The sequence below is a fragment of the Hyla sarda genome, chromosome 1 (genome assembly GCF_029499605.1).
Source record: "Hyla sarda isolate aHylSar1 chromosome 1, aHylSar1.hap1, whole genome shotgun sequence".
Taxonomy (NCBI): domain Eukaryota; kingdom Metazoa; phylum Chordata; class Amphibia; order Anura; family Hylidae; genus Hyla; species Hyla sarda.
In genome coordinates this window covers 63,986,604-64,267,846 of record NC_079189.1, presented here as the reverse complement: position 1 = coordinate 64,267,846, position 281,243 = coordinate 63,986,604, and the positions used below count along the sequence as shown (strand labels likewise).

Below are 281,243 nucleotides of genomic sequence, written 5' to 3'. Positions count from 1 at the left end.
TTCTCAAATATGTTTTCAACAGGGCCCCACATCCATACCCCTGATGATCTGTTGGATGGAGGCACTGCCACAGATATCTACCCCAGCTTCCAGGTAGCATCAGGATCGGCCTGCCAAGCACAGAGAGTTAAAGGGGTTCTCCGCTGCCCTTCGTACGGAGCTCCACTCGCCAGCGTCCGGAAGTTGATTATTCCGAACGCTGTGTGCGGGCTTCCGTGTTCCCTTGTGACATCACAGCCGCCCCTCGTGCCGTCCCACCCACCCCTCAACGAAAGTCTATGGGAAGGGGGCGCGACGTCACGAGGGGGCGGGCGTGACGTCACGAGGGGGTGGCCTCAAACGCGGAAGCCCGCACACAGATCACAGATCTCTAAACAGATGATGAAAAGTATCCAATATGGTCAATAATCTAACTAAACTGCTTGAACTACAGGCTGATACATTGTAGCAAACTATTGTATTTAGATTTTCAGTAATGTATCAGTTTACAGGACATTTTCTACATCAGTGCTGCCCAACCAATGTGCGTCTACATCAGTGCTGCCCAACCAATGTGCGTCTACATCAGTGCTGCCCAACCAATGTGCGTCTACATCAGTGCTGCCCAACCAATGTGCGTCTACATCAGTGCTGCCCAACCAATGTGCGTCTACATCAGTGCTGCCCAACCAATGTGCGTCTACATCAGTGCTGCCCAACCAATGTGCGTCTACATCGGTGCTGCCCAACCAATGTGCGTCTACATCAGTGCTGCCCAACCAATGTGCGTCTACATCAGTGCTGCCCAACCAATGTGCGTCTACATCAGTGCTGCCCAACCAATGTGCGTCTACATCAGTGCTGCCCAACCAATGTGCGTCTACATCAGTGCTGCCCAACCAATGTGCTTCCAGCTGTTGCAAAACTACAACTCCCAGCATGCCCGGACAGCCGTTGGCTGTCCGGGCATGCTGGGAGTTGTAGATTTGCAACAACAGCAGAACAGACAGAACACACTTTTTTTTTTATAACAGATGACCCATAATTCCCTCACATCTTGTACATCATGTTTTAGATACTAGAACCGAGAGCGGCATCCTAATTATTTGAAAAATGCAAACAAAGAAAGGCGGATGACTTGTGGCCAAAAGCGTTGGATGTCTTGTATAACATAATTATGAAGAGAAGTTTTATGGGAAAAATAACAACATAAAACTTTAGACCCATTAAAGCCTTCACTGCCAAAGGCGCTGAAGTCTGCGATGTTTACACAGCCGCGGAGACTTCACCATGACATCTGGATAACGTTTTCTTCTGTGATAAATGCTATCTAAACTCTTTGCTTTTTCGATTAACACTGGTGTTACCTCCCCGACACAATGGTACTACAATACAGTACAATGGTATTCTGATTGGAAGCAATTATTATGTATCCACTGGAGAGATGAAGGTGAGGGCCCGACCAATAACCAGAATGAAGGACCCAGATTCCGTTCCCCCCCCCCCCCCCCCCCATCACTCAACATTGTACATGGGGTCATTGGGGGAGATTTATCAAAACCTGCCGAGAAGAAAAGTTGCCCAGTTGCCCATAGAAACCAATCAGATTGCTTCTTTAATTTTGCAGAGGTCTTGTTAACCCCTTAAGAACTCAGGAAAAATGTGAAAGATGGGTCCAGCTCCTGGTAGAGTAAATGTTAAAAAAGAGAGTTGCAGCCACTGTGAGTGGCAAGTGACATGTCACCCTTAAAATATGAGTGAAAGGATGTGTTTCGAGCATAAGCTCTCAGTCATGGCCATGACTAAGAGCTTATGCTCGAAACGCGTCGACATTTCACTCCACTCATAGTGGCTGCAACTCTCTTTTTTAACATGCATCATTAAACGCTAAGTTTTATCTGATAATTTCCTCTACCAGGAGCTGGACCCAACTTTCACATTTTTCCTGCTACTACCGGGGGAGTGCGGTCCCCTGCATCCGTGCTCCTGGATTACATATGTGGTGTCTTCATGAATGAAGAGTCGGTGAGCGGATCTATTATTCCCCCCCCCCCCTTAAGGACTTAGACCATTTTCACCTTAAAGGGGTACTCCAGTGAAAAACTTTTTTTTTAATCAACTGGTGCCAGAAAGTTAAACAGATTTGTAAATTACTTCTATTAAAAAATCTTAATCCTTCCTGTACTTATTAGCTGCTGAATACTACAGTGGAAATTCTTTTCCGTTTGAAACACTGAGCTGTCTGCTGACATCATGAGCACAGTGCTCTCTGCTGACATCTCTGTCCGTTTTAGGAACTGTCCAGAGTAGGAGAAAATCCCCATAGCAAACATATGCTGCTCTGGACAGTTCTTAAAATGGACAGAGATGTCAGCAGAGAGCACTGTGCTTGTGATGTCAGCAGACAGCTCTGTGTTTCAAAAAGAAAATAATTTCCGCTGTAGTATTCAGCAGCTAATAAGTACTGGGAGGAGTAAGATTTTTTAATAGAAGTAATTTACAAATCTGTTTAACTTTCTGGCACCAATTAATAAAAAAAAAAAAAAAGTTTTCCACCGGAGTACCCCTTTAAGGACCCGAGCATATTTTGCGCATCTGACCACTGTCACTTTAAGCATTAATAACTATGGGAGATTTTGACTTTTCATTCTGATTCCATGATTGTTTTTTCATGACATATTCTACTTTATGTTAGTGGTAAATTTTTGTCGATACTTGCATCATTTCTTGGTAAAAAAAAATTCCCAAATTTGATGAAAAATTTGAAAATGTTGAATTTTTTTTTACTCTCTGCTAAGGAAAATGAATATTCTAAATAAATTATATATTGATTCACATATACAATATGTCTACTTTATGTTTGCATCATAAAATTGAGATGTTTTTACTTTTGGAAGACAACAGAGGGCTTCAAAGTTCAGCAGCAATTTTCCAATTTTTCACAAAATTTTCAAAATCAGAATTTTTCAGGGACCAGTTCAGTTTTTAAGTGGATTTGAAGAGCCTTCGTATTAGAAATACCCCATAAATGACCCCATTATAAAAACTGCACCCCTCAAAGTATTCAAAATGGCATTCAGTAAGTGTGTTAACCCTTTCACAGGAATAGCAGCAATGTGAAGGAGAAAATTCTAAATTTTCATTTATTACACTCTCATGTTCTTGTAGACCCAGTTTTTGAATTTTTACAAGGTGTAAAGAGAAAACACCCTAAAATTAGTAACCCAATTTCTCTCAAGTAAGGAAATACTTCATATGTGGATATAAAGTGCTGTGTGGGTACACTAGAGGGCTCAGAAGGGAAGGAGCGACAAAGGGATTTTAAAGAGTGAGTTTTTCTGAAATGGTTTTTGGGGGGCATGTCACATTTAGGAAGCCCCTATGGTGCCAGAACAGGAAAAAAAACACATGGCATACTATTTTTGAATTTACACCCCTCAAGGAACGTAACAAAGGGTACAGTGAGTTCTAACACTAAATACTGTTTTTTCTCCCCAAATTTTACCTTTTTACAAGGGGTTATAAGAGAAAATGCCCCCCAAATTTGTAACCCCATCTCTTCTGAGTATGGAAATACCCCATGTGTGGACATCAAGTGCACTGCGGGCGAACTACAATGCTCAGAAAAGGAGCCACATTTGGCTTCTTTTTAGGGGGCATGTCGCATTGAGGAAGCCCCTATAGTGCCAGAACAGAAAAAAAAAAAGCCCCACATGGCACACTATTTGGGAAACAACACCCCTCAAGGAATGTATGCAGGGGTACAGTGAGCCTTTACACACAGCAGGTGTTTGACAAATTTCCGTTAAAGTTGGACGTGAAAATGAAAAATTGGATTTTTTTCACTAAAATGCTGGTGTTACCCCAATTTTTTTATTTTCACAAGCGGTACTAGGAGAAAAAGTCTCTCAACATTTTTAACCCCATTTCTTCTGAGTATTGGAATACCCCATATGTGGATAAAAAGTGCTCTTCATGGACCATTGTTCAAAAAATCTGTCAGACACCTATGGGGTGTAAATGCTAACTGCACCCCTTATTACATTCCGTGAGGGGTGTGATTTCCAAATGGGGTCACATGTGGGGGGCGGGGGGTCCACTGTTCTGGCACCATGGGGGCTTTGTAAACGCACATGGCCTTCAATTCCAGACACATTCTATCTCCAAAAGCCCAATCTTGCTCCTTCTCTTCTGAGCATTGTAGTTTGCCCGGAGAGCAATTTATATTCACACATGGGGTATTTCCATACTCAGAAGAAATGGGGTTACAAATTATGGGGGGCTTTTTTCCTATTACCCCTTGTGAAAATGAAAAATTTGGGATAAAACCAGCATTTTTGTGAAAAAAATAAAAAAAAAATTAATGTTCACGTCCAACTTTGACGAAAATTCTTCAAAAACCTGTGGGGTGTTAAGGCTCACTATACCCCTTTTTACGTTCCGTGAGGGGTGTAGTTTCCAAAATGGGGTCACATGTTGGTGTTTGTTTGTTTTTTACATTTATGTCAGAACCACTGTAATGATCAGCCATCCCTGTGCAAATCACCTCAAATGTACCCAGTGCTCTCACTCCTGTGCCCTGTTGTGCACCCGCAGAGAATTTTATGTCCACACATGGGGTCTTTCTGTACTCAGAAGAAATTGTGCTACATATTTTTTACTTTTACTTCTGGAGGAGACAGAGGAGTCTGAAGGGGGAAGAGCAGTCTGGAGCAGGGCAGAAGGGTCTGGAGGGGACAGAGGAGTCTGAAGGGGGGAGAGGAGTCTGGAGCAGGATAGAGGGGTCTGGAGGGGACAGAGGAGTCTGAAGGGGGAAGAGGAGTCTGGAGCAGGATAGAAGGGTCTGGAGGGGGCAGATGAGTCTGTAGGGGAATACAGGTATTAGTGGGGACAGGGAGGATCTGGGGGGGGGAGAGGAGTCTGGAGCAGGACAGAAGGGTTTGGTGGGGACAGAGGAGTCTGAAGGATGAAGAGGAGTCTGGAGCTAAACAGAAAGGTTTGGAGGGGACAGAGGAGTCTGAAGGGGAAGAGGAGTCTGGAGCATGACAAAGGGGTCCGGAGGCAGAGGGGACAGAGGAGTCTGAAGGGGGAAGAGGAGTCTGGAGCAGGATACAAGGGTCTGGAGGGGACAGAGGAGTCTGTAGGGGGATACAGGTGTTTAGTGGGGACAGGGAGGATCTGGTGGGGGGGCACAGAAGTCTAAGGGGAGAAGGGGAGTCTGGAGCAGGATAGAAGGGCCTAGAGGGAAAAGAGAAGTCTAAAGGGGGAAGAGGAGTCTGGAGCAGGACAAAGGGCACTGGAGGGGACAGAGGAGTCTGAAGGGGAAGAGGAGTCTGGATTAGGATAGAAGGGTCTGGAGGGGACAGAGGAGTCTGAAGGGGGAAGAGGAGTCTGAAGGGGGAAGAGCAGTCTGGAGCAGGGCAGAAGGGTCTGGAGGGGACAGAGGAGTCTGAAGGGGGGAGAGGAGTCTGGAGCAGGATAGAGGGGTCTGGAGGGGACAGAGGAGTCTGAAGGGGGAAGAGGAGTCTGGAGCAGGATAGAAGGGTCTGGAGGGGGCAGATGAGTCTGTAGGGGAATACAGGTATTAGTGGGGACAGGGAGGATCTGGGGGGGGGGGAGAGGAGTCTGGAGCAGGACAGAAGGGTTTGGTGGGGACAGAGGAGTCTGAAGGATGAAGAGGAGTCTGGAGCTAAACAGAAAGGTTTGGAGGGGACAGAGGAGTCTGAAGGGGAAGAGGAGTCTGGAGCATGACAAAGGGGTCCGGAGGCAGAGGGGACAGAGGAGTCTGAAGGGGGAAGAGGAGTCTGGAGCAGGATACAAGGGTCTGGAGGGGACAGAGGAGTCTGAAGGGGGATACAGGTGTTTAGTGGGGACAGGGAGGATCTGGTGGGGGGGCACAGAAGTCTAAGGGGAGAAGGGGAGTCTGGAGCAGGATAGAAGGGCCTAGAGGGAAAAGAGAAGTCTAAAGGGGGAAGAGGAGTCTGGAGCAGGACAAAGGGCACTGGAGGGGACAGAGGAGTCTGAAGGGGAAGAGGAGTCTGGATTAGGATAGAAGGGTCTGGAGGGGACAGAGGAGTCTGAAGGGGGAAGAGGAGTCTGAAGGGGGAAGAGGAGTCTGGAGAAGGATAGAAGGGTCTGGAGGGGACAGAGGAGTCTGAAGGAGGAAGAGGAGTCTGGAGCTGGACAGAATGGTCTGGAGGAGACAGAGGAGTCTGAAGGGGGAAGAGAAGTCTGCAGCAGGATACAAGGGTCTGGAGGGGACAGAGGAGTCTGTAGGGGAATACAGGTGTTTAGTGGGGACAGGGAGGATCTGGTGGGGGGGCACAGAAGTCTAAGGGGAGAAGGGGAGTCTGGAGCAGGATAGAAGGGCCTAGAGGGAAAAGAGAAGTCTAAAGGGGGAAGAGGAGTCTGGAGCAGGACAAAGGGCACTGGAGGGGACAGAGGAGTCTGAAGGGGAAGAGGAGTCTGGATTAGGATAGAAGGGTCTGGAGGGGACAGAGGAGTCTGAAGGGGGAAGAGGAGTCTGGAGCAGGACAAGGGGACAGAGGAGTCTGAAGGAGGAAGAGGATTCTGGAGCTGGACAGAAGGGTATGGAGGGGACAGAGCAATCTGAAGGGGGAAAAGGAATCTGAAGGGGAAAGAGGAGTCTGGAGCAGGGCAGAGGGGTCTGGAGGGGACAGAGGAGTCTGAAGGGAGAAGAGGAGTCTAGAGCAGGATAGAAGGGTCTGGGGGGGACAGAGGGGTCTGTAGGATACAGGTGTTTAGTGGGGACAGGGATAATCTGAAGTCTAAAGGGAGAAGGGGAGTCTGGAGCAGGACAGAAGGGCCTGGAGGGGACAGAGGAGTCTGAAGGGGGAAGAGGAGTCTGGAGCAGGACAGAGGGGTCTGGAGGGGACAGAGGAGTCTGAAGGGGGAAGAGGAGTCTGGAGAAGGATAGAAGGGTCTGGAGGGGACAGAGGAGTCTGAAGGAGGAAGAGGAGTCTGCAGCTGGACAGAATGGTCTGGAGGAGACAGAGGAGTCTGAAGGGGGAAGAGAAGTCTGCAGCAGGATACAAGGGTCTGGAGGGGACAGAGGAGTCTGTAGGGGAATACAGGTGTTTAGTGGGGACAGGGAGGATCTGGTGGGGGGGCACAGAAGTCTAAGGGGAGAAGGGAAGTCTGGAGCAGGATAGAAAGGCCTAGAGGGAAAAGAGAAGTATAAAGGGGGAAGAGGAGTCTGGAGCAGGACAAAGGGCACTGGAGGGGACAGAGGAGTCTGAAGGGGAAGAGGAGTCTGGATTAGGATAGAAGGGTCTGGAGGGGACAGAGGAGTCTGAAGGGGGAAGAGGAGTCTGAAGGGGGAAGAGGAGTCTGGAGAAGGATAGAAGGGTGTGGAGGGGACAGAGGAGTCTGAAGGAGGAAGAGGAGTCTGGAGCTGGACAGAATGGTCTGGAGGAGACAGAGGAGTCTGAAGGGGGAAGAGAAGTCTGCAGCAGGACAGAAGAGTCTGGAGGGGACAGAGAAGTTTAAAGGAGGAAGAGGAGTCTGGAGCAGGACAGAGGGGTCTGGAGGGGACAGAGGAGTCTGGAGCAGGACAGAGGGGTCTGGAGGGGACAGAGGAGTCTGGAGGGGACAGAGGAGTCTGAAGGGGGAAGAGGAGTCTGGAGAAGGATAGAAGGGTCTGGAGGGGACAGAGGAGTCTGAAGGAGGAAGAGGAGTCTGGAGCTGGACAGAATGGTCTGGAGGAGACAGAGGAGTCTGAAGGGGGAAGAGAAGTCTGCAGCAGGATACAAGGGTCTGGAGGGGACAGAGGAGTCTGTAGGGGAATACAGGTGTTTAGTGGGGACAGGGAGGATCTGGTGGGGGGGCACAGAAGTCTAAGGGGAGAAGGGGAGTCTGGAGCAGGATAGAAGGGCCTAGAGGGAAAAGAGAAGTCTAAAGGGGGAAGAGGAGTCTGGAGCAGGACAAAGGGCACTGGAGGGGACAGAGGAGTCTGAAGGGGAAGAGGAGTCTGGATTAGGATAGAAGGGTCTGGAGGGGACAGAGGAGTCTGAAGGGGGAAGAGGAGTCTGGAGCAGGACAAGGGGACAGAGGAGTCTGAAGGAGGAAGAGGATTCTGGAGCTGGACAGAGGGGTCTGGAGGGGACAGAGGAGTCTGAAGGGAGAAGAGAAGTCTAGAGCAGGATAGAAGGGTCTGGGGGGGACAGAGGGGTCTGTAGGATACAGGTGTTTAGTGGGGACAGGGATAATCTGAAGTCTAAAGGGAGAAGGGGAGTCTGGAGCAGGACAGAAGGGCCTGGAGGGGACAGAGGAGTCTGAAGGGGGAAGAGGAGTCTGGAGCAGGACAGAGGGGTCTGGAGGGGACAGAGGAGTCTGAAGGGGGAAGAGGAGTCTGGAGAAGGATAGAAGGGTCTGGAGGGGACAGAGGAGTCTGAAGGAGGAAGAGGAGTCTGGAGCTGGACAGAATGGTCTGGAGGAGACAGAGGAGTCTGAAGGGGGAAGAGAAGTCTGCAGCAGGACAGAAGAGTCTGGAGGGGACAGAGAAGTTTAAAGGAGGAAGAGGAGTCTGGAGCAGGACAGAGGGGTCTGGAGGGGACAGAGGAGTCTGGAGCAGGACAGAGGGGTCTGGAGGGGACAGAGGAGTCTGGAGGGGACAGAGGAGTCTGAAGGGGGAAGAGGAGTCTGGAGAAGGATAGAAGGGTCTGGAGGGGACAGAGGAGTCTGAAGGAGGAAGAGGAGTCTGGAGCTGGACAGAATGGTCTGGAGGAGACAGAGGAGTCTGAAGGGGGAAGAGAAGTCTGCAGCAGGATACAAGGGTCTGGAGGGGACAGAGGAGTCTGTAGGGGAATACAGGTGTTTAGTGGGGACAGGGAGGATCTGGTGGGGGGGCACAGAAGTCTAAGGGGAGAAGGGGAGTCTGGAGCAGGATAGAAGGGCCTAGAGGGAAAAGAGAAGTCTAAAGGGGGAAGAGGAGTCTGGAGCAGGACAAAGGGCACTGGAGGGGACAGAGGAGTCTGAAGGGGGAAGAGGAGTCTGGAGAAGGATAGAAGGGTCTGGAGGGGACAGAGGAGTCTGAAGGAGGAAGAGGAGTCTGGAGCTGGACAGAATGGTCTGGAGGAGACAGAGGAGTCTGAAGGGGGAAGAGAAGTCTGCAGCAGGACAGAAGAGTCTGGAGGGGACAGAGAAGTTTAAAGGAGGAAGAGGTGTCTGGAGCAGGACAGAGGGGTCTGGAGGGGACAGAGGAGTCTGGAGCAGGACAGAGGGGTCTGGAGGGGACAGAGGAGTCTGAGGGGGAAGAGGAGTCTGGAGCAGGACAGAAGGGTCTGGAGGGGACAGATGAGTCTGAAGGGGGAGGAGGAGTCTGGAGCAGGACAGAAGGGTCTGGAGGAGCACAGAGGTGTCCAGTAGAGATATACTTCTATGTAAACTGTAAACATTCCCGTTCTCTTATCACAGCAACAAGCCACTAGGTTAAGCTTTACTCTGCTTTCCTGAAAATATTACAGTTAGAATAGCAGCAGGGGAGCAGTGGGGACAGGAGCAGTGGCAGTGGGACCTGATGTGATAGTGAATTGAAAAACTACAACTCCCAGCATCCACAGACAGCCTTTGGCTTGCTAAAGTGACATCACAAGTATTGTATGTACAGATAAGCAGGACAAACAAGAAATACTATCAAACTATCACTGAACAGCAGTAACATTGCCAATGTTTAACGTTTGTTTTCTTTTCATTAGTAACATGGGTTTCTGGTCATCCCTTCAGGACTCATAAAGGGGCTGACATGAGCAGAGAGCGCAGACGTGTTAGTGCAATAGGTCTCGTGAGTGGAAGATAAAAAAGGCAGCTGACACATCAGTCCATTTTTGGCACATCAGTCCACCGGAGTAACAGAAACACCAACAATGTCATCTGATTTGTTTTATAATGGGATTTACGCTTAAAGTAATAAGGGGCATCTTCAAAACAAAAACTTTTGCAACGGAAACTTTTGAGGCATTCCCAACATCAAAAGTAATCCCCTCTCCACAGGATAAGGCAGTGTTTCCCAACGAGTGTGCCTCCAGCTGTTCTTAAACTACAACTCCCAGTATGCCCGGACAGCCTCGACCTCTATCCATGCTGGGGGTTGTTAGTTTTGCAACTGCTGGAGGCACACTGGTTGGGAAACACTGGTATAAGGTATAACTAGCTGATCAGTGGGAGTCCCAGTGTTCTCCATTTGGCAATGTTCTGAAGCCCCATAGAGAACAAGTAGTGCACACAGACCATGCACGCCTGACACTCTCCATCCATTCAAAGGAAAAATGTTTCTGTTTTTTAGATTGATGGGGGTCTCACCAGTTAGGCCTCTACCGATCAGCTAGTTATCCTCTATCCTGTCGAACGGCAATGACATTTCATTACTTTTCTTAATAAGCTGTCCTGTGTGTATGCATGAAGAGCACCACTATTTATAACTTGTAAATTGTATTTTTCAGCAGATTGTTGCTTTGCATGCTTCATCTCAATTCTCCAAGAGCTGATGGGTGATGCTACCTCCTCTATAGACTTGTATTGTGTGTCTTGCAGATACAGGACAAAGCTGAGCGGATTTTCAGTGTGGAATTAAAGGGATATTCCAGGCAAAAACATTTCATCCCCTATCCAAAGGATAGGGGATGAGGTCTGATCGTGGGGGGGGGGGGGGGGGGGTTCCGCCGCTGGGACCCCCCCGTGATCTCCCTACAGTTCCCGCATCATGTGCGGAGCTGCGTCTCCAGGCTCGGAAACCGGAAATTTTCGGGACTGGAGACGTGACGTGACACACCCTCGTGATGTCGCGTCCCCTCCCTTCATGGGCCGTTACGTCTCCCCCCATAGACATGAATAGAGGGGGCGTGATGTGATGTCACGAGGGGGGCATGAGGTTACATCATGTCTCCAGTCCCGAAAACTTCTGGTTTCCAAGCCTGGAGACGCAGCTCCGCACATAATGCGGGTGCTACAGGGAGATCGCAGGGGTCCCAGCGGCGGGCCCCCCGCAATCAGACATCTTATGTCTAAAGCCAGAATACCCCTTTAAATCTCACAGGAGGGGGAAGCACACCGGAGGCCTGAAGCAGCGCGGACCTGACCCCGGCAACAGGTAATTATACAACCGGGGATGGGGGAGGCAACGGAGCAGCGAGCCGGCAATGGGTGCCGCTGCCCCTTCTCTCCCCCTGGCTATCAGCGCCGCTGCCCCATTGCCGGCGCCGCTTCTCTCCCCCTGGCTATCGGCGCCGGCAATGGGACGCCAGCACCGATAGTCGGGGGAGAGAACGGGCAGCAGCACAGATAGCCAGCGGGAGAGAAGCAGGGCTCTAGACCCCAGGAAAGGCAGGGGAGAGAAGTGGGCAGCGATGGCCTCTCTCCCCCTGCCTTTCCTGGGGCTTCTGCGGGGTCAGAAACAGTGTATCGGGGTATACGCATGCACACACACGCACCCTCATTTTACCAAGGATATTTGGGTAAAAACCTTTTTTGAACCAAATATCCTTGGTAAAATGAGGGTGCGTGTTATAGGCCGGTGCATGGTATACCCCGATAAATACGGTACTCCTTACTGTGCTATTTACTTACATTACCTTTATTTGTTTTTTCTGTGGCCAAAAACAAGCTAAAATAGTACTTTAGAATTCTGTAATCACCTATCCTGTGTACAGGTAATAAATGGCCACTGAGAGGACCACTGCTGGGACCCCCTGGATCACTAGAACAGGAGTCCTGGAATAAGGAGAACATCAGGTGACATCAGTCAAGCATCCTTGCTGTCACTCTATTAAAAGTCTGTGTGACAGTGTTTGTACAGCATACAATAAAAAAGGGGGCTCAAGACCTCCATTCTGGTACTCACAGGGGTCCCAATCGGCACCAACACTGTGTAGAAAAAAAATAATTTAACATAAGTGTTATATACAAAATAATTCACTTTACAAATAATGTTAAGATTTGATTATTGTGTTTTGCTGCCATCTAGAGGATTGTCATGGGATAACTAGTCAGTGTAGAACAGAAGGTGCAGAAGTCATAATTCATACCTAAGTCTCCACGGTAGATGGTTTATTTCCATGCATTTCCATCTTTTTTAGCAAATTTATTTTTACACACTATGGGGGAGATTTATCCAAACCTGTGTAAAGGAAGAGAGGGGCAGTTGCCCATAGCAACCAATCACATTGCTTCTCTCATTTCACAGAGGCCTTTTCAAAAATTAAAGAAGCGATCTGATTGGTTGCTATGGGTTACTACACAGATTGTGCTGTGTCCTCTCTGCACAGACAGGATTACCTCCTCTGTAAATGATGTGTGAAGAGGCAGCATGACCTTCCTCTTCCTTCCTGTAAATGATGCCGGGTCATAATAATACCTAATGCATATGATCAGTATTATCGGCAATCTTCTTCTCTGGTCTGCTGTCAGACCAGAGAAGAAGTCCCCAAGAAGTCCCCGGAGCAGGTGAGGGGACCTCCGCCTGCAATCTTGTATGATCGGACCCCTGAGGCAGTGTCTCAATTTGGCTCAACAGGGCACCTCATGGCAAAGAACTCTCTGAGTGCTCAGACCATTCGCCTCACACTGCATCAAATTGCATGACTGTCATCCCAAAAGGAAGCCTCTTCTAAAGATGATTGGCAAGAAAGTCTACAGTATGTTAAAGACAAGCAGACTAAGGACATGGATTACTGGAACCATGTCCTGTGGTCTCATGAGACCAAGATAAACCTAATCGGTTCAGATGGTGTCAAGCGTGTGTGGTGCCAACCGGGTGAGGAGTTCAAAGACAAGTGTGTCGGCCTACAGTCAAGCATGGTGGTGGGAGTGTCATGGTCTGGGCCTGCATGAGTGCTGCTGGCACCGGGGAGATACAGCTTTTTGAGGGAATTATGAATGCCAACATGTACTGTGAAATACTGAAATGGACACTGTCAGATACTAAAACTTCTATATGTTGTACATCTTGGCAAAACATTAACCTTTCCAATATACTTCATAAGAAAATGTTATTTGCTTTGTATAGAAATCATGGCTTATAAAATCATGGCTTCCAAGCTGAAGTACAGGCAGGGACAAAGTCCAGTAAGTGAGGGTGGGCTAGCACTCCTCTGTGCTCTCTCCTGTCTGATAGGACTCCTCTGTGCTCTCTCCTGTCTGATAGCACTCCTCTGTGCCCTCTCCTATCTGATAATACTCCTCTGAGCTCTCGCCTGTCTGATAGAACTCCTCTGTGCTCTCTCCTGTCTGATAGGACTCCTCTGTGCTCTCTCCTGTCTGATTGTACTCCTCTGTGCTCTCTCCTGTCTGATTGTACTCCTCTGTGCTCTCTCCTGTCTGATACGACTCCTCTGTGCTCTCTCCTGTCTGATAGTACTCCTCTGTGCTCTCTCCTGTCTGAGAGGACTCCTCTGTGCTCTCTCCTGTCTGAGAGGACTCCTATGTGCTCTCTCCTGTCTAATAGCACTCCTCTGTGTCTGATAGCACAGAGGAGTCCTATCAGACCGAAGAGAGCACAGAGGAGTCCTATCAGACAGGAGAGAGCACAGAGGAGTCCTATCAGACCGAAGAGAGCACAGAGGAGTCCTATCAGACAGGAGAGAGCACAGAGGAGTCCTCTCAGACAGGAGAGAGCACAGAGGAGTCCTATCAGACAGGAGAGAGCACAGATGAGTCCTATCAGACAGAAGAGAGCACAGAGGAGCCCTATCAGACAGGAGAGAGCACAGAGGAGTCCTCTCAGACAGAAGAGAGCACAGAGGAGTCCTATCAGACAGAAGAGAGCACAGAGGAGTCCTATCAGACAGAAGAGAGCACAGAGGAGTACTATCAGACAGGAGAGAGCACAGAGGAGTGCTATCAAACAGGAGAGAGCACAGAGGAGTCCTCTCAGACAGGATAGAGCACAGAGAAGCCCTATCAGACAGGAGAGAGCACAGAGGAGTCCTGTTAGACGTGAGAGAGCACAGAGGAGTGCTATCAGACAGGAGAGAGCACAGAGAAGTACTATCAGACAGGAGAGAGCACAGAGGAGTGCTAGCCCACCCTCACTTACTGGACTTTGTTCATGCCTATGCTTCAGCTTGGACAAAGCCCTGATTTTATAAGCCATAAAGCCATTAAATAAAAGTAATTTACAAATCTGTTTGTGGCACCAGTTGATTTTAAAAGATTTGTTTTCCACCGGAGTACCACTTTAAAAGTCTATGGGGCATCCTCAAATGAAAGTTGGTGGAGCACAAGGCCTCTAACATCCACCAGCTCGGTGATGTGGTCATGGAGAAATTGAAAAGGACTCCAATAGCAACCTATGAAGCTCCAGTGACCTCCATGTCCAAGAGGCTTAGGGCAGAGCTGGACAATAGTGGTGGACACACAAAATATTCACACTTTGGGCCCAATTTGTAAATTTCCACTTAGGGGTGTACTTACTCTTGTTGCCAAGTATGAAACATTAATAGCTCTGTCGCTCTGCATAGAAGTGAAACCCCCCAAAAGTTTTAAAGCTGATTTTTTTTTTCACACTCTTGCCCATGGCCTCGCCACCGATTTTGTAGTAAAATTAGTGTTGTCAATTCAAAGTACAATTGGTCCAACATAAAACAAGCCTTCATATACCCTGTAGGTGAAAAATAGTGACAGGAAAGGTGAGGAGGAAAAAACGTAAAAATGAAAATTGAATGTGTCCTCAAGAGGGGTACTTGAGGGAACTGAACTTATTTCCTAAGTGTCTGATAAGTGTTTTATCTCCTGTATGGGACCCAGCAATGTAATTTTCCTCAGTGTGTCCTGTTTCCCACCTTACTGGAAGAGCGCACATGATGGCCCACTCAGCCAATCATTGTCTGAGACAGGACATCACTGCGGTCAGTCATTGGCTGAGTAAGCCATGACTTGCGCTGGGCCAGGAAGGTGGTGGCTGGAGCGGGCCAAGGATGGTTAAGTAACCAGGTCCTCATACAGGAGATCGTGGAGTTCCCTGCGATTGGACCTACGATGATCAGACACTTAGCTTCTGTCTTGTGGATATGTGTGTGTCTGATTAATTCAGTTCCCCGGAGTACCCCTTTTGTAGGTTAAGGCCAGCATAAACATTAGACAGTATTCAGCCAAACCCACCAAGTTGAACAGAAGTGGTTGGCTTTCTAGTGTGTATGGAGGCCTCTCGACTGACAGATGATAGGGGGGAAGAAGAATCTGCATTTTGAATTTGAGCTCCTGATGTTTTTACCCTTTCAGGAGATAAAAGATGTCTGATGTTTAAATGGGCACTGTCACCAACTTTATTTTTTGATATGTTGTAGTACTTATGTATTATCAGGGTGAAATTTATTTTTAAAAACCGGCCACTAGGGGTCACCCTCCTAGTGGCTGGCTGCAGCCTGGCGTGACGTCACGCCAGAAAAAGGACTGATTTTGGCCTGGCAATCAGTCCTTTTTCATTTAGGCTGCTATCGCTCCCTGCCTGTCAATCAGACAGGCGGGAGCGAGCGCATTGGCTCCCCAGCCACTGGCTGGGAGGCCACTCCTCCCGCCCATGTCGTCGCCACCGCCGCTGTCCCTGCACGCCCGCTGCCGGACTCTGCAGGTATCAGAACGGAGGGAACGGGGTATGTGGGGGGGGGGGGGTGATGGAGGGAACGGGGTGATGGAGGGAAAGGGGTATGGGGGTTTGTCGGAGGGAACGGGCTAGCGCCGTGGCGCCGCATGGCACTAACTTATAGTTTATCTACACAGGGTGCCTCCAGCTGTTTCACTACTACAACTACCAGCATGCCCTGACAGCCAATAGATGTCAGGGCAAGCTGGGAGTTGTAGTAGTGAAACAGCTGGAGGCACCCTGTGTAGATAAACTAAGGGTGGAAGTGTTGTCCCCAGCAGGCATCAGTGACGTGGTGCCTGCTGGGGAAGTCTGCCTGGTAGTGAGCACACTACCAGGCAGACAAAAAGTTATTTTTAATATAATAAAAAGAAAAATTAAAAGCAGGGAGGGGGTTAGGGATAGATTGGCAATAGGCAGGGACAAAAAAAAAATATATAGGATGGTGGGAGCTACCCTTTAAGGAAAATTGAGACAAGTAGTTGCAGCTAAATGTTTAGGCTTTAAACAGAGATGATTTTTTGACATTTCATATAGTAATGACATCTATGTCTTTACCATGCTTGGAGTTGTATGATGAATAACTTAGATTACCGAGCCGTGCCTCTTTTTTTATCCTAAAGACGTAGCTGTACTATCTCTCATTACCTATTCACAAATTTTAAAACGAGGAGCCATAAAATGAACTGCTGTGATTTATTCATGCATCAGGAAATGATGGCGCTTACTGTGCTGTGAAGAGTCAGAGAAGTTTAATTCGTTTATTGCCAATATCAGTCAGGTACAGCGAAAATATTACCACTTGAATTATTCTCTGCCTTCCATCTGGCTATAATTTTTCTTAATGAAATATGGATATTTTTTTCTGCCAAATGGGACTATTAATTAATCCGTGAAAACACATGAGAACCTCGGGGGCCGAGAAGATTGAGTGAGAATTAATGTGTACACCCAGGGAGATATTCGCATTCAGGTTTAATGTTCTTTATGTGCTCCAAACTTATCACTGTGATAATGTACCAAGTTACCAAAGAACGCTCAGAGCCTCCTACTGTATGGAAAGTGGGACTGCTGTACAACAATTGTCGCCAGCGTGTTCTTATATAAGGGCTTATCCAGGATTAGAAAAATAGAGCGGCTTTTTTCCAAAAACAGCACCACACCTGTCCTCAGGTTATGAGTGGTATTACAACTTGGCTCTATTCACCTCTATGGAACTGAGCTGCAATACCACACACAACCTGAGGACAAGAGTTGCGCTGTTTCCACTATGTAGTAATAATGATTTTCTAATTATGAATAACCCTTAAATAATAATTCTGAAACATTTGTTCTAAGAACTCTGTATTGTGTTGGTCCTTTGTTATACCTTCTGAAAATGCATGAATACAATGAAAACTGGAAACTACCAGTAACCATTTACGTGTACTAAAGATAAAACACTATGGCCCTGATTTAGGGTAGGGTCACACGTAACAGATCCGCAGCGTATTTTACGTTGCGGATCTGCCGATGACCTGATCCTATAGTGAGCCTCCTGCTGTGCCTGATCCTATAGTGAGCCTCCTGCTGTGCTGTGCCTGTCTGCGCCGCTACGAGCAGACACACATGGACCTGCGAGTCGCCACGCACACGCACAATGTACTCACAGTCATCGTGGCCACTCTGGGCCTAGCTGAGGGAGAAGGGGGAGTGGCAGTGATGACTGGGAGTACACTGTGCGTGCGCGTGTTGCCTCGCAGGTCCATATGTGTCTGCTCGTAGCGGCGGATTGTCGCCATGAGCAGACAGGCACAGCAGGAGGCTCACTATAGGGTCATCAGCAGATTCGTTAACTGTGACCCTACCCGTACTAAGAGTGGAGTGTTGGGTTTTTTTGTGTGTTTTTTCCCCAACAGGTATTTTTCCATGATATTTACTAATTCTTCCCTATATTTTTCTTTTTTTTTACTCCCTCTCTCATTGTATGTGGGAACTTTAGTACATTTGCTAGGATTTCATTTTTAGATTAGGGGTTGTTTTCTATTTATGCACTATATATTTTTTTACCAATGTGTTCATTTTCCATTGCAATTTTTGTAATATATATATATATATATATATATATATATATATATATATATATATACTGTATATATTCTTTTACAGTACACATGATATATATTATAAACATATAGGTATATATGTATTAAAACCTGTGCTAAGGAACAGTTGACCAGTTGCCCATAGCAACCAATCAGATTTCCCCTTTTGTTTTTAAAAGGCCTCTGAAAAATGAAAGAAGCAATCTGATTGGTTGCTATGGGCAACTGGACAACTTTTCCTCTACGCAGGTTTTGAGAAATCCCCCCTATTATGTTGGAATTAAACATTATGATGTTTAGGTGGGGCGAGGTTCCTAATTATACCCCTCAGTCTAGAATTGACACCCTTTTTTTTTACAATAAAGTTCCCACCCATCTGACATCTGACTATTCAGGGAAAAATACAGTCAAATAAGGGACGCAGAACAAAGACTTCCTGGACAAATAAAAAAATACCTTTTTGTTGGAGTAACCTTTTAAGTCCAAACCACACTAGAACTGCCAATTTAACTGTGTAACAAGATGTTGTACCTCTATGTGAAAATCACCAAAAATATTGTGTATACATGTTCCTGTAACATTGCAATGTTCTCAATATTCTGTTATTACTATGCAATTCGGTGCTGTATTTGTACTTTTCTTTTATATTTTTAATATTCACGAGTGAAAATTTTTGCTTAATATAACTAACTATCTGTCACAAAGACCGGGATCGCCGAACAGTGTGTTGTCTGCCTGGCGCACGAGTTCGGCACATTGCGGATCGGGTTGACAGGTTGCTGGGCGGGGCTGGAGAGGACCCAGCAGTCATGGTACATATTGGCACCAATGACAAAGTAAGAGGTAGGTGGAGTGTCCTTAAAAATGATTTCAGGGACTTAGGCCGCAAGCTTAAGGCAAGGACCTCCAAGGTAGTATTTTCTGAAATACTACCAGTACCACGAGCCACACCAGAGAGGCAGCAGGAGATCAGGGAGGTAAACAAGTGGCTCAGAAGCTGGTGTAGGAAGGAGGGGTTTGGGTTCATGGAGAACTGGGCTGACTTCGCTGTCGGTTACCGGCTCTACCGTAGGGACGGCTGCACCTCAATGGGGAGGGTGCAGCTTTGCTTGGGGAGAAGATGGCTAGAAGGGTGGAGGAGTGTTTAAACTAGGGACTTGGGGGGAGGGAACCTACAGCAAAGAGGAGGAAGATAGTGTAGATAGAGAGGTGGGAATTATAAATGTACCTGGGGGTGGAGCGGAGGGAAGGGTTAGAATAGTTAATAGGAATAGGCTTCATAGGAAAATAAAACTTACACCCTTGAATCCCATTAACCCCAATAACATAAAGGATGGAAATGTAAAGTGTATGTTCACAAATGCCAGAAGCCTATCAAATAAAATGGGGGAGCTGGAGGCCTTGATACTGGAGGAACATATTGATATAGTTGGGGTCACTGAGACATGGCTGGACTCCTCGCATGACTGGGCTGTTAATCTGAAGGGGTTTACATTGTTTCGCAAGGATAGAATGAACAGAAAAGGTGGTGGAGTCTGTCTGTATGTAAGAAGTGGTATGAAAGTCAATGTGAACGATGCCATAGTGTGTGATGATTCTGAGGATGTGGAATCACTGTGGGTAGAATTACAAAAGGAGGGAAATACTGAAAAAATAATATTTGGTGTAATCTACAGACCCCCTAATATCACTGAAGAGATAGAAGGCCGGCTGTATAAACAAATAGAGAGGGCCGCCCGGGCAGGTACAGTGGTAATAATGGGAGATTTTAACTATTCAGATATAGATTGGGGTCCGGGGTTGGCTAAAACTACAAAGGGGCGACAATTCCTAAATTTATTGCAGCATAATTTTATGGGCCAGTTTGTGGAGGACCCAACAAGAAGTGATGCCTTGTTGGATCTGATCATTTCCAACAACGCAGAGCTGGTTGGTAATGTAACTGTGCGGGAAAACCTTGGTAATAGCGACCACAATATAGTTACTTTTGACTTAAAATGTAGAAAACAAAGACAGGCGGGGAAGGCAAAAACATATAACTTTAAAAAGGCAAATTTCCCTGGGCTGAGATCTGCACTACAGGACATAGACTGGGGGGAGGTGTTGTCAAATACTGATACAGAAGGTAAATGGGACATCTTTAAATCAACTCTAAATAACTATACAGCTAAATATATACCAAAGGGGAACAAATATAAACGATTAAAACTAAATCCTACATGGCTGACACATGATGTTAAAAGAGCAATAAACAACAAAAAAATAGCCTTCAAAAAATACAAATCTGATGGGTCAGCTATAACATTTAAACAGTACAAGGAGCTTAATAAAATCTGTAAAAATGTTATAAAAACAGCAAAAATTCTAAACGAGAGACAGGTGGCCAAAGAAAGCAAAACTAATCCTAAATATTTTTTTTAGATATATAAATGCAAAAAAAACAAGGACAGAGCATGTAGGACCCCTTAATAATGATAATGGGGAGGTTGTCACAGGCGATCAAGAGAAGGCGGAGCTACTGAATGGGTTCTTTAGTTCTGTATATACTATGGAAAAAGGAGCTGACATTGGCCAGGTCAGTGCTGGTAACACATCATGTAATGTACTGAACTGGCTAAATGTAGAGATGGTACAAGGTAAGTTAAGTGATATAAATGTAAGCAAATCCCCAGGGCCGGATGGATTGCACCCAAGAGTTCTTAGAGAGGTAAGTTCAGTAATATCTGTACCCCTGTTCATGAAATTTAGAGATTCTCTGGTGTCTGGTATTGTGCCAAGGGACTGGCGCAAGGCGAATGTGGTGCCAATCTTCAAAAAGGGCTCTAGGTCTTCCCCAGGAAACTATAGACCGGTAAGTTTAACGTGCATTGTGGGTAAATTGTTTGAAGGACTTATAAGGGATTACATACAGGAATACATAGGGGATAATAGTATTATAAGTGATAGCCAGCATGGGTTTACTAAGGATAGAAGTTGTCAAACCAATCTAATTTGCTTTTATGAAGAGGTGAGTAGAAGCCTTGACAGAGGAATGGCTGTGGATATAGTGTTTCTGGATTTTGCCAAAGCGTTTGATACTGTCCCTCACAGACGTCTGACAGGTAAGTTAAGGTCCTTGGGTTTGGAAACTTTAGTTTGTAGCTGGATTGAACACTGGCTCATGGATCGTTCCCAGAGAGTGGTGGTCAATGATTCGTACTCTGATTGGTCCCCGGTAATTAGTGGTGTACCCCAAGGTTCAGTACTGGGCCCGCTGCTGTTTAATTTATTTATCAATGATATAGAGGATGGTATTACCAGCTCTGTTTCTATCTTTGCAGATGACACCAAGCTTTGTAGCACGGTACAGTCTATAGAGGATGTGCATAAGTTACAAGATGACTTGGATAGACTAAGTGCCTGGGCATCCACTTGGCAATTGAGGTTCAATGTGGATAAATGTAAAGTTATGCATCTGGGTACTAATAACCTGCATGCGTCGTATGTCTTAGGGGGGATTAAACTGGCAGAGTCACTGGTAGAGAAGGATCTGGGTGTACTTGTAGATCACAGACTACAGAATAGCATGCAATGTCAGGCTGCTGCTTCCAAAGCCAGCAGGATATTATCATGTATAAAAAGAGGCATGGACTCGAGGGACCGGGACATAATACTCCCCCTTTATAAAGCATTGGTACGGCCTCACCTGGAATATGTTGTTCAGTTTTGGGCACCTGTCCATAAAAGGGACACTGCGGAGTTGGAAAGGGTGCAGAGACGCGCGACTAAACTAATATGGGGCATGGATCATATTAGCTATGAGGAGCGATTAAAGGAGTTACAATTGTTTAGTCTTGAGAAGAGACGTTTAAGGGGGGATATGATAAATGTATATAAGTATATTAATGGCCCATACAAAAAATATGGAGAAAAACTGTTCCAGGTTAAACCCCCCCCCAAAGGACGAGGGGGCACTCCCTCCGTCTGGAGAAGAAAAAGTTTAGTCTAAAGGGGCGACACGCCTTCTTTACCGTGAGGACTGTGAATTTATGGAATGGTCTACCTCAGGAACTGGTCACAGCAGGAACAATTAACAGCTTTAAAACAGGATTAGATACATTCCTGGAACAAAATAACATTAATCCTTATGAAGAAATATAAAATCCCATCCCTTCCCCTTAATTCCCTGGTTGAACTTGATGGACATATGTCTTTTTTCGACCGTACTAAATATGTAACCACTTAACCAAATAAAATCTAGCACTGTTACTTTTCTGTGTTGGCTACCTATCTGAACACGGTGGGTAATAAGACATTTCCATTCACAGTACATTACTCCGGCAGATAAACACCCTGCACGTAGGACAAGCTCAGCCGGGAAACATTCCACACATATGTGTCACAATACTTCTCACTTTTATGTGAATCCAGCATCCACACCGTAATGAGAAGGATTCCAGACATAACCTGAGTCTATTACTGTATGTAACAATATGGTGCTGCTATCTACAATAAGTATTTAGGCCACCTGGTTTGGAAAACATATTTCAAAATACCTCATTGTAGTATGGTCACACAGGCTGTGTTTTGCAGTGTATTTGCTGCTGTGTATTTTCCTATCCATTGAAGTTAATAGGTAGCACAATACGCAGCTGATTTTGCTACCCATTGACTTCAATGGGTAGGAAAATACACAGCAGCAAATACGAAGCAAAATACGGCACGCGCCCCCACCAGTCAAAACTTTCTGTGACATAAAGTGTTCCTGAAAGTACAGAAATACCTCCTAGCTGATCACTAGTGATCCCACCCGTAGGACACCCAGTGATCACATTATTCTCAGGGGACTCTTCTTGCAAAAACAGATTTAAAAGCAGACAATCTCTATAACTTGGGATATAAACAAAATAAAAAATACAGTATCTCTTGTAACAAAATATTTAAAAAAATTTAGATTCTCTATGATGACATGTACTTGTGATGTCTCACAACAGGTATGGGGTTGGGTTGTTAAAGGGGTTATCCAAGAAAAAAACTTTTTTTATATATATCAACCGGCTCCAGAAAGTTAAACAGATTTGTAAATTACTTCTATTAAAAAATCTTAATCCTTTCAGTACTTATGAGCTTCTGAAGTTAAAGGGTAGCTCCCACCATCATGTTTTTTTTTCTGTCCCTGCCCATTGCCCTTCTATCCCTAACACCCTCCCTGCCTTTATTTTATTTTTTTTTACTATTTTAAAAATGGCATTTAGTTTGCCTGGTAGTGTGCTCACTACCAGGCAGACTTCCCCAGCAGGCACCACGTCACTGATGTCTGCTGGGGGCCAACTTCCGCCCTTAGTTCTCCAGCTGTTTCACCACTAAAACTCACAGCATGCCCTGACATCTACTGGCTGTCAGGGCATGCTGGGAGTTGTAGTGGGGAAAGAACTGGAGGCACACCGTGATGGCCGCACATCCCGCTCCCCGCCGCGCAGCCCGCAAACCCCCCCCCCCCGGCCCCGTCGCGCTGCTCAACTCCCTCCCCCCCCCCCCTTAGTTCACCTACTCAGTGTCCCTCCAGCTGTTTCCCCACTACAACTCCCAGCTTGCCCTGACATCTATTGGCTGTGTGGGCATGCTGGGAGTTGTAGTGGGGAAACAACTGGAGGGACTCCGTGATGGCCCATCCCGCTCCAGCCGCGCATCCCGCAACCCCCCTGGCCCCGCTGCGCCGCACAACCCACAACCCCCCCTCCCCCCCCCCCCCCCCGCAAAAACATTCTGTAACAGACACAACATAGATAATCTTACCTGTCGCCGGGGCCTGCCAGGGAGCCTGCACGTGTTCTCTTCATTCAAAGCGCTCGTTCCCACCTGTATGATTGACAGGCGGGAGCGAGCACCGCAGTGAATGAATTCCGACTCTTTCCAAGGCTTCAACAAGTCGAAATTCATTAGTGACGTCACTGCCCAATGCATTCGGCCACTAGGAGGGTGACCCCTAGTGGCCGAATTTAAAAGTGATTTTAAACTGTTTATTAGAGATATGTTGTAGTACTTAAGTACTACAACATATCAATTTTTGGATTTCATGACAGTGCCCATTTAAGGTTGTTCTTTTCTGTCTAAGTGCTCTCTGATGACACATGTCTCAGGAACCGGCCAGTTTAGAAGCAAATCCCCATAGCAAACCACTTCTAAACTGGGCGGTTCCCAAGACACGTGTCATCAGAGAGCACTTCAGTGGCGTACCAAGGGGGGGGGGGGGGCGGGGGGTGCGGCCCGCCCCGGGTACCACTCTCAAGGGGGTGCCAGGGACGGACTGACCCGCCGCCGCCGCTGCTGAGGTCCGGGACACTCATCCCAGATCCCCAGCAGACAGCGATGCCTTCTCCTGTATGCGCGATACACGCACATACAGGAGAAGGTGTCCCCTCTGTGTGAGCCGCATCTGCAGCTACACAGAGGAGACGTGACCTCCGCCCCCACGCAGCACGCAGTACAGGCGCCGGTGACGTCACTCATCCGGCGCCTGTACGATGGAGGGGAGAAGACGCAGGCCCCTGCTGCTGAGGAGATCGCTGCGAGGGAAATCAGGTGAGCATCCTTTTTTTTTTTTGCTCTGCATTTACCTATAGGGAAGGGGGGAGAGGGGGGTGCTCTGCATTTACCTATAGGGAAGGGGGGGAGAGGGAGGGGGGGTGCTCTGAATTTAACTATAGGGGAGAGGGGGGGTGCTTTGCATTTACCTATAGGGAAGGGGGGGGAGAGGGGGGTGCTCTGCATTTACCTATAGGGAAGGGGGGGTGCTCTGCATTTACCTATAGGGAAGGGGGGAGAGGGGGGTGCTCTGCATTTACCTATAGGGGAGAGGGGGGGTGTTCTGCATTTACCTATAGGGAAGGGGGGAGGGGGGTGCTCTGCATTTACCTACAGGGAAGGGGGGGAGAGGGGGGGTTCTCTGCATTTACCTATAGGGAATGGGGGAGAGGGGGGGGTGCTCTGCATTTACCTATAGGCAAGGGGGGAGAGGGGGGTGCTCTGCATTTACCTATAGGGAAGGGGGAGAGGGGGGGGTGCTCTGCATTTACCTATAGGGGAGAGAGGGGGTGCTCTGCATTTACCTATAGGGAAGGGGGGGAGAGGGGGGGGGGTGCTCTGCATTTACCTATATGGAAGGGGGAGAGGGGGGGTGCTCTGCATTTACCTATAGGGGAGAGGGGGGGTGCTCTGCATTTACCTATAGGGAAGGGGTGGGTGCTCTGCATTTACCTATAGGGAAGGGGGGGTGCTCTCCACTTACCTATAGAGGAGAGGGAGGGGGTGCTCTGCATTTACCTATAGGGAAGAGGGAGGGGGGTGTGCTCTGCATATACCTATAGGGAAGGGGGGGTGCTCTGCATATACCTAGGGCTGGGCGGTATGACCATATATGTGTATCACTGTATTTTTTTTAACTAACGGCGGTTCCACGGTATATAACGGTATTCCCCCCCCCCCAAATCATGTGACCCGCCAGCGATGTTCTGACCCCCCCCCCCAACCCCGCCCCTATCATGTGACCCACGCGCGGTGTTGGGCTCCCCCCCCCCCAAAATCATGTGACCCGCCAGCACTGTTCTGCTCCCCCCAATTAATGATCAGACCAGCGGGGCACTACTCACATATGTCAAGCACTGCCCTCCTTCTCTTTGTTGGGGGCTGCCGGCAATGGAACTCACTGTACGCCAGTGGTCTCCAACCTGCGGACCTCCAGTTGTTGCAAAACTACAACTCCCAGCATGCCCGGACAGCCGTTGGCTGGGAGTTGTAGTTTTGCAACAGCTGGAGGTCCGCAGGTTTGAGACCACTGCTGTACGCGGTATCCCTATGCCCGGGCTGCAAAAGATACAGAAAATAAACTTTTAACTCACCCATGTCGGCCGCACGCTGGGGACGGGAACGCCGGACAGCCGTCAGCCTATCACCGGCAAGAGCGATGCCCCTGCCAGTGATAGGCTGAGCCCACTGTCATGTAAGAAGCCGGCTTCATACATGACAGTGGGCTCAGCCTATCACTGGCCAGGGTGGGGCATCGCTCTGGCCAGTGATAGGCTGACGGCTGTCCGGCGTTCCCGTCCCCAGCGTGCGGCCGACGTGGGTGAGATAAGTTTATTTTCTGTATCTTTTGCAGCCCGGGCATAGGGATACAGCGTACAGCAGTGGTCTCAAACCTGCGGACCTCCAGCTGTTGCAAAACTACAACTCCCAGCATGCCCGGACAGCCGTTGTCCACTAGCGTACAGAGTTCCATCGCCAGCTGGGGATGCTGGGAGTTGTAGTTTTGCAGCATCTGGAGGTCTGCAGGTTGGAGACCACTGGCGTACAGTATAGAGTTCCAGCGCCCGGTGACCCCCAACAAAGAGGAGGAGGGCAGTGCTTGACATATGTGAGTAGTACCCAGCTGGACTGATCATTAATTGGGGGGAGCAGAACAGTGCTGGCGGGTAACATAGGATTAGTTCCCCGATGTGGGGACAGCGCTGTGCTAGGCTGATAATACATTCCCGATGGGGGAGGGGCCCAACCGGTATTGCAGTATGGGGGAAAATTCATATCGTGCAGCCCAAAAAATTTGGTATTCGGTATGAACCGATATACCTATGGGAAAGAGGGGGGTGTAGCTCTGCATATACCTATGGGAAAGAGGGGGGGTGTAGCTCTGCATATACATATGGGTAAGAGGGGGTGGGGGGTTTAGCTCTGCATAGACCTATGGGAAAGGGGGGGGGTGTAACTCTGCATATACCTATGGGAAAGAGGGGGGGGTGTAGCGTAGCTCTGCATATACCTATGGGAAAGAGAGGGGGTGTGTAACTCTGCATATACCTATGGGAAAGAGGGGGGGTGTAACTCTGCATATACCTATGGGAAAGAGGGGGTTACCAGGCTACCTACCTACCTGCCCTTTTATTGTGCAGGACACCAAGGAGGGCATTATTACAGTTTGTGGGTCTATAGAAAGATTGTGTAGAGGAGGGCACTGAATATATGCAGAGTCTGACATGTTTTTCCTGCAGATGTTAAGAGATCCACATGGCGGTCTTATCCGGACGGAGAAGAAAAGGAAAGAGGACGCCGCTGATCAGAAAAGACGTAATTGTGAGTCCCAAAATGTAACTGTAATCACTTATATGGTATACACATCCTGTGTACAGCTGATATCTACCGCCATATGGTCCTGTATATAATCACTTATATTGTATACAGATTCTTTATAGTATAGTGGTCTGTATATAGTGGTTTTATTCAGTACAGTGTGGCGGTATTATCCAGTTATTGTGTGGTGGTATATATTTACTCCTTGTATACCAGTATTATTGGTCATGGAAATTTACCTACGTTAAAGTGTTTCTTACATATATAAATTTTAGTTTATTGTGTGTGGGATTTGGGTGGAACAGGAGCATGGCAGAAGATTGACGAGCTGCAGAGCCTAGCAGGGGCCCTTGCCTTTTTTTTGGTCCGGGGGCTCCCGAGTGTTGTCAGTCCGCCCCCGGGGGGAGGGAGGGGGTGTAATTAAGGGGGGGGGGGTGCGTGTGTGTGTGGGGGGGGGGGTGCCAAACAAAGGGTCCGCCCTGGGTGCCAAATGCTCTAGGTACGCCCCTGGAGCACTTAGACAGAAAAGAACAACCTTAACTTCAGAAGCTCATAAGTACTGAAAGGATTAAGATTTTTTAGTAGAAGTAATTTACAAATCTGTTTAACTTTCTGGAGCCAGTTGATATATATAGAAAAGTTTTTTCCTGGCTAACCCCTTTAACTGTATTTCCTATTGTTTTCTCCCTGTTGCATTTACACTGGCAGAATATGAAAAGATTACACCAGTAATACCCACACAAAATACATTGGCCCTGATTTACTATTGTAAACAGGACATTGCGCCAGAAATTTTGTCAGAGCCAGAATTTTAAAAAAACGGACCAACTCTCCATTTTACTGAGAAAACCAAAAAAAGGGGCGTGACCATTGGGAAAATGGAGAGTGGTCACCAAAAAGGGAGTGTGGCCCTGACATTTTCCAAAAATCCAAACATATTTACTAAGGTTTGCACACAGAAAATGTGGTGGATTTGAGCTGTGGAAAACTTAGAGCATGTGTAAAAAAAATGTATAAAAAACGTGGGGAAAAGTGCAAAATGTAGGGAAACATTAGTAAATACCATGGAAAAATATCTGTTGGGAGGAAAAAACAACAAAGAAAACTCCACTCTTAGTAAGGCTGGGTTCACACTACGTTTTCTCCCATACGGGAGCGCATACGGCAGGGGGGAGCTAAAACCTCGCGCTCCCGTATGCCTTCGTATGCGCTCCCGTATGTCATTCATTTCAATGAGCCGGCCGGAGTGAAACGTTCGGTCCGGCCTGCTCATTTTTGCGCCATATGCGCTTTTCCCCCAGACCTAAAACTGTGGTCAACCACGGTTTGAGGTCCGGTCGTAAAAGCGCATACGGCGCAAAAATGAGCGTTTCACTCCGGCCGGTAGTGTGAACCCACCCTAAATCAGGGCCAATGTGTTGCAGAGGAATACTAATGTTAAGTAACACTGCCATCTTGTGGCTAAAGAGTAGTACACTGCCTCCTATAGGAGAGCATAGGCAAAAGGGAAAGAACATTCAATAAACAAGTGGGCTGAGGTTATAAGAACCCAGAACTACAGCCAGCTAGTTGAACTCAGGTCTGAGAAAGCTAGATATTAAGCTGCATCTCTTAGAAGCAAACTTTTGCATACCCAGATCCTGTTGACAGGATAGACAAAGTAGTTGCATTGGGAAAAAGATTCTGGGGCCCCATTGCACAAGAGACTGGATAACGATTGCCTCCTGGTCACACATAAGAAGTAAGTGGTGTGGGGATCCTACATTTTTACCTCGGTCCACCCCTGAGGTAAATTGGACTTGAGATAAAGCCTCAAGTCACATACTCCCATCTATCTATCTACACTTCACAGAAGAGCAGCACAACCTGGGTTATATATTTCATTTATATCTTTGTGCTAACAGTGTGCAGCTGTATTGTCCTGCTTGTGTATATTTAGCCTAGCAGCGTGCACCTGTATGCCAGGTCCATGCAGTAGCTGTGTATCAGTATGTGCTTGCCAACTTATACATTTTTTTGTATAGTACATATCCCCCATAGTGATGTGGTGACCCACAGGTGTATGGCAGGACCACGGGTGTAACGGTGTGAGTGGTGGGATCAGATGGTATTAACCCCAGGGGCAAGATGTTGTTAACCCCTAATGTGTGTGACGCCAGTGTGGTTTTAGGGTTCCAGAACACCATTCGCCGGTTCCTCCACTATCCCAGTTGCTAGTAGTGAAATGAGAGTCCACAACCAGTAATGGTCAAACGGAGGGTTTACTGAGTAAAAGACAGATGGAATTATCTTCACAGCTAAGGCCAGATTTCCCAGAGAGGTGTCCAGGACCCCGCAGGACCTCGCAGCTTGCTGGACCAATATACTTGTAATTAACTTGACTCGAGATTGGACTTGACTTGACTATATGCAGGACTTGACTAGTTTCAGTGACAGCAGACATAGACTTGAGACTTACTGAAATGACTGTAACTTTTGGGGTCTTCCAGATGCTGATCTCTTGCACTGAGATCTCTGGTGGTTGCTGTACTAAGTAAGGTAGCTGGTGGTAAGAGCTAAGAGAATTGTAATGGCTGCCCCTTTAGTCCAGCCTAGTGGTCAAGTTGTGGGTCATAGGTTAAGCTGGTGCTCTCTGGGAGAACATGTGACAACAAATCATGTGACTGCATAACATAACATGTGACAGACTTACACAGGTCCTTGAGACCTCCCACATGTCCTCTATACTACCTATACATAAGGATACTGTCTAGGCATTAAAGACACACACACACCTTTATAAAACCAACAGGGGGAGACCTTGCAGGCGAGCTCCAAGGTCACTGAGGGACTTCACCTGACAGGGCCTAAATTTAGTACAGGACAATCTCCTGTACTGGGACATCACAGCTACCTCCCCCATTTTATATGGTGCTGGATGTTCCAGATCTTACAAGCCTGGTTACTGAATGCTCAGAGGCTGTTCATAGTGTAGGGCCCATCCCAATGAGGTCACCTTATTGTGGTGGGATGGTACACGCTATTTGGCCAAATGGTAAGCCAAGTACCTACATTTTTCACTATAGCAATATAGCACTTAATATTTTACATATATCCTTGTGCTAGTTGTGTGCTGCTGTATTCTCTTGCTTATCTATTAATCTATCTCTACAATAAAACAAAAACAACAGCAAAAAATAGGCAGGGATCCAAGGTATTAGGAGAAATTCATTGTGGTGCATTATTTTGCCATAGACTTAGCTAAAGCAAATCCACTGCAAACATGTTTTACATGTAGATTACATGTGGATCTGCTGTGAACCTGCTGTGGACACCCTTTGCCCATGTTCCCACATAGTTTTTTGTAGCTGTAAAATATAAAATGATTCTTCTAAGGTCATTTTTTCCTATTAGAAAGATGGGGATTGCTTTTATTACAGCTTCTTAGCAGGTACACTTAGGCATAGTTTTGATGAGACGGATGTTGCATAAATTACACATATTAACCTGTTCTCATTATGCGGTTGAAAAAGGCTGGTATAGCCGTAACGCGTAACGCGTTACGGCTATACCAGCCTTTCTCAACCGCATAATGAGAACAGGTTAACGTGTATAATTTATGCAACATCCATCTCATCAAAACTACGTCACATCAATAACTAGGCAACCCTAAACAAAAGAAATCAATTCTCAACAAAGAAAAAGAAAGCAGGTACTTGTGTCTTTTAATTCCGTAGCATCCCATCGTTACGGATCTCAGGTGGGTCTCTGCAAAGTGTAAGTATATCATAGTAGTAATCGCTAACTGTACAAACTCAAAATAGTTGTGTTAACTCATAATCACGATTTAACCCCTCCAACACGCCGACCCCCTGGCTACATTGTATAGACTGTACCATCTGTCACTCAGTATAGCTACCGATGTCTGTAACTTGGTGTCGGAGTTATTATTGCACCTGTGCCTAGCCCAGGATCCAGAGGTTTACCTTCAGGTGGTATTGAGGATAAACCACGCCCTGGCATCATCAATACAAGAGGTTAACCTCTTAAGGACGTAGGGCATACCTGTATGCCCTACGCCCGGTCCCGGTGTTTAAAACGCCGTGACCCTGCATCACTACGGGTCGTCCCGGCTGCTAATCATAGCCGGGACATTGGGCTAACAGCGCGCGGCATTGATCGTTGTGCTGCACGCTGTTAACCCTTCAGACGCGGCGATCAAAGTTGACCGCTGCGTCTGAAAGCGAAAGTAAACGCATCCCGTAGCTCAGTCGGGTTGATCGGGACATTGCGATAAAATCGCGATGTTCCGATCAGCTGGGACGCAGGCGAAGGTCTCCTTACCTGTCTCCGCGGCGTCCGATCGGCGATTGATTGCTCCAAGCCTGAGCTACAGGCTTGACCAATCGAGCCCCTATCTCACTGATCCATGCAAAGCTATGGTTTTGCAGGGATCAGCATAGGAGATCAATGTGTGCAGTGCTATAGCCCCCTATGGGAGCTATAACACTGCAAAGAAAAAGTGGAAAAAAAAAGTTAACAAAGGTCATTTAACCCCTTCCCTAATAAAAGTTTGAATCACCCCCCCTTTTCCCATAAAAAAAAATACTATGTAAATAAAAATAAACATATGTGGTATCTACGCATGCGGAAATGTCCAAACTATAAAAATATATTGTTAATTAAATCGCACGGTCAATGGCGTGCGCGCAAAATAATTCCAAAGTCCAAAATAGTGTATTTTTGGTCACTTTTTTATATCATGAAAAAATGAATACAAAGCGATCAAAAAGTCCGATCAATACAAAAATGGTACCGATAAAAACTTCAGAACACAGCGCAAAAAATGAGTCCTCATACCGGCCCGTACGCAGAAAAAAATATTTTTTTATAGGGGTTAGAAGATGAGAATTTTTCCTGCATGTAGTTATGATTTTTTTCCGAAGTACGACAATATCCAACCTATATAAGTAGGGTATCATTTTAACCGTATGGACCTACAGAATAAAGATAAGGTGTTATTTGTACCGAAAAATGCACTGCGTAGAAACGGAAGCCCCCAAAAGTTACAAAATGACATTTTTTCTTCACTTTTGTCGCACAATGAATTTTTTTTTTCCGTTTCACCGTGGATTTTTGGGTAAAATGACTAATGTCACTGCAAAGTAGAATTGGAAGTGGAATTTTATGTGCAAAATTGAAAGTGTTATGATTTTTTAGAAGGTGATGAGCAAAAAATGAAAATGCAAAAACGGAAAAACCTTGCATCCTTAAGGGGTTAATGCCATCTGCCCCTAGGGTAATTCCATCTGCCCTGCATCACACCCCATACCACATATATACACACACTAGCTACCCGGTGTTGCCCTATCTACCTACCTAAAGCATGTGGGCGAGGAAGAGCAACAATGATGCTCCCACCCTTGTATCCTGACCTCATATCCCATCCCCATATCCTGTCCTCATAACCCATCCCCATATCCGGTCCTCATATCCCGACCTCATATTACATCCTCATATTACATCCCCATATCCCATCCCCATATCCCATCCTCATATCCCATCCCCATATCCTGTCCTCACATTCCGTTCTCATATCCAGTCCTCATATCTCAACCTCATATCTCGTCTCCATATCTGGTCCTCATATCCAATCTCCATATCCCTTCCTCATATCCCATCCCCATATCCCATCCCCATATCCTATCCCCATATCCCATCCCCATATCCCATCCTCATTAGTGTTGAGCGGCATAGGCCATATTCGAATTCGCGAATATTCGCGAATATATGGACGAATATTCGTTATATATTCGCGAATATTCGCATATTCGTTATATTCTCGTTTTATTTTCGCATATGTGAAACATCGCGTATGCGAAACATCGCGTATGCGAAAATTAACATATGTGAATATTAGCATATGCAAATTTAACACACGCGAAAATTCGCATATGCGAAAATTAGCATATGCGCATTTTCGCATATGCGAATTTTCGCACGCCAGTCTCACACAGTAGTTTTACAGCCTTCTTTACACCACACAAGCTGGAAGCAGAAAGGGATGATCACTGTGATGTGTACTGTGAAAAAAAAATAAAAAACGAATATTCGTAATTACGAATATATAGCGCTATATTCACGAAATTCGCGAATTCGCGAATATGCGATATTCGCGAATAATATTCGAATTGCGAATATTCGTGAGCAACACTAATCCTCATATCCCATCCCCGTATCCCATCCCCGTATCCCATCCTCATATCCCATCCTCATATCCCATCCCCATATCCCATCCCCATATCCCATCCCCATATCCCATCCTCATATTCCATCCCCATATCCTGTCCTCACATTCCGTTCTCATATCCAGTCCTCATATATCAACCTCATATCTCGTCTCCATATCTGGTCCTCATATCCAATCCCCATATCCCATCCTCATATCCCATCCCCATATCCCATCCCCATATCCCATCCCCATATCCCTTCCCCATATCCCATCCCCATATCCCATCCTCATATCCCATCCTCATATCCCATCCCCATATCCCATCCCCATATCCCATCCCCATATCCCATCCTCATATCCCATCCCCATATCCTGTCCTCACATTCCGTTCTCATATCCAGTCCTCATATATCAACCTCATATCTCGTCTCCATATCTGGTCCTCATATCCAATCCCCATATCCCATCCTCATATCCCATCCCCATATCCCATCCCCATATCCCATCCCCATATCCCATCCTCATATCCCATCCCCATATCCTGTCCTCACATTCCGTTCTCATATCCAGTCCTCATATATCAACCTCATATCTCGTCTCCATATCTGGTCCTCATATCCAATCCCCATATCCCATCCTCATATCCCATCCCCATATCCCATCCCCATATCCCATCCCCATATCCCATCCCCATATCCCATCCTCATATCCCATCCCCATATCCCATCCTCATATCCCATCCCCATATCCCATCCTCATATCCCATCCCCATATCCCATGCCCATATCCCATCCCCATATCCCATCCCCATATCCCATCCTCATATCCCATCCCCATATCCCATCCTCATATCCCATCCTCATATCCCATCCCCATATCCCATCCCCATATCCCATCCCCATATCACATCCTCATATCCCATCCCCATATCCCGTCCTCGGATATATATCTCGTCTCCTTATCCCGTCCTCATATCACATCCCCATATCCCATCCTCATATCCCATCCCCATATCCCATCCCCATATCCCATCCTCACATCCCGACCTCATTTCCCAATGTCATATCCCAAACTCATATTCCAACCTCATAGCTCATCCACATATTCCACCCCCCACCCCCCCTCCGCACTACTCTCTGCACCTGCCAGACAGACAGTCAGCAGGATGTTTAAAAGATCTAGGCAATTTCTGCAGCCAGATAGTAATGCGATAAGGAGATGTACCGGAAGTTCCATTCTTTGGACTTCACCCTCGCAGAACGCTCGGAGCCGGAGGCCGTGATCGTCATGACCCCACCTCTCGTGAAGTCGTTCCACGCCACCTCTATAGGAGGGGTGTGTCAGCCTTCAAAGGGGTACTCCACTGCCAGACATCTTATCCCCTAGCTAAAGGATAGTGGATAAGATGTCTGATCATGGGGGTCCCACTGCTGGGGCCCTCCGCAATCTCCCACAGCACCCGATGTTCTAAACAAATGCAGGTTCCTGCGGCAGTGGTTATGACATCACAGTCACTTCACTCATGACGTCATGCCCCAGCAGCGGGACCCCTGTGATCAGACATCTTATCCCCTATCCTTTGGATAGGGGATAAGATGTCTAGCAGCGGAATTCTTTTTTTTTTAATCAACTGGTGCTCGAAAGTTAAACAGATTTGTAAATTACTTCTACTAAAAAATCTTAACCTTTCCATTACTTATCAGCTGCACAGGATAGGGGATAAGATGTCTAGCAGCGGAGTACCCCTTTGAAGGGGTAATCCGATGGAATTTTTTTTATTTTTTTTAAATCAACTGGTGCTCGAAAGTTAAACAGATTTATAAATCACTTCTACTAAAAAAATCTTAACCCTTCCATTACTTATCAGCTGCACAGGATGTATGGTCAACAGGAAGTTATTTTCTGTCTGACCACAGTTCTCTCTGCTGACACCTCTTTCCATTTCAGGAACTGTCCAGAGCTGGAGAAAAAAACCCTAGCAAACCTATCCTGCTCTGGACAGTTCCTGACATGGACAGAGGTGTCAGCAGAAATCACTGTGGTCAGACAGAAAATAAATTCAAAAAGAAAGAACTTCCCCTGTAGGATTTTTAAGATTTTTAAATAGAAGTAATTTACAAATCTGTTTAACTTTCTGGGACAAGATGATTTAAAAATTTAAAAAAATAGTTTTCCATCGGAGTACCCCTTTAACTCTACTGTATTTTTTGTTGACATATAAGTAACATGTGTAACAAGTGTACCAATCATAACGAGGGAGATTTATGAAGGGATTTAAGCGCCTAAGCAATTTTTTGTGCGACTTTTGGGGGTAAGCAAAAAAAATACCAATCTGCCCTACCTAAGCAATTTTCAGTTTTCCCTTTGCAGTGGTCCAGGATTTATCATTGCGAAAGTCGCACGTAAGCAAATAAAAGTCGCAAACCCCCTTCAAAAAGTCGCAAGTGTGAGCAAGGTCAGACCTGGCTTACAAACTTGCCTATGTCAGCATTTTTTAAAAGTTGCACAAAAAGTTGCACGTGAGACTTTTTGTTAGACTTTTTTTTACTTTGATTTTCACAGGCACGGTGGGACGAGTGGGTAGGAGATGTACAGGAGGGTGACAAGCTTGTCACCCGTCCGCACATCTCCCGCCCACGCAACACTACTACAACTCCCAGCATGTGCTTACTGTAAGGAAATGCTGGCAATTGTAGTTGTGCGGCATGGGGGAAGTATGTTAGATGGGCGGGCTTCTGACAAGCACGTCATCCGCCCACGCTGCATGACTACAACTCCCAGCATGTCCTTACTGTAAGGGCATGCTGGGAGTTGTAGTCATGCAGTGGGGGCAGGTGATAAACTTGTCACCCACTTGCACATCTCCCCCCAACCCTGCTGCATGACTACAACTCCCATCATGACCTTACTGTAAGGGCATGCTGGGAGTTGTAGTCATGCGGTGCGGGCAGGAAATGTGTGGGTGGGTTAAAATAAATGTACTAACCTATTTTCGTTGTTTTTTTTTTCCTTCACATTTCAGATCCGTGTATCCTGTGGACTACGATGATGACCAGTGTTTTTTTTTTGTTTTGTTTGATGTTAATAAAATGGTTAATGGGGGCTTGTGAGGGAGTGTTTTTTTGGAATAAAAGTTTTGTAAACATGTTTTTTTTTTTAAATTTACTTCACAGGCTTAGTAGTGGAAGCTTTCTTATAGACAGAATCCATTACTAAGCCAGGGCTTAGAGTTAGCACCAAAAACAGCTAGTGCTAACCCCTAAATATTACCCCAGTACCCACCGCTACAGGGGTGCCGGGAAGATGTTCTCTGGGCCTGCTACCAACAGGCCCAGAGAACATTTAATATGGCGCTCCTGGGTCTAGGCGGTAACAGGCTGTCGTTATTTAGGCTGGGGAGGGCCAGTCACAATGTTGCTGCTTGGTTGGTATTTGGCTAAGAATGAAAATATGGGAAACCCTATGCGTTTTTTCCCCATAAATAATTAAATAATAAAAGAAAAATGCATAGGGTTCCCTGTATTTTTATTCTCAGCCAGATACCAACCAAGCAGCAACAGCCACACGTTATCAGGGTGATACCGGGGTAATAATTGGGGGTTAGCACTAGCTGTTTTTGGGGCTAATGCTAAGCCCCGTCTTAGTAATGGACTCCGTCTATAAGACGGCTTTCAATACTAAGCCTGTAAAGTAAATTAAAAAAATAAAACTCATTTAAAAGAACTTTTATTCCAAAAAACACTCCCCTACAAGCCCTCATTACTAAATGTTGTTAATATTAGAAAAAAAAAACGCTGATCATCATAGCCCACCAAATCTGAAGTAGCTACAGGATAGACGGATCTGAAATGAAAAGAAAAAAAAAATCAAAAAATGGGTTATTACATTTAGGGGAAAAAAAGTGGTAGAAAAATGTAATAAACACACATACATTTTACATTTTGCTTATGTGTGCTTAGAAAATGGTATTCCAAAGTGATTTTATTGGTTTTTGCTTATGTGAGCCAAATGTATCAACCCCCTATACTATGATAAATATATCACACATAAGCAAAAACAAAGCAAAAAAAAAAAACCTACAGAACTCGCTTACCAAAGCAAACAATGATAAATGTCCCCCAATATCTCCAGCCATTTAAAAGCTATGGTGAAACATACACACACACATTAAGTTTCATATATATATATATATATATATATATATATATATATATATATATATACTAGATGAGTACCCGGCGTTGCCTGGTTTTTCCTTCCTAATCCTTGTTGGGGAGGAAAATCAACAAAGAAGCTTTTTACTTCATATCCCGTACTCATATATTGTTGTCATTTCCCAACCCCATATCCCATCCTCCTATCTCAACCTCATATCCCATCCTCATATCCCGTCCTCATATCCCATCATCATATCCCATCCTCATATCCCGACCTCATATCTCGACCTCATTTCCCGTCCTCATATCCTATCCTCATATCCCGGCCTCATATCCCATCCTCATATCCCAACCTCCTATCCCGACCTCATATTCCGTTCTCATATTCCATCCTCATATCTCAACCTCATATCCCATCCTCATATCCCGTCCTCATATCCCGACCTCCTATCTCGACCTCATTTGACCTCCTGTCCCGACCTCCTATCCCGACCTCATATTCCGACCTCATATTCTGTCCTCATATTCCGTCCTCATATCTCAACCTCACATCCAATCCTCATATCCCGTCCTCATATGCCGACCTCCTATCTCGACCTCATTTCCCGTCCTCTTATCTCAACCTCATATCACATCCTTATATCCCGACCTCATATCTCGTCCTCATATCCCGTCCTCGCATCTCGTCTTCATATCCCGACCTGATATACCGTCCTTATATCCCATCCTCAAATTCCGTCCTCATATCCCGACCTCATATCCCGTTCTTATGTTCCATACTCATATCCTGTCCTCAGGTGGGACTGATTTGTGATGAAGATATTGTAAGCTGAAAATAGAAGGGGACGTGGCTTTGTGGGACTGATTTGCAAGCCAGATCGATGGACAAAAATAGTAGACAATAAAAGGAATGGGGCTTAAAATGTGGGATGTGGCTTGCGAACCGGATTGACACATTCACCAGGAGATGCAGAGCGGAGCTTGTGGAGTAAGGCACTGGAAGTCCCATATACTTGCATGGAACTTGAAACAAAAACCCATCTTTTATATAAGGGTGTAGGTAAGGGTTAATTTAACATATTTTTTTATTCGACATATAAGTAATATGTGAACCAGGTATTATTGAAATATCTCCAGCCGTACAGAAGTTATGTGGGAACAGACATTTCCCATTGATTTGCATGGGACTTTAAACAAAATACCTGACACTCACAAATGGGGGTAGTTAAGGGTTAAATTAACTACCTTATATTTTAAGTGGACATATAAGTAACATGTGACCAAGTATTATCCAAATATCTCCAGCTGTTTGGCAGTTTTGCAGTAACATATATTTCCCATAGACTTGTATGGGACTTAAAACAAAAACCCCGCCCCTGGCAAATGAGGGTGAGTAAGGATTAAATCACCTATCCTATGTTTGTTGTTGACATTTAAGTAACATGTGTGCCAAGTTTCATGTTAATATCTTTAGCCGTTCGGACGTGATGCTGGAACGCACACACATACACACATACATACATACACACACACAAATCTATCTATATATATATATATATATATATATATATATATATATATATATAAAACTCAATGTGTGTGTGTGTATGTATGTGTGGGAAAGGAGGACGGGATAGGGGGTCAGGATAGGAAGTCGGGATAGGAGGTCGAGATAGGAGGATGGGATAGGAGGACGGGATATGAGGACGGGATAGGAGGACGGGATAGGAAGTTGGGATAGGAGCATGAGATAGGAGGACGAGATAGGATGACGGAATAGGAGGACTGCATAGGAGGACAGGTTTGGAGGTCGAGATCCGAGGTGGGGATAGGAGGTCAAGATAGGAGGTCGAGATAGGAGGACGGCATAGGAGGATGGGATAGGAGGTCGGCATAGGAGGTCGGTATAAGAGGTCGGGATAGGAGGTCGGGATAAGAGGACGGGATATGGGGTTGGGATGTCATAACAATATATGAAGACGGGATATGAAGTCAAAAGCTTCCTCCTTTCTTTATTTTCCTCCCCAACAAGGATTAGGAAGGAAAAACCGGGCAACGCCGGGTACTCAGCTAGTATATATATGTATGTGGTGAGCCACGGGGAAACGGGGAATGGCGGGACTACGGGGTGTAACAGTGTAGGTGGATGGGGCAGATGGTATTATGGTATTAACACCAGGGGCAAGGTGTTATTAACCCCTAATGTTTGTGATGCCAGAGTGGTTTTTGGGTATCAGGAACCACCCAAATGATATCTCCGCTATACCAATAGCTAGGCAGTGAAATGAGAGTCCACTACCAGGTGAGGTGAACAGATGCTTTACTGAGGTCAGACAGTTGTTATAGTCTCTACAGCTCGACCAGAATCCCAGAGAGGTGGCCAGGAACACAGAAGGACCTCACAGCTTGCTGGGACCAATTATACGTGTAACAGACTTTAGATCATTGACTTTAGGCTTGACTAGACTGTAGGCAGTAACAGCAGACATGGACTTGACTTACTGGAAGTGACTGTAGATTTGAGGCCTTTCAGGTAGCTGGACACTAGCACTGAGACATCTGGTCTTGATTCTACCCCAGTAGAAAGAGAGAAAGAATTGTAATGGCCGCCCCCTTATAAAGCCCATAGGTCAAACTGCGGGTCATGTGTTAAGCTGGTGACTCTCTGGGTAACATAAATATAACATATGACATCTCAAAGGTCCTTTAGACAATTACATTAGTCCTCCAAAGGTCCTTTATACTGTCGATAGATTAGCATACTGACTATACTAACAGAAGGGGAGACACTGCAGGAGAGCCCCCAGGTCACTGAGGGACTTAACCTGACATGGCCTAAGTGTTGTACAGGATTATGTCCTGTACTGGGACATTACATATATACATATTTAAAATAAAGCCAGTGCAGCACTCTATAAAGTGAATAAAGGGGAATTAATGCCATCAAAAAAATGTGGAAGAGTAGCGATGTTTCGATCCTCTCCAGGATCTTTCTCAAGCAAATATAGATCTGTGACACAATTTATACACAAGCAAACCATGTGGCTCAATCAATCAATTAATGAATTCAAAAATACAGTAAAGTGCAATTAGTGCAAAGATTATACAGTACAGAGATATATAATAGAGTGACAGTGCCTGCACACATTCAGTGCAATATCAAGTGTTACTTTATATCTCATCATTGTACATCTAGTAAAGTGCAATAGATAAATGTATAAAACACCCCAAATCATGTGATTAAAGATTCACAGTTATTTTGCATGTGACCAGATCTTCATGTGCACAAAAATACACAAGAATTAGACGCCTGAAGAATTCCTCTGATTGTGATGTGCTTCATTTCTGTAAGAACAAAAACATGAGAAAGTATTATTAACAAAGCAATTTGTTGTTACCGATACACATGCAAACCATATCCTGGCAGATCTTCACAGCATATTAGGTGGAATCTTGAACTCCACGTTGAGCCCATGTTGCCGCAGTGTGGAAAGTTCGAAGATCCACCACAGTTCCCTCTTCATTAACAATGTAATGCGATCCCCCCCTTTTCACAGGTGGGATATAGTCCTGAATCATAAAGTCACGTTCCGTATGTACCTGTTCAGTAAAGTGTTTTGCAACCAGTAAATCTAACCTCTTTTGTCGAATAGTGTATCTGTGGTCGTTCAATCTTGTTTTCATATCACACTTGGTCTCCCCAACATAAAAAAGTTGGCAGGGACACCATAGTACGTATACAACATGGTGAGAGTTACATGTAAGGTAATTATTGATTGTATATTGCTTTTTGGTGACAAGATGTTCAAAGATAGAGACCTTCACCATTAGATTGCAGTTTATGCAGGTCCTACAAGGAAAAGAGCCCTTACTCATGTGTATAAAGTATCTCTGTTGCACTGGGCTTGTTTACGATATATCTGTTTTTACTAATTTATCCTTTAACCCCTTAAGGACCCAGCCAATTTTCACTGTAGGACCCGGCCATTTTTTGCACATCTGACCACTGTCACTTTAAGCATTAATAACTCTGGAATGCTTTTACCTTTCATTCTGATTCAGAGATTGTTTTTTCGTGACATATTCTACTTTATGTTAGTGGTAACATTTTGTTGATACTTGCATCATTTCTTGATGAAAAATTCAAAAATTTTATGAAAAAATTTAACATTTTGCATTTTTTTTTTACTCTCTGCTTGTAAGGAAAATGAATATTCCAAATAAATTATATATTGATTCACATATACAATATGTCTACTCTTTGTTTCCATCATAATGTTGACAAGTTTTTACTTTTGGAAGACATCAGAGGGCTTCAAACTATAGCAGCAATTTTCAAATTTTTCACAAAATTTTCAAAATCGACATTTTTCAGGGAACAGTTCTGTTTTGAAGTGGATTTGAAGGGCCTTCATATTAGAAATACCCCACAAATGACCCAATTATATAAAAAAACAGCAACCCTCAAAGTATTCAAAATAACATTCAAAAGGTTTGTTTGTTGTTTAGGTGTTTCACAGGAATAGCAGCAAATTGAAGGAGAAAATTCAAAATCTTCATTTTTTACTCTGGCATGTTCTTGTAGACCCAGTTTTTGAATTTGTACAAGGGGTAAAAAGGCGAGAAATCTTCTTAAAATGTGTAACCCAATTTCTCTCGAGTAAGGAAAACCTCATATGTGGATGTCAAGTGTTCGACGGGCGCAGTAGAGGGCACAGAATGGAAGGAGCGACAGTGGGATTTTGGAGAGTGAGTTTTTCTGAAAGGGTTTTTGGGGGGCATGTCACATTTAGGAAGCCCCTATGGTGCCAGAACAGCAAAAAAAAAAACACATGGCATACTATTTTGGAAACCACACCCCTCAAGGAACGTAACAAGAGTACAGTGAGCCTTAACACCCCACAGGTGTTTGATGACTTTTTGTTAAAGTTGGATGTGTAAATGATTTTTTTTTCACTAAAATGCTAGTTTTCCCCCAAATTTTACATTTTTACAAGGGGTAATAGGAGAAAATGCCCCCCAAAATGTGTTACCCCATCTCTTCTGAGTATGGAAATACCTCATGTGTGGACGTCAAGTGCACTGCTGGCGCACTACAATGCTCAGAAGAGAAGAAGTCACATTTGGCTTTTGCAAAGCAAATTTTGCTGAAATGGTTTTTGGGGGGCATGTCCCATTTAGGAAGCCCCTATGGTGCTAGGACAGCAAAAAAAAAAAACACATGGCATACTATTTTGGAAACTACACCCCTCAAGGAATGTAACAAGGGGTACAGTGAGCCTTAAAACCCCACAGGTATTTGACGCCTTTTCGTTAAAGTTGGATGTGTAAATGATTTTATTTTTTCAACTAAAATGCTGGTTTCCCCCAAATTTTACATTTTTACAAGGGGTAATAGGAGAAAATGCCCCCAAAATTTGTAAAACCATCTCTGGCATATCCAGACTACAGTCAGCCGTTACGGCTATATACTGATGCCAGTTTTGAAGGTCTGGGAGCTGTCCTGTCCCAAGTTTAAGATGGACAAGAACGAGTGATTGCCTACACCAGTCGTAACCTGCGAGGAGCAGAAAAGAACGATGCCAATTACAGCTCATTCAAATTGGAACTTCTTGCCCTGGTGTGGGCCGTGACAGAAAAGTTCAAGGATTATTTGGCTGCCACACCATTTACTGTCTACACAGATAATAACCCATTGGCCCACCAGAACACTGCCAAGCTGGGGGCTATTGAACAATGATGGGCTTCATGATTAGCTAATTACAGCTTCACCATCAAGTGGAGAAGCAGCAAGACAAACATCAATGCCAATGTACTGTATCAGATGACCCCTGGCGAAGACCCACCTGTCGAAAACGTGTGGGAAGATGTGGAGATGCCCCCATTTTATCAACAATTTGTGAACCAGAATGTTATGACTGCCCTCATGGACGGTGAACCCAGGTCCGAAAAGGTTAAAGAAGACCTGTATACTTGGAAGACTCTCCAAGATGAAAGTCGAGTTATGGGGGATCTGTTGGACTACCTTCTGGTGAAAAAGATACCAACCCGTCTACGCCGGGCCCCTTGTGACTACGAGTTGAAGTGTCTGTGGTGACAGAGGAAGCGACTGTTTGTGCACAAAGGACTATTGTAGCAAAATTCCTTGGATCCGGTCTCTGGTGATCAACTTTATCAGATTCTGGTTTCCCGAAGAGATGCGGCGATGGTCCTCAACACATATCATAACCAGTAAGGACACTTTGGAGTTCACAAGACCGAAGCCACTGTCAGGAGAAGATTTTACTGGATTGGAATGCGGAGAGACATTGAGAAATGGTGCAGTGAATGTTCTGTCTGTAACATCACCAAGAATGTGCGCAAAGACGCCAGTGCACCCCTCCACTCCATCCAGAGAGACAGACCCAACCAATTGGTCATGCTAGACCATGTGAAATTGTCTCCTACCCGGTCCAGGTATACCTATGCTCTCACCATGGTGGATCACTACTCCAAATGGGTCGTCGTTGTCCCCGTCAAAGATCTCACAGCCAAGAAAGCGGCCCAGATGAGTTTTTTTTATAATATAGATATAGGTGGATTGGTCCCTAGTTGTGCATGGTTACATTTCTCTGAGGCTACGCGTCGGCTTTCTCTATGGTAAAGGTCACGTGATCGTCTTTGGTCAGGTGACAGGAGTCACTTGATAGGGGTAGCCATGTGACAGCCCTGCACGTACACTTCACTTCACTTTGCGCTTGCGCAGTGGATTCCTTCCAAACCAAGCGGCACCATTGAATTTGTTAGTGGGTGAGCGTCCCTCCTTCTTATAATATATTTTGAATATGTTGATATGCTCCTGTTTAATGATGTACATGTGTTCATATTAAATCTATGTAGTATACTATGAATTTTATATGTTTCAAGAGATTTTAAATGATTTTAAGCACATTGGCCCACATTTATCATTGTCTTTAGACAGTTTTTTGTGTCTAAAAAAAATCCTTTTTTTTTTGCCCCTTTTTGTTTACACATTTCTGCTGATTTTGAGTTGCAATCCACTGATTTTGAGTTGCAATCCACTGATTTCGGCAATACACATGATATAGAAGGGATTTATCATTGCGCCTTTTTGTAAAAAGGAGCAAAAAAAGGCACAAAGCCTTTGAAAAGTCTCTAAAACTATACCAGCCCAGACATGGTGTAGCTTTTTGGTGTATGTGTAGACAGAAATTTTAGAAAATGTGACCTGCACAAAATTTATCAAAGCTCTTTTACCTTTTAATAAATTTGGTGCTCCTACACATTATCAGCACACAAAAAAAAAGGTGTAAAAAAATGCTTAACTTGCACTGCAATGATAAATGTGGGCCATTATATTGCACTTTATATATATTTATGCACAATTATCAATATTTACATGGATTATTATCAGCACTTTGGAGTGCTGCACCTTCCTTTTTTGGAGAAATAGCTGTGAGGATCCTGATCAGGTCGTCTGGAGCTGCCACCCGACTATGTTGAATGGGCTGAATAGTGCTGCAATTTTCTTTGATGTAACATAATGTGTATGTATGTATGTATATATATATATATATATATATATATATATATATATATATATATATATATTTATATAGTCTCATCAAGAAGAGCTGCACACCTGTACAAAAATAAATGCTGAAAAATATGCTTCTTTCTATTGTATTTTTCCCGATCAGTCCTGTCAGCAAGCATTTCTGACTCATGCTGGAGTCCTAAACACTCAGAGCTGCCAGCCTGCTTTGTTCACAGCCAAACAGGCTGTGAACAAAGCAGGCTAGCAGCTCTGAGTGTTCTCCTTTGTGAACAAAGCAGACTGGCAGCTCGTAGTGTTTAGGACTCCAGCATGAGTCTGAAATGCTTGCTGCCAGGACTGGTAGGGAGACCCCTAGTGGTCATTTCTTCAAAGTGGAAAATAAAATAGAAAGAAGCATATTTTTTAATAACATGCAATTGTGAAGTTATTCTGCATACATTAATCTATAATATATCAAAAGTACCCTTTAAGGAATACATATAAGTAATACCTCATCATCCAATGATCTATGTACTTGTATTTGTAATGGAATGATTGGTCCTGTGAAACCATATACTGTATACCCACTATGTTCTGTCATTTGTTGCTTGAAAATGACTGGGTGAGCTAGCCGAAACGTCGCCTCACGTTTGAGTGTAATAAACACCACTTATTTACGTTATTAGAGTGCCGCTGTATATATATGAAGAAGCAAATAATAACTTTGATTTAAATAACATCCCATAATATATGTGCAAAAGCAGAATTAACGGCACAGAAAATGTTTCGGCATTGATGATCACAAGCGAGAATTTCTAGATAATTACAGCTACTTATCACAGTCAAAATGGTTTTTCCTGCCATCTGCTTCACAATTTTAATGGCAGGAATATTAACTTTCCATTGTGTGAAATTCATTGCAACTAGCTTTATTAAATGGATATGCTTGGCTTAGCACACTTTGTTAGGATGACAGCATCTAATATAAATGTATTATCCTTTGACACATTTAGTGCAGCTCCCTGCAATCATTTTGACACTTTGGAATCCAAAATATACCAATAAATCTTCATAATGGCCGTCAAAATACCACGGGCCCCGCAAAATAAGCATTGATTATTTTTATCTGGAACAAATGTCACTCCTATTATGTCTCATGCTAAAGATCTATTTATAGCTCTATTTTACACGCTGCAGGCAGATAAATTATGACGTGAAATCAGGAAGAACCAAAGTATAACCCTAATCTCCATAGACTCAGACGTGAAAGGGTGGCTTGAGGAGAGAAGCCATCTTGTGTCATACAGGCAATGTGTTGTCCCAGTGAAACATGGCATACACATGGTAGAAGCTTGGTATCATTACATGAGCTACTGAACTAAACTTGCCTACAACTAGAATTACCGTATTTTTCGCCGTATAAGACGCACGTACAAAACTGGGGGGGGGGGGGGGGGGGGAGTTGGTGCATCTTATACGGCGAATACACATTAAAACCCTGTCCTATCAGGTCGGTCCCGGCGGCCATCAACGGCCGGGACCCGCGGCTAATACAGGACATCACCGATCGCGGTGATGCCCTGTATTCACCCTTCAGACGTGGCGATCAAAGCTGACTGCCACGTCTGAAGTGAAAGTGACACTAACCCGGCTGCACCGGGAGGGACCTTACCTGCCTCCTCGGTGTCTGCTCCGTGCCGGGTTCCCCTGCATGGCCGGCGCTCTCCTTCGTCGTCATCACGTCGTCGCACACGCCGTCCCATCATCCAATAGAATAGGAGCGGCGTGCGTAGCGGCATGCGTAGCGACGTGATGGTGGAGACAGACAGCGAGGATACCGGGCAGCAGAGACGTTCCAGAGCGACGGACACACCCTTGGGGATGGAGGGCGACATCCAGGGCAGCGGTGACGGGTCCGGAGCGGCGGGGACACGTGAGTACTACCTCCTATACCAGTGGTCTTCGACCTGCGGACCTCCAGATGTTGCAAAACTACAACTCCCAGCATGCCCGGAAGTTGTAGTTTTGCAACATCTGGAGGTCCGCTGGTTGAAGATCACTGTCCTATACTTTACATTGTATTCTAGATTTTCCTCCTTTAAAATTGGGTGCGTCTTATATGCAGGAGCATAAGTTTTGATCTGTCAAGGTCTGGGTGTTCAGACCCCAATTGATTATTAGAACCAGCTGGAAGAAGTGTGGTTGTGCTCTTCACTACCTGGATCACTGCATTCTTCATCCAATTGCACAATACAGGTTCAATTATAATTTGGCTGCCTCCTGCAACTGGATGGAGATAGTTGTGAGGTTGTTCGTGAGTTTGTTCTCATAATTGGCGGGGGACTGAACACACAGGCCCCATCAAATCAAACCTTTTAACATGTTTTTCTAAATCATAGGAACAATTTAAAGCAGTGGTTCCCAACCTGGGGTACAAGTATCCCCAGAGGTACTTAGCAGTTCTCCAGGGGGTACTTGAAAATAAATTAGTAAAGGCCAGGGCCACGTTAAAAGAAATAAGCCACGGCTCTTAGTAGGCTGATGTCGCTATACTGAGGAGTGGAGCAGAAGGACAGCAGAGGATAAATGCAGGTATCGGGCTTCTGTGGGCAGTAACTACCGTTAGCTTTGCTGCTCCACTACTCCTGTGGACCGGGGACCTACTGCTATTAACCATAGCAATAGTCCCCAGACTAGAGAAGGGGGGTGCAATATGAGGGCCTGCAACTATATATGGGGACATTTTAGGGGCCCATAACTATATATTGGAGCAGTATGGGGGCCTACAGCTACATATAAGGGCACAAAGGAGGCCTAACTACTTTATGGGGACACAAACGGGAACTATTACTGTGTGGGGCAATACACATGGGGAGTTTGTAAAGAGGTAGGTAATGTACTGGAGAAAGAAGCCTAAAATGTTTGGCTTGTTCTGTGGAGACAAGTCTAGGCAGGGAGAAATCTTAATGGCGGTCTAGGCCAAATGTGGTATCCCAGCACCAAAGGCAGTCCTGTGGGCCAAAGATTGCCTCCAGCATCCCTGCTGTCTGTGTGTTGGGCCCACTGCTCCATTGTTTAACCTGAATTAATGTAAAATATTGTTGTGTCATGTTATGTGTTAATTTATGGTCTGTACCTTTAAGGGATGGAGTCAGAGTGACCAGGTGACCTTGACGCCCCAATGGGAGACCTCCAAACTTAGCTCTTCATGCAGTGTAGGGGGGAGAGTTTAGTCCAGTGAGAGTCCGTGAGGAGCTGCAGTTCAGTGCAGTTCTGTGTGTTTAGTACAGAGAAGGAATCAGTTTAGTGTGTTCCAGCTAGCCAGCTGAGGAGAAGCCAATGGAGAAGAAGTCTACTAAATTCCACAGCCATGCCATATCTCAGGAAAAGACTCCAGTGCACAGGTGAATTGTCAAAGCTCTGGCAGTAAGCAAAAGCTCAGTGAAAAAAATCTCAACTTCAGTCAGTCAAGTCTTTCAAGTCAGCGTTGCTACTACTGATCTTAAAGCTGCGTTCAACAGCAGCTACAACTCCCAACAAGGTGACAGACTCCCCCCGGGTTCCACTCTGCCCATCCCTCTGCACAAGAGACTGTATTGTTTGAGATCTGCTACCTCCAGCAAAGTAAAGAGACAGTAACCTAACATCAGTGTATTTATTATCCTGCGCCTGGCCCAGGAGAAGCTGTTGTATCCTCTGAACATGTAGGTAAAAGGTGCCCTGGCATGACATACATCTAACCACCCCGAGTCACACACAAGATCTATACACCCGACACCCACAGTAGCACTAGTGCCACCACTCCACACAGATATTGAAGTAAACAACTCTGATCAAAGAAGACATCACTTGTGAATTGGGAGAGGAGCAGGGGGCCTTGGGAAAGGATATGGAGTGAAGTAAAGCATATAAAGTATACTATATTCATTACAAAAATGTCTCTAATATGGGGGTACAATGTTTGGGAATGAGTAGTCAAGGGGTACTCATACAAAAAAATTTGGGGAAAAACTGCTTTAAAGGGGTATTCTTGAAAACAAGCAGATAAGTGGAAGCCCGACCAAATGTTTATTTGGCTGAGCTAGGCAATGTTTGGAGCACTGGCCACATACAGGGGTAAATTTTGGGAGAATAACCACAGACCGGACCGTCTGCCCAAACTGACAAGCCGGGCAAGGAGAAAATTGATCAGAAAAGCAACTCATGCCTTTATGTGGCCAGAAGAAGACGTTATTGAAAGTGAACCACAAGAAATACCATTTGGAGTTTGCCACAAGTCATGTAGGAGACACAGCAAACGTGTAAAAGGGTGCTCTGGTCAGACAAGACAAAATTTTACTTTTCAACCTCAGGCAAAACGCTGTTTGTGGCAGAAACCCAATAATACCCATTACCCTGAGCACACCATCCTCTGCAAAAAGACTTGAGACTGGGACAGAGATTCATCTTTTAGCAAGAGAATATGAATCGGAAACATACAACCAGAGCTACTATGGACAAATCAAAGCAGGTTAATGTCCTCAAATAGTCCAGTCAAAGCCCGGACCGGAATCCAATCGAAAATTGCTATTCAGACATCTCCGGACAATGGGGGGCATTTACTAAGGGGTTTAGTCATTTTTTTCTGACTATTTTTGGCGCAAAATTGTCGCAATTGCGCCTACCCTATAAATTGTGCGACTTTCCCTAGCAAGAGCTAGAAAGTCAAATTTTTTTTTCCCGCTTAATTTACGCAAGTTTTCAGTTTTGACTTGCAGTGGTCAGGAATTTATTAACTGAGACAGTCGCAGTTGCGCAATAAACTGTCGCAACGGCCGTAAAAATTGACTAAATTTACTCCAGCTCCAACATGGAGCAGGAAAAGCTGCTGCCGCCCGGGCTCCGACATACTTTCTCCCCGCTGCCCTCACTGCGCTACCGGGACACTGCAGTGATTTACATCCCCCCTCTCACCTGCCAGCGCCACACAACTCCCATGTGTCTGCTGTTGCAAGACTACAAGTCCCAGCATGGCCTTACAGTGAGGACACGCTGGGAGTTGTAGTCTTGTAGCAGCGGGAGCTGAGCGGCGCGGGCGGGAGACAAGGGGAGGGGGGGGGGGGTAGCGGGGAGGCCGTGTGAGGAGCCCGGACGGGAGACAAGGGGGGTAGCGGGGAGACCGTATGAGGAGCACGGGCGGCTGCACTGTAATGTCAGCCCGGGCTCCTGCCCTGAGAGCCATAGGCTTTGGCTGTCAGGGCATGCTGGGTGTTGTAGTTTTGCAACAGCTGGAGGGCCACAGTTTGCAGACCACTGGTGTGTGGTCTGTAAACTGTAGTCCTCCAGCTGTTGCAAAACTAAACAGCTGAAGGGGACCGGTGAAGAAGTTCACTTACCCTTCCGAGGCTCCAGCGACGATCGCTGACGGAGATCGTCGCGCGGCAGTGTCGTGCAGCGCTGGATCCTACGGAAGCCGGTAAGTTGCGCAAGCTTCCCAACCAGGGTGCCTCCAAATGTTGCAAGACTACAACTCCCAGCATGCCTGGACACCCTTTGGCTGTCCGGGCATGCTGGGAGTTGTAGTTTTGCAACAGCTGGAGGCACCCTTGCTGGGAAACACTGGCCTAAAACAGTGTTTCCCAACCAGGGTGCCTCCAGATGTTGCAAGACTACAACTCCCAGCATGCCTGGACAGCCATTGGCTGTCCGGGCATGCTGGGAGTTGTAGTTTTGCAACAGCTGGAGGCACCCTTGTTGGGAAACACTGGCCTAAAACAGTGTTTCCCAACCAGGGTGCCTCCAGATGTTGCAAGACTACAACTCCCAGCATGCCTGGACAGCCATTGGCTGTCCGGGCATGCTGGGAGTTGTAGTTTTGCAACAGCTGGAGGCACCCTTGTTGGGAAACACTGGCCTAAAACAGTGTTTCCCAACCAGGGTGCCTCCAGATGTTGCAAGACTACAACTCCCAGCATGCCTGGACAGCCATTGGCTGTCCAGGCATGCTGGGAGTTGTAGTTTTGCAACAGCTGGAGGGCCACAGTTTGCAGACCCCTGGTTTGTGGTCTGTAAACTGTAGTCCTCCAGCTGTTGCAAAACTAAACAGCTGAAGGGGACCGGCGAAGAGGTTCACTTACCCTTCCGAGGCTCCAGCGACAATCGCTGTCGGAGATCGTCGCGCGGCAGTGTCGTGCAGCGCTGGATCCTACGGAAGCCGGTAAGTTGCGCAGGCTTCCCAACCAGGGTGCCTCCAGTTGTTGCAAGACTACAACTCCCAGCATGCCTGGACAGCCTTTGACTGTCCAGGCATGCTGGGGCTTGTAGTTTTGCAACATCTGGAGGCACCCTGGTTGGGAAACACTGTTTTAGGCCAGTGTTTCCCAGCCAGGTTGCCTCCAGATGTTGCAAAACTACAACTCCCAGCATGCCTAGACAGCCTTTGACTGTCCAGGCATGCTGGGACTTGTAGTTTTGCAACATCTGGAGGCACCCTGGTTGGGAAACACTGTTTTAGGCCAGTGTTTCCCAGCCAGGTTGCCTCCAGATGTTGCAAAACTACAACTCCCAGCATGCCTAGACAGCCTTTGACTGTCCAGGCATGCTGGGACTTGTAGTTTTGCAACATCTGGAGGCACCCTGGTTGGGAAACACTGTTTTAGGCCAGTGTTTCCCAGCCAGGTTGCCTCCAGATGTTGCAAAACTACAACTCCCAGCATGCCTAGACAGCCTTTGACTGTCCAGGCATGCTGGGACTTGTAGTTTTGCAACATCTGGAGGCACCCTGGTTGGGAAACACTGTTTTAGGCCAGTGTTTCCCAGCCAGGTTTCCTCCAGATGTTGCAAAACTACAACTCCCAGCATGCCTAGACAGCCTTTGACTGTCCAGGCATGCTGGGGCTTGTAGTTTTGCAACATCTGGAGGCACCCTGGTTGGGAAACACTGGCCTAAAACAGTGTTTCCCAACCAGGGTGCCTCCAGATGTTGCAAAACTACAAGTCCCAGGTTGGGAAACACTGTGCCCGGCCTCCGCCCCACCTTACTGTAAGGGCATGCTGGGAGTTGTAGTCCTGCAGCTGGGGGCAGGGGACAAGCTTGTCACATTTATTATCACCTGCTCACACATCTCCTGCACCACACAACTACAACTCCCAGCATGTCCTTACTGTAAGGGCATGCTGGCAGTTGTAGTCGTGCGGGGCGGGAGATGTGTGAGCAGGTGATAATAAATGTACTAACCCATTTTTTTTGTTTTCTTCTCATTTCAGATCCGTTTATCCTGTGGACTCCTTCGGATTCGGTGGACTACTTCGATGACCAGCGTTTTTCTTTGTTTGATTTTAATAAAATGGTTAACGAGGGCTTGTGGGGGAGTGTTTTTTGTAATAAAAATTTTTTAAAACCTGTTGTGTTTTTTTCTTACTTTACTAGACAGGCTTAGTAGTGGAAGCTGTCTTATAGACAGAGTCCATTACTAACCTGGGCTTAGCGCTAGCCACAAAAACAGCTAGCGCTAACCCCCTATTATTACCCCGGTACCCAACGCCACAGGGGTGCCGGGAAGAGCCGGTACCAACAGGCCTGGAGCGTCAAAAATGGCGCTCCTGGGCCTAGGCGGTAACAGGCTGGCGTTATTTAGGCTGGGGAGGGCCAGTAACAATGGTCCTCGCCCACCCTGGGAACGTCAGGCTGTTACTGTTTGGTTGGTATTTGGCTGAGAATGAAAATAGGGGGGACCCTATGCGTTTTTTTTTTTTAAATAAATAATTAATATATTAAAAAAACGCATAGGGTCCCCCTATTTTTATTCTCAACCAAATACCAACCAAACAGTAAGAGCCTGACGTTACCAGGGTGGGCGAGGACCATTGTTACTGGCCCTCCCCAACCTAAATAACGCCAGCCTGTTACCGCCTAGGCCCAGGAGCGCCATTTTTGACGCTCCGGGCCTGTTGGTACCGGCTCTTCCCGGCACCCCTGTGGTGTTGGGTACCGGGGTAATAATTGGGGGTTAGCGCTAGCTGTTTTTGTGGCTAACGCTAAGCCCGGCTTAGTAATGGACTCAGTCTATAAGACAGCTTCCACTACTAAGCCTGTCTAGTAAAGTAAAATAAAAATAAAACACAACAGGTTTTAAAAAAAATTTATTACAAAAAACACTCCCCCACAAGCCCTCGTTAACCATTTTATTAACATCAAGCAAAAAAAAACGCTGGTCATCGAAGTAGTCCACCGAATCCGAAGGAGTCCACAGGATACACAGATCTGTAGAAGAAGTAACCAAAAAAAAAAAAAGTGTAAGTACATTTAGGGAGAAAAAAACTGTGTTAAAAAAATGTAATAAACACACACACACACACACACTAAACGCCGTTTACCACTTCTGAGCCATGACTACAATTTACAGTGATCCCTCAACTTACAATGGCCTCAACATACAATAGTTTCAACATACAATGGTCTTTTCTGGACCATCGTAAGTTGAAACCAGACTCAACATACAATGCTACAGACAGTCCAGATCTGTAAAACGTGTCAATGGCTGGAAGAACCAACCAATCAAAATGGGCATTCACTGGTAAAACCCCTGTATTACTGAAGTGTATGCACTGACTGGTATTACATGTTCTGTACACTTTACCTGTATCAGGGTTAGCTGCTCTTTTGGACACCAGGTGAGGGCAACTCCATTACTTGTTTTGGACATTGCCTGTACTGTACAGGACCCCTGAAGAAGCTCCTGTCCTCTACATAGACCAGTGTTTGCCAAGCAGGGTGGCCCCATTTTTTGCAAAACTACAACTCCCAGCATGCCCGGACAGCCTTTGGCTGTCCAGGCATGCTGGGAGTTATAGTTTTGCAACAGCTGGAGGCTCCCTGCTTGGGAAACACTGACATAGACAGTGATTTACAGCTTCCAGCAGATCTTTCTTACTTTTATATGTAAGGATTTGCTTTATCTATATCAGTTATCTACTTATTTTTCTTTGTCACTTTTTCCTATTTTTGGATGACATTTTGGTGCCTTTAGAACCAATTACCCTGTTTCCATAGAGTTATGGTCTCAACATACAATGGTTTCAACTTACAATGGTTTTCCTGGAACCAATTAATATTGTAACTTGAGGGACCACTGTAGTTATTGAATTATTTAGATGTGGTGAAAAAGCTAAAAAAAAACTCAAAAACAAAAGATCCAGAAGGAAACCAGCAGCCAAACCTATTCAGACAGCAGGAAAAAGGAACAGACTATTTTTTCTACTACATGAAGTAAATTTCCCACTTTTGCCTATGTGTGCCAAATTTATTAATGCCGTGCAACAATTTAGTAAATTTGTCGCACATAGTCAAAAATGAAGTAGAAAAAAACAGGGTAAAAACCAGACTACATAGTAAAAGATTAGTAAATGCCCCCCAATATGACTGAGCTTCAGCTTTTTTGCCAAAAAGAATAGACAAACATTTCCATCTCTAGATGTGCAATACTGGTAGAGACTAGAGACAGACCCCAAAAGACTTGTAGCTTTAATTGCAGCAAAAGGTGATTCTACCAAGCAATGACTTAAAGGGGTATTCCAGGCAAAAACTTTTTTTTATATATCAACTGGCTCCGGAAAGTTAAACAGATTTGTAAATTACTTCTATTAAAAAATCTTAATCCTTCCAATAGGTATTAGCTTCTGAAGTTTTCTGTCTAACTGCTCATTGATGATGTCACGTCCCGGGAGCTGTGCATGATGGGAAAATATCCCCATAGGAACTGCACAGCTCCCGGGACGTGAGTCATCAGAGAGCAGTTAGACAGAAAACAACAACTCAACTTCAGAAGCTAATAACTATTGGAAGGATTAAGATTTTTTAATCGAAGTAATTTACAAATCTGTTTAACTTTCCAGAGCCAGTTGAAGTATAAAAAAAGTTTTGGCCTGGAATACCCCTTTAAAGGGGTTACACTTTATGCATCCAACTTTTTTTGTCTCATTTTTGCCTGTGTTGCAGTAAAAGGTATTTTACGGTTTTAAAGTTCTATGGGGGAGGTTTAGTAAAACCTGTACAGAGGAAAAGAGGACCAGTTGCCCATAGAAACCAATAAGTTTGCTTCTTTTAATGATCTTATTGGTTGCTATGGGCAACTGGTCCACTTTTCCTTTGTACAGGTTTTGATAAATCTCCCCTTATGTATGTTGTGTTGATCGGAGGGTGAAAGTCTATTTAAGTTTATTTGAATTCTATTTTCAAACAGTAGAAAAATGGGCTACTCTACTATTAAAAATCTGTCTCCAGAAACAGCTAGACCAGGACAAATTACTGGAAGTGGTGTTGGGGTGTAGTCGTGTGCTATGTGCAGGATAGAGAGAACCTCAAAGCCTGGGCTGTGTACTTGTAAATTGAGCTAGTCTGCCTGCTGAAGATGATTCACACTGTACCTAAAGGATAAATCAAGGCTTCCCTCACATCTCTGACCCTCCATATTAACCCCTTAAAGGGGTATTACCGTGGAAAACTTTTTTTTTTTTAAATCAACTGGTGCCAGAAAGTTAAAAAGATTTGTAAATCACTTCTATTAAAAAATCTTAATCCTTCCAGTACTTTTTAGGGGCTGTATACTAAAGATAATTCCAAAAAGAAATGCATTTCCTGTGATGTCCTGACCACAGTGCTCTCTGCTGACCTCTGCTGTCCATTTTAGGAACTGTCCAGAGAAGCATATGTTTGCTATGGGGATTTTCTCCAGTTCCTAAAATGGACAGCAGAGGTCAGCAGAGAGCACTGTGGTCAGGACATCACAGGAAATGCATTTCTTTTTGGAATTCTCTTTAGCATACAGCCCCTAAAAAGTACTGGAAGGATTAAGATGTTTTAATAGAAGTGATTTACAAATCTGTTTAACTTTCTGGCACCAGTTGATTTAAAAAAAAAGTTTTCCACGGTAGTACCCTTTAAGGACCGAGCCATTTTTCATTTTTGCACTTTCGTTTTTTCCTCCTCACCTTCTAAAAATCATAACGCTTTAAATTTTCCACCTACAGACCCATATGGGGGCTTTTTTTTTTGTGCCACCAACTTTACTTTGTAATGACATCAATCATTTCACCACAAAATCTACGGCCAAACCAGAAAAAAAATATTTGTGGGGCATAATTGAAAAAAAAAAAAAAAAAAAGCCATTTTGTGGGGCTTCCAATTCTTTGGACTTTGGAATTTTTTTGCGCGCACGCCATTGACCGTGCGGTTTAATTAACTATATATTTTTTATAATTCGGACATTTCCGCACGCGGCGATACCATATATGTTTATTTTTATTTACACAGTGTTTTTTTTATGGGAAAAGGGGGGTGATTCAAACTTTTAATAGGGAAGGGGTTAAATGATATTTATTCACTTTTTTTTTGCAGTGTTATAGCTCCCATAGGGACCTATAACACTGCACCCACTGATCTTTATCATTGATCACTGGTTTCTCATAAGAAACCAGTGATCGATGATTCTGCCGCATGACTGGATCTCAGGCACTGAGCAGTCATTCGGCGATCGGACAGCGAGGAGGCAGGTAGGGGCCCTCCCGCTGTCCTGTAAGCTGTTCGGGATGCCGCGATTTCGCCGCGGCTATCCCGAACAGCCCAAAGAGTTAACCGGCACTTTTTACTTTCGCTTTTAGCCGCGCGGCTCAGCTCTGAGCACGCGGCTAAAGGGTTAATAGCGTGCGGCGCTGCGATCGGCGCTGCGCGCTATTAGCGGCGAGTCCCGGCTTCACTCTGACGCCGGGCCCGGCGTGTAACCCCGCGTTATATCACGGGAGCAGGACCAAGGACGTACCGGTACGTCCTTGGTCCTTAAGGGGTTAAAATAGTCATCTTCTGACCCGTATAAATTCTACATTTTTCCGCATATGCGCTATATGGTTTTCATCGGTATCATTTTTGTTTTGATGAGACTCTTTGATCACTTTTTATTAGTTTTTTTTGGGCATACAAAATGACCAAAAATATGCAATTTTTGAGTTTTCTTTATGTATACGCCATTGACCTTGCGGTTTAATAAAAATGTATATTTTAATAGTTCGGACATTTACGCACACGGTGATACCACATATGTTTATTTTTATTAACTTTTTTTTATGGGAAAAGGATGGTGATTCAAACTTTTATTAGGGAAAGGGTTAAATCACATGTATTAACTTTTCTTTTACAATTCTTACACCATTTTTTGTCCCCATAGGAGACTATTACATGCAATCCTTGGTTTGCATACACTGTTCAATGCTATGTCAAAGCATTGCATTGATAAGTGTTATCGGTGCTCTGCTGCTCCAGCCTGGATCTCAGGCATGGATCAGTAGATGGAGGCAAGTAAGGGCCCTCCCCGTCCATTCAGCTGTTCTGGACGCCGCAACTTCACAGTGGCAATCCCAAACAGTCCGACTGACCGGTCGGGAAAGGTTTAGTTTCATTTTAGCCGCAGCGATCAACTTTGATTGCCATGTCTAAGGGGTTATCGGTGATGTCCGGTATTAGCCATGGGTCCTGGTGGCTGATAGTCTCTGGGACCACGCGGCTATGACGCAGGATCAGCCCGTGACCCTGCGTTCTAGCACGGGTGCGGGACCAGGGCGTACAGGTACACTCTTGGTCCTTAAGGTGTTAAAGGAGTATTCCAGTAAGAAACATTTTTTTCAAATCAACTGGCTCCAGAAAGTTACTCCTATTAAAAAACATTTTTAATCCTTCCAGTACTTATCAGCTGCTGAAGTTTTCTTTCTGACAACAGTTCTCTCTGCTGACACATCTGTCTCAGGAACTGTCCAGAGCAGGAGAGGTTTGCTATGGGGATTTGCTCCTACTATGGACCGTTCCTGAGACAGACAGAGGTGTCAGCTGAGAGCACTGTTGTCAGACAGAAAAGAACAACTCAACTTGTTACTTATCAGCAGCTGATAAGTACTGGAAGGGTTAAAAATGTTTAATATAAGTAATTTACAAATCTGTTTAACTTTCTGGAGCCAGTTGATATGAAGAAAAAAATAGTTTTTCACTGGAATACTCCTTTAAGATTAGAACAGCTGTCTCCGGGTGTATCTACTGCTGTATGTCCACAGTGCTGCAGTGTAATCTCTTCCTCCCTTAGCTTCTCAGTAGCAGCAGCTCTATCCTTTTAACCCCTTCCTTGCAGTGAGCCTGCTATTGCTGTTTCTTTCCTTTCTGTTCACAAAGCACCTTGCCAACAGTACTGTGCATCAGTAACCTTCTTCTCTACCAACATGGCATCTAATACTGTATTATGTAAATTATCAGCCCACCCTGTGTTCCTTGCAGCTGTACTCCTCACTCAATAATAATGCCCCTACTTGATCCTATTCACAAAAATTGTCCGAATGGTACTCCCACTTAGTAATACTGCCCATTGTGCCTCCATAAAATAATCATGCTTACTGTATCCCTCATATATATATAATGCTCATATGTCCAATTTGGACCAAACAGAAAATAAACAATAATACTTACCTAGTCCATGTATCCAAGATGTATGGAGCTCTTCTTTCTCGGCCTATGAGCAGGAGGGCCAGGGTACCCGGGCTGGCAAGATGGCGTCACATCGATGCGTTAGGCTGCAGAGCTTAAAGGGGTATTCCAGGAAAAAACTTTTTATATATCAACTGGTTCCAGAAAGTTAAACAGATTTGTAAATTACTTCTATAAAAAATCTTAATCCTTTCAGTACTTATGAGCTTCTTAAGTTAAGGTTGTTCTTTTCTGTGTAAGTGCTCTCTGATGACACCTGTCTCGGGAAACGCCCAGTTTAGAAGCAAATTCCCATAGCAAACCTCTTCTAAACTGGGCGGTTCCCGAGACACGTGTCATCAGAGAGCACTTAGACAGAAAAGAACAACCTAAACTTCAGAAGCTCATAAGTACTGAAAGGATTAAGATTTTTTAATAGACGTAATTTACAAATCTGTTTAACTTTCTGGAGCCAGTTGATATATATAAAAAAAGTTTTTTCCTGGATAACCCCTTTAAGTGCCTGGACAGTGAATGGTAAAGCAGGAAACTGACAGCTCCCATTTACTGTACTACATCTACAGGACGGGGTGACACCACTGCGGGATGATTATTTCCCACCCTGTCAGGTCCGCAACTCCCTAGCAATGCTACTGGTGACAAACACTCCAGCCACTTTTACATCATTTTATTAAAGAAATAGGAAAAGGGGAGTGATTCAAACTTTTATTAGGGAAGGGGTTTATTCACATTTTTTAACCTTTTTCTATTTTTTTTTTAGACTATTACAGGCAATCTTTACATTGGATACACGGCATTAGCTATGACGCGTGCTCTACATCCTTGAGGGGTAAAAAAACCACGTACACTATAAGGGAGATGTTTATCAAAACCTGTGTAGAAAAGTGGTACAGTTGCCAATAATAACCAATAGATTGCTTCTTTCATTGTTAAAAGGGCCTCTGAAAAATGAAAAAAAGCAATCCGATTTCACTTTTAAGAGTTCTTCTACACATTAATAAATCTAATAAATAGGGTGCTGGAACACATTTTAATGAAATTATACTTCAGAACACCACTTTGTATGATTCCTTCTCTGACACTTTTTCCACCCGTGCAACTTTTTGTGCGACTTTTTTATGTCTAGAAAAAAGCTTTCACCATCATCGCAGACATGAATTCTCTAATCTAAGAGCATTAAGACTATAAAACTCTCAGCTTCAAGGGGCTTGGATACATTATTAGAAAATATATTGGATGTTGGATATTCTGATTGCCATATATAAAGCCATGAACAAATTTTTGCCCAGTACTGGGCAACTGGCATCTGGATGAACCCTTGTCTTTTTTTTTTTTTTTTTACCTTGTCAACCAAGTAACTTTGTGAAGGTGTTTTTTCCATCTCAAGTGATGGCAAATTGTTAGAATTTCTGACCGCTGGAACTAGAGCCCTGCGTGGAGCTGTTTTTACAATCCCACTCCCGATGATTTGTTCACAAATCCCGCCCACTCCCGCAGGGTGTTTGCTCCACTCCCGCCTGCTTTGTGATCGCTTTTTTTTTTTTGACATATGAAGTGACCAAAAATGCGCAATTGTGGACTTTAGTATTTATTTACATGCTTTTTAATTAACATTATTTTTGAATACACTACACAAAAAGAAAAAAGAATTGCGGAGCAGCTCACCAGATCCTAGGTCCGTAGTGTCGGATGTCACATCACGGTCAGGCGGCAGAAGGATGGAAAGGCTGAGGTGGTACGGGGGGAATCAGACGTCTGATTCCCCCACGTACCACCTCAGCCTCCCCATCCTTCTTTTTTCTTTTTGTGTAGTGATTTCATATGTTTGATTAGCGTGCAGCACCACCCGCAGCGATCCACAATTTGTCATATCAGCATACACAGAATATTGTAATTGGATGACCAAGGAAAAACAACAGCAGTGCCGGAATCTTTTTGACTTTCTTTCATGCGGATTTATTATTTTTGAATAGTTCAGGCATTTACACATGCAGCAATACCACATACGTTTATTTATTTATTTATTTTTTTACATAATTTTATTTAAAAAATGGGAAAGGATGGGGGCATTCTAGCTTTTATTAGAGAAGGGTTTAATTATTATTATTATTATAAGCTTTTTTTTTTTACTTTTTGTTATAGCTCCCATAGGGAGCGTACAGACTAGAGCTGAGCGAAGTTACACCAATTCGATTCGTCATGAACCTCGCAGTACGGCGGTTGATGACTTTAGCCTGCATAAATTAGCTCAGCTTTCAGGTGCTCAAGTGGGCTGTAAAAGGTGGATACAGTCCTAGGAGAGAGTCTCCAGCCCACCGGAGCACCTGAAAGCTGAACTAATTTATGCAGGCTAAAGTCAGCAACTGCCGAGCAGTGAGGTTTGTGACGAATTGAATTACTGTAACTTCGCTCATCTCTAGTGCAGACGGCAGAGCATTGCACTTTAGGGTCTGTATAAGACCCTAGGGTGCAATGCTCTGCAGTCTGCACATACCCCCATGTGTATAGCAGTGTGTGTGTGTGTATGTACATTCCTATACACATGGGAGTATGTGCAGAGCATTGCACCCTAATCTGTACTACAGACTAGGGTGCAACGCTCTGCACGTAACCCCCCCCCATGTGTATAGCAGTGTACATTCCTATACAGGTGGGGGTTTGTGCAGACTTCAGAGCATTGCACCCTAGGATCTAAACCCTAGGCCATGTGAATAGCGCTGCAGTGTGCAGACAGCGGCCCTGGCTGGGAGGATCACTGACTGATGCAGTAACTTACATACCCAGCCAGAGCCCCAGCACAGTGCACTTTGTGTGTGTGTGTGAACTGTAACATTGGTGGCAGCTCTCTAACCTACCGGGCCAGTGGGAGAAGATGGAGAGATGTGAGGATCCTTCAGGGCAGGCTGAGATGAGCACGGGCTCCACAAAATGATGGCGAGGCGGCGGCAGGGGGAATAGACAGGACTAGGAGGAGCAATGTGAGTAGGAGACAGTCACCGAGTACGATTTATATCGTGGCTGGTGCAGGATTTTGCAGGATTTGTGGGACCCGCAAGCATAGTACGTGACCGTCCGCCCACAGCAGCCTCCTGACCACCCGCACGTTTTGGGTTGGGTCCCACAGGATCCCAATCCCAATGCAGGCCTCTAGCTGGAACCCCACAAAAAGAGATGCAATGCTATTGTTGTTGGCACTGCCAGCCACCCAGCTGAATTGGAAACTGCAGCCAACCCCATTCACTTGTGGTCAGACCCCCAACAATCATAAAAACATGTCATATTCTAGTGAATATTTTTATGTTATGCAAGGGGAATACCCGTTTAAGCACTGCAAAAATAAAAGGTGATGAAAAACAAAAAGACACATAACAACCCGCAATGATGAGACCGTAAAGAAAGATGTGCCAATAACTTAAGTTTATTAGTCAGTCAACAATATTACAAATATTTAAAAATTACTTAATATAAATAGTTGGCAGCAAACTATTTCATTACAGAGTTAAATTACCAGTACAACAGACAGACTGGAGATTTAGACACCTGGAAGATAACAGTAAAATTTTGTAACTAAAATATCTCAAAAATAAAAAAAATTCAAGCTGAAGGCAATCACCTAGTGTCCTTAAGCATGGGCTCTTAATTATACGGAATACCCAAAATAAAACAAAATCAACTAAAATTTGCATATCAAAGAACCTTTAATAATTACAATCCAAACACTCCGTAAGCCACTTGTGCCATTCTATACAGAAACTCTGAATTAGAAACTAGTTGCTTTAATAGTACAAAGATTTCAGCTCCAAAAATAATTCAAAATAAAATAAAACTTTAGCAATTAGCGTCATAAAATTATATTTTTTCCACATAAAAATACAAAATGATATTAATGACAAGAATATTACTTCTAAAAAACAAAAGAAGAAAAAAAACACAAAAAATAAAACAGAAACAAAATAGAAATATGCATGAAAAAGTCTCTCCTTTTGTTAGCAAAACACTATCCAAAATAACTACAATCATTTACATCAGTACAAAGATTTCTGGATTTTAAAAAATAGTTGCAATGACAAAAGGGGTATCTTTTCTGACAGTAAAAAATGACACTGTGGATAAAATCTGCAAAATATGCAATGAAAAAAATAAATTTGCATTAAAAAGGTTTACACTGTTTTTATACAAATATTAGAAACAGTATTGCACATCACAACACAGAATCGAGGTTAGTCAGCCTTCCAAAATGTGTTATATTCAAGTTTTCTAGCATCTTTGAGGAGAGGCTTTGTGCAGCCAGATGCAACAGGGATACAATATCAAGTGTTGTCCATACACAAATATATAAATGCTAAATGTTTCCTTCTTAACAAAAAGTGTGGATTTTAAAGTTTTTTTTTTCCTCCATAGTCATACACTTGGGCAGCAATATGCACATTGGGGAAACAAAAGAGAAGCTTTAAAAATATAAAAATACAATCAAAATCAACTAGCATTCTTCTACAAAAATAGTAAAATAAATATGATTTATAAAAAATCCAATACAGTGTTCAACAATTAGAAAATAAGAATTTACTACACACAAGTAACACGCACAAAAAGCAGGATTGGAACGAGAAGCAGCAAGGACTGCCCTCCACAGAAGTGAAATGACAATTAATAGAAAAAGGACTTTCTTGCCAATCCTCCCCTTAAATTATTTTTCATTTTGAATATTAATTTTTTTTTAAATATTTGGTAAAATAATTTTTTTTTTTTTTACAATTTCCCGACAGTTTGAGTTTTTTGTTTTCGTGCAGTTGCACCCCTCTAATCATTATATTTGTACGTTTGTTTGTTTTTAGATAAAGTGAATGGAAATCATTTTTTTTTCTTCCCATATAAATGCAAATAATTGAGGTATTGCAAAATAGATGTTAAGTAAAACAAGCATGTCTCAAAAAACAGCTGACTGTCAAAGGTTTCTTTCAGAAATATAAAATATAGTGCATAATAAAATTGGGATCGTTGGGGTGGGGGTAGGCGGAAAGAAGGGTGAAGGTTGATAAAATACTATTAAGAGTGAAGACCTGGGGAACAGGACAGATCATATTAAGTTACATTAAGGGTACATAAATAAATTAGAAAGAAGTACTCTTCAGAACAGCAACAATTCTCAAACATTTAAAACGTGAACTACAACCACGTAAGAACAGCAAGGTGAGACAAGTCACATGTTGTACAGTACAAAAAAGCACGCTGTTGACAACCGGTAAGACCGTCATTTTTTTTCTTTTTCTTTCCTACACAGAAGATTGTCCCGTGGGTTTTATCCCATTTTCTTAAACTCTTTCTGTGTTAAATCTGTATTTTTGTGGAGTGAATCTAAATGACTTTTTGTACTGAATTTTGTATTTTTATTTCTTGGCTAGTTGCATTACCCCATGGCTGAATTTAAAATATCTTAAAATATCATAATGGTGTTAAATATTATTCCTAGCCAAAACAAATTTTCTTGACCATTGGCTATTTTTTTTTTGTTTTTTTAAATAAATAGATATATTTTTTATGAATAAAAAAAATAAAAAATAGCAGCCTTAATAAAAATATTAAAAAAAAACAAAAACAAATGTACAGGGAAACCAATTATAAAATTCTGTCTTAGCCAAACGTCACTGTTGTCTTGAAGGTAGAAGGGGCGTCGTATGCAACTAGCCGTCTGTATTAGTCGTCTCCATTTTGACTTCTAGTTTTTACTCTAAAGCGTCAAGCGTTTCTTTGTATTATTATTATTAATAGTAATATTATTTGTAACTAGTAGGCGTTAATAAATAGCTAGGGGGGCGTTATACATTTGGTGGCTGATTACAAGTGTGCTGGCCATCTTTGGTTTTTACATTTAAAGATAGTTTTAAACCGTGAAATTTGAAAATTGGGCAGAGAAAATTATGTAATTTTTTTTTTTTTTTCAAATATAATTTCAAATTTTTCCAGTTTTTTTTTTCTCTATGCTACTTCACGTCACAAGATTCAGAATCACACACCACGACTATTGCACGGGGATTACAATATTACACCCAATCCTTGTAAATTGAAGTCCACTACTGACCAGGACACAAAAATGGCTGCACTTACTATTCTAAAACAAATTTTTTCATATTGTACACATTTAAGGACATCTGTTTTACTTGAGTCACAATTCATGCAAATATGCTTTTTTTTTCTTACTTACAAAATTGTGTAATTTCGCTCATGCTACTGTACCTAGTTTCAAAAGAGCTTTTTAAATTTTTTAAGTTTTATTTTTATTTTTATTATCTGCAATACCGTATTTGTGGTTAGTTAATAGTTCCAGTGCATGCATATGGTGTAGACAGGTAGGTAAACATGCATATTTCACATTCTAAAACTATGGCAGTTTCGGCCATATTGTGCTGCCTGCCTTTTTTTTCTGCAATGCAGATTTTGAAAACTTTTCAATCCTGTATAAATAGGTGGCATTACACACAACACCTATATAGCAGCAAAGCTAATACAGCTTATGATTAAAAATGTTTAAAAATAGCTAATAAAAATCAGATTATCTGAGGTATTATTTCTCGCAAGTCAAAATGGAGAGCAAAAAAAATCAACCCTATATTTTTTTTTTTAAATTTACATACACACTTAAAATATCAACAATAAAAATAATCTTTTAGTAGCAGACATTTTCCTTTTTTTTTTTTTTTTACTATTAATTGCTACCTTTGGTAAATAACTGGGGCTGATTTTTAAGTTAAAAATCCATGTCTAGAAATAAGTGCACACTTCATCTATATAGATATATATATATATATATATTTATATATAGCAGCAGACTGTGTCGCCCCTATGCAGAACATTCCCATATCTAATTTCAGCATTACATATAAAAGAACTTGGAAAAAAAATATATATAAAAAAAATTGAACATAAAAAAGATCACAAAGAATTAGTAAGCCTGAGATGTGGGGTTTTGGTGAAAAAACAAGAGGCTTTTAGTGTTTTGGCTGCTGATACAGATGCATGTGTAGAGGACTGGGGTGAAAAGCAGAAGAATGCACTTATTTCTTCTGCAGGTCAGTATCTTGAAACACAGTAAGCCGCATGCACCCTTCTCTCAGTGAGTGGTAGGTAAGCGATGTTTTAGTTCCAGCGGAAGTGGATCTGACGTGGCCGGTCGGCTCCTTCCTTCACCAGCGGCTTGTGGAATTCCCGGCCAGCGCGAGAGTGGATGTTCGCCCAACAAAACTCACAGTAATACTGCAGGCATGTGACATTGGCACAGAAAAACGGAGCAAATTTCCCACTGCAACGGGCTCCCTGGCATTCATCGCACATCTGGTCATCCAACACGTATGGCTTCACCTCCACCTGCGATCAGGGGGATGAACACAGTTACTATGTAAGTCAATGATCCAAAACCAACAGTCACCCGGTAAAGGTAAAACAGGGAGCACCACTATAAACTATAATACTAATTCTGGAAATGCAGAGAAAATTACATGTGGTTTCCCTACAGCTTAAAGAGTTAGTGTCATTAATATAAACTTTTGACAAGTCAAAAGTTTAGATCACATCGGGTCTTAGTCCTGAGACCCCCTGCAATCATAAATACAAGTGAAACTCAAAATATTAGAATATTTTACAATGTTCATTTCTTTCAGTAATGCAACTTAAAAGGTGAAACTAATATATGAGAGAGACTCATTACATGCAAAGCAAGATAGTTCTAGCGGTGATTTGTCATAATTGTGATGATTATGGTTACAGCTCATGAAAACCTCAAATCCTCAATATGTTATATGATTTGGGGAGCCATGTCATCTGCTGGTGTTGGTCCACTGTGCTTCATTAAGTCCAGGGTCAACACATCCGCCTACCAGGAGATTTTGGAGCACTTCATGCTTCCTTCTGCAGACTAGTTGTATTACTGAAATAAATGAACTTTTGCACGATATTCTAATTTTTCAAGTTTCACCTGTAATAGCCAGCTAAAGTGCACGGCAGCACGCTCTTCACTCCCTGGCTGTCAATCAAATCAAATGTATTCACTGCATTAGTTTATGAAGTGAAGGAGCCGGATTGGATGCTCGGCTATTACTCACAATGGCAGCGAGTCTTAGGATTGAGACCTGGTGCGATCTAAGAAAGAAAGTACGGAGCGTCCAGCACTTTGTTGCAAGCAGCTTTATTGAAGATACATCACACCATAAAAACGACAGTCAGTCAGACATGTTTCGAGCGCAAGCGCTCTTCCTCGGTGACCACCGTGGTGGTCACCGAGGAAGAGCGATTGCGCTCGAAACATGTCTGACTGACTCGTTTTTATGATGCGATGTATCTTCAATAAAGCTGCATGCAATGACGTGCTGGACCGTCCGTACTTTCTTTCTTCAATATTGGATGCCTTGCCGGGCACCGGTCCGAGCACCGTACATCAGGGAAGGTGAGCTGGATCACTCACTTGTTTGTTGCTGGTGCGATCTAAACCTTTGACATATCTGGACGACATATCAAAACTTAGCCCCTTCCTGAATCATCATAACATGTAACTGGTGTGAAGGTTTCCCGCATCCCTTCATACACATACATGATAATGATTGTGCAGGGTACACAAGCTGTATCCGCACAATCATGTCCTAGAAAATAGCTGTGATTGACAGCTACCCTCTTGTAATAGTCGTCTGTTTAGCTTCTTAAAGGGGTACTCCACTGCTCAGTGTTTGGAACAAACTGTTCCAAACGCTGGAGCCGTTGCAGGGAGCTTGTGACGTCATAGCCCCGCCCCATCATGGTGTCATGCTCCACCCCATCAATGCAAGTCTATGGGAGAGGGCGTGGTTGCCACGCCCCCTCCCATAGACTTGCATTGAGGGGGCGGAGTGTGACATCATGAGGGGTGGGGCTATGATGTCACAAGCTCTCGGCTCCAGCTCCAGCGTTCGGAACAGTTTGTTCCAAACGCTGAGCAGCGGAGTACCCCTTTAAGCACCACAATCAATACCGATCGTGGTGCAAACATGCCTCAGGTATGCCTTAACAGATGCCTGTGCATTTTACACACAGAGGCGGTAAGGTACACATTTTTTAATGAAGTAAACAAATCTAAAAAAACTATTCTGCAACCCAAAACAAAAAAAACTAATGAGTGAGATTGTTTTTTTTTTTTTCACGTATTCTACCCATACTAAAACATTAATGTCAAATAAATGTAACCATATAGTTTTCCAAAAATGCTACCTGAAAATAAAAACACTTGTATCAAATAGCAAGGTGTGAAATATCTACAAAACTGGAAAAAATGAAATAAATAAAATAAACTATGGCTAACAGATTGAGAACAGTCAAAAAACTGAAGAAAAAACAAATAAATTTTGGCTACTGTTGTACCTAACACAGGAAAGGTAAGTGAGCAACAATGCATTTACATATCACAACACTGATTAAGTGTTAAATTGAATGAGCAGCAATGCATACAGTACTGTATGCATCGCAGATCTGATCATACCGGAGCACGGAGTCCAGCAATAGACAGCATAACATGCAATGGAAATAACACCAATCTATTAGGTGTCCACTACATCTATATACTGTACTGCCCACTATAGTATACTGGCTGGTGTACACTAGTGCAGGCCATATGCATTTTTGCACAGCACACTTTTTTAGGGTAGGGTCCCACATAGCGTATATGCTGTGTATTTTGCTGCGTATTTTCTGAAGTTGATTTTGCTACCCATTGACTTCAATGGGTAGGAAAATACACAGCAGCAAATAGGCAGTATATATGATATCCCCTAAAGGGAAACCCCCGCGATCAGACATCTTATCCCCTGTCCTTCGGATAGGTGATAAGATGCCTAGCGGCAGAGTACCCCTTTAAGGGAGGGTTATTGAGAAACCTAGATCTAAAACATAACTTAAAGGGGTTATCCAGGAAAAAACTTTTTTTTATATATCAACTGGCTCCAGAGAGTTAAACAGATTTGTAAATTACTTCTATTAAAAAATCATAATCCTTTCAGTACGTATGATCTGCTGAAGTTGAGTTGTTCTTTTCCTGTCTAAGTGCTCACTGATGACACGTTTCTCGGGAACTGTCCCCATAGCAAACCTCTTCTACTCTGTGCAGTTCCCGAGACCAGCAGAGATGTCAGCAGAGAGCACTGTTGCCAGACAGAAAAGAACAACAAAACTTCAGCAGCTGATAATTATTGGAAGGAGTAAGATTTTTTAATAGAAGTAATTTACAAAATCTGTTTAACTTTCTGGAGCCAGTTGATATATAAAAAATAAAAATAAGTTTTTTCCTGGAATACCCCTTTAATGTTAGACAACAACCACTCACTTACCCTTTTATCAATATCGCCATGCTGAAGTTGCACAAATCTAGCACTGATGGCTGCAATGTAGCTCTGTTGGTTCGAGAATGCAACGCGCCCGGCACCTTTTGGATACTTCAGTTCCGGATCTGTATCAATTCCTGCATAGCAGACTCCCCCGTAGAGGCGATCCATGATCATAGCCAGCTCCACTAGAGAAAGGAGAATAAACCGGTAAATAGCCATGACTGGAAAGGATAATGGTTTCCACATAATGTATATTGTTCCATACTGCTACGGTCAATCCTATTTTTTTTATTAGGTTTCTCCAATCATAAGTTGATCACATTGCTTGGACCCCAGCTGTAAACCTGGCAAGTCTTCAGTTTCTCTGCAGTGCCTCCAGAGGTGAAATGAAGAATTACAGTTCACACTTGAAATCTACATAATGTAAGGATTTGTGGTGTCTAGAGATGAGCGAACTTACAGTAAATTCGATTTGTCACAAACTTCTCGGCTCGGCAGTTGATGACTTATCCTGCGTAAATTAGTTCAGCCTTCAGGTGCTCCAGTTGGCTGGAAAAGGTGGATACATTCCTAGGAAAGAGTCTCCTAGGACTTTATCCACCTTTTCCAGCCCACCGGAGCACCTGAAAGCTGAACTAATTTATGCAGGATAAGTCATCAACTGCCAAGCTGAGAAGTTCGTGACGAATCGAAATTACTGTAAGTTCGCTCATCTCTAGTGGTGTCCTTCAGAATAAGAGCAACTTGCTATATCTGCTCTCCAAAAAGATGTGGGATACAGAGATCTCAAATAAATTATTTGGAATGGGTTTTAAGCCGGTGTTTCTCAACGAGTGTGCCTCCAGCTGTTGCAAAACTACAACTCCCAGCATGCCCGGACAGCCAAAGGCTGTCCGGGCATGCTGGGAGTTGTAGTTTTGCAACTGCGGGAGGCACCCTGGTTGGCAAACACTGGCATAATAACATATACATTGCATTGCATACTGCACTATAGCTTGAAGATTGCTTCATACTATACCTGCTCTTAGCGGTCTGGGGACTCCTCCCACAAAGATGGTCTTTCGGGGATCAAGTGGCTGAGATCCGTCCATCACAAAGTCGCTGTCACTCAAATTCCAGGGACGAATCTGAACCTGTTTCACAGAAACAATAGAAAATAAATATGGATATGAGAGGCTCTAATCACTGTTATCTACCCAAGGACTGAGTTGGCCAACTCGCCACCTACAGCCCCAATGGCCAAAAATAAAGAGGATAAATAAATTGGTGGCGCTCAAAGTCACAAATATGTAAAGTCAAAGTTGCAATATGTGTTGTTGATCCACTACATCACTTGTGTCAATTAATTACATATAATAAAAAAATACAACTAAGGCTGGGTTCACAACACGATTTTCCAATCCGGTTCCCGTATACGGTTTCTTAGTAAAAAACCGTATGGTACCGTATTGAAAAACGTACACATTGACAAATCATTGAAAACCGTATGCATCAGAATGCATACGGGTACATACGGTTTGCTGCCAACACGTTTTCTTCCCGTTCTGAAAACCGTGTCCGACCACGGTTTTTGGTCCTGTTCGAAAACCGTATTGCAACCGTATGCATTTTTTTTAAACATGTACGGGTCAATATGGTTAACCGTACGCGTTTTTTGCATTGCGCATGCGCTTTGGACTACAAAGTCCCTACCACCTCCCCACCCTTCCAGAACTTCTCAGTCTGCTGAAGAGGAAAGAAGCAGTGACGTGAGCTCCGCCATATTCCTACACCTTTTTCCATGCTTTCCGGATTCCATAGTGAGTAATCTGCCATGTTTTTTAAAACAGGGAAACTACTCCTACTTCTATGGAGATTTCAATTAAACAAAGAAATCTTTATTTAAAAATGTACAAAATTGCTTGACAAAATCGGATTTTCACAGCCAAAAACGTATGGAACAGTACGGAAACTGATACATTTTTTCAAACCGTATACGGTTAAAAAATGCATATGGTTTGCTTTTTCTCATACTGTTCAATCAGGTTCAGTCCGTTTTTAGACCCATACGGTTTTGGAAAAAAAAACCTGATGGAAAACAGTATTGCAAAATCGTGTTGTGAACCCAGCCTAAGACCAGAGTATTAAATATAATCAATAAAAAAAAATAATATATATTAAGTATACAAAGTCAAGATGAGATTAGATACTATCAATGTACAATTTATTATAGCATAAATATACAGAGCCCTTGTGACTACCTAGGATACAATTTGTGTATATATATATATATATATATATATATATATATATATATATATACACAAATCAAAAAATTTTGCAGTATCCTGTAATACCTTTTTTATTGGACTAACAGAATTTTGTAGAGACAAGCTTTCAGGATTCCTCCCTTTATCAAGTCCAAAGCAAATCTAAGCTCACAAGCAGAAGACACAGGTTACATCTCACAAATATGCAGGGGTTAAGACAATAGATGTGGAGAATTCACAATAAGACAAAACTAATTTTCACTTACCTTCCTACGTCCCCCTGGAGCTCCGTAACAGTTGATCAGTCGGCCGGGCTGTTTACTTCCTACTTCCCTACATCACATAGTGCTTCAGCCTATCACCAGCTGAGGCGGAACATCGCTGCGGCCGGTGACAGGCTCAAGCGCCATGTGACGTACCGGGCTAAGGGAAGTAGGAAGTAATCAGCCCGGCCGACTGATCAACTGTTACGGAGCTCCAGGGGGACGTAGGAAGGTAAGTGAAAGTTTGTTTTGTCTTTTTTTGCAGCCCGGGCAGGATGGAATAGAAAAAAAGTCTGCACCGGACATCTCCTTTAACCCCTGCATATTTATGACATGTAACCTGTGTCTTCTGCTTGTGAGCTTAGATTTGCTTTGGACTTGATAAAGGGAGGAATCCTGAAAGCTTGTCTCTACAAAATCCTGTTAGTCCAATAAAAAAGGTATTACAAGATACTGCAACATTTTATGATTTGCATCTGCATCACTGGACTAATACAGTTACTCAAATTTACTATATATTTATATATATATATATATATATATATATAAATAAAATACTAAAATATTAGTTCAAATATACGGACATGAAAGCATATAGACATAAAATGCATAAAATATTGAGAATGTACTGCTGCATTTATGATATAATGCATAAAATATTGAAAATATTTTCTCAATATTTTATGCATTTTATGTCTATATGCTTTCATGTCCGTATATTTGAACTAATATTTTAGTATTTTATTTTATATACATATTTATAAAAATTTTTATCCTAGGTAATCACAAGGGCCCTGTGACTTACCGAAGGAAAGAATATTTGCACTATAATAAATTGTACATTGATAGTATCTAATCTCATCTTGACTTTGTATACTTAAAGGGGTACTCCGGTGGAAAACTGGTGCCAGAAAGTTAAACAGGTTTGTATGTTACTTCTATAAAAAATTCTTAATTCTTCCAGTACTTCTTAACAGCTGTATACTACAGAGGAAATTCTTTTCTTTTTGGATTTCTTTTCTGTCTGACCACAGTGCTTTCTGCTGACACCTCTGTCCATGTCAGGAACTGTCCAGAGCAGAAGCAAATACCCATAGCAAACCTATGCCGCTCTGGACAGTTCCTAAAATTGGACAGAGGTGTCAGCAGAGAGCAATGTGGTCATGACAGAAAAGAAATCCAAAAGGAAAAGAATTTCCTCTGTAGTATACAGCCGCTAATAAATACTAGAAGGATTCAGAATTCATAATAGAAGTAATTTTCAAATCTGTTTAACTTTCTGGCACCAGTTGAGTTAAAAAAAAAAAAAAAAGTTTTCCACCTTTAATCTATATTATTATTATTTTTTTATATATTTTTATATTTTTTATATTTTTTTATATTTTTTTATATTTTTTATATTATTATTATTTTTTTTTTTTTAAAGTAGAAGTTTATTCAGTTTTCAGGATATAAGAAAACAAAGCAACAGAGGCAATCAAATTAAACATAACAGCACGGCATGAGTCCAAAGACCCACTATAGCGATACACGTAGGCTCACATAATAATGGGCGCATACAACACAATGGACGCCTCACATGCATTGGGGTCTAAAAAGTAACTGTACAACCATGACAACTATTGTAGAGGACAAATGCCACGTAAGCGACTACATCTAAGAGAAGGTCATCTAGATTATTTTTTTTACAGATTATAATATCTAATACACTGGTCTTAGTTATATTTTTTAATTATATGTAATTAATTGACAGGTGATATAGTGGATCAACAACACGTAATATTGCAACTTTGACTCTAGATATTTGTGACTTTGAGCGCCAACAAATTTATTTTTACTGTTTCACAGAAACGTTAGAAAATCATTTACAAGCTCAATAAAATGAACCTGCGAGATTTCCTATACACCACGACAAACATAGTCCTAAATATAGATAAAGTGCCCCTGTATCTTTTGAATGTGTTAACTCTCTTAACACATTCACACACGGTATATACAGCCTTAAAGGGGTACTCCGCTGGAGAACAATATTTTTTTAAATTAACTGGTGCCAAAAAGTTAAAAGATTTGTAAATTACTTAGATTAAAAAATCTTAATCCTTCCAGTACTTATCAGCTGCTGTATGCTCCACAGGAAGTTCTTTTGTTTTTGAATGTTCTTTCTGTCTGACCACAGTGCTCTCTGCTGACACCTCTGTCTATTTTAGGAACTATCCAGAGCAGGAGCAAATCCCCATAGCAAACCTCTCCTGCTCTGGACAGCTCCTGACATGGACAGAGGTGTCAGCAGAGAGCACTGTGGTCAGACAGAAAGAACATTCAAAAAGAAAAGAACTGCCTCTGTAGTATACAGCAGCTGATAAGTATTGGAAGGATTAAGATTTTTAAATAGAAGTAAAATCTGTTTACTTTCTGGCACCAGTTGATTTAAAAATAAATCACTTTAAAGCAGCTGCCAAATAGAAACCTTCTGCAGAATGGGGTCCCATTCCTAGTAAATAGCTACTCTTGCCCAGCCGGACAGTATCCTGCAGTAGCCGTTGCAGTGTGAATGTAGTAGTACATCAAGGCCATTTCGATTAATGCCCGTCCAATGGCTTAAGTCTACCATAGTGTTTTCGAAACAGTTTGTCTCCACCTGATGCCAAACCACAACTCCCTTGCTGGCTGTCCAGGCATGCTGGGAGTTGTAGTTTTGCAACAACTGGAGACACACTGTTTGGAAAACACTGATCTACCAGAATGAGAGCCACTTCTACAGTACATTTTTTGGTTCAGGCTCATACAGGGGGGCCCAAGCAGAAGAACCCCTTTCTATGATGTTGTTTGTACTATAGTATAATATAAATATATTGGCCCACATTAATCATTGTAGGTGTAAGTGAAGCATTTTTTACACCTTTTTTGTGTGCTGGTAATGTGTAGGAGCACCAAATTTAGTAAATGGTCACAGAGCATTTGATAAATTTTGTGCAGGTCACAGTTTCTGAAATTTCTCTCTTCACATACACCAAAAAGATACGCTAAGTCTGGGCTGGTGTCGTTTTAGAGACTTTTCAGTGGCTTTGCGTCTTTTTTGCCCCTTTTCACAAAAAGGCGCAGTTGATAATACCCTTCTACATCATGTGTATTACCAAAATCAGTGGATTACAACTCAAAATCAGCAGAAATGTGTAAACAAAAAGGGGCAAAAAAGGCGCAAAAAAACCCTGCTTGCTGCTTTTTTGCCCCTTTTTAGACACAAAAAAACAGTCTAAAGACAATGATAAATGTGGGCCAGAATATATAGACATAGGTTGCCTTCATAAGACAACTATTTTAACATAGTCACACAATGTATATATGGCCTTAATATAGCTGCAAAACGTATATCACCTTAATATAGTCTCACAAAGTATTGCTACCCATTACATTTTTGGAATTTGTTCTCACTCTCTGCACCAGTGTTTCCCAACCAGGGTGCCTCCAGCTGTTGCAAAACTACAACCCCCAGCATGTGCCAAAAGCAAAAGTCTGTTGGACCATGCTGGAATTTGTAGTTTTGCAACAGCTGGAGGTGCACCAATTGGGAAAGACCGATCTAGAGTGTTAGCATTTCTGAAAAATCTACTCCAAAGCTATCAGCAGATATCTGACCACCGGATATATATATATATATATATATATATATATATATATATATATATATATATATATACAGATATCACATAACTCAAATATAGTCTGCAAATTTTTGCACGTTGTTCTCACTCTATGTGCCAGTGTTTTCCAACCAAAGACTGTCTGTGCATGTTGGAAATTTTAATTTTGCAACAGCTGTAGGCACTCTGGTTGGGAAACTCTGCTCTGTGTTATAGGATGTAGTCTACTGATGGGTATATATGACTAGGGGTGTGAATCGCAAAGAATTTGGCAATATGATTCGAATCGCGATACCAGTGTGGTGATTCGATATATCCCGATATATCGCAATACCATCTAGGTGACGATACATCGCGATCTATCCCAGACAGATGAATAGAGTTCTATTGAACTCCATTGATCTGCGATCCATTGATAGAGCCTGGTCCAACCAGGATCTATCAATGACAGAGCCACGGAGAGCAGGGAAGCAGAGGTAAGCCCTCCGGCTACCTCCACAGTAGATCGCCCGCCCGTGATCGCGCTGCGGGGGGGGGGGGGGTGATCCACCCCACTAGCCCACCAGGGAGCATTCACAGATCCCTTTAGACGCCCCTGTCAGGTTTGACAGCGGCCATCTAAAGGGTTAATAGCCAGCCGCGGCGATCGCCGCATGCTGGCTATTAGCGGCGGCCCCCGGCTACTGAGAACAGCCGGGGGCTGCAGAATATGGAGCGGGCACGAGTCCAGAGCCCACTCCATACAGACTGCAGAGCACCACATGCTGGATACTAGCGGCCGTGATGCATCAGTGGCCCCCGGCTACTGAAATCAGCTGGGGGACGCAGAGTACGGAGCGGGCACGAGTCGGAGCCCGCTCCATACACCCAGAGCGCCGCTGCGTCAGATCCGGCTGACAAAATGTAGAACTTGTATCTCCTGATGCCCGGGGCATGCTGTTCCGGGCATCAGGAGATACAAATTCCACATCCCTAAAAGGATCGATTCAGTATCGCCAAGTGAAAAATCGCGATAATCACACAAATCGATTTTTTCTTACATCCCTATATATGACACTGCAGGAGATAGGTATATTGCAAAGGATAGGCCATTGTTTTCCAACCAGGGTGCCACAGACATGCTGGGAGTTGTAGTTTTGCAATGGATAGAGGCACCCTGGTTGGGAAACACTGGATTATGCCTTCTAAAACTGTCAGATAATAGATGCATTATAACTTTACATCTATAACTGACCAGGTAACATTCAACAGAATTAACTAAATTAGGCTATGACCTAATATATACACTAGGCTTGCCAAGACCGGTACCATCTATACATGGCCCGGGTGCTGAAATAATAATGATAAAAACACGCCTCATCCTGTTATAAATTGTGTAAAGTGTCTCCGATAACTCAGACAACACATTAATGCAACATGAACAGATGCAAACACATCCTGACTATCAATACAATAGGAACGTTCTCCAATGATGCAACCTAGAAGACATAAAAATACACACAGCCGCAATTCCCTCTTTGCAAGCAACTAAACATGTACTTCTAGTTATAAGTGTTATATCCTCCATCCCCTGACAACCACTTGTGTTACACAAACAAGGCGGCGGTGATCAATATGCATGGACGGGGATAGTGAAAAACAAATACAATCAATACAGCGCGTCCTGGGGATTTCTAGGTTAGGATATATATATATATATATATATATATATATATATATGTATAAATTATATATATGTGTGTGTGTGTGTGTGTATAAATTATATATATGATATATATATATATATATATATATATATATAGATATATATATATATATATATATATATATAGAGAGAGAGAGAGAGAGAGAGAGAGAGAGAGAGAGAGAGTAGTTATGATATATATATATATATATATATGTATAAATTATATATATATGTGTGTGTGTATAAATTATATTATAGAGAGATAAATAAATAAATATATATATATATATATATATATATATATATATATATATATAGAGTAGTTAGGATATATATATATATATATATATATATGTGTATAAATTATATATATGTGTGTGTGTGTGGGTATAAATTATATTATAGAGAGAGAGAGAGAGAGAGATAAACACACACACATATATATATATATATATATATATATATATATATATATATATTATACACTCCCATTCCATTTAGTGCCTGGAGAATATCATAATGTTTACTCACTGGCTTGTCCTTGATGGTGGGGCTAGAAACGCACAGATAAAGTTTAGAGTCTTCTTCAATGCAGGCTTCAATGAGTGCTTGAACTGAGCTTTCTTCTTGAAAGAGAAGAAATGCGTAACCTGCAGCAAAAAAAAATAATAATACATAAGGAAAACATACATTAATATAACAATAACTGAAGTTAGATTATAGAAGGATGAGAACTCACTCTCTTGTGCCAACTATAGGTAATTCAATGTTCAAACCTATGGGGGTAACTACCTATAGGTGGCGCCAGAGAGACAGTCTTCTTTCCTTCCGGTGGGGAGCTCATCTACATACTTTTCCCCATTTGTAGTTGGACCCCCATACATTAGCTGGATCTCCTCAATGAGAGCCAGTACCTTCATATAACAGCTGACATATTACAAATAATTCAAACATTTAGCTTTAATAGTTTTTTTTGGGTAGTTTTGGTATATATATATCCATGAGGCGTCTTATTTATATTTGTATACACATAGAAGTCATCTGATAGTCTGGCAAAAAGTTTCTGCTGCTTTTTGGCATATAAAAGTAGAAAACCTTTGGTGTTTATATGCTGCATTTGCCAGCGTCATAGTGAGGAGGGGGTGAGGCTTTCCACACCTTAAAGGGGTTATCTGGCATAATATTTTTTGAAGCAATGCGCCCAGGATGTGTTATAAAAAAAAAAATGAAAAATACTTTCCCCCTTGACATCTAACCCAGGGGCCCAATAGATCACCAGAATGGGGGTCCCCTTGTCACTGAGATGCATACCTCTATGTATTCACTTGCTATGAAACTAATGAAGATAGCAGAATACAGCGCTAATTTCCCCATTATGTGTTTTAAGTTGCAGCTCTGATTTTTACGCAGAATCCCAAGCTTTTTTATACACAATTGAATTAAATAATTAAGCTTTGCACGCCACCACCACTAGGGGGACTTTAGCGCGCATTAATTTATACAGATATACAGTGGTCCCTCAACATACGATGGTAATCCGTTCCAAATGGACCATCGTTTGTTGAAACCATAGTATAGTATAGTATAGTGGTCTACAACCTGTGGATCTCCAGATGTTGCAAAACTACATAGGACAGTGGTCTTCAACCTGCGGACCTCCAGATGTTGCAAAACTACAACACCCAGCATGCCCGGACAGCCAACGGCTGTCCGGGCATGCTGGGAGTTGTAGTTTTGCAACATCTGGAGGTCGGCAGGTTGAAGACCACTGGTATTGGAGGTTATAATCACGTGTCCCCACCGCTCCGGACCGTCACCGCTGCCCTGGATGTCGCCTTCCATTGCTGTTGCCGCGTCCCCGGGGTGTCCCCGACGCTCCGGCAAGGCCTCTGCTTCCCCGGCATCCTCGCTCTCCGTCGCCGCCATTAGGTCACTACGCACGCTGCTCCTACTGGATGACGGGACAGCGTGCGCAGCGATGTGATGACGGCGATGGAGAGCGCCGACTATGTAGAGGATCCCGAAGAGGACGCGCCGGAGCCCTGAAGACAGGTAAGTGATCGTCAGCAGATCACATGGGGCACCGTAAACGGCTATCCGGTGGCAGCGGAATCAGTCAGTGCTGCCGGATAGCTGTTTATGCGATGGCCCCGACATACAAAAGCATCGTATGTTGATGCTGCCTTCAACATGCGATGGCCTCTGAGAGGCCATCGTATGTTGAAATGATCGTATGTCGGGGCCACCGTAGGTTGGGGGGGTCACTGTAATTGAAATTGTATTGACAGCAACAAAAAAGTTCCTTTAATGGCCACGTCTAGCACAAAGGAGCAGTAAGAGTAGAGAAGAATAGCTCTGGTTGTCTTTGTATTGTAAATTCAGCAGCTGTCCTCCCGCCTGAAAGGCCACATGGATAGACCTAAATGTCTAAAATAACCCGTAAATCAGTCACCTCCAGGTTGTTGGGGATTATTCAAATTATACACAATTACACCACAAGGCTTTTCCTGGATGCAAAACACAAGTTTGCTTTCCAGACTGAAACCAGAGACAATGGCGCAGTGAGCGGGACCGGGCTCTGAACTCAGCTCACCTTCTGCTTATACATTTGCATTTAGAAAGCCGGGTTTTTTCTACAATTATGTATCCGGATTCTTTCGACAATTATTTGTCCATATTAATGACATCAATGTTACATGAAAGTGACAAATATATACAGCCACACAATCTCTTTTAAATTTTACGATAAGTTTACATTACTGGACCTGAAGCCAAAGTGGACCAAGTAATGCCAGACATACTTCTAGGCTTCTACCTATGATGCCATGTAAGAGATTTCCATGGTACTCATAGTCTGGCAGTATTGAAAAACTTTAAGACAATGGCAGCATACACAGGGAATCTGTTACCAGAAAGTAGCATAGAGCGATTTTTGGCACTGCAAGATTGAACAGACCATCCTCCAAAAAGGTATTTACTAGGGGTCTAATTCCCGCTGAATGAAGGGTTTGCCCACATCATTAAGTGACCTGTTTCCATCATAGTTTACCAGGCAGAGTACCATACATTTGGTTGTTTCTGTGCATGGTACTGCAGCTTAGTCATTGTCCATTGACTGGAACTGAAGAGATGTGAGGTGTAATACCAAGCACAGCCACTATTAACATTGGCACTATACTTGCTTTACAGTCAAGAGATCTCCCTCATTCAGATCTCCCTCATTCAGATCTCCCTCATTCAGATCTCCCTCATTCAGATCTCCCTCATTCAGATCTCCCTCATTCAGATCTCCCTCATTCAGATCTCCCTCATTCAGATCTCCCTCATTCAGATCTCTCTCATTCAGCTCTCCCTCATTGTGGGTGCTAGTCACACCCCACTGATAAAGGATAGGCCTATACATAGGCCATCAGTACTACAGTCCTAAAAATTAAAATTAAAAGTTTCTAACAGAACTATAATTGCCCAAACAGAGATGTCCTGGTCCAAGTCATGCACCATACCTTCTGGGGCATATTTAAAGGGGTAATCCGGTGAAAAACTTTTTTTTTTTTTTTTTTAAATCAACTGGTGCCAGAAAGTTAAACAGATTTGTAAATTACTTCTATTAAAAATTTTTAATCCTTCCTGTACTTATTCACTGCTGAATACTACAGTGGAAATTCTTTTCCGTTTGAAACACAGAGCTGTCTGCTGACATCATGAGCACAATGCTCTCTGCTGACATCTCTGTCCATTTTTAGGAACTGTCAAGGGTAAAAGGAAATCCCCATAGCAAACATATGCTGTTCTGGACAGTTCAGAGATGTCCGCAGAGAGCACTGTGCTCGTGATGTCAGCAGACAGTTCTGTGTTTCAAAAAGAAAAGAATTTTCACTGTAGTATTCAGAAGCTAATAAGTAAAGGAAGGATTAAGATGTTTTAATAGAAGTAATTTACAAATCTGTTTAACTTTCTGGCACCAGTTGATTTTTTTTTTTTTAAATAAAGTTTTTCACCGGAGTACCCCTTTAAGCCCAATTGGTAACAGGTGTCCCAATGTCAAGGCTGCAACTACTTTGAGTACGACACCTCTAGGTCAGTCAGTCATAAGCAGCATAAGGGGCCCAATATGAACAGTGTAGTAGACAGGAGATGCTGAGGGAATCACATTAGTATGCATCTTAACAAGGAGTTTTCCCATCTGGCCCTCAGAGGATCTGTGGGGGTTTGTATAAGCCCTATAATAATAGACATCACATTAGAATGGTGCAGGAAAATAAAGTAAGAAGGCAACCCATGTTAAATATATAGCAGAAATCTGTCTTCTTATTGTCTGTTGTAGGTGAATCCGGCTTTAGATGATCCTTTTTGTTAGAATGGTCTCTTGACAGTAAGCTCAGCACAAAGTTTCCAATACTGAAATCGGAAATCTGAGGGAAACCTGTTGTAAGAGTTTAAAGGGGTATTACAGGAATGTTTTTTATTTGACTATGTTACAGGGGCTGTAAAGTTAATGTAGTTCATAATATAGTGTCTGTACCTGTGTGTGACGGTTCTCACAATTCTTATGTGATTTTCACCCCAATATTTATTTTTTCCAGCATACAAAATGACTGTTGTCTCAGATTTTTCCCAGCTTGTAATGAAGCTGAGACCTGACATGACTAGTCAGCTGATGACAGGGAGCCTGTCTGCTTCATTGGGTGGAGAGATCGCTTGGTGGGAGAGAGAACAATCTGCAACTAATGCAGCAGATGTAGGCACCCTGATTGAAAACCAGAGGTCTTTTGAATGGATGCAGCTCATTTATGTTTCAATGGGTGGAGTGGCTGGTGTGTGGGAGGGAGGAAAATGGAATTATGGGATTTGTAGGCAAAAGAAGAAAAGTCAAACAGGAAATACCAGTTCACAAAAAGATAGCCAGTGTTATGGTAATTTCACAACATAGCCATTTAGCCCCAAGACAAGCGCAGATCCTTCCCAAGCATGTCCATTACTGTCTGCCAGGTACGTACTAAAATCACCTTATGGTGGAGAACCCCTTTAATGTTTCTGCAATGCCAACACAGGAGACAAGGCACTATACTGTGCCCATTCATATCAATAGCATGAAATGTCTAATGCAGAACAGGACGAGTCATATACAACAAGATGCTCTATTTAGCCTCTGTGCACTCTGCTCAAGAGAGGAAGATTGTGAACAAAGGACCCCCCCCCCCCCTTCTATTAACTCATAACACCCTAAGGGTATGTTCATACTGTATGTACATAATCTGCTGCAGACCCATTGAAGTCAATCGGTAGCAACATTGGGGGAGATTTATCAAAACCTGTGAAGAGGAAATATTGACCAGATGCCCATAGCAACCAATCAGATTTCCCATAGGCCTTGTAAAAAAAATGAAAGAAGCGATCTGATTGGTTGCTATGGGCAACTGGTCAATATTTCCTCTTCACAGGTTTTGATAAATCTCCCCCATAATCTGCAAGCAGAATTCCCACAGCGCATTATGCATGTGTGAACGTACCCTTATGGTTACATTAAAAATGTGAAGACTGGACCCCTTTAAGTTATCATCAAAACTTTGTTGTGTCGGTACGGTCTACAGAATGAATATCTGCTCTGTTGATCAGCCAGTTTGTATCTTGGTAACCAACATGTAGCCCCAGGTCTTAAGTCACTAGGACAAATTTCTTAGTGCCTCTCTGGTTGCTTAGGGACAAAGACAGAAAACAAAAAAAGTTATATTATAATTTAGCTTGGCTTGAAAATGGTCCTAGGGTAGGACAGAAACATTGCTGTGATGTGAGCCAATACATTCACAATTTTTTCACTATTTTTTGGGAGTGCTGCGCCATATATATATATATATATATATATATATATATATATGCACACATATGTGGTGAGCTTGAGGGGTAATGGTGTCTGGGGTGTTGCGGAGTGGTAGTGTAGGCTATAGGATTATCCCTTAATTGTCGTGACGCCAGGGTGCGGGTTCCTCAATGCAATAGTCCTACCACCACCAGTCCCACAAACGATAGGGAGGAATAAAGGAAATGTCCACAGCAGAAGTTGAAGTAAACCAGGAATAACTTTACTATTTTATGCAATTGCAAATAACAGACAGTCTTTTATAAGATGACCATGGTACAGGCTCCTCACAGGTTTGCTGCGACTTTGTAGTTGAATGAGCTTGGATTTTGCTAGTCACTGTACTACTGAATTTAGGGGTAATTTGGGTTCAGTAGTCACACAGGATTTGTAGGCTTTGAGCTGGAGTAACTCACGTTTGTGGCTGCTGAAGAATAGGCTTCAGGCCTAGCTGGAATTTTAGTAGATTATACAGATGGGCTTTCCTTCATATCCCAAGGGTAAGAGAGATGTTACTGCTTTTGAGTTCAGCAGGAAGAGAGCGAAGTTTAGTGGCAGCAGCCCCTTATATATTAAGGGGGCAGGAACAAAGCTCATTGGTTTGCAAACCTGTCAGTCCTGACCTAAGGCATTATGGGCACATCACATGACCCAAAGGTCCTTGAACCAAAGCATAACACAATTTATTTACAGTCACATGACCCAAAGGTCCTGTACATAAATCCACTATACAATTAAATATAAATATATACATTTCTAGATATTATTGAGAGGCGACTAGGGGTTAGCCCTCTAGGAGAGCCCTACCAGCATGGAGGGACTCTGGCTGAGGGGACACTGACAGAGGGACAGGACCAAGTCCTGTACCGGGACACCACACATATATACATAATATATTATATATATATATTCATATTCTTATGCATTACACACACAAAAGCAGTACATTTACTACGTATTAATTGGTCAATGTTAATGGGGAGGAATGAGCATGTTACCTTTTGGTGGAAAGTACGATTTGCTTTCTGCTTTGTGGGGCCAATCTACCACCAGGGGGCCAAAGCGACGGAAACTGGCAGTGATCTCATCTGCAGAGAGACAACATTTCTAAGTTACCACCTAATGTAACTGGTAAATACTGCAAAGAGCAACACATTATTCATTATGTCCAATAGGGTTTAATTCAGACAATGGATATAAAGATATGTGCCGGATACAATAGATATAAAGATATATGCCACTATAACTATCTCACCTTCATCTATATCGGGTGGAAGCCCACCAACAAACACCTTCCTTGAAAAGCGTTCAATACGCTCTCCATTCTGATGCCCAGAGTAGCAGTTGGGTGAATTGAGAACCCCGACCTGGTCATTGTGCCCATCGTCCAGCAAACCATCATCTATGGGAAAGAGAGAAGAACGACCTGCAGGAAACATAAAAAAATATACATTGTTATGTTGCGTAACGTATAGGTATTGTGAGCATCTCATTATGATAAGCAGATGGGTATTTTTGGGGCAGTGTTTCCCAACCAGGGTGCCTGCAGCTGTTGTAAAACTACAACTCCCAGCATGCCCGGACAGCCAAAGGCTGTCCGGGCATTCTGGGAGTTGTAGTTTTGCAAAAGCTGGAGGCATTCTGGTTGGGAAACACTGCTTAAGGTGATGGAAAAATTTTGGTGCCAGAAAGTTAAACAGATTTGTAAATTACTTCTATTAAAAAATCTTAATCCTTACAGTACTTATTAGCTGCTGAATACTACATAGGAAATTCCTTTCTTTTTGGAACACAGAGTTCTCTGCTGACATCACGAGCACAGTGCTCTCTGCTGACATCTCTGTCCATTTTAAGAACTGTCCAGAGTAGGAGAAAATCCCCATAGAAAACATATACTACTCTGGACAGTTCCCAAAATGGACAGATATATCAGCAGAGAGCACTGTGGTCATGATGTCAGCAGAGAGCTCTGTGTTCCAAAAAGAAAATAATTTCCTATGTAGCATTCAGCAGCTAATAAGTACTGGAAGGATTAAGAATTTTTAATAGAAGTAATTTACACATCTGTTTAACTTTCTGGCACCAGTTGATTAAAAAAAAAAAAAAAAGTTTTCCACCCCTTTAAGGAGAACCCGGCAGCAATGTTCAGCGCCACCACAGGACACATTAAGCATTATATAGTTCCTGATGAAATTTGAAAGATCTGCCGGGTCCTCTAGATTTTATTACAATGGGTCCCCTCTTAAAAAAAAAAAATTATAAAATCCTAATAGGGTTTTGAAATTAGACAATGCCTTTCCCAAAGCACAATGCCAAAGCATAGCAATATGGACTAGAACAAAGATGGAAATTCAAGATCTTACTGCTTTATAGGGTCCAATTCACACACAAGATTTGAGGTGGCTTCTGTACTAGAATTCGCATCAAATCTGATGAAAATTCACACCCTATACAAACCCGATTCCATGCAATGGAAAATTTCCATATGGGTTTTTTGTGCTACCTACGGATTCGACACAGTAAAGCCAAGGATTAACCCTAATCGATGAAAACGGGCTAACCGTTGTGTAAATTCATGGCAAATGGGTTGTCCTACTATTCACATAGATCCATGGTCAAAGAAGTTGTCCCACCATCAACACGGATCCATGGCAAAGGGGTTGTCTCACCAGCAACACGGATCCATGTCAAAGGGGTTGTCTCACCAGCAACACGGATCCATGTTAAATGGGTTGTCTCACCAGCAACACGGATTCATGTCAAAGAGGTTGTCTCACTAGCAACACAGATCCATGTCAAAGGGGTTGTCTCACCAGCAACACGGATCCATGTTAAATGGGTTGTCTCACCAGCAACACGGATCCATGTCAAAGGGGTTGTCTCGCCAACAACACGGATCTATGGCAAAGAGGTTGTCCAACCAGCAACACAGATCCATGGCAAAGGGGTTGTTCTTCAGAAGAAATCCAAGTGTCAGCCCCAGAAACTCAAGTAAATATGATTAAATCCAACACACCGTGGAATAAATCCACCTCAGATCTTGGTGGATTTCCGTCACAGTGTCCTGTAAGTTTACCATGGATTTTATCCTAGCATAGCAAAGGGTGAAATTCGCTGTAACAAAACTGCAGCTTTTCTGCAGTGTGGTTTATTCTTGGTGTGAACTGTTTCTGCTACATGCGGTTTAGTAAAATCCTGCAGAATCCACACTGCTTATCTATCGCATCTGAACACAGCCCATAACTATCTTTATTTGCTTTTTGCAATCTTATAATGAAGAACCACAATCAATAAGAATAAGGCTAAGGTAGCACTAAAGTTTAGAGGTCAGGACTATTGTCTTGTTTCATATGATTTAGGACCATGTGTATGAATAAGATAGGGTAAATACATTTTGAACCCCCCGGGAACAAAGAGTGCGGCATAGAGTAATATGTTGGCTCCATATAACAAGAAATTAGAAGACCCTTCATATATACCTAAAAAAAGAAGATAGCCGGTTGTGCACGCTCTAGTTTGATGCTGAGGTGAGCAAAACACTGCAGATCATTCCTTAAAAAGGTTAATGAACCAATGATGAAAAAGCAATGACAGCGGCCGGTTTTACAGCCCTCAATTCCATTCTACCAGGAAGCTTCATTACAGTAAATCTGGAGGGACCCCGGATAGTGCAGAGGAGGCCATAAATCACCGCTCCAGGATGGTGCTGAGCCGCAGTAGTAGTGCTGTAAGTTGACATCACAGTCAGGAGATTTCGGGGGATGTGAGTGGATTGACTGAATGATGAATTACATCAATTACATAGCGGGCATTTTATGTTACGGAAAATGCTCTGTCAAAATTGTGCAGGAACGTGCACTTTTACAGAATTTCTACAGAAACCTCCTAGAAATGAGAGATTACCGCGGGAGTGTGTTATCGCTAAATCTTACACAATGGGGAGCTCAAAAACAAGCACAAAACCTTACAAAATCTATCAAGTGAATGTCCACTCCTGAATACCATCCATTATAGGTATACATCGGAGATTTTCCTCTGGCATGCACAGCAAAATGCGGTGTGCAAAACATTGAATGAATTTTAAAGGGTCAGCTAGGAATAAAAAATGAGCCGATTCCTCTAAAAACAGCACCACACATGTCCCCAGGTTGTTTGCGGTATAACCACTTGGCCCCATTCACTTTAATGGAACTGAGCTGCAATACCACACACAACCTGAGGACAGCTGTAGTGCTGTTTTTTTTAATCGTGGATAACAACAAGATGTTGGATGGTAGTATTGTGTTATATTATATAAGTGATCAGAAAATCAAGCTTGACTATCTCTGTCAGTCTCAAAACAGTGGCTAGCAAGAGTACTACCACTTCATTCACAAAGGGGGGCCTCCCTACTTGATCGCTGGGGGTCATGGTGGTTAGATGCCCAGTGATCACACATTTATCATCTATCCTGTAATAAATTGCTGTGTCCACAAACCTTTAAATACCTGTGTCCTTAAAGGGGTACTCTGCTGCTCAGCGTTTGGAACAAACTGTTCCGAACGCTGGAGCCTGGAGCTCGTGACATCATAGCCCCCCCTCATGATGTCATTCCCCACCCCCTCAATGCAAGTCTATGGGAGGGGGCGTGACAGCCACCACGCCCCCTCCCATAGACTTGTATTGAGGGGGTGGGGCGTGATGCCATGAAGGGGCGGGGCTATGACTTCACGAGCTCCCAGCTCACGCGTTCGGAACAGTGGCTTACCCCTTTAAATAGGCACTGTCATTTGAACAAGGTAAGGCTTGGCTCACACTACGGAATCTCCGACCAGAAATATCTCCATATGGAATTCCACTTTAAAAATATCTGTGCTGTCAATGGGAATTCTGCTGCACAGTACACGACGGAATATCCGCCACTGAAATTTATCCGCCCAAAAAATGAACTTTTGGCAGAATTCTGTGCAGAACATATTGCTGTCTACGATGAACGGCAACTGTCCGTCCTATCACCGACTGATTCAGGCATGTGCACTGTGCAGCGGAATCCCATTGGGTGAACCCAACCTAATTGTTTAATTGCCCTACTGCGCTATCACAGGGGAAAAGTAGTATCACAGCACCCAATCAAAAGAAGGAGTGCAATGCGGGACAGGACAGGCCCTCCAGTGTGACAGACACTTTTTGAACTACTATTGTGGCCAAGACTATGAACAGAGGTCACAGTATGAACTAAAAATTCCTTAACAATGAATAGGAAAATGGGTTTTTGATACCGGAGAACCCCTCTTAAGAGGCCAAATAATATGAAGCATTTGTCCTTGGAAATATAAGTCCGTTTTTAGTTTGTCCTAATTAAAAGTCTTTAAACGGACCCATCGGTCATATCATTTGGGGATGGAATCTAAAGCACTGCACACATCTTAACCTAAAACAGGTTTTTATTATGGCCATTTGTCTGGTAGCTTTAAGCGAAGCAGATGGGGGGGCTAGAATTTCAGAGACCTGACCCTCCGATGTACATTCTGACTGAATGAGTTACCAGCTGCACCGAGTGCTGCAGGATAAGAATGCCTCCCTGAGCAAGTGTCTAAAGCCTGAAAAACATGTTCTGCTAAATTTATAACCCAGAAGGCGGTGTAAACATGCACATAGCAAGTGAGGGCTGGAACTGCAACCTTAAAGTGTCATGGCATCAGGCACTGTGGTTTCTGCGGTCTGATGAATTATACCAGCGGAGAGGTCGGAAAAGAAGTCCTTCCCCATGAACTGGGTCCATGGACATTGAGATAACATGTAGCAAGGAGGAGAAGCTTCATCATCTCTAGGAATTACAAGGATAAAGCAATTCTGCGACAACTCAAGGATGTCATCTGTGTATAACATTGGCTCACTGTACTGCAGCGTTCCCCAACCAGTGCGGCTCCAGCTGTTGCAAAACTTTTTGGGGGAACCCCCCCCCCAACACACACACAAAATACTGCCCCCTCATTTTGCAGTTTTGCTGCATTTTTTTTAATATTTGTTGGTTTTAGCATAAGTGTTTTATCTCCTGGGGTAAAAACAACTATACAGTGACCCCTCAACTTACAATGGCCTAAACAGACAATAGTTTCAACATACAATGGTCTTTTCTGGACCATTGTAACTTGAAACCAGACTCAACATACAATGTACAGACAGTCCAGATCTGCAAAATGTGTCAATGGCCGGAAGAATTGACTAATCAGAAAGGATATTTGACTGGTAAAACCCCTGTATTCCTAAAGTGTATGCACTGACTGGTGTCTGGTAGCGCCCTCTACAGTACAGGGAGGTATTACATGTTATTTACTCTTAACCTGTACCAGGGTTAGCTTCTCCTTTGGGCATCAGGTGAGGGCGGCTCCATTTCCCTTTTTTTAGGACATTGCGTGTTCTGCACAGGACCCTGAAGAAGCTTCTGTCCTCTACATAGACCAGTGTTTCCCAAAGAGGTTGCCTCCAGCTGTTGCAAAACTACAACTCCCAGCATGCCCGGACAGTCCGGGCATGCTGGAAGTTGTAGTTTTGCAACAGCTGGAGGCACCCTGGTTGTGAAACACTGAAATAGACAGCTCCCAGCAGATCTTTCTTACTTTTATATGTAAGGACTTGTTTTATCTATATTTGTTATCTACTTATTTTTCTTTAATCCTCGCCTTTTCCTATTTTTGGATGACATTTTGTGGCTTCAGAACCAATTACCAGGTTTCCATAGAGTTATGGTCTGAACATACAATGGTTTCAACATACAATGGTCGTCCTGGAACCAATTAATATTGTAACTTGAGGGACCACTGTATATTGAATGTTTTGGGGGCTTTTTTTCCTCATGTAGAAAAGAAAAACACCAAGATTTCCTGAAAAAATACCATACCCTCAGCATGCTGCCATATTAGCAAACTAATCCCAAGCGTAAAAAGGGCACAAAAGAATGGAAAAACACACACACACACACACACACACACAAAAAGCAACCATAAGTCTGGAATTTTTTTTATACTTCCAAGCCAACATTATGTAGCCACAGCTTTTTTTGGCCCAAAAAAATGCCTAGACTTTGGGTATGTTCACACTACGGTATATGTCTGCCTGGTAAAAACAGACAGTCATTCCACAAATAGCAGGTGCCGACAAAACATGTCGGTGCTAGGACAGTTCAGAAATGCAGAAATGTCTCAATAGAAGGCAATGCATTTCCGAGCGGATTTCACCAAGAGACTTGATATGTCAAAGGCAGAGGTCAGAATTAGGATTTCCACGGCAGATGTTACCGCTGCAGAAATTCTGCCGTGTGTAGGGCATAGCAAAATCCCACTGAAAACGATGTGACTCTGCTGTAACGGAATTTCCGAGTGAATTTTTCCACTGCATTCCGCTCAGCAATTCCATCGTGTGTCATGGCCTTAAAGGGGATTTCCTATGCCGTTAAGTTAGGGGATAACAAGCTGATCCGTGGGGGTCCAACTGCTGGGGCCCTTGCTGATCCAGAGAACAGAGGACATAATTGTCCCCAGAATGAATAGTGTGGACCTGTGCGGCCAACGCCTTTTTCGTTGTCTAAGGGCGCATTCCCACCTGGGGTATTTTGCTGCGTATTTTCTGCTGCATATTTTCTTACCCATTGACTTCAATGGGAAAATAAAATACGCAGCAGCAAATATGCATTAAATATGCCAGGTGGGAATGTACCCTAAGGCAGTGTTTACCAACCAGGGTGCCACCAGCTGTTGCAAAACTACAACTTGGCTGTCCAGGCATGCTGGGAGTTGTAGTTTTGCAAGAGCTGGAGGCACACTGGTTGGGAAACACTGCTGTAGAGCATATTATATGCATTGTATTATAGTAAATCCCACACAGTGCCACCCCTACTTTCCTTTTTTCTATATACCATATATATATATATATATATATATATATATATATATATATATATATACATATACACACACAATATATATAGTAAATTATGTGTGATTTGCACATCAGTCTGGGGAGGGGGGATATTTGCTTTCTAGCTGCTTTTGCCCCAAGCAAACTAATTGAATTTTAAGAGGGGTTCAATCATTCCATTTGGATTCACCCAATGGGATTGCAATCCTAGAGGTCAAAGGACGGAACTATTTGGAGGATTTTAGTGTACTGGTTAATGCTGAAACTTCCTTTGTATGATACTTTTGTTTCAAGTCTGAAGAATGCTAAAAATGTTACAGCGGTAGGAAGATGAATGTAATATGCCCATAGCCCTTCTATTGTCCAGACATAAGCTAAAATGATGCAGACGTATATGTTATGTAGCCTCCTGTTACCATATTAAAGAAGAAGAACAGGCACAGTGCTTTTGGTCATGGAACTACAAGGCGACTTCTACCATTCCTAATTGTTCAAATAAGGGGATACATTATTTCTTAAATAGGTTTATTTTAAGATTAAAACTTATGCCCTATCTACAGGATATGAGAACATAGGTCATTTGTCTCCCAAGTGAGTTCAGTGGCAGTGTGCATGCTGGGCCTCTGCTCTAATAACAGTCTATGGGGCTTACAAACAGAGCCAAGCTCTTACATAGGTTGTTCAGGATTTTAAAAAACTGAGCTGATTTCTTTCAAAAACAGCGCCACGCCTGTGGTATTACAACTTGTCTCCCTTAAATTCAATGGAACCGAGCTGCAATTCAACACTCAGCCTGAGGACAGTAGTGGTGCTGTTTTTGGAAGAAATCAGCTTTTTTTTTTCTTATCCTGGATACCCCTTTGAGAATACGTTCACAAGGCAGAATGTCCACCCTTAAAATTTTAAGGCGGACATTCTGTAGGCTGCATGCACCAGCACAACGAGCCGGCGCTAGGACTGCATGGAAATGCGCTGTCTCCATAGACATTGACGTGTCAATTCTAGAATTGGGATTTCCACAGCAGATGTTTGTGCTGTGGAAATTCCGTCACCTGCACTGTGCAGCAGTATCCCATTGAAAACATTGGGACTCTGCTGTGAGCAGAATTTTTCGTCCGGATTCTACGTGGAAATTCGATGGTCTGAACATACCCTTACTTTGCAATGGTCCCATAAGACAGTGAATGGGGCAGTGCTCCAGTGTGCATGCTGCCGAACCATTCACTTGTGGGACAACTGACCTGTTATCTGGGGATCCCAGCTGTTGGAACTCCATTGGTCCCAAGCATGCATGCTATATGCAGTAGTTGGCACAGGAGAGATCTGGGATGGCCTGCCCCTGCAGGAAGGGACAAGCAGTGCCCAAGTAGCGCCGCTCATCTCTGAGCTTTGATATTAGAATGTCAAAGCCCAGGAAGGTAATGGTGGGGCCACCCTCCCCTCCCCTGGGTCTTGGATATGTATTATATGAACATGAAGAGTTATAAGGACATGAAGGAATTAATTAAATAACTAACCTTGGTGCTGAGCTTTTCTTATAGGGCAGGCGGTTAACTTGATTGGCTAGCTCCAGCCACGGCGGGAATGATCAAATCTATATAAGAGGCTACTGGACTGAGCGGGCTGCTAGTCTGAAGAAACACCTGAAGAAAATACATTGTGCCCGCCCCTCCTTCCCGGTCACGGTCTGTTAAAGGGGTACTCCGGCGCTAAGACATCTTATCCCCTATCCAAAGGATAGGGGATAAGATGCCTGATCGCGGGGCTCCCGCCACTGGGGACGCTGTCACGCCCCCTCCATAGGCTTGCATTGAGGGAGCGGAGCGTGACGTCACATGGGGGCGGGGCCGTGAACTCACTATGCTCCATTCCCGTGATCGCTAGTAATCAGACCCGGAGCAAGCACACTCCGGGGGCTGATTCTAACAGGATGCGGCGTGGAAGATCACGGGGGTCCCCAGCAGCGGGACCCCTGCGATCAGGCATCTTATCCCCGATCCTTTGCATAGGGGATAAGATGTCTTAGTGCCAGAGGACCCCTTTAAAGAGGGTGTCACCTATTGGGGTAGACAATTGTTTTTGACATAAGGTGGTGTCACTCAGAGTTTTCTGGGTAGACAGCTGTGGTTTGAGCGAGTATACACTGGTGGTTATATGTTTTATTATGGTTTTTAATTGGTTATTTATTTATTAATTAATTTATTGGTTTATTTATTAATAAATTGAATTAATACCCTTAATAAACGTCCGTGGCCTTTCACCCCAACAGTTGTTATGTCTTTTATTTAAGTGGGTAGATGGGGGAGGAGTATGGTGGTCCTTATCCCATGTGGTGTCTGGGCAGAATCCAGTCACATGCCTTCGTTTGTGAAAGACTATATAATGAGTCAGAACATGGAAAAGAGATAAAAATAATCTATTAGTAAGGGAAGCTTAGTTACAATTTCTTGGAAAACACAACACGCCTGTGCCAGGGAATGAGTTTGCTGAAGCTTGTGCTCATTGCCATACTGCAGGGCTACCGTGTTTCTCCGAAAATAAGACCGGGTCTTATATTAATTTTAGTCTCAAAAAACACACTAGGGCTTATTTTCAGGGTAGGGCTTATTTATTTATTGGGGGGGGGGCCTGCAGGAGTGTGGAGGATGGGGGGCTGTGGGGGGATGGAGGCTGTAGCAGTGTAGTGGATGAGGGGCTGTAGCAGTGTGGAGGATGCCACACCCCCCCATCTTCCATCCTCCCACAGCCCCCCATCCTGCACACTGCTATACAGCCCTCCATCCTCCCACAGCCCCCCATCCTCCACACTCCCGCAGCCCCCCCATCCTCCACACTGCTACAGCCCCCTCTTCCCCCGTCGTCCTTCACACTCCTACAGTGCCCCCCACCCCTCTGCCATAATAAACCAGCACTTCCCCACCTTCATAGCGTCCGCAACTGAAGCTGCAGCTCTCGGCGGCGGGATCTCCTTCTGCTTACCGGTAGCAGCCGGGGCAGGGACACGTCCGTGACGTCGGGCGTGCATACGCGCAGACATTTTAAAGCGACAGCGTCCCTGCCCCGGCTCATTTAACTTGCCAAGGGACCAGCCAAAGGGGGGGGGGGGGCAGGGAGTCTGCATCACATTACTGGCGTCCGCGGTCCGCCAGTTGAGTACCCCCGGCCCTAGGTCTTATTTTCGGGGTAGGGCTTATATTGCAGCCCGCCCCAATAATCCAGCAAGGGCTTATTGACTATGGGTCCTCTCAATAACATCATGTTTGGTTTTTACCATGGTCCTACAAAGGTCACCATACTCATGAATGTCTTAGGCAGCGTTCCCCAACCAGGGTGTCTCCAGCTGTTGCAAACCTACAACTCCCAGCATGCCCGGACAGCCTTTGGCTGTCCGGGCATGCTGGGAGTTGTAGTTTTGCAACAGCTGGAGGCACCCTGGTTGGGAAACACTAGTCTAAGGTCATTCACCATAGTCACTCCCTATTCTCTATCCCTGGATGACTTCGCACAGGATACATCACATACACTTTCTGCAAAATGTGAATTCTGGCAAAAAAAAAAAGGAAGGGGATAAATTAAAGGTGTATTACAGGAAAAAAAAATATTTATATATCAACTGGCTACAGAAAATTAAACAGATTTGTAAATTACTTCTATTAAACAATCTTAATACTTCTAATAATTAACAGCTGCTGAAGTTGAGTTGTTCTTATATGTCTGACAACAGAGCTCTCTGCTGACATCTCTGTCTGTCTCGGGAACTGCACAGAGTAGAAGAGGTTTGCTATGGGGATATGCTTCTACTCTGGACAGTTCCCGAGACAGGTGTCATCAGAGAGCACTTAGACAGAAAAGAACAACTTAACTTCAGCAGCTCATAAGTACTGAAAGGATTAAGATTTTTTTAATAGAAGTCATTTACAAATCTTTTTAACTTTCTGGAGCCAGTTGATCTATATATATATATATATATATATATATATATATATAAATGTTTTCCCTGGATAACCCCTTTAATAGAAAGCTACTACAGGAAGGAGTAGGATAGCAATAGGAAAGAAGCAAAGTAGATTCCCCCCCCCAGGAATGAATTGCTGGAGGGGTCTATACCACCAATGAGCAGATCAATCCAGAAAAGAAAGAATGTTCTGAACATTACAAAAAGTGAATCCTAAACTTCTGAGTTTGGCAAAACTTTTAGAAATGGTGGACACCATTTTAGGAATCAGAAGAGGTTAAACATGGCAGATCTTTTGCAGAACATGTTAAAAAAAAAAAATTCTGTGGAGGCTGGAATCGGAACATCTGCCACAGAAATTTCGCCATGTGCACGGTGCCCCAGAGTCCCATTGGAAATACAGTGACTCTGCTGCACTGGAATTTAAGCAGAATTGTTCCCCTGGGTCCGTTCAGAAATGTTGCCATATGAACGAGGTCTAACCCTAACTTGAGGTTAGGTTTGGGGTTAGGGTAGGTTCACACCATGTTTTTCAAGTACGTTTCCCGTATATGTTTTCATTATTGAAAATGTATGGAGCGTATTGAAAACCGTATACATAGATAAATTATTGAACACCTCCCATTAAAAATGGACAACATTTTCAAAAACTTATGTTTAAAAAAAAAAAAAAACGGACGGAACTGTATGCACTTTTAAAAAACAGAAAACTGTTTAAAAAACGCATACGGTTTACTTTTTCCCATACTGTTCCATCCATTTTTTTTTGCCATATGGTTTTCTTTAGAAAAACGGATTGAAAACAGTATGGCAAAAACGTGATGTGAACCCAGCCAAAGGCTGGGTTCACATCCCGTTTTTGCCATACTGTTTTCAATCCGTTTTTCTAAAGAAAACCGTATGTCAAAAAAATATCTCCATTCATTACAGTGAATGTCAGCTTTTTAACACCACATAACCTGGGCTCCATTTCCTAATGCTAGGGGTCAATATGTCACCTTGTCCGCTCAGTCAATTACTGTCCATCTGGTGTCGCAACGTGACGTATTGACTCCAACAAGGAAAAAAAGGAGCGCGGTAGAGACAGGGAGCAGCCATAATGGAGGCTGTGGGGGAGTGAGGGAGGTTATAACAGATTGTTTTTTTTGTTTAAAGGAGGCAGCAAATGTGAACACAGCCTAAGAAATGAATAAACATAGAATACTGAGTATATTTACAGTCGAAAAATGAAATAACTCCACTTTTACGGGTGAAGATATAAGAGATGGTTTATTCTATGACGTGTGGACAATTTACCACATGACTGGACTAGATATTTACACAGATGGTTCTCGATAAACTTCGCTTCAGAACTTCATAAGATATCTTCTCTTATTTCCTAGACGCAATGTGAAGTTTCTGTGGTCCCAACTATTAGTTGCCCTTTATATCACTAGTGGGGCCCCTTTTAGGCCTATTCAGTCACAAGCTCCCTAAAATACTCTTCCTACTTGCTTGTATGAGGGTGGTTGCTATGGGCAACGGCATCACTGTTCCTCAGTGTCTGGAAAAACATCACTGAATTTTTCAATCTATTCTTTTCCACTAAAACCCGGACTGGATTCAGAAGCAATCGAAAAACTAAGGGTGCATTCGCATCACGATGTTACCATCCTATTTCTTCTCACGATTTTTAACTTTGAAGTCGTATCCATTGACTTCTATTCATTAATGATAGACAACAAATGCATCAGTTTTGATCTGTATCCGATTTTGCATGATTTAAGATCGGAGGTAAAATCGTGGTTGACCCACGATTTTTCGTCCAGATTCAAAATCGGATCGAAATTGTGTCCGTTTTTTATTTATTATTGATGTCTATGTAAATGGCATGGAATCGTGTGACTGTGCGATTCAATCAGATTAATCGCACAGAATTAGACTTCAAAACACATACACTTCAAATATATAAAACTTTATTGCCATTGGCATACATATTAATTTTAAAAACAGGATCAGATCTTTATTGAAAAGGGGATGGAATTTTCATCTATACGATTTTTGAATATGATTTTAAATCAGATAGCAAAGAAATTTTTACATACGATTGTATACTATTTTTTGCAATCCGATTTCGTCCGATTTTACGGTCCGATAATCAGATGGTGAAATCGCAATGTGAACCTAGCCTAAGGGCGCGTTAACACACTACAAGTCCTAGCCGCGGCACGTGTTCTGCAAAGGAAAATCAGCAGCAGATTCCATTGACTTCAATGGAGTCTGCTGCCGTGGTGAAGAATCACAGCGGGGAAACTCGCTGTAAACCCACCAATGTCAATGTACCCTTAGGCCATGTTCATACGGTTGAATGTGCGGAATCGGCATTTCGGTGGCAGAAACCAGCCGAAGAAGTGCACAGTGCAGCAGAGTCCCATTGAAATCATAGTGTGACCATCGCCTTATACTTCTCTTTGCACTTCGCTGTGGAAAACTTTTTTTTTTAACTCAACTGGTGCCAGAAAGTTAAACAGATTTGTAATTACGTCTATGAAAAAATCTTAATCCTTCCAGTACATATTAGCTGCTGAATACTACAGAGGAAATGGTTTTCGTTTTGGAACACAGAGCTCTCTGCTGACATCATGACCACAATGCTCTCTGCTGACACCTCTGTCCATTTTAAGAACTGTTCAGTGTAGGAGAAAATCCCCATAGCAAACATATGCTGCTCTGGACAGTTCCTAAAATGGACAGAGATGTCAGCAGAGAGCACTGTGGTCATGATGTCAGCAGAGAGCACTGTGTTCCAAAAAGAAAACCAATTCCTCTGTAGCATACAGACCCTAAAAAGTACTGGAAAGATTAAGATTTTTTTTATAGAAGTAATTTACAAATCTGTTTAACCTTCTGGCACCAGTGGATTTAAAAAAAAAAAAAAAAAAAAAAAAAGTTTTCCACGGGAGTACCCCTATAAGTTTACACATTGTAAAATGTACTGATGTATTTTATTGTACGTGTGCATTTACGTCCGCATTCTTTCAGCAAATCAAATATGCCAGTACCATTGACGATGTGTGAACTTAGCTTTTGGCTCAAAAATTGCCTTTAGGGTTCATTCCCACGTGGCGTATTTTGCTGCGTATTTGGTGCTGCGTATTTTCCTACCCATTGACTTCAACAGGGAAAATAAAATACGCAGCAGCAAATACGCAGCAAATACGCCGTGTGGGAACGTACCCTAAAACTGCAATGCTACAAAAACAGTGCTAAACTTTTTATTTTTTTTTTATTTTGCATTTTTTATTTTATTTTGCATCTAAAAAATACACAATTTGTCATGAAAAAAAAATGGAAAAAAAATCTGACAAAATTAAAAAAAGTAAAAAAAATATACAGGAATTTTTGTCATGAAAAAAAAATGGAAAAAAAAATCTGACAAAAAAGTTAATAAAATACAGGAATTTTCAGATGTCACAACTGTGATCCTAACACCAATGCCCTAACTGGTTTTATGGCATGCTACCTGCCCTACAGACGCCCAGGGAGGTCACTGATGTGCAATGTCTAAACACAGAGATTTCAATCTCCAAATTATAGGGTAAGAGAGAAACAATGTTCGGTGTGCTATTTGATGCCATTCAGTGGCACAGCAGGTTGCTCTAACACGGGTACGCCTATGCCCTTGGCTGCTGATTGGGAGCAATTCTTTAGGCCCTTTATTGTTTATAAGGGTCATAGAATACACTATTTTTTCCCAACGAGGGTGCCTTCAGCTGTTGCAAAACTACAATTCCCAGCATGCCCGGACAGCCGAAGGCTGTCCGGGCATGCTGGGAGTTGTAGTTTTGCAACAGCTGGAGGCACCCTGGTTTGGAAACACTGCTCTGAGTGGTGGCACAGTCAGACGATCGGGTCCTAAAAGAAGCAGTCTATTAGTATCCAGTATGGGTGTTAATAGAAACAAATAATTCATACAGAACATATGATAGAATATTCAGAAATTGTGATTTTTTTAATTTTTATTAGAGATGAGCGAACTTACAGGAAATTCGATTCGTCACGAACTTCTCGGCTCGGCGGTTGATGACTTATCCTGCGTAAATTAGTTCAGCTTTCAGGTGCTCCGGTGGGCTGGAAAAGGTGGATACATTACTAGGAAAGAGTCTCCTAGGACTGTATCCACCTTTTCCAGCCTATCGGAGCACCGGAAAGCTGAACTCATTTATGCAGGAAAAGTCATCAACTGCCGAGCCGAGAAGTTCGTGACGAATCGAATTTACTGTAAGTTCGCTCATCTCTAATTTTTATCAAAAATAAAATAAAATACTTATTAATTCAGCTTTAGTAATAAATAGAGAGATGGATTACCTCGTCTTCTCCCATAACTCCTTGCTGCATGTAAACAAAGGACAACATGGTCAATGTTTCAGGTCATCATTTCATTCAAAGTTCTAACAAATCTAAGTCCTCATACCAAACACTGCGACTTAAAGGGGTATTCCAGGCAAAACCTTTTATATATATATATCAACTGGCTCCGGAAAGTTAAACAGATTTGTAAATTACTTCTATTAAAAAATCTTAATCCTTCCAATAGTTATTAGCTTCTGAAGTTTTCTGTCTAAATGCTCAATGATGATGTCACGTCCCGGGAGCTGTGCATGATGGGAAAATATCCCCATAGGAACTGCACAGCTCCCGGGATGCGAGTCATCAGAGAGCAGTTAGACAGAAAACAACAACTCAACTTCAGAAGCTAATAACTATTGGAAGGATTAAGATTTTTTAATAGAAGTAATTTACAAATGTGTTTAACTTTCCGGAGCCAGTTGATATATATAAAAAAGTTTTGGCCTGGAATACCCCTTTAATAAAGGGGCACTCCAGGGTAATGAAAGCTAAAAACTTTTTTTTTTTTAGCATACTTTTTGTATCCATTCTTTTATGTTTTTCAAAATCTTTGCTTGCTGTCACTGAATGCAAACCCTGTTTCCTTTCTGGGAACACAAATCTGTCCTGATCATGGAATGGGCACAGGTGTATTGTCTGTTACATTGGCAGAACAGTAAGGCATTGTTCACACCGTAGATTTTTTTGCATAGTGAATTTCCGAGCGGAATTCTGCCTTGAAATGATGGTGCGGCAGAGTCCCATTGCTGCCAAGGGGAATCGGCTGCGCGGTGCACACTACGGCATTACAGCGGCGGAGAAATTCCTCTGCGCTAAAGAATGAACAGAACACTGTGCTAAATACATTGCAGTCTATGGGGACCGGCAATGTTTACACAACCCTAGTGCGGACTGATTTAGGCTAGGTGGAAATTCCGTAGTGTGCATAGACCCTTAGCGTGCACTTTTTGTTAAAAGAGCAACAAAGATGCCCGGTGTGAACACAGTCCTAACAGAGCTGTGTACTGTGACAAGCCATGCACCTGTGTTCCATCACATGACCGAAAATTCATACAGAAATTATATTGCAAAATTGTATAACATTTCGGTATACACAGAATAAATAACTTCTATTAGCTCAGACCTGAATTCCCCTTTAATGTAAGATACTGGACCAGAAACATACATGATACATTATTATTACTATTACATGATATGACGTTTTCTGGTGGTGTCATGCACAAGTTGGCCTCTGGGGGCAGTGTTTCATTAACATTTTTATGGAAGTTTAAAGGGGTACTCCGGTGGAAAACATTTTTTTTTTTTTTAAATCAACTGGTGCCAGAAAGTTAAAGAGATTTGTAAATGACTTCTATTAAAAAATCTTTACCTTTCCAGTACTTACTAGCAGCTGTATGCTACAGAGGAAATTCTTTTCTTTTTTAATTTCTTTTTTGTCTTGTCCACAGTGCTCTCTGCTGACACCTGATGCCCGTATCAGGAACTGTCCAGAGCAGGAGAAAATCCCCATAGCAAACCTATGCTACTCTGGACAGTTCCTGATACGGACAGAGGTGTCAGCAGAGAGCACAGTGGACAAGACAAAAAAGAAATTCAAAAAGAAAGGAATTTCCTCTGTAGCATACAGCTGCTAATAAGTACTGGAAGGGTAAAGATTTTTTAATAGAAGTAATTTACATATCTGTTTAACTTTCTGGCACCAGTTCATTTAAAAAAAAAAAAAGTTTTCCACCGGAGTACCCCTTTAATCACATAGTTCACCAAACAGTTGTAAAATTGTGCTTTACAAGTAATAACATTAGTCAGTATACCCCTGCCCATCACTTTCTCTGTAACAGCGGCGAGAGTCAGGTCCCTGTTCAAAGATCTTGGCAGTCCGACCACTGGAAAGTCCTGAGATTTCCCGATCTCGGCCCTGACTCTTCCAGCTGCACGGAGTGGTGAGGTTAAGGGGGTTACAGGAGTCGGACCCCCTGTGAACCGACACTTATGCCCCATCCTTTGCATAAGGCATATGTCTTTAAGCACTAGAATTCCCCTTTAGGGCCCTAGTGTAGTCTATATGCCACAATATTATACCAGTAGAATGAGTAACGGAAAAAGCCAAGTCCTATATGGCGCCAATCTAGACTGCCAAGTGGCAAAGGAAACATCTGAAGAGCAATTATAATAAACTAATCACCTTTTATTAGGATAAATGTACATTGCATTTCAGGTTTAGGCCTAGAGCATTTGTCAGAAATGTAGAAATACATTTAATACATACAAAGATTCATACTTTTGTAAAAGAAAAGATCCAGTTGATTTTATTTCATACAGAATGTCCAAAAAAAAAAAAAAAAAGCCATGCTTCATGGAAAACCATATTACAGAGCGAGATTCCTCAATAAGCATTACAACTAGGGAAAACTATCCCACATATGGCAAAACAGGGACCATGAGGCCCTATATTACGGTATGTGATGTTCCCATAACTCTGAACTCAATAGTACAGAGCTGTAAGGGGCTTTTACTTGATGTGCTTTTATACAGCTCCTGCAGACAGGGCTGGGCCTTAAGGGGTAACATTTTTTTTTATTTTTTTTTTTAAATCAACTGGTGCCAGAAACTTAAACAGATTTGTAACTGACTTCTATTAACAAATCTTTACCCTTCCAGTACTTTATAGCAGCTGTATGCTACAGAGGAAATTCTTTTCTTTTTGAGTTTCTTTTTTTGTCTTGTCCACAGTGCTCTCTGCTGACACCTCTGTCCGTGTCAGGAACTGTCCAGAGCAGCGTAGGTTGCAATGGGGATTTTCTCCTGCTCTGGACAGTTCCTGATACGGGCATCAGGTGTCAGCAGAGAGCACTGTGGGCAAGACAAAAAAGAAATTAAAAAAAGAAAAGAATTTCCTCTGTAGCATACAGCTGCTAAAAAGTACTGGAAGGGTAAAGATTTTTTAATAGAAGTCATTTGCAAATCTCTTTAACTTTCTGGCACCAGTTGATTTAAGAAAAAGGACTTTTTTTTTTCATAGGACTTTTGAGGGTAGGTGATAAGACTATAGACCAGGTGAAAACTGAGTTTTTATGCCATTTTCAATTTTTTGAGTGACGCTAAAAGTGAAAAAACTGAAAATGCACAAGAAGAATTCAACTGACACGCTAGTCATTTGAAATCGTGATTTTTGCCAATTTCGATCCCAATGGGAAATCACACACGCACAGCCATGGTCACTACTGCTTATCGTATTTTTCGCCGTATAAGACGCACTTTTTCTTCCCCAAAACTGGGGGGGAAAAGTTGGTGCGTCTTATACGGCGAATACACACCTATCGGGTCGTCCCTGCGGCCATCAACGGCCGGGACCCACGGCTAATACAGGACATCACCGATCGCGGTGATGCCCTGTATTAACCCTTCAGACGCGGCGATCAAAGCTGACCGCTGCATCTGAAGTGAAAGTGACACTAACCGGCTGCTCAGTCGGGCTGTTTGGGACCCCCGCGGTGAAATCGCAGCATCCCAAACAGCTTACAGGACACCGGGAGGGACCTTACCTGCCTCCTCGGTGTCTGCTCCGTGCCGGGATCCCCTGCATGGCGGCGCTCTCCTTCGACGTCATCACATCGTCGCGCACGCTGTCCCGTCATCCAATAGGAGCGGTGTGCGTAGCGACATGATGACGGCTACGGAGATCGTGGATCCCGGGGAAGAAGACGTCCGGAGCGTCGGGGACACGGCGACAGCGATGGAGCGACATCCAGGGCAGCGGTAACGGGTCCGGAGCGGCTGGGACACGTGAGTATTACCTCCTATCCAGTGGTCTTCAACCTGCGGACCTCCAGATGTTGCAAAACTACAACTCTCAGCATGCCCGGACAGCCAACGGCTGTCCGGGCATGCTGGGAGTTGTAGTTTTGCAACATCTGGAGGTCCGCAGGTTAAAGATCACTGTTGGGTGCATAATCTTTTTTTTCTAGATTTTGCACCTTTAAAATTGGGTGCGTCTTATATGCCGGTGCGTCCTATAAGGCGAAAAATACGGCAAATAACCAAACACTTTAGAAATGACAGATAGCATACAAGATAAGTTTGGCTTTAAAATGTATTTTCCATATGACATTGTATAAACACGAAGAACCCAGGGCACAAATCATATGACCAGTCTCCCATTCTTCCAAAAGAACAAGAAAGGCTTCATAAAAAAAAAAAGAAAAGAAACAAATCACGTTCTCCAAAGAACATTTTGTCCATTTGCCACATACAATGTAATAGTTGTAATGTTTGACCTTCATCTGCCCAACATGACCGGCTGAAAAAAAAAAACAACTACATAAATACTTTTTCACCCTCTCGCCCATTGTCCGCTCCAACAAAAGCCCCTTGTAGCAATAAACAAATCTTCAAACAAATCATAAGAAATTCCATTGAGCGGAAGAGGATAAAGGAAAAGAAAATCCTCATTTATGTAACCACTAATTCAACACATGGCCTGGGCTTGGACACACAACCATGCAAGTTTTTGGACAGAATCCTTCCTGTAGAATTTTATGTTACACCCTGAACCCAATCACCCAATGCCAAAGCTATACTATTATATATATATATATATATATATATATATATATATATATATATATATATATATATATAAAAAATATTTATAAATAAATATATTATTATATATTTCTTATAATTTGTTTATTGCTACAAGGGGCTTTTCGTGGGGGGCGTGAGGAGCATGTGTCATCTACCTGTAGACGCTACGTACTCCATTCATTTCTATGGGATCGCCGATGATGCCCAGAGTACAGAGCTGGTCCTTTCGGCGCTCCCATAGGAATGAATGGAGCGCGTGTCCCCTGCGATCACCTACTTATCTGCTTTCCTCTGGCTAGGGGATCCCATATATACTCGAATATAAGCCATCCTGAATATAAGCCGAGGCCCCTAATTTCACCCCAAAAACCCAGGAAGTTATTGACTTGACTATAAGCCTAGGGTGGGAAATACATCATCCCTCCCCGTCATCATCCAGACCCCCCGTCATTAACACCCCTTCATCATCCCCCCTTCATCATCACCACCTGTCATCATCCAGACCCCCCGTCATTAACACCCCATCATCATCCCCCCCTTCATCATCACCGCCTGTCATCATCCAGAGCCCCCCGTCATTAACACCCCGTCATCATCCCCCCTTCATCATCACCGTCTGTCATCATCCAGACCCCCCGTCATTAACACCCCGTCATCATCCCCCCTTCATCATCACCGCCTGTCATCATCCAGAGCCCCCCGTCATTAACACCCCGTCATCATCCCCCCCTTCATCATCACCGTCTGTCATCATCCAGACCCCCCGTCATTAACACCCCGTCATCATCCAGACCCCCCGTCATTAACACCCCATCATCATCCCCCCCTTCATCATCACCACCTGTCATCATCCAGACCCCCGTCATTAACACCCCCTCATCATCCCCCCTTCATCATCACCGCCTGTCATCATCCAGACCCCCGTCATTAACACCCCGTCATCATCCCCCCTTCATCATCACCGCCTGTCATCATCCAGACCCCCGTCATTAACACCCCGTCATCATCCGCCTTCATCATCACCGCCTGTCATCATCCAGACCCCCCGTCATTAACACCCCGTCATCATCCCCCCGCCTTCATCATCACCGCCTGTCAATCCCTTCTCAGTGGTCTTCAACCTGCGGACCTCCAGATGTTGCAAAACTACAACTCCCAGCAAGCCTGGACAGCCGATGGCTGTCCAGGCTTGCTGGGAGTTGTAGTTTTGCAACATCTGGAGGTCCGCAGGTTTGAGACTACTGAGAAGGGATTGACAGGCCAGAAAGTTTTGTTGTTAACTCGAGTATAAGCCGAAGGAGGCGTTTTCAGCACGAAAAATCATGCTGAAAAACTCGGCTTATACTCGAGTATATACGGTAAGTTAATTTTCAGCGAAGATCTCCATTAAGTTCATTCTGGCTACATTTATATGTATTTAAATAATAGTTGCGTAAAATGCTGTCAAATTTATTTAATCTGACAATCTGGAATTTCTGATAATTTGTTCTGGAATTATAAAATGAAAAAAACAAAACAAAAAAAAAAAAAAACATTTCTCTCCTTACATATAAGGCTTCTTTCCCACTGCCGTTAGTACAAGGCAATGTGACGGCCGTCGGGAGAGCCGGGCAGAATAGCGGGAGAAATATTACTGCTTGTGCCGTCTTTTACTCTCGCTATTCATAACGGCGCCCAGTGGCCCCCATAATAGTAAATGGGAACCGCCGGGACCCGTTGCTGCCCGTTCTCATGACAGTGTGAAAGGGGCCTAAATTTTACATACTCATTTCCATAAAGTTCCATGACTATGTGATCATCAAGTACTTAAGGAGAAATTTCAGGGTTTCCACTAATATTTTGTTTAGTATCTTAAGCCAAAGGCTATGTTCACATGCCGGAAATTGTGCTATTCTGCTCACATTATTTTCTGGAATTTTTGAAATTTTGCTGAATTTTAGTGGAATTTCTACGAAATTTCTTAAAACACACAATTCTTCCAAAATTCCAAAGCCCCATTGAGTTCAACGGGCTTCAGACAATAATTACGGTATGCAAGATTTATTAACAGGTCTTACATTTCTGCAGAATCTGGAAAGTAGAATTTTTTTGCAGCAGAAATTTCACTTCTCGGCCTTTTGGCTAAGATCAAGTGTAGTATCTGTTGGGTGTGGTGCTGGTGGGGATGGGTGCTGCATGGTAGGAGGCAGGTGTACCAGGGCGTTCCGGGGCTGGTTCTGAGGAATCAGCTCGACGGCTGTCCTGATGTGACCTGCTTCCTCCGGGTCTGACCATGAGGTTGGGGCGTGTACTTCTGTGCCTCGGGGAGTGGTGACCCTGAGGTGCCGAAACTCACTCGGTGTTAACTCACTGAGTGAACGCACTGCACCATACTCTTCACCTTTGGTACTCACCCTTGGTATCCCGCCTTCTGGCTAGTATCACTGAAATTTTTATAGATCCGTCCGGATGACCGGGCAGTATATCTGCACCTATTTATTATTTTTGTTTGTCACTGTGCCACGTTCGTGTTTTTCTTTGTACACAGGATTGTCAGGATGTGGTAGCCCTTCTGGCTGTCCCTCCTGGCGGTCTAGGGGAGGTGTGTGTGGCCTTTTGGTTCCTCACCTCCCTGCAACCCCTGGGCATCTTGGCTTCGGTCAAGATGCTCATCAGTATACGGCGCTCCTTGGCTGATACCTTGGCTAACACCTAGCTTGAAGCCAGGGGAATTTGTCGCCCCTTAGTAGCTTCGGCGAAAAAGGGCATTGAACCTGGAACCTTGCAGGTGCCTTTTGGCCTGGAGGTGAAGGGTAGGTTTGTTGGGGGGCCTCTCTCCTGTCGGAGAAGGGATTAGCGATAGACCGCATCCTTTGTGCACGTTTTTTTAGTGTGACATGTTTGCACTTTTTCCACTTTTTCTTACACACACTAGTGTGACTAGGACAGCGGAATCCCCATTCAATTCAATGTGCAAGAAATGTTTTCGGAATTTCCGAGTTGAATTTTTCCGGCGGAGCTTTTCAACTTAGAAATTCTGCAAAATTTACTGCACATTGAATTCAATGGGGAGTGTGAACAAGGCCAAAGCCAGGAGGGAAACCAACACACAGTAATGGAAAGATTAGTACTTTTCTCTGTGTTTTAGACCCACTTGGTTAAAAATACTGAGCAAAATGCTATGTGTGAACCCAGCCGTACGCTGTATTTTACTCCTATGGATAAGGGGCCTGACCCCGCACCCTGACAGTCACATGCTTCCTGTCTCACACCTCCATTTACGTGCACGCTTTTTTTTTTTTGGATGACTTAGTGCATCTTTTCTACCATTTCCTGCAGACACAGATCACAAGACCTGACGTAAGAAGAACGTGTGCGCAGACGCATCCATCTCTGGCCTAGACTAAATAAATGGGGATGTTGACAAAGCGAGAAGGTCATCTGATCCGGACCGTGGCTGCTGAGAGGAAGTCACTAGACCCAACAACAAGGCGAAGGGCTCAGGTGCTGGTTTTCCAGGACTACTGACATGCTGACTATCACTTAAAAAGAAAAAAAAAAGTTAAAAAGAACTGTAGTAATATACCGCAAATACCTTAAAAAAATAAAATAAAAAAAATATACAATGTACAGGAGACTATATTGCATTACTAGGTGGAGGTCATGCTGGTTTATGATCGCCAAACACTGCATGCTCTATATCAGTGATCTCCAAACTGTGGACCTCCAGCTGTTGCGAAACTACAACTCCCAGCATTGCCGGACAGCCGTTGGCTGTCCGGCAATGCTGGGAGTTGTAGTTTTGCAACAGCTGGAGGTCTACAGTTTGGAGAATACTACTCTATACCTTGTCCAGGTGGAAACATTGGGAACCTATTGCACCTCTGCATTGTACAACACTTATGTGGGCACCATGTGGCACAATATGGTGTTCACTCTATATTATGGACTGGGATCATATGGAGGCACCGTCTAAAAATATCCATCATTTCAACATACACTTTGGGTACAGTCAGAGATGGAAAAGCCATTCTGTTAGTCTGAAGCCCCAGTGTTGGGATCAAGCCCCATTTAGATGAAGGGGACAGTCGAAAATTCTGTAACATCTGCAGGGTGTGAATCCAACCTTATAACAAGATGCTTTTGTCTGTCCATCTATTCTCCATTCATTGTCTACTCATCCTTCGATCCCCCATTTTATTATCCCCCATTTTATTACTGGTTTGCATGTTACAGTCAATTGAAGCATATCTATTTGATCTTTACATACACACAGTGGCCCTTATTTACTAAGGCTGGGTTCACACCACGTTTTGTTAAATACGGTTCCCGTATACGGCTGGGAGGAGGGGGGCGGGGCTTAATCGTGGCGCCCGCACTCAGCCGTATTCGGGAACCGTATTTAATGTATGTCTATGAGCCGACCGGAGTGAACTGCAGCCTCCGGTCGGGTTAGTTTTCGGCCGTATGCGGTTTCCCGACCATAGGCAAAAACGCAGTCGACCACTCCGGTCGGCTCATAGACATACATTAAATACGGTTCCCGAATACGGCTGAGTGCGGGCACAGTGATTAAGCCCCGCCCCCTCCTCCCAGCCGTATACGGGAAACGTATTTAACAAAACGTGGTGTGAACCCAGCCTAAGAGTGGAGTGGAGTTTTCTTTGTGGGTTTTAATTCCCTACAATCTATTTTCCACGGTATTTAATAAGGTTTTCCTACATTTTCCACTTTCCCTACACTTTGCTTTTTCTTACACATGTTCTGATCTGTCTGGTTTTCCTCAGCTCAAATCCACCACATTTTCAGTGGAAACCTTAGGAAATATGTTGGGTTTTTGTGAAAATGTCGGGAACACGCCCCTTTTCAGAGACCACACCCTCTTTTATCAGCTGCCACTCCCCCTTTTCGGGTTTTCTTAGCAAAATGGAGAGTTAGTCGGGGTTTTTTCCAATTCTGGCGCAAAATCTGGCGCAGACAGAATTTCTGGCGCAATGTGAAAGAATCTGGCGCACAACCCGTCAAAACATGTCGGGTTTTCAATAGTAAATGAGAGCCAATATACACATGTAGCAGAGGTGATTTTGTCATTTTCATGAACCCCCTACAGTATGTTCACGCAGCCGATTTTCCTCAGTGGATCCGTGCCATTCAAAACGGTCCGGAATCTGCGCTTTTGCAAGCGACAATCTGTTGCGGACATAAGTGCTGTTTTATTGACAAACCGCGGGAACACTGTACATGTTAGGCCACAAAAATAGGCCTTCAATCTCTGTTCATTGGGGTCTCAACACCCGGCACCCCCACCGATCGGCTGTTCGGCAGAGCCACGACTCCGGCACTTACACAGTGAATGGTCGAAAGGAGTGGGCACTGATACTGAGTTATTGCAGTTTAGCTCCTATTTATTTCAATCCTGTGGATAGGTCATACATGTAAAATACCCAGAAAACCCATTTTAGGGTGCGTTCACATGGTCTTTTGTTTTTGCAGGTTTTCCGCTGCATATTTGAAAGGGGCAGGCTCTTCTCGGCTATCCGCAGCAGATTTTTCACGGAGGAATTTACGCTGCGGAAAATCCGCTGCAAGCCCAATTGAAGTCAGTAGGGAATGCGGGCAATTTTCCGCCACGTAAATTCCGCCGCGGAAAATCTACTATGGACAACCGAGAAGAGCCCGCCCCTGTCAAATACGCAGCGGGAAAACCCGAAAAAACAAAGAGCGTGTGAATGCACCCTTAGGCTGCATTCACCTCACATTTGGGGCAGCGCGAAATTTTGAAAAAAGTCTGCTGCCGTATGCCAGCCAGACCAGCGCCGCACCCCATCAATTTCAGTGCTGGACAGAGTCAGCGAGTGACTCCAGTCAGGTCGTTTTTGGACTGTCCGTTTTTGTTGCCAAACTGAAAACATTTGTCTGCTGCAGTTTAAGTCCGGCAATAAAAACGGATACAAAAATTACCCGAGCTGAGTCACTAGCTGACTGTCCGGCTCACCGAAATGAATGGGGGACGGCATGGGTCCAGTGGGGATACAGCAGCAGCCGTTTTTTAAATCCTCCCGCTGTATCGAGCTGCCATATGCCCCAAATGTGATGTGAATGAAGCCTAAGCTGGACTACAACTGCAATGCACCAAAACTGCAGCACCAGACAGTATGAGCGCACGCTTAGCTCTGCTATATGTGTGCACAATGAGAAGAGAGAAAAAAAGGTCCATATGCTATGCTATAAAATCTGTAGGATTAAACTGTACATATGTCACTATAAGAATTTAATGGTAGGTGTTTCATATAAAAAACACCACAAACTTCTACCCCCCGCCCCCACCTCCCACCTAACATCCCCCCCCCCCCCACCTCCCACCTAACATCTCCCATCCGTGTAATCCGACGCCATGAAAGCAGCCACAGTTCGCCGTGTATTCTGAAGGTAGGAATAAAGCCTTTTTGATTCCGGGCGCTTCTGGTGTAGGAAAAAAACAGTTCTGACGCTGGGCTGCGGGAATGAAATAGCTGCATTGACCTACAAATCTTCACCTACCCATTAAACTGTGGCTGCGCTGCAGGCAAAACAGCAGCCGGGAGATTTGCATGAAAATAGCCTGGACTCATTTCACTCATTATATAATTGTGTTCTTCCCCGACACAGCCCAGATCACCCGTCAGGTGAAAAATGTTGTCCGCCCTGATAGACGGAGGACGGGTGAGGAGAGGTTCTTAATCCCACTCCACCCCAGAGGCCTCGGAGCCCGCAGAGCGTATTAAGCTCCGAGACTCTAATTGGAGATTTCATGCCGGATCTGAAAATAGTATTTTTCACAACAAAAGGGAAAAAAAATATTCATGGTTCACTGCGAGCCCTTACTGGACTCATAAAGAGCTCAGGAACATAACAAGTAGCCATGTGTAATGTTAGTAGAAAAATAGCGCCATATAGTGTTCCTCTAAACTAGATACACTTCATAGGCTTAGGCTAGGTTCAGACTACGGAATCTCTGGGCAGAAAATTTCCGCCCGGAGATTCCGAGTGCGGCCAGCGCTGACTGAATCAGTCGGCGCTAGGACCGCGCGGACACTATAGTCTCCAATAGACTGCAATGTGTTACGCGCGGACTTCCGCCTCAAGAAAGAGCAACCCCTTTCTTCAGGCGGAAATTTCCAAGCGGATTTTCCGTTCACAAATTCCGCTTCACAAATTCCGAAGTGTGAATTTGTGAACGGAAACCCATTCACTACACTATACATTTTAGTAAGCGGAATTTCCGCCTGTAATTTCAAAGCGGAATTGCGTAGTTCCGTAGTCTGAACCTAGCCTTACTCTCTCATGTCAATCACATAGGGATAAAAGAAGCTGAGATAGAGACCCAGTAGTCATACCCAGAATAACAAACTAGTAGCTCTTTAGGCTATGTTCAGACGGTGGAATGTCCACACGGAAAATCTCAATGTGGACATTCCACCGGCAGTGAAGTGCCAGCTGAACATATTGGCGCTAGGTTGCTCGGAAAGGTCTCAGACGGCAATGCATTTCTGTACAGACTCTGCAGAAAGTCAATTTTTTTCTACAGACTCAGGAATCGGGATTTCCGCAGCAGAAACATCTGCAGGAAAAATTCTGCTATGTACACAGTGCAGCAGAATCCTATTGAAATAAATAGGACTCTGCTGCTGGGGAATGTCCGTGTGGAATTATTCTGAGGAATTCTGCACGGAAATTCCACTGTGTAAACATAGCCTTAAAGGGGTACTCCACTGCCTCAGCGTTCAGAACATTTTGTTCCAAATGCTGAGTGCGGGCGCCAGGGCTCGTGACGTCACAGCCACACACCCTCGTGACATCACCCCACGACCCCTCAATGGAAGTCTATGGAAGGAGGTGTGACAGCCACCACGTCCCTTCCCATAGACTTGTATTGAGGGGCTCATCCACAGTATAGGCCATCGAAATTGGATCTTCAAGGGTAAAACAGCTATCCGGGGTATGCTTGGAGTTGTAGTTTTGCAACATCTGTAGGGCCATAGTTTGGAGACCACTGTCTTAAGGCATGATCTGCATAGATAAAGAGCAAAATCCCAAAACAGGGGTCTTCAGATTGGGGTCTTTCTTTGGAGTTTATTTCCCTAGTTCTGTTTCCAGGCGCTTTGGGTGAGATGCTGACAAGATACTGACTCCAATAGGTGGCACTAGAGAGGCAGCTTAATTCCTTCAGGAGTAGCGCTAACTTGCACACGTTTCCCATGGGGCATGGCCTGTAAGTCCCCATACACCAGGAGGTCCCAGATTCAGATGCTGCTCCGTGCAGCTATAAAGCATGTTTATGGTGGCAGCAGATGACAGGATCATTGGAAGGGCCTTCAAGTTTCTAGATTAAGCGCCAACTAAATGGTCACTGAGGGAAATTTAGTGTGGAAAGATTAATTCTAGTGTTATGTGATCAGTCAAGAGATCGATAGCTATGCATGCAGATCATTACTCCTGCAGGGGGCTAAAGGTCACTGCTCCCACTGCCCTCAGTTTATTAACCCTGGAGCCAAAGGTCAGAATTAACAACTAACACAGAGCTTTGGTGTTTAGTGTGAAAAGTAAAAGCCAACAAAAAAGATAAACAGTACTAGAAGAGTGCTTAGGAGCAGGACGCATTGAGATCCATCCTAAAGTATACCCTACATGAATCCCGGACAGACAAACAGATGTGCGAGAGCCTGAGGGTACGTTCACACATGCGCATTTGCTGCAGATTTTTTGGGCAGAACATCTGCAGCAGATTTTGCTATCCATTGACTTCACTGGGTCCGCAGCAAATCTGCAATAGTAGTGGACGATTTGCAGATTTGCTGTGGACCCATTGAAGTCTATGGGGGAGATTTATCAAAACCTGTGCAAAGGAAAAGTTGCCCAGTTGCCCATAGCAACCAATCAGATCGCGTCTTTCATTTTGCAGAGGTCCTTTTAAAAATGAAAGAAGCGATCTGATTGGTTGCTATGGGCAACTGGACACCTTTTCCTCTTCACAGGTTTTGATAAATCTCCCCCTATGTGTAGAAAAAAAAAAATCTGCCGCAGATTTCCCATGCGGAAGATCTGCATCTGATTATGTATACGTGAATTTAATCCTAAAACACTCAGAGATATATTAATACAGTGATCCCTCGACTTACAATGACCTCAACATACAATAGTTTCAACATACAATGGTCTTTTCTGGACCATTGTAACTTGAAACCAGACTCAACATACAATGCTACGGAATCCGCAAAACGTGTCAATGGCTGGAAGAACCAACCAATCAGAATGGACATTTCACTGGTAAAACCCCTGTAGTCCTAAAGTGCATGCACTGACTGGTGTCCGGTAGCGCCCCCTACAGTACAGAGTAGTATTACAAGTTCTGTACTACTTTTAACCTATGCCATGGTTAGCTGCTCCTTTGGACACCAAGTAAGGGCGGCTCCATTTAACTTTTTTTTAGGGTGCGTTCCCACAGGGTGTAAACGCAGCGTATCTGACACTGCGCAAAATTTACGTATTCCTTGCTCACTATACACACAGGGCTTTCTGGCGGCAGCCCTATGTGTGCAGTGAGTTTTAGAGGCGGGGCCGTGTGCCGGCGTGTCTGTGACGTGCGGCTCCGCCTCCAAAACTCACTGCACACATAGGGCTGCCGCCAGAAAGCCCTGTGTGTATAGTGAGCAAGGAATACGCAGCGTATTTCCCGCTGCTGCCGTAAATTTTGCACAGCGTCAAATACGCTGCGTATACGCCCTGTGGGAACGCACCCTTAGGGCATGATGTGTACTGTAGAGGACCCTGAAGAAGCTCCTGTCCTCTACATAGACCAGTGTTTCCCAACAAGGGTGCCTCCAGCTGTTGCAAAACTACAACTCCCAGCATGCCCGGACAGCCTTTGGCTGTCCGGGCATGCTGGGAGTTGTAGTTTTGCAACAGCTGGAGGCATCCTAGTTGGGAAACACTGAAATAGACAATGATTTACAGCTCCCAGCAGATCTTTCTTACTTTTATATGTAAGGACTTTGCTTTATCTCTATTACTTATCTACTTATTTTTCTTTAATCCTCACTTTAAGCATTTCCTATTTTTGGATGACATTTTGGTGGCTTCAGAACCAATTACCAGGTTTCCATAGAGTTCTGGTCTCAACATACAATGGTCGCCCTGGAAGCGATTAAATTAATTCCAACTGGTTCCAGAAAGTTAAACAGATTTGTAAATTCCTTCTATCAAAAAATCTTAATCCTTTCAGTACTTATGAGCTTCTGAAGTTAAGGTTGTTCTTTTCTGTCTAAGTGCTCTCTGATGACACGTGTCTCGGGAAACGCCCAGTTTAAAAGCAAATTCCCATAGCAAACCTCTTCTAAACCGGGCGGTTCCCGAGACACGTGTCATCAGAGAGCACTTAGACAGAAAAGAACAACCTAAACTTCAGAAGCTCATAAGTACTGAAAGGATTAAGATTTTTTAATAGAAGTCATTTACAAATCTGTTTAACTTTCTGGAGCCAGTTGATATATATATAAAAAAAGTTTTTTCCTGGATAACCCTTTAATATTGTAACCACTGTACTGATGTACTTGCGCTGGAATATTAGTCAGGTTGAGCGTGCATCATGCCCAACACGGTTCCTGTTGGAAAATACAGTGCACACTACTAAAGGGCTGACTGTAATTGGCGCTTGCTGCCGCTCGTGAAAAGCGGCAGGCAAACTTGATACGTCCTGGCCATTTTTTATTTAGTCCATCCATTCTATTGTAAGTTGAGATCTGCTACATATAGGTTGACACACTACACCAGGAATACATAGAGTGCACCGAGGCCGGATGATGTGTTTGCTGAGCTAATATTTAAGCAGGCGACTAAATTATTTACCATTCAGCATGAGAAGGCTGTCCGTTCCTGGATGGGGGTAGTTCAGACGACCTGGAAAAAAAAAAAAAAAAAAATTCTTATGAAGTACTCAGGCAGAAGTAAGTGACGGGGTTAAGTCGTGTTCAGTGTTACACCCTGCGTCTGATCCAATAGGATAAGCACCTTCTCCCTTGCTGCCTGCAGTCCAGAAATGTGCTGACCTCCGGAGATCTGTCACCCATCGTGCCCCCACTATATCCCGAACAGCAGGCGGCTTTCTCATGTAGCCAATAAACCAACAGGCAGAAACATAATCCGCACAGAACAATCATTGCTTCATGTTGTGACATTAAACAAACACCCCTGGAACAGTCTCCTGTGTATTCCTGCCCAGAAGAGGACGTTCATGGCAGCGTCCTGAACCGGCCAGAACGTACGTGTAAATTCACTAAAGGGCTTGTCCAGAAAAAAAGTAAAAAATAATGGCCCTCATTTACTATTCTAAACCCTGTCGGGTTTTTTTGGCGCATCTTTGTCTGCGACACGAGGCGACATTTTTTCCCGACGGACCCGATGTGGATTCTCCCAAACCCGAAAAAGGGGCGTAACCTGACATTTCTGAGCTTTCCCACGTATTTATAAAGCTTTCCAACCCGAATTTGTTGAATTGTTGTGGATTTTTTACCGACAACTCAGAGGAGTTGAAAACCAAAACCTACAAAACCCACGTGCGACAAACAGGATGCGGCATAATAATAAATACCAGGGGAAAAAAGCAGTCGGGTAAGAAAGCAAGATAGACTTACAACCCGATTTTCTAAGTAAATGAGGGCCAATAATGTCATCAGTAAATATAACCTGAGCTATTGTCACATCAATTTATTATAAACGGTATTCATTCCGCGGCTTGCAACATTAATGGCGCAACTTTCCCAGACCTCTGCATGTGCCCAGTATGAGGGTTGGGAATGTGTCACTGCAGAAGGCAGAATAGCCCAGCTTTTCCAGATGGTAATGCCTATATATAGCCCTTGCACCAATGTTACAGTTTTGACAGGCCCCCAATTTTCTGTTTGTCATTCATATCTCCTGATCCCCCATATACAGTGATCCCTCAACTTACAATGGCCTCAACTAGAGATGAGCGAACTTACAGTAAATTTGATTCGTCATGAACTTCTCGGCTCGGCAGTTGATGACTTATCCTGCATAAATGAGTTCAGCTTTCAGGTGCTCCGGTGGGCTGGAAAAGGTGGATACATTCCTAGGAAAGAGTCTCCTAGGAATGTATCCACCTTTTCCAGCCCACCGGAGCACCTGAAAGCTGAACTAATTTATGCAGAAAAAGTCAGCGACCGCCGAGCCGAGAAGTTTGTGACGAATCGAATTTACTGTAAGTTCGCTCATCTCTAGCCTCAACATACAATAGTTTCAACATACAATGTTTTTTTCTGGACCATTGTAACTTGAAACCAGACTCAACATACAATGCACAGACAGTCCAGATCTGTGATACCTGTCACAACTGGAGGAACTGACCAATCAGAATGGCCATTTTACTGGTAAATCCCCTCTATTACTGAAGTGCATGCACTGACTGGGTGTCTGGTAGCGCCCCCTACAGTACAGGGAGGAACTACACTGTGCCAGGGTTAGCTGTTCTTTTGGACACCAAGTAAGGGCGGCTCCATTTGGGACACTGGGGGTACGTATGAAGGATTTTACCCTGTTTCTTTTTTTACTGTGATTTGTCTCAAATTTCCTTTTATGTCACTTTTTACGGCAAACAATTGCGCCAAATGGTTTAGAACAAAATCACTGATTTCACTTTGTTAGTCGTGATTTCAGTTACAATCATTCTTTGGTCTGGAATTCATTAATTGAGACTTTTCGATTTGGCGCAAGTTTAGGCGCAAATACCTTCATTTAGGCACAAATCTACACCATGAATAAAGAGACAGAGAAAATAGCTACAACAATAGAATGTCCCAAAGTCAGATTTACTGCCTGGAATTCTGGGGTCTGCGCCTTTTGTAGGGCTACATTTGTGCCAAAATTACAAACTTGCGTATGACAATTGATAATTTTGGCGCAAATATGCTCCATTTGATGCAAAAAAACATACATAAAATCACACATTGCTACACCATTATTGGTACATGTCCCCATTGTGTGTACTGTATAGGACCCTGAAGAAGCTCTTGTCCTCTACATAAACCATTGTTTCCCAACCAGGGCACCTCCAGTTGTTGCAAAACTACAACTCCCAGCATGCCTGGACTTTCTCTTCTTTTCTGTCTGGCAAAAGTGCTCTCTGCTGACATCTCTGCTTGTCTTGGGAACTGCACAGAGTAGAAGAGATTTTGCTATGGGGATTTGTTTCTACTCTGGACAGTTCCCGGGACAGGTGTCATCAGAGAGCACTTAGACAGAAAAGAACAACTCAACTTCAGCAGCTCATAAGTACTGAAAGGATTAAGATTTTTTAATAGAAGTAATTTACAAATCTGTTTAACTTTCTGGAGCCATTTGATATATATATATATATATATATATATATATATATATATATATATATAAGTTTTTACCTGGATAACCCCTTTAACACTATTATACGCTGGGGGAGATTTAGGAATTTATGTACTTTGCTTCTTGAAGGTAATAATATTAGACAGCTCAGTAATAAGAGGGCCCCTTTAAGAGCCAATGAACAAGAAAGTTTACAATGTATGCACCGCAGGGTTCCCCAGATGCTTCAAGACTACAACAGGGCATGCTGGAAGATGTAGTTCTGCCACAGCTGGAAAGCCACAGGTTGGAGACTATAGACATATGGTCAAGACTATAGGCATACAGCGGCAGGCTGTCCGTGCATACTGGGAGTTGTAGTTGGAGTGTGATAGGTAGTATAATAGATATACAGTGGGAGGATGTCAGGGCACAGGATGGAGACTATAGATCAGTGTTTCCCAACCAGTGGGCCTCCAGCTGTTGCAAAACTACAACTCCCAGCATGCCCGGACAGACGTTGGCTGTCCGGGCATGCTGGGATTTGTAGTTTTGCAACAGCTGGAGGCACACTGGTTGAGAAACACTGCAATAGGTATACAGTATTCCTCATGTTTTCCCAATGGGCCTGCACCTCTTTGGTTTTTAGCTTGCAGATCACGGATCTAATACGTGTGTTTGTGTATATGCCGGAACATATTAGGAGAATAAAAAAAAAAATCTCATTATCCGTTCAGGAAATGTGCTCCAGGTGATTTCTGTATTAAGCTAACATTGACATAATACTCCCACTGAGCTGTGCGGCCAAACTGATCTCAAAATAAACACGAATCGAAGAATCGGGACAATAGTTCATTTACGCATTCAGCTCCACAGCTGTAAAAACCAAAACAACAACCTACCGAAAGGGCGGTGAATGGTGGCTTGTAAGAACGGGAAGAAGAGCGCGCGGTCCCATTCATGTATGAGCGCCGCCGCAGCCCGAGCTATGTGCGTATCTCTACTGTGCCATATGGATCCCATATACAGTGGTTAGATCTTCCCATGGGGACATGCAAAGTGCCATCTTTTTATAAATATATATATATATATATATATATATATATATATATATATATGTATACACACTTTTGTAAGAAAAGCTTAAAGGGGTTGTCCAGGAAAAAACTTTTTTTTATATATCAACTGGCTCCAGAAAGTTAAACAGATTTGTAAATGACTTCTATAAAAAAAAATTGTAATCCTTCCAGTACTTATGAGCTGCTGAAGTTGAGTTGTTCTTTTCTGTCTAAGTGCTCTCTGATGACACCTGTCTCGGGAACTGTCCAGAGTAGAAGCAAATCCCCATAGCAAACCTCTTCTACTCTGTGCAGTTCCTGAGACAGACAGTGATGTCAGCAGAGAGCACTGTTGTCAGACAGAAAAGAACAACTCAACTTCGGCAGCTGCTAATTATTAGAAGGATTAAGATTTTTTTAATAGAAGTAATTTACAAATCTGTTTAACTTTCTGGAGCCAGTTGATATATAAAAAAAAAATTTTCCCTGGAATACCCCTTTAATGGTGTATTCATACGTACAGTTCTCTGCGCAGGTTTGTTGCGCAGGATTTTATGCTGCAGATTTCAATGCAAACTAAATGACTGAGCACCGCTTCAAACGCTGCGCATCAAATCTGCGCAGGATATTGTACATGTGAATAGACCCTAAATTATATAATAAACTGTATTCTCTAAGATACTTGTGACTGACCCTTTGTTCCTATGACTGTCCTGCCTGTCACACCTCTAAACAGTGAAAGAAAATTGCACTAAAAAGGACATTGCTGGATGGGGCCTACGAATATCCAATAATTTCTGATCCGGATTTTAGTAAATAGGGAAACATTAGTGAATATGGGACTACAGTGGGACTATGTGGGCAGAACATTTCTGTATAGTATATTATAACCTGGGACCTATTTGTTTATGGGATTTATCGGCATCAGTCGCCATCCATTGGGGTCTGTAGTGCAATGGATTATCCATTTTTTTCAGTATTGAACAGAATCTATGACGAAGGCCCTGAACTGTGATGTGACCATTGCCTAAGGGTGTTGGCTATGTTTAAACCCAAAAAATGGCAATTGGAGGCATCCCTGTCCCAAATTGGCATATTTTCATCTGACTGGGGATATTTTTTAATAACATTTCTGCAACAAATCTTCCGCGTGGCAAGGACTGGTGTTAAAGTATCCAGTAGCCACTAATGTAATGTGTGAACAAACTTCTATGAAATTCCATTCTCTTACAGTAGGGTTTGTTCACACGGTGCAGACCTGCTTAGTGAAAAATCCACAGGGTTTCTCCACGAAAATAGCTACAAGAAAAGAAAAGAAAAAAAAAAGTCTATGTATTTAAAATCCGCAGCAGATCAGTTTTTAGATTCATGCTGCAGATTTTCTGCTGCGGAAGATCCGCACCGTGTCAACATACCCTTAGAGAAAAATAAGGCCAGTAAGGCAGTGTTTTCAAAACTGTGTGTCTTCAGCTGTTGCAAAACTACAACTCCCAGCATGCTCGGACAGCCTACGGCTGTCCGAGCATGCTGGGAGTTGTAGTTTTACAACACCGCAGTAAGGCCTCTGTGACAGGGAATGTCCTTCTTGGGCTACAACACAATGGCTGCCTACTATAAACATAAAGGGGCCTAACTAGAGAAGAAGAATTCTCCTTAGATGAACCCACACACCATTTTTTTTTTTTATTATAACATATTTTGGTTGAAATATTCCCAAACTCCCTCGGGGACCTCTATAAATGTGAGAGATAACCATGAATCCTGTAAAGTAGGTCAGGATGAGCTTTTCCATGAATATGTCCCTCATTAGAATAGAAACTAGGTCTCCAGAGAGATGGCGGCCAGAGAGACACTGCACTCCATTGCCTGCATGTGGAATATTAAAGAGAATTTTTTTCCCCAAATACAAAAAACATAAATCAAAACATCTTAAGGTTTTCCGGTTTCTTAGAAATATCTGCTACAAGGAAAGCTGGGTAATAATATTCTTGCCACGGACAGCCAGCATTCTCAGACACTCTTATAGAAAGGCTTTCTAGTTACTAAAAGAACCAGGATCAGGCTATGCATTGTGTGGCATTTATCATTCCTTTTGCGCTATTTTGTATCCTGTTTTAGATTTATATTTTTTTTTTGCACTGTTTTTTAGTAGTTTGCATTCTCTGTCATTTTTGTTTTTCTGCACTTGTAGGGGGCTTAAAGAGGTAATCCAGGAAAAAACTTTTCTTTATATATCAACTGGTTCCAGAAAGTTAAACAGATTTGTAAATTACTTCTATTAAAAAATCTTAATCCTTTCAGTACTTATGAGCTTCTGAAGTTAAGGTTGTTCTTTTCTGTCTAAGTGCTCTCTGATGACACGTGTCTCGGGAAACGCCCAGTTTAGAAGCAAATTCCCATAGCAAACCTCTTCTAAACTGGGCGGTTCCTGAGACACGTGTCATCAGAGATGACTTAGACAGAAAAGAACAACCTAAACTTCAGAAGCTCATAAGTACTGAAAGGATTAAGATTTTTTAATAGAAGTAATTTACAAATCTGTTTAACTTTCTGGAGCCAGTTGATATATAAAAAAAGTTTCTTCCTGGATAACCCCTTTAACTTAGTGTGCGCAAATAGATTTGCCCTATTTTGTCATCTGCGTAAAAATAATTGTGGCGCAAAAAAAAAAATACTCCGCAGCCTAGGTGGCATAGGATGTGGAAAGATTATCAATGTGTGTGTTTTCCCACGTTAGGTGCCCTTTTAAAAATCTGCACAATTTATTATGTAGTGTGCGCAACTCTTAAATAAGACACAGAAACCTCTCCAGAAAGCCCAAATGAAAAGAAAAAGTATGCAAATGGAACAAAGCCTTAGTGTGTCACAAAACGTTTGCTACTCAGGAACCTGGAAATGTTAAAGGGGTACTCCGGTGGAAAACTTTTTTTTTTTGTTTTGTTTTTTTAAATCAACTGGTGCCAGAAAGTTAAACAGATTTGTAAATGACTTCTATTAAAAAATCTGAATCCTTCCAGTACTTATTAGCTGCTGAATACTACAGAGGAAATTCTTTTCTTTTTGGAACACAGTGCTCTCTGCTGACATCACGAGCACAGAGCTCTCTGCTGACATCTCTGTCCATTTTAGGAACTGTCCAGAGCAGCATATGTTTGCTATGGGGAGTTTCTCCTTCTCTGGACAGTTCTTAAAATGGACAGAGATGTCAGCAGAGAGCACTGTGCTTGTGATTCAGCAGAGAACTCTGTGTTCCAAAAAGAAAATAATTTCCTCTCTAGTATTCAGCAGGCTAATACGTACTGGAAGGATTAAGATTTTCTGGTATCAGTTGATTTAAAAAAAAAAAGTTATATATCAGACAGGAGGCTCATATCTTATGCATTATTCTTTCTTTAATAATGCCCATAGCAGAACTATTCAGTAATCAATTCAAACAGAAAAAAACTTCAACTCCCAGCAGTCCTAGGGCCACAGAAGCCACTCCTCGTCTGTAGCCACTATATAAGGACTGCCCATACATAGATCCTCCTCTTTCTTTCTGCTCATAGCAGACCTAAGATAAGTATACTCTATGTGTTTGATTTACTGTTCACTTATATAGCGATTTTTATTACTGTATATTACCTTTGAGACCTGTGTGGTACTATCCCTTAGGTGATTAGTACTCACACTGCAAGAATTTTTTCTTTTCCCTTTTCTCCTGTATTCTCTGCTGTGAGAGCCGGAAATCTTCCGGTGCCGATTTCCTCTCCCCTATCGCCGCTTCGTCCGCATCTCCGCATCTCCGTATCTACCTTCCCCTCCCCCTCCCTTCCCTGCGCCATTTTACTTGAACCTTCTTCTCCGTCCGAGTTCGCGCGCGCGCGGGCTGGGGCGGAGCCTTTCCCCTGGTTGGTCCGCTCCTCTTTGTGGCCTGCGCTTGGGAAGGGGCGGCGTTCGGCGTGCAGTGTGGTTGAGAGGCGCTCCTGCGACCTCCAATCAGGACCCAGAGGGACGTAGTCTCGCGAGACTTCGTCCCCTGGGCTCATATACTCCGGGCTTACCTCACACCACAGCGCCAGTGCTACGCTAGCGGTGTGGAGGTCGGAGCCCGTTTTCTATCAGTAGGTTCTTTACCCAGTAGGTTTTTTACCAGCTCTAACGGAATTTATTCCGCTTTATTAGATTCTTAGTTGTGCCTGGGTCAGTTATTTTATCCACTTTCCAGTGAAATTCTTTATCCCTATCCTAAAGTTAGTATGGCTGAAGAACCCTCATCTGTCCCCCTCAGAGGGGAGGGTCCTTCCCTGGATGCAGCACAATTTATGACTGCCACCCAGATCCAGGACTTAATTAATAAGTCAGTCCAAGCGGCCCTGGCCTCATCCATAATGCCCTCTGGCCTGCAACAACAGGTTTCCAATATCTCGGCTCCCCTTCATGGCGGAGATCCACATGTAAAAAAGGGCAAGGCTTCCCATAAAAGGAAGCACATCTCTGACTCCCCGGCAGGGGAAGATAATAACATGCTCCAGACAGCCCCTACCCCGGTCTGTCAACCCCAGCATCCCTCTGACTCCGCTCGACCCCTGGGCCTCGGGGAGTTACATGGCAAGAGGCGTAAGTCCGCTAAGCGCACTAAACCCGACTCCTATGTAGACTCCTCTACTGAGGACTCTTCGGGTTCATCTAATGAGTCTGAGGACTACGAGTCAGACCCAAATGTTGAACAGGATGCTGGGGATACGGCGCTCGTCACCGACGCCAACCCTGCCATGCAGGGCAATGTTGTCCTGGATTCCACAGGAGAGCCCCTTTTTCACCCAGACGCGATCTCCCATCCGAGATCAGGCGACTGGTCTCCACTTCCCCACGTGGCCCAATATGTAGAGCTCTGGGCTCGTAAATCCCTGGATAGGTCCAGCCGTAATAAGCTGAGGGCAGAATGCCCTAGACCCTTTATCCCCAATAAGGTGGTGGCTACCCCGGAGGTGGACCCCATCCTGATGAAATACTTATTAAAATCGGGTAAATTTCCTAAGAAGGGAATAGAACGTTCCTTCAAAACCATACAGGAGCGTATCCTGGATTTAATGGGTCCACTCACTAAGATCCTTAATTTAGCCGAGCATGCTGCGGCGTCGGAAGAACCCGTGGACGTCCGTCAGCTCCGCGGCTGGGCCCAGAGAGCCATTTGCCTGGCAGGTACTGCCAACACCACCTGCTCAGTCGAGAGACGCCGGTCAATCCTGATGCGCCTCGACCCGCAACTATCCCATTTGGCCGAGACCGAACCCGGTCCCTCGGCAGCAGGCATGCTTTTCGGTGATAGTTTGATGAAGGACGTCAACAGATTTGTCGGCCTTTTTACCGGCTTAGATAAGGCCCAAACTTCCCTTAAAAATCGGGGTCCAGTAAAATTTTTCCCCGGGCCGGCAGAAGTAGAGGCCGATCTGCCGGCCGTTCTGCTCCCTACAGGCCACAGGGCAGACCAGTGGCCCAATACCAGTATTCCCAGGCTCCTCCTTCCTACACCGTTCCAGTGGTCCAACCATCCCCATTCTTCCCTCCTCGTGGTCGACCCTGGAGAAGTCGTGGCGGACGTGGATACCCCCGCTCCCGTCCTTCTACCGGTGAGTGTACCATACAGACCACTTTCTCATATACCTGTGGGGGGGCGACTGATGTATTTTACCCAAGCCTGGTCTGCGATTACGGCAGACGTGTGGGTCCTTCAGACAGTGGCGGGGTTTCACCTAGAACTCCAGTCCTTACCGGTTCTGGGTGTAATTCCAACCCCTATCCGGTTCTCGGAGCAAAACGCGATCCTCATAGACAACGAGGTGCGAGATCTCCTGTCCAAACATGCGATCATGGAGTCCGACCAATCTTCCCTAGGGTTCATAAGCAACCTCTTCCTAGTGAGGAAGAAAGGGGGCGGCTACCGCCCGGTCATAAACCTGAGAGACCTAAACCAACATGTCATGTATCGCCATTTCAAAATGGAGGGAATTCACTCACTCCGGGATCTTTTGCTGCCAGGAGACTGGCTGGTGAAGGTGGACTTGAAGGACGCCTACCTTACCGTTCCCATACACCCGGAGTCACAACAGTTCCTCAGTTTTCTTTGGAGGGGCAGATTGTGGCAGTTTACGTGCCTTCCGTTCGGCCTATCATCCGCCCCGTGGTGCTTCACCAAACTGATGAAACCGGTGGTGGCGGCTCTGAGGAGCAGGGGGGTTCGTCTGATCATTTACTTAGACGACCTTCTTATCATGGCCCGATCCAAATCTCAGGCCTCCCTTCACATGTCGTGGACAATATCGTTGCTACATACTCTAGGCTTCGTGGTCAACCGAGAAAAGTCGGTTCTCGTCCCGGCTCAGGAAATGGAGTTCCTGGGTTTCTTGGTGGACACCAATCGCGCACTACTGCGGCTCCCCAAGTCCAAACTAGCCCTGATCCGCAAAGAAATCAAGGCGGTTTTGCGCAAAGGATGCTTGTCATTAAGGATTCTGGCGCGCCTGGTGGGGCTCCTGGCGGCTTCCATCCAGGCCATCTTTCCGGCCCCCCTGCACTACCGAGCCCTTCAGAGGCTCAAGATCTTACATCTGCGCCAGGGTCTCAGGTACGCGGACAAAGTACCCCTCTGTCCGGCGGCTACCGAGGAGTTACATCGGTGGCTTCGTCATGCGGTCGAGTGGAATGGCAAGGCCATTTTCAACCCGCGTCCGGACGTCATCATAGAGTCGGACGCGAGCCGTCTTGGCTGGGGCGCTCGATGCGGGGAGATTTCCACAGGAGGGACTTGGTCCGCATCGGAAGTCGACCTGCATATCAATGCACTGGAGCTTCTGGCGGCTTTCTTTGCCGTCAAGAGCTTCATGCCTCGTTCGTCCAACTGTTGTGTGTTATTACGCATGGACAACGTGGCGGCGGTTCAGTACGTCAACCGCTTGGGGGGTACCAGATCCAAGATCCTGGCAGACCTGGCCAAGGAATTTTGGCACTTTTGCCTAGCTCGCAACATTATCCCGGTAGCAGAGTACATTCCAGGGGTCTCCAACACGGTGGCCGATTGGAATTCTCGCTACCTTCTCGATTCCAGCGACTGGCGCCTGGACCGTTCAATTTTTCTGCAGTTGCTTCATCTTTGGGGCCCGTTATGCGTGGACCTTTTCGCTTCTCGTCTCAACCACCAACTGCCTCGTTTCTTCAGCTGGAGACCGGATCCAGAAGCGTCTGCGGTAGACGCTCTCCGCCTCCTCTGGCCGAGGGGAACTCACTATGCCTTTCCTCCTTTCCAGTTGATCCCCAGGGTCCTCTTGCATACGACGAACCAGAGGGCGACGGTTGTGCTGATCACACCTTGGTGGCCGACACAACCATGGTTCCCTCTTCTTTTGGGGATGATCGTGGATTATCCCCGACTGTTACCCCAAGTTCCTCACCTTCTCACCAACCCGGCCGGGAGTCTCCATCCCCTGGTGATGGAGGGCAACCTGCCTCTCCTAGCGTGGTTGGTTTCGGGATCCCGGACACGGATCAAGACCTTTCAAGATCAGCTAGGGATCTCCTCGCCCTGGCCTGGGCCCCCGGGACTAGATCGGCATATCGATCAGCCTGGAGACTCTGGGTTCGTTGGTGTGATCAACGGCAGGTTGATCCCGTACATGCACCTGTGTCTGTAGTAGTAAACTTTCTGGCAAATTCTTTTGAGTCTGGCAAATCCTATAGCTCCATTAATGTGTACCGATCGGCTATTGCGGCTTATCACTGCCCTGTGGACTCTTTGCCGATTGGCAAACACCCGTTGGTTTGTAGACTTTTACGCGGTATTAAATTTAAACGTCCCCCTCGGCCTAGGTATCAATCGACCTGGGATGTCTCCAGGTTGCTCGATATGTTTGCCTCATGGGTGGACAATGACGACCTTTCCCTGAAACTGTTGTCTTATAAACTGACGGTCCTTCTTTGTTTGGTATCCATCAAACGTGTCTCGGACGTGAAAGCTTTGGATATCTCTAGGCGACAATTTTCGCCTCAGGGAGTCAAATTCTCGGTGGTCCGTAGGACCAAGACAGGTATTCACTCGGTTTTTTACCCGTTTTTTCCCGCGCATCCACGGCTTTGCGTGGTTCGTTGTTTACAGGCGTACGAATCACAGACGGCGGATCTGCGCTCTCCGGATTTCTCTCAGCTCCTGGTCTCATATGTCAGACCACATCATCCAGTTTCCTCCGCTACTCTAGCACGCTGGGTGCGGTCTGCCATGGAGATGGCAGGTATAGATGTGTCTCTGTTTGGAGCTCACTCTTCCAGGGGCGCTATGGCTACGAAAATCGTCACATCAGGGGGCTCCCTCTCTGACTTATTGATGGCGGCCGATTGGTCTTCGGAGACCACCTTTCGCCATTTCTACTTCAGGCCGGAGGACCACGTGTCTATGTCAGTCTTATAATACTCTGATTGTTATTGTTCTTACTGTCATTGCTGGTTGTTAGCTTTGAACTTGCATAAGATATGAGCCTCCTGTCTGATATATAAATCGAGATTTTCCTAGCTTGTGACGGAAAATATTAGTTATATGAAGACAGGAGGCGAGTATCTTCCCTCCCTACCCACCCTATTACGATTCTTTGTTCTCTTTGCAGGATATTGAAAGCAGAGGCGGTTTTCCTGAGTTCGGATGACCTGTTTGGTTCCTCTTATTTGGTTCCTCTATAGTCCCCGTTGGGACGAAGCTGAAGTTCCCTTTGCTCCGGGTTTCTGCTGTTCCGGGCTGGATGACCGACGGCTGCTGTTCGTCGCGGATGTCTGGGTGGAGTTATCTTCTGTGCGGTTCTGGTTCGCATCAAGAAAGAGGAGGATCTATGTATGGGCAGTCCTTATATAGTGGCTACAGACGAGGAGTGGCTTCTGTGGCCCTAGGACTGCTGGGAGTTGAAGTTTTTTTCTGTTTGAATTGATTACTGAATAGTTCTGCTATGGGCATTATTAAAGAAAGAATAATGCATAAGATACTCGCCTCCTGTCTTCATATAACTAATATTTTCCGTCACAAGCTAGGAAAATCTCGATTTTTCCACCGAAGTACCCCTTTAAGTAAAAGTATGTTCACAAATGGGGAAATTTAGCAAAACCTGTGCTTCGGAAAAGTTGCCCAGTTGCCCATAGCAACCAATCAGATTGCTTCTTTCATTTTCAAAAAGGCCTCTGGAAAATGAAAGAAGTGATCTGATTGGTTGCTATGGGCAACTTTTCCTTTGCACAGGTTTTGATAAAACTCCCCAAAAGTTAAATTTCCCGCCTCAAAATTAAAACATAAATTTTCCCCCATTTCCCGTTGCCGGGGGATCTGGTCTGTTTCACCCCCACATTGTATATCAAGACAGAATGTGGAAATGTGATGGCACCATGGGTAGATAGGGTTCCTTTATGCCAGTGGTTTCCGAACTGTGGCCCACCAGCTGTTGCAAAACTACAACTCCCAGCGTGTCAGATCCAACAAAAATAAATGTTTTTTAATATATCACTCAGTACCTAATCCTGACAATGTACATCAAATTTTTATGTGTCTAGCACCTTTATTTATTTTTTTATTACACTTTTAATTTAGCTCACTAGTCTGAATCCCTCTCAAAGGGAGGGGGCGTGGCCTCACTGTGCAGGTCTCCGCCCCCTCAGTATGCTGTCTGCTCACATCTCCCCTAGCATTAGCAAAACTACAACTCCCAGCTTGTCCTCACTGACAGTAGCGGGACACAAGCTGACAGTGGGAGGATTTTTCCTCCAGCTATGAGCCCTGCGCTCAGCTGTCAATCAAGGAAGTGTGTCCATGACATAGGTGATGATGCATGGACACAGCAGGACTAGTATGTGTCCAAGCAGGCAGGGGGGCAGTTGTTTGACTGGCTTTTTCAGTATGAAATACTGAACATTTTCTAATGAAAGCAATTGCAAAACCTATTGGTTATACTGTCCATGCTTTACAACATATCGAAGGTTTTTGTATCTGACAGTGCCCATTTAAGCTTAAAATTTTTTCTTTACCACAACTATTTTCCTTGCACCAGTTTTGCAACGTGAACATCTAAAAACACAAATTACGTCAGTCTTCTATAAAAGATTAATTTCTAATCCTTAATTCTAATATGATCAAATTTTGTGCTATATATTCTCGAAAAAAATAAGGTGGCTCCCGTTCCTGACAGGATGAATGAACCAAGTATAGGGCAATGTATACATCCAATGACACGCTGGAGTGGATAGGGGAGGGCACAGGGTGAACTAAAATACAAGAGTTTTCTGTGAGAGCCAAAACATCCACATAGACAAGATGCTTAGTCATAAGAGCGCGCTGTGCACCACGTGCCTCACATTCCAGGCACTTTCTCCTCGGTTCTGCAGCTCTGCACACAAGACGCACTGTCCGCACTTGTTTTCATTATTCCGATGAGAGGGGAGTTATGACTAAACACAAAGGTTTGCTTTCTTCCAGCAGAAGAATGTGCTTAGGAGCATACACATACACATTCCCAGCTCCAGAGCCGGCCAGCGGCATGTAAATGTTAGCATTTATGCATCTACATCCCCCTCAAACTGTACAGAACACAAGGGTTAGTCAATGGTGAGGGCACCTAGATTCCCAACCAAGAACAAGCCAAGTCTTTCAAGGTCAGAAAGCTCTGGAGCAGATAGAGCCCAAGATTCGAGAACAGGAGTCATTCATGGAAATGCAAGAAAGGGATGAAAAATTGGCATTCGCATTTATAAATCTACATCTCCTCAAACCCTCCAAGACACAAGGGTTAGTCAATGGTGGGGGTGCCGTGCCTTTACCACCAATCAAGGACAAGCCAAGTCTTTCAAGGTCAGAAAGCTCTGGAGCAGATAGGGCCAAAGATCCGGGAACAGGGGTTATTCATGGAAACACAAGAAAGGGATGTTAAATTGGCGTTCGCATTTATAAATCTACATCTTCTCAAACCCTACAAGACACAAGGGTTAGTCAATGGTGGGGGGTGCCTATACCTCCAAGGACAAACAAAGACTTTCAAGCTCAGAAAGCCCTGGAGAAGATAGAGTACCAGCTTTGAGGATGGGGCTCGTTCACAGAAACGCAAAAAAAGAATCTAAAAATGGAGTGAGTCGTAAAAAGTGGACCAGATAGAGATAGGCATAAGGCTATTCTTCATAAAAGATATGGCCATGGACTATGCACAGTATTCAGGATATTGGGCAGACTAGATGGGCCAAATGGTTCTTCTGCAGCACATTCTATGTTTCTAAGTCTTTAGGCCCCTGTACTGCCACCATGACTTTATACTGAACAAACAAAAGAACTTGACCTCCAACGTGTAGACGGGATTCAGGGCGCTGGACACACAAATGAGGGATCTGACGTTTATTCACCCTTCGCATCATGGGTGAATAAACGTCAGATCCCTTACTTGTGTGTCCAGCGCCTTAAATCCCGATGACACGTTGGAGGTCAAGTTCTTTTGTTTGTATCGATTTGGACGTGGAGCAGCTGCAGTCACCTCGCTAACATTGCCTTAATCCATTGTTGCACTTGGTGGAGTGTAACCCGTTGTGGTAAGCGCCACCTCTGCCTGAGCCCCCTTTGTCTAACGACGGTATCACACTATGGAGCGCTGTCTGTCTTTTGTTTCAGTTTATACTGAACAGTAATTGTGTTGTAAAAAATGCCTCTGTATAATCTGCCTTATGGTGTATGAAGACGTAGGAAAAGAGGTAAAAAGAAAACAGGGGGCGCTCCCTTAGTTGACGTATACCGACTTGGTGTGATCCTCCACCACACCTTAGTGATATACTCACCAGATCTGTTGGCAAGCCTTGATCCCAGGGTTCCTGGGGCCAATGTCTGCAGTGGACTGGTGGGGGTATGGTTTTGGTAGGTAATGGCTGCTGCACTCTGACCGGGACTGGACCCTTGCGCAAGGGCCAGCTTGAGCAACACGTGAAAAATTGAGAAAATACGGCAGCGCCTCTAAGACCGTATTTTCTCAATTTTTCACGTGTTATGGTGTATGAAAATTACCAGTGATAAGTCAGACCCTTTATGGCTTAACAGACATCCCACATATCATGGCCTGTGGTACATGAAGCCAGAAAGGCAAAGATTATGGCCTAGACTACACGACTCTTCAGGACTACACTATGTTCTTCATTGTTACTTTACATATGGTGCACGCTAAGGCTCTGTTCACATCTGCACTGTGGTTTATATTTATAGTAGAAACTGCAATGCAGTGTCAGATCTGTCATACAAAAAGCCCCAGAGAATTAAAATGCCATGGACGGGTAGACAGCTGTCCAATACAATCGCTGATCGACGTGATCAGCGCTCAATAAAAGAAGCCTTTACATGGCCCAATAGGGCTGCACGATCCAATCAATCATCGATTTTACACACAATAATCTGCCCGTTCCGCCCTTAAGGGCTACATCCACACATTGCGGTTTTATAGTGATTTCATCCCAGATTTGGTGCGATATTTTTAATCACGGGAAAAAATGGTGCAATCGTTTTTACCAAATACATTAAAGCTGTGACAGAACAACAAAACTGCAACGTGTGTGTATTATCGAGACATGTATATCACAATTTTGGAAATTTCTCAGTAAAACCGCAACAGAACCACCTCAAAATTGTGCATGTGCTCACAGCGTAAGGGTTTATTCACACACACACACACACACACACACCTCGGACTCACTACCAACCAAAAATACATAAGATTTGCCTTGTAAAATCTGCAGTTTCGGACCCACAACTATGGATTTTGCAACTTAAACTGGTTATCCAGCATTAGAAAAACAGAGCTGATGTATTCAATCAACTGCACCACATCTGTAGACTGGGAGTGGTTTTGTAGCTCATCCCACTGAAATGAATAGAGCCAAGTTGTAATACTGCACACAAATCAATGAAACAAAGGATAGTAGAATCCATCTCTGGTGCAAATAAAATCCAAGTTTATTCCATCACGACAACACAGGAACACAGAAGTAACGCGTTTCAATCACAAAGAGCGCTTTTTTGCGCTTGAAACCCGTTACTTCTGTGTTCCTGTGTTGTGATGGAATAAACTTGGATTTTATTTGCACCAGAGATGGATTCTACTATCCTTTGTTTCATTTATCTGCCGGTGTTGTCCAGCACCTGGATCCGTGCTCCATCTGTCCAGGGCGGGGAGAGCTGGACTTCTTTGTTTGTTTGCACACATATCAGCTCTATTTATTTTTCTTTTAAGGATAACACCCTAATAAAATTCACAGCGGATCCGGTGTGTGAATGCGCCCTTAAAGCGTACCTGTCATAGAGCGAAAAAAGTGATATGTTACTCAGGACCCAATCCTGATCATGTGCAAATAACTTTGTCTCGGACCTATATATCCAGAGATATAAGCATTTATCTTCTGGTGAGTTACTTTTTCATTGTGCAGGCTGGAGGGGGCGTGTCTGTCTGTCTCCCTCACAGGAGCAACCCTGTGCAGTCAGCCAATCAGTACTCTCTACTCTGTAACCCTTTCCTCTCTGGTTTTATGCTGTGTCATGTGTCAGAGGAAGATACTTGGAGCTTGCCTGCAGTAATCAGAAGACATTATGGTGAATTTATAACAGGATAAAATGTATAAATATAAGAATAGATCTTTATAAAATTAGATTTTTTAGATAAAAGTACAGCATTTTTATGAATACATGTTCTATCTGTTTTATCTTCTCCTAGTAAAGCTGGATGCTAATCAGCATAGCTGTCACTATGGGTGTCATTCATCTTTCACAGACTCCTGAATGTCTGATCAACTTCTTTGTCATTCAGGAGTCCGAGAAAGCTTTGACTATTTCAGCATGCTGAGAGTTGTAGTTTAGTAACAACTGAAACTGCAATGTTTGTAAATAACTGTGTTAGAGCAGTGTTGCCTCCAGCTGTTGTAAATCTACAGCTCCCAGCATGTCCACACATCCTTTATCTGTAGTTTTGCATACACTCAATAGAAATCTCCTATACTGGATACCGGTATGCTTTACGGCCAGTATCCAGTATGCTGTAAAATCTGTCTAGACTAGTAGACTAGTCTGTCTGGCTAAAAGACAGGCGACCTCTAATGGTGGCTATTTTGAGCTTGAATTTCAGGTGAAAATGTAAATTTTTTTTTAACAGGTGTATATTGTGAAATGTCATATTATAATGAGTCCTGCAATATATGAAAAGTTTTTAACAATAACAGTGCCTCTTTAAAGCGGTACTCCAGTGAAAAACTTTTTTTTATATATATCAACTGGTACCAGAAAGTTAAAGGAGTAGTCCGGCGCGCACTTTTTTCATTTTATCCCGTCCGGGCTGCAAAATAAAATAAAACAAACTTTCTCTTACCTGCCAACGAGCCCCCGGAGCTCCGGTACACTCCGGTACAGGTGTACGGTCCCCCGCTGTATTCTTCTTACTTCCTGTTAGCCAGGCACGTCACACGAAGCTTCAGCCTATCACCAGCTGCAGCGATGTCCCACCTTGGCTGGTGATAGGCTGAAGCTCCGTGTGATGTGCCGGGCTAACAGGAAGTAAGAAGAATACAGCCCGGGGACCGAACACCTGTACCGGAGTGTACCGGAGCTCCGGGGGCTCGTTGGCAGGTAAGAGAAAGTTTTATTTTATTTTATTTTATTTTGCAGCCCGGACGGAATAAAATGAAAAAAAAAATGCGCATCGGACTACTCCTTTAAACAGATTTGTAAACTCTGTTTTCAAATGTCAGCAGTGCTCTCTGCTGACATCTCTGTCCATTTTAAGAACTGTCCAGAGTAGGAGAAAATCCCCATAGCAAACATATGCTGCTCTGGAAAGTTCCTAAAATGGACAGAGATGTCAGCAGAGAGCACTGTGCTTGTGATGTCAGCAGAGAGCTCTGTGTTCCAAAAAGAAAAGAATTTCCTCTGTAGTATTCAGCAGCTAATAAGTACTGGAAGGATTCAGATTTTTTAATAGAAGTAATTTTCAAATCTGTTTAACTTTCTGGCACCACCCCTTTAAGGAAAACCCATGTCGATACCCTACAAGGGCACATTGTGGTCCTACCTCTTTAATCCAAAATGGAGGACTAGAGGACCATGTATGAAAAAAAAGAGCATCTCAAAAGAGCATCTCAAATACTTGGTGTTGGTGCAAATGCCATGTGCATTTTTTTTTTTGCTTTTTTTTGGTCTGAAATGGGATTGGATCCAAAAACACAGAGGAGGATAATAAGTCTAGTCTAAGTCAGGTACAGGAGATACAAACATATCCTTATAAGCCTATACTGGGATCTTTTCATGAAGTCAAAGAGATTTGGTGTCATTAACAGTAAGCTGAAAGATAGTAACAAAACCAAAGCGAAGAGATAAGAGGTGGAATTCGGTGGAGTCAGTTACAGATGTGAAATCTCTTCTACAGAAGAACCTGTTTGTGATGCAGAGTCGGGTCACGCTCCTTTATATGCCCTAATAGGCCGTGAGGACAAGAACTTTCCTCGTAGAACCACCACATTAAATGTTACGTATTACAACCAAAACTAAAGCTCTCTTCACAATGACTTTGGGTTCCCTTCCCTAAGGATTCTAATGTTCTAACCTGATGGAGGCACAAGGGCAGTGTGAACGGGGCTGACCATCAAGCCTTACTGATTTCATTCTGGACAGAACCGACGATAACATGACACCGTATAGGTACATAGTACAGATACGACAACATATATTAACAGTATCACACTAGACTCACCTTTTAGGGGATCATGTTCCGCTCTCATTATTTCAATGAGGGAGTTTTCCAACGAGTGCATATTCAAGCTGTCATACATTCGGCTGCGATCCTACAAGAAAACAGCAAATCTGTATTAATAAAGGTCATAAGTATAATTCGAAGTATATTCTGGATTGCATATAAGGCATTCTTTTTTGCTGGTATGCAGTACGACAATGTAAGATGTTAAACAAGGTCGGAACAAGTTACATATATTGGCTTCTGCTTAGTTCCTCTTCTTTAGGTCAAGTAGAAACAATGGCAGTCAGCTGCTGGTAAAGCCTTGGGTATAATATAGTAGAGTATATAAAGGGTACAAATGTATGGGAATTTTTTTTATATATATAAACTTTTTTTCATATACCTACTGGCTCCAGAAAGTTAAACAGATTTGTAAATTACTTCTATTAAAAAATCTTAATCCTTTCAGTACTTATGAGCTGCTGAAGTTGAATTGTTCTTTTCTGTCTAAGTGCTCTCTGATGACACCTGTCTTGGGAGCTGTCCACAGTAGAAGCAAATTCCCATAGGAACGGCACAGAGCAGAATAGGTTTGCTATGGGAATTTGCTTCTACTCTGGACAGCTCCCGAGACATGTGTCATCAGAGAGCACTTAGCCAGAAAAGAACAACTCAACTTCAGCAGCTGATAATTATTTGAAGGATTAAGAATTTTTAATAGAAGTAATTTACAAATCTGTTTAACTTTCTGGAGCCAGTTGATCTAAAAAAAAATTTTTTCCTGGAATACCCCTTTAATATCTGGGGTGGTAAGGATGGGATGATAAATTTGCACAGAAAGTAATAAAGAGGAAATTAAATGGAACAGGGTGGGGGAAACAAAAGGGAAATTATGTGGCACAGAGTATAAAGGGTGGGGGGGAATGAAATGGCACAGTGAGTTCAAAGGGGGGGGGTGAAGTGTCATTGAAGGGATTAAAAGGGGGAATAAAATGCTACAGCAGGGTGATAAGGGGTGTTTAAATGGCACTGGGAGAGTCTACTGTAATATTGCTTTTTATTATGTTTTACAGGTAATTATGCTATGTGAGTACAGTACAGCATTCAGTCATTTTTGGGCCCTTTTTTTTTTTTTTAAATAAGAGGCATCTCTCAAAAGTGGACACTTTCTCTCATCCCCCCCCCCCCCCCCCCATGAGTGACCGCTATTGGGACATTGCAGGCACCAGTTCCAATTTTATAAGAAGGCACACAGTTTTTCCTCATGGATTACATGAGAATAATAAAAAAAAAAATATATATATATATATATATATAAATTAAAAATAGAAAAGAAATAATAATTTGCCTGCTCCATCGGATGTCATATTATGAAAGTATTCCCTCATGGATCCATTGCTTACTAGAGAATATAAGAATACAATATAAGTTGTTGCACACAGACATGAGAGGAGGAGGAGGGGGATTTATTTTAACTAGATTAATTCGTTTTGCACCAGTTTTCTGGCATGAAAAAAGTCCAAAATTTGCACTTTTCAAATGTGCTGCATAACAAAACAGATTTATCATAACTGTCTCCAGAAAGTGGCTTCAATTATGGCAGATATCTAGGAACACTAAAAGATAGGGCAAAAAAGGAGTATTCCAGCCCTAGGGGTAAAAAAAAAACACCCTGCTGCTGTTTCGATGGCTTCTGGTCCCTGCTACTCAATGCGTCTTCCTGTTTTTTTGTGATGTGTCGTCCCTGCAACCAATCCCGGACCAATGATTGGCTGAGCAGGCAGGTCCTGCAAATTGATGCTTTACAAGAAACAGTAGCGAGCGGCGGAGACCAGGAGCCATCTGAACAGCGGCGGCAAGGTTTGATTTTCCTTGGGTGAACCCCCTTTATGGGTGGAACCCTTTTATGCCCAGCTATGGGCAGACATAGATTTGTGCCCATAGTTATCAGGATCTGTGTACACACGTTTGACTCTCGCATGTTGAGAGTTGTAGTTTCTCGGCTAGAGCCAGAGCATGATGTGCACGTTCTTTGGCTCTGTTCATATCTGTGTCACGACTGCCATCAACAATGTAAATCCCACCACAGTGCCACATCTGTTGCCCAATGGACACAAAGGAGACTGATGGGTCCTAATCGGCAATGGACCTCATGTCTGTGTGGTGTCCCGGTACAGGACATGGTCCTGTATCCTTCCTAACTCCCCTCAGGAAGAGTCCCTGCAGTCCATAGGGCTCTCCTGCAGGGCTTCCCCTTGCTCATCAGTTACTGCTTTATATAAGTGTATTGTCCATATTGTTCAGTATGTATAAAGGTTGTACAAATGTCTAAAATATATAGAACCTTCCTGGGTCATGAGATCTACTATCATGTGATGTACCCAGAGTTCCATGGGTACAGGACCTACAGGCTTTGCAACCAATTGGCTTTAGTCCAGCCCCCCTAGTATATAAGGGGCTGTAGTCTCTAAATTCCCTCTCTTGTTCCTGCACTCTCTTATCTCCTGGATTTCAGCCAAGCACAATACCTGTACTATTAAATTCATCTCATCTAGGCCAAAGCCTAAGGAACCTGCAGCCACTACAAAACATGAGTTATCAAGCTCTATCTACAATTCTAGTGACTACTACTCAACTCAAGTATACAAGTAGTAGCACAGTTGCCTGCATAAATCTCAATACTGCAAGTCCCAGCAAGCCTGTGTGGTATCCTGCATCCCGGTTGCCTCTAAAGCAACTGCATAACTGTAAAGACTGTTCCGTAAGAAGTTTAAGTAAAAGTTCCAGTTATCTCATAATTCCTGCTGTGGACATTCCTTCATTTTCCTGCCGTTGCTGGGTTGGTTGTCGGCAGGGCGTTAAACAGAAAACAACCACATCCTGGTGTCACGACAAATTAGGGGTTAATAACACATTACCCCACAGGGTTAATACCACCAGCCCCTGCTACACCGTTTCAGCACCCCGGCACCACATCTGTTTTGACAGAAATAATGGCGCAGAGATGAAAGCTCCTGAAGAAGCCAATGTAGATGTATTTAGAGCCTATGGCTATTGTGATTGACGGCAAAATGAGTGCAGCGTGCTGTGCTACCTCCCGCCATCAACACGGAAGAAACCATCCGCAATAAGGGTTGCTCTGCCACAGATCCGGCCCAGTGTCATGACGCAGATGTAAACACAGCCTTAGCTGTGTTACTTAGGTGACAGTATAAGTGTCTGCGTAAAGGAAGCTCAGCATATTAAATCCACAAAAAAAAAAAAGCCAATTTAAGACCCTCCGAAGAACAATGCACAAAACCTGCCGCTGAGTGGAAAAGTTAAATGAAACTTGAAGGCAACAATTTCTGAGCTGGAATCATATTTCAAAGAAAGATAATCAGATTATCCTTATTAAATCACCACTCCACTGCTGGCAATACAGAGGGGCATTGTAGTGGAAGATTACAGGCCCGTCCTGAGTGCCCTAGATTGTATACAGTGAGAATGACCTCCAACCCTAAACAAACGCATCCCACCAATCAAAAGCCGTCTAACGGGTCATGTGGAAAAGACGGGCATACAGTACCAAATTACACTGTTAATGGAATTTTTTTTTTACCAATATTTTAAAAAATAAAATGCATTAAAACACACATATTCTTCCATTACTGTTTGTATAGTGCCAACATATTCTGCAGCGCTGTACGGAGAAAATCACTTAGGTTTACCGCATTGTAATGTGGTGCCTTGGGGAGGGGGGGGCGGTGGATGGCAGTTGGGGTGTTGCTGTGAGGTATATCACAGGTATAATTAACTCTTGTCATGCGTGACGCCAGGGTGAGGGTTAATACTGTGATGCTTGGTCTATCGCCACCCTTCCCAAAAGCGATAGGGAGATGTAGAATAAATGCAATGTCCACAACCAGAGCTTTGCTGAAAACTTTCGGAAACTTTACTGAAGATTTTCTGTAACATGGGGTAACAGGAACAGTCCTTATAACAAAGTCAATGTACAGCGCGGCTGAGATTGACGTATGGTTGGGACTTTTGTAAATTCTTTAGATTAGTAGGATTTTGTAAGCATAGATCCGCTGGATGTAGGGGTATGTTTAGGTCCAGAGGTTTCGCTAACATAAGCGGGGAAGTTGTAAGAACTCACTGTTTAGCTTCAGGCTGAGGCCGGCAGGCTTTGGCCCAGTATTTGTCGTTGTAAGTTGCGCAGATCTTGACTCTCCAACGATCCGGAAGCCAAGAGAGCGACTATTGGCTGTAGCTCCCTTATATGGGCAGGGGCTGACTGTTTTAGGATTGGTCCAGACCATCTATCAATCAGCTTTACAAAGTGTTATGGGTAATCACATGACCCATGAACCTCCAAAGGTCCTTTTACCTACCATAGAGTACTAACCCGAATCACATGACCTAAGGTCCTGCAACGCTATGAAGGTAAGCATACCTATTATATACAGCATTTACATGCAATTTAATAAAATATTAACTAGATGAGGGGTGACTAGGGGATGACTAAAGAAGCGGACCCCCACAGTAACTAGGAACTCTGACTTTGGGGACCCCTAACCAAGGTACGGTATGCAATACAGTGCCGGGACACCACAGCAATTTTTCCCTTTCTTAGACAAATGTTTGGACCAATCGGAGACCCACGCAACATGGGGAGAAAACATAAAAAATATAAAATATAAAAATGCCATATAGTTGTTCATGGTCGGAACATAACAATGGACTCCAGTGCTAACCACTGTGCTCCCCTAGTTTGTGGTCCAGTCCTGGGTGGCCTCCCCTAAGACACATGGGTGGTCCTGGGCAACTGCCAACCCTGACACATAATATAGCTAAATATAGCCATACCCCAAGCCCATTCTGCAGATTCTGCGCCAAGGAAGGTGTGTGCCACTCAAACAGTGTGCCTCCAGCTGTTGCAAGACTAAAACTCCCAGAACAGCTGCAGAGCTATGGGGGGTAGCAGTCAATACTGTGATGTCTTGGTCTAGCACAGTGTATCCCCCAACCAGGGTGCTTCCAGCTGATGCAAAACTACAACTCCCAGCATGCCCGGACAGCCAACGGCTGTCCGGGCATGCTGGGAGTTGTAGTTTTGCAACAGCTGGGAAACACTGCAAAAAATGCCACATTGAGGCATGTTCACACAGGGCTGAAATGCTGCAGATTTTATGCAGATTTTCCCAATTAACCTCAGATTGTGAGTTTTTCGTATAAAAAAAAAAACGTAAAATGTATTTAGGGTGGATAGTGACTGTCCTATATCTAACGAGACTGCGGCTGATGCTGCTCCACCATCCCCCATATGAGCAGACCGTTCACGGCTGCAGTGTGACAGCAGAGGGAGGAGCCGCTGGAGCTGAATGAACCGTACAAGAAGGACAGCTCAAGGTGAACGGTCCCAGCAACACAAGCATCCATATTTACTTAGCCGGGACCAAAATAGCATGAGCACCGCAACATATGGGCGAGAATGGAAAAGCACAACCCTGCACGTTAGGAGGGTTTCCGAGAGCTTCGTCCCCCTACATCAAAAATGCCTTTTATTTCATTTCTTTATGGAAATTGCACTAGCACAAGGGTACCTTCATAACACTTTTTGTCCAATACAGGAAGAATCATGGGATATTTTTTTATTTTTTTTAAATCACTGAAATATCCACTTTTAACGCTTTCCTATCCAAGCATGCTAGAATATAAATTTTAATAAACCAATCATAAAATTCCCCAAAACACAAGTGAATGTAAAGTGTCCCAGCAGGGCCCATGATGTCGGGATAACCTGCCCCAGGGACCAAGCCAGAAATATTCCTACCCCATACTGCTAAAATAAAAACCATATAGAATCAAGCTTGCAATGGATCCCCACTCCTATTCCCTACGCGTTTCGGCTTATCCAGTAATGATAGCCTCCTCAGGGGAAACAAGGGATATGCAGAGATGATAATGGGTTTGAAGATAGATCAGAATACAATAGATTGTCTAGCACCGCCCACACATTTGGGTCATAATATTACTAAGTGGATACCAGTTACCGGCGTCTCTTTGTGTGTGTACATGAGATGGCCATCCCGCCACTGCGGGCGCACAACAGAATAGTAAGTACCTGTCCTAACTACCGGGATTCTTGTACTGACTAATGTGCTTACAAATATAGAAGGCTCTGGGGTTAATATCGTCCCCTGTATTCTGTGTTTTCAACAGGACCTGAAGTGGAGTCTGGGCAGTGTACTGTGCTGTTTGATTGGGCCGGGTAAGTGGTATCCGCCTAGTAATATTATGAACCAAATGTGTGGGTGGTGCTAGACAATTTATCATCTCTCCATATCCCTTGTTTCCCCTGAGGAGTCTATCATTACTGGATAAGCCGAAACGCGTAGGCAATAGGAGTGGAGATCCGATACTTCCCTTATTGTTTATATATTCTATTGCTGGAATTACACAATACAGTGGGTAGTAGAGACTGTAATACTTACTCTGCGATTATTTGCCAAGCATGCTAGAGAATGAACTTGTGCTCACGGCTATGCTATATTTCGGTTACAGTGATTTTCAAAGCTCAAAGTGTTGATGTACTAGTAGGATCCCAAAAGGTTGGATTACCTAATTTTACCTAAGATTACCTAAAAACTAAAATGCAATGCAGCTTCTAATAGGGCGACAAGTCTGAAAATGTTGTATATACCCTACACACCAGTCCCTTACTAGAAGGTGCTCACCTGTGGTTGTTGCATCAAAGACACAACTTATGAAAGCAGAATTACACTAACCAATGAATATCCGTGCAGAGGAGCATAAAGGAAGATTCGTGCAATTTGAGGTCAAAAACTCCTCTTTCTCAGATGCAGATATTGGTATATCTGCATCTGAGTAAGTAGTTTTTAGCCTCAAAATGTGTTCTGCCGGTGTTGTGGTCTTTAATAGAATAAAAGCCAATCTTTGATACACTGGAATCTGGTAGGTGGACTTCAGTGGCTCGTGCCGTCAGCCTATGGAGTAACTTTAAAGCAGTGAGCCTTCCACTCCTCACAGAAGTTGGACCCAACAATGATCAAAAAGGGAAGTCATATCCTAGTTTGCTATGGGCCCTCACAATACCTCTATGGGCCTTCATCTTTTACTCATCTTATATTGCATGACTTGTAAGAATTTACTCCAGGCAAGAAAACATTTAATGCAAACCCATAGTGTGCCTTTGTGTCATAATCCAGGGTCATCATCCAGGTGATTTTGATCACAAGGGTGGGGTAATTTTAGGGATGTTTTACCTGATGGCCTATCTTTAGGATAGATCACCAATATCTGATTGTTGGGGATTTTACACCAACGCCTTTGCCGACCAGCTATTTGCTAGTGCCAAGACTAGTGCCATAGAGAGTGGACAGAGCTGGATGCAGACAGCTCAGTACAGTAGTAGCCTAGTGGCAATGCTGGGTTACTGCAGCCCGAGTGAATTAAAGCTGAAGCTAAGCCATCAATGAAAAAGTCTAGAACAACTCCTTAAAGGGGTACTCCGCTGCTCAGCGTTTGGAAAAAAAACTGTTCCGAATGCTGGATTCGGCGCTGCGAGCTGGTGACGTCATAGTCCCACCCCTCATGACGTCACACCCCGCCCCCTCAATGCAAGTCTATGGGACTTAGACTTGCATTGAGGGGGCGGGGCATTACGTCATGAGAGGGCGGGGATATAACGTCACCAGCTCCCGACACTGGCTCCAGTGTTCAGTACAGTTTGTTCCAAACACTGAGCAGTGGAGTACCCCTTTAACCAATCTTCAATATGAGATGGCCATAACGGCATTTTATCCTCCATATTATGGCTGCAATAACTCCCTGCAGTTAAATCTCAGCTCACTATAGTACCCCCTTGTGTGGCTCAGCAGACATGCATTTGCAGTCCCTATCCAGATACTAAAACACGCCTGCTTTAGTGCCATCTGAAAGTGGCATAACTAAACTATCTTCAAGGATCACTGAAAGCCTGGTATGTCCCCACCACGTCCACTGGATATGTACTAGCAGTCAATATGATTGTGGCTGAGCATTTCAAAAAAACCTAGAAAACAAAAAAAAAGGTAGATGACAATTCACTGACTTTACTTAGGTACAAGAAATGAGATATTAAACATTTTTTGGCATTAATGATGAGGACCCATAGGTACGGCAGTGCCATGTTGGCAGCACAGTCCCAGTTATGGATTGGCAAGTAATCCGGGTACTGCTGTATGAAGTCTCTGAGAACAATGCAGATCTTGTGTGGCTCGGAGGTATACAGCATCACAGCAAGTGTACTCCTGGTAATAATACAAATATCCTCTTATGGCTGGAAGGAATTCAATATTGCTAATCGACAGTATAAGAATCTTGTACGTTGTAAAGTTACATATAATGGACCTGGGCAAGATCCAGACCGGGTGATACAGTAAATGGATAGACTACGTCCCCAGCGTCTATGTACAAACTGCTGTCATTACTGATTTTATAGCAATAATATGGATATAAAAAGAACAAACATAAATCCAGGCCAAGATAAAGGTGTTAGCTTGTAAATACCTCGGACTCTGTAGAAATAGTTCTACCAGCGCTGATGCCATGTTGCTTCCAAACAATTAACTACACACCTGCCACCTTCACAGCCTGTGCCAACATCAACCAGCTGTCCTGCATGGCAGCCAAAAGGTTAATGGGGCAGAACTCCCACTACCCCCTCCTTCATCTTCCCCTTTTTTTTTCCTACAACTTTTCAGATCACTTCCCCACCCTGGCACCACACCGGAGTCACCGAGCCTCCAGCCGCCTGTATTGGCCAACAAAACGCCCATTTCAAACGGACACATAGAGATTGTGAAACCCCTGGCATGCTGAAACCTAGCAGATAAAACCATGGCCATTCAGCTCTCGGCCCCTCTGGAAACAAAAGGATTTTACACACATTTAAAGCAACCAAGCAAGAAGCAAACAGTCTAAATACTGCAAAACTACCCAGGCAAATAATCCAGATACAACTGAGCTGAATGGAAGCGGCATGGATCCTCTTCACTGATTCATCTCCATTTCCCTGGTCTCATCACTGCCAGGGCGTGGGCGAGACTCTGCACCCTCTATAGCGTCAATCCCGGATCAGACTATTTACAATTCTTCATGCCATCTGCCGTCCAGGATTCACACACACACACACACATATATATATATATATATATATATATATATAAATATAACGTAAGCGTTTGGCAAAATGAAGAGAACAACAAGTGTACAGTGCTCATTAGAGATGAGCGAACTTACAGTAAATTCGATTCGTCACGAACTTCTCGGCTCGGCAGTTGCTGACATATCCTGCATAAATTAGTTCAGCTTTCAGGTGCTCCCGTGGGCTGGAAAAGGTGGATACAGTCCTAGGAGAATCTTTCCTAGGACTGTATCCACCTTTTCCAGCCCACCGGATCACCGGAAAGCTGAACTAATTTATGCAGGAAAAGTTATCAACTGCCGAGCCGAGAAGTTCGTGACGAATCGAATTTAATGTAAGTTCGCTCATCTCTAGTGCTCATCACCAAACACGCAGGCCACATGATATCACGATGTATCAATAAATAATTCTATATAGAAGGCACAACAGATATCACAACAGAAAAAAATAGAGCGTTATACTCCGTGTAGATAAAATAATATGATCCAAGGTCACAGGTATATATAAGGCAGAACTGGTAAATGTTCATAAGAAGACAATCAGCACAATGCATATAAAAAGTACAGAGGTCCCTCAAGTTACAATATTAATCGGTTCCGGGACGACCATTGTATGTTGAAACCATTGTATGTTGAGACCAGAATGGAAACCTGGTAATTGGTTCTAATGCCCTAAAATGTCATCCAAAAATAGGGAAAAAAAGTGAGAATTAAAGAAAAAATAAGTAGATAACTAATATAGATAAAGCAAGTCCTTATATATAAAGGTAAGAAAGATCTGCTGGGAGCTGTAAATCACTGTCTAGGTCAGTGTTTTCCAGGCAGGGAGCCTAAAGCTGTTGCAAAACTACAACTCCCAGCATGCCCGGACAGCCAAAGGCTGTCCGGGCATGCTGGGAGTTGTAGTTTTGCAACAGCTGGGGGCCCCCTGCTTGGGAAACACTGGTCTATGTAGAGGACAGGAGCTTCTTCAGGGTCCTGTACAGTACATGCAATGTCCTAAAAAAGGAACATGGAGTCGCCCTTACCTGGTGTCCAAAGGAGCAGGTAACCCTGGTACAGGTAAAGTGTACAGAACATGTAGTACCCACCCTGTACTGGAGGGGGCGCTACCAGACATCAGTCAGTGCATACGCTTCAGGGTGTTTTACCAGTAAACCATTCTAATTGGCGAGTTCTTCCGGCCATTGACAAGTTTCACAGATCTGGACTGTCCGTAGCATTGTATGTTGAGTCTGGTTTCAACTTACAATGGTCCAGAAAAGACCATTGTATGTTGAAACTATTGTATGTTGAGGCCATTGTAAGTTGAGGGATCACTGTATAGAACTAACTGCTCAAATCATATAAAATAGTAGTACTGCTATAAAGAATAGACTGTGCACCCTGTGAACGCACGTGCGTTTGGGGCTGGAGGTGAGGTATCTACCCACAGGGTGCACAGTCTATTCTCTATAGTATTACTACTATTTTATATGATTTGGGCAGTTAGTTCTGTACTTTTTATATGCATTGTGCTGATTGTCTTCTTATGAACATTTACCAGTTCTGCCTTATAGGGGAGATTTATCAAAACCAGTGCAGAAAAAAAGTTGCAACCAATCAGATCGCTTCTTTCATTTTTCACAGGCCTTCCTAAAAACGAAAGAAGCAAGCTGATTGGTTGCTATGGGCAACTGGGCAACTTTTCCTCTGCACAGGTTTTGATAAATCTTCCCCTATATCTATACCTGTGACCTTGGATTATAATATTACAGAATCTACTCGGAGTATACCCCTCTATTTTTTCTGCTGTGATATCTGTTGTGCCTTATATATATGTTTTTTCACATTGTTTGTGATTGCATACTCAATAAAGTTGGTTGAATTATTTGGATACATCGTGATATCGTGTGGCCAGCTTGTTTGGTGATGATCGTTGGGTGGCCATAGAGAGCACTATACCGGGCCGATCAATTTGGTTATAAGTGTACAGCGCTGTAGAATCTGTGTGTGCTATATTTATAAAAGAATAGTTTTTTTTATTTATATTATTATTATTAAAAATTAGTCCATTGTATAGGATGGCAAACTGGTACCACTTGTGCTTAAAAGGGTACTCCGGTGGAAAACTTTTTTTTTTTTTTTTTTTTAAATCAACTGGGGCCAAAAAGTTAAACAGATTTGTAAATTGCTTCTATTAAAAAAAAAAATCTTAATCCTTCCAGTACATATTAGCTGCTGAATACTACAGAGGAAATTCTTTTCTTTTTGGAACACAGAGCGCTCTGCTGAATCACGAACACAGTGCTCTCTGCTGACATCTCTGTCCATTTTAAGAACCGTCCAGAGTAGGAGAAAATCCCCATAGCAAACATATGCGGCTCTGGACAGTTCCTAAAATGGACAGAGATGTCAGCAGAGAGCACTGTGCTCGTGATGTCAGAAGAGAGCTCTGTGTTCCAAAAAGAAAATAATTTCCTCTGTAGTATTCAGCATACTAATAAGTACTGGAAGGATTAAGATTTTTTTAATAGAAGTCATTTACAAATCTGTTTAACTTTCTGGCGCCAGTTGATTTAAAAAAAAAAAAGTTTTCCACCGGAGTACCCCTTTAATGTTAGCATAAATAGTGTGCCGCAATCTCATGCCATACTGTGATCTCATGCCATACACCAATGCCAGCTCCTGTGATGTCATGCCATACACCAATGCCAGCTCCTGTGATGTCATGCCATACACCAATGCCAGCTCCTGTGATCTCATGCCTGCCAAATATAAGCCACATTGCATCAGAAGTTCAATCAACTGGATTTCTGCATTAATCTAAAACAATCCAACACTCTAAGATTGTAGGCAATTTACTAAATTGAAGACGCATGACATCGTATTTACGCCTGATCCCAATCCCAAACGTTACCACTGTATGCAATATCACAAGGCAAGTTATCACGTGGAGCCTTGGCCTGATCCTTGGCTGCCAGAGGGAGAAGGAACTCAATATCAGCTGATCACATGCTTATTGCTGCAGACTAGAACTTGCGACACAGGAAATACTGATCGTCTCATTCATGGACGGCTTTCATTTTCAATTTCCAGAAAGTGTTAAAATGGCCACATTGGGATCAGTTATATGGAAATAGTGCTGTACATGGGTGACATCCACTATTTAATGGTACATTCACACATACCGTATCTGCAGTTGATTTAATCCTGTTAAATCAATATAAATAAGAAGTTATGATAAGTAGTAGAAGTTAAAATATGTGTGAATGTACCCTATGGGCTCATTCACACTGCAAATTTTTCAAACGAAATTCCGCTCCAAAATTCCGCTTGGAAAATACGGTGCAGCGGCCTTCCATTGTTTTCAATGGGATTCGGCTGCATCTTCACACTACGGAATTTCCGCGGCAGACGTCCCGCTGCAGAAATTCCGGACACCAGACTCCGCCGAAAGAATGAACATGTTTGGTGCAATGCGAGACATTTTTGTCTCGCTTTGCGCAATCTGCTCCCAGCAAGTTCTAGCGATTGGTTGGGGTCCAGGCACTCAGACCCCAACTGATCTACAACAAAATGACAGTGCCATACAAATATCCCCACCAGTCAATTTTAGAACATTTTTTTTTCACCTGTAATAAATCAGGATGGAAAATCTGCATCGTATCTGCCGCATGTGAACATGTTGCGGTAACGGTGCGTGATGAGGGAAGATGTTGTTACCCTAGGGGCAGATGGCATTAACCCTGTGTATTCGTGATGCCAGGGCACGGTTTATCCTCGATACCACCCGAAGGTATACCGCTGTATCCTGGGCTAGGCACGGGGGGGCAAATAATGACTCAAACGCCAAGTTACGGACAACAGTAGCTTTACTGTGAGTAGACAGTTGGTAAAGACTATACAGTTCAGCCAGGGCCCAAGGAGGGGACCAGTGACTCAGACCTTAAGGGGTACTCCGGTGGAAAACATTTCTTTTTAAATCAACTGGTGCCAGAAAGTTAAACAGATTTGTAAATGGCTTCTATTAAAAAATCTTTACCCTTCCAGTAATTTTTAGCAGCTGTATGCTACAGCTGTGGTCAGACACTTTTCTGTCTGACCACAGTGCTCTCTGCTGACACCTTTGTCCGTGTCAGGAACTGTCCAGAGCAGCATAGGTTTGCAATGGGGATTTTCTCCTGCTCTGGACAGTTCCTGATACAGGCATCAGGTGTCAGCAGAGAGCACTGTGGACTATTTTAGGGGGTGCTTAGCACCTTTTAGTTTTGTTGGAGGGAATCGCTCTCCTCCAACATGGAATATGTTCTAGAACAGTTCTAAAACAGTAGTCTCCAAACTGTGGACCTCCAGATGTTGCAAAACTACAACTCCCAGCATGCCCGGACAGCCAACGGCTGTCCGGGCATGCTGGTAGTTGCAGTTTTGCAACATCTGTAGATCCACAGTTTGGAGACCACTGTTGTAGCACATACTACAGAGCTCCGGCAACCTATAGTTAGCTTTGCTTGTGGGTCCATCAATATGTCAGACACCATGGGAGTGATCTGGCTGGGTACATAGGCTGCAGGGGCACCTATATATAACGTAAAGGAAAGATGTCACTGTCACCCAGCACACAATGCCTTAATTACACTGTCAATGACCGGCAGTAAAACACAACAACAAACTGCACGTACACCTGCTCTGTGGCCCAGCGGGGGACCTAAACCTGGTAGATTTCAGTCTGGAGTTAGGGTTATTCCCACATTAGCCAAGACATTGCACTCAAAGGGTCTATTCATCCAGACTCCAGAGCTGAGGACCAAATGTGGCAATTCATTGTGTGACAAAAACACTATGGGGGTTGTGTGGGGAAGTTAGAGGTTCCGAAATGATGTGTACAAGCCTAATGCCCATATCAAGTCTATGGGGTGCATGGAGCTACTGCCATATGCGTGGAGCTACTGCTGTCTCTGGTGTTACACTGGTGTCACTATAGCCTAGTGATTTTACAATCCATGTCACTACCAACCTTGGATTTATTACCAGATTTGTGCGCCACATCTAATCTAGTAGCAATAGTTTGGGGGATATTATACCGTAGACTATTGTTACACCGCAACTCTGGTCACGTGACATTGCACCTATTGATTGTCAATAATGCGGCACTTACTTTTTTCTTTTTTTAAAGCCAAAACTTGGGATGCATCGATATAGGAGACACCCATTGTTATTTTTGGAATCTAAAAAAATAAAATTGCCCCAAAATGCCTGTCCACAGCTTATGTCACCAGTTCCAACCACTCCATGTAAGCGCAAAAGCCTTTCTGTGCCCTTATATTATGCCTCGGATTAGCACTGTCAGATACAATAACTTTTAATACCTTATAAAGCATGCGAAAACAATAGGTTTTGCAATTGCTTTCATCAGAAAATTTTGAGTATTTGAAACTGAAAAAGCCAGTAAAAAAAAGTGGCCACTAGGGGTCCCCCTGCCTCCCGGGACACATACCAGTCCTGCAGTGTCCAGTGGTCATCGACACTAGAGATGAGCGAAGTTACAGTAATTTGATTCGTCACGAACTTCTCGGCTCGGCGGTTGCTGACTTTAGCCTGCATAAAATAGTTCAGCTTTCAGGTGCTCCGGTGGGCTGAAAAAGGTGTATACAGTCCTAGGAGAGAGTCTCCAGCCCACCAGAGCACCTGAAAGCTGAACTAATTTACGCAGGCTAAAGTCAGCAACTGCCGAGCCGAGAAGTTTGTGACGAATCGAATCACTAAGTTTGTACATCTCTAATAGACACGTCATGGACACCATGAGTGATAGGCAGGGCTGCAGGCAGGTCCAGAGCTGCTGTGCTTGCTCCCGGCCCTCTGTGAGTCAGAGCAGAGTGAGGGAGGGGGGTAAGTCATTACAGTGAGGAGAAGGACACGCTCCATGGAATAAATACAGCTGTCACCCTGTACATGGTGAGTGCCATCATTATTTCTCTTTGGTCATATCTATTTCTGTACTCCGGATTGAGCACCCCACTATAGGTGTACTGACTGTGGGTCCTTGAACGTCAATATTTGGGCGTATGAGAGCTGTGCCGAGCCCTCTTTCTTTGCAAGATCAGAAGGACACGCTCCATGCCTCTGCATGGACTGAAACCTCCCTGAGCAATGATGGCAAATAAATAAAGGTAATTCTGAGAGAAATATAGGTCGTAGACACATAAAAATTAGATGTACATGATTAGGATGAGGTACTGAGCAACATATAACAGTTTTGTTTCTTTTTGGGTAGGAGGGACATCTGACAGGTACGCCTAAAAGTCATCTCAGAGAGAGATTTCCCCCCCCCCCCCCCCAACATGGCTGCAGAAACAGGAGGGGCCGCTCAGTCTCAGCTGCGGCCACAGGTGATCCAGGGGCGAAGAGGTTGTGTCAGGGCTGGTTATGGATTATAATTAATTACCTTTGCTGTGGCTGGAACTCAGCTGAGAGGACTCTGCCCCAAGTGACCGGAGTGGGAATGATCCTGCTGGGGCTATAGGGCTGCTCTATAGTGACTCCCTAGACTCTGCAGCTTGTGACTCTGCAGCTGGTGCAGAACAACTCCCAGCAATCCCTGACAGCCGAAGGCTGCACCAGCTGCGGAGCCACAGGTTGTAGGTCACTGTTCTATAGTATAACATGCTGGGAATTGTAGTTCTGCACCAACTGCAGAGCCACATGTTGCAGATTACTGCTCTATAACAGTAAATATGCTTTGTTGTTTTGCTGCCCCCTAAAAAGTCTAATATAATACAAAGCACTATTCAAAAACTAAAAATTCTGGACTAAAACCAACATTTTTACCATTTTGGTGCACCCCTAGGCAAAATGGAATCCTTACAAAGTCACATGGAAACTAGTGGCCCAACAAAAGGCAGGAAGAAATCTGGTTGTTATCTGGTGGCTCTGTAGGACCAATCTTTACCCTGGCACATTCCCCAGGGTGGTATATTCTCTATAAGCCTCCCAGGTCACTTACCCGTCCCGGTCCCCTGCTGTCATGTGCTGGCGCGCGCGGCTCCGCTCTCTAGGGCGCGCGCGCGCCAGCTCTCTGAGACTTAAAGGGCCAGTGCACCAATGATTGGTGCCTGGCCCAATTAGCTTAATTGGCTTCCACCTGCTCCCAGACTATATCTGCTCACTGCCCCTGCACTCCCTTGCCGGATCTTGTTGCCTTGTGCCAGTGAAAGCGTTTAGTGTGTCCAAAGCCTGTGTTACCTGAACTTCTGCTATCCATCCTGACTACGAACCTTGCCGCCTGCCCCCGACCTTCTGCTACGTCTGACCTTGCCTCTGCCTAGTCCTTCTGTCCCACGCCTTCTCAGCAGTCAGCGAGGTTGAGCCGTTGCTAGTGGATACGACCTGGTTGCTACTGCCGCAGCAAGACCATCCCGCTTTGCGGCGGGCTCTGGTGAAAACCAGTAGCCTCTTAGAACCGGTCCACTAGCACGGTCCACGCCAATCCCTCGCTGACACAGCGGATCCACAACCCGTTAGCCGAATCGTGACAGTAGATCCGGCCATGGATCCCGCTGAGGTGCCGCTGCCAAGTCTCGCTGACCTTCCCACGGTGGTCGCTCAGCAATCGCAGCAGATTGCCCAACAAGGACAGCAGCTGTCGCAGTTGACCGCCATGTTACAGCAACTTCTGCCTCTGCTACAGCAGCAACCATCTCCTCCGCCAGCTCCTGCACCTCCTCCGCAGCGAGTGGCCGCTCCTGGCCTCCGCTTGTCCCTGCCGGACAAATTTGATGGGGACTCTAAACTCTGCCGTGGATTTTTGTCTCAGTGTTCCCTGCATATGGAGATGTTGTCGGACTTGTTTCCTACAGAACGGTCTAAGGTGGCGTTCGTAGTAAGCCTTCTTTCAGGAAAGGCCTTGTCTTGGGCCACACCGCTCTGGGACCGCAATGATCCTGCCACAGCCACAGTCCAGTCCTTCTTCGCTGAAGTCCGGAGTGTCTTCGAGGAGCCAGCCCGAGCTTCTTCTGCCGAGACTGCCCTGTTGAACCTGGTCCAGGGTAATTCTTCAGTGGGCGAGTACGCCATCCAATTTCGTACTCTTGCTTCCGAGTTATCATGGAATAACGAGGCTCTCTGCGCGACCTTTAAAAAAGGCCTATCCAGTCGCATCAAGGATGTGCTGGCCGCACGAGAGATTCCTGCCAACCTCCAAGAACTCATCCATTTGGCTACCCGCATTGACATGCGTTTTTCTGAGCGACACCAAGAGCTCCGCCAGGAAAAAGACTTAGATCTCTGGGCACCTCTCCCACAGTATCCGTTGCAATCTACGCCTGGGCCTCCCGCCGAGGAGGCCATGCAAGTGGATCGGTCTCGCCTGACCCAGGAAGAGAGGAATCGCCGTAGGGAAGAAAATCTCTGTCTTTACTGTGCCAGTACCGAGCATTTCTTGGTGGATTGCCCTATCCGTCCTCCACGTCTGGGAAACGCACGCACGCACCCAGCTCACGTGGGTGTGGCGTCTCTTGGTTCTAAGTCTGCTTCTCCACGTCTCACGGTGCCCGTGCGGATTTCTCCTTCAGCCAACTCCTCCCTCTCAGCCATGGCCTGCCTGGACTCTGGTGCCTCTGGGAATTTCATTTTGGAGTCTTTTGTGAATAAATTCCGCATCCCGGTGACCCGTCTCGTCAAGCCGCTCTACATTTCCGCGGTCAATGGAGTCAGACTGGATTGCACCGTGCGTTACCGCACAGAACCCCTCCTGATGTGTATTGGACCCCACCACGAAAGGATTGAGCTCTTCGTTCTCCCCAACTGTACCTCTGAGGTCCTCCTCGGTCTGCCATGGCTCCGGCTTCATTCTCCCACCCTTGATTGGACCACCGGGGAGATCAAGAACTGGGACTCTGCCTGCCATGGGAAGTGCCTCTCCACCCCTCCCAGTCCCGTCAGGCAAGCCTCTGTGCCTCCTCATGGCTCCCGTCCTTGTGTCTCCCTGCCCCGTGCCAAGCTTCACCCTCTGCCCTCCCTCCCCATTCCAACTCCTGCTGTACTGCCTGCCGTTGAGGAAACCCTCCATTCTTTCCCGGTGTCCTCATCCCAGGGGAGGCAGTTACCGGACAAAAAAAAGGGGAGACCTAAGGGGGGGGGTACTGTTACGCCTAGCGCTCCGGGTCCCCGCTCCTCCCCGGAGCGCTCACGGCGCCTTTCTCCCTGCAGCGCCCCCCTCAGTCCCGCTGACCGGGAGCGCTGCACTGTCATGGCCGTTGGGGATGCGATTCGCACAGCGGGACGCGCCCGCTCGCGAATCGCATCCCAGGTCACTTACCCGTCCCGGTCCCCTGCTGTCATGTGCTGGCGCGCGCGGCTCCGCTCTCTAGGGCGCGCGCGCCAGCTCTCTGAGACTTAAAGGGCCAGTGCACCAATGATTGGTGCCTGGCCCAATTAGCTTAATTGGCTTCCACCTGCTCCCAGACTATATCTGCTCACTGCCCCTGCACTCCCTTGCCGGATCTTGTTGCCTTGTGCCAGTGAAAGCGTTTAGTGTGTCCAAAGCCTGTGTTACCTGAACTTCTGCTATCCATCCTGACTACGAACCTTGCCGCCTGCCCCCGACCTTCTGCTACGTCTGACCTTGCCTCTGCCTAGTCCTTCTGTCCCACGCCTTCTCAGCAGTCAGCGAGGTTGAGCCGTTGCTAGTGGATACGACCTGGTTGCTACTGCCGCAGCAAGACCATCCCGCTTTGCGGCGGGCTCTGGTGAAAACCAGTAGCCTCTTAGAACCGGTCCACTAGCACGGTCCACGCCAATCCCTCGCTGACACAGCGGATCAACAACCCGTTAGCCGAATCGTGACACACAAATTGGATTGATCTTTGCGGTCTACAGGGATTTCCACTAAATCTGCCACCAATCGAATGTAGATTTCTGCTAAAGCTGCCAGACACCCTCTACATCTGCTCTCCATCAGCAAAAAAAGAAAAATCTAATATAGTACAACAAATAAAAACAACATTGTGCCTTTGGTGCAATGTGACATAATGTTTTTGACATTAGGCAGCAGGAAGAACTGCCAGGCCACTCAATGCAAAAGGACAAGAGGGCCCCATCTCCTTACACTAAATAAACAGGGGCGACAGGTGGTGGGGTGTCTGAAGATGACAATCTAAGACATTGGCCCGTGCAAGGGCTAAAAAACTGCAATTGCTGATCTTTATGGACACGGACACTTGTGAATACAGCAAGGCCCAGGGCTACGGAGCAGACACAATGAATATGTAACGGCAGTAGACTGCACAGAAAACAATGTTCCATTGCTGTGTCACATGAGCTTAAAAAGGAGCAGTTTCCTAAGGAAGATTCCCCCTTAAATACCAGTCCTTGTAAGGACAAAGAACTACGTGTATTAGCTGAGGACTACTGCTGACATGTGTATCAGCTCAACCCCGCCAGTGTCTGGCATCACATCACCCCCCCTGATGGCACAATCTGTCCAGACCAACACATGCCGGGCAAGCAATATGGTCTCAGATGCCCCGGACCACTGAGCGGCACAGATGTGACCATTCACCTATCTGTATTATAAGCACTAAAATGAACAAATCTAGAACATATCCGGGGGAATTTATCAATGTTTTGTGTACATTTTTATCTCTTGCAGCTTTTCGCACTATTTTTTGGAGTCAAGCATTGATACATTCTCCCACTTGCAGTAAATATCTCTATAAAGATTGGCACTCACAGCCTGGACTGAGGCCTAGTACAGGCCTTGGGCTGGCCTGAGAACCAATCGGCATCCCCATGATTACAGTGGGCCGATCAGACCACAAGGTTTGCACCTCATAACTGTAAACACAATGTTCATCATTACTGGCAGGTGTCAGCTGTAGATGGCTGCCGATACCTGCCGGGTATGACGTGGGCCCTGCTCCCTCACCCGACCTATGATGTAAATGTATGTCATGGGTCAGGAAAGATGGAAAAAGCAAACAAAAACACAAGTGGTAGGGCGAAATTTTCAGTCGCTATGGCAGCCTGGCACCTGGGATTTGTAGAGCCCTGACTTTATGGATAAGCACATCCATATATTTATAAGGCCAATAGATCTTGGTATATGGGGCACAATGCAAATTATTTAAAAAGAATGACTATAGTTGGGGAGAAAAGAAGTTATCCAGCGCGGTAGCTTGAATGCAGATATATTAATTTTAAAACAGCAACACACATGGACCGGGAAAGCAGTGACGCGTTTCGATCGTCTCAGCGATCTTAAAGGGGTACTCCACTGCTCAGCATTTGGAACAAACCGTGCTGCCAGCGCCGTGAGCTTGTGACGTCATAGACCAGCTCCCTCATGACGTCACGCCCCGCCCCCTCAATGCAAGTCTATGGGAGGGGGCGGGACATCGCTATGGCCGGTGATACGACGACGGCTCTGCGGCGTTCCCGTCCCCAGGAAGTGGAATGACATCAGCACTGCAGGACCGTGAGGCCTGTGCCGGACCAACGGGGGCTCATAGGAAGGTATGTATGAGTTTATTTTGTTTATTTTTGGGGCACGGGCCCGGGCATATATAAAAGTGTTCCACTACAGTTGTCCTTTAAGATCGCTGAAACGATCGAAACGCGTCACTGCTGTCCCGATGCATGTGTGTTGCTGATTTGAAATAAATAAACCTGCATTCGAGCTACCGCGCTGGATAACTTCTTTTCTTCAGTATTGTCTTCAGTGTTGTCCACACTGATCCGTGACGATCGGGGGTGAGCTGGATCTTGTTGATCTGTCTGTTCTATAGTTGGGGAGGGTGCGATGGCCAGTACCTAGAACAGAAAATGGTGGCGCATCATACACCTATATATAACTTTTATTAACATTCCCATTCAGCACTGAGTAACCTTGTATATACATCCCAACCTATGCACCCGTTCCTTTTCCAAATAGCGCCGATAACTAATATTTCTACATGAATGTGAAAATCACAACAGAGCAGGGCTCCGGAGAGGATAATTCCTGCTGTACTAAGCTGGTTCCACCCAGTTTAAGTGCTCCGTCATTATCCCAAAGCCATTCTTACTGCCCATATGAAAACAAAGCTGACAGCCGCCCGTCCTTTACAGCAGAACAGCCTTGTAAGGCATTGGAGTGCATGGGCGAGTATGGCGTCCTGCCAGGGGTAGAGAGCGACTGTCACTAAACACACCTGCTTCACCGCCAGGCAGACTTCATGTGTACAGGCTCTGTGGGCTCTTGATCAGTGTTTCCCAACTTGGGCACCTCCAGCTGTTGCAAAACTACAACTCCCAGCATGCCCGGACAGCCAACGGCTGTCCGGGCATGCTGGGAGTTGTAGTTTTGCAACAACTGGAGGCACCCTGATTGGGAAACACTTCTCTAGATGTATATTGGGTAAGTTGTGGGTCTGCATAGAATGTAAAAGATGCACGCTGAGAAGGGCAACAATTTTGTTTAATAAAGGGGTATTCTAATTACCAAATTTTATGGCGTATGACTAGGATATGTCATTCTGCTCAGTGTAGACCCGATCTCTAGGAACCCTGCTGATATGGAGAATGATAGAGCCAAGGTCCCTTTGCACAGAGTCACTCCCTGCCACCCACTATACCGGGAACAGCAACAACGCCTTATTCATGTACGGCACATGACTTAGGAAAACACTAACATCAATGGAACCTCACACCAATCACTGAATGATGTCATAGGCTTGCGATATGTCATTTTATATATATATATATATATATATATATATATATATATATATATATAGATAAAATGAAGAAAAGGACAGGCGTCCTGCACTCACCGCATAAACCTGGTCACTCGGCCCCCATCTAGGCTCGCTCCTCCGGAGGGATCTTCAAGACAGCGTGGGGCGCTCAGAGGCGACTGCAGGCCGGACGAAGCGCATTGCCGTCTTGAAGATCCCTCCGGAGGAACGAGCTGAGATGGGGGCCGAGTGACCAGGTTTATGCGGTGAGTGCAGGACGCCTGTCCTTTTCTTCATTTTATCTATTGATGACTTCTGTTTCAATTGTCCTAGCACCGCCGTGTATGGTTTGTACTGGTGTCCTGCCTAGTGTGAGTATATCCATCTCGTGGTTGTAAAGGGTTAAAGGGTATCGGTGCCCCTTTTTGGTTCTTTTGTTTGGATATATATATATATATATATATATATATATATATATATAAAATTCAAAAGAACAGTGGCACACCAAGTGTACAAAAGAAAAGGTGGTTTATTAAAAAAAACATGTAAGGCGACGTTTCGGCTGGCTCACCCAGCCATTTTCAAGCCGCTTGAAAGGCTTGAAAATAGCTGGGTGAGCCAGCTGAAACGTCGCCTTACACGCTTTTTTGAATAAACCACCTTTTCTTTTGTACACTTGGTGTGCCACTGTTCTTTTGGATTTTGTAGCTAAGGGGGTCCCCAATCTGGACCTGACACAGTATGCACCTGTGCACCTTTTTCACTTGGAGTGCTGCTTTCCTGTTTTCTCTCTCTCACTCACTCTCTATCCCTCTCTCTCTCCCCCTGTCTCCCTCCCCCTCTCTCCCTCTCTCTACAAAGGCCTTGTGAGAAGGCTGAAACATCACAACCTCTGATGCTTTGGTGAATAAAGCCACACATTATTCATGTATACCTTGGAGTGCTGCTGTTTTTCTGCATATATCGTTGGGACTTGGGACCGAGTCAACCAACTAGCACCACCCTCAAACTAGCTGTGCTGCCCGCTTTCTTTTCGTTATATATATATATATATATATATATATATTTTTTTTTTTTTTATTTATATATATATATATCTATATATATATATATATATATATATATATATATATATATATATATAATTATTATTATCATATAATATATTACATAAGATTATCACCAGCAAAACCTGCCCATTTCTACAGGACTGACTGCCAGCTAAAATATAGGGGGCTCCTGACTCTCCCCAAGAGCAAATGACAGGGGAAAAACAAAAGAAGGACCAGGCAGCTGGCTTTCAACATTTCCGATCTCAGGGTAGAGAGCCTTTCATAAGAAGAATCTGGAAAAAGCTCTCTTCCCATTTAGAACATATGCATGCCCAGTTGATGTGAGCAAGCATGTATATATAGAGACAAATAAACATAACTTGTGTATGGCCAACATTGCTATTCTATAACCCCCCCCCCCCCCCTTTTGACTGTGACTCAGTAAGCTGTGGATACTAACATTAGTCAATGTTCCCAAAATGACTTTCTAGTTACCACATCATATCTTAGATTGTAGTTTAGCAATAGCTGGAGGCGCACTAGTTGGGACACGCTGTTTTAGCCCCTAGCTTTATAGAGCCATCTAAGGTATGATGTGGTTACTAGAAAGTGTATTACATCCTATGCAGATCAACAGCTTACCCATGCCTAATATACATCAAGAGCATTGTTTGCCAACCAGGGCGCCTTCAGCTGTTGCAAAACTACAACTGCCAGCATACCCGGGCAGCCAAAGGCTGTCAGGGTATGTTTGGAGTTGTATTTTGTAAACAGCTGAAGGCGCCATAGTTGAGAAACACTGATCAAGAGAAAGAAACCAGGAGAGTCCACATAGCCTGTACACATGCTGGTAGTTGTAGTTTTGCAATAGCTGGAGGCACACTAGTTGGGAAACACTGTTTTAGCCCCTAGCTGAAAAGAGCATCTTTGGCTGTCCGGCCATGCTGGGAGTTGTAGTTTTGCAACAGCTGGAGGCAACCTGGTTGGGAAACATGTATGAGGTAAAGAACAATGGTTTGCCTACAGTAAATTAACAAAAAAAAAACTCTTTTTACACTATTTAACAATGAACCCCTATTCCAGAACAGACAATATACTATAGTCTATATTATTCTATACTTCCTGCAGGACTTGCCTGTTATTCGGCTCTAGTAAACTGATCTTAAGTATATACGGCCTCGTGTACTGTGTGTATACACTGTAGTGCATCCTGTTGGAGCACATACAGCCTTGCATTTGGGCTAAATCTTACCCGCGTATCTTAAAGTGTACCCGTCAGATCCAACAAAAATTTTTTATTTTTTTTAAATATATCACTCAGTACCTAATCCTGACCATGTACATCTAATTTTTATGTGTCTAGCACCTTTATTTATTTTTTTATTACACTTTTAATTTAGCTCACTAGTCTGAATTCCTCTCAAAGGGAGGGGGCGTGGCCTCACTGTGCAGGTCTCCGCCCCCTCCCTCAGTATGCTGTCTGCTCACATCTCCCCTAGCATTAGCAAAACTACAACTCCCAGCTTGTCCTCACTGACAGTAGCGGGACACAAGCTGACAGTGGGAGGATTTTTCCTCCAGCTATGAGCCCAGCGCTCAAAGCTGTCAATCAAGGAAGTGTGTCCATGACATAGGTGATGATGCATGGACACAGCAGGACTAGTATGTGTCCAAGCAGGCAAGGGGGGCAGTTGTTTGACTGGCTTTTTCAGTATGAAATACTGAACATTTTCTAATGAAAGCAAGTGCAAAACCTATTGGTTTTGCATGCTTTACAACATATCAAAAGTTTTTGCATCTGACAGTGCCCATTTATCTGACAGTGACCATTTATCTGACAGTGCCCATTTAAACAAAGTAAATTGACAACATTTTACCACATTAACCCCTTAACGACGCAGGACGTATATTTACGTCCTGCGCCGGCTCCCGCGATATGAAGCGGGATCGCGCCGCGATCCCGCATCATATCGCGTCGGTCCCGGCGGTAATCAACGGCCGGGACCCGCGGCTAATACCACACATCGCCGATCGCGGCGATGTGCGGTATTAACCCTTTAGAAGCGGCGGTCAAAGCTAACCGCCGCTTCTAAAGTGAAAGTGAAAGTGACCCGGCTGCTCAGTCGGGCTGTTCGGGACCGCCGCGGTGAAATCGCGGCGTCCCAAACAGCTGATCGGACACCGGGAGGGCTCTTACCTGCCTCCCCGGTGTCCGATCGACGAATGACTGCTCCGTGCCTGAGATCCAGGCAGGAGCAGTCAAGCGCCGATAATGCTGATCACAGGCGTGTTAATGCACGCCAGTGATCAGCATTAGAGATCAGTGTGTGCAGTGTTATAGGTCCCTATGGGACCTATAACACTGCAAAAAAAATGTAAAAAAAAAGTGTTAATAAAGGTCATTTAACCCCTTCCCTAATAAAAGTTTGAATCACCCCCCTTTTCCCATAAAAAAAATAAAACAGTGTAAAAAAAATAAAAAATAAACATATGTGGTATCGCCGCGTGCGTAAATGTCCGAACTATAAAAATATATCATTAATTAAGCCGTACGGTCAATGGCGTACGCGCAAAAAAATTCCAAAGTCCAAAAAAGCGTATTTTGGTCACTTTTTATATCATTAAAAAATGAATAAAAAGTGATCAAAAAGTCCGATCAAAACAAAAATCATACCGATAAAAACTTCAGATCACGGCGCAAAAAATGAGTCCTCATACCACCCCATACGTGGAAAAATAAAAAAGTTATAGGGGTCAGAAGATGACATTTTTAAACGTATAAATTTTCCTGCATGTAGTTATGATTTTTTCCAGAAGTGCGACAAAATCAAACCTATATAAGTAGGGTATCATTTTAACCGTATGGACCTACAGAATAATGATAAGGTGTAATTTTTACCGAAATATGCACTGCGTAGAAACGAAAGCCCCCAAAATTTACAAAATGGCGTTTTTTTTTCGATTTTGTCGCACAATGATTTTTTTTTCCGTTTCGCCGTGCATTTTTGGGTAAAATGACTAATGTCACTGCAAAGTAGAATTGGCGACGCAAAAAATAAGCCATAATATGGATTTTTAGGTGGAAAATTGAAAGGGTTATGATTTTTAAAAGGTAAGGAGGAAAAAACGAAAGTGCAAAAACGGAAAAACCCTGAGTCCTTAAGGGGTTAAAGGGGTACTCCACCCCTAGACATCTTATCCCCTATCCAAAGGATAGGGGATAAGATGTCAGTACGCCGCGGTCCCGCTGCTGGGGAGCCCCGGGATCCCCGCTGCGGCACCGCGCTATAATTACTGCACAGAGCGAGTTCGCTCTGCACGTAATGACGGGCGATACAGGGGGACGGAGCCGCGTGACGTCATGGCCCCGCCCCTCATGACATCACGGCCCGTCCCCTTAATGCAAGTCTATGGCAGGGGGCGTGACGACCGCCACGCCCCCTCCCATAGACTTGTATTGAAAGGGGCGGACCGTGACGTCTCGAGGGGCGGAGCCATGACGTCACGATGCTCCGGCCCCTGTATTGCGCGTCATTACGTGCAGAGCGAACTCTGTGCTGTAATGAGAGCGCGGTGCTGCACCGGGGATCCCGGGGATCCCCAGCAGCGGGACCGTGACGTACTGACATCTTATCCCCTATCCTTTGGATAGGGGATAAGATGTCTAGGGGCGGAGTACCCCTTTAAGGAAGAAGCAAAGAAAAAAAATAGAAAAATGGTTATATAAGCTCTAGTGAAGTGTTTCCCAATCAGCATGCCTCCAGCTGTTGCAAAACTACAACTCCCAGCATGCCCAGACAGCCGTTGGCTGTCCGGGCATGCTGGGAGTTGTAGTTTTGCAACAGCTGGAAAACACTGGCTGGAAAACACTGCTCTGGTAGAAGGGGGCTCGCAGCCCATGTGTATGCTGCATTGCTTTGGATTTTATCTGAGCTTAGCAGGCATTGCTGGATTGTTATCTGCATTGAATAGATGGTATATAAAGCATGCATTAAGGTAAAGCGCAGTTACATACCATTCTTACCTGTAAGGGTAAGAGAGAGTTGCTGTTGTTGTCCGTCCTAAACACGTTGTCATCGATCCAAGACTTGGGATTGAGGGATGGTGTGGACCGCGTGAATTTAGGTGGGGCGATGACATTGCCAGAATAGGGCTTCTTTAGGGGGGAGATTTGGCTCATGGTGCCAGGGATTCCCATATTAGCAGTGCGACGATCTCTGCCGTGCATCCCTCCCCAGGACATGCTGCCTGTGTTCCAGCCGCTGCCTTGGTGGCTGCTCCACGGAGACTGCTTGACCATAGGCTGCAAGAGAAAACAGAGACATTTTATCACGTAAACAGATCTAGTAATATCTTTACTAAAGAATTCTTAAAGAATGTTTAAAAAATGTGCAATTTATCAAAATAAGAACCAGATTTTCGTGTGACAGATTTTTAGTCCACCATACGCTATGCACAGGGACCACCATCACAGATCTGACCACTTTTCAATGCCAGTTTGGGTGATCTTTTTAAAGAGGTTCCATTATATACCAGATCTAAAGCAGTGTTTACCAACCAGTGTGCTTCCAGCTGTTGCAAAACTACAATTCTCAGCATGCCCGGAAAGACAGATTTCTGCTCTTCAGGCTTCATCTCTAAACTGCAGTTCTCCCAAAGCTGGTGAAAGGAGCCCCCCCCCCCCCCCCCCCCATAGACTTGCATTGCTTGTCTCACAGACAAAGCACAAAGCTGAGCTCAGGGAGAGGGAAAAAGTTTGATACCAGGAGGAAAAAGCATTTATGTATAATAAGATATATTACAACGTTTCTTATATTCACTTATACTATTGATCTATGCAAAGTTTGTTCATATGTCAGTGCCTACAGTACTCCGGTGGAAAACATTTTTTTTTTTTTTTTCAAATCAACTGGTGCCGGAAAGTTAAACAGATGTGTAACTGACTTCTATTAAAAAATCTTTACCCGTCCTGTACTTTTTAGCGGCTGTATGCTACAGAGGAAATTCTTTTCTTTTTGAATTTCTTTTTTGTCTTGTTCACAGTGCTCTCTGATGACACCTCTGTCCGTGTCAGGAACTGTCCAGAGCAGCATAGGTTTGCAATGGTGATTTTCTCCTGCTCTGGACAGTTCCTGATATGGGCATCAGGTGTCAGCAAAGAGCACTGTGGACAAGACAAAAAAAAATTCAAAAAATAAAAGAATTTCCTCTGTAGGTATACAGCTGCTAAAAAGTACTGGAAGGGTAAAGATTTTTTTTAATAGAAGTCATTTATAAATCTGTTTAACTTTCTGGCAACAGTTGATTTAAAAAAAAATGTTTTCCACCAGAGTACCCCTTTAAGTGCCAAGGTCTCTGTGCCACCTACTAGTATAGAAAGAGGGTAGAGGGTTGTAAGCAGTAAAATTGAATAATCGAGGAGTTAATCCTAATCCTCCGGGCATGCTGGGAGTTGTAGTTTTGCAACAGCTGGAGGTAAGTCTTGTAAGACTAAGGCTGTTGATTGCGGCCGAAACGCGCCACCTGTCATCACTTTGCGTTATGGCTGAATAAAGAAATTTCGTATTGCTTGACATTCGCGCTGGACATCTGTTTCTTATCAATAGCTGGAGGTATACAGTTTGGAGACCACTGAAAGTACAATGAAATTCCACTTATTGGTGCCAGCATGGTAATACCAACACAACAGACCTGCCTGTAATATAGTGCAAGCAGCATAACAGGGCCCTTCAAATAGTTATCACATAAAAGGGAAACCATCATAAAACATGTTTACCCAGACTGCCATGGGTCCCTCATAGCCCAGGTATGCCAGCGCTACACATTATATTATACATACATTAAAGAAAAAAAATGCTCCGGAATGCAGTTGGAATTTCCGTCAAGTGAGTGGGAATACAGAAGAGTCTTGTGAAAGACCAGACTGTATATAAGTCCGTAGCACCACCCATAGCATGGCATTACTCTATTTATAGGCAGAAAAACCCTGATATGTGCTGGACACAGGGCTGAGCCACTGCTGCCATACCCGTAATACAGAAACGAAAGGTGCGAGCAAACCACACCAGAAAAATGATGGGTGTAGTGACCAAAACTAAACATGTTCCACCCATCCTCTTACCTGGGACGATAACACTTATGGCTGCATTATATACAATAGCAGTAAGTCACAGTCAAACCTACGCTTGTACTGTACATTAGAACGCCTTGATACCCCATTACCGGAAGACTCTTTTTATACGGGACTGATTGTCATGACCTGCTGAGACCATCAGCAGAATATAGGCCACTATTTATGGCAGCCTGGTTACTGTCTGTGATGCAAATATCTGATGGGAAGCTTGGACGGCTTTGGTTTCCCGACACCCTTCTAAAAGGAAGCAGTTGTAATAACAGGGGTATATATGGAAACTGCTGTATATGCAATTCTTCGGGTGGGGGTATTTGCCCTGTCCCCATCCTTTTAACAGGTACAGAACAATGTATGACCATAGACTTGGGGGTACCATATATACTCGAGTATAAGCCGATTTTTTCAGCACGATTTTTCGTGCTGAAAACTCCCCCCTTGGCTTATACTCGAGTGAACTCTCCGCCTGTCAATCCCTTCTCAGGGGTCTTCAACCTGCGGACCTCCAGATGTTGCAAAACTACAACTCCCAGCATGCCCGGACAGCCATCGGCTGTCCGGGCATGCTGGGGGTTGTAGTTTTGAAACCTCTGGAGGTCCGCAGGTTGAAGACCACTGCGGCCTTCGTCATCATCCAGACCCCCCTTTTAGTTTTCTACTCCCCTCCCCTCGGTGGGAAGGAAGGGTGAGCTGAACGTCCCTGTGCGTCATCGTCAAGGCAACGTCACTAGTCCGGGGCAGGCCCGGAGCGCGGAGAAGAGGCCCCCCCCCCCCCCCCAGTGAAAATGGACAGCCAAGAACGACTAACCCTCCCCACCGGATGGTCCCTGCAGCATAGATGGCCGAAGATGAACGGCCCGAACCAGCTCACCCTTCCTTCCCACCAAGGGGAGGTGAGTAGAAAACAAGAGGGGGTGTCTGGATGATGACGAAGGCCGCAGTGGTCTTCAACCTGCGGACCTCCAGGTGTTTCAAAACTACAACTCCTAGCATGCCCGGACAGCCGATGGCTGAAAGGATTGACAGGCAGTGATGATGAAGGGGGGGGGGAGGGATGATGACAGGGTGATGATGACGGGGGTCTGGATGATTACATGGGGGGATGATGTATTTCCCACCCTAGGCTTATAGTCGAGTAAATAACTTTTCCTGGGTTTTTGGGGGGAAATTAGGGGCCTCGGCTTATATTCGGGTTGGCTTATACTCGAGTATATACGGTACTTCCCTATCAGGGTACTTGGCACAGACACATCCCTAATACACAGAGTAGACTGTCCTGTCACTGAACATACAATACAATTGTAACACTGTCAGGTTATGTTCACGCCATTTTTAAAGCAAAACAGCCATTTTGTCATTCAAAATGTCCTTATATTAAATTTTATGACCAAAAAATGCAAACTAAGGGCCCTCTTTATTTGGCCGTTTTTTCATACATATTTTAACCACGAAAAGCTGCCAGAGCTACATTTCTACAGGGAACAGGGCGGCAGACAGAATGCAGTGTATAAGTAAGTGCTGTTGGCATACAGGGTAAAAAAAAATAGTGGGGGAACTTACCTATAGGGGCAAGCTACCTACAGGGGGGTCCTACATACAGGATAAGTGGGTTAGCGTTGTACTAGCTGTGCAAAATATAACTGGGAAAATAGTGGGGGGGGGGGAACCATGTTTAAACCACCATATCTCAAACTAAAAAATCATACTGTATTAACAAAAAAATTTAAAAAATTTAAAAAAAGGGGAAAAACCCTGACTACTAACTTTTCTATTTTTTTTGTTGCTAGCTCCTAGGTTTAAAACAAATGTGTCAAGCCCTTCCCTAAGGCCATTTTTATACTGCGTACTATACATGACAAGACTCCCTGACGTATACCTCTGAGGTATGCCTGTGATGGCTCAAATACAGGTTTTTTTTATTGATATATTCCCCAGGTGTTATATACCGTATTTATCGGGGTATACCACGCACCGGCCTATAACACGCACCCTCATTTTACCAAGGATATTTGGGTAAAAAAAGTTTTTTACCCAAATATCCATGGTAAAATGAGGGTGCGTGTGTGCGCGTGTATACCCCGATACATCTCCAGGAAAGGCAGGGGGAGAGAGGCCTGCTGCCGGCCCTTCTCTCCCCCTGGCTGTCGGCGCCGCTTCTCTCCCCCTGGCTATCGGCGCCGCTGCCCGTTCTGTCCCCCTGACTATCGGTACCGGCGCCCCACTGCTGGCGCCGATAGCCAGGGGGAGAGAAGCGGCGCCGACAGCCAGGGGGAGAGAAGGGGCAGCGGCACCCATTGCGTCGTTGCTATGCACGGCGCGGCGCACTGAGGTCATGCGCCGCGCCGTGCAGCGCATAGCAACGACGAAGGGGACGCACGCCGGAGGCCTGCAGCAGCGCGGACCCGACTCAGGTAATTATGCCACCGGGGATGGGGGAGGCAACAGGGCAGCGGCGCCGGCAATGGGTGCCGCTGCCCCTTCTCTCCCCCTGGCTATCGGCGCCGGTACCGATAGTCAGGGGGACAGAACGGGCAGCGGCGCCGATAGCCAGGGGGTGAGAAGGGCCGGCAGCAGCCCTCTAGACCCCAGGGAAGGCAGGGGGAGAGAAGCGGTCAGCGACGGCCTCTCTCCCCCTGCCTTTCCTGGGGCGGTATCTGCGTATAACACGCACATAGACTTTAGGCTAAAAATTTTAGCCTAAAAAGTGCGTGTTATACGCCGATAAATACGGTATATATATATATATATATATATATATATATATATATATTTATTTATTTCTATTTATTTTTTTACTAGATCTTCGTGAAATAGTACACAGATCTGTACTAATCCACCCAGCAGATTAACAGAAACTAATGGAAACCAACAGAATAAATGCCAAAATGACAGGCTTTGGCCTTTGTCAGGTGATGGGGGTCTACGGATATATATGGAAATATAATATGGTCAGTCTACGATTAAGCACTTAGGTGGGAAACGCGTCAGACATTGTCCTCTGTCAAGTGACTTCTTTTGGATTATCCAAATAAAAGCAAGCTTTTATCTGCAAGCCTAGCGCTGGACAATCTTTTCTTCTATTATTGCACAAAGCCGAGGGCGGGACCGGCGTGTCCTTGCGCAGGTGCTCCAGAATTGGTCGGGGTAGAGAGCGGTACTAGAAGCTGCAACCTTGGAAATATAATATAGGGGGAGATTTACCAAAACCTGTGCAGAGGAAAAGTTGCTGAGTTGCCCCTAGCAACCAATCAGATCGCTTCTTTCATTTTTGAAAAGCTCTGTGAAAAATGAAAGATGCAATCTGATAGGTTGCTATGGGCAACTGGTCAACTTTTCTTCTGGACAGGTTTGATAAGTCTCCCCCCATAATGTGGAATAAAAAAAAAAACCATAACAATAGAACCACAGTATAAGTGAGTAGGGACCCGAGCAGCCACCTCACATGTGACATTGCATTATGGGGTAGAAGGGAGACCATGTTTGACCACATACTCTCTGTATATTATCAACATTAACTGTTGCTATCCTATCCCAGCATGTTTGTGTACATCCCCCTAACACAAGGACGCACTACTTGTTAGAGTCACCATTTGAGCATTGTTGACCGGTAAAGAATTTCCTCTGAATTTCTGCAGAAAAAAAACACCAACAAGAAAGTGTTTTCCAGCTACCAAGACTACTCTCACCACCCAACACGAGGCGGCGAAAAAACACAAACAACTGCAACAATGTGACAGAACCAGTCAAACCAAGCGGGATGGGCTAATGACAATGTACGGTCACAATGAGCGCACACACGACTATCTATGTGCTGTAAACACCAATAATAGGGCTGTCATGAAAGGGTTTTGTTTCATGTGACTGGGTGGGACGGAAGGAATTACAGACAGTGAATACTACAAAGCGTCCTACACCAAGTGCCTTTACAAGCACGTCCCACCTAGCTATATAGTCATGTTTGACTTACTTCATGGCTTGCCCACTTTCTCCTACCAAAGTCATTGAGGTATTCATACAATATAGTTGGCCCGTTCTGTCAAGTTTTGAGAAAGCAGGGTGACAACCAACACAGGGGTTCGGACACGATGGGAGTGGTAGCTTAGAAACATCTGGAGAGCCGCAGTTCGGAGAACACTACCTCTACTAATTCCTCGTGTCAGTGAAGAGCACACCATCATATAACACACTATGTAGCATTTGGGTGGCAGATGTATATAGAAAAATGGCAAGGTGGTGTCGGGCATGTGATGGGTGTATCATGCTGCCTTAAATAGAGAATATTAACACACAGGAGACTCAACACTTGGCAACGAGACAGATCTCCGCAGCGTGAATGAGTAATAGAAGAGGGTGTTTTGTGGGCGTAAAATTGTATTGTATAGGTATGAAAGAATCCAAGGACCTGGCGAGCTCTATACAGATCTCATATACCGCCTCAGACGTGTCGCCTATGAATATAATGTCTCAGATCCTTGTGATTTGTACATAAAAAGTAACCCCACTCTTTGAAAAGTCTAGAGGGGCACAACAACATCCATCTGTACCAATATAAATACAATAAGGTCCCAGATTTCAGGACATGAAAAGACCCGGCAGAACATAATACAGTTAATACAGTACTTTGAGCCAATTGGTTCTGAAAAAGGAGAGTGAATATTATAGCACGCCATACTTTACATAATCCCAAAAAGTAATGTCCACCATGCATCCTGTCCACAATAGATCCATGATACAGTGCCCAAGTGGAAAGGCCAGGACAGTTATAACTATATAGTCACTGGTAACAAGTTCTATATCAGGTATATACAATAAATTAGACATTATTATAGGGCTGGGTGGTATGACCAAATGTGCGTATCGTGGTATTTTTTTAACTTTTGGTGGTTCCACGGTATATAACGGTATTTCCTCCTCCTCCCCTCCGCCCAAAATGGCCTCCTTGTCCACCTGTTTGTTGCGGCCGCCGGCACTGACACTCTATACTGTCCGGTATCCCTATGCCCGGGCTGCAAAAGGTAAACAAAATAAACTAACGCCTTATGCTGGGGACGGGAACGTCAGACAGCCGTCAGCCTATCACCGGCCGCAGCGATGCTCCGCCCTGGTCGGGGATAGGCTGAGCGCACTGTCATGTAGGGAGCTCTGGCCGGCTCCTTACATGACAGTGGGCTCAGCCTATCACCGGCCGAGGCGGAACATCGCTGCGGCCGGTGATAGGCTGACGGCTGTCTGACGTTCCTGTCCCCAAGAAGCAGGTGAGGCCGGTACCGGACCAACGGGAGGTGAGTTAAAGTTTATTTTGTTTATTTTTTGCAGCCCGGGCATAGGGATATCGCACAGTATAGAGCAGTGGTTTCCAACCTGCGGACCTCCAGATGTTGCAAAACTACAACTCCCAGCATGCCCGGACAGCCGTTGGCTGTCCGGGCATGCTGAGAGTTGTAGTTTTGCAACATCTGGAGGTCCGCAGGTTGTAGACCACTGGTAAAGAGTGTCAGCGCCGGCGGCCGCAACAAACAGGAGGCAAGGAGGGCAGCGCTTGCGGGCGACATGTGAGTATTTTCCCCGATGGGGACAGCGCTGGGCTGATAATTAATTGGGGGGCAGCGCTCGCGGGTGACATGTGAGTAGTTCCCCGATGTGGGGACAGCGCAGCACTGGGCTGATTCATTCCTTCCCGAGGCGGAGGAGCCAAACCGGTATTGCGGTATGGGTTAAAATTCATATTGTGCAACACCAAAATTTCGGTATTCGGTATGAACCGGTATACCGCCCAGCCCTACACTATTAATCCCAATGTACAGCCCCTCGGCCTAGTCAAGAAGGGATTCTATCAATGCTGTTGGCCACCTCAAAAACCACCTGTGGTACCACAACATATCACATGAAATTTCTCTCTTCACATACACCAAAAAGCTACGCCAGGTCTGGGATAGTGTAGTTTTAGACACTTTTCAGTGGCTTTGCGCCTTTTTTGCGCCTTTTTTACAAAAAGGCGCAGTTTATAAATTTCAGTCCATGGCATACGCTGAATTCTACCACCAAAAGCCGTTAAATAACACACAGTGCGCCAAAATAGCGCCTTTTGTACGGAGAAAAAAAGGTGTAAACTCATTGATAAATGTCGGCCATATACTGTATACTTCTGGTATAAAGATTAAGGATAGGCTCTCCTCGAAGAGCTGCACAGTAAATCTACAAAGCTTTGATACAAATGGTCATCTTAGTTGCCCAGCATGGAGATATTTTTAGAAAAGGGCTGGTTTATACAGGGCATGTGACTTCCTTATGACTCCGTCCCCACAATTATCTCAGCCGTCCAACGCAGGGAAATGTGGTTGTTATTAGGACAAAAGGTTAAAAGGAAGAGCAACCGAAAGAGTTCATCTTCTCACAAACAACAGGCCAAAAGAAGACTGTAAAGTATCAAGCACCAACCTTGTCTGTGGCAATATAGAAATATTATACATATATATCGTATTTATTGGGGTATACCACGCACTGGCCTATAACATGCACCCTCATTTTACCAAGGATATTTGGATAAAAAAAGTTTTTTACCCAAATATCCTTGGTAAAATGAGGGCGCGTGTGTGTGCATGCGTATACGCCGATACACCCCCCAGGAAAGGCAGGGGGAGAGAGGCCATCGCTGCCCGCTTCTCTCCCCCTGCCTTTCCTGGGGTCTAGAGCCCTGCTGCCACCGCTTCTCTCCCGCTGGCTATCGGCGCCGCTGCCCGTTCTCTCCCCCTGACTATCGGTGCCGGCGCCCCATTGCCGGCGCAGATAGCCAGGGGGAGAGAAGCGGCGCCGGCAATGGGGCAGCACCGCCGACAGACAGGGGGAGAGAAGGGGCAGCGGCACCCATTGCGGGCGCCGCTGCCCCATTGCCTCCCCCATCCCCGGTTGCATAATTACCTGTTGCTGGGGTCGGGTCCTCGCTGCTTCAGGCCTCCGGTGTGCGTCCCATGCGTCGTCGCTATGCACTGCACGGCGCGGCGCAATGACGAGTGACGTCACTCATAGCAACGACGCAGGGGACGTACACCGGATGCCTGAAGCAGCGAGGACCCGACCCCGGCAACAGGTAATTATGCAACCGGGGATGGGGGAGGCAACGGCAACTGCCCCTTCTCTCCCCCTATCTGTCAGCGCCACTGCTCCATTGCCGGCGCCGCTTCTCTCCCTCTGGCTATCAGCGCTGTCACCGATAGTCAGGGGGAGAGAACGGGCAGCGGCGCCGATAGCCAGGGGGAGAGAAGGGCCGGCAGCAGGGCTCTAGACCCCAGGACAGGCAGGGGCAGAGAAGCCGACAGCACTGGTGGTCTCTGCACCTGCAAAGCCGCTGCAGTTCATTGATTTAAAGCGCCCGCTTTAAATCATTGAACTGCAGCGGCTTATCGGTGTATAACACGCAGGTAGACTTTAGGCTAAAAAATTTTGCCTAAAAAGTGCGTGTTATACGCCGATAAATACGGTATGTGGTAGCCCTTGGGGGGTGTATGGTAGTTGGGATGTTGTTTAGGTAGATGAGGGGTTAAGGTTAACCCTTTAGTTCGTGATGCCAGGCTGAGGGCTAGTATGCTGAGGTAATTCTCCGGCCTCTCGCCGCTCTTCCCAGTAATGATAGGTGCATGTAATAAAATGACTGAAGGTCCACAAGGTAGTTGACTTTACTTAAATGCTTGCAGTACATCCAATGAACAGTAATAGTCTCATGCAAACAGTCTCTATATAGTTCAGTGACTGACAGTTGTTGCGGACCTTGAATATACAAGTCTCTGAATTTAGGGTAATTTGCGAAGATCCGTCCGGATTTAGGGGATAGATAAGGTCCGGTGATCTTGCAGAGTGCTTAGGGGCTGATACACTCACGGTTAAGAAGAGATCAGCTGTCGCCGCAAGGCTAGGGCCTAAATTCACTGATAACAGCAGCGCAGATCCTTCCCTGTCAACAGCCCACGAGGAAAGAGAGCTCTAACAATGGCCGCTGCTCCCTTATATGAGCAGGGGCAGGGCTATTTTGATTGGTCCGAATATCTGTCACTCACCGTCACACAGCATGGTGGGTGCAATGCGTCACAGGGACCTCCAAAGGTCCTTAAGCAAAAAAACATGGAGTTTACCTGATCACGTGACCCGCAGGTCCTGCTACGCTCCGGACAGGTAATTAACTAGTTATATACATTAGTACTATTATATTTACATAAATCCTGAATAAACTATTAGTTTAATGAATATCTAGATGAGAGGTGACAAGGGGCAGACCAGACAAAAAGGACCTGACGTCGTAGGGACTCTGGCTATGGGGACCTATATACACAGGTACCGGATAGGATGCGGTACCGGGACACCACATATACACACACACATATACCCATAACCTGAACCAGATCTCATAAACACTAGTCAGATGCATCTGTATTTCTTCAATATGCACCTTCTGATATTACTGCTGGTCCCGCTGGTCCCCCTGGTCCCCCCGCAGCACACTTTCCATATTTCTAGTACAGCACAGTTCTTGATGAACAGGACCTGACGGAGTCTATGGCCCCATTCTCATAAATAAGAAAACAGGAATTTATATGCCAATGTGTACCATGGTATGTTCATTGAGTTTCAAGGACCATACATGGTCTATTAGAGACTATAACTGAATACTGCACACACAAAAAAGAATGTTTGGATGATAGATCAAAGGTCACTAGTAGAATCCATTGAATGAAACAAGCATGCCGCCGAGTACACTATGGTATACACTGGCATATCTTTTGCCCCAAAGTATACCCCATATGTGATGTGAATGGGGCCTTATACAGTACAGTGATCCCTCAAGTTACAATATTAATCGGTTCCAGTACGATCATTGTATGTTGAAACCATTGTATGTTGAGACCAGAACTCTATGGAAACCTGGTAATTGGTTCTGAAGCCACCAAAATGTCATCCGAAAATAGGAAAAGTGAGGATTAAAGAAAAATAAGTAGATAACTAATATAGATAAAGCAAGTCCGCACATATAAAAGAAAGAAATCTGCTGGGAGCTGTAAATCACTGTCTAAGTCAGTGTTTCCCAAGCAGGGAGCCTCCAGCTGTTGCAAAACTACAACTCCAAGCATGCCCGGACTGCCAAAAGCTGTCCAGGCATGCTGGGAGTTGTAGTTTTGCAACAGCTGGGGGCACCCTGCTTGGGAAACAATGGTCTATGTAGAGGACAGGAGCTTTGTCCTAAAAAAGTATGTCCTAAAAAATGCAATGCAATGTCCTAAAAAAGTAAAATGGAGTCGCCCTTACCTGGTGTCCAAAGGAGCAGCTAACCCTGGTACAGGTAAAGTGTACAGAACATGGGGGCACTACCAGACATCAGTCAGTGCATACGCTTCAGTAATACAGGTAAAGAGTAGTACAGAACATGTAATACCTCTCTGTACTGAAGGGGGCGCTACCAGACATCAGTCAGTGCATACACTTCAGTAATACAGGGGTTTTACCAGTAAATTGCCCATTCTGATTGGTCGGTTCTTCCAGCCATTGACAAGTTGCACAAATCTGGATTGTCCGTAGCTTTGTATGTTGAGTCTGGTTTCAACTTACAATGGTCCAGAAAAGACCATTGTATGTTGAAACTATTGTATAGGGATACAGCGTACAGCAGTGGTCTCAAACCTGCGGACCTCCAGCTGTTGCAAAACTACAACTCCCAGCATGCCCGGACAGCCGTTGGCCGTTCCAGCACCAACGGCCCCCAACAAAGAGGAGGAGGGCAGTATTTGCGGGTGACATATGTGAGTAGTACCCCGCTGGGCTGATAATTAATTGTGGGGGGGAGCAGAACAGCGCTGGCGGGTCACGTATGATTAGTTCCCCGATGTATGAGCAGCGCTGCGCTGGGCTGATAATTCATTCCCAAGGGGGAGGGGCCCAACCGGTATTGTGTGATGGGAAAAATTCATATCGTGCAGCCCAAAATGTTGGTATTCGGTATGAACCGGTATACCGCCCAGCCCTAGCAGTACATAGTCTCATAACTTTTGTTTAGTCCTTAAAAGTACAGAACTGGCCTCTGGGGAGCTCCCCGACACCATTGGATGACCAGAAGGGCACAATCTTAATAAGGTATCGTAATATTAAAGAAACAATCCATAGTGACCGATCCTGCTCTGCACAGACTCTGACCACTGTAACACAGATGACTGTATTTAACAACCCGCCAATAAAAATCTAATTTGGAGTACGAGTCAAAGCCGAAATGAGAATAAAGGTGCAATAAACAAGATCCTGGCTCATATTACAAGCACTAATATCATATGACATCTGCTAGAACATCCATAGAGGAAAAGACAGTTTTTGATCAAAAAGTGTCCCCCATCCGCGTGGAGGCGGCCATTTTCGGATGGTCCCTAACATATATTATGAGTCTAATACTCACAACTAGTATTAGACTCATAATGTATGTTAGGGACCATCCGAAAATGGTCGCCTCCACGTGGCGGATGGGGGACACGTTTTGATCAAAAAGTGCGCTGAAAGCCTTTAAAAAAAATAATAAAAAAAAATATAAAAATTTTGATAAAATGTGCCGCTGCAATTTTTCTGTCTGTATACTTTGCATTTGCCACAGCAGCATGCACTCGTGTATCATGTAGTTGTGCTGGCTATTTGTGTTTTTTGTTATAGCGGAAAAGACAACCAGTGTACAGTAAAAAGGAACCTGCACAATGTGAATTGACTTCAGCGCTCTCGCCTTCCCATTCCCACACAGACGTCCTATTCTAACATCAGGTTTTCTCCACAAAAATTGGATTGTATACATTATAATTAGAGATGAGCGAACTTACAGTAAATTCGATTCGTCACGAACTTCTCGGCTCGGCAGTTGATGACTTATCCTGCATAAATTATTTCAGCTTTCCGGTGCTCCCGTTGGGCTGGAAAAGGTGGATACATTCCTAGGAGACTCTTTCCTAGGAATGTATCCACCTTTTCCAGCCCACCGGAGCACCTGAAGGCTGAACTAATTTACGCAGGATAAGTCATCAACTGCCGAGCCGAGAAGTTCGTGACGAATCAAATTTATTGTAAGTTCGCTGATCTCTAATTATAATCCGCCACTATGAAGGTTGGTTTGTAGATTTTTGCTTTCTAGGAAAATGTATGTTTCTCTGGCCATCAATAGCCGAGCATAGTGAGCACTCTGTGCTGTATTTCAGGCACTCTGAGGGAGATTTATCAAAACCTGTGCAAAGGAAAAGTTGCCCAGTTGCCCATAGCAACCAATCAGATTTCTTCTTTCATTTTGCAGGGGCCTTGTTAAAAATGAAAGAAGCGATCTGATTGGTTGCTATGGGCAACTGGGCAACTTTCCCTCTGGACAAGTTTTGATAAATCTCTCCCTCTATCTTTATGTTGCGACTATGTTGTCACCTGCACAGTGGAGACAGCCATTTTATTTCCAGAGCCAAAGTCTTCTCAGGGTATCATTTCACAGTGAACTAGTGACCTTACTGAGGTGGCAGATGTCAGCTGGCCTAGTCGGGTACAGGATCTCAGGCTAAGAGGAAAAATACAAATATATTCACACCGTGTCTCACATTAAGGGAGTACACCCCTCACATTTCTGTCTAAACATTTTATTAGACGTTTTCATGTGACAAGACTGAAGAGATGACCCTCTGCTACAATGTAAAGTAGCGAGTGCTCAGCCTGTATAACAGTGTTTAATGTTGCGTCCCCTCAAAATACAGTGGTCCCTCAACATACGATGGTAATCCGTTCCAAATGGACCATCGTTTGTTCAAACCATCGTATGTTGAGGGATCCGTGCAATGTAAAGTATAGGACAGTGGTATACAACCTGCGGAACTCCAGATGTTGCAAAACTACAACACCCAGCCGTTGGCTGTCCGGGCATGCTGGGAGTTGTAGTTTTGCAACATCTGGAGGTCCGCAGGTTGAAGACCACTGGTATTAAAGGGGTAGTCCAGTGGTGAAAAACGTATCCTCTATCCTAAGGATAGGGGATAAGTTTGAGATCGCGGGGGGTCCGACCGCTGGGGCCCCCTGCGATCTCTCTGTACGGGGGCCAGGCTCTCCGGCTAGATAGCGGGTGTCAACCCCCGCACGAAGCGGCGGCCGACACACCCCCTCAATACATCGCTATGGCAGAGCCGGAGATTGCCGAAGGCAGCGCTTCGGCTCTGCCATAGAGTTGTATTGAGGGGGCGTGTCGGCCGCGGCTTTGTGCCGAGGTCGACACGCCCCCTTCCCGCGGGCTGTCGGGGCTCCGTACAGGAGATCGCAGGGGGCCCCAGCGGTTGGACCCCCCACGATCTCAAACTTTTCCCCTATCCTTAGGATAGGGGATAAGTTGTTCACCTCTGGGTTCACCACTGGATATCTCCTTTAAAGGTTGTACTCACGTGTCCCCGCCGCTCCGGACCCGTCACCGCTCGTCACCGCTGCCCGGGATGTCGCCTTCCATCGCTGTCACTGCGTCCCCGACGCTCCGGCAAGGCCTCTGTTTCCCCGGCATCCTCGCTCTCCGTCGCCACCATCACGTCGCTACACACGCCGCTACTATTGGATGACGGGACGGCGTGCGCAGCGACGTGACGACGACGATTCGAGAGCGCCGATGATGCAGGGGATCCCGAAGAGGATGCGCCGGAGCCCCGAGGACAGGTAAGTGACACTCACCGGACCACACGGGGCACCGTAAACGGCTATCCGGACGCAGCTGAAGCAGTCTGTGCCGCCGGATAGCCGTTTATGCGATGGCCCCGACATAAAAGCATTGTATGTTGATGCTGCCTTCAACATGCCATGGCCTCTGTATCTTGAAATGATCGTATGTCGGGGCCATCGCAGGTTGGGGGGGGGAGGTTGTCACTGTAACTCTACACAGTCATTAAAGGGGTTGTGCGCTGCCCTGCAGTTCGGAGCTCCGCTCACAGCATCCGGAAGTTCTTTACTCCGAACGCTGTGTGCGGGCTTCAGTGTTCGCGGCCGCCGGGCCCTCAACAAAAGTCTATGGGAAAGGGGCGCGACTGCTGTCACGCCCCCTTCCCATAGACTTTGGTAGAGGGGGCGGGCGAGACGTCACGAAGGGGCCGGGCGTGACGTCACGCCCGCAAACACGGAAGCCCGCACACAGCGTTCGGAGTAATGAACTTCCGGACGCTGTGAGCGGAGCTCCGAACTGCAGGGCAGCGCACAACCCCTTTAATGTCTAAACCATAGTGGAAATGTCCAAATTGGGCCCAAAGTGTCAATATTCTGTGTGGCCGCTATTATTTTCCAGCACAGTCTTAAGCCTCTTGGGCATGGAGTTCACCAGAGATTCACGGGTTGTCACTGGAGTCCTCTTTCACTCCTCTATGACAACATTACGGAGCTGGTGGACATTAGAGACCTTGCCATCCCCCATTTTCCGTTTGAGGATGCCCCAAAGAAAATCAATACGGTTTAGGTCTGGAAACATCACCTTTAAGGCCCAGTCTCAAAAGGGAGGGGATCATGCTATGCCCCAGTATGTCACAGTATGTGCTGCCATTCATGGTTCCCTCAATAAGCTGTATCTCCCCAGTGCCAGCAGCCCTCATGCAGCCACAGACCATGACACCCACCACCATGCTTGACTGTAGGCAGGACACACTTCTGGTTGCCGCCCAACATGCACTTGACACCATCTGAACCAAATAGGTTTAACTTGGTCTCATGAGACCACAGGACACGGATCCACTAATCCATGTTCTTAGTCTGATTGTCTTCAGCAAACTGTTTGCAGGCTTTCTTGTGCTTCATCTTTAGAAGAGGCTTCCTTCTGGGACGAAAACCATGCAGACTTATTCAATGCAGTTTGCAGCATATGGTCTGAGCACTGACAGTCTGATCCCTCACCCCTTTAACCTCTGCAGCAATGCTGACAGCACTCATACATCTATTTCCCAAAGACAACCTCTGGATATGACACTGAGCAAGTGCACTAAACTAGGCCTCAAACAAAGTCTGTCTGTGATGATGAGGAGAAGGATGCCGGAAAGTGATCTGTACAGCAGTATATAGGAAAAAACACCATTAACAATAGCTAAAGCTCAGTGTCCCCTTCCCTGTGCAACGGCCAGTAATGTTTCCAATTCATCTGAAAGTGACAGCTCCTGTTTATGTCCATAGGGCTTGCTGTAAAGCATCTCTAAATGCTGTTAAAAACAGTTCAGGCATGATGGCTGCTCCCATAATAATGTACAAAAACAAATACAATCAGAAAATATAAACAACAAAAAAAAAAAAAAAAGGTTTCAGTATTTGGCGGATAAGGCTAGGTTCATACTGACATTGTGCTCATTAAAGGGGTTCTCCGGTTCTTAGACATCTTATCCCCTATCCAAAGGATAGGGGATAAGATGCCTGATCGCGGGGGTCCCGCCGCTGGGGACCCCCGTGATCTTGCATGCAGCACCCCATTTATAATCAGTCCCCGGAGCGTGTTCGCTCGGGGTCTGATTACCGGCGACCACAGGGCCGACGGCGTGTGACGTCACGCCTCCGCCCCCGTGTGACATCACACTCCGCCCCTCAATACAAGCCTATGGGAGGGGGACTGATTATAAACAGGGTGCCGCGTGCAAGATCACGGGAGTCCCCAGCGGCGGGACTACCGCGGTCAGGCATCTTATCCCCTATCCTTTGGATAGGGGATAAGATGTCTAAGCACCGGAGAACTCCTTTAAGGGTCTTTCCAGCTCTTTTTCTTTTTTTTTTTCCATGAACAGACCCCAAACGGGTCGGAGCACAATGGACACCGTTGACTTTGAATGGAGTCTGTTGGGTTTCAGTCTGGGGTCTGTTTTTTTTTTTACAAAAATATTCTTTTGGACATGCAGGATTTTTATTTTTTTTTATCTCCTCTCAACCCCAGTAATTTGAATGGACTTGCCTAGCGGAGGTCAATGCTGATGTGAACCTGCCCTAATCCAGAAAGAGAAAAAAACTAGGCCCACGTTCCCTTTAATAGTAAAATGAGCCAATATTCCTGTAGTATACTCTGACATTTAAAAAAAAAACTTTATTTGTTAAAAATAACACCGAAAGGAAAAAAACATTACATTTTTTCGCTCAAAAACATTTATAATACTGTGCCCAAAAAAAAATAAAAAAAAAATGGAAAAAACAAATCCTCTAAATGGCTCAACCTTTCCCCCGATGATAACAGGCTCCGATCCAGCGCGCAGACCCTGCCAAAGTAAAAGATTTAGAGAAAACTAAACCTCTCTGCCGAGGACATATTTGAACCGGAGCCCAAGCGAATATCACTCCACGTCTGACACGGAGGGGAGGGCGATTACTCTGCAACAGTAACTAAAATTAATACGGAGGATTAAGGGATCATCAGGTTTTTTTTTGTTTTTTTTCACAGCCGCCCAGTTGCACAGGATCATTTTTGCTTGCTGTAAAAGATTTAGCCCGGCCAAACGGATATATTAAAGAGCTGAAGTCGTCACGTCTATTAACAGCGCCCATTAATAGCCACGGAGAACATCTGAAGGTGCTCAGGATCACAGACCTCAAAATAATCTGCCAACCACAGGCCAGCTTGGGGGCAGTGCCAATAGTCGGGATGGTGGGGGTCAGCTCGACGTCCATTCATTAGGAAACATATCTCGTGGCTGAGATCCATCACTAGACCAGTGTTTCCCAACCAGGGTGCCTCCAGCTGTTGCACCACTACATCTCCCAGCATGCCCGGACAGCCTTCAGCTGGGAGTTGTATTTATGCACACTGGTTGGGAAACATATATATATATATACCCTATATCATCCTATAGACATCAGATCAACATAAATTCTGGAATCAAAAATTTCTGCTGATGAAGAAAAGATGCTGAAAAATTCATTTAACCATTTCCCACCCCACGACATGAAACATACATCATGGGCGGCCATCATTTGTTTTTGTTTTTTGTTTTTTTTTGACCAGCGGTGAGAGCGGGGCTGTAAAACCTCTTACAGGATCGCAGCAACAAGGAAGGGAGCCAAAAAATAAAAATAAAAAAAATACCGTAAATAAATAAAAAAGCTTCATCTATGTTCCGATTCTAATACACAGAAGACTGAGCTAAGAAAACAATGTATTCAATGCCGTCCTCTGAAAGGATCTCTATGTGCTATATCTGATATGCTTTGGGTCCTGGTCATAGTAATGTATTGTCTATGCTTTTAGTTAAAGGGGTTATCCAGGAAAAAACTTTAATTTTTTTATATCAACTGGCTCCAGAAAGTTAAACAGATTTGTAAATTACTTCTATTAAAAAAAAATCTTAATCCTTACAATAATTATCAGCTGCTGAAGTTGAGTTGTTGTTTTCTGTCTGGCAACAGTGCTCTCTGCTGACATCTCTGCTCGTCTCGGGAACTGCACAGAGTAGAAGAGGTTTGTTATGAGGATTTGCTTCTAAACTGGGTGGTTCCAGAGACAGGTGTCCTCAGAGAGCACTTAGACAGAAAAGAACAACTCAACTTCAGCAGCTCATAAGTACTGAAAGGATTAAGATTTTTTAATAGAAGTTATTCACAAATCTGTTTAACTTTCTAGAGCCAGTTGATATATAAAAAAAAGTTTTTTTCCTGGATAACCCAAGTAATGTTTAGTAATTCTAGTCTCAATGATGGACATGAAGGGGTTATTCTTGTACCATCAGTCCGATGCTGCCTAGGCTCTATCCATTATTTATACCATTTAGATTATTGCGTCCATGGAAAAATCCGAACAAGAATCCGCAACAAACGTCCCAGAGTGAATTTACCCTGTACATCTGCACCGCATGGATAAATGCTGGAGAAATCATGACTCCCAAAATATCATACAACAAGCTCCCGGCGTGTTTCGCCATGTATCGATCATTGACATATGACGCTAACTGCATTACTATGGAGTTGGAAAGGACTGGAGGTGACCTGAAGCCTTATCTGCTTCTATTACTGGTCACAGATAGTGGGTTAACCCTTTCTTTGCTTCCTAGTAAGCCACCACAGATTGCCACTACAATAAAACCTGTATGGTGATAGATTTTGGTATGTCAGATTCGTTTCAATGGCGGTGATGAACGCATACTATACAAGGCTACTGGAGTCATCACCATGTAATGATCAATGGTGGATGTAGATGGGATTTGTGCGCTCACACGGCATCTAATCTCCGGATACATACAATAATACATATCTATCCCATATTCAATGACTGCTATGGGCTTATACTGCCCATTCTGTGTACGGACCCATGAATATGATACCGCACAATAGACCGTTACATGGACCCGTAGAGACTTCATGTCCTTGCTCTCATCCCAAAACTATTATAGAGAGGAAAATCTATATACTATAGAATTATACACCACAGCCTTAAAGGGGTACTCTGGTGTAAAACATTTTTTTTTATTTTTTTTAAATCAACTGGTGCCAGAAAGTTAAACAGATTTGTAATTACTTTGATTAAAAAATCTTTACCCGTCCAGTACGTTTTAGCAGCTGTATGCTACAGAGGAAATTCTTTTCTTTTTGAATTTCTTTTTTGTCTTGTCCACAGTGCTCTCTGCTGGCATCTCTGTCCATGTCAGGAACTGTCCAGAGCAGCATAGGTTTGCAATTGAGATTTTCTTCTGTTCTGGACAGTTCCTGATACGGGCATCAGGTGTCAGCAGAGAGCACTGTGGACTAGACAAAAAAGAAATTCAAAAAGAAAAGAATTTCCTCAGTAGCATACAGCTGCTTAAAAGTACTGGAAGGGTAAAGATTTATTTATAGAAGTAATTTACAAATCTTATATATTATTATATAATAATAATAATGTTTTCCACCGGAGTACCCCTTTAATCTATACTTCATTTGCTGAGGAAGGTCCTAACTTTATGGACTGAAACAATATTCATGTACAATGAAAGGATCTTATTGGCATTGTCCTGCATGTGGGGACTGGCATTTCGAACCTGTGAAACCACGAGTGCCCATAACCCCCCCCCCCCCCCCCCCCAATGTTCTTTCAACCCAGTCCTGGGTGCTATTTGCATTTGCCTAATCCATTTCCCATCAGGTTCCAATAGATTAATGTAGCATAGAGCAGTATTATATCCAGGAAGAAAAACTGGTGACTTTGGTACAGTGTCAGTGGCCTCAATGCCCTCTGGGTTTTCTGGGATAGTCACGAGTCTCACGTGATTCCCCCCCCCCCCCCCCCCCCCCCATAGGGAATAGCAGTTGTTGTCATGTGGTCTGAGCTACATAGGGTTAAATGTGTAGCAGAGCTTAATGGCCATACATAAAATCACAATGAACCAAGTAACTAACTCTGTTACATCTGTTTGTCGAAAGCGAAAGTTTGACCTTCTGATGGGTTCAGTGACCAAGAACGGCATGAAGAATTTGTTCTATATATAAGTACCACCTCTCTGTATGTCCTATACCGGACCAGGGGCATCTGCTGGCTCTAGGGTCGCCACCTGGCTGGTATTTTACAGGCATAGCCGGTATTTTGGCCTCCCTGCCAGGATTTTTATATAAAAAATAACGGCTATGCAATGGGCGGTATTTATCCAACCAATGCTCCAAATCCCGGAATGTTGGAGTGTTTCCCAACCAGAGCACCTCCAGCTGTTGCAAAACTACAACTCCCAGCATGCTGGACTATATAGTGGTATATGGTATAGGTCGGTGTTTCCCAACCAGAGCACCTCCAGCTGTTGCAAAACTACAACTCCCAGCATGCTGGACTATATAGTGGTATATAGTATAGGTCGGTGTTTCCCAACCAGAGCACCTCCAGCTGTTGCAAAACTACAACTCCCAGCATGCTGGGAATTGTAGTTTTGCAACAGCTGGAGGCACCCCTGGTTGGGAAACACTGACCTATACTATATACTACTATATAGTCCAACATGCTGGGAGTTGTAGTTTTCATTTTGGGCAGCTGCTGAGCCACAAGCTGTATCAGGGCATGCTGGGAGTTGTAGTTTTCCAACAGCTGGAGGCACCCCTGGTTGGGAAACACCGACCTATACTATATACTACTATACAGTCCAACATGCTGGAAGTTGTAGTTTTCATTTTGGGCAGCTGCTGAGCCACAGGCTGGATCAGGGCATGCTGGGAGTTGTAGTTAGTAACTAACTGCAACTTCCGAATTTAACAATAAAAAGCCATCAAAAAGTCCCATCAAAACAATAATGGTGCTGTTAAAAACTACAGATCCGGGCGCAAAAAAAATGAGCCCTCATACCGGCCCGTATAAGGAGAAATAAAAAAAGTTAAAGGGGTCAGAATAGGACAAATTTTCCCCACATATGTGTATCCTGTGATGTCACGCATATATAATTAATCATGCAAATTAGCGAGACCGGTACGGCCGGTAAGGTGGCGACACTAGCTGCCTCCACCACTGCTGGCACACAAGCCCTGGTAAACAAGCTGACATTTCCAAGGCAATAATTCCCGGTGTTGTACATCAGCAGATTATGACGTCAGGGTTTCCACCCTGTAAGATTTACCTTAGCAAAACATGGGGAGAAAAAAAAGGAAAACAATTGGGGTATTAAAGGCTTTGGCCTCCCTTGTTCAGGTTCAGATGGTGAATGGCCTTTAATCCCTGTGCTGACGGAGAGGACTACATCCAGGGCTCTGTGATGTCCTGCAAAATCCCCCCACGTATCAAAGCCGGGCACAGCTATTAATAAATGAATCAACCACAAAAGGACGACGGGCACCGCAGTGCTGATGTAAGGGATGCCACCCGCAAGTGGAAAAAAGACCCTGAAAAGAACAATTGGGAGGACGATTCACTCAGGGGCAGGTTACTGTACAATGAAAGTACTGGAAGCACGAAAAGAGGGCGACGGTAACATACAGCTATTCCCTATACATCCGTTATCTCTCCTATATCTATCTCATATGTATCAAATATCTATTATATCTAGATCTCATGTCACATCCGATTTAGCATTGGTAATCCAATACTTCATACCATTTATTTTACATTTTTATTTCTTATACATTTAGTACCCACCTTACATCTAAGAATTTCAGCTACAGTGAAGCATCTCTAAAAAAAGAAAAATATAAAAATAAAACACCTCAAGAAGATCCTCCCCCCCCCCCTTTTAGGGTGCACGCACACCACGTTTTTGCTATACAGTTCCCGTATACGGTTTCATGCTACAAACCGTACGGAACCGTATAGAAAACGTATGCAATTGACTTAACATTGTAAACCGGATGTCAAACGCATCATCCGTTTTGTGTCTAATACGGTTTTGTCCAGTTTTTTACCTGTACCCAAAACCGTAGACTACCACGTTTTTTGGTCCGGGGGAAAAACTGTATTAAACCGTATAAGTTTTTTTTTTTTAACATGGGAGAGGGAACTGTACAGAACTGTATGTGCGTACGGTTCCATCCAGTTTTCACCGTATGGTTTTTGACTTTGCACAGTTTTTTTTTCTTTGAATTTCAATCAAACAAGTGAAACTTTATTCAAAATGGAGTGAAAAGTTAAAAACGTATACATTTTTCTTCTTAAAAAACTGATGCAACCGGACATCATTTTTGAAAACTTTATACGGTTTTTAACCGTATACGGGTTGAAATTTGTACAGACGTTTTGATACAGTAGAGTCAGGTTTTGAGGAATCCAGATCAGATTCCGTCCACCACGGTTTTAGGTCCGGTGGGAAAACCGCATACGGGACAAAAATGAGCCGACCGGAGTCGCTTCACATCGGTCGGCTCATTGAAATACATTACATACGGGCCGCATACGGCAGGGATACGGGAGCGCCTGGTTTTAGTTCTCCCCCAGCCGTATGCGGTCACGGCATCACTGACTTTGGTTCCTTCATATATTACACACATTGGCCATCTTCCTTGTCAAGACCCCCCCCCCACACACACACACACACACACACACACAGAAGACTGCTTTTCAATGACATTTTGGGTAGACATCTCCAAAAAAAAAAGTTTTCACTGTTCATCTAATATCTATTAATATCATAATATATCTACCTGCATATCTATCTACGGTATATATCTATATCTATCTATCTATATCCACATATATATCTATATCTATCTATCTATATCCACATATATATCTATATCTATCTATCTATATCCACATATATATCTATATCTATCTATCTCTATATCCACATTTATATCTATATCTATCTATCTATCTCTATATCCACATTTATATCTATATCTATCTATCTCTATATCCACATATATATATATATATATATATGTCCATATCCATTGATCGCATTTATCTGTGAATATCTTATATATCTATCTGTATATCTATCTATATATACACACATACACATCTATATATATATATATATATATATATATATATATATCCATCTTGTTTCCCATTACATTTATCCAATATCAATATCCCACATTTATGTCTATATTTTTATGATAATATTGACCTATCCATCTATTAATATAGTTCTCTCTCACATATGTATCTATTTATCTCTCATATTTAACTATCTCCTATATACCTCATCTATTAATCTCTCTCATATCTATATATCTATCTATTTTATATGTATCTCATAGATGTTGCATCTATATACATCAATCATCTAAACTCTCTTTTATATCTATCTTATATATATCGTATATATATTTATCTATTGCAGTGTTTCCCAACCAGGGTGCCTCCAGCTGTTGCAAAACTACAACTCCCCGCATGCTCGGACAGCCCTTGGCTGTCCGAGCATACTGGGAGTTGTAGTTTTGCAACAGCTGGAGGCACCCTGGTTGGGAAACACTGATCTATTGTCTATATCTATCTCTCATATCTATCTATTGTCTATATCTACCTCTCATATCTATTTATTGTCTATATCTACCATCTATATCTATTTCTCTGTCCTCAAACTCTCTTATTTATATCTATCTCATACGTATCACATCTATCTACCTATATCTCATATCTATCTCATATCCATTAACATCTCGCTCCAAAATATATATATTCTCAATATCTAAAATTTCTCTCCTATGGTGTATTTATGAGCGCCAAGTCGTGCCAGTCGGTCCAGTATCCGACCCGACTTCTCCAATGTCCAGCAATAAGATCTCTTTCCGCCATTGAGGCCTACCAGCTCATCAGCCATCCTACATAGGAGATAGGTGTCAGATCATGGCCGGGTGTGAACAATAGTCCTAGTCCTGAGCCAGGAATGTCATGGAGGCTCTCCGCAGCCCTTCTCGGAGATGTGACAGATGTAGCAGAGCTGTCATTCCGCTGTTTGTACATCATCTCTCAAAGACAATCCCAGCTTTCCCTACGCCTGTCTATACCATGGAGGCACTTATTTTACACACTTACTGATCATACGCATCACCTACCCAAAGCCCTGCAAAAAAAACATAAAGACGGCCATTAGGATCTGTAGTTTCCTGGTTTCACCTTAATCGGGAGAAATAATCCTTATAATACTCATTATATCAGTGTTTTCCAACCAGGGTGCCTCCAGCTGTTGCAAAACTACAGCTCCCAGCATACCCGGACCAGGTTTCACCTTAACCGGGAGAAATAATCCTTATAATACACATTATATCAGTGTTTTCCAACCAGGGTGTCTCCAGCTGTTGCAAAACTACAACTCCCAGCATGCCCGGACCAGGTTTCACCTTAACCGGGAGAAATAATTCATATAATACACATAAATCAGTGTTTTTCAACCAGCGTGCCTCCAGCTGTTGCATAACTACAACTCCCAGCATGCCCGGACCAGGTTTCACCTTAACCGGGAGAAATAATTCATATAATACACATAAATCAGTGTTTTTCAACCAGCGTGCCTCCAGCTGTTGCATAACTACAACTCCCAGCATGCCCGGACAGCCGTTGGCTGTCCGGGCATGCTGGGAGTTGTAGTTTTGCAACAGCTGGAGGCACCCTGGTTGGGAAACCCTGCATTATATTATATTATACCGCATTCATACAGCATCCAAGGGCACCTAGACCGGACAGATTACCGGATAAGCAGACAATATGACGTATTTATCATGCGGAACACACAGCGGCTAAAAGCCACATCCTGTATGAGGTGAACAAGCATCCTATTTACTAGAGGCGGCATTTACATATACAAAATAGTATATACACCCAGCACACACAAGATGGCAGCTGGAAAGGCCACAAAGCAGCAATGCCTGGGGTGGGAGGAAAAAAAAAATGACATTCATGCATTATAATGTGACATGAGGCGGGGGTAATGGAGGATGATAGTACTACATATGTGCAAAGGGTGGCGTATGGGATTATAGAAGGTATATATATATATATATATATATATATATATATAAAATATATAAAAATATATATATATATATATATATATATATTTAAAAAAAAAATATATATATATATATATATATATATAAAATATATAAAAAATATATTAATAAAAAAAAAATATTATATATATATATATATATATATATATATATATATATATATATATATATAGCATATGGCGGGTCTATTAATAGTAAATGTACCGCATAGTGATTCCGGCCTAGCACAGCTCAATAATACATCACCTCGGTCGGTGTGATCTATCTACACGACAGCCTATTCTGCACCCATGTAGCAGAGCCCAATGTGTCATGGTGGTACACCTACAGTCCCATTACAGGGAGCCCCCTGCAAAAACCCCACTCTGCTACATCTGTGTACGTAGATCGGGCACAGGGGGTAACATTTTAAGATGCCCGTTTTATCCAGGGGGATTTGCCACTTATTTTAGGATAACACGTGATGATGTCACGGTGCAGGTAAGAAGGTTCACAACCCCAAATGACGGGCACACAATGGCTGTCAGGACAGGGTGACACTAGGCCTCTGCTATTCCTCTAACAATGGGGGGTATGCTACCTCTTATAGGCTGCCTAGGCCTGGGTATGGCACCGTATACCATTGTGCCTCCAGCTGTTGCACAATTACAACTCCTGGCATGCCCAGACAGCCTGCTGGGAGCTGTAGTTTTGCAACAGCTGGAGGCACATTGGTTGAAAAAGAGCACCCTAAATAGGAAGCTTAATAGGAGCCAGTGTGCCTCCGGCAATTGCAAAACTACAACTCCCAGCAAGCCCAGACAGCCAAAGGCTGTCCGGGCGTGCTGGGAGTTGTAGTTTTACAACAGCTGGAGGCTCACCGGTTGGGAAAAACTCCCCTATAAAATGATATCCACTGGCACAGATCTGTAGGAAGCTTAATAGGAGCCAGTGTGTCTCCGGCAATTGCAAAACTACAACTCCCAGCAAGCCCGGACAGCCAAAGGCTGTCCGGGCATGCTGGGAGTTGTAGTTTTACAACAGCTGGAGGCTCACCAGTTGGGAAAAACTCCCCTATAAAATGATATCCACTGGCACAGATATACAATACAATAGAATATCCGCCAAGGAGAGCCATAAAGGGTCCAAAGACAATAAGGCAGATTCTCATGGGATAGTAGGGATTGTGCCCATGCCCACATTGGGGCTCAGATCATGACATATGCATGGGGGTAACAATGGCCAAGGGTTACCTGATGGTGGTTGTAGTTGTTTCTCTGCTGGAGGTAGGCAGCAGCCTGGTGGTGGTGTTGGGGGTTCATCTGGGGGCTGACCGGGGACCTCCTGCTCTGCTGCTGCTGCTGGCTGATGTTCATCTGAGCCGAGAAGGGGCTGCTGAATCCAGGGACGTTCATGCCAGGGCAAGGGTTGGCAGACACAGGGGAGAAGCTGTGGAAGAAAGCCGGGTTGATGGAGGAAGGGATGCCAGGGTAGAAGCTGTCAGGCTCGGGGCTCTGCAGGGCATTCAGGTTGTGCCCGGCAGCAGGGTGGGGCGCAGCTGGCTGCTGGGGGTGCTGGGATGGTGCAGCTGGTGGAGGGGATGAGGTCTGCACAGACCAGGGGGTACCAAACCCGGGCAAGGAAGGAGAAGAGCTTGATCCTCCGGGGCTCTGGGTGCTGGCCAGGTCGGGAGATCCGGGGAAGGGGCTGCCCAGCAGGTTGGTGCCCCCGCTCAGTAGGTGCCCGCTCTGGCCGTCCATCTGGAGCTTGTTCTTGGCTGGCAGCTGGTGACCACCAAGAGACGTGGGAGATCCTGCCACATGGGGGTCTCCAGCGGCACTGGCAGCGGCCACCTCCTCTGCAGAACAAGAACTGGAGGAGGAAGAGGAGGATGAGGACGGGGAGGCTGGCAGCAGCTTGTCAGGACCCTCCACACCCAGATCCTCGGATTTGGGAGATCCCTGGCGATGGTTCACCTCCCCGGGCTTCTTCAGCTCCTCCCTGTACGCCGAGCTCTCCTGGGGGCTGAAGTCCTTCCTCTTGTGCCCCAGCTGCTTGTCCTGGGCACCGTGCTGCAGCAGCAGGGCGGGCGGAGACACCTGGTGAGGATGCCCGTTGTTCTTGCTGGGCTTACCGGGGGCACAGCTCACCCCCAGCAGCAGCTCATCCTGCATGACCTGCGGGTAACCGGGCAAGAACAGGGCGCTGCCCGCTGCCGACGACGGGAACTGCTGGCTGCTCCGGAACGCTCCCCCACCGAACAAGCCGGTGCCCCCGCCGCTGGCAGCGCCGCTCCCGGCAGTCTGCAGTAACCCGAACCCGTAATCCCCCATTGACACCTCAGTGCACGGAACGGCTAAGACTAGATGGAGCTCAGGGTAGGGGGGTCTCTGCACGTAGTGTGTGATCACTGTGTTACTACAGGAGAAGCTTCGTTACAGTGTTACATGGAGCAGCCCGGCGGGAGGCTCTGGGCTTGTGTTACTGTCCTCGGGCTGGGGGAGCACATGTATCCTTGGTGGCTCCTTGTTGTTGTTGCCCTATGTGTCCTTTACCTCCCCCCTCCTCTCCTCCTTATGCCGGCTCACTGACTGCAGCGCCGCCTTATAAAGGCAGGAAGAGACGTCAGTGTGATGGGGACGGGGACACTGCGCAAGCGGGCAGCACTGCGCTCCTACTGCTGGGGGCGGGGAGGGGGCAGAACACTGGACAGGGCACCCGGAGAGGGGCAGAGACATAGCCCATATGGAACTGGAAGACAGGGACAGCAGCTATGTAACAATGTATAGGATCATATGTAACAATGTATAGGATAGAATCATATGTAACAATGTATAGGATCATATGTAACAATGTATAGGATCATATGTAACAATGTATAGGATAGAATCATATGAAACAATGTATAGGATCATATGTAACAATGTATAGGATCATATGTAACAATGTATAGGATAGAATCATATGTAACAATGTATAGGATCATATGTAACAATGTATAGGATCATATGTAACAATGTATAGGGAATGTACAGGATAGGATCATATGTAACAATGTATAGGGAATGTACAGGATAGGATCATATGTAACAATGTATAGGGAATGTACAGGATAGAATCATATGTAACAATGTATAGGGAATGTACAGGATAGAATCATATGTAACAATGTATAGGGAATGTACAGGATAGAATCATATGTAACAATGTATAGAGAATGTACAGGATAGAATCATATGTAACAATGTATAGGGAATGTACAGGATAGAATCATATGTAACAATGTATAGGATCATATGTAACAATGTATAGGGAATGTACAGGATAGGATCATATGTAACAATGTATAGGGAATGTACAGGATAGAATCATATGTAACAATGTATAGGGAATGTACAGGATAGAATCATATGTAACAATGTATAGGGAATGTACAGGATAGAATCATATGTAACAATGTATAGGGAATGTACAGGATAGAATCATATGTAACAATGTATAGGGAATGTACAGGATAGAATCATATGTAACAATGTATAGGGAATGTACAGGATAGAATCATATGTAACAATGTATAGGGAATGTACAGGATAGGATCATATGTAACAATGTATAGGGAATGTACAGGATAGGATCATATGTAACAATGTATAGGATCATATGTAACAATGTATAGGATCATATGTAACAATGTATAGAGAATGTACAGGATAGAATCATATGTAACAATGTATAGGGAATGTACAGGATAGAATCATATGTAACAATGTATAGGGAATGTACAGGATAGAATCATATGTAACAATGTATAGAGAATGTACAGGATAGAATCATATGTAACAATGTATAGGGAATGTACAGGATAGAATCATATGTAACAATGTATAGGGAATGTACAGGATAGGATCATATGTAACAATGTATAGGGAATGTACAGGATAGGATCATATGTAACAATGTATAGGATCATATGTAACAATGTATAGGATCATATGTAACAATGTATAGGGTCATATGTAACAATGTATAGGATCATATGTAACAATGTATAGGATAGAATCATATGAAACAATGTATAGGATCATATGTAACAATGTATAGGATAGAATCATATGTAACAATGTATAGAGAATGTACAGGATAGGATCATATGTAACAATGTATAGGGAATGTACAGGATAGGATCATATGTAACAATGTATAGGGAATGTACAGGATAGGATCATATGTAACAATGTATAGGATCATATGTAACAATGTATAGGGAATGTACAGGATGGAATCATATGTAACAATGTATAGGATCATATGTAACAATGTATAGGGAATGTACAGGATAGAATCATATGTAACAATGTATAGGATCATATGTAACAATGTATAGGGAATGTACAGGATAGGATGATATGTAACAATGTATAGGGTCATATGTAACAATGTATAGGATCATATGTAACAATGTATAGGGTCATATGTAACAATGTATAGGATCATATGTAACAATGTATAGGATAGAATCATATGAAACAATGTATAGGATCATATGTAACAATGTATAGGATCATATGTAACAATGTACAGGGAATGTACAGGGACAAGAGCTATGTAACAATGTATAGGATCATATGTAACAATGTATAGGATCATATGTAACAATGTATAGGGAATGTACAGGATAGAATCATATGTAACAATGTATAGGGAATGTACAGGATAGGATCATATGTAACAATGTATAGGGAATGTACAGGGACAGAATCATATGTAACAATGTATAGGGAATGTACAGGGACAGGATCATATGTAACAATGTATAGGGAATGTACAGGGACAGAATCATATGTAACAATGTATAGGGAATGTACAGGGACAGGATCATATGTAACAATGTATAGGGAATGTACAGGATAGGATGATATGTAACAATGTATAGGGAATGTACAGGATAGGATGATATGTAACAATGTATAGGGAATGTACAGGATAGGATGATATGTAACAATGTATAGGGAATGTACAGGATAGGATGATATGTAACAATGTATAGGGAATGTACAGGATAGAATCATATGTAACAATGTATAGAGAATGTACAGGATAGAATCATATGTAACAATGTATAGGGAATGTACAGGATAGAATCATATGTAACAATGTATAGGGAATGTACAGGATAGAATCATATGTAACAATGTATAGAGAATGTACAGGATAGAATCATATGTAACAATGTATAGGGAATGTACAGGATAGAATCATATGTAACAATGTATAGGGAATGTACAGGATAGAATCATATGTAACAATGTATAGGGAATGTACAGGATAGGATCATATGTAACAATGTATAGGGAATGTACAGGATAGGATCATATGTAACAATGTATAGGGAATGTACAGGATAGGATCATATGTAACAATGTATAGGGAATGTACAGGATAGGATCATATGTAACAATGTATAGGGAATGTACAGGGACAGGATCATATGTAACAATGTATAGGGAATGTACAGGATAGGATCATATGTAACAATGTATAGGGAATGTACAGGATAGTATTATATGTAACAATGTATAGGGAATGTACAGGATAGTATTATATGTAACAATGTATAGGGAATGTACAGGGACATGATCATATGTAACAATGTATAGGGAATGTACAGGATAGTATCATATGTAACAATGTATAGGGAATGTACAGGATAGAATCATATGTAACAATGTATAGGGAATGTACAGGGACAGGATCATATGTAACAATGTATAGGGAATGTACAGGATAGAATCATATGTAACAATGTATAGGGAATGTACAGGATAGAATCATATGTAACAATGTATAGGGAATGTACAGGATAGGATCATATGTAACAATGTATAGGGAATGTACAGGGACAGGATCATATGTAACAATGTATAGGGAATGTACAGGGACAGGATCATATGTAACAATGTATAGGCAATGTACAGGATAGAATCATATGCAACAATATCTATGATAGTATTATATGTAACAATGTATATGACAGTATTATACAATGCTCAAAAAATAAAGGGAACACTAAGATAACACATCCTAGATCTGAATAAATGAACTAATCGTATTAAATACTTTCATCTTTACATAGTTGAATGCGCTGACAACAAAATCACAAAAATTATCAATGGAAATCAAATTTATCAACCCATGGAGGTCTGGATATGGAGTCACACTCAAAATCAAAGTGGAAAACCACACAACATGCTGATCCAACCTTTATGTAATGTCCTTAAAACAAGTCAAAATGAGTCTCAGTCGTGTGTGTGGCCTCCACGTGCCCGTATGACCTCCCTACAACGCCTGGGCATGCTCCTCATGAGGTGGCGGATGGTCTCCTGAGGGATGTCCTCCCAGACCTGGACTAAAGCATTCGCCAACTCCTGGACAGTCTGTGGTGCCACGTGGTGTTGGTGGATGGAGCGAGACATGATATCCCAGATGTGCTCAATCGGATTCAGGTCTGGGGAACGGGCGGGCCAGTCTATAGCATCAATGCCTTCCTCTTGTAGGAACTGCTGACACACTCCAGCCACATGAGGTCTAGCATGGTCTTGCATTAGGAGGAACCCAGGGCCAACTGCAAGAGCATATGGTCTCACAAGGGGGTCTGAGGATCTCATCTCGGTACCTAATGGCAGTCAGGCTACCTCTGGCAAGCACATGGAGGGCTGTGCACCCCCCCCCCCCCCCCAAAGAAATGACACCCCACATCATTACTGACCCATTGCCAAACCAGCCATGCTGGAGGATAATGCAGACAGTAGAACATTCTACACAGAGTCTCCAGACTCTCTTACGTCTGTCACATGTGCTCAGTGTGAACCTGCTTTCCTCTGTGAATAGCACAGGGCGCCAGTGGCGAATTTGCCAATCTTGGTGTTGTCTGGCAAATGCCAAACATCCTGCACTGTGTTGGGCTGTAAGCACAACCCCCACCCGTTGACGTCGGGCCCTCATACCACCCTCATGGAGTCTGTTTCTTACCATTTTAGTGGACACATACACATTTGTGGCCTGCTGGAGGTCATTTTGCAGGGCTCTGGCAGTGCTCCTCCTGCTCCTCCTTGCACAAAGGTGGAGGTAGCGGTCCTGCTGCTGGGTTGTTGCCCTCCTACGACCTCCTCCACATCTCCTGATGTATTGGCCTGTCTCCTGGTAGAGCCTCCATGCTCTGGACACTACGCTGACAGACACGACAAACCTTCTTGCCACAGCTCGCATTGATGTGCCTTCTGGGATGAGCTGCACTACCTGAGCCACTTGTGTGGGTTGTAAACTCCGTCTCATGCTACCACTAGAGTGAAAGCACCGCCAGCATTCAAAAGTGACCAAAACATCAGCCAGGAAGCATAGGAACTGATAAGTGGTCTGTGGTCACCACCTGCAGAACCACTCCTTTATTGGGGGTGTCTTGCTAATTGCCTATAATTTCCACCTGTTGTCTGTTCCATTTGCACAACAGCATGTGAAATTGATTGTCAATCATTGCTGCTTCCTGAGTTGACAGTGTGATTTCACAGAAGTGTCATTGACTTGGAGTTACATTGTGTTGTTTAAGTGTTCCCTTTATTTTTTTTTGAGCAGTGTATGTAACAATGTATAGGGAATGTACAGGATAGGATCATATGTAACAATGTATAGGGAATGTACAGGATAGGATCATATGTAACAATGTATAGAGAATGTACAGGATAGAATCATATGTAACAATGTATAGGGAATGTACAGGATAGGATGATATGTAACAATGTATAGGGAATGTACAGGATAGAATCATATGTAACAATGTATAGGGAATGTACAGGATAGGATCATATGTAACAATGTATAGGGAATGTACAGGATAGAATCATATGTAACAATGTATAGGGAATGTACAGGATAGGATCATATGTAACAATGTATAGGGAATGTACAGGATAGGATCATATGTAACAATGTATAGGGAATGTACAGGATAGGATCATATGTAACAATGTATAGGGAATGTACAGGATAGGATCATATGTAACAATGTATAGGGAATGTACAGGATAGAATCATATGTAACAATGTATAGGGAATGTACAGGATAGGATCATATGTAACAATGTATAGGGAATGTACAGGATAGGATCATATGTAACAATGTATAGGGAATGTACAGATGTACAGGATAGAATCATATGTAACAATGTATAGGGAATGTACAGGATAGTATTATATGTAACAATGTATAGGGAATGTACAGGATAGTATTATATGTAACAATGTGTAAGAGATGTACAGGATAGGATCATATGTAACAATTTATAGGGAATGTACAGGATAGTATTATATGTAACAATGTGTAAGAGATGTACAGGATAGGATCATATGTAACAATGTATAGGGAATGTACAGGATAGGATCATATGTAACAATGTATAGGGAATGTACAGGATAGAATCATATGTAACAATGTATAGGGAATGTACAGGATAATATTATATGTAACAATGTATAGGGAATGTACAGGATAGAATCATATGTAACAATGTATAGGGAATGTACAGGATAGGATCATATGTAACAATGTATAGGGAATGTACAGGATAGGATCATATGTAACAATGTATAGGGAATGTACAGGATAGAATCATATGTAACAATGTATAGGGAATGTACAGGATAGTATTATATGTAACAATGTGTAAGAGATGTACAGGATAGAATCATATGTAACAATGTATTTAGAATTTAACACTGTATATGGAATATTTCATATTGACAAAATGATTGGGACACAGCTCTTAAAGAGATATTCTCATAATGAAAAATGATTCTCTATGTACAGAATAGGGGATAACTTTTGGATCAGCTGTTGTCTTATTGCTGGGACCCCCCACAGATCCCAAGAACAGAGGACAAATGTCCTCCAAATAAATAGAGCTGCAGCATTGTGAGGCCAGTGATCCCTTCATTCTCTGAATGAGGAAAAGGAGACACATTTGCTAAATGAATGTATATACAAAAATATGTGACTTGATGTGCCCTACAAGTTCAAAACGGCACTCGGGTGATCGTCATCTACTTAAAGGGGTACTCCGGTGCTAAGACATCTTATCCCCTATCCAATGGATAGGGGATAAGATGCCTGATCGCGGGGGTCCTGCCGCTGGGGACCATCCCCCGGTTAGAATCATCCCCCGGTGCGTGCTCGCTCTGGGTCTGATTACTGGCGATCACGGGGACGGAGCATAGTGACATCACGGCTCTGCCCCCGTGTGCCGCCACGCTCCGCCCCCTCAATGCAAGTCTATGGAGGGGGCGTCACGCCCCCTCCATAGGCTTGCATTGAGGGGGCGGAGCGTAGTGGCACACGGGGGCAGAGCCGTGATGTCACTATGCTCCGTCCCCGTGATCGCTAGTAATCAGACCCAGAGCGAGCACGCTCCGGGGGATGATTCTAACGGGGTGCGGCGTGGAAGATCACGGGGGTCCCCAGCGGATAGGGGATAAGATGTCTTAGCGCTGGAGTACCCCTTTAAGATACACTGAGGGAGAGAGTAAGTAAAAAAATTAATAAAATTAAAAAAAAGAACTCTCTTACCTTCCTCACTCCCACGCCACCACCGGTATCACTAGTTCCCGGTCCTTTCAGGTTTGGCAATGTGACGTGACACAGCCGCTCACCTAATGAGCCGTTGATCAGATGAGTGGCCGTGTGATTTAACGTCACCAAACCCGCAGTGTGCAGACATTCTGGTGCTGGAGTGAGGTAAGGTAAGAGAGGTTTCTTTTTTCCTTACCTCTCCCAGAGGATATCTTAAATAGAAGACAATCACCGGAGTACAAGTTAGTTCAGAAGAGACTACCCTTTTAGGGCTGGGTTCACACCACGTTTTTGCAATAAAGTTCCCGTATACGTTTTCAATTTAAAAAACATACGGAACCGTATTGAAAACCGTATGCATTGACTCTCCATTGAAAACCGTATGCCAAAAGATGCATCAGGTTGTGTCCATTTTGCATCTTGTACGGCTTTGTCTGTTTTTTTTTACTGGACCCAAAACCGTAGCCTACCGCGGTTTTTGGTCCGGGTGAAAAAATATATGGAAACCATATAAGTTGTTTTTTTTTAACATGGGAGTCAATGCAAACCGTGCAGAACTGTATGTGCGTACGGTTCCATCCGGTTTGCACCATACAGTTTTTTACTTTGTAGTTTTTTTTCTTGGAATTTCAATCAAACAAGTGAAACTTTATTCATAATAGAGTGAAAAGTTAAAAAGTATACGTTTTTTTCTTAAATAAACGGATGCAACCGGACATAATTTTTCAAACGATATACGGTTTTTAACCGTATACGGGTTAAAATTTGTACACACGTTTTGATACAGTTTAGTCCAGTTTTGAGGAATCAGTTTTTCATACGAAAACCTGATACGGAAACTGTATTGCAAAAACGTGGTGTGAACGCAGCCATTCTCCAAAAAGGATTCCTCAGACAACCCCTTTACGTCTTGGCGCCAAATACCAAAGGACATCTTCGGAGGAGTCCAGGCCTTGATGGTTCAGAGATATTTTGATGGCACAAGGGGGCATTATTTTCTGTAACATCATAGTTCAAACATTGGATTAACTAAATAGAGAAGCATAACTCACCCATCAGTTCTAAAGTTATAATACACAGGGCACTCATTATATATGATATAACAGGACCGCGCTGTCATGGCGCATGCTGCAATTTATAAAGCACACATTCGATTTTGTGCCCAGTAGGTTATACATGTGCACTAGTTTGGCCCTTACACAAGCTTTGTTGGCTCGGTTTGCTGCTTGTGCAGGCCCGTTAGGTTAATATGCATGCATATACACACACATAGATAGATATATATATATATATATATATATATATATATATATATATATATACTCCTTATATCCCCCAGCACAGCCTATACAGATCACATGCATGCATATACACATATATACTCCTTATAGCACACAGCACAGCCTACACCAGTTTTTTTCCAACCAGGGTGCCTCCAGGTGTTGCAAAACTAGAACTCCCAGAATGCCCGGACAGCCAACGGCTGTCCGGGCATGCTGGGAGTTCTAGTTTTGCAACACCTGGAGGCACCCTGGTTGGGAAACCCTGGTCTATACAAATCATATCCATGCATATGCACATATATGCTCCTTATATCACGCAGCACAGCCTTTACAGATCGTATATATATATATATATATATATATATACACTCCTCACATCCCACAGCACAGCCCATACAGATCATATATATATGCATATGATCTGTATGGGCTGTGCTGAGTATATATATATCTATATCTGTAGCAAGGTGTGAGCCGCTCACCACATACACGCCCTCCTCACCACCTGTGCCGTGGACCGGCTGGTACCGCCTCCAGCCTATTATTAGACAAGAACAAAGACGAGGTCCGGCACCAGGATGGTTGCAGATAAAAGATTGCGTTATTTTATTGAAGATATCGCAGTACAAGGCAGAACATCTGACGCGTTTCGCACGTGACCGTGCTTAATCGTAGACTCAATTAAGCACGGTCACGTGCGAAACGCGTCAGACGTTCTGCCTTGTACTGCGATATCTTCAATAAAATAACGCAAGCTTTTATCTGCAACCATCCTGGTGCCGGACCTCGTCTTTGTTCATATATATATATATATATATATATTCTTTATATATATATATATATATATATATATACACACACACTCAGCACAGCCCATACAGAATAAATATATATATATATATATATATATATATATATATACACACTCAGCACAGCCCATACAGAATATATATATACACACTCAGCACAGCCCATACAGAATATATATATATATATATATATATACACACTCAGCACAGCCCATACAGAATATTTATATATATACACACTCAGCACAGCCCTTACACATCACACACGGCAGGGTTCAGCTCTTTATTCCTCTGCAGTACAGCTTGACCAAGTGACGTGGTCCTAACAATTGCTGCAGCGCTGATCAGCCTGCGCACGCGTACTGAAGCCCGTCCTGTCAGGCCTGTGGGCTCAGTGACGTCACAATGCAGGGTGTGGGCGGAGCCCAGAGAACAGCCGTGGGAAAACGCAGGCAGGGAACTCACCGGTAACCCCTTCCCTCCTGGAGAAAAGCTGTTGGTTACTTCTCCTATTACATAAGTATATAACTGGAGCCCTGTGGGTGTTCTATGTAGTTGTACTGAGTGTTATCCCTTATCTGTCACTGGGCTTGATGCTGAATTATTTAACCATTGCTTTTATCATGATACAGGGCATTAGGGTGTGTTCACACCTTCAGGTTTTATAATTGCAGTGGTTAAATGCAAAACCAGGGACAGATCCTAAATGGAGGACATGTAAAAAGGGAAAGACTATGGGGGGGAGTTTATCAATCAGAATTGTGTACGCAGCGTGTTATTATTTTGCGCGTTGACTTGCATCAAAATTATCTACTTTTGCATTATTTTTATGGCTTTAGCCTTTTTCTTGTTGCACGCATAGGCCATGTTCGCACGGTGGAATGCCCACGCGGACGTCCCGCTGCAGTGTGGATTTCAAGGGGATTCTGCTGAATATCCACTGCAGATTTTTCTCCCACAGAAATCCCGATTCCAGCGTCCGCAGAAAGAATAATCATGTCCATTCTTTCTGCGGATTCCGCATGGAAATGCATTGCCGTCTATGAGACACGCACTTCCGAGTGGTCCTACAGCCTGCCGGATCATTCATATGTCCCGAATGTCGACCCGTGTTATTCGGGCAGACGATCTGCACAAAATCAGCCGTATCAACATGGCCTTACAGGGGATGTGATTAGCAAATTAAATGGTGGGTACCCTAAATTTATCACTTTTAGCGCAAATGTACTCCAGTGAAAAGCTGGCATAGGGATTGTGTAAGCTTTTTACCTTTTTTTCTTTTCCCCCTAACCAGGAGCTTCCAGTAATTTGCGCAGATTCATGACGGGACGCGCACCACATAATAAAATGGGAAAACCATACGTGTACGGCAGCAGGTTTTGTATTGCAAAAAAACTGCGCTAATAATAAATTCCCACCTCCCCCAAGACTTCTCTTTTTCAGATAAATTCCTGGTGTTGTATTTACTTATTGCAGTTAAAAACCTGAATGTGTGAACACACTGCATTGGAAGGCCTACTGACAGGACACCGCTACGTGTACCGTGTGATGTCACCTGCAAGGGTCATGTGATTGATGTCACATGACCACGTCACGCCGTCTCACAATTGATGTCATGCTGTTGCACAATTAAAGTCATGATTTTCTGCACTGTAAGGCCCCATGACTGTCACACAGGAACCAGAAAAGTAGTTCTCGCTTGCAATCCTGCAGTGTGTAATATTCCTTGGCGCCGGATAGATGAGATAACAATGGGTTAATGGCCATAGTAAAGGCCTTGGCTCGGGATCCCCCAGCCTCAGTGACCTTGTCCCCTTTGTCTTGACTCTATAATAGCCGCCCATTGTTATCTCCTTAAACAACCATTATAAAATCCGCAGTCAAAACATTTACTTTTAATTCTGTTTAACCAGTTACAGGCTGCAAATGTGTTTTCCTATCATAGAGGAGCGGCCTTTAAAGGAGTATTCTGCCCACAGACATCTTATTCCCTATCCTTTGGATAGGGGGTAAGATGTCTGATCGCGGGGGGTCAGACATGTTCACGCGGCGGAATATCCGCAATTCCACACAAATACCATTTAGCAAGCTTTGACGACTTGCGGTGGAATTCTATGTTCTCAAAACACACAATTCTGCTAAAATTCTAAGCCCCCACTTCAATGGGATTCTGCCGTGGAATACCGCAAAAATAAAAACATGTCTTTAAATTTTGCAAAATCCGCTGCGGAAATTCCGCTGTGTGAATGGGACAGCCGAATCCCATTGAATTCAATAGGCAGTGAATTTTGGCAGAATTTCTTCCAGAATTCTGCACGGAACTTCCGCTGTTTAAACATAACTCTTCTGCCGCCTATTTTTCCTTTGCATTCTTTTTGTATGGTATTTTTTAACCTGTAATCTCAATGGGGGAGATTTATCAAAACCTGTCCAGAGGAAAAGTTGCCCAGTTGCCCATAGCAACCAATCAGATCGCTTCTTTCATTTTGCAGAGGCCTTGTTAAAAATGAAAGAAGCGATCGGATTGGTTGTTATGGGCAACTCAACAACTTTTTCTCTGGAAAGGTTTTGCTAAATCTCCTCCAATATTTATGTGTTTTTGTTGGTGCTTTAGGCTACTTTCACGCTGCCGTTGCACCCCGTCAAGAACGGCCACCAAACTCTCTCTTTTTTTTTTTTTTCCTTTTAGTTTGACGGACGTCATGGGATGGGGACCCCCCACACTCCACCCCCCCGCCCAACCAAATACCCTTTGAATAAAAGCCGCACTCTAGTGTTTGGTAAAAGGCCACGGCCGTTTATTGAGGGAATATTTATTTTAATTATGATAATAACTATCAATAATCAATAAATAATGTTTTTTTAAATACATATAAATATATAACTCCAAACCATAATAAATAAATAAATATATATATATATATATATATATATATATATATATATATATATATAAATACCACTAAGTGTATACCAAACCGAAACTGTCCCCCCAGAAAAATCTGGGTGACCTCCAATAATAAGACTGGGACTTTGTCCACCAATTGGTGACCCCTCAACAACGGCAGCGTGACAAGGGAGGGAGGGATGGGCAGCTGCTTCTTCTGTTCTTCACCTACTGTACACCTAGCTGGTCTGTACTTACTTTTATAATCCTGAATTTTCCCACCTCAGCTGTAACCACCAATCAGTGACGGTTTCAAATCTGCCCAGCAACATACTGGCCCTATCAGATAAACTCAAAGAAAGTTAGATATAACGAACTTACAGTACATTCGATTCGTCACGAACTTCTCAGCTCGGCAGTTGATGACTTATCCTGCATAAATGAGTTCAGCTTTCCGGTGCTCCGGTGGGCTGGAAATGGTGGATACAGTCCTAGGAAAGAGTCTCCTAGGTCTGTATCCACCTTTTCCAGCCCACCGGAGCACCTGAAAGCTGAACTAATTTATGCAGGAAAAGTCATCAACTGCCGAGCCGAGAAGTTCGTGACGAATCGAATTTACTGTAAATTCACTCATCTCTATTGTTAACCCTTAATGAACTATCCCTGAACTATGTGCTTGTATATGTATCCTCCTAAATTATAAAACGTGGATCACAGTGAAGGAACCACAGAGGGGGGGGGGGGGGGGGGGGGGGAGGGGCCCATCCCATGTGGCCCCTACGTAAACCTTCGGGGCCTTGTCATTTTAACAGGGCGCAACAGGCAACAGCAGGTCCCGATGGACCCCATTATAGTCAATGGGGTCCGTCCAGCGCTGCTGTTTTTCAGCAGGAGTAACGGGAGAAAAAGATGGCGCAAACAGTATTTATTCTCTCGCTATTGTCCTCGGTGGCCCCGACGGCGGTCACACTACCACGTGACAACGGTAGTGTGAAAGCAGCCTTATTTTTGGGGTCTGTGTTGAGTGGGCTCCCCAACCAACATATACATTGGTTGCCTTTTTGGTGGTGTAAATGTTGGGCACAAAATAAAGTTTCCTTAACCAGATTACAGAATCATTCCTATTGAGTCACACGGCTAGTTCGATGCGCTGGAGAATTTGCCATGGAGCCCAGGATAAGCGGTCAATCCCCGAAAGTGACAGGATGCATTCCTAATCTGGCCACTTATGCTTAACTGGACATATGCAGCCATCTGGCATGTAACGCGAGTGACCTGGGGTGGTGGGCTATGGAAGAAAAGAAAAAAAAACCTTCCTGATAACACAGGATTCCTGATAATGAAACAAAATTTTATACAATTCAAAAAAATAAAATAAAAAAATCAGTACAAAGACCATCTTTTACCCCATATCCTTCTAAGGGTACGTTCACACGCGCAGATTTTTTAGTGGGTTTTCCGCTGCGTATTTGAAAGTGGGCAGGCTCTTCTAGGCTGTCCGCAGCAGATTTTACGCGGCGGAATTTACGCTGCGGAAAATCCGCCACAGTCCCTGACTGACTTCAATGGGGCTTGCGGCGGATCTTCCGCAGTGTACATTCCGCCGCGGAAAATCTGCTGCGGACAGCCGAGAAGAGCCCGCCCACTTTCAAATGAGCAGCGGAAAACCCGCTAAAAAATCCGCGCGTGGGAACGCACCCTAAAGGCAGATTTTGCAGGACATTTAGGGTACTTTCACATGTACATAATGCACTGCGGATTTCTGAAGACCCGTTGGAATATTTCCATAAATGGGAACATAATTTTAGGCTGTGTTCACACATTCAGGTTTTATAGTTGCAATGACTGAAAACAAAGGCAGAGATTCATAAAAAAAAATAATAATAATATATATATATATATATATATATATATATATATATATATATATATAAAATAAAAAGGAGAAGCCACAGTCTTTCCTGTATATGTGTCCTCAATTCATGATCTGTTCCCAGCTTTATTTTCCATAATTGCAGTTTAAAATCCTAGCACAGTGTTTCCCAAGTAGAGTGCCTCCAGCTGTTGCAAAACTACAACTTCCAGCATGCCCGGACAGCCGTTGGCTGTCCGGGCATGCTGGAAGTTGTAGTTTTGCAACAGCTGGAGGCACCTTGGTTGGAAAACACTGCCCTAACATGTGGGAGCTTCAGAGTGTATCCTCATAGTAGACTTGTCACTCTTTTATCACGTGGTTCCTCAACTCCTATTGAAGTCCTAGGGAGCAGGGTTTTTGAGGTGGAAGTCAGCAGTGGTCTCCAAACTGTGGACCTCATGATGTTGTCAAATTGCATTCACAGCATGCCTACCTAGAAAGCCGGGAGACATGAGTTCTAGTTGTGCTACAGCTGGAGGTCCACAGTTTTGGAGACCACTAAGGCCATGTTCACACAGTTTTCTGCAAACAGTGTCCACTGACAAATCATGGCAGCACAAGGACTGCTTGGTAATGCGCTATCGTCATAGATGGCAATGCTTTTCCCAGCAGGTTCCATAGAAAGAATTGACATGTCAATTTTTTTCTGCGGAGGCCGTAATCGGTATTTCCACGACAGATGTTTCCGCCACGGAAATTCTACATTGTGCAAGGTGCAGCAGATTCCTGTTGAAAACAATAGGACTCTGTGTGGAATTTTGCCACCGGACTCCACTCGGACATTTCGATGTGAATATAGCCGTATAGAAAAAGCAAAGGTGAGCAAGCCCTTAAAGGGGTATTCCGGGCAAAAACATCTTATCCCCTATCGAAAGGATAGGGGATAAGATGTCTGATCGTGGGGGGCCCGCCGCTGAGACCCCCCGCGATCTCCCTGCAGCAGCCCGCATTCTATGCATAGCTGCATCTGAAGTTTCGGAAACCGCCGGGCTTCCGAGACAGGACGTGACGTCTCGGAATGGAGTGGGAGTGGCGTGACGTCACGTACCCGTCTCGGAAGCCCGGCGATTTCCGAAACTTCAGACGCAGCTACGCATAGAATGTGGGCTGCTGCAGGGAGATCGTGGGGGGGGGGGGTGGTTGGCGCTCTTGGGACATCTTATACCTTATGCTTTCGAAAGGGGATAAGATGTTTTTTCCCAGAATACCCCTTTAAGGTCTCTGAAGTCACTGGTCACCTCCGTGGGCCTGGTTACACTGTACGGACTGTTCCATCTGTCACTCAGTAAAGCTACCATTGTCCGTAACCTGGTGTCGGAGTCATTATTGCCCCTGTGCCTAGCCCAGGATGCAGCGGTATACCTTCGGGTGGTGCAGAGGATAAACCACACCCTGGCGTCACGAATACAACGGGTTAATGCCATCTGCTCCTAGGGTAATTCCAACTGCCCTACATCTCACACCCCATTCCACAACTGTATTAGAAAAGTGTTGTTTATATAGTTTTTAATATTTTTGGTAAAGTACCTACAAGCTTTAGGAAACCTTAGTGAAAACCCCCTTACTGAGACAGCTGCCCCAATAGTGATCCTATTGCGGTGGTCTTTCTGTTGGAATCCCCTGCCATCAGCTGCCTGTCGGTGCGCCCATGTTTGAAGCCAGTGGGGGATCATGTAATACACGGTCACGCCAAGTCCTCCAGAGAGAAATCCTCTCTATCTGGCTAATAGCGGGGGTTTCCTGAGCACAGTACCCCCCTCCTTCCCCTATGATGTCCATATGCCTCATAGTAGGGACAGTAAGTGCACTTAGCTCTGCAGCAAACAATGTCAGCCCTGGCTGTGTACACAGTGCATGGTAGTGACTGCTGACTAATGCCCACAAGGCTGACTCTGTATTTCTCCTCCTCTAGTGTTATTTATGCACCATTTACGTACACTCTGTACAGGGAGGCCATTAGCATTTCTGGGGGTTGTGGAAGTGTCAGGCATTGTTATTTGGAGTCTGCGAAGAGTTAAATGCTGCAAGCCACCCCAGCATGGTATTCTCCGCACTAGCTTCCAGGATTCTCCCCTGTTATGGTTATCCTGAGTTTTTAGAACACGTGTAAGTGTTTTCTACTATACAAGATGCCTGCAGCTATGGGAGGGTATAGCAGGCAGTAATGGGAGAAAGTGCTACTTCCAAAGACTTGCTGAGACATGGGATTTTTCCCTAGTGAGAGCACAGAACTGTCTGGGCCCAAAGCAAATAACTAATCCATCTGCGGCTCCTCTGGCCTTCTGGGGGAGAAGGGTGGAACACAGATTAGGCCTTAGGTAATCGTGTGGTTGGATGTTACAGATAGGAATCAGCAGTAAGACATTAGATAACATGAGAAACTACAGCCATAGTAATGGTTAACGGGCACTGAAAAGGGGAAAAATTTGTCAAATTAATTTTTTTGTACCTGTTATCATACAGTAGTACATCAGTGATCCCCAACTTCTCTCCAGCTGTTACAAAACTACAACTCCCAGCAAACCCTGACAACATATTTGTTGCTGGGTTGCCCATAGCAACCAATCAGATCAGAATTGCTATGGACAACTCAGCAACTTTTCCTCTACACAGGTTTTGATAAATCTCCCCCAGTGACTCTTAGGGTACGTTCACACCAGCCGATTTTCAAGCGGATTTTGCTGCGGATCCGCTGGTGAAGGCCCCCGCTCTATGCTGTCTTTACATGTGCCTGCTCGTAGCAGCAATACGCCGCAACGAGCAGACACACTGCGATGTGCGAATCGCAGTATACTCACACATTGCGGGAGCTATTTGCTGAACTCAGAGCAGGGAGAGTGGCCGTGATGTGTGAGAACGCCGCGCACATCGCTGCAGTGTGTCTGCTCGTCACGGCGTATTGCCGCTACGAGCAGGCACATGTAAAGACAGCATAGAGCGGGCCTTCATCAGCAAATCCACAGCGTAATATACGCTGTAAATCCGCTCGTGTGAACGTACCCTTAGGCTAGGTTCACTCTACGAAATTTCCGCCTGCAATTCCGCTTTGAAATTTCCGCCTGCAATTCCGCTTCCTAAAATGTATAGTGTAGTGAATGGAAACAAATTCACAAATTCACCGGAATTTGTGAAGTGGAATTTGTGAACGGAAAATCCGGTTGGAAATTTCCGCCTGAAGAATGGCTTTGCTCTTTCTTCAGATGGAAATACTCGCGGAACACATTGCAGTCTATTGGAGACTGCAGTATCTGCCCGGTCCTAGCGCTGACTGATTCAGTCAGCACTGGCCGCACTCGGAATCTCAGAGCGGAAATTTTCTGCCCGGAGATTCCGCAATGTGAACCTAGCCTTAGGGTCTATTCACACGGCAGAATTTCCGCATGCGGAATTCCGCCTAAAATTAAAGCCCATAGACTTCTATAGGATTCCGCACTCCCATTCACACTTCTGAATTTCTGCTTGCGGAATTCCGCAAGCGGAAATTCAGAAGTGTGAATGGGAGTGCGGAATCCCATAGAAGTCTATGGGCTTTAATTTGAGGCAGAATTCCGCTAGCAGAAATTCTGTAGTGTGAATAGACCTTTGGGTTGTCTTTTCTGCTTGGAGTTGTTTACTTTCCCCTTTTTTTTCATGTTCAGACCGACATAAAGACTTCTTCCAGCCTCAACTCATCTCTGCAGAATTTTCTGAGCAAAACTCTTAACCTTTTCCACAAATGCAGTGCCCCAAGCGTTAATAATGCCCCCACTTGGTGTCTCAGACAATATTAGTACTTCCCTTATTGTGCTCACACAGTTGAGTAGTGGTTAGAACTGTTGCCTTGCAGTGCTGAGGTCCTAGGTCCAAATCCCACCAAGGATATGAATGGAGTTTTCATGTTCTCCCCATGTTTGTGTGGGTTTCCTTCAGGTACTCTGGTTTCCTTCCACACTCTAAAAACATACTGACAGGGGAATTTAGTTTGTGATCCCTAATTGGACTAGAGACTAATTTAAGTGATGCACAATATGTGGGCACTATAAAAAAAAAGTTATAGTAATTGTGCCATCACACATTTAATAGGGGGTCCAGTGAAAGACAATTTATCCCCTATCCATAGGATAGGGGATAAGTATCTGATCACAGGGTCTCTGACTGCTGGGACCACCGAGATCTCCATAATGGGACCGGGCTTTCTGAGAGGAGTGAGTGCTGCAGAAAGCACGTTCTCCATTTATTCTCTATGGAAGTGTGCATCTCTGTCATTCCCATAGAAATGGAGGGCATCATACCTTCCTTTGTGTCCCCAGTCTGATGGCCTTCTTTGTGCTCCCAGTTAGTAATATGTCCACCTTTGTGCCTCCACTAAGTAATATGGCATCTGTTTTTACACTCATATGGAATAATTGCCCCCACATATTAGTTTGCCCCTTTCCCCCATTAATTATGCCTCCTTTATATTAATAAAAATTGAAACTCACCTTCACCTCACCCTCATGTTGAGCAATGAGCACTGGTCCTTTTTTCTGTGGAGAAGTAAAAAGTCATTGGTTCCCTTCTCTGCCACAAGAGACCATGAGCAGCTGAACATGTCAGCCTCCTCATGTCAGTACCTCATGTCAGTACCTCATGTAAGTACCTCATGTCAGCCTCCTCATGTCAGTACCTCATGTCAGTACCTCATGTAAGTACCTCATGTCAGCCTCCTCGTGTCAGTACCTCATGTCAGCCTCCTCGTGTCAGTACCTCATGTCAGTACCTCATGTAAGTACCTCATGTCAGCCTCCTCGTGTCAGTACCTCATGTCAGCCTCCTCATGTCAGTACCTCATGTCAGTACCTCATGTCAGCCTCCTCATGTCAGCCTCCTCATTTCAGCCTCCTCATGTCAGTACCTCATGTCAGTACCTCATGTCAGCCTCCTCATGTCAGCCTTCTCATGTCATTACCTCATGTCAGCCTCCTCATGTCAGTACCTCATGTCAGCCTCCTCATGTCAGTACCTCATGTCAGCCTCCTCATGTCAGCCTCCTCATGTCAGTACCTCATGTCAGCCTCCTCATGTCAGTACCTCATGGCAGTACCTCATGTCAGCCTCCTCATGTCAGCCTTCTCATGTCATTACCTCATGTCAGCCTCCTCATGTCAGTACCTCATGTCAGTACCTCATGTCAGCCTCCTCATGTCAGTACCTCATGTCAGCCTCCTCATGTCAGTACCTCATGTCAGTACCTCATGTCAGTACCTCATGTCAGCCTCCTCATGTCAGTACCCCATGTCAGCCTCCTCATATCAGTACCTCATGTCAGCCTCCTCATGTCAGCCTCCTCATGTCAGTACTTCATGTCAGTACCTCATGTCAGTACCTCATGTCAGCCTCCTCATGTCAGTACCTCATGTTAGCCTCCTCATGTCAGTACCTCATGTCAGCCTCCTCATGTCACTACCTCATGTCAGTACAATGCCATGTCAGTGATATTTTCATCTGCTCCAGGCCTCCTGTGGTGGAGCAGGAAGCTGATGGCTCTCTGCTTCACATACATTTTTAATTGCATTTGCTTCCTGAGGATTCAAACCCAATTGAAAGCTGCAGTTGGCAGGGGCATTTTACAGGACATGAAGGGACTAGAACCAGTCCAAGGCCACCGATTACCCATGTGCCCCATAACAACTGTGTGGTCTACCTCCATGGGAGGTCCACCAACAAGCAAGGCTGGTGTTAGAGGAAGCTAAGTGGGCAATTGCCTTGTGCCCCTGTTTCCTCTGCTGCCCCTAAAGATTACTATTCAGGAGTAACCCAGATGGAGCATGTAAACATGCACTATAGTTGTTCACCAGGGACAGGTAATGCCCAATTCAAAATAAGATTTTTTTCCACATGAATTCTATGAAATAACTACATGGTATCCAGATTAGTATTGTACTTATCCTGTATTACTGCAATGAGGTGCCCAGGTACAGTGCTGTATAAATGCAGCTTTACCACTGCAGTGATATAGACACAGTACACAATATGGAGTATATTATGAATGATCTCTAAATCAATAAATCACATTGGATTTCTGTGTATGACAGGTGTACATGCAGTAGATGCAGCTAGTGTGACCACGCTTCTGTTACACAGCATACAGTTACTATGGAAACAGCAATGGCTACAAAGCTCTCTCATTGTAACCTGTAGGCCTGGGCACCGGGTTACCAACAACAACAAGATGCTGCCATTGTGCTTTCCACTATTTTGGAGTTTGCATTGTGTAATGACAAAGGGGATTTATTTTACATCTCCAACAGCCTAGTACTACAACCCTCCAATAACCACTACTACCTCATCCTATATGCAAATAAACGTATATTATATTCATTGCTCTCTCTATCTCCTATATATCTATTCATCTGTCTATTTTTCTATTGGTTTGGCCTCCAACGTATTCTTCTTTTAATTTATGGTAGTTGCTGTGGTTTTTTCCCCACAAATGTGCCACACTTTGCCTATTTGTCCGCTCATTTTGTTATGTTTAGTTTTTTTTCCTGAAAAGTGGGCATGGTTTTTTGGCTGCGTTCACATCACGATTTCTCCATCCGACTTGAGTATACGATTTTCTAACTTAAAATCGTATGAAATCATATATAAAGTCGGATCCTCTGAGCTCCATTAAAAAATCGGATCCATTACACACATCCAATTTGATCCGCATCCGATTTCACAGGATTTTTGTTCGGGTATGAAATCGGGGTTGACCACGATTTCAGACCTGAACAAAAATCGTGTGAAATCGGATGCGGATCAAATTGGATGTGTGTAATGGATCTGATTTTTTTATGGAGGTCAATGGATCCGACTTTATATACGATTTCATACCATTTTCAGTTATAAAATCGTATACTCAAGTCGGATGGAGAGATCGTGATGTGAACGCAGCCTTACATTTTTCACAATTCGAGTGCTTTCTAAAATTGTTCACCCTGTCTTTGGCAAATTTTCCTGCTTTGATATTTTGCTTACAATAGGGAGGTTAAAAACATTATTTTTAAAGGGGTATTCCAGGCAAAACCTTTTATTATATATATCAACTGGCTCCGGAAAGTTAAACAGATTTGTAAATTACTTCTATTAAAAAAAATCTTAATCCTTCCAATAGTTATTAGCTTCTGAAGTTAAGTTGCTGTTTTCTGTCTAACTGCTCTCTGATGACTTACGTCCCGGGAGCTGTCCAGCTCCTATGGGGATATTCTCCCATCATGCACAGCTCCCGTGACATGACATCATCATTGAGCAGTTAGACAGAAACCTTCAGAAGCTAATAACTATTGGAAGGATTAAGATTTTTTAATAGAAGTCATTTACAAATCTGTTTAACTTTCCGGAGCCAGTTGATATATAAAAAAAGTTTTTGCCTGGAATACCCCTTTAAGTTTTTCGGACATGTGAAAACATGTTGATACATATAAGGGATAAATGCAAAAAAAAAAAAAAGTCACTATGGAAATGGGAAAAAAAGGAATATTACTAAATGATCCCCATAATGTTATCGGAGCTAAGGATTGGTCATGTGGTGCCTGGCTTGGCCGGTGATTGGCTGAGCGGACCATCAATTGCTCTTGTCCAGGAAGGTGGGGGCTGGAGCATGCTGAGGACTGGTAAGTACCCGGGCCCCAGGGGCGGACACAGACAGCAGAGGGCCCCTGTGCTAAGAATGTGCCTGGGCCCCACCCCCCCACCCCCACAGCACTGTGCCCCCTCATGTACCTAGACCCCACCGGAGGGCCTCCACTTACCCCGCGTGTGTAGTGTCGCCACTTGCCTTGTCCACCACAGGTGGATGCAACGGCTCCTGAGGTGGGCTCCGGGTGGCCCCTGTCTCTCTCAGTGTGTGGCCCAGTGAGTACTCCCCCGGGTCAGCCTGACCCGTATCTAGCTGGGAGGCAGAGGGCAGTGCTCCCCTTTACATTCGCACCCCTGGACTTAGCACGACACCCCTTGGCACCCCCTGGTTCCTTGGCTTCTATCCTTAGTGATAGAAGTGACTTACAGGCAGGGCCAGACTGGGACCAAAAATAGGCCCAGGCATTTTAAAATAAACAGCCCATTTTTATGGTGGGGGTCTGACTCATGGGACCCCCACCAATCACCTTGGTTCAAGTGGCTCCCGAGATGTTGGAAAGCTGCAACTCCCATTATGTCTGAAGTGACTACAGCTGATGGGACAGTCAGGAGACTACACAATGATATCAGTGACTACAGCTCTGATGGGACAGTTAGGAAAATACACAATGATATCACTGACCTGAGTGACGTCTTCTCTGTTGTCTTTACTTTTCTTCTTCATCTGGTCCAGACACCAGGACTTCTTCCATCTTCTCTGCAGAGTCTGACACCTGGACATCATTGGTTCCTTCGTTTGTCAGTAGATCCTCATCCTCTGTATGATGACAATAATCATTATAACCTTGCCAAATACTTTACCCCCTGAATATAATACTGCCAACCACTGTACCCCTGAATATAATACTGCCAACCACTGTACCCCTGAATATAATACTGCCAACCACTGTACCCCTGAATATAATACTGCCAACCACTGTACCCCCTGAATACTGCCAACCACTGTACCCCTGAATATAATACTGCCAAATACTGTGCCCCCTGAATATAATACTGCCAACCACTGTACCCCCTGAATACTGCCAACCACTGTACCCCTGAATATAATACTGCCAAATACTGTACCCCTGAATATAATACTGCCAAATACTGTACCCCTGAATATAATACTGCCAACCACTGTACTCTATTAATATAATACTGCCAACCACGATACACCACTGAATCACCCCATACACCCCACGCACTCCATCCTCAGTCTCCTCATCACCCCATACACCCCACGCAACCCATCCTCAGTCTCCTCATCTCCCCCATACACCCCACACACCCCATCCTCAGTCTCATCCCCCCATACACTACACACAACCCATTCTCGATCTCCTCATCACTCCCATATACCCCATGCACTCCATCCTCAGTCTCCTCATCAGCCCATACACCCCATGCACTCCATCCTCAGTCTCCTCATCACCCCATGCACTCCATCCTCAGTCTCCTCATCACTCCATACACCCCACGCACTCCATCCTCAGTCTCCTCATCACCCCATGCACTCCATCCTCAGTCTCCTCATCACCCCATACACCCCATGCACTCAATCCTCAGTCTCCTCATCACCCCATGCACTCCATCCTCAGTCTCCTCATCACCGCATACACCCCATACACTCCATCCTCAGTCTCCTCATCACCCCATGCACTCCATCCTCAGTCTCCTCATCACCCCATGCACTCCATCCTCAGTCTCCTCATCACCCCATGCACTCCATCCTCAGTCTCCTCATCAGCCCATACACCCCATGCACTCCATCCTCATCACCCCATACAACCCATGCACTCCATCCTCAGTCTCCTCATCACCCCCATACACCCCACGCACCCCATCCTCAGTCTCCTCATCACCCCATACACCCCACGCACTCCATCCTCAGTCTCCTCATCACCCCATGCACTCCATCCTCAGTCTCCTCATCACTCCCATACACCCCATGCACTCCATCCTCAGTCTCCTCATCACCCAATACACCCCATGCACTCCATCCTCAGTCTCCTCATCACCCCATACACCCCATGCACTCAATCCTCAGTCTCCTCATCACCCCATGCACTCCATCCTCAGTCTCCTCATCAGCGCATACACCCCATACACTCCATCCTCAGTCTCCTCATCACCCCATACACCCCATGCACTCCATCCTCAGTCTCCTCATCACCCCATGCACTCCATCCTCTGTCTCCTCATCAGCCCATACACCCCATGCACTCCATCCTCAGTCTCCTCATCACCCCATGCACTCCATCCTCAGTCTCCTCATCACCCCATACACCCCATGCACTCCATCCTCAGTCTCCTCATCACCCCATGCACTCCATCCTCAGTCTCCTCATCACCCCCATACACCCCACGCACCCCATCCTCAGTCTCCTCATCACCCCATACACCCCATGCACTCAATCCTCAGTCTCCTCATCACCCCATGCACTCCATCCTCAGTCTCCTCATCACCCCATGCACTCCATTCTCTGTCTCCTCATCAGCCCATACACCCCATGCACTCCATCCTCAGTCTCCTCATCACCCCCATACACCCCACGCACCCCATCCTCAGTCTCCTCATCACCCCATACACCCCATGCACTCAATCCTCAGTCTCCTCATCACCCCATGCACTCCATCCTCAGTCTCCTCATCACTCCCATACACCCCATGCACTCCATCCTCAGTCTCCTCATAACCCCATACACCCCATGCACTCCATCCTCAGTCTCCTCATCACCCCATACACTCCATCCTCAGTCTCCTCATCACCGCATACACCCCATACACTCCATCCTCAGTCTCCTCATCACCCCATACACTCCATCCTCAGTCTCCTCATCACCCCATGCACTCCATCCTCAGTCTCCTCATCACCCCATACACTCCATCCTCAGTCTCCTCATCACCCCATACACTCCCTCCTCAGTCTCCTCATCAGCCCATACACTCCATCCTCAGTCTCCTCATCACCCCATACACTCCACCCTCAGTCTCCTCATCACCCCATGCACTCCATCCTCAGTCTCCTCATCACCCCATACACTCCATCCTCAGTCTCCTCATCACCCCATACAACCCATGCACTCCATCCTCAGTTTCCTCATCACCCCATACACCCCATGCACTCCATCCTCAGTCTCCTCATCACCCCATACACCCCATGCACTCCATCCTCAGTCTCCTCATCACCCCATACAACCCATGCACTCCATCCTCAGTCTCCTCATCACCCCATACACTCCATGCACTCCATCCTCAGTCTCCTCATCACCCCATACACCCCATGCACTCCATCCTCAGTCTCCTCATCACCCCATACACTCCATCCTCAGTCTCCTCATCACCGCATACACCCCATACACTCCATCCTCAGTCTCCTCATCACCCCATGCACTCCATCCTCAGTCTCCTCATCACCCCATACACCCCACGCACTCCATCCTCAGTCTCCTCATCACCCCATACACTCCATCCTCAGTCTCCTCATCACCCCATACACTCCATCCTCAGTCTCCTCATCACCCCATACACCCCATGCACTCCATCCTCAGTCTCCTCATCACCCCATACAACCCATGCACTCCATCCTCAGTCTCCTCATCACCCCATACACTCCATGCACTCCATCCTCAGTCTCCTCATCACCCCATACACCCCATGCACTCCATCCTCAGTCTCCTCATCACCCCATACACTCCATCCTCAGTCTCCTCATCACCGCATACACCCCATACACTCCATCCTCAGTCTCCTCATCACCCCATGCACTCCATCCTCAGTCTCCTCATCACCCCATACACCCCACGCACTCCATCCTCAGTCTCCTCATCACCCCATGCACTCCATCCTCAGTCTCCTCATCACCCCATACACTCCATCCTCAGTCTCCTCATCACCCCATACACTCCCTCCTCAGTCTCCTCATCAGCCCATACACTCCATCCTCAGTCTCCTCATCACCCCATACAACCCATGCACTCCATCCTCAGTCTCCTCATCACCCCATACACCCCATGCACTCCATCCTCAGTCTCCTCATCACCCCATATATCTTAAGCACCTCATCATTATTACACAGCTGACAACCCCCCCCCAGTCCTTCTCATCAACATTAAACCCCCTAATCACTACACCCCTGACCCCCCCTTCTGGTCCTCCTTATCAACACTACGCTCTCCCAGACCCCCCAATCCTCCTTATCATTACACCACCAACCTCTTCAACACCCCTCCTGTCCTCTTCATCATTACAATCCCCTCCCCAACCCCCCACCGCCCTGTACCCGACCGTCGCTCTCCTCACCTTATCTGCTCAGCGATGTGGCCGTGTGAGGCGGGAGGGTTTGCTGCTCCTAACGCTTCTGCCGGGGTCAGAGGCCATGACACGTGATGTCAGGGGCTTGGAACAGACGTGCGTGCCTGCGCGGGGCACGTCTGTTCGTCTCACCCGGCCGGTTTAAAGGCAAATTACTGCTGGCAGCGGCAGGTCCGGGACCTGTTGCTGCAGCATATAGTATGAAGTACTGGCAGGGGGCCCTGCAGGGGCCCAAACTGTGAGGCCCAGGCTGTGACCTGGGCTACTAGGGGGGCCCCCTAACACACTGGGCCCCTGTGCAGCCGAACTGGCTGAACAAGTGATATGTCCGCCCCTGCCGGGCCCTGTACAGGAGATTCCCCTGCAATCAGACACTTATCCCCTATGCTGTGGATAGCAGATAAGTGTCTGATAAGTTCAGTTCCCTGGACTACCCCTTTAGGAGCTAGAAAAATGCTAGAATCCAAGCAGGTCACTCACTTTTGTAGTGCAATACTCAACAAAGGCGGGGCACTCTGGACCTATCATAGAGGAGCCAGGGTACGGTACTTGGGCAGTGGTGCTTAGACCTGACTGTGTCCACACTGGAGCAATCGAGAGTTGTAAACTGCAAGTTTCTTTAGCTTTTATACATTATTTTAAACATTTTTATGATAGAGGACTATTAGATAAGCACATTTACTCTATGGGGGACATGTATCAAAGATTTCACCCCTGTTTTGTGTGTATTTTTTTGCGCAAGCCCTTTTTTTGCGCTTTTTTGCGCACGTTTTGGTAGAGCATGTCCTCCAGATGTGGCCTAATCGGGGTACCTTGGAGTGACATCTATAGTACGCATGGATTTATTAACTGCGTACTTTTCCTTTACACCAAAAATTTTGCCGCAAGAGCTGTTTTTTTTTTGCGCAAATATAAGCCATCTTGGACTTAACGTAGCAAGATGCTCTAAATCACCGATTCTATTTTCCAAAGAGTGGATTGAGGAGATTACTATATTTACCCGCAATTTATGAAGCTCATTGCGCTTGATTGATAAATTTAGCTCTTCTGCACATAATTTAGAATTCGGGAAAAGGGGTAAAATGCTTCTACCATACACAAATAATGATACATGTCCCCCTATGTACATAAAACAAGAAAAGTCATATACTGTTTTGGAATCACTTTAAATGGAATCTTTTGGGATATTGGGGGAGATTTATCAAAACCTGTGCAGAGGAAGAGTGGTGCAGTTGCCCATAGCAACCAATCAGATTGCTTCTTTCATTTTCCACAGGCCTCTTTAGAGGCCTGTGGAAAATGAAAGAAGCAATCTGATTGGTTGCTATGGGCAACCGCACCACTCTTCCTCTGCACAGGTTTTGATAAATCTCCCCCATTAGGTCTAAATGTATACAATATTCATAGCAAGTCCTTACCAATGTTTCGTAATATGCTACTATTTCCTCCTTATTTCTGATACTAATACAGCACTATACAGCCACGTGTTGCACTGGCTATGCTCATTACATTACCAAACATATGATATTAGAAAATACATCCTAATATAAGGGCGGGTGTACTGTCAGTCTACTTCTCATGTGCGGATTTTCAGTTTTATGTGTTGATGTGTCTGCTATTACGACTTTTGCTCTAGGGAAGAATACAGGGCAGTGCAGAGGTACTATATATAATGGCATATGGTTGGCCTATAGCACAGGACAAAACTATAGGAATTATATTCCACAATACAGATTGTGCATTAAGGTGTAAGGTAGGACATTAAAATGATGGTCTATAAATATGATAGGCATTCAAGATATGATAGGCGCTGGTCTGATCATTCAAGTAAACGGTGCTAAGCTGCAGAATTTTCTCTAGGATAAACAAAAAGAAGAGTATCTTCTGGACCCACTCTTTATAGGGGTACTCCCTAGAAATCTTATCCTCTATCCAAAGGATAGGTGATAAGATGTCTAATCGCTGGGGTCCCGCCACTGGGGACTCTCGCGATCTGGGCTTTGGCACCCCAGACATCCAGTGCACGGAGTGAACTTCGCTCTGTGCCTGATGACTGGCGATGCGGGGCAGAGGCTCATGACATCACGGCCACTCACCCATAGTGCAAGTCTATGAGAGGGGACGCTCGCCCCCAAAGTGCAAGTCTATGAGAGGGGACGCTCACTCTCATAGACTTGCATTGAGGGGGTGTGCCTATGACATCACGAGCCTCCGGCACTGCACCCGAAGCTCTAAACGAATGCTGGGTGCAGCAGGGAGATTGCGGGGTCCCCAGCGGTGGGACCCCACAATCAGACATCTTAAAGAGTACCCCTTTAAAGGAGTACTCCAGCGCAAAATAACTTATCCCCTATCCAAAGGATAGGGGATAAGTTATAGATCGCGGGGGGTCCGAGCGCTGGGGCCCCCCGGGATCTCCTGGACGGGGCCGCGACAGTCTGCCGGAATTGAAGTTTCGTCCCCAGCAGAAAGCCGCGGCAGACACTTCCCCACCATGTATCTCTATGGGGTACATGGAGGGGGCGTGTTGGCCGCCGCCTCATGCGGGGACGGAACGCCCCCTTTCCTGTATATTGCCGCGGCCCCGTACCGAAGATCGCGGGGGGTCCGAGCGCTGGGACCCTGCCTTTGGATAGGGGATAGTTAAGATAGGGGATAAGTTATTTTGCACTATAGATGTATCGAACATCCCTGTTAAGAGAGTTAACCAGTGTAGAACTCTTCTTATTAGCGATAAACTGTACTCAGTGATTTATATAACCTTGACTGAAACTAGGACATCGCTTATCAGCAGTTACCTAGCATAGCTGTAATGTTGGATTTCTCCCTTTACAAGGGTTAGGTTATTGTGAGGCATGCATTGGAATGATCTTCACATATGCTGCCTACTAGAAAGACTTTTACAGGATATAGATGAATGTACTTTGTTGTTGCCATCGTTTACACAGGTCATGCCATCCTATAATATTAATAGGTTATTTATTATTTAACTCAAGATAACTGATCTTCTACACAGAGTCCGCTGGAGTTGTCCTCTTCTAAACTTTATGGGTCCTTGATCATGTAACAAATTGGGGGGAGATTTAACAAAAAAGTTGACCAATTGCCCATAGCAACCAATCAGATTGCTCCATTTATTCTTAACAACGCTTCTAAAAAATTAAATTAGCGATCTGATGCTAGGGTCGCTACCTGGCCGGTATTCTACCGGCACAGCCGGTATTTTGACCACCCTGCCGGTATTTTTATATTAAAAATACCTACCGTGCAATGGCCGGTATTTATCCAACCAATCCTGCACCATATACTATATAAGTGTTTTCCAACCAGGGGTGCCTCCAGCTGTTGCAAAACTACAACTCCCAGCATGCCCGGACAGCCAACGGCTGTCCGGGCATGCTGGGAGTTGTAGTTTTGCAACAGCTGGAGGCACTCCTAGTTGGGAAACACTGACCTATGCTATATAGTCCGATATGCTGGGATTTGTAGTTTTGCAACAGCTGGAGGCACTCCTAGTTGGGAAACACTGACCTATGCTATATAGTCCAACATGCTGGGAGTTGTAGTTTTCATTTGGGGCAGCTGCTGAGCCACAATCCACAGCAAGGCATTCTGGGAGTTGTAGTTAGTAACTAACTGCAACTCCCAAAATTAATTTAAAGAAAAAAAAGCAATCAAAAAATCACATCCAAACAATAATGGTACTGTTAAAAACTACGGATTGGGGCGCAAAAAATGAGCCCTCATACCGGCCCGTATAAGGAGAAATAAATAAGGTATAGGGGTTGTCAGAATAGGACAAAATTTCCCTCTGCATATGTGTATCCTGTGATGTTACACATATATAATTAATTATGCAAATTAGCATGGCGGGTATTTTTTTCTTCCAAGAAAGGTGGCGACCCTATTGGTTGCTATGGGCAACTGGTCAACTTTTCCTCTGCACCGCTTTTGATAAATGTCCCCCTTGGTCTTCCAGGCTAGTTCGACCATAGTTAGTAGACAAGGGAATAGAGTCAACAAACTCTGGGTCATTTCCTAAAGCCCCCTGCGTGCCTAGACCTCTGGGTAAATAAAAACACTGAGACCTGTAGCTCCACGACACCAGCAAAAGTGACACTGGCAAGTCAGACTGACTATTTCCTATGCAGGTTCTCTTTTACGTGTATGAATGGACTGTTTCAGGAAGAAGTCTTGTACACTTCATAATACATTTGGAGGAAATGGAAAAAATGTGTTTCGACAAGTAGGGTTTTGGCCTCAGACATGTCACAACTTGTCCTAGATTGGGCATTTCATGTCTACTCATTAAGAATGCACCGAACCTGAGGAGATTGGACAAGTCAAGCCTGTTTGGGGTGTGAATGTGCTTGGTATCCATGAAACCAGCCCTCATGAAAGAGTTTTCCTACTAACATCAGGCCAAGAACACAATAGGACAATTCTGGAAAAGCCAAACGAGCATTATCTTTCCGAAGGCCATCAACACCATCAAGGAAGTGTGGGCGATGGGGGGATAGTCCTTTTGGAAGTTGAAAAGAGACCATGAAATGTGGACCTGGTAGATAAGAAGGGTGAATGCGGACTGGTCCAGTGTATTATGGGAATGTTCATGAATGAAGAAGAAGAGATACAAAGGACATTACTCAATCCCAAACCAGACATATACCTTATCAAATACTGGCTTTGTTACTATTCTTATATTTTAAAGGGGTTCTAAACAATCTAGATGATAGTAGTTACAAGTTACTATATCAGTAATGCAGTATATCACTATATTAGTAGTACAATATACCCTTATAATTATATTAAATATACCTTCAGTATGTCACTGTATTCACAGTACTTATGTCAGTATATTGGTAGTTCCTACAGTATTTCACTATATTAGTAGTACCTATGTCAGTATATTAGTAGTACCTACAGTATTTCACTATATTAGTAGTACCTGTGTCAGTATATTAGTAGTACCTACAGTATTTCACTATATTAGTAGTACCTGTGTCAGTATATTAGTAGTACCTACAGTATTTCACTATATTAGTAGTACCTGTGTCAGTATATTAGTAGTACCTACAGTATTTCACTATATTAGTAGTACCTGTGTCAGTATATTAGTAGTACCTACAGTATTTCACTATATTAGTAGTACTTATGTCAGTATATTGGTAGTCCCTACAGTATTTCATTATATTAGTAGTACCTATGTCAGTATATTAGTAGTACCTACAGTATGTTACCATATCAGTAGTACAATGTACCTGTCATTATATAAATAATACCTACAGCATTTCACTATATTAGTAGTACCTATGTCAGTGTATTAGTAGTACCTACAGCATTTCACTATATTAGTAGTACCTATGTCAGTATATTAGTAGTACCTACAGCATTTCACCATATCAGTAGTACAATGTACCTGTCATTATATAAATAATACCTACAGCATTTCACTATATTAGTAGTACCTATGTCAGTGTATTAGTAGTACCTACAGTATTTCACTATATTAGTAGTACCTATGTCAGTATATTAGTAGTACCTACAGCATTTCACCATATTAGTAGTACCTATGTCAGTATATTAGTAGTACCTACAGTATGTCACCATATCAGTAGTACAATGTACCTGTCATTATATAAATAATACCTACAGTATTTCACTATATTAGTAGTACCTAAGTCAGTATATTAGTAGTACCTACAGCATTTCATTATATTAGTAGGACCTATGTCAGTATATTAGTAGTACCTACAGTATGTCACCATATCAGTAGTACAATGTACCTGTCATTATATAAATAATACCTACAGTATTTCACTATATTAGTAGGACCTATGTCAGTATATTAGTAGTACCTACAGTATTTCACTATATTAGTAGTACCTATGTCAGTATGTTAGTAGTACCTACAGTATTTCATTATATTAGTAGTACCTATGTCAGCATATTAGTAGTACCTACAGTATGTCACCATATCAGTAGTACAATGTACCTGTCATTATATAAATAATATCTACAGTATTTCACTATATTAGTAGTACCTAAGTCAGTATATTAGTAGTACCTACAGTATTTCACTATATTAGTAGTACCTATGTCAGTATGTTAGTAGTACCTACAGTATTTCATTATATTAGTAGTACCTATGTCAGTATATTAGTAGTACCTACAGTATGTCACCATATCAGTAGTACAATGTACCTGTCATTATATAAATAATATCTACAGTATTTCACTATATTAGTAGTACCTAAGTCAGTATATTAGTGGTACCTACAGCATTTCACTATATTAGTAGTACCTATGTCAGTATATTAGTAGTACCTACAATATTTCACTATATTAGTAGTACCTATGTCAGTATATTAGTAGTACCTACAGTATTTCACTATATTAGTAGTACCCATGTCAGTATATTAGTAATACCTACAGTATGTCACCATATCAGTAGTGCAATGTACCTGTCATTATATAAATAATACCTACAGTATGTCACTATATTAGTAGTACCTAGGTCAGTAAATTAGTAGTGCCTACAGTATTTCACTATATTAATAGTACCTATGTCAGTATATTAGTAGTACCTACAGTATTTCACTATATTAGTAGTACCTATGTCAGTATATTAGTAGTACCTACAGTATTTCACTATATTAATAGTACCTATGTCAGTATATTAGTAGTACCTACAGTATTTCACTATATTAGTAGTACCTATGTCAGTATATTAGTAATACCTACAGTATGTCACCATATCAGTAGTGCAATGTACCTGTCATTATATAAATAATACGTACAGTATGTCACTATATTAGTAGTACCTAGGTCAGTAAATTAGTAGTGCCTACAGTATTTCACTATATTATTACTACCTATGTCAGTTTATTAGTAGTACCTACAGTATGTCACCATAATAGTAGTACGGTGCTCTTAAAGGGGTTATCCAGGAAAAAAAACTTTTTTTTTATATATCTCAAGTGGCTCCAGAAAGTTAAACAGATTTGTAAATTACTTCTGTAAAAAAATCTTAATCCTTTCAGTACTTATGAGCTGCTGAAGTTGAGTTGTTATTTTCTGTCCAAGTGCTATCTGATGACACCTGTCTCGGGAACTGTCCAGGGTAGAAAGAAATCCCCATAGCAAACCTCTTCTACTCTGTGCAGTTCCCGAGACAAGCAGGGATGTCAGCAGAGAGCACTGTTGCCAGACAGAAAAGAACAACTCAACTTCAGGAGCAGATAATTATTGGAAGGATTAAGATTTTTTTTATAGAAGTAATTTACAAATTTGTTTAACTTTCTGGAGCTAGTTGATATAATTTTTTTTTTCTTCCTGAAATACCCCTTTAAGTCAGTACATAAAAAATACGACCGGACCTCAAACCGTGGTTGAGTTTTAGGTCCGGGGGAAAAGCGCATACGGCGCAAAAATGAGCCGACCGGACCGAACGTTTCACTCCGGACGGCTCATTGAAATGAATGACATACGGGACCGCATACGAAGGCATACGGGAGCGAGAGGTTTCAGCTCCCCCCTGCTGTATGCACTCCCGTATTGGAGAAAACGTAGTGTGAACCCACCCTAACTGATGTTGCTGAGCCCGCTCATATTGTAGTGACTATATATTAATAGCACCGACAGTTAGTGGGACCTGTATCATTGTATTAGTAATATCTATGTCACTATATTAGTGGGACCTGTATCATTGTATTAGTAATATCTATGTCACTATATTAGTGGGACCTGTATCATTGTATTAGTAATATCTGTCACTATATTAGTGGGACCTGTATCATTGTATTAGTAATATCTATGTCACTATATTAGTGGGACCTGTGTCATTGTATTAGTAATATTTCTACTACCTGTATATCAATATTAATAGTACCTACAGCATGTAGGGCAAGTCCTTTTCAGAAAAGCCTTCTGGCCAGTGATCAGATGATCACAGCAGGTCTAGCTGCCAAAATGCCTAGATTATATTCCTGGGAGAGTCTGCAGGTGATCACAAACATGGTATTACCTGGTGCCTATTAAGGTGAGTATCATTTATGATCATAACAAGTCTACCAAAGCTGGAGATGCTCTTTTCAGTGCTTATCACTATTACGATAAGTAACAGAGTACAGCATAAAAAAGGGCTATAGTAGTGAAACCCATATAAAAGAAAACTGTCAGCTTGCTTCCCCTGCACTAACCAGTGGTACTGGCTGATCAGGTGCTAACTGGCACAGGCGGGGTAACTGGCACTCTGACATCAGCGGCTGCAAGGCCGCCCAGCTCATCAATATTCCTCCCCCTCCCTCCGCCTCTCCCTCTTCTCCCCACTCTGTAATGAAGAGGGAGAGGGAGGGGAGGAATATTGATGAGCTGGGCGGTGCTGCAGCCGGATGGCTAGTGTGTGTGTGTTTGTTTCTTAGGATCTATTCACATGGCAGATTTCCGCCGCAAATTAAAGCGGAAATTCAGAAGTGTGAATGGGAGTGCGGAATCCCATGGAAGTCAATGGGCTTTAATTTAAGGGGGAATTCCGCAAGCGGAAAATCTGCCGTGTGAATAGACCCTTAGGCTAGGGTCACAATGTGGAATTTCCAAATGTAATTCCGCTTAGAAATTGCAATATCTGGCTGGATATTCTGCAGTGTGAACCTAGCCTTACGGTTCTAGCTGTATATGGGAGATTCAGTGGGTCAGAATTCTGACATTATAACATAGGCTAGTGACAACAAGACACATTAAAGGGTTATTCCGGGCAAAAACATTTTATTCCCTATCATAAGGTTAGGGGATAAGATGTTTCATCACGGTGGGGGGTGCTGCTGAGACCCCCCGTGATCTCCCTGCAGTACCCGCTGCTGGAGCTGCGTCTCTAGTTTCGGAAACCTCCGGGTTTCCGGGACTGGGGACGTGATGTCATGCCACGCCCCCTCCATTCATGTCTATGGGAGGGGGCACGCCCCCTCCCATAGACATGAATGGAGGGGGCGTGGCATGACGTCACGTCCCCAGTCCCGGAAACCCGGAGGTTTCCAAAACTGGAGATTCAGCACCCGCATAGAATGCGGGTGCTGCAGGGAAATTGCGGGGGGTCCCAGCAGCGGGCCCCCCGTGATGAGACATCTTATCCCCTATCCTTTGAATAGGGGATAAAATACTTTTGCCCGGAATACCCCTTTAAGCAAGTAATTTGTTATAATATGGCCCATGTATACAATGATGACAGCAGAGCTAACAATCAATGTGAACATGTTTCTGTAGCTGGAGAATGAGTTCATGTTGGGCCCAATATTACGTTGCAAGATACCAGATATTCTACAGGGATAGTCATCCAGTTTTGTCAGACTCCTTCTGTTATCTCAGTGGACCCAGGGATAGTATGCAGGGTGCATGTAGGTCAGGGCTCAAGTCCTGCAGGAACGCACAGGATCGGAGTTCCTGCACTCTTCCCAGAGCAGGAACACAGTTCCCATTAGCAGGAGTCCTGCAGGACTAGCTCTTGAGTGGAAATCATGGGTGAGTTCCCACACTTTTTTCCCTAGGACTTGACCCCTGCTGTAGGTGTAGATGTATGCTCACCTTACTGTGACTGTGTTGTGCTGTGGACACAACACCACTCTTTGCCTAATAAAATAAATAATTGGGTGCAGCCAGCATTAGTACAGAAGGGTCTTCTGTCCCAACTTCTGCAAAGACCTATTCCCAGGATATTGGGAGTAGAATAGGATTTATTGATGCAAATCTGACCTTAAAAAAGGAAGGATTAGGAAGTCTGTTCCGCTTGAAGAAAGAACATGTTCTTTCTTTCAGGCAGAACCAGCGTCTTACTCCCATAGAGATCAATGTTAATTTTTTTTTTCAGTCAGAATCATTTCCACGCGGAATTGCCGCAGAATTGGCACGGAAATGGCGCAGAATTCACGCGGAATCGGTACGGAATTGGCGCGGAATTTCCGCATGAAAAAAAAAAAAAAGAGGATTAGATATATATATATTATACTCTTCTCCTCCTCCACTTGAAATTTTCATTTCCGCGTGTGGAATTCCGCTCGAATTCTGCACCAATTCCGCGCTAAATTCCGCGTGAAATCTCTGTGAGTTCTTGTGGAAAAGTAACAATATTTTGAGGCAGGAAATTTCTGCTTGATTTCCGCCCCAATTCCTCAGTGTGAACATACCCTTAGTATGCATGGGATAAGTATAAGGTTATTCTTCATATAAGATAGGGCCCAGGACTATAGATAGGATTCAGAATATTGGACAGACTAGATGGGCCAAATTGTTCTTATCTGCCGACACATTCTATGTTTCTATATTTCTATTTGCCAATTGAAATAAATCATTTTCTTTTTTTTAACATTCTTGTTAATCCCGCACAATATGGGTTAACTGAGTTTTATCATGTTAGCGCCGATAAACAATGTTCTCCTCCCGATATCCTGGGATTTGGCCACTACAGTGTTTTCATGTATGTTAATATTTCTTCATATAATAGTTTTTTTGCTTTTTGGAGAATGTAATAATAATAAGAATAAGAATGAAAATGTTTAGTTTTTAATTGTGGAAATTCATTCCAGTTTAAGAATAACGTTGTTCTCAGTGTGTATTCTATAATCCAAAAAAGCTTGAACTGTGAAAATAATGTCAAATGTGCATTATGTGTTCCCAATAGTCATCAGGTTAGCAGACAGGGATCCTTGTTCCCTTGTGCCCTGATCCTTGTCTCTCACCACTTGTAATTCCCACTGTTATCTAGCTTCCCTCTGGCCTGCAGTAGCTTTCTCTGTCGTTACCTCTTTTGTTTGCCTCTTTTGTCATAATATGAGTGCCCTTTTGTCTTACTGTATGTCAGTCTCCTCTTGCCTTGTTTCTATCTATAGTCATATCTAGTACATTGCCACCCAGGGCTGTTCACAACCTTGGCAGCTGTGGATTGCCATTGAATGAATGCCGCCCAACATGCAATGTGAAGTTCAATGGATCTGATGTTTTCTATCTATCTCATATCTATCTATCTATCTATCTATCTCATATCTATCTATGGATCTAGTAGCAAGTGTAGTGGAAAAATTGGACCGATCTTGGGGCTGGAACTCTGGATAAGGTAAGTCAGGAGGATATCTGTATTCTTTTTAAAGGGCTTTATTTGGGGTACATAAGCTACGCGTTTCTGGTCCGAACCGGACCCTTCATCAGGCTGAGATACAATCAGCCTGATGAAGGGTCCGGTTCGGACCAGAAATGCGTAGCTTATGAACCCCAAATAAAGCCCTTTAAAAAGAATACAGATATCCTCCTGACTTACCTTATCCAGAGTGCCAGCGCCAAGATTGGTCCAATTTTTCCACTACACTTACTACTATACTATACTGGGACAGCTTGCCTGACTCCAGAGGACTGAGGCTGCGGACCTGGCAATTACTACCATACCAAGCACTTTAGGTGTTGTGCTCTGAGCGCAACATCCTCCGGTGAGTTTAACCGAAAATACGTGTAAACTTTACCCCTAACGTCCTTCACTAGGGGAGCAAATTCCCCTCTTTTTCTCTTTTTTCTCTATATGCTTTATCTATGTATCTAGTCATCTATCTATTTATCTATCTATTCATCTATCTATCTATCTATCTGTCTATCATCAAAAGTTATATCATGAAAAGCCTAGTTATATTTTATTTTGGTCATGGTTATATGATAGATATTGGTTAAATGGTAGGCCACCCAACTCCAAGAACGTGGCACAGACTAATGGTTGCTCATAGATGGCAGACAGAATCTACCCCCTTGCTGCCCATTTTTCTACATGTCACAGTCAAAGAAGCATCATATCCCCATACTGCTTTTGTTGTTTATATCTCATGTCCCTCAAATCATCCATTAGATTTAATTTGGTTTGGAATTTTGAATAATATTTGTATGTGCCAGTATAGGAGCAGGGACTCCTGTCACAGGCAGGAGTCCCTGTTTCTGCATAGGACACTGAGCAGCTGGATTCATTCGCTGTGCTAGGTGCTGAGTGCCTGGCACAGCAAATGTCCTGTTGAGTGTAAGTAGCAATGCATACAGCAGAACCGCTTACCTCTGGGCTATTTAGAGTACAGGAGACGAAGCTCCTGGCATTGCCAAGGGCAGAAGTCCATTCTCCTGTATACTGACTGGCAAAGTATACACTGCATAGCAGGCCACTCAGATAACATTACAAAGCACCTGGCATAGCAAATGTAGTGAGTAAACCGCAATGCATATAACATTGCTGCTTATTCTTAGAGTCTGCACACGTCAGGTGCTCCAAGCCTGGCCCAGTCCATATAGGGTTGTGGAGCAAACAGTGTATCATAGTTCTTAAGGAAGTTGTCCACTTTGGACAATCCCTTTGTGTTAGGAATTTCACGTGATCATAAGCAAAGATTACAAGGTGTCCCACTGCTAGATCTCTCAGTGGTCATCTGAGTGGAATTAATGGGGTACTTTGCCCCTAGACATCTTATCCCCCATCCAAAGATTCGGGGATACAATGTCTGATTGCGGGGTCCTGCTGCTGGGGACCCTCGTGATTTCTCCTGTAGCACCCTGTGTCATCTGCTACACTGAGCAAACTTCGCTCCGTGCCTGATGACGGGCAATATGGGGGCCGGAGTATTGTGATGTCACGGCCCCGCCCTCTCGTGATGTCACACCCCTCCCCCTCAATGCAAGTCTATGGGATGTGGAGTCACAGACAATGGATATGTAAATTGAGTTGTCAAAGCCCCGCCCCCTGTGCGTGATTCACTGAATTTATCAGAGGATCTTCTGGGGGACATATCTCAGGACCTACTGGACATATGTAAGTAAGTGACCCCTTGTTGGACTCCTGTTCACCCCCACTATAACCCAGTGTATTGATTTAGTGTGTGTGAACAGGCTGACAGTTTCCCTTTAATGTTTAGTCATCCTCGCACAACATGACACGGCAGATGATGATATATTCTTCCATCTGTATGCATGTGCGACATGATGATACTTAAATGGAGCTTAAACATCTAAGGAAAATGCCTGCCATGAAATAGTGAGCTGTGATTGCTGAAAGAAGCAGGGATGCCTTGGCTGGGTTCCAGTGGGATTCTGGGTAATACAGAAAATGAGGACAGCAAGGTGTGAAAATTGGTGCAGAGGTCAGGTGACACCGCGCCGTGCCAAGTTTACAGCAAACAGCTGAGATTCACATCTTTTGTCTGGAACATTATGTAATATAAGCAGAACAGGACTGTGTTTCCTGCCTCTGTGTGAAATCCCTGAGCTTGCTGATGTGTTGTATCCTGCTTTATAGCACATTGTATCAATGTTGGGGACACACATCTCTTGTTACATTTGGTTAGATGGCATTCCCTTTCCCCTTGTTCTCACACTCTAGTGTGGTGCAGCAAGCTATGTATAGTGTAGTGTATAAAATATAGTGCATTGTGTAATATATATAGTGTAGTGTATAATATATAGTGCAGTGTGTAATATATATAGTGTAGTGTATAATATATAGTGCATTGTGTAATATATATAGTGTAGTGTATAATATATAGTGCAGTGTGTAATATATATATAGAGTAGTGTATAATATATAGTGCAGTGTGTAATATATATAGTGTAGTGTATAATATATAGTGCAGTGTGTAATATATATAGTGTAGTGTATAATATATAGTGCAGTGTGTAATATATATAGTGTAGTGTATAATATATAGTGCAGTGTGTAATATATATAGTGTAGTGTATAAAATATAGTGCATTGTGTAATATATATAGTGTAGTGTATAATATATAGTGCAGTGTGTAATATATATATAGAGTAGTGTATAATATATAGTGCAGTGTGTAATATATATAGTGTAGTGTATAATATATAGTGCAGTGTGTAATATATATAGTGTAGTGTATAATATATAGTGCAGTGTGTAATATATATAGTGTAGTGTATAATATATAGTGCAGTGTGTAATATATATAGTGTAGTGTATAATATATAGTGCAGTGTGTAATATATATAGTGTAGTGTATAATATATAGTGCAGTGTGTAATATATATAGTGTGGTGTATAATATATAGTGCAGTGTGTAATATATATAGTGTAGTGTATAATATATAGTGCAGTGTGTAATATATATAGTGTAGTGTATAATATGTAGTGCAGTGTGTAATATATATAGTGTAGTGTATAATATATAGCGTAGTGTGTAATATATATAGTGTAGTGTATAATATATAGTGCAGTGAGTAATATATATAGTGTAGTGTATAATATATAGTGTAGTGTGTAATATATATAGTGTAGTGTATAATATATAGTGCAGTGTGTAATATATATAGTGTAGTGTATAATATATAGTGCAGTGTGTAATATATATAGTGTAGTGTAAAATATATAGTGTAGTGCAGTGTGTAATATATATAGTGTAGTGTATAATATATAGTGTAGTGCAGTATGTAATATATAGTGTAGAACAGTGTGTAATATATAGTGTAGTGCAGTATGTAATATATAGTGTAGTACAGTATGTAATATATAGTGTAGTACAGTGTGTAATGTATAGTGTAGTACAGTATGTAATATATAGTGTAGTGCAGTATATAATATATAGTGTAGTACAGTGTGTAATATATAGTGTAATACAGTGTGTAATATATAGTGTAGTGCAGTATGTAATATATAGTGTAGTGCAGTATGTAATATATAGTGTAGTACAGTATGTAATATATAGTGTAGTACAGTGTGTAATATATAGTGTAGTACAGTGTGTAATGTATAGTGTAGTACAGTATGTAATATATAGTGTAGTGCAGTATATAATATATAGTGTAGTACAGTGTGTAATATATAGTGTAGTACAGTGTGTAATATATAGTGTAGTGCAGTATGTAATATATAGTGTAGTACAGTATGTAATATATAGTGTAGTACAGTGTGTAAAATATAGTGTAGTACAGTGTGTAATGTATAGTGTAGTACAGTATGTAATATATAGTGTAGTGCAGTATATAATATATAGTGTAGTACAGTGTGTAATATATAGTGTAGTGCAGTATGTAATATATAGTGTAGTGCAGTATGTAATATATAGTGTAGTACAGTATGTAATATATAGTGTAGTACAGTATGTAATATATAGTGTAGTACAGTATGTAATATATAGTGTAGTGCAGTATATAATATATAGTGTAGTGCAGTATGTAATATATGTGTAGTACAGTATGTAATATATAGTGTAGTGCAGTATGTAATATATAGTGTAGTACAGTATGTAATATATAGTGTAGTACAGTGTGTAATATATAGTGTAGTGCAATATGTAATATATAGTGTAGTACAGTGTGTAATATATAGTGTAGTACAGTGTGTAATATATAGTGTAGTGCAGTATGTAATATATAGTGTAGTACAGTGTGTAATATATAGTGTAGTGCAGTATGTAATATATAGTGTAGTACAGTACAGTGTGTAATATATAGTGTAGTGCAGTATGTAATATATAGTGTAGTACAGTGTGTAATATATAGTGTAGTGCAGTATGTAATATATAGTGTAGTACAGTGTGTAATATATAGTGTAGTACAGTGTGTAATATATAGTGTAGTGTAGTATATAATATATAGTGTAGTACAGTGTGTAATATATAGTGTAGTACAGTGTGTAATATATAGTGTAGTGCAGTATATAATATATAGTGTAGTACAGTGTGTAATATATAGTGTAGTACTGTGTGTAATATATAGTGTAGTACAGTGTGTAATATATAGTGTAGTGCAGTATATAATATATAGTGTAGTACAGTGTGTAATATATAGTGTAGTACAGTGTGTAATATATAGTGTAGTACAGTGTGTAATATATAGTGTAGTGCAGTATATAATATATAGTGTAGTACAGTGTGTAATATATAGTGTAGTACAGTGTGTAATATATAGTGTAGTGCAGTATGTAATATATAGTGTAGTACAGTGTGTAATATATAGTGTAGTGCAGTATGTAATATATAGTGTAGTACAGTGTGTAATATATAGTGTAGTACAGTGTGTAATATATAGTGTAGTACAGTGTGTAATATATAGTGTAGTGCAGTATGTAATATATAGTGTAGTACAGTATGCAATATATAGTGTAGTGCAGTATGTAATATATAGTGTAGTACAGTGTGTAATATATAGTGTAGTGCAGTATGTAATATATAGTGTAGTGCAGTATGTAATATATGTGTAGTACAGTATGTAATATATAGTGTAGTGCAGTATGTAATATATAGTGTATAATATATAGTGCAGTGTGTAATATATATAGTGTAGTGTATAATATATAGTGTAGTACAGTGTGTAATATATAGTGTAGTGTATAATATATAGTGTAGTACAGTATGTAATATATAGTGTAGTACAGTGTGTAATATATAGTGTAGTGCAGTATGTAATATATGGTGTAGTACAGTGTGTAATATATGGTGTAGTGCAGTGTGTAATATATAGTGTAGTGCAGTATGCAATATATAGTGTAGTGCAGTATGTAATATATAGTGTAGTACAGTGTGTAATATATAGTGTAGTGCAGTATATAATATATAGTGTAGTACAGTGTGTAATATATAGTGTAGTGCAGTATGTAGTATATAGTGTAGTACAGTATGTAATATATAGTGTAGTGCAGTATGTAATATATAGTGTAGTACAGTGTGTAATATATAGTGTAGTACAGTGTGTAATATATAGTGTAGTACAGTGTGTAATATATAGTGTAGTGCAGTATGTAATATATAGTGTAGTACAGTGTGTAATATATAGTGTAGTGCAGTGTGTAATATATAGTGTAGTGCAGTATGAAATATATAGTGTAGTACAGTGTGTAATATATAGTGTAATGCAGTATATAATATATAGTGTAGTACAGTGTGTAATATATAGTGTAGTACAGTGTGTAATATATAGTGTAGTGCAGTATATAATATATAGTGTAGTGCAGTATGTAATATATGTGTAGTACAGTATGTAATATATAGTGTAGTGCAGTATGTAATATATAGTGTAGTACAGTGTGTAATATATAGTGTAGTGCAGTATGTAATATATAGTGTAGTACAGTGTGTAATATATAGTGTAGTGCAGTATGTAATATATAGTGTAGTACAGTGTGTAATATATAGTGTAGTGCAGTATGTAATAAATAGTGTAGTACAGTGTGTAATATATAGTTTAGTGCAGTATATAATATAAAGTGTAGTACACTGTGTAATATATAGTGTAGTACAGTGTGTAACATATAGTGTAGTACAGTATGTAATATATAGTGTAGTAAAGTGTGTAATATATAGTGTAGTGCAGTATGTAATATATAGTGTAGTACAGTGTGTAATATATTTTGGAGTACAGTATGTAATATATAGTGTAGTGCAGTATGTAATATATAGTGTAGTGCAGTGTGTAATATATAGTGTAGTACAGTGTGTAATATATAGTGTAGTACAGTGTGTAATATATAGTGTAGTGCAGTATGTAATATATAGTGTAGTACAGTGTGTAATATATAGTGTAGTACAGTGTGTAATATATAGTGTAGTGCAGTATGTAATATATAGTGTAGTGCAGTATATAATATATAGCGTAGTACCGTGTGTAATATATAGTGTAGTACAGTGTGTAATATATAGTGTAGTGCAGTATATAATATATAGTGTAGTACAGTGTGTAATATATAGTGTAGTGCAGTATGTAATATATAGTGTAGTGTATAATATATAGTGTAGTACAGTGTGTAATATATAGTGTAGTACAGTGTGTAATATATAGTGTAGTGCAGTATGTAATATATAGTGTAGTACAGTGTGTAATATATAGTGTAGTGCAATATGTAATATATAGTGTAGTACAGTGTGTAATATATAGTGTAGTACAGTGTGTAATATATAGTGTAGTGCAGTATGTAATATATAGTGTAGTACAGTGTGTAATATATAGTGTAGTGCAGTATGTAATATATAGTGTAGTACAGTGTGTAATATATAGTGTAGTGCAGTATGTAATATATAGTGTAGTACAGTACAGTGTGTAATATATAGTGTAGTGCAGTATGTAATATATAGTGTAGTACAGTGTGTAATATATAGTGTAGTGCAGTATGTAATATATAGTGTAGTACAGTGTGTAATATATAGTGTAGTACAGTGTGTAATATATAGTGTAGTGTAGTATATAATATATAGTGTAGTACAGTGTGTAATATATAGTGTAGTACAGTGTGTAATATATAGTGTAGTGCAGTATATAATATATAGTGTAGTACAGTGTGTAATATATAGTGTAGTGCAGTATGTAATATATAGTGTAGTACAATATGTAATATATAGTGTAGTGCAGTATATAATATATAGTATAGTACAGTACAGTGTGTAATATATAGTGTAGTGCAGTATGTAATATATAGTGTAGTACAGTGTGTAATATATAGTGTAGTGCAGAATGTAATATATAGTGTAGTACAGTGTGTAATATATAGTGTAGTACAGTGTGTAATATATAGTGTAGTGTAGTATATAATATATAGTGTAGTACAGTGTGTAATATATAGTGTAGTACAGTGTGTAATATATAGTGTAGTGCAGTATATAATATATAGTGTAGTACAGTGTGTAATATATAGTGTAGTACAGTGTGTAATATATAGTGTAGTACAGTGTGTAATATATAGTGTAGTGCAGTATATAATATATAGTGTAGTACAGTGTGTAATATATAGTGTAGTACAGTGTGTAATATATAGTGTAGTACAGTGTGTAATATATAGTGTAGTCCAGTATATAATATATAGTGTAGTACAGTGTGTAATATATAGTGTAGTACAGTGTGTAATATATAGTGTAGTGCAGTATGTAATATATAGTGTAGTACAGTGTGTAATATATAGTGTAGTGCAGTATGTAATATATAGTGTAGTACAGTGTGTAATATATAGTGTAGTACAGTGTGTAATATATAGTGTAGTGCAGTATGTAATATATAGTGTAGTACAGTATGCAATATATAGTGTAGTGCAGTATGTAATATATAGTGTAGTACAGTGTGTAATATATAGTGTAGTGCAGTATGTAATATATAGTGTAGTGCAGTATGTAATATATGTGTAGTACAGTATGTAATATATAGTATAGTGTAGTGCAGTATGTAATATATAGTGTAGTACAGTGTGTAATATACAGTGTAGTGCAGTATGTAATATATGGTGTAGTACAGTGTGTAATATATAGTGTAGTGCAGTGTGTAATATATAGTGTAGTGCAGTATGCAATATATAGTGTAGTGCAGTATGTAATATATAGTGTAGTACAGTGTGTAATATATAGTGTAGTGCAGTATATAATATATAGTGTAGTACAGTGTGTAATATATAGTGTAGTGCAGTATGTAGTATATAGTGTAGTACAGTATGTAATATATAGTGTAGTGCAGTATGTAATATATAGTGTAGTACAGAGTAATATATAGTGTAGTACAGTGTGTAATATATAGTGTAGTACAGTGTGTAATATATAGTGTAGTGCAGTATGTAATATATAGTGTAGTACAGTGTGTAATATATAGTGTAGTGCAGTGTGTAATATATAGTGTAGTGCAGTATGTAATATATAGTGTAGTACAGTGTGTAATATATAGTGTAATGCAGTATATAATATATAGAGTAGTACAGTGTGTAATATATAGTGTAGTACAGTGTGTAATATATAGTGTAGTGCAGTATATAATATATAGTGTAGTGCAGTATGTAATATATGTGTAGTACAGTATGTAATATATAGTGTAGTGCAGTATGTAATATATAGTGTAGTACAGTGTGTAATATATAGTGTAGTGCAGTATGTAATATATAGTGTAGTACAGTGTGTAATATATAGTGTAGTGCAGTATGTAATATATAGTGTAGTACAGTGTGTAATATATAGTGTAGTGCAGTATGTAATATATAGTGTAGTACAGTGTGTAATATATAGTGTAGTGCAGTGTGTAATAAATAGTGTAGTACAGTGTGTAATATATAGTTTAGTGCAGTATATAATATAAAGTGTAGTACACTGTGTAATATATAGTGTAGTACAGTGTGTAACATATAGTGTAGTACAGTATGTAATATATAGTGTAGTAAAGTGTGTAATATATAGTGTAGTGCAGTATGTAATATATAGTGTAGTACAGTGTGTAATATATTTTGGAGTGCAGTATGTAATATATAGTGTAGTGCAGTATGTAATATATAGTGTAGTACAGTACAGTGTGTAATATATAGTGTAGTGCAGTATGTAATATATAGTGTAGTACAGTGTGTAATATATAGTGTAGTGCAGTATGTAATATATAGTGTAGTACAGTGTGTAATATATAGTGTAGTACAGTGTGTAATATATAGTGTAGTGTAGTATATAATATATAGTGTAGTACAGTGTGTAATATATAGTGTAGTACAGTGTGTAATATATAGTGTAGTGCAGTATATAATATATAGTGTAGTACAGTGTGTAATATATAGTGTAGTGCAGTATGTAATATATAGTGTAGTACAATATGTAATATATAATGTAGTGCAGTATATAATATATAGTGTAGTACAGTGTGTAATATATAGTGTAGTACAGTGTGTAATATATAATATAGCTATTTAGAATTTCAAAAAATGTGTCTTTTTGATACATCTTGTATACCATATATGATGGCTGCCGCTGCCTCTCTTCCACTTTTGTTTTATTAGGAAAACTTCCAAAACTGCACAAAAAATGCAAAACATGAGAGAAAAAATGACAAAAACTGCTAATTCAAAACAGTATGTAATATATAGTGTAGTAAAGTGTGTAATATATAGTGTAGTGCAGTATGTAATATATAGTGTAGTACAGTGTGTAATATATTTTGGAGTGCAGTATGTAATATATAGTGTAGTGCAGTGTGTAATATATAGTGTAGTGCAGTATGTAATATATAGTGTAGTACAGTGTGTAATATATAGTGTAGTGCAGTATGTAATATATAGTGTAGTGCAGTATATAATATATAGCGTAGTACCGTGTGTAATATATAGTGTAGTACAGTGTGTAATATATAGTGTAGTGCAGTATAAAATATATAGTGTAGTACAGTGTGTAATATATAGTGTAGTACAGTGTGTAATATATAGTGTAGTGCAGTATGTAATATATAGTGTAGTGTATAATATATAGTGTAGTACAGTGTGTAATATATAGTGTAGTACAGTGTGTAATATATAGTGTAGTGCAGTATGTAATATATGGTGTAGTGCAGTATGTAATATATAGTGTAGTACAGTGTGTAATATATAGTGTAGTACAGTGTGTAATATATAGTGTAGTGCAGTATGTAATATATAGTGTAGTACAGTGTGTAATATATAGTGTAGTGTATAATATATAGTGTAGTACAGTGTGTAATATATAGTGTAGTGTATAATATATAGTGTAGTACAGTGTGTAATATATAGTGTAGTACAGTGTGTAATATATAGTGTAGTACAGTGTGTAATATATAGTGTAGTGCAGTATGTAATATATAGTGTAGTACAGTGTGTAATATATAGTGTAGTACAGTGTGTAATATATAGTGTAGTGCAGTATGTAATATATAGTGTAGTACAGTGTGTAATATATAGTGTAGTGCAGTATGTAATATATAGTGTAGTGCAGTATGTAATATATAGTGTAGTACAGTGTGTAATATATAGTGTAGTACAGTGTGTAATATATAGTGTAGTGCAGTATGTAATATATAGTGTAGTACAGTGTGTAATATATAGTGTAGTACAGTGTGTAATATATAGTGTAGTGTATAATATATAGTGTAGTACAGTGTGTAATATATAGTGTAGTGTATAATATATAGTGTAGTACAGTGTGTAATATATAGTGTAGTACAGTGTGTAATATATAGTGTAGTGCAGTATGTAATATATAGTGTAGTACAGTGTGTAATATATAGTGTAGTGTATAATATATAATGTAGTACAGTGTGTAATATATAGTGTAGTGCAGTATATAATATATAGTGTAGTGCAGTATGTAATATATGTGTAGTACAGTATGTAATATATAGTGTAGTGCAGTATGTAATATATAGTGTAGTACAGTGTGTAATATATAGTGTAGTGTATAATATATAGTGTAGTACAGTGTGTAATATATAGTGTAGTGAATAATATATAGTGTAGTACAGTGTGTAATATATAGTGTAGTGTATAATATATAGTGTAGTACAGTATGTAATATATAGTGTATAATATATAGTGTAGTACAGTGTGTAATATATAGTGTAGTAATATGTATATATAGTTTTATTAGGAAAACTTCCAAAACTGCACAAAAAATGCAAAACATGAGAGAAAAAATGACAAAAACTGCTAATTCAAAACCCACATGGTGTTTGTAACATGTTGAGACTATTGCTTTTTTTTCTACAGGTGGAAAAAAAATAAAGAAACTATTTTGTAAAAATGCCACTGAGCCCAAAACTGCAGAAAAAGCCAGAAAAAGAGAGTGAAACCAAAGGAAAAAAGGCCAAGTGGGTATGGCTTTCATGATCCCTATTGACTTGTAGCTAAGATCTGGCCACGGTGTTTTTTGGGTGTGGGGTGTTTTTTGGGTGTGTTTTTGCACACAAAAAAAAAAAAGTGGAAACAGCCCTAGAGGCACAATTCTTGGTTGATGTTTTTAACATCCTGAGTTGTCGTTCTGCACATTCTAATTGATAATGGCTTTCATCCTAAGTAACATATGACAAGACCATAGCACACTTGGCAGGAGCTGGGTCATACAAGGATAACTTGGGATCTGACCTCAAACTATGTTTGCAAACCTACACAGACTTGTAAAAACATTTCCCATGTAATCATTATAAAGACGACCCCGCCCGGCTCTTCAATTGCGCAGCGCTGAGCGTTGTGCATGTGGTGACAGTTTTCCTTCCTATCAAAAAATATAAATGAAAAGCAATGGGGGAGATTTCTCAAAACCTGTGTAGAGGAAGAGTGGTGCAGTTACCCATAGCAACCAATCAGATTGCTTCTTTCATTTTTAAAGAGGCCTGTGAAAAATTTAAGAAACAATCTGATTGGTTGCTATGGGCAACTGCACCACTCTTCCTCTACACAGGTTTTGATAAATCTCCCCCAATATTCTTTGTATTTCTCTGATATTTTTACCATGGGTAAGATTATATGATCACCATGTTTGTGATGTACTGCCAGACTATACACCTGAAACATGTCTTGCATGGTATACACAGATGTGCCTTTAGACTTCATTAGGCAAACATGTGCTGTTGGCTGTCCTGGAGTTGTAGTTTTGCAACAGCTGGAGGCACCCTGGTTGCGAAACACTGGTAACACATTGTAGTGTCATATAGTGTTGCTTTATTATGCCTTTTTAGCTATAGTTTATGTATCTTTTGTACACAAAGGCATGTTTTATGCCCTTTTTTTCTAGTTCATTGCGTTTATATGTTTTCAGTAGAGATGAGCGAACTTACAGTAAATTCGATTTGTCACGAACTTCTCGGCTCGGCGGTTGCTGACTTTTCCTGCATAAATTAGTTCAGCTTTCAGGTGCTCCCGTGGGCTGGAAAAGGTGGATACAGTCCTAGGAGACTCTTTCCTAGGACTGTATCCACCTTTTCCAGCCCACCGGAGCACCGGAAAGCTGAACTAATTTATGCAGGAAAAGTCAGCAACCGCCGAGCTGAGAAGTTCGTGACGAATCAAATTTACTGTAAGTTCGCTCATCTCTAGTTTTCAGCCCTTTGTTATACATTATGCACTGCTCAAAAAAATAAAGGGAACACTAAGATAACACATCCTAGATCTGAATGAATGAACTTATCGTATGAAATACTTTTGTCTTTACATAGATGAATGTGCTGACAACAAAATCACAAAAATTATCAATGGAAATCAAATTTATCAACCCATGGAGGTCTGGATATGGAGTCACATTCAAAATCAAAGTGAAAAACCCCACTACAGGCTGATCCAACTTTGATGTAATGTCCTTAATACAAGTCAAAATGAGTCTCAGTAGTGTGTGTGGCCTCCACATGCCTGTATGACCTCCCTACAATGCCTGGGCATGCTCCTGATGAGGTGGAGGATGGTCTCCTGAGGGATGTCCTCCCAGACCTGGACTAAAGCATCCGCCAACTCCTGGACAGTCTGTGGTGGATGGAGCGACACATGATGTCCCTGATGCGCTCAATCGGATTCAGGTCTGGGGAACGGGCGGTCCAGTCCATAGCATCAATGCCTTCCTCTTGCAGGAACTGCTGACACACTCCAGCCACATGAGGTCTACCATTGACTTGCATTAGGAGGAACCCAGGGCCAACCGCACCAGCATATGGTCTCACAAGGCGTCTGACGATCTCATTTCGGTACCTAATGGCAGTCAGGCTACCTCTGGCAAGAAGATGGAGGGCTGTCCGGCCCCCAAAGAAATGCCACCCCACACACTGACCCACTGCTAAACCGGTCATGCTGGAGGATGTTGCAGGCAGCTGAACATTCTCCACGGTGTCTCCTGACTCTGTCATGTCTGTCACATGTGCTCAGTGTGAACCTGCTTTCATCTGTGAAGAGCACTGGGCACCAGTGGCGAATTTGCCAATCTTGGTGTTCTTTGGCAAATGCCAAACGTCCTGCAAGGTGTTAAAGGGGTACTCCCATGGAAAACCTTTTTTTTTTTTTCATCAACTGGTGCCAGAAAGTTTAACAGATTTGTAAATTACTTCTATTAAAAAATCTTAATCCTTCCAGTACTTATTAGCTGCTGAATACTACAGAGAAAATGGTTTTCTTTTTGGAACACAGAGCTCTCTGCTGACATCATGACCACAGGGCTCTCTGCTGACATCTCTGTCCATTTTAAGAACTGTCCAGAATAGGAGAAAATCCCCATAGCAAACATATGCTGCTCTGGACAGTTCCTAAAGTCAGCAGAGAGCTCCGTGTTCCAAAAAGAAAACCATTTCCTCTGTAGTATACAGACCCTAAATAGAAGTAATTTTAATAGAAGAAATTTACAAATCTGTTTAACTTTCTGCCACCAGTTGATTTAAAAAAAAAAAAGTTTTCCACTGGAGTACCCTTTAAGCTGTAAGCACAACCCCCACCTGTGGACGTCGGGTCCTCATACCACCCTCGTGGAGTCTGTTTCTGACCGTTTGAGTGGACACATGCACATTTGTGGCCTGCTGAAGGTCATTTTGCACGGCTCTGGCAGTGCTCCTCCTTGCACAAAGGTGGAGGTAGCGGTCCTGCTGCTGGATTGTTGCCCTCCTACGGCCTCCTCCACGTCTCCTGATGTACTGGCCTGTCTCCTAGTGGCGCCTCAATTCTCTGGACACTACGCTGACAGACACAGCAAACCTTCTTGCCACAGCTCACATTGATGTGCCATCCTGGATGAGCTGCACTACCTGAGCTACTTGTAGACTCCGTCTCATGCTACCACTAGAGTGAAAGCACTGCCAGCATTCAAAAGTGACCAAAACATCAGCCAGGAAGCATAGGAACTGAGAAGTGGTCTGTGGTCACCACCTGCACAACTACTCCTTTATTGGGGGTGTCTTGCTAATTGCCTATAATTTCCACCTGTCTGTTCCATTTGCACAACAGCATGTGAAATTGATTGTCAATCAGTGTTGCTTCCTGAGTGGACAGTGTGATTTCACAGAAGTGGGATTGACTTGGAGTTACATTGTGTTGTTTAAGTGTCCCCTTTATTTTTTTGAGCGGTGTATTTCACAGCGAGTCCTCATACTCAGAGATTAGCCAGTCCCAATGTATGGTGAACACTAGTCATAGAAAGGGGATTTCTTCTAATAAGGTACATTAGCATAAAGTAAGTCCTGGCATTGTTATGTATATGCCACCAAGCTGTCTTGTTTCTTTAGATACTGAGGGACCCTGATATCCCTTATCAGGTAGCTGTAATGAGTCTGCACATGGCAGATGGTTGAGGCTGGTCTTAAGGGCTAATCCACATGGTGTTTATGGTGGGCCGCGGAGGACCGTGACCACATCCCTAGTTAATGATAAAAAAGCCAATGTGCATCTGTTTATTTATGAGAACAAGGGAAGGCCTTGAACACCCAGTTTTCCTATTGATACAGACATGGAAGATGAAAGTAATAAGCAATATGATAATATTCATGTCATTGAGAGCATTATAATGAGCATGGTGTTGGCTACCACTCCCATTATAATACACTTTGGTGCTTGCTCGCTAACAAAATATCCAGAACACTTGTCCCAGATCCCTATGCGAATGAGTGACACTTTTGTCAGTGTGTGTACACTCGCATACAGTTGAAAGCTGTTAGTGTAGGCCACAGGCAACATGGAACCTGCAGTCTACACTGAGAGCAAATTGTGACCTCTGCCCCAATACAGAGCATACACTAATGACGTCCGTGATACATTCCTACCTACTTAAGGACATACCTATTTACTAGAGATCAGGACTACCTAACTGATAGCAACCTGCCTACTTGGGTGGGAGTACCTACCTAAGGAAGTACCTACTTACTGTGGGAGGTGGGGATCGACGTGCCAACCTAAGGACAACACTGCCTATGGGTTGAGAACTGCTTTCCTAAGGAAATAACTGCCTACTGGGGGGTCGCAGTATCTATATAAGGACATACCTGTGTGGTGGCCCAGTACAGGAGTTGCACCCCTGTACCCTTGCTGCCCTGTCAGGCAGACTCCATATAGTGACCCCTGGGCCCTCCCTGCACCTCTACCCTATGTATATTATTAAGTTGTATAGTGTATTGCATATAAAATGGGTTATGCCTTTAAGACCTGTTGTCATGTGATTATAACCCAGAAAGGTATCAGTGACATGTGACCTACAGGGTGACCTATGGGACCCCTCAGAGTCTTCCCCATATAAGCCCTGGTTGGAGGTAGCTCACTCTCTTTCTGCTTAGGTGAGTTGCAGTAAGGTCAAGTTCTGTCAGAGAGTGTCTGGTGTCCAGAAGAGGCCTAAAGTCTACCACGCAGCCACGGATCCACAAGTCCACTTCCCCCAAGGTCCAAGTCAAAACCTGGTAAGCTACAAACGGGGTATAGTCAGTCTCAGTCAAGTCAGTCAAAGTCAATCTGTCTCAAGTCATCGTGGCTCTACAGCAAATTATCCCAGTCCACCATAAGTCCCAGCAAGCCCTGTGGTCTCAGAAGTCGCTGGACACCTCTGTGGGCCTAGCCAAGCTGTATAGACTGTTACATCTGTCTGACTCAGTAAAGCTGCAGTTGTTCCCTAACTTGGCGTCAGAGTCTTATTTGCCCCCGTGCCTATTCCAGGATCCAGCGGCCTACCTTCGGGTGGTGAATTGGTTAAACCATGCCCTGCTGTCACGAACACAAGGGCACGCCCTGCTGTCACGAACACAAGGGGTTAATGCCATCTGCCCCTCGGGTAATTCCATCTGCTCTGCATCACACCCTCACCACACCTGCCTTCTAGAAGGGGAAAGTACTTTATACTGGAACTACCTAACTACTGTGGGGGCATACCTGTAAAATGGGGAACTATCTAACTACTGTGGGGGCATACCTGTAAAATGGGGAACTATCTAACTACTGTGGGGGCATACCTGTAAAATGGGGAACTACCTAACTACTGTGGGGGCATACCTGTAAAATGGGGAACTACCTAACTACTGTGGGGGCATACCTGTAAAATGGGGAACTACCTAACTACTGTGGGGGCATACCTGTAAAATGGGGAACTATCTAACTACTGTGGGGGCATACCTGTAAAATGGGGAACTATCTAACTACTTTAGGAAACATCTGTTTAATAAGGGAGCTTTGTGCCTACTGTTGAAAATACCTACCTAATAGGTGAACTACCTGCCTACTGATAAACCTACTTAATGGGGGACCTACTAACCTAACCACTTTTACTGTGCAGGACACCAGTAGGGGCCTATAGATGGGTAGATTGTATAGAGGTGAGGAGGGAACAGAAAAGAACAACTCAACATCAGCAGCTGATAATTATTGGAAGGATTAAGATTTTTTTATAGAAGTAATTTACAAATCTGTTTAACTTTCTGGAGCCGGTTGATATAAAAAAATATTTTTTTCCCCCTAGAATACCCCTTTAAGGTAGCACATGTAGCATATACGCTGTGTATATCACACTGTAGGGACTGCAGCATATTTTTCTATGAGCAGCCCTGTGTGCGCAGTGAGGTTTGGAGGGATACCCGCACATCACAGTCCGCTTGGCGCACAGGGCCTGTCTCCAAACCTTACTGCGCACATAGGCCTGCAACGGGGAAGCCCTGTGTGTCTTTTTCGTGGGAGAATATGCAGCGTATTTTCCACTGCCTGGCGGATTTCCTGTAACGTGAAATATGCAGCGTATACTATACGTGTGACCCTACCCTTATGGAGATATTTCTCAATAAAAATGTACTTTGCTGTTTTATGTACAAGCACATTGTAGCGGCAAATAGTCATATTGTAGTCATGTTATTGACCTTGTAAATAGACAAATGTACAGAACGCAAGGTTAAGAGGCAGATATAGAAAACAGCATTACGTTGAACCAGGAAAAGCTTTTTTTTCTGCAAATCTCTTTAATTCTTTGTACTTTTGACTGGTCGGCCATTGAAGGTTCACCTCATTTGAATGACAATTCCCCTGCCTTCTGCTGAGACCGGTGATGTCGTGAACCCTCGTCTGACCACATCTGACCATTCTCTCTTTCTTCACTTCCCATCTATGAACCCTGCCTGACCTTATCCCGTCTTCATGCTCCACAATGAGGCAGCTACGTGAATGCATTGTTAGGCAAGCGATACACGGACCTCTCCAGATCTCCATTCAGGACATCAGATGTAACCAGTTTATCCCTTCTGTAATTACAAAATTGGTACAAATTTCCCTTTATGAAGACCGCAACACTCCAGATGGTCATACACAGTAGATCTTAAAGGAAATGTGTTGCCTAGATTTTTTTCATATTTTTAACAGAATTTTTAATGCATTATTATGGGCACATCTTGCCTTAGCTGTTTTTAACAGCATTTAGTAATTGCTTTACAGTAGGACTCATGTACATAGACAACAATGGACAATTCAGATAAATTGTAGAGATTACAGAGCATGGATGGAGATGCTGATCTCTTTTTTGAATGGTGGTGGATCCAGTGTTATGTCTGTACTGTAGTGTGTTGCAAACAGTGGGTCTCCAGCTGTTGTAAAACTACACCTCCCAGCAGCTAAATGCTGAACAGAAGGTCTCAGCTTAGTTTTAGGCCTAGTGGCCAGAATGGAAACTGCTAAATTTAAGTATTGATATAAAATATAGATAAAAAATGGAAAATAGAAAAATATGGTTAAAAAAAAAACTTGATTTAAAGAGTACGTTTCAAATCCCATAAAAATCCTAATCCTTTTTTTGTGTCTAGCATTTATATTTCTCTCACAAATAAATTTTTTCTGTTGCTCACTTGGTTTTTTCACCTTGTCCTTTAGAGGGCGCATGTCCTCACTCATGTATGACTCTCATCTGCCTCCCTGAGTGCTGGTTCTCTGGGGTGGTACACCTGTCAAACAGAAACCTCCCGTGGAGCAGAAGGGCTCTGTAACTACCTCCTCTCTGCTCTGTAACCCTCTCCTCTCTGTTTTCATGCCGGAGTCTGATAGGACAGGAGTGAGCACAGAGAAGTGTTAGTCCCACCCTCACTTACTGGACTTTTTCCATGCCTGTGCTTCAGCTGGGTCAAAGATCATGCTGCAACTAGACAGGAAATTTTCTTGATGGTATGGGGATCCTTAGTGGTTTTAATATGCCATGATTTTTTTAAGGAGTGCATTAGAAAGGTTAATGTTTTCCCAAGATGTACAACATTTATAAACATTTTTAGAATGTGACAGTGCCCATTTAAAGCCTAGACTATTGTCTGAGGATGCATTTCATTTAACTCAGATATAACCAGTGAGACTCCAGTGGGCAGGGGTGCCAACCTAATTTTTTTTCTGCACAACTTTAACAAATTCCCCAAATTTGGTGAAATTTACAATTTGGAACACCATGAATCATAAAGATTATCAGGTTTACAACCCAATATACTGTTATAAAATCATTGTTAGCATTTAATCTGAGCTGTGAAATGATAATTCCAATCACAATGTCCTGCTGAAATAACAACAGTCTGAAAAAATCACAGATGCATGTATTTTCATTTAGTGATATACTTTACGGCACGATCCATGGACAAAAAAAGGACAGGACCTGTCCCATTCAAATGAATTGCATAGATTACAGAGCATTCTCTGTGAACTTTTCAAAATTGTAAATGGTGGTGGATCCAGTGATATATCTCTACTGCAGTGTCTTCCAAAGTGTCTTTGGCTGTTGCAAAACTACAACTCCTAGCATGCCCGGACAGCCGAAGGCTGTAGTTTTGCAACAGCTGGAGACACACTGTTTGGAAAACACTTTCACTGTACTCCTGTCTGTGATGAGAAGACTAGGAAATGATCTGTACAAAAGTCTCAGCTTAGTTTCGGACCTAGTGGCCAAAATGGAAACTGCAACATTTCCTGATTGTATAAAATATATAATAAATTGGAAAAATAGAAGAAAAAAAATCACCAAAAAGTTCTTAAAAAATATGGTTAACATAAACTTGATTTAAAGAGTAACTGTCCTATCCCACAAAAAAAGTTATATGTTATGCAGTATCTAATCCGGATCATGTGCATAAACCTTGCGCCTATATTTCTTTCACATCCACCATGCGGAGGTGGCCTCACTTAGGATGGAACCCGAAAACGTATTCCACTCACCTCTGCTAGGCATATGGCCTCTGACTGGGTGACTTGCGGGATCCACTATCAATAAAAAAAAAACTCCTGTGAATAGGGAGGGTGCATGGCTAGAGAGGGTGCCACTCCCCCTAAATTGCACAGCAAAAACAAAAAGAAAAATAGCCTGCACTACTACCTAATACACGGGTGCACGCTGCTGTGGCAAATACTAAGTATACAAAAAAGAAATTTGCAGCAAAAAATGGAGGATCTTAGTGCACTTTTTGATCAACACGTGTCCCCCATCCACCACGCGGAGGTGGCCTCATTTCGAATGGGACCCTAACACTTATTCCACTCACCGCGTGGTGGATGGTGGACATGTTTTGATCAAAAAGTGCGCTAAGAGCCCCCATTTTTTTGACCAAGAGTGCTGCTGCAACCTTCTTTTTTATATTTCTTTCACAAATAACTTCTATCTGTTGCTCACTGGGTTTGTCATTCTGTGCTCTGGAGGGGGCGTGTCCTCACTCTACATGACTCATCTTCCTCCCTGAGTCTGCTATACAGTGGGGATCAAAAGTTTTGGCACCCCAGGTAAAAAATTGTATTAATGTGCATAAAGAAGCCAAGGAAAGATGGAAAAATCTCCAAAAGGCATCAAATTACAGATTAGATATTTTTATAATATGTCAACAAAAGTTAGATTTTATTTCCATCATTTACACTTTCAAAATAACAAAAATATGGCGTCTGCAAAAGTTTGGGCACCCTGCAGAATTTATAGCATGCACTGTCCCCTTTGCAAAGCTGAGTCCTGCCAGTGTCATGGATTGTTTTCAATCATCATCTGGGAAGACCAGGTGATGTCAATCTCAAAGGTTTTAAATGCCCAGACTCATCTGACCTTGCCCCAACAATCAGCACCATGGGTTCTTCTAAGCAGTTGTCTAGAAATCTGAAACTGAAAATAGTTGACGCTCACAAAGCTAGAGAAGGCTATAAGAAGATAGCAAAACGTTTTCAGATGTCAATATACTCTGTTCGGAATATAATTAAGAAATGGCAGTCATCAGGAAAAGTGGAAGTTAAATCAAGATCTGGAAGACCAAGAAAAATATCAGACAGAACAGCTCGCAGGAATGTGAGAAAAACAATTCAAAACCCACGTTTGACTGTACAATCCCTCCAGAAAGATCTGGCAGACACTGGAGTTGTGGTACACTATTCCACTATAAAGAGAAACTAGTACAAATATGGTCTTCAGGGAAGAGTCATCAGAAGAAAACCTCTTCTACGTCCTCACCACAAAAATCAGTGTTTGAACTTTGCAAATGAAAATATAGACAAGCCTGATGCATTTTGGAAGCAAGTTCTGTAGACCGATGAGGTTAAAATTGAACTTTTTGGCCGTAATGAGCAAAGGTACGTTTGGAGAAGAAGGGGAACAGAATTTAATGAAAAGAACCTCTGTCCAGCTGTTAAGCATGGGAGTGGATTAATCAGTCTTTGGGGTTGTACTGCAGCCAGTGGCACAGGGAACATCTCACGAGTAGAAGGAAAAGTGGATTCAATAAATTTTCAGCAAATTTTGGATTTGCTGAGCTAACTTGATGCCATCTGTGAAAAAGCTGAAGTTAAAGAGAGGTTGGCTTCTACAAATGGATAATGATCCTAAACGCACCTCGAAATCCACGGGGGATTACATCAAGAGGCGTAAACTGAAGGTTTTGCCATGGCCTTCACAATCTCCTGACCTCCACATAATTGAAAATCCATGGATAGACCTTAAAAGAGCAGTGCGTGACAGACAGCCCAGAAATCTCAAAGAACTGAAAGACTTTTGTAAGGAAGAATGGGAAAAGATACCTCAAACAAGAATTGAAAGACTCTTGGCTGGCCACAAAAAGCGTTTACAAGCTGTGATACTTGCCAAAGGGGGCAGTACAAGATATTAAAGGGGTAGTCCAGTGGTGAAAAACCTATCCCCTATCCTAAGGCTGGGGCCCCCTGCGATCTCTCTGTACGGGGGCCAGGCTCTCCGGCCAGATAGCGGGTGTCGACCACCGCACAAAGCGGCGGCCGACACTCCCCCTCAATACATCGCTATGGCAGAGCCGGAGATTGCCGAAGGCAGCGCTTTGGCTCTGCCATAGAGTTGCATTGAGGGGGCGTGTCGGCCGCCGCTTCGTGCGGAGGTCGACACGCCCCCTTCCCGCGGGCTATCGGGGCTCCGTACAGGAGATCGCAGGGGGCCCCAGCAGTCGGACCCCCCGCGATCTCAAACTTATCCCCTATCCTTAGGATAGGGGATAGGTTTTTCACCACTGGACTACCCCTTTAATATCTTGTACTGCCCCCTTTGGCAAGTATCACAGCTTGTAAACGCTTTTTGTGGCCAGCCAAGAGTCTTTCAATTCTTGTTTGAGGTATCTTTTCCCATTCTTCCTTACAAAAGTCTTTCAGTTCTTTGAGATTTCTGGGCTGTCTGTCACGCACTGCTCTTTTAAGGTCTATCCATAGATTTTCAATTATGTTGAGGTCAGGAGATTGTGAAGGCCATGGCAAAACCTTCAGTTTACGCCTCTTGATGTAATCCCCCGTGGATTTCGAGGTGTGTTTAGGATCATTATCCATTTGTAGAAGCCAACCTCTCTTTAACTTCAGCTTAAGTTAAAGAGAGGTTGTTCACCACTGGGTTGTTCACTGGACTACTCCTTTAACTCTGCAGGGTGTCCAAACTTTTGCAGACACCATTTTTTTTGTTTTCTGTTATTTTGAAAGTGTAAATGATGGAAATAAAATATAACTTTTGTTGACATATTATAAGAATGTCTAATCTGTAATTTGATGCCTTTTGGAGATTTTTCCATCTTTCCTTGGCTTCTTTATGCACATTAATACAATTTTTTTTACCTGGGGTGCCCAAACTTTTCATCCCCACTGTACTGTGCTGGGTCTCTTTATCCAATCACTGCAGGCTGTTCTGTATGCCCCTCCATTCTACTGCAGTCTGATAAGGCAGGAGTGCTAGTCCTGCTGGGAGTTGTAGTTTTGCATCTGCTGGAGACATACTGTTTGGAAAACACTGCTATAAACAGTTCTTTTAAATAAGCAGAGGAAGATGAATATTAAAACACTATAAAGAATCAAATGGATGTTCTCCAAAAAAAACGCCATATACTGGAGAGTTCAGGATGGCTGTTCTCACATTAACATGTCTGGAATGACAAGCTAATTCAGAAGGTTTGGAACAGTTATGACAGTACATGTGCACAAAGCCTTCATTTGTTATTACAGAGCTATCAATTGTTACCAATTCTACCAATGTAATAATTACGGTGGAGGAACACGGTGTTTTGGCATCCAGTACAAAGAGGCAGCGCTGCTCCTATCAGTCTAGGCCCGGAGCTCATAGACGCAGACTATATACAGCACCTGCTGCGGCTGCTTGTATTTATTGTCGTGTTCCAGTTTCAATTTATAAAATGTGACTGCATCTTGAATTTTATTTGGTTGTCTCCACAAAAATATTACCAAATACTGTTTATCCCCCCCCCCCTCCCAAATGGCCCCTATGCCTGGACTGAGCATGCATGTGTATAAAGAAGTGACCGTGCGCCCTCTATTTAAATGAGTCATCCAGAATTAGAAAAACATAGCTGCTTACATTTAAAAACAGCACCTCCTTTGTCCTCAGGTTGTTTGGGGTATTACATCTTATCTTCATTCACATCAATGGAACTGAGCTGCAAAACACCACAAAAACGTAGAATATGGGTGGCGCTGTTTCAAGACATATTCTGTTTTATTTTAATTTTTTTTATCACCTTTTTTTGTGGTGGTTTCTGTATAATAGTACAGGTAAGAAGTATAGTGTTATATATTGTGAACCCCCAGCATCTTCTTAAAGGGTAGCTGTCCCGATCTTGACAAGTTTTTTAATCCTCCCAGTTCACACTCCCCCCCCCCGTCTTTATCTTTATTATTTTTTAGTTTTCCACATTGATATTGCTTTGTATTTTCTTCTTAGTCTCAGTGAGCTCAACAGACTGGAAAGGGGCCCTCCCTAGCAGGCGTGACATCATCTGAAGCCCTGCTGGGGAGAACTTCCTCCTTACATACAGCCAAGAAAGGTTCAGTGTGAGATTGGCTGTGATTGGGTAAGACTGCACACACCCCCTCTCAGCTCTCTAAACTCTACTGTGCACTCTATATATTGTGCTGAGCTGAGGTCCCACCTGAAATTCCTGAGGACTGCTGGCAAGACCAGAAGGAGGACCCCTGGTGGCCAAACATTTAGGGGTAAATTTAACACATAAAGTTACAAAATTTTGTTAATAGGAAGTATATTAGAAAAATAGTTCAAATAGGCAAATAATAATACATTTAGGGGGGGATTTATCAAAACCTGTCCAGAGGAAAAGTTGTCCAGTTGTCCATAGAAACCAATCAGCTCGCTTCTTTCATTTCTAACAAGGCCTCTGCAAAATGAAAGAAGTGATCTGATTGGTCGCTATGGTCAACTGGGTAACTTTTCCTGTGGACAGGTTTTGATAAATCTCCCCCTTAATATATTAAATTTCATTGCTAATGACAGGTACCATTTAAACATCAGCAGTAGGGCCTTGGATATAGCAGGTACATGGACAACCATGGATTAGTGGGAAAAAGAAGTGATCCCTGGGAAGTGATCTGTCACTGGGAAGAATGAAAAGGTGAGTTACACTGAGTAACTTTGCATTACTTTACTTGCACTGATCCTTAGTAACACTTGGTAATAACCCCTTCATGCAAAATGCTTCAATAGTTTGGTGAGGGGTTCTCTGTGGGACCTGTTGGACCCAGCATAAATTTGAGACTTGTACCCCACTTCATCTTCTCGTACATAGCCAATTCAGGGATAGATAACTCTTTTTTGCATACCCCACGTAATAATACAGCCATGCACAGCACACATAATACTGCCGCACACAGCCTCTGTAATATTGCGCTGCGTAATGTGCACCCAGTATGGAATTGTTATGTGCCTCCTCTGACGCTCTGTTATGTGTGCAGTATGGCTCTTTTTTTGTAGGTACTATGAGGGAAATTTATTACAACCTGTGTAGAGGAAGAGTGGTGCAGTTACCCATAGCAACCAATCAAATAGTTTCTTTTATGTTTAAAAAGGCCTCTAAAAATAGAAGCAGCAATCTGATTGGTTGCCATAGGCAACTGCACCGCTCTTCCTCTACACAGGTTTTATTTGTAGGAGTAGCAGTGGAGGAATGGCCAATAATAGATGTGACTAAGGGTGTGACAGCCATTAATAACCGTACATTATAAGAGATTAAGAGCTTTCCCCAGGTTTAGCAGGTGCACTTGTCAAGAACCAATATTTCTTCATCCTTGATCCGTCCTAATTGCTGAGATGTTTTCTATAAGGAATCATTTCTTGGTTCTTTTGCATAGTTCATAGTTCTCCATAGTAGAATTCCAATGAGGGGTCACTTACTTTAATATGTCCAGTAGGTCCTGAGATACGTCCCCCAGAAGATCCACTGCTGAATTTGGTGAACCGCACAGTAGGGGGGGGGGGGGGGCTTTGCAGGGGACGGGGCTTCACTAGGATGTAGAGTCAGAGGGGGAGATTTATCAAAACCTGTGCAGAGGAAGAGTGGTGCAGTTGCCCATAGCAACCAATCAGATTGCTTCTTTCATTTTCCACAGGCCTCTAAAGAGGCCTGTGGAAAATGAAAGAAGCAATCTGATTGGTTGCTATGGGCAACTGCACCACTCTTCCTCTGCACAGGTTTTGATAAATCTCCCCCAGAGACAATACACATGTAAATTGAGCCGATAGATCTTCTGGGGGACAAATCTCAGGACCTACTGGACATATATAAATAAGTGACCCCTCCTTGGACTCCTGTTCACCCCCACTATAAACCAGTGTATAAGGTTTTGTGTGGGTGAACAGGCTGACAGTTTTCCTTTAACCCCTTAAGGACTCAGCCCATTTTGGCCTTAAGGACTCAGACAATTTAATTTTTACGTTTTCATTTTTTCCTCCTCGCCTTCTAAAAATCATAACTCTTTTATATTTTCATCCACAGACTAGTATGAGGGCTTGTTTTTTGCGCGACCAGTTGTCCTTTGTAATGACATCACTCATTATATCATAAAATGTATGGCGCAACCAAAAAACACTATTTTTGTGGGGAAATTAAAACAAAAAACGCAATTTTGCTAATTTTGGAAGGTTTTGTTTTCACGCCGTACAATTTATGGTAAAAATGACATGTGTTCTTTATTCTGAGGGTCAATACGATTAAAATGATACCCATTATTATATACTTTTATATTATTGTTGCGCTTAAAAAAAATCACAAACTTTTTAACCAAATTAGTACGTTTATAATCCCTTTATTTTGATGACCTCTAACTTTTTTATTTTTCCGTATAAGTGGCGGTATGGGGGCTCATTTTTTGCGCCATGATCTGTACTTTTTTTTTATACCACATTTGCAATTAAAAAACTTAATATATTTTTTATAATTTTTTTTTTTATAAAATGTATTAAAAAAGTAGGAATTTTGGACTTTTTTTTATTTTTTTTCGTTCACGCTGTTCACTGCACGGGATCATTAACATTTTATTTTAATAGTTCGGGCATTTACGCACGCGGCGATACCAAATATGTCTATAAAAAATGTTTTTTACGCTTTTTGGGGGTAAAATAGGAAAAAACGGACGTTTTACTTTTTTATTGGGGGAGGGGATTTTTCACTTTTTTTTTACTTTTAATTTTACATTTTTTTAATTTTTTTTTTACACTTGAATAGTCCCCATAGGGGACTATTCATAGCAATACCATGATTGCTAATACTGATCTGTTCTATGTATAGGACATAGAACAGATCAGTATTATCGGTCATCTCCTGCTCTGGTCTGCTCGATCACAGACCAGAGCAGGAGACGCCGGGAGCCGCACGGAGGAAGGAGAGGGGACCTCCGTGCGGCGTTATGAATGATCGGATCCCCGCAGCAGCGCTGCGGGCGATCCGATCGTTCATTTAAATCGCGAACTGCCGCAGATGCCGGGATCTGTATTGATCCCGGCACCTGAGGGGTTAATGGCGGACGCCCGCGAGATCGCGGGCGTCGGCCATTGCCGGCGGGTCCCTGGCTGCTATCAGCAGCCGGGATCAGCCGCGCATGACACGGGCATCGCTCCGATGCCCGCGGTTATGCTTAGGACGTAAATGTACGTCCTGGTGCGTTAAGTACCACCTCACCAGGATGTACATTTACGTCCTGCGTCCTTAAGGGGTTAAGGGGTTAATTGCAGTCAGACACAGGTCCCAGTAACACAGGACCCAGAGTGTTTTACAAAATGAACATGAACTAAAAAGGTCTATTGTTTTCTCCCACACAGAGGTTCATATAATCCATTTCCCAACATGGTGCATAGAGGAGGACTATATCCTGGATCTACTGGTCCTGGACACTCACATAATACCTCCAATGCTGATTCCATAATACTCGTTACATCCAGTCATACACACTATGGGGGAGATTTATCAAAACTGTCCAGAGGAAAAGTTGTCCAGTTGCCCATAGCAACCAATCAGATCACTTCTTTCATTTTGCAGAGGCCTTTTCAATAATGAAAGAAGCGATCTGATTGGCTGCTATGGGCAACTCAGCAACTTTTCCTCTGGACAGGTCTTGATAAATGTCCCCCTATGTGAGTGGAAATGATATCTGCAGGCAGGATCATGGCTTTCTGTCCTTTGTAGAGGTTGTGTTTCCATCTTTTCATGAAATGAAGCTAATAAAAGATAAAAGAGGTGGATGTTACTTCCCCACCCTCTGTACATCAGTGGACATAACATGTTATTTGCATCTGTTTTTATTAGCGTTGCTGCAAAGCTAAACAGGTAAACTGTCTTCTTACCCCAAGGTCTTCACGTATGTTTCAGTAATGCATGAAAAGTCATTATTACACTGGATATACACATTCCCCTGACAACCCATAGGATATGGCATGAATGTTCGATGGCGCCCTTGATGCCACTTCTGACAGATGAGGTAGTCATACACAGATAAAGAGATGGCCATGTGCATGGCCCCCGCCATTTAAATCTATGGCACTTACGGAAAAGCCCAAGTGTAGCTGTGCGAAATCCACTTTAATCTATGGTATTTATCGGGGTATAACACGCACCGGCCTATAACACTCATCCTCATTCTTCCAAGGAAATTTGGAAAAAAAAAAAAAGTTAAAATGAGGGTGCGTGTAAGTGTGCGTATACCCCGATAAATCTTTCTGACCCTGCAGAAGCCGCTGCAGTTACATGATATAAAACAGCCGCTTTAGATCAGGGAACGGCAGCAGCTTCTGCGGGCCCAGAAAGAGTTAATGGGGGAGATTTATGAAAACTTGTCCAGAGGAAAAGTTGCCCAGTTGCCCATATCAACCAATCAGATTACCTCTTTCATTTTGCAGAGGCCTTTTTAAAAATGAAAAAAGCGATCTGATTGGTTGCTATGGGCAACTGGGCAACTTTTTCTTTGGACAGGTTTTGATAAATCTCCCCCAATGAGCGTATAACACGCAGATAGACTTAAGCTAAACATGTTTGCTTAATAATTTGTTATATGCCGATAAATACGGTAATATGTATGGGCAGCTTTACAGGTTGTGTTTTAATGTACATGTACACTTCTAGATTGACACCATTTTGTTGTAGACATTATAAGTTAAGTAATATTGCATTACTTTTCTTGTATTGATCCTAAAACTTGGTAATAACTCCTTTTTGCAAAATGCTATTATAATAGAACATAGTGTGCCGGCATTACCTGCACCAGATTGTCTTATAATAGAACATAGTGTGCCGGCATTACCTGCACCAGATTGTCTTATAATAGAACATAGTGTGCCGGCATTACCTGCACCAGATTGTCTTTTAATAGAACATAGTGTGTCGGCATTACCTGCACCAGATTGTCTTATAATAGAACATAGTGTGTCGGCATTACCTGCACCAGATTGTCTTATAATAGAACATAGTGAGCCGGCATTACCTGCACCAAATTGTCTTATAATAGAACATAGTATGCCGGCATTACCTGCACCAGATTGTCTTATAATAGAACATAGAGTGTCGGCATTATCTGCACCAGATTGTCTTATAATAGAACATAGTGAGCCGGCATTACCTGCACCAGATTGTCTTATAATAGAACATAGTGTGCCGGCATTACCTGCACCAGATTGTCTTATAATAGAACATAGAGTGTCGTATAATAGAACATAGTATGCCGGCATTACCTGCACCAGATTGTCTTATAATAGAACATAGTGTGCCGGCATTACCTGCACCAGATTGTCTTATAATAGAACATAGTGTGTCGGCATTACCTGCACCAGATTGTCTTATAATAGAACATAGAGTGTCGGCATTACCTGCACCAGATAGTATCATAATAGAACATAGTGTGCCGGCATTACCTGCACCAGATTGTCTTATAATAGAACATAGTGTGCCGGCATTACCTGCACCAGATTGTCTTATAATAGAACATAGAGTGTCGGCATTACCTGCACCAGATTGTCTTATAATAGAACATAGTGTGCCGATATTACCTGCACCAGATTGTCTTATAATAGAACATAGTGTGCCGGCATTACCTGCACCAGATTGTCTTATAATACAACATAGTGTGTCGGCATTACCTGCACCAGATTGTCTTATAATAGAACATAGTGTGCCGGCATTACCTGCACCAAATTGTCTTATAATAGAACATAGAGTGTCGGCATTACCTGCACCAGATTGTCTTATAATAGAACATAGTGTGCCGATATTACCTGCACCAGATTGTCTTATAATAGAACATAGTGTGCCGGCATTACCTGCACCAGATTGTCTTATAATAGAACATAGAGTGCCGGCATTACCTGCACCAGATTGTCTTATAATAGAACATAGAGTGTCGGCATTACCTGCACCAGATTGTCTTATAATAGAACATAGTGTGCCAATATTACCTGCACCAGATTGTCTTATAATAGAACATAGTGTGCCGGCATTACCTGCACCAGATTGTCTTATAATAGAACATAGTGTGCCGATATTACCTGCACCAGATTGTCTTATAATAGAACATAGTGTGCCGGCATTACCTGCACCAGATTGTCTTATAATACAACATAGTGTGTCGGCATTACCTGCACCAGATTGTCTTATAATAGAACATAGTGTGCCGGCATTACCTGCACCAAATTGTCTTATAATAGAACATAGAGTGCCGGCATTACCTGCACCAGATTGTCTTATAATAGAACATAGTGTGCCGGCATTACCTGCACCAGATTGTCTTATAATAGAACATAGTATGCCGGCATTACCTGCACCAGATTGTCTTATAATAGAACATAGTGTGCCGGCATTACCTGCACCAGATTGTCTTATAATAGAACATAGTGTGCCGGCATTACCTGCACCAGATTGTCTTATAATAGAACATAGTGTGCCGGCATTACCTGCACCAGATTGTCTTTTAATAGAACATAGTGTGTCGGCATTACCTGCACCAGATTGTCTTATAATAGAACATATTGTGTCGGCATTACCTGCACCAGATTGTCTTATAATAGAACATAGTGTGTCGGCATTACCTGCACCAGATTGTCTTATAATAGAACATAGTGAGCCGGCATTACCTGCACCAGATTGTCTTATAATAGAACATAGTGTGCCGGCATTACCTGCACCAGATTGTCTTATAATAGAACATAGTATGCCGGCATTACCTGCACCAGATTGTCTTATAATAGAACATAGTGTGCCGGCATTATCTGCACCAGATTGTCTTATAATAGAACATAGTGAGCCGGCATTACCTGCACCAGATTGTCTTATAATAGAACATAGTGTGCCGGCATTACCTGCACCAGATTGTCTTATAATAGAACATAGTATGCCGGCATTACCTGCACCAGATTGTCTTATAATAGAACATAGTGTGCCGGCATTACCTGGACCAGATAGTATCATAATAGAACATAGTGTGCCGGCATTACCTGCACCAAATTGTCTTATAATAGAACATAGAGTGCCGGCATTACCTGCACCAGATTGTCTTTTAATAGAACATAGTGTGCCGGCATTACCTGCACCAGATTGTCTTATAATAGAACATAGTGTGCCGGCATTACCTGCACCAGATTGTCTTATAATAGAACATAGTGTGTCGGCATTACCTGCACCAGATTGTCTTATAATAGAACATAGTGAGCCGGCATTACCTGCACCAAATTGTCTTATAATAGAACATAGTATGCCGGCATTACCTGCACCAGATTGTCTTATAATAGAACATAGAGTGTCGGCATTATCTGCACCAGATTGTCTTATAATAGAACATAGTGAGCCGGCATTACCTGCACCAGATTGTCTTATAATAGAACATAGTGTGCCGGCATTACCTGCACCAGATTGTCTTATAATAGAACATAGTATGCCGGCATTACCTGCACCAGATTGTCTTATAATAGAACATAGTGTGCCGGCATTACCTGCACCAGATTGTCTTATAATAGAACATAGTGTGTCGGCATTACCTGCACCAGATTGTCTTATAATAGAACATAGAGTGTCGGCATTACCTGCACCAGATAGTATCATAATAGAACATAGTGTGCCGGCATTACCTGCACCAGATTGTCTTATAATAGAACATAGTGTGCCGGCATTACCTGCACCAGATTGTCTTATAATAGAACATAGAGTGTCGGCATTACCTGCACCAGATTGTCTTATAATAGAACATAGTGTGCCGATATTACCTGCACCAGATTGTCTTATAATAGAACATAGTGTGCCGGCATTACCTGCACCAGATTGTCTTATAATACAACATAGTGTGTCGGCATTACCTGCACCAGATTGTCTTATAATAGAACATAGTGTGCCGGCATTACCTGCACCAAATTGTCTTATAATAGAACATAGAGTGTCGGCATTACCTGCACCAGATTGTCTTATAATAGAACATAGTGTGCCGATATTACCTGCACCAGATTGTCTTATAATAGAACATAGTGTGCCGGCATTACCTGCACCAGATTGTCTTATAATAGAACATAGAGTGCCGGCATTACCTGCACCAGATTGTCTTATAATAGAACATAGAGTGTCGGCATTACCTGCACCAGATTGTCTTATAATAGAACATAGTGTGCCAATATTACCTGCACCAGATTGTCTTATAATAGAACATAGTGTGCCGGCATTACCTGCACCAGATTGTCTTATAATAGAACATAGTGTGCCGATATTACCTGCACCAGATTGTCTTATAATAGAACATAGTGTGCCGGCATTACCTGCACCAGATTGTCTTATAATACAACATAGTGTGTCGGCATTACCTGCACCAGATTGTCTTATAATAGAACATAGTGTGCCGGCATTACCTGCACCAAATTGTCTTATAATAGAACATAGAGTGCCGGCATTACCTGCACCAGATTGTCTTATAATAGAACATAGTGTGCCGGCATTACCTGCACCAGATTGTCTTATAATAGAACATAGTATGCCGGCATTACCTGCACCAGATTGTCTTATAATAGAACATAGTGTGCCGGCATTACCTGCACCAGATTGTCTTATAATAGAACATAGTGTGCCGGCATTACCTGCACCAGATTGTCTTATAATAGAACATAGTGTGCCGGCATTACCTGCACCAGATTGTCTTTTAATAGAACATAGTGTGTCGGCATTACCTGCACCAGATTGTCTTATAATAGAACATAGTGTGTCGGCATTACCTGCACCAGATTGTCTTATAATAGAACATAGTGTGTCGGCATTACCTGCACCAGATTGTCTTATAATAGAACATAGTGAGCCGGCATTACCTGCACCAGATTGTCTTATAATAGAACATAGTGTGCCGGCATTACCTGCACCAGATTGTCTTATAATAGAACATAGTATGCCGGCATTACCTGCACCAGATTGTCTTATAATAGAACATAGTGTGCCGGCATTATCTGCACCAGATTGTCTTATAATAGAACATAGTGAGCCGGCATTACCTGCACCAGATTGTCTTATAATAGAACATAGTGTGCCGGCATTACCTGCACCAGATTGTCTTATAATAGAACATAGTATGCCGGCATTACCTGCACCAGATTGTCTTATAATAGAACATAGTGTGCCGGCATTACCTGGACCAGATAGTATCATAATAGAACATAGTGTGCCGGCATTACCTGCACCAAATTGTCTTATAATAGAACATAGAGTGCCGGCATTACCTGCACCAGATTGTCTTATAATAGAACATAGTGTGCCGGCATTACCTGCACCAGATTGTCTTATAATAGAACATAGTGTGCCGGCATTACCTGCACCAGATTGTCTTATAATAGAACATAGTGTGCCGGCATTACCTGCACCAGATTGTCTTATAATAGAACATAGTGTGCCGGCATTACCTGCACCAGATTGTCTTATAATAGAACATAGTGTGCCGGCATTACCTGCACCAGATTGTCTTATAATAGATCATAGTGTGCCGGCATTACCTGCACCAGATTGTCTTATAATAGAACATAGTGTGCCGGCATTACCTGCACCAGATTGTCTTATAATAGAACATAGTGTGCCGGCATTACCTGCACCAGATTGTCTTATAATAGAACATAGTATGCCGGCATTACCTGCACCAGATTGTCTTATAATAGAACATAGTGTGCCGGCATTACCTGCACCAGATTGTCTTATAATAGAACATAGAGTGCTGGCATTACCTGCACCAGATTGTCTTATAATAGAACATATTGTGTTTTGACGGTCACAATGGTCTTGTTGATCTATTTGAGGTAAAACTTGGAGCTTCTTACCCAGATTCAAAACATTATCTAGGCCCATCACCAAACCAATGGCCACTTAATATGTACCATTTATGTAGCATATACACAGCATATACTAGACTTTATATCACACTGTATAGGACTGCATAGAATAATTACATTATGGTGCAATATGCTTTTATCCTGCCTACTTGGGGTCAAGTGGATTTTTTGGGGTTACAAACTCAGCACTGGATTTAAAGGGGTACTCCGGCGCTTAGACATCTTATCCCCTATCCAAAGGATAGGGGATAAAATGCCTGATTGCGGGGGTCCCGCCGCTGGGGACCCCCGTGATCTTGCACGCCGCGCCCCATTAAAATCAGTCCCTGGAGCGTGTTCGCTCCGGGTCTGATTACTGTTGATCATGGGGCCGGAGCGTTGTGACGTCAAGGCTTTGCCCCGTGTGACGTCACGCTCCGCTCCCTCAATGCAAGCCTATGGCTTGCATTGAGGGGGCGGAGCATGACGTCACACGGGGCGGAGCCTTGACGTCGGCAGTAATCAGACCCGGAGCGAACACGCTCCGGGGACTGATTTTAACGGGGTGTGGCGTGCAAGATCACGGGGGTCCCCAGCGGCGGGACCCCCGCGATCAGGCATCTTATCCCCTATCCTTTGGATAGGGGATAAGATGTCTAAGCGCCGGAGTACCCCTTTAACTATGTTGTTCTAGATGTTCTATATATATTCCCTAGATGTTCTAGTAAGCTGGGGTCCCACACCCATGATAATGTATGATAGTCTTTCTGCAGCACTGGGTGAACGCTGCACTATGTAACTTATAGTTATACATGGCATGGACAATTATCTTTGACAAGTAACACACGGCCTTACATAGGCACCTGGCATCCTTTCTGCTCCCATCCCACATCTGTTTTGTTTTACAGAAAAGCTTTCAATGGCTATTGCTGGTAAATAAGTGTATAGACTAGATGCTGAATGAGCTGGCATGTGGTTTGCTGTACTTATTGTTCATCATTTTTTTCCCTTACGGGTGATTACTCATAGAGCGTTTATTGGAAAAATGCCATATTTTTCCTTCTATTTTTTTCCTTTTTCTTTGCCAGACTATGCCGCCAGGTATTGCAATTAAGTCTATAAAAAATGTAAAAGACTATGTGGAGTGCTGCTGGTGTTTTAGTGCAATGCTGGGATCCATGGTATTTAATACAGTATGCTCACAATTTGGGCTGCCAACAGGGCAGTACTGGTTGTGCTGCCATCAGAGGCCCAAACCAATTTCATTTTAATTGGGGGGGGCCTGTCGCTGCCACCACCCTTCTCCCAAGGTCTGTTTTAAGCTGTAGTTTTGTGCATATAGATGCAATATAGCCATTAATTTACTGTGATCTGTACAATCCCTTTACCAGCTACACTTGCAGGACCTTTCTAATGTCATCAAAGGTGTTGCAATTTTAAAGCGGTGGAAAACATTTTTTTTTTTTTTAAATCAACTGGTGTCAGAAAGTTAAACAGATTTGTAAATGACTTCTAATAAAAAATATTTACCCTTTCAGTACTTTTTAGCAGCTGAATATTACAGAGGAAATTCTTTTCTTTTTGAATTTCTTTTTTGTCTTGTCCACAGTGCTCTCTGCTGACACCTGATGCCCATATCAGGAACTGTCCAGAGCAGGAGAAAATCTCCATTGCAAACTGGACAGTTCCTGACACGGACAGAGGTGTCAGCAGAGAGCACTGTGGACAAGACAAAAAAGAAATTAAAAAAGAAAATAATTTCCTCTATACAGCTGTTAAAGGGTACCTTTCATAAAAAAAACTTTTGATATATTATAGATTAATGTATGCAGAATAACTTTCCAATTGCATGTTATTAAAACATATGCTTTTTTCTATTTAATTTTCCACTTTGAAAAAATGAACACTAGAGGTCTCCCTACCAGTCCTGGCTGCAAGCCTTTTTTTATAGATTTCAGACTTATGCTGGAGTCCTAAATCTCAGACTGCAGCTGGGACACAGACAAGCTCAGCTGGCAGCTCAGAATTTTCTTCTCTCTGTTTACAACTGCATGTGCAGAGAGAAGAAAGATCGGAGCTCAGATAGTAAAATGAATGAGGGCATGCACTAAGGCAGAGTCAGGAGTATGCCCTGCTGAGCTATGAGCATAGTGCTGGCTCCTGCCTGTCTGATTGACAGGCAGGGAGCAGTGCTGAGCTTGTCTGTGTCCCAGCTGTAGTCTGAGATTTTGGACTCCAGCATGAGTCTGAAATCTTTAAAAAGGGCTTGCGGCCAGGACTGGTAGGGAGACCTCTAGTGGTCATTTTTTCAAAGTGGGAAATGAAATAGAAAGAAGCATATTTTTTAATAACATGCAATTGGAAAGTTATTCTGTATACATTAATCTATAATATATCAAAAGTTTTTTTTTTTTTGATGAAATTTACCCTTTAAAAGTACTGGAAGGGTAAAGATGTTTTAATAGAAGTCAGTTACAAATCTGTTTAACTTTCTGGCACCAGTTCATTAAAAAAAAAAATGTTTTCCACCGGAGTACCCCTTTAAGTTCTCTGCACCACAGAGTAGAGGGAGACTGCTGTGGGGCAGCATAGTAGACATGGGTAATGTGTGAAAACGGGAGACATGGGTAATGTGTGAAAAAAGGGAGACATAGGTAATGTGTGAAAAAAGGGAGAAAAAGTCTGTGAGGAGGACCATAAGCAGCAGTCCATGTGAGGTAGTTGGGGAGGTGGCATGAGTGGCAGTCTGTGTGGAGGGGGACCTGAGGAGCAGTCTATGGAGGAGTAGTCTTTTGGCCTGATCTGGGGTCTGAATTAGTTTTGGAGTTTGGGCTGGGGCTCATTATTTTGTGGAAAGGGACCTGGAACTTTTGATTCCTTTGTTGTTGTGAAGATTTGCGCTAAAGGCACACTTCTCCATTAGGGTCGCCACCTTTCTTGCAAAATAACATACCGGTCATGCTAATTTGCATAATTAATTATATATATGTGACATCACAGGATACATGTATGCAGGGGAAATTTTTTCCTATTCTGACCCCTGTGACTTTTCAATCGCTTTTTTTAATTAAATTGGAGAGTTGCATTTAGTTACTAACTACAACTCCCAGCATTCCCTGATACAGCCTGTGGCTCAGCAGCTGTCCCAAATGAAAACTACAACTCCCAGCATGTTGGACTATATAGTTTAGGTCGGAGTTTCCCAACCAGGGGTGCCTCTGGCTGTTGCAAAACTACAACTCCCAGCATCCCCTGATACGGCCTGTGGCTCAGCAGCTGTCCCAAATGAAAACTACAACCCCCAGCATGTTGGACTATATAGTTTAGGTCAGTGTTTCCCAACCAGGGTTGCCTCTGGCTGTTGCAAAACTACAACTCCCAGCATGCCCGGACAGCCAACGGCTGTCCGGGCATGCTGGGAGTTGTAGTTTTGCAACAGTTGGAGGCGCTCTGGTTGGGAAACGCTAGTATAATTGGAGGATTGGATGGATAAATACCGGCCATTGCATTGCCGGTATTTTTAATATAAAAATACCAGCAGGGAGGCCAAAATACCGTCTGTGCCGGTAAAATACTGTCCAGGTGGCAACCCTATTCTCCATGTATGGTGGAGCTGCATATCCATTAAGTTACTCCGGGATGCAATCTTTCAGCTGTACTGGGTGTTTTTGGGCACTTGGGTTGCTAATACATTGCAGGCTGCCTTGTTGTCTTTGGTTATGGGCTCCCTGGCACAAGCAAAAAAAGGGCTGTTGAGGCCTTTCAACAAATGCATACCGCACATTGGTTTTTGGCTGTATAGGAAAGCAAACACTGAACATACGCTGCAAACATAATGACAAGAGTCTCGTACCTATTCCTGAAACATGAGCACATTGACCCTTGTAACCAGCACTTGGATATACTGAGGGGTGAAGGAAATACCATACTAAGGATACAAGGGTAAAATAAAATCCTATATAATAGATTTCATTCAGGAGTCGGAGGCCCACCCAGTGCTAGTGATCTAGTAAAGGCCACGTCCCTTCATTCCAGTTTAGAAAATGTTCCACTTCTCAGACATCTATTTGCTAAGTTAGGGAAAACATAATTCTCACCGACGTTACTAGGATTTATTTGGGTAGAAAACAAACATGGTGCACATCTACAATCTTGTATAATGATCTGATTGCTTCTCAGCATAATATCAAAAACTAACAGGTTGTTAGTATACATTTTTGATCAAAAAGTACAAGCCCACTCGCCACGTCAAGGCCACCTATTTAGAGAGGGTCCCTAACGTCCCTAGCATAAAATGGCGTAGCACTGGGCGGCGACCACCACCGTCGCGACACCAGTGCCCACGGGGGGGGGGGGGGGAAACGACCCACTGGCAGAGCGGACCCCAATGCCACTCAAACCAGTCTATGGGTCGCACCTCCCCGCAGACACGGCGCCACGGCAGCAACGGACGCCGCCCCGCACCACACCAGTGTGAACAAGGTGTAAAGGCTCACTTACCATGCTCTCCCTGTCAGACTGGGAGGCTGCTAGGAAAGAAATGGCCCAGGTGTAGCTAACTACTACTTATATAGGGTTGGGCTGAGGGGGTGGGGAAGAGTGCAGCACATGTTAAAAAAAAAAAAGGAGGGGATAGAAAACACAGTGTGAATTCGGGTAGAAAACAGACATAGCGCACATCTACAATCTTGTATAATGATCTGATTGCTTCTCAGCATAATATCAAAAACTAACAGGTTGTTAGTATACATTTTTGACCAAAAAGTACAAGCCCACTCACCACATCAAGGCCACCTATTTAGAGTGGGTCCCTAACGTCCCTAGCATAAAATGGCGTAGCACTGGGCGGCGACCACCACCGCCGCGACACCAGTGCCCACGGGGGGGAAACGACCCACTGGCAGAGTGGCCCCAATGCCACTCAAACCAGTCTATGGGTCGCACCTCCCCGCAGACACGGCGCCACGGCAGCAACAGACGCGGCACAGCACCACACCAGTGTTACTAGGATTTTGCTCAGGATTCAGATTGAAGGAGCTAGAAGAAAAACATTCACTTAGGTATTACATATGTAAAAGGTCTTCAGCCTTGACAAAACTGGAGGCAGGTGACATTTCAACCATGTAAACTTTACATTATATTGACCATTATTATTTGGCAGGCTGTCTACAGGAAATGTCTCTTTGAACCTGCCAGATTTAGTGTGCGGAGATGTAAAGCTCGTTCATCCCAATACAAGATCTATGAAGGCCCCAAGTATCTTGAGTGTTTTATAGAATTGGGCCACTCATATGAGGCAGTGGGACCCTGTGGACAACCTCAGGCTCAAGGACATTGTTTTGAGAGTTACCTCTGAACTCTTCAGGGTCTGTCCATATAAGCATTGTGGTTTTCATCATTGCAGTGCCAGATTCATTGCACAATGAACATCGATGCTGACTGAGGAACCACATTACAGTAAAATCTTCCTTAGCAGACACCTCCAAAATAGAGGTCACCTCCCAATAGGGAACACCTCCTAATAGCGGACAGTTTTTAATTCCCCAGCAGAGTCCCATAAGACTTAATGTATTTGCACCCTCCGAAAAGGGGACACTCCCAATAACGGCCGTGGACACACCTCAAAGGGGACAAAACACTCCCATTAAGGGATAAAACACTCCAAATAGGTGGCAGTAGGGGACAAAACACTCCCAATAGGGGACAAAATACTCTCATTAGGGGACAAAAACATTCCCATTAGGGGGCAAAGGACTCCCAATAGGGGACAACCAGGCCTATTTCCTGGCGCTACCTTGTACACAGGACCGCTGTCAGGGGGTACAGCAAATACCAAAGTAAGGGGCCCAGACCCCCACTGCACCCCCTGCAGAAGCCCCAGCACAGAAGACTGCTGTTTAAATAGTGGTCTCCTGCTTCTGCACATCTGCCGACCACATCTTTCACCCCCCTCCTTCCCTGATCCCCCCCATGTCACTTTATTGCCCTGTGCCAAATCATCTTTCCTTTATTACCCCCATGCCACATAATTTCACCCCCTGTGCTATTTTATTATCCCTTTTATTACCCTCTGTGCAAATTCATCACCCCCTCTTTACCACCCCTTGTGCCATTACATTCCCCTTTATCCCCTTGGGCCACTTCATAAAGAGGGGGTGATGAATTTACACATAGGGTGATAAAGGGGGAATGAAATCGCATGGCTAGGATCAAGGGGAAATGATGTGGCACAGGGGGTCATGGGGAAATAATTTGGCACAAGGCGCGGGGAAATAAGGTGGCACAGGGTATACGGGGGATGAAATAATACGGGGGAGGGATAAGGGGTGATTAAACGGCACTGAGAGATTCTACTGTAATATTGCTTTTTATCATGTTTTATAGGTAACTACACTCTATAGTGAGTACAGTACAGTATTTGGTCATTTAGAAAGATTTTGAGCCATTTTTCCCTATAGGGGACATCTCCCAATAGTGGACACTTTTTTATTCCCCGTGAGTGTCCGCTATTGGGAGATTCTACTGTGTAGTTTATATTGGAGATCATTGGGTTCTGCTGCATGCTGCATGACAGAATAGCTTTAGACTAGGTTTCCTCACAGTTTTTTTTATGGTGTTTTTTGGAACACTGCCTCTGCAGTTTTTGAGCCAAAGTCAGAAATGGATCTAGCTTGAGGAAGAAGTATAAATCTTTTCTTTATATTTCCCATTCCTTTTAAATATACTTCTCTCTTTATATATAATTCTGCAGTGTTTTAGGTGGATCCCATTTATTTAAAGGGGTACTCCACTGCCCCAGCATTAGGAACATTTTGTTGCGAACGCTAGGTGCGGGCTGCGGGGGGTCATGACGTCACGCCAACGCCCCTCAATGCAAGTCTATAGGAGGGGGCGGGGAGGCTGCCATGCCCCCTCCCATAGACTTGCATTGAGAGGGCGTGGTGTGATGTCATGAGGGGTGTGGCCGTGATGTGACGACCCCCACAGTCTGCACCCAGTGTTTGGAACAAAATGTTGCAAATGCTGGGGCAGTGGAGTACCCCTTTAAGCAGGATCTGCCAACAATTTTGGGATTTTCCCCATCAGGAAAGACAGAGATTGGGCAGGGTGTATGATCTACATTTGACTTCAACCATAACACGAACTTATTCTACTAGTGGTTCCTCTCATGTGCTCAACCACGGTTTTAGGTCCGGTTGTAAAAGCGCATACGGCGCAAAAATGAGCCGACCGGACTTAACGTTTCGCTCCGACCGGCTCATTGAAATGAATTACATACGGGAGCGCATACGAAGGCATACGGGAGTGCATGTTTTTAGCTCCCCCTTGCCGTATGCGCTCCCGTATGAGAGAAAACGTGATGTTAACCAGCCCTAACAGTTACTTTAAGCTCTAAAGAGGAGGCCTGTATGGAGGCCTGTTTCACTTTGTGAAATGCTCATGGGTATGTTACATGCAAACAGGCATATTTGAGAAGGCAACGGAAAAGCTAAGTGCAAACATATCCATATTTGTTCTTAACAGCAAACAAAATTTGGCAAAAACAGGTTGCGGAGCTGCATAAAAGTTTAACGTGTATCCTCAGAACCTACTTGCAGTGTTCCTGTTATGTGTAAGCTGTGTAATGCAGCCCCTACATTGCTGTTCTGAATAATGCATTATATAGTCTAATATATCCAGGGCCTGTCGGCCCACATCCAGCCGTCGTTAACCTGATGTACAATTACTTCCATTTCTGTTTTGTATTTTGTAATAAGTTTTTCATCCATATTTAAAAAGGTATTTTTTCAAAGTTTTCCCCTATTTACAGGATACCTGGTAACAAGCTAATTGGTGGGTGTCTGACTGCTGGTAACAAGCTAATTGGTGGGTGTCTGACTGCTGGGACCCAAACTGATCATAAGGACAGATAAATTTGCCCCCCAAATAAAGATAGTGCTCCTTATGTGCATGACTTGTGCTCCATTCATTCTCTATCGGGCTCTTGGGTGCTGAGCTGTGGACAAAGGATAACATAGCTAGTTAGGAATACTACATTAACCCCTTAAAAGGGTTATCCAAGAATAGGAAAATACAGATAATTTCTTTTAAAAACAGCTCTGCATCTGTCTCCAGGTTGGGTGTTTACAACTTGGCTCCGTTCACTTCAATGAAACTGAGCTGCAGAACCACACCCAACCTGGAGACAGACGGGGAGTTGTTTTTGATAGAAAGTAGCTCTGTTTTTCTATTCCTGGATAACCCCTTTAACCCCTTAAGGACCAGGCCATTTTACACCTTAGGACTGGAGCGTTTTTTGAACATCTGACCACTGTCACTTTAAACATTAATAACTCTGGAATGCTTTTACCTATCATTCTGATTCCGAGATTGTTTTTTCGTGACATATTCTACTTTATGTTATTGGTAAAATTTTGTCGATACTTGCATCGTTTCATAGTGAAAAATTTCAAAATTTGCTGAAAAAATTGAAAATTTTGCATTTTTCGAACTTTGAAGCTCTTGTAAGGAAAATGGATATTCCAAATAAAATTTTTTTTTATTCACCTATACAATATGTCTACTTTATGTTTGCATCATAAAATTAATGAGTTTTTACTTTTGGAAGACACCAGAGTGCTTCAAAGTTCAGCAGCAATTTTCCAATTTTTCACAAAATTTTCAAACTCACTATTTTTCAGGGACCAGTTCAGGTTTGAAGTGGATTTGAAGGGTCTTCATCTTAGAAATACCCCATAAATGACCCCATTATAAAAACTGCACCCCCCAAAGTATTCAAAATGACATTCAGTCAGCATTTTAACCCTTTAGGTGTTTCACAGGAATAGCAGCAAAGTGAAGGAGAAAATTCACCATCTTCATTTTTTACACTCGCATGTTCTTGTAGACCCAATTTTTGAATTTTTACAAGGGGTAAAAAGAGAAAATTTATACTTATATTTGTAGCCCAATTTCTCTTGAGTAAGCACAAATCTCATATGTCTATGTAAAGTGTTCGGCGGGCGCAGTAGAGGGCTCAGAAGCGAAGGAGCGACAAGGGAATTTTGGAGAGTACGTTTTTCTGAAATGGTTTTTGGGGGGCATGTTGCATTTAGGAAGCCCCTATGGTACCAGTACAGCAAAAAATCCCCACATGGCATACCATTTTGGAAACTAGACCCCTTGGGAAACGTAACAAGGGGTAAAGTGAACCTTAATACCCCACAGGTGTTTCACGACTTTTGCATATGTAAAAAAAAAAATAATAATTTTCACTAAAATGTGTGTTTCCCCCCAAATTTCACATTTTTGCAAGGGTTAATAGCAGAAAATACCCCCCAAAATTTGTAACCCCATCTCTTCTGAGTATGGAGGTACCCCATAAGTGGACCTGGAGTGCACTACGGGCGAACTACAATGCTCAGAAGAGAAGGAGTCATATTTGGCTTTTGGAGAGCAAATTTTGGTCGGGGGGCATGTCGCATTTAGGAAGCCCCTATGGTGCCAGGACAGCAAAAAACCCTCACGTGGCATACCATTTTGGAAACTAGACCCCTTGAGGAATGTAACAAGGAATAAAGTGAGCCTTAATACCCCACAGGGGTTTCACGACTTTTGCATATGTAAAAAAATATAGGCATACGGGAGTGCAAAGTTGTTAAATGGGCAGTTCATAGTTCATTTATCATCTCCCGAGAAGGCTATAAAGGGTTACTCTGCCCCTAGACATACTATCCCCTATCCAAAGGATAGGGGATAAGATGTCTGATTGCTGGGGGTCCCACCGCTGGGGACCCCCACAATCTCCCTGCTGCACCAGGCATTCGTTTAGAGCATTGGGTGCAGCTCCGGAGACTTAGGGGGCATGGCCGTGATGTCAGGAGCGGGGTGTGACTGTGACGTCACAAGCCTCCGCCGCGCATCGCCAGTCATCCGGCACGGACCGAAGTCTGCTCCGTGCACCGGATGTTTAGGGTGCTGCAGCCTAGATCGCGGGTGTCCCCAGTGATCAGACATCTTATCCCCTATGCTTTGGATAGGGGATAAGATGTCTAAGGGCGGAGTACCTCTTTAATTCTCCGTAAATTCTAATTTTGACTTTTTAAAATTAATATTGAAAAACTGCTTGGGCAGGACAGATCTATATTCCTAACAAATGATCGACATTAATTAAGTACAAGATGTTAAGTGAAAAGTCTATAGTAATGATTCTTCTGCGGCCTAATAAGCCAAGCAGAGTTGTAGATACAATACATTTAGAAATGCTTTAGACCCTTTTACTTTTTATTACATTTTGTTATGTTGCAGCCTTGTGCTAAAATAAAAAAGAAATTTCAAGTTTTCCGTATCATTCTGCACTTAATTCCCCTTAATGGCAAAAGGGAAAACAGAATGTTAGAAATCTTTGCTAATTTATTGAAAGAAAAAAAAAGAATTAAAATAAGTATTCAGACCCTTTACTCAGTATTTAGGTGAAGGCCATTTGACAGTCATTACAGAGAGCCCCCGGAGTGGACAGCATGGGAGGGGAGGGGGCACATGACAGGGGGCAGTAGAGAGTGCAGGGACAAGATTCAGGAAGCAGGAAAGGGGGGGGGGGGTTACGTTGCATAAGGGGGGGGGGGAAGGGGAGTATAAGAAGAAAGGGAGGAAGGAGAGGAGTCATTAGGAAAGTTGGAACCAGCGAGAGTAGGAGCATCACTCACCATGTCGGACCAGGAGATGGACGAGCTGCTGCAGAGGGTGCGTGCCGAGGCCTTGCTGCGGGGAAGGGGCTGGCTGGAGGAGCAGCTGCTGGGGGCTGCAGGAGGTTCGGGTTGCGTGGACAGCCCAGCCCAGGCCCCGCAGCAGGCAAGCACGCGCCGCTCCAGGGCGCCAGAGCGCTTGAGTCCGGAGGTGGTCCCCAGATCGCGGCGCCGCCTGGATTCTCCTGTGGGGGGTCCTCTGTCTTCCCCTGCCAGGTCGGTGGTGGTGGGGAGTGGCGGTGGGGCCGGGGGGTCCGCTCGGGGGGGGGGGGGATGGGCGGCGTGCGGCTGCACAGCAGACTGTAGCGGAGCCTTCTGCCTCGGGGGGGGGGGGGGGGGGGGCTTCGGCAGGGCCGTCGGAGGAGTCCTACTCCTGTACGGCCGGGTGGCAGGGCTCGGGCCACGGCGGCGGAAACCGCAGCGAGAGGCCCCGCACGTGGGGGGAATGTAGTCACGGTACAGGCAGTGGTGGAGAGGAGCCGGCGGGGGGAGCATTGCTAGCCTCGCCCCCATAGCTACAGCGGCATTTGCTGCGGCGGCAGGAGCACAGGGACGTGCTGGGCCAGCATCTGCAGTCTCAGCTGCAGGAATCAGTGTGCCTGCGGCCTTAGGGGTGGATAGGGGCCGGGAGGAGGGACTACATGAAGATGTTCCCTATGGTCGGGGGAGGGTTGCTGTCAACCCGGCCCTTAGTGTTTTGGATCCGGAGGATGGCGAGCTGTCGGATGACGCCCCTGAGGTGGTTGCCTCTGGAGTCGCTGGGGGCAGACGCCGGGGGTCTGCTGCATACATCAGTGATGGCGCTGCTCGGGCCGGTTCAAGTGGTGCAGCCGGGGGCAGTTGGCCCCAGGGCTCCGCGGAGGTCAGAACGAATGGCGAGGCTGCTGGAGGAGGTCGAGGAGCATCTGGAGCTACAGCCGCTGGGCAGCCGGACCCAGAGATGTTGGGTGGACCACCGGCTCCAGTGTTGGGGGGGGTGGGGTGGGGAGGGATTGTATGCTTTGTTGCGCGAAATGGGTGGGTTGCTGCGTAGTCGGGGTGGGGTTGGGGGGTCCCCGACTGAGGTGTGGGGGGTGCCTGCGCAGGAGGTAGCTGGCGCTAGCGTTGCTGGGTCTAGTGGTAGTGGTACGGTAGTGGTGCCTGCTAGTGCGGGGGCGGTTGCGGCTGGGGTGGCGCCGGCGGCTCCTGCGGCGGTGGCTGCGGATAAGTTAGTGGAGGGGGTGCGGACGGCCGATTCGGCAAAGGGGGAGGTGTATGTGTGTTTCGAGGGGCCTTTAGGTGCTCACTTGAAGGCGGAAGTAAGGGAACGTATATGGAAGGGAGAGTATGTGGAGATTTTTTCGTTACTTCCGCTAGAAAAGTGTAACTTGGATCGGGTTAAACCCGATGAATCCAAGAAGGAGGAGGAGGAACGTCGGCGGTATCGGCTGAAACTGTGGACGTTCTCCAACTGGCTGCAGGCGTTCGCCATTTTGGCGAGCGTCATTGGGAAGAAGGCGCCGGAGAATTGTTCCCCCCTTTTTTGTTACCTTGATTCGGTGGGGGAAGCGTATAGGGTTTATGAGGGTAACGCGTGGCTTAGATATGATGAGCAGTTCCGGCAGCGGAAGGCCGCCAGCATTGCGCTGGGATCATAAAGATATTAGCCTTTGGATGAGGCTTATGGCGGGACCAAGGGCTAGTGGAAGCGGGCAGCAGTCCTTTCCAGATGGGGCCAGCGGGTCAGGAGGGAGTAAGCCTGGGGGGACGGGGAAAGGGTGCTGTTGGCAGTTTAACGACGGCCAATGCAAGTTCTGGAGCGAGTGCAAGTTTAAGCACGAATGCTCCGGCTGTGGCGGTGCCCATAGTCTGTCCCGATGCTTTAAGCGGGGTAAGGGCAAAGGATCGGGAGAGACTGAGCAGAAAAGGGGCGACGCCGGTGAGGCTGGCGGCCATGCTGCCGTTCCTCGCGCGGTACCAAAATGAGAGCACGGCCGCGCTTCTCCGTGAGGGGTTCTCCTGTGGATTCAGAATTCCGAGCATCAGGGGAGGGCCAGGGGGGGGGGGGGGCGTAATTTGTCTTCAGCATTGGCGCACCCGGGAGTGGTACATGAGAAACTTTTCAAGGAAGTGGCGATGGACAGTATGGCGGGTCCATTTGCTGATTTGCCGTTGCAGGATTTGTGCCTGTCCCCCTTGGGTTTGGTGCCAAAAAAGGAGCCAAATAAATTTCGGCTCATTCACCACCTCTCTCATCCTGAAGGGGGGTCGGTGAATGATCGGATTGATCCGGCTTTGTACACGGTCTCCTATACTTAATTCGACGCAGCGTTACGGTGGGTGCGGCGGTTCGGGGTGGGCGCATTGATGGCTAAGACTGACATTGAAGCGGCCTTCCGCCTATTGCCAGTTCACCCGGACAGCTTCCACTTGTTGGGTTGCGTTTGGGAGGGTTGTTTTTTCGTTGATATGTGCCTGCCTATGGGGTGCTCGATCTCCTGCTCGTACTTTGAGAGGTTCAGCACCTTCCTGGAATGGGTGGTGTGGAGCGAGGCTCAGGTGTCCTCGGTCCTGCACTATCTTGATGACTTTTTGTTTTTGGGACCGGCGGGGTCGGCGTTGTGCTGGGTTTTGTTGCAGACGATGGAGCGGGTTGCGGCTCTGTTTGGGGTGCCTCTGGCTCCTGACAAGACCGAAGGTCCGTGTACGGTGACGAAGTTCATAGGGATTGAGATAGACACGGTGGCGATGGAATGCAGGTTGCCGGCTGACAAATTGGACGAGTTGCGGGGGGCGGTGGAGGCGGCGCTTCGGACACGTAAGGTGCAGCTCAGGGACATGCAGTCGCTTCTGGGGCGCCTCAATTTCACTTGCCGCATTATGCAGATGGGCCACGTGTTCTGCAGGCGGCTAGCCGCGGCTACGGCAGGTGTTAGGAGGCCGCATCATTCTGTGCGGCTCTCCGGGGAGGTGAGAGCGGACTTGGAAGTATGGCGGTCCTTTTTGTCGCGGTATAATGGTAGGTCTGTCGTGATGGAGGGAGCGGTGTCCAGCTGGGATCTTGAATTGTATACGGATGTGGCGGGTAGCTCAGGTTTTGGGGCCTACTTGCAAGGGCGGTGGTGCGCAGTGCCATGGCCCGATGAGTGGGAAAGTAGAGGGTTGGTGCGCAATTTGGCACTGTTGGAGTTGTTCCCTATAATTGTGGCAGTGGAGATTTGGGGGAAGTTGTTTAGAAATCGCAAGGTCTGCTTCCATTGTGACAACCTCGGGGTGGTGCAAGCGGGCAATGCTCAATCAGCGGGGTCACCACCTGGGGTGAGTTTGCTGCGTAGGTTGGTGCTGCGGGGGCTGGAATTGAACACCCATTTTGTTGCTATGCATGTCCCTGGGGTGCATAACTCCATCGATGACTCTTTCTCGGTTTCAGTGGGACCGTTTTCGAGAGCTGGCACTGGCGGCGGACGTGGATGGGCTGCCTTGCCCAGAGTGGCTGTGGACGGAGGTCTGACTGTGGCTATGGAGTAGGTACGCCGGTCAGTGAGTGGGGCCACGTGGGCGGGGTATGGAAGGTGCTGGTCTGAGTGGGAATCCTTGGTGGAGGAGGTTAGCGGAGGGGAGGAGCCGCGGGACTGGGTGAGCCTGACTTTGTTTTATGTGGGTAGGTTGTTCCAGGATAGGGTTTCTCCTGCGGGTTTGGGGCGTCGCTTGGCGGCGCTAGCCTTTTGGTTCAAGTCGCGGGGGATCCCTGACTCGACCAAATCGTTCTTGGTGAAGCAGGTGGCCAAGGGTTTTCGGAAAGGCGCGGCTACGAGGGATACTCGTAGGCCGGTCTCTTTTTCATTGTTAATTAGGTTAGGGACTGTGTTGGGGGAGATTTGTGCGTCGGAGTACGAGGTTGTTCTTTTTCAGTTGGCGTTTGCCCTGGCTTTTTTCGGGGGAATTTCGCATATTGGAGCTGGTGGCCCCGAGTCGACATAGAGTGGGGGGTTTGTTGGCGGTGGATGTGGTGTTGGTGGGCGAGGTTCTGGAATGCGTGATCCGGAAGTCTAAAACGGACCAGGTGGGTCGGGGTTTTGTGGTGCGCCTGGCGGCGCTGCGGGGATCGGAGATGTGCCCGGTGTGGCGTTTCAGGGAGTTTTTGGAGTGGCGTCCAGTGGGGGTTGGGCCGTTGTTGGTGCACTGAGATGGGTCCTACTTGTCTAAGTTCCAGTTTGTGCAAGTTTTCAGGCGCTGCTTGGGGGTGGTTGGGTGCGTTCCTGGAGAGTATAGTTTACACTCATTTCGTATAGGGGCGGCTACGGAAGCGTCCAGGTGGGGGTTAGGGCGTGAGGCCATTCAGAGGATCGGGAGGTGGGAGTAGCAGTGCTACAGAATTTATGTCCGTCCTCAATTGTTGTGATGTGTGTACGTTGGGGTTCCGTTGGGCAGTGTTTTTTTATTTTGTTTTGTTGTGTTTTACAGATCCTGGACCTTGCTTGGTTTGAATCGTGGGGCATTCCTACATCCGTAGGGGGGGTGAGCAGGCTGACGTGCGACCGGATGGTAGGCAGCTGGGGCTCAGCCGGGACGTCGCTCATGTGCATTGGTTGGGGAAAGGGGGGTTGATGTGGTCCGAACTGCTGCCGTTTTTGCATTCCTTTGTGGAACTGGACAGGGCCCCGGATGTGCTGGTTGTCCACGCTGGGGGGAATGACCTGGCGGTGCGCACCTCTAAATCTCTACTGCGGGACATCAAGCTGGACATGTTGCAGCCTTGTGCTAAAATAAAAAAGAAATTTCAAGTTTTCCGTATCATTCTGCACTTAATTCCCCTTAATGGCAAAAGGGAAAACAGAATGTTAGAAATCTTTGCTAATTTATTGAAAGAAAAAAAAAGAATTAAAATAAGTATTCAGACCCTTTACTCAGTATTTAGGTGAAGGCCATTTGACAGTCATTACAGAGAGCCCCCGGAGTGGACAGCATGGGAGGGGAGGGGGCACATGACAGGGGGCAGTAGAGAGTGCAGGGACAAGATTCAGGAAGCAGGAAAGGGGGGGGGGGTTACGTTGCATAAGAGGGGGGGGGGAAGGGGAGTATAAGAAGAAAGGGAGGAAGGAGAGGAGTCATTAGGAAAGTTGGAACCAGCGAGAGTAGGAGCATCACTCACCATGTCGGACCAGGAGATGGACGAGCTGCTGCAGAGGGTGCGTGCCGAGGCCTTGCTGCGGGGAAGGGGCTGGCTGGAGGAGCAGCTGCTGGGGGCTGCAGGAGGTTCGGGTTGCGTGGACAGCCCAGCCCAGGCCCCGCAGCAGGCAAGCACGCGCCGCTCCAGGGCGCCAGAGCGCTTGAGTCCGGAGGTGGTCCCCAGATCGCGGCGCCGCCTGGATTCTCCTGTGGGGGGTCCTCTGTCTTCCCCTGCCAGGTCGGTGGTGGTGGGGAGTGGCGGTGGGGCCGGGGGGTCCGCTCGGGGGGGGGGGGGGATGGGCGGCGTGCGGCTGCACAGCAGACTGTAGCGGAGCCTTCTGCCTCGGGGGGGGGGGGGGGGGCTTCGGCAGGGCCGTCGGAGGAGTCCTTCTCCTGTACGGCCGGGTGGCAGGGCTCGGGCCACGGCGGCGGAAACCGCAGCGAGAGGCCCCGCACGTGGGGGGGAATGTAGTCACGGTACAGGCAGTGGTGGAGAGGAGCCGGCGGGGGGAGCATTGCTAGCCTCGCCCCCATAGCTACAGCGGCAGTTGCTGCGGCGGCAGGAGCACAGGGACGTGCTGGGCCAGCATCTGCAGTCTCAGCTGCAGGAATCAGTGTGCCTGCGGCCTTAGGGGTGGATAGGGGCCGGGAGGAGGGACTACATGAAGATGTTCCCTATGGTCGGGGGAGGGTTGCTGTCAACCCGGCCCTTAGTGTTTTGGATCCGGAGGATGGCGAGCTGTTGGATGACGCCCCTGAGGTGGTTGCCTCTGGAGTCGCTGGGGGCAGACGCCGGGGTTCTGCTGCATACATCAGTGATGGCGCTGCTCGGGCCGGTTCAAGTGGTGCAGCCGGGGGCAGTTGGCCCCAGGGCTCCGCGGAGGTCAGAACGAATGGCGAGGCTGCTGGAGGAGGTCGAGGAGCATCTGGAGCTACAGCCGCTGGGCAGCCGGACCCAGAGATGTTGGGTGGACCACCGGCTCCAGTGTTGGGGGGGGGTGGGGTGGGGAGGGATTGTATGCTTTGTTGCGCGAAATGGGTGGGTTGCTGCGTAGTCGGGGTGGGGTTGGGGGGTCCCCGACTGAGGTGTGGGGGGTGCCTGCGCAGGAGGTAGCTGGCGCTAGCGTTGCTGGGTCTAGTGGTAGTGGTACGGTAGTGGTGCCTGCTAGTGCGGGGGCGGTTGCGGCTTGGGTGGCGCCGGCGGCTCCTGCGGCGGTGGCTGCGGATAAGTTAGTGGAGGGGGTGCGGACGGCCGATTCGGCAAAGGGGGAGGTGTATGTGTGTTTCGAGGGGCCTTTAGGTGCTCACTTGAAGGCGGAAGTAAGGGAACGTATATGGAAGGGAGAGTATGTGGAGATTTTTTCGTTACTTCCGCTAGAAAAGTGTAACTTGGATCGGGTTAAACCCGATGAATCCAAGAAGGAGGAGGAGGAACGTCGGCGGTATCGGCTGAAACTGTGGACGTTCTCCAACTGGCTGCAGGCGTTCGCCATTTTGGCGAGCGTCATTGGGAAGAAGGCGCCGGAGAATTGTTCCCCCCTTTTTTGTTACCTTGATACGGTGGGGGAAGCGTATAGGGTTTATGAGGGTAACGCGTGGCTTAGATATGATGAGCAGTTCCGGCAGCGGAAGGCCGCCAGCATTGCGCTGGGATCATAAAGATATTAGCCTTTGGATGAGGCTTATGGCGGGACCAAGGGCTAGTGGAAGCGGGCAGCAGTCCTTTCCAGATGGGGCCAGCGGGTCAGGAGGGAGTAAGCCTGGGGGGACGGGGAAAGGGTGCTGTTGGCAGTTTAACGACGGCCAATGCAAGTTCTGGAGCGAGTGCAAGTTTAAGCACGAATGCTCCGGCTGTGGCGGTGCCCATAGTCTGTCCCGATGCTTTAAGCGGGGTAAGGGCAAAGGATCGGGAGAGACTGAGCAGAAAAGGGGCGACGCCGGTGAGGCTGGCGGCCATGCTGCCGTTCCTCGCGCGGTACCAAAATGAGAGCACGGCCGCGCTTCTCCGTGAGGGGTTCTCCTGTGGATTCAGAATTCCGAGCATCAGGGGAGGGCCAGGGGGGGGGGGGGGCGTAATTTGTCTTCAGCATTGGCGCACCCGGGAGTGGTACATGAGAAACTTTTCAAGGAAGTGGCGATGGACAGTATGGCGGGTCCATTTGCTGATTTGCCGTTGCAGGATTTGTGCCTGTCCCCCTTGGGTTTGGTGCCAAAAAAGGAGCCAAATAAATTTCGGCTCATTCACCACCTCTCTCATCCTGAAGGGGGGTCGGTGAATGATCGGATTGATCCGGCTTTGTACACGGTCTCCTATACTTAATTCGACGCAGCGTTACGGTGGGTGCGGCGGTTCGGGGTGGGCGCATTGATGGCTAAGACTGACATTGAGGCGGCCTTCCGCCTATTGCCAGTTCACCCGGACAGCTTCCACTTGTTGGGTTGCGTTTGGGAGGGTTGTTTTTTCGTTGATATGTGCCTGCCTATGGGGTGCTCGATCTCCTGCTCGTACTTTGAGAGGTTCAGCACCTTCCTGGAATGGGTGGTGTGGAGCGAGGCTCAGGTGTCCTCGGTCCTGCACTATCTTGATGACTTTTTGTTTTTGGGACCGGCGGGGTCGGCGTTGTGCTGGGTTTTGTTGCAGACGATGGAGCGGGTTGCGGCTCTGTTTGGGGTGCCTCTGGCTCCTGACAAGACCGAAGGTCCGTGTACGGTGACGAAGTTCATAGGGATTGAGATAGACACGGTGGCGATGGAATGCAGGTTGCCGGCTGACAAATTGGACGAGTTGCGGGGGGCGGTGGAGGCGGCGCTTCGGACACGTAAGGTGCAGCTCAGGGACATGCAGTCGCTTCTGGGGCGCCTCAATTTCACTTGCCGCATTATGCAGATGGGCCACGTGTTCTGCAGGCGGCTAGCCGCGGCTACGGCAGGTGTTAGGAGGCCGCATCATTCTGTGCGGCTCTCCGGGGAGGTGAGAGCGGACTTGGAAGTATGGCGGTCCTTTTTGTCGCGGTATAATGGTAGGTCTGTCGTGATGGAGGGAGCGGTGTCCAGCTGGGATCTTGAATTGTATACGGATGTGGCGGGTAGCTCAGGTTTTGGGGCCTACTTGCAAGGGCGGTGGTGCGCAGTGCCATGGCCCGATGAGTGGGAAAGTAGAGGGTTGGTGCGCAATTTGGCACTGTTGGAGTTGTTCCCTATAATTGTGGCAGTGGAGATTTGGGGGAAGTTGTTTAGAAATCGCAAGGTCTGCTTCCATTGTGACAACCTCGGGGTGGTGCAAGCGGGCAATGCTCAGTCAGCGGGGTCACCACCTGGGGTGAGTTTGCTGCGTAGGTTGGTGCTGCGGGGGCTGGAATTGAACACCCATTTTGTTGCTATGCATGTCCCTGGGGTGCATAACTCCATCGATTACTCTTTCTCGGTTTCAGTGGGACCGTTTTCGAGAGCTGGCACTGGCAGCGGACGTGGATGGGCTGCCTTGCCCAGAGTGGCTGTGGACGGAGGTCTGACTGTGGCTATGGAGTAGGTACGCCGGTCAGTGAGTGGGGCCACGTGGGCGGGGTATGGAAGGTGCTGGTCTGAGTGGGAATCCTTGGTGGAGGAGGTTAGCGGAGGGGAGGAGCCGCGGGACTGGGTGAGCCTGACTTTGTTTTATGTGGGTAGGTTGTTCCAGGATAGGGTTTCTCCTGCGGGTTTGGGGCGTCGCTTGGCGGCGCTAGCCTTTTGGTTCAAGTCGCGGGGGATCCCTGACTCGACCAAATCGTTCTTGGTGAAGCAGGTGGCCAAGGGTTTTCGGAAAGGCGCGGCTACGAGGGATACTCGTAGGCCGGTCTCTTTTTCATTGTTAATTAGGTTAGGGACTGTGTTGGGGGAGATTTGTGCGTCGGAGTACGAGGTTGTTCTTTTTCAGTTGGCGTTTGCCCTGGCTTTTTTCGGGGGAATTTCGCATATTGGAGCTGGTGGCCCCGAGTCGACATAGAGTGGGGGGTTTGTTGGCGGTGGATGTGGTGTTGGTGGGCGAGGTTCTGGAATGCGTGATCCGGAAGTCTAAAACGGACCAGGTGGGTCGGGGTTTTGTGGTGCGCCTGGCGGCGCTGCGGGGATCGGAGATGTGCCCGGTGTGGCGTTTCAGGGAGTTTTTGGAGTGGCGTCCAGTGGGGGTTGGGCCGTTGTTGGTGCACTGAGATGGGTCCTACTTGTCTAAGTTCCAGTTTGTGCAAGTTTTCAGGCGCTGCTTGGGGGTGGTTGGGTGCGTTCCTGGAGAGTATAGTTTACACTCATTTCGTATAGGGGCGGCTACGGAAGCGTCCAGGTGGGGGTTAGGGCGTGAGGCCATTCAGAGGATCGGGAGGTGGGAGTAGCAGTGCTACAGAATTTATGTCCGTCCTCAATTGTTGTGATGTGTGTACGTTGGGGTTCCGTTGGGCAGTGTTTTTTTATTTTGTTTTGTTGTGTTTTACAGATCCTGGACCTTGCTTGGTTTGAATCGTGGGGCATTCCTACATCCGTAGGGGGGGTGAGCAGGCTGACGTGCGACCGGATGGTAGGCAGCTGGGGCTCAGCCGGGACGTCGCTCATGTGCATTGGTTGGGGAAAGGGGGGTTGATGTGGTCCGAACTGCTGCCGTTTTTGCATTCCTTTGTGGAACTGGACAGGGCCCCGGATGTGCTGGTTGTCCACGCTGGGGGGAATGACCTGGCGGTGCGCACCTCTAAATCTCTACTGCGGGACATCAAGCTGGACATGTTGCGCATCTGGGCCTCTTTCCCGGGGATTGTCATTGTCTGGTCCGATATGGTGGCGCGTTTGAAGTGGGAGCAGGCGCGATCAGTGAAGAAGGTGAATCGGGCCAGGGCCAGGGTGAACAAGGCTGTGAGTAAATTTGTGGCTCGGAACGGGGGATTGGTGGTTTGCCACATGGAGCTCGAGGTGCCGTCGGAGGAATTCTTGGGCCGGGATAGGGTGCACCTGATGCCTATCGGGACGGATCTGTGGACCCTGTCCATTAGAGAGGTGGTCCAAAGAGACGTGGCTTTGTGGAGGGCCGGCCGGGTGTAAGGGGTCACAACCGGCCGCCTTGGCGGGAGATGGAGGAGGATCTGGAGGCATGCTCGAGCGGTTGGCAGAGTGGTCTCCGAAGGTGGTGCCCTTGGGTCAGGTGACGGTCAACCAAGGGCAAAATAGGAGAGAGCGGAAGGAGAAGCTGCCTTCAGGTCCCCTTATAGTCTGGTGATATATCAGGAGTTTGGTTAATTCATTCTGCACTATGTTCAGGTTATGTGAATGTTATGGGGTAATGTTACCTTGGATAGCGGGAGATGTTAGGGGGCATGTTATTTATGAAGACATGTAAAGTGTTATATTTATATATATATTTATTAATATATATTTGTTAATTGGTTTTGATAATAAAAAATTGGGTCTGCTGTGGCCTTTGCACCACGTTGGAGTGTCTGTGTTTATTGGGGAAAAGGTAATTGGAAAATGGGTGGTGTAGGCCAGGCGTAATTCTACGATCCCCTAGTCAAGCCTCCAGTCTTCTTGGTGATGAAGACTGGAGGTTTACACACCTCGACTTGGCAATTTTCTACCAGTCTCAGCAGATCCTCTAAATCTCTTGTTGCAAACTCCAGACTACAGCCTTTTATGTGTCTTTTTCTGAGGAGATCCTTCTCCTGGCCACTCTGCCATAAAGACCAGATTGGTGGAGGCTGCAGTGATGGTTCATTTTCTGGAAGTTTCTCCCATCTACACACAGGATTTTTGGAGCTCAGCCAGTGTCCATTAAGTTCTTTGTCATCGGTCGTCATGCCCCCTCCCATAGGCTTGCATTGAGGTAGCGGGGCATGACATCACAAGGGGCGGAGTCATGACATCACAATACACTGGCCTCTGGGTCATGAGTCTTCAGACACGGATTTATCATCGCTTTGTGCAGCTGAGACAGGTGGGTGCTGCATGAGAGATTGTGGGGGTCCCCAGCGGTGAATGGAGGATAAGATGTCTTAGGGCTGGAGTACCCCTTTAAGAATTATGAAGGCCACTGTGCTCTTGGAATCATTAAAGGGGAACACCGGGACAGAATATCTTATTCCTTATCCCATAGAAATACATGGAGGGGATGGGGGGGTCAACCACTTCTTCATGCCAAGGTTGACAGTAATCCGTGCATTGAGCAGAGGTTGCTCCGTTCATGGGGACTGCCGGGTGCCGGGCAGGAGATTGTGGTTGGGCCCCTGTGATCAGACACTTATCCTGTATCTTGTGGATAGGGAATAAGATGTTCTGTAGCAGAGTTCCCCTTTAACCCCCTAAGGACCAGGCCAATTTTCATTTTTTCACTTTTGGTTTTTTCCTCCTCCCCTTCTAAAAATCATAACACTTTCAATTTTGCACCTACAGACCCTTATAAAGGCTGTTTTTTCACGAATTGTATTTAGTAATGACATTAATCATTTCATAACAAAATCTATGGCGAAACAAAAAAAAAAAACACTATTCTGTAAATTTTGGGGGCGGATAATTTATATACGTTTTATTTTATTTTACTACTTTAAAAAAATTATATAACTACATACACCAAAATTATAAAATTGTC

General features: G+C 44.0%; 1 protein-coding gene and 1 pseudogene across 8 annotated transcripts; one reads left to right on the top strand and one right to left on the bottom strand.

Moving 5' to 3' along the window:
• Positions 1-61,563: 61,563 nt before the first annotated feature.
• Positions 61,564-252,423, bottom strand: CPEB2 (cytoplasmic polyadenylation element binding protein 2). Of its 8 annotated transcripts, none has more exons than XM_056555172.1 (13): positions 252,369-252,423; positions 248,535-248,613; positions 206,561-206,605; positions 160,127-160,414; positions 133,194-133,284; positions 113,888-113,938; positions 98,399-98,422; positions 83,456-83,626; positions 83,199-83,288; positions 76,875-76,993; positions 69,522-69,636; positions 68,507-68,688; positions 61,564-65,525 (listed from the first exon to the last, which is right to left on the bottom strand). In XM_056555172.1, the coding sequence occupies exons 2-13, from the start codon at positions 248,592-248,594 to the stop codon at positions 65,298-65,300; spliced, it is 1,464 nt and encodes a 487-aa protein (XP_056411147.1). In that variant the 5' UTR covers positions 248,595-248,613; positions 252,369-252,423; the 3' UTR covers positions 61,564-65,297. The 8 variants fall into 8 exon arrangements, with proteins under 8 accessions (XP_056411147.1, XP_056411146.1, XP_056411149.1 ...); XM_056555171.1 differs by having other exon boundaries at positions 252,362-252,378; XM_056555174.1 differs by lacking the exon at positions 206,561-206,605 and having other exon boundaries at positions 252,369-252,413.
• LOC130345147 (U2 spliceosomal RNA) lies at positions 105,126-105,201 on the top strand (annotated as a pseudogene).
• Positions 252,424-281,243: the final 28,820 nt, after the last annotated feature.

Excerpts from the sequence above, each read along its gene's own strand:
- CPEB2 (XM_056555168.1), bottom strand. The coding sequence starts at position 187,920 with ATGGGGGATTACGGGTTCGGGTTACTGCAGACTGCCGGGAGCGGCGCT. Across the intron at positions 98,423-113,887 it reads CAGCCTTCTCATGCTGAATG|CAAGGAGTTATGGGAGAAGA; the intron begins GTAAATAATTTA and ends GTTTACATGCAG. Across the intron at positions 83,289-83,455 it reads TCCACCCGATATAGATGAAG|ATGAGATCACTGCCAGTTTC; the intron begins GTGAGATAGTTA and ends GTCTCTCTGCAG.